Below are 209,754 nucleotides of genomic sequence, written 5' to 3'. Positions count from 1 at the left end.
TGAGTGTGGGAAGATTAGCAAAATTGATTGTCTTCCATATTTTAAAAGGAGATAAGTCTTTGAATGTGGCCAAAAAACACTGACTGGATGTAGCAACGTTTGCTGGCTTCAAACAACTGTTTTGTGGTTAGACCACTGCAAAGCGAAATATGGTGCAGAGATCCCACATTGGCAGAAGTTGAAGCTACAAATTCTAAGCACAGTGAGCTTCCTACTATGATCTTGAATGAATTTACTTACAAGCACAGCCCCATGGAAATCCAGACGCATCTTCCACTAGCTCATGCTCAAGCCGTGTACAGCAGCAGTGAACCCTCTGCTCATTAACAGTGCTTTTTGGGTGAGCAATTCTACTCAAAACTCATCAGTGCAGATGGTATTATGGTTTCTTCTGAACATACGAATTACTCAAAAACTAGCTTATGGAATCAACAAACTGATGCAGCATATTATGAATTGTATCAAAGTTTTAGCATAAGTTGTTCCTGAAAACAACTTTGATGGCTTCTGAACTATAACTTAAAGTTCTGTTTTATACTCTGGGTTTTTTATCTGCTTGCTGATTAACAAAGGATTCTTTCACCAATCCAGCCATACAGTACGGCTAAGAGTATACAACTTGACAGATGGGCACAGACAACCCTTGATATTGTGATTTGCAATTTGCAGGCACTTGATAGAATGAAGTTTGATGAAACTTCATTTGGTTTACTTATTTTCATTAGTTTCTGTTATTAAATAGTGACTGATCTGTTTTATGTCTAATCATTGATGAACCCTTCTTCTAAGGACTTGTAACATATTTTATCTGCCCAGAGATCATCTTTCTTTGATGCTCAAAATATCGTTGACTCAGAGATAGAATCTGAATACACGGATAATCTAACTGACTGTAGGACAGGAGTGATCTCTGACAGTTTTTCAACATGATAAATGATTGGAATTAATTTCTTTCTACTGTCTTTGAGGTACAAGACTACGTAGTATTTGCAGGGTTTCCTTTTCTTCCCTTATGGCTGTTGACTTTTTATTTTGTCTTGTTAATTGTGCCTTCATGTTTTTCAGATTTATTTTGGCAATGGTTGTTCAAGAGGTGTGGTTAAAACAATACCATTGCAAACTAACTGGACTTACTTAATTACTTATTCAAAGCAGTTTGAATATATTTTCTAAACTTCTTTCCTTTGGATCAAAATTAGCAAAAATGGAATGTAAGGAGAGGCTCTATATGTCTTTCCACCAAATGCAAGATTTGAAGCTAGTTTCCTGGTTTCTTAAATGAAGACTGCTGCAATGTTATTTGCACAAATGAACGAAAATGAAATAGCATTAGGACATGTGCTCTTAGTTGGTATGAGAAAACAAAGTTATATAAGTTAGGGACAAAAAGTCAGCTTGAGCCTTTGTTTAAAATTTCCTGGCTTCAGTTAGTTTGTGTCTCTTGGGTGAGCCTGTATTTAATAGGGTTCATGCAGTATTTAAGATTCAAGAAATTTTAGAGCAATGTTTAACCAATAATGTACTATAATTTAATATCACTGAGTGTGTGTGTACTGAAAGGAAGAATTCTGTACACAACCTGATGTCTATATTCATTCAAAAAAGGTAGTGTACCTGATATAGCCTGTAATAACTGGCATATGGCCTCACTGTTGTTGCACACTATTACCTCATATTAATAAGAATTTACTAGACCTCATGTGCTTTTATGTATTTCTATCCATTTTAATTTAGGTCCCATAGTTTTTTGACATCATTTACAGCTGAAAGGTACAGTATGTGGATCAATTTCCATATAGTTTAAGGTCTATATCTGTTATTCAGGGCCTCCATGTGGTGTAATAAGAGGCTATCACAGTCATTTGTATAAAATGCAAATGTATTAGAGGTTTCTGATTTCACAGTTTTTTCTTACTTCTTCCCAAGTGCTTGAAGACTTACTAATCTTTGTTGTCTTTCTCTTGGCATCTGAACTGTCACAACTCCTGTCTGCAGAACTTGGTTGATACATTGATTACATTCAGTTGATAAAAACTTATCTCAGCAGTAAACTTGCTTTGTATCAATAACTAGAAAAGAACCCAAGAAGAACTGTGAATGAAGAGCTCATTAAATAATAATCATAGTTGGGAAAAATCATAGTTCCTTTATTTTTCAGTGCTTTTATGTAGACAGACTCTGTCTACATAAAGAGTTTTTAAAGAAAGGTATGTTTTAAAGTACTTTATTGAGTAAATGATGGTGAACTCAAGAAATTTGTACTGGTCACTTGTGTCATGGACCCAGCAAACCTTTTGATTTATTACCACTTTGGTTTGCACTGTGGACACTTTTCTGCTCTTTTTTTGGTCTTACTTGGTCCTTGAGTGATTACTATAATAATCTCTTCCAACCCTCAAGACCCTGAGTCCTTTTGTCAACAAATGATTCACAATAAAGAGTAAATACATGGTTCTTCAAATCACAAATAAAAAGTATGATTGCGATAGGATATAAGAATATGAATAAGAACATTAAACAATAGTAAAAATAGTATTCTATTCAGACCATTAATTGAGTTCTGTTGTTTCCATAAATGGTTTTGGTTTTTTGTACAGAAATATCATTATTTTATTCATTTTTATTTACTGTGTTTATTTCTATTAAGGTTATATATTTGAATTTAATTATTTAGTTGTTATATCAAACAAAATAACAAAAAAAAATTTGTTTTCTCTCAAAAGAAAGACAAAATACTTTATTGCTGATTGGATTTTATCTGCAAATTTTGAAAATTTATCATCCAATATAAGAAAATTTGAAAAAGATTATTTTATATTCATGAACAACAAATTTCAGATTTGCTCATTCTTCAAGTAAACATCACAATAATTGATTTCCTTAAGAATTTTCTTGTCATATATGAAAATATAATGGCCTTCATGTTGTTAATGTCCCCTTGTTTGAATTATCTAATCTGTAAAACTATCTGAAGGAATGAAAATGGTAAATATGTATATAAGTGATATAGTACTTAGGGACATATTCTCATCTTTAGCGTTACAATGACTATATAGCCACTGTGTATGTTTCTTATGTCTGCAGGGTTTTTAGAAATATGCTTGTTCTGAATGCTTACTAAATTATTTGCTAAGAAAGTCACATGCACAGCTGAGAAAATACTGAAATGGGCATTTTCCCAAATTAAAAATTTATCTTGAAAAGTACCCTTAGAATATTTTATGCAACCACCACAGAAATGCATTTAGGAGAGTAAAAAGTACTGAGGGCAAAAAAGTTTGGAAGTAAGACACATTATAAATAATTTTATATATGCATTTCTATAATTCTCATGTCCATAATTATTCATTGGAATTGTATAAAAAATGCACAATTTTTAGTTCGTAAATTTTACTAAATATAACATATACCTGGTCCTTTTCTAAAACTAGTATTTATGCATAAGCTATTTGATTCTGACAACTGATTATTATGAAAAGATCTCAGGATTCCATTTATATAGAATATTTTTGCTAAAAAGAAGTATAACTATTCCAAGGAAGCAAAGGACTTCATCTAAGCCCTATAGATGGCAATGGAAAGATTACGATGGATTTCACAGATATTTGGATTTAGCCCAAGGTATACACAAAAGTTCATACAAATCAGAGAGCAGTCCAGGATTAAGACATTAGCCAATAATTTCCAAAGTGACTGTTGACTTTGTGCCTCCGTTATGACACACAGTATCCTGATTTCAACAAAGTTTTGAGTGAAAATTAAGTCCACTTTATAGAAATGTGAGTTGAGAACTTCATATTACTAGCCAGTTAAGAAAATTTTGTTCCTGGTTCTGACAGGAGTTGTATAATATTGGATTTCTATAGCTGGCAAGTCATCACATTACATTATTAAATCATAGTTTTCATAACCAATATAAAAGAAACTTGCAATGCTGCTTTCCTTTGACTATAATTTGTAGCATTAGTAGATAAGAAAAATAAAGCACATTATACAGAGGTAGGTTTGAACAGATGTTTCTAAATGGTTGTGGGGGGGGAGAGGAGGTAGGGGTGTTGAGGAAGGTAAAACTTTCCTTCCACTCAGATGTCTGTCTTGAATTTCTCACAGTTTTTGCAGACAGTTTGGCTCATTTCCAACATACATCGTTGCCTGTCTGGTATGAAAAATGCCATCTGTGGTGTATGGAAGTTCTTTCTTTAAAAGTGGCCTGCTAATTATTGTTCAGGCAGGTGTTACTAAAGTGAAGTCAGGTGTCAAGCATGATATAACCTTCGAATTGCCTAGAATTGCCTTGTTCTCATGTGTTGCTCTTTCTCAAAAGAGTACAGCAGAACATTTGCAGAGAATTGAAAAGTTGGTTTATACAGGACTGAGATGACTCATGCAGTGGTATACACTGTGGTGTTGTTCAAAAAATGAAAGTTAATAGATATAGGTTGGATGAAGTTTCTGCTCCTTCTTATTTACAATGCAGTCTTGAAAAATGTTAAAAATCCTGATGCTCTCAGAAATTTCAGATAGGGTAAAAGGTGGTGGAAAGAATTTCCTTCTGTGCTTCATAATAGACTGGGAGGACTGTTTGTTGAAAGGAGAGGAGAAAGATGGCTGTATTTTGTGAATGACACCTGCAAATTCTCACCTATATTCACTCTCCCATACACTCGCACTTTTAAGCTTTTTGAAGATTAACAGGATGATTAATGGGCCAGAATCAACACATGGGGGCTGCAGGCAGGCATGCAATTGATCCAGGAGTCCCAGTTCCCAGGATAAGCACTGCTGCTGCCTCTCATTTACAATAGTTAGTATGCTCCCCTGACTTTCTTACATGACATCAGCCCTCCCAACAGAAGATGAAAACTCACCGCACTGAGCCAGATGTCTCTAGCAGATGAGTGTTTTTAGGAGGTAAGGGATTGCCACTACAAATGCAAGGCTTCCTCTTTCCTATGGAGTTTTCAGAAAGTCTTTTGAATAAACAGCCTTTTTACTCTTTGTAATCTGGGTGTTCAGAATGAATAACAGTGTTAGCAGTTTAAAAAATGAGGATGAGGAAAATACAGGCACATTTACTCCTTTTGACAGTAAGGCTTTGCACTGTTTGCTCTATCAGTGATGAAAGTAATCAAAATTTTTCTGCAGCCTTACGCAAAACCCTTGACAAAATATTTACAATAAATTGATATGACATTGAGATAAAGTGCAGTCTTTTAAGTAACTGCGTATCTAGCACTGTTGTATTTTTTTATCAACCCTGAGACATCTGGATGATTTTGAACTACTAGTTTTCTATCACAAAGAGCAGTTCTACTTTGATAAAGACTTCCTCTTGTGTTTTCAATATAATGCTTAGCCTCTGACTGACTTAGCATACTGCGATTATGAGATGTACACAAAGAACTGGCATGCAGCGCTATTGAGATGATTTCCTTTCTGGCTCAGCCAGATTCCTGTTAAAAGTTATACTGACTCTTATGAGACTAAGAAAAGAAGAATTAAAGATTCAGCCACAGTGCAAAGATAAGCCTGATGAAGCTGGAGTTAGGATCTACTGAAATTAAAAGCAGACCTTGCACAAATACATTTATTGAAACATACCAAATACATTTCATTAAACAAATAAAACAGTACAAAAACAACAATAAAAAAAAAACTACCTAGCCCAAATTGAATACCAATCAAAATCTAACTCATTAGATTGAGTTCTTCATGGAATCTGTGGAACAGAAGCTTTCAGGTTTCCATTAGAAAGGAAGGAAAACAAAGCCAAAAACTGCACAGAAATTGTTCCTGTGCTATAACATGTCAAAGGCTAAAATCCATTAAATACCTCATCATATAATGGATTAAATATGGATGAAGACACTAGTTTGTGACTGAGTCCATCCTACAATGGCCTTTCTGAAAGACTTTGTGAATACAGTATTTGATTCTCCAATATAGAGATTTTTTTCTGTTCTGGCAGGAGACTAAATTCTCGTAACAAACATATACAAGAATATTCCACTGCCTCAGACTATTAGAAAATTAGTCCAGTATAGCAAAAGGCTTTCTCACTTTAACAGTCCTTTTGTTTTTCTGGAGATCTGATAGAATTGTGAGGGTCAAGGTGGATGTAGGCTGCTCACAGATTTTAATAGATAAAGGCTATATTATCATTCAGACATTTAAATCTGCTTCTAAAGAATCATTTTGAAAGTTATAGGCAGCTTTATGAAAACTATAAAACCCCACTGTCTCTACTTTTGCCTATCACTGCTGTGCAGCTCTCTCTGAGGTGAAGATTTGCAGCTGCTTAACAATTCAAAGAATAACAGAATAAGTAAATGTGAATAATGATGTGTCTAACCACAGCCTACAGCTGCACTTTGTGCAATATAACCATGAATGTTATATGAGATATATGAGATATGACGTTGCACATATTAGTAAAGCAATAGTAAATTACTCAGACTAGCAAAAATAAAATAATGCATAGGCATTATATCTATCTTGCCTGAAAAGAAAAAAAATTTCTCACTTCCCACTCTTACATTCTCCAAGATGAAGAAGCATATCTGAAACTGGCATAAAGCATGAGATTCCCTTTTAGAAGTGATACTGTGATGCGTAGGACAATACAGGTTTTTTATTTTTAAGGACGTTTAAGATCCTTTTGTGCATGTGTGTGTTTGTGAGTTATAAAATCAGGTGAAGGCTTCATGATGTATTTGAGAAATAATTTCTCTGAATTTAATTAACCTTACTCACCAGCATTCTTTGTGGCTCATATCTACTACATCTCTGTCAAACCGATGATCATACTCAATCTGTGAACTTTTAAAAAATATGTATTTCTTGTACTGTGGAGAATTCTGATATTTGAAACGATTTCTCATTGTAAATCGGGTTGCAAAGTCATCATCATAAAAAAAACAAAAAACAAAAAAAAAAAACCAAAGCCTTTTACAAAGCAAAATTGAGACTTGTGGACATATATTAAGAATTTGGAGATGTTTCCACCCTATAGCAGTAGCTTTGGTATTTCTCATAGGTGTGAAACAGAAAAACAGCATTAGACTAAGTATTAATGTGAGCAGTGGAACAACTGGAAGAATTGTTGCTTAGAATAGTAATAGTCAAGGAAAATAATGTAACAAGTATTCTTCTCTTCATCTGTCCAAACAAGAGGAAATCTTTCAGCTTCTGAAATGCCAGTTTCTGAAATTGACGTAAGGCCCAAAATGTTTTTATTATGATAATGTCAATTAATTCAAGATGTCTGTGGAGGGAATTCAGGTAGGAATGTGCTTTACTGGAGCTGAACTATTCGATGTGGCAGATATCAACATTTTACACCCTAATTGCATACTTGCTGGTTCAGAATACATACCAAATGTTTCAGTCCAGATTCTAATTCTAGTTACAGTAATGTAACACTGAAACAAACACAGATCTGCATGTGATCACTGTGTCTAGTTTCTAGCAGAGGGAATCAAAACAAAACAAGCAATAATAGCAACTACAACTAACTAAATAAAAAAAAATCTTCTTAGAAGCATTTTATTGAAAATTTTTCTTGTTCACTACATAATAGTCAGTGTTTGCTCAAGTTTAACTGTGAAAAAACTTAAAAAAATATATAAAGGTGAAAAACCATTGAGAGCTCAGCTGGAGACACAGGGCAACGAGTTCAAATTCCTTTAGCTTTGTGACAGTGCCTGCATGCCAAAGGTACTCCTGTATTCTATAAGACATGTCAGAGAGCCTAACTTTTATATTAATATTTTTCTCCAAATTCTGCAGAGTTGGTAGAGAAAAGCCTGTGTTTATTCTTGGTTTCCCTACTTCCCATCTTTCCTCTCACTGTGTTCCATATCCGAAGGTTTTCCTCTCTGTGGTCTGAAACAAAGGATTAACATCACAGAAATGGCTCAAACATGTCAACAGCAGCTTTGCTGACTGAGAACTGTGGTTTTAAACATGACCAATCTGCACCAAACTAGAGAGATTTGTGAGGTCAACATATATTTTTTTAATAGATAAATACAAAATAACTTACTTTATAAGTATAATTGCTTTATTCAGATGGACTATGCAGATTGTACTGGATTTCATAATCTTTTAAGAATGAGCATGCATTCTCCAGGTAGCTCATGAATCCCTTAAAAATTAGAGGATGATTCATGTAAAAATTATGGAGTTGATACTTTGCAAACATATTTTAGTAGACAAAACTGACCCAGACAGCTGCATGTGAACTCAAGAAAATCTAATTGTTTTTAAATCAATTTTCCACTATTTTATCTCCCAGCATCTTGGAAAAATGCCACAAAACACCCATAAGCACTCACCACCCCCAAAACACTACACGTACAAATTTTACTATTTTGATTAGGCTTTGGCTCAGATATTAAATCAGTAAGAGTTTCATGACAGGTAAACAACTCAGAAAAGAAAACCTTATAGACATCTTGACCACAGCTGCTGTATGCATTACTCTGTACACTGGAAGGATTCCCCAAAACTAAATATCAGGGAATACATTCCATACTTATGACATACAAATTTGAAGACTATTTCATTCCCTGAACATAAAAAGAGATTAGAAACATTTATGAATATATGGAGACCTGAATTTTGGAACTGGAATGAAAGAGAAAGAATTGGCATTTCATAAGTGGATTTTGTAGCAGATAGTCTTTTTTTTTTTTTTCCCTAAAGTAATGTGCACGAATAAATGAAATTTCTATTTCTATATTGATTTGTATTGATGATTCAAAAAACTGGTAAAAAGAAAAGAAAAAAAAAGTTTTTGCTATGGTGAACTGTGATATATGTATTATTTGTAATTTGACTGACAGTATTCTAATACTTCATTTTAACTGAATGACTTTGAGTTTTTCTTGCATTTTGTAATACCTTAAAAAGTCTCAGGCATAAAATGAGCTTTAAATTTGCAAACTGAAAAGCACTCAAGGATTGAAACACTTTGTCTTTAAGCTTAATGTATAGTTCCAGATCTTATGAATTATGGTGCCATTTAATTGCCTCACCATATGATACCCTATCCTGAGATCTTTAGCTACATATCTGCTCTAGATTTCCAATAGCCTAAAAGCATGGTAATTCTAGACAGTTTGGCCTTCCTTTACTTTCCTTAGTTTTGGTGGGTCTTTTTGGTTTGTTTGTTTTTTTTTGACAGTACTATTTTTACTGTAGTAGTTATTTGCTGATATTGTTTTATTATGTCTTGACCTGGTTTTAACACTTCTTCAGTTTGAATTTCAGATTTACTTGCTTCTGCAAAATTCTAGGACCTTTTGGAGCTAACATCTTCAGCTCTCATCTGAGAGGGAGATTTAATCAAAAATGACTTGCAACACCTGTCTTGATTGCTGATTAGGAAAGAACCTGTTTATTTTAGTAGAGGTGCAACTATCAGTTCTTTTGGTAACTGAGAGGCAGCTGGAGTATAAAGAATATACTGCAAATGTTTCAGGTACTACAAGATTGAGTGGTACTGTATGGCATTCCCAATGAGTGATAAGTGATTTACCTGCAGTGCATTAGAAGAATTGGAGCAGGTGGATGCTCTCTGCTTGTAGGTTTTGGCTGTGGAGAGCATATGGTGTTTCTTGAAGGTGAGAGATGTGTTTTGCTTGAGGCCCTCAGGCACTGGGTAAAGGAGCAGCGGGAGGAAGTGTTGAGGAAGAAGTGTTAAGGGTGACATGAAGCAATGGATCTTCCTACAGACCCTGGAGCAGTGTGAGAACCAGCTGTGGGTTGTAAGGTTGATAGGTGATGAATTCCATGGATGGGGGAGGCTACTACCTTGTGACTTTAGGCAACAGGAGGGAGGTTCCTTTTTGCTGTCATGTCTGAATTCATTGCATGGATTCAGTGTCTAAAAGGCAAGGAAAGGGAGTAACCTCTCCTAAGGGAGAGTATGGAGAAAGGTGAGCCAGAGCTGAGAACTAGTCCCTGAGTGGTAGGGGGCAGTGGCAGCAGGCTTCCTTCCATGGGACAGTGGGGTGTCCATCTCCCACCAGATTTCCTGGCACTGGAGGACTGTTGTCTGCCAGAATAAATTTTACAAGAAAATAAAAGGGGATTTTCATCTTTAAGTTGTTTTATTAAAACTTGTTCATTGCACTCAGCACTTGTAATTCATCATGGCTTATTTAAGGGAGTTACTCACCGAAAAGAATCTCTCTCTTGAGCAAGAACTAGGGGATTTGCATGATAGGTAGGAACAGAAACTGTTTGATTTTCCTAAGGGAAGTAACTGATGCCCTGTTTCCAATGATAAAGAAAAATAGTTATTTAATGCCACATGGTGCTTGAACAACTCAAACTTTAAAATTTCACCCAGTTAATTTCTTAAGTACATCTTCTGCTGACAACTCTCCTGTTTTTGTTCAAAGATATATGTGCATAATCTTTATGATTCTTTAGGACTGTTCTTTATGCTAAAAATGTCAGTGTTTTTACTAGTCTTGCTTGAAAGGTGGTATTTCCCACACTTCAACTCAGAAATAATCCAAATGGTTTGTGCCTGTGCACGTGAAGTGTTAGTGTGTGCCATAGTTCCTGTGTTGAGATGTTTCAGAATTTGAGATCTATCTGGTGTTGACACACATGCACCTAATATAAAAACATGAAAGAGATAGCTCTGGTTATACCAAATAATCAGTTATAATCAATTGTCAGATAATACAAAGACCTACTAAAAAAGTTACTATGTGTCTGATCAAATAGTTTTGATGTGGATGATATCTACTCTGGATCTAAGGTTGTGTGCTACATAGTGCTGATATACCACGCAGGTTACAGCATGCAGCAACTTGACTCTTGGTGTTCCTAATAAACTAAACTAAAAAGATTTTTCAGGAATAAAAGTGTGGGAAATTTCATAGCAGAGCATGCCAAATAAAATCTGGAAACACCCGCAACAGGTGGGCAGGCTGTTCTTCTAAAGTTATTTGATAGGCTTGCCTTGAAGATGGAATTTATTTTTCCAGCAACTCCCATCCCATCCTCTCTCCCACCAAAAAAAACAAAACATATTTCTTCACAGAGGGAACAAAAGGTTAAAGTATTTCAAGAGAAGAAAATGCTGGAAAAATATAATAAGGAAAAAACCTTAAAAATTAGCTCCTGCGTTGTTCCTCAGGCTTTGGACCCCGATGACTGCTTCTTGACTCATGAGGCAGCTGTGTCTGTATCAGAACTGGCCATGAATTAATCAGATGGTGCGAAGATGTGCATGGTTTAAAAGTTACTTGTTAGAGGCTGCACAGAAATAAGCAGCACAAGAAGCCAGCTTTGGGCAATACTGGTTCTGACCTAACTGAGAGTTCACCAGTTACTTACATTTGTAGCTGAACACCTGATGGGCAGGACAGATTAGAAGGCAACCTATGGACAGCTGTGCTGCTCAGCAGCCAGGAAATGAGCCATGTGGATGAACAATCATTTTAGTTAGAACACATGCCTTGAAACATCTTTTTACAAAGTTTGGGTATGAGATACTGAGATATATTTGACGTTCTCAAGTTCCCAAGCTTTCCTCAGCAGGACAGAATCTAGACTACTGTGTCTTCCTGATGATCCTTTGCATGTGAATGTCTCCTGACTTCAGTTCATAATAACTGAAGCCAGTTTTGGCTTTTTGTTTTATTGGGCTAATTTTTCTGCTGATTAAGCATTTTGAAATGGCTCAGTTCAGTGTCTAGAGACCACCCCAGCTTACACAAGGGAAGCAGTGAGAGTATACAGCGTGCAGCTGGAAGTGGGGGAGAGCTGAAACCACTTAGGCTCCCTTGGAAAACTCTTGCTGCTCAAGAAGGTTAACATGCAAATAGATTTGAGTATTTTCTGCTTCTTACTGGCTCCTAAAAATCTAGAGTTTCAGGATGAGCTTCCTCTTCTTCCTTGAAGTCAGCACAGCATCTTCACTAAAGAGTTTTCTATCTCTGTTTCCTTATTATTTTGGTTGCTTTTGTTTTTTTTTTGGTGGCAATGAGTTTCTGTTGTTGTCAGTAGTTTTTATTGGTGGTGCTTTTTTTTTTTTTTTTTTTTTTTTAACTAAAAGTTTAAAACTTTTGAATTAGAGAAAACTGAGGTTTTGCTGATAGAAGTGTAATACAAATATAAGCCTAAATGTCAATTTTTCTGATACTTACTTTATCTGAATAGGGTGGGCCGTGATCTTCAAACTCTGTATTTCTCATTATTCAGCCTTGTCTAGCTTTCTGTGTTAAAACAAGTTCTATGGAGTCTCCTGGAGAGCCATCCTCCTGCAGTTCTCAGGCACAGTTATGTTCTCTCCTTAATCAGACCACTGCCTTCTCATCCCATGCTAGATTTTCTACCTACTGTGTTTCATGGACTATACCGTTCTAGCTTTCTTGTAGCCTGGCTATCACTTGTGGATCAAAGGACAGCACCATCTTTCTCTCCTTGCAGAAGATGCCCTGTGATCTAATCTGTGTGTCAGCTAAAATAAGGGGTACCACAGAATGTTTCTTTCTTATGTGAACAGGCAAATAACAGGAAAAGCTTCCATCCTACTAGAGGATGGTTTTCCAGGAAAATAAATAAATAGATAAGTACTAAAAAGGCAGTTACTAAAAAGATGTAAAGGAAATGTGAACTGTTTGAATGTAGTTGCATGCTGATGCATGATAACCTGTACTTGGCAAATGCACAGGAGACAGTGAATCCATGAGCTGTTCAGCTGATCTAATATTACGCTGCTGTGGAAATGAAGTCTTTTTTCGACACCATCTCCATCTCTGATTTGTAACTGTGTGGTTCTGTCTTTTGTGTCCTGGGCTTCTACAAGCCAATTAGCACACTACAGCAGTAATAATGTGTGTGTATATATATATATGCACACATACACATCTTCTGGACTAGTTTATTGCAAAGCAATTTTGTGAGTTAAATCAACTCGTGGAATCTTGTCAGATTTGGTTGCCAGGGCAAGGTGAGAGGAGGAAGAGGCCTGTTATAAATGAGAAGGGGGATGGCAGTGCTGTCTGCTCTCAAAGGAAAATCAGCAGCTGACCCACCAAATGGGGATCACCAGAGTCTAAGGTGCAATTGATTCCAATGGTCCTTATACTTGGGAACAGAGGAAAATTTTAAGAATGATAGCAAAAAATCTGTTTTCTGAAAGAGAAAGGTGAAAGACACCAGGCACATCGCTGTTTAAAATAAATCCTCCAAGAGGATCAAAACAGATACTAACAAAGAAACGTGGAGGATTAAGTTTCAAGATTAGTATCACTGAGAGATTCACTGACAGATCACCAGAAGCTCTATTACTTTCTCTGGACATCTTAGCAATCTTTGAATGAGCTGAACAATTAATCAAGAATATTCATGTCTGGTTACTGCTCTACAGTTAGCAGTCCTGCATAGAAGAAAGAAAAGAGCGGAGTTTGCAACAAATGGCTAATTGCATGATGTTAGGATGATCACTACACAGCATATCCTTACTGCAGGTTTCTGGAGTCAGTTATGTTGTCATTAAGAACTGGTCATTAATATAGTTAGCTTATTTAATGCTAACAAAAATGTTGAATATTTTTGAGAAGGTATCATACAATGTAGGGTTTATCACTTGGAAATACGTTTGAAATATTTTGTAATAACAGATTTGTAACAACACAGATGCACTCTCCTAATAACATTCATTGCCAAGCTTAAATATAGGTACTAAATACTTGGATCAGAGATATGAGAAAATTCTATTATATCTACACAATATACTTACATAAACTGTTTCTACACACAAAGATATCAGTACGTAAGTAGAGTATGCTAAACCCAGAACAGCTCTGGATGTGATTCAGGTTGCTGTGAATGACTGCCAAGGCAGACTATATTGCTCATCCCAGTTTCAACCTGCCCTAATTCCCTTTATGAGTTTATTATTTAGTGCTGGTTTAGTGCTCAGAGAGACCCAAACAGGAAGCGTCTGGGCGTTCTCAGTTCATGAAGTGGGTGGGATAGAGTTCTTTGGAGAAAACAAAATATGATCCACCTACAGACAGTGTTAGGCCAGCTCCCCAATTTCCTCTAAGTAGAACAGAGGCTTTTGTTGCCTTGGTTACTGGAATGATCAGCTGGTCAACAGCAAAATCACAGTCTCCAGACAGAACATCCTTTTGCATTTCTGATGGCAGCAAAGGATGCGATTGTTGAGGAGAAACAAAACAAAACAAAAACCCACAAAATGCTGTTAATCTGTGTGTCTTTTTTATTATTAAAAAAAAAAATAAATTGGTGCCTTTCTATGGAGGTCGTACAAGGTCAGTGAATGGAGGGGGCATTGTTTAGTGAACAGTTAGGCCTTTCACTAAAGCAACATTCCTGGATGTTTAATTTTCCATTCTTTTCTTAACAAAGATAAGAGTGAGCACTTGAAATTGTATGCCAAATTTCAGTGCTTAGAGAACATCAGTGACATTTGTACAGCCAGATTATGGATGACCATCTAAAAATTGTTCTCCTTCTCACTAGAGGTGTAGCTGTCTTATTGCTGTCATCTATCTATTCTTCCTTGAGCACAGAAATTGGTAAACACAACCAACTGCTTCCCCTGTGAGGTATAATCAAATCCGAATGGTTTCTTCTAGTTTCAAACACAAGAATTTCAATGTCGTGATACTTGAGTGACAATTTACACTGAAAAGGGATATATATCCAAAATAATTTTAAAAGTTTCGAGTTCCAAAAAACTGTTGTTGTACCCCTTCTTTCCCAGAAGGGTGTAATATGAAGTAGTTGTTCTTCAATTATATTTCAAATATCCCCAGTAGACCTGGCTCCCCTGCCCTGGCAACTGTTCTTTTTGCAGCAGATGAATCCCCAGATACTGGTAACATTTATTTTTATTATTTTTGTTCTTTTTTTTAATGGGATTCAGGTTTGATCATTTTTATCTATGTGAGATGCTATTGGAGCAAAATGAACACCAGCGACAGCTCAGTGTAGCCTACTAGGATGCTGCGAATGAGAATCTCAGTTATGGTGAGGTCAAGGAGCCAGAATGTGAGAGTAATGCCACAGGAATACCTAGGCTAATCTAAGTGAAAAGGCATTTATTACCATATGACTTTGCATTTGAAAACTTTTGACATACTGTAAATCTACCTAGAAAGAAAAGCATGATTTTTGGGTGAATATGGAAGTTTCATTTAAATGAACTGAGGTTTTAGAATTTAATAATTAGAGATAATTTTTTAAGAACCTCAAACAGCCATTAATCAACACTGGAGTTAGGAACTCAAGGACGCACTTTCAAAGATTTTTACTAAGTTTTTCAGTATTACCAACATCATTTTACTAGCATAAACTAGGCACATTAAGAGAATACCCAAATATTGATTATTTTTAACTGCTTGTGCTCTGTTCAGCTTAATATAAAATATTTCCAGTGAAGTTGTATTCTTGTACTATTGTAGTGTTACATTGTTAAAACTGTAAGATACTGTTCAAATCTAAACTTTAACTGTTTCAAATTGAGGGATGTGGTTTAGTGGTGGTGATGGGTTGACAGTTGGAATAATGATCATAAAGGTCTTTTCCAACCTTAGTGAATCCACGTTTCTGTAACTCTATGACTCCAAACATCATAGGTGCATTATTATAATTATTTTAATGTAAAATTCTACATGTTTTTTATCCTAAACAAAAAAATTCAGCTCACAGTACCTGTCACAGTTCCTTTCAAAAAAATTGGTTACATCAAGGCAGATGTTTTTTCCTAACAACTTAGCGGTGTGTGTAGTGAGATCATTGATGGCAGAACGTATAGTCCATTTCATCTGCAAAGACTGTAAATGAAACTGAACACTTGTGAGGAAGGGAGTGTTGGGATATTATGCTATTTTCTTTCTGGACAATCTATTTTATCACAAAGGTTCTGACTATTACAACTGCCAATCATATGAAGATTGACTGACAAACATTTGATGGGGAAATGCATGTTTCTGAGCTTCAGATCAACAGCCTAATGTACAACACCTGTTCTTATTCCAGTCATTGTAAAACTTCTACAGTGAACAAGCAAGAAATAGACTTTACTGTTTTTTCATATCAATCCTTTATAAAGGAAACCATGATAGGTGGCTTCTAGAGACTGCCTTCGCTGTAATCACATTAATCTGAGCAATAGAAAACTAAGCTTGATAAGCCCTTCTTATAACTAAAAAATAAGAATTTTGCACAGGTGGAGTGCTTGACTGGCCAGACAGCTGATCAGAAGAACTGCCAGGGACACCTCACCCTGTTTCTGGAAAACAATCACAGAATGGCTTGGGTTGGAAGGGATGTCAGAGGTAAGGTAGTTCCTCCCCCCTGCCTGGGCAGGGCTGCCACCCACCAGCTCAGGCTGCCCAGGGCTCCATCCAGCCTGGCCTTGAATTTCTCCAGGGATGGGGCATCCACAGCTTCTCCAGGCAGCCTGTGCTTCTGCCTCACCATTCTCTGAGTAAAGAATTTCCTCCTAACATCTAACCAAAATTTCCCCTCTTTTAGTTTAAAGCCATTCCCCCTTACCTATCACTATTAGGTAAAAAGCTGCTTCCCTTCCTGCTTATAATCTCCTTTCAAATACTGGAAGGTCATCCACACAATGACACACTGAAAAATAATAGGAGAAAAATCTGCACAGCAGCATGATTCTGAAAGTAGGCAGTTTGTCTGCAGCAAAGCCCTCAGCGCCAAGGAGAAACGAACCGAGGCCGCGGGGCCGGGCTGCAGGTCAGAGCGGGCGCGGCCGCGGTGCCCCCGCGCAGCGGGCGCAGGGACGGCCCCGCCATCGGCGCACCTGCGGCAGCCGCAGAGCCGGGTCGGCGCGGAGCGGAGCGGCGGCGCCATGGGCACCACGGCGGGGCAGCAGCTCCGAGCTCTCTTCTACGTGCTGTCGCCCAGCGAGAGCGCGTTCCGCACACTGGAGGAGGTGCCCGACTACGTAGAGAAGGTGAGAGCCCCCTCTTCTCCTCTTTCCCGGCGACATCCTTTGTCAGCTTCTCCACCCACCCTGTGCCCATGCACCACCTGCCTTTTTCCAGAGGACTGGGGAAGATGTGACCTCAAAAGGGCACCCAAAGTAAGATGGAATACCTTATCTTTCACTGACTGCAAGCTGTGTACTCTTCTAATGCATTATAAATGAAGGCTCGGGTACTTACTCCTGATAGCAGGAGGCAGAGTTTTCAGAGGAGCAGCCCACATCTGAGTGTTGATGTTAATGCTGTTCAAATTGGCAGTGCTGAGTAAAGCAGAAAACATGACACTGTCAGGCTATTCAGGCCAAGATCCTACCTTTACAGATCAAAAAGTCAGCTCTCAGCCCTTAAAGTTAGTACCACCAGCTCAAAAGAAAAAGAACTAAATAAACAATTCATATTCAAAAGAAAAAAAAAAAAACAACGAACACAAAGGTTGTTTAAGAGAATGAGAACAAATATTTGTGTTGGGACAGTGCTGTCTCCTATAGCTCCGAGGCAAGAGTACAGAGGTCCAGTGTGAGAGCTCCCTTGGCAGCAGTGTGTCACTTTCTCCCCTCCCACTCTGCCGGCGTATCTGCTTTCATGGAGGTACCTTTGCTCCCTTCTGTCCTACCAATTGCACATATTTATCATGGCACATATCTTGAACTGCCGTGCAGCGGCTGCTATTGGGCTGTAGTGGGGGTGTTATGGGGTTGTGCAGTGCTGTCAGCAGCTTACCAGGAATCTCAGCATTCAGCAACCCACCGCTGATGGTGGCTATCAGCAGACATTGTCCCTTAGGACAGGATAAGCAAATCCAACCTGTGCACACAGTGTCTGGTTGAGGGATTGCTTTCCTCAGAGGTGTTGTGCAACTAAGCTATAATGTGATGGTCAAGGAGGTCTGTCAAGAGCCTGACAGTTTTGCCTAGTCAGCTGATCGTTCCCTCCAGTTCTACCTACTGCCTTTCTCTATCTCTTTTAATATTCCCACATTTTCAGCTGAGTGTCGCACATTTTCTTGCCAGCACCATTCCTTAGCATCCCTGGTTTTCCTTCTGCCATAGAAGCTTGTTGCCTATTCTGCTCAGAACTTGTCCTAACCCATTATTCCTGGTACTGAGCACACAGTTAAGAATATTTGTAGAAGTATTCTTAATTAGCATTATAGAAATGCCTGTAGATTTCTGCTGTTGTATAGCTCTCATAATAAGTTTATAAGGGAATGTGTATTTAGCAAAAAACTTACACTAGAAAAGGTTTCTCAGAATAGTTAAACTTCCTGTAATTGCTGTCTTGGAATAGTTCTAGCTGGAATCCGTCTTGATGTATTTGCTGTCAGTATAACTCTGTTGTGTGTAAAAGTCTTATAGTGGTCCAACTATCTCTGGTCTGAGCTCTTCTGGCTGTACCTTTGTGGGTAAAAGTAACTGTTCTGTTCCTCTCCAGCTGCTTGTAACTGTGTTGAGATGGTAATAAATGAAGGCTTCAGTTCAGATTACTCACGCTCTAAAAAACAGTGGTGATGATGATGATGTGAAACAAGCTACAGATTAAATTAGTGACTCCTACCCCCCCCCCTTTTTTTTTTTTTTTTTTTTTAATCTGAGCTTCAGATGTGAAATTTAGATCTTGTCTGGTCTGTCATGTACTAGATAATGTTCCTAGCTCATTAGATCACATAATGCTAGCTGTGGGGATACGTACCTTCTGTCTTTAGAAGGGTGAAGGAACCTTCAAGTTCATTCGAATGGTCATTTTGTAGGAGCAGCTCCTTTGATCTGGACTCAGTCATGTAGTTACATCTGTGAGGCAAACAACAGAAATAGCGAAGTAGCTCTGATTTTGAAAACCAAGTAACTTAGCCTAACTGTTCAATGCACTTTCTCTCTGTGGTTATATTGCTTCAATTTTCAGAGTCAGAGAGGTTCCTAATCTCTGCACTGTGCTCTGTTTGTTGGCATATCTGTGTGTGAAGGCCCCAGATACCATTCAAAACATAGGCTGATCAGTTACCAAAGACCTGTAAGCAAAGCTCTGCAGCAGAGACATGGAGAAATAACCCTTATAGCTGGTCTGCAAAACTATGTGACAAGAGGTCCAAATTATGGACCACAGTCATGGAATTTTTATTTGTGCTTTTGTCATGTAGGCTTTGAAAGCCATGATTTCCCCTTAGTTCAAGAAAGTGAAGAGAAAGTACAAGTTAGTTGTATTTCCCCAGGTTAGAAGACCCTGACTCCAACAAAGGGTACCAGTGTTTACCTTGTCCTTTTGCAAGCATCATATGCTATGGATCTAAAAATATACTTTGTGTGCTCTGTTTCTTGGATTCTCTCACACTTAGTAGATGGATGGAGGGAATCCTTTTTGATCGTTGTTTTCATGAGCAGAAACAATTTCACTTCTTGTTGTGTTCTAGAATTATCAGTTATGCTCAATAAAGACTTCCCTGTACTCAGACCTCAGAGGAGAGAGCACTGGTTCCTTCTGCTGAAAGCTCAAAAATGGAAACATTAAACTTTGTAATTACTGTTTTTCTTTGCTATTTACTCTTTACTTTGTAGAGCCTAAAAATTAAGTTCACATTTACACTCAATTCACATTTTTAGGCTTTGCTTCTAAATAATGAGGCACAGAACCTGCTTATTTAGTTCTGCGTGAAAGTTGAGATTCTTACATTATGAGGACCTGGGACTTTAAGAAAATAAACTGTTTCAAGGCTTGCAATAAAATGGTGAATTTATGCTGAGTTTCAACTGAGAGTACTATTTTTTTGCAACTGTATGAAGTAAAAATTGGTTTAAAATGGTCCTTCACATTCTCTAAGTATTGGTTACTTGTAAGGGAAACTCTCTTACTCGATGTAAGACTTTCAATTTATGGCTCAGTTACTCACGAAACCCACAAAAGCTAACGTAAATCCCCTTTAAGCATTTCTGGTGATGGATGAAGAGAAAGAAAGTGGAAACAGAATAAAACATTTATAGATCAGAAGATATCAAAATGGGCCAGCTGCTGTCTCTGACCCAGGAGTCAAACAGTGGCTATTGCTTAATTTTGTACCAGTTTGCTTGCAGAGGCAATGCTTAAAAATTTTGCCAGAACTATCTATCCTCCTCAGGTTCCTTAAATGTCTTTATAGTCATTATAAATGAGAGGAAAAAAAAAAAAAAAAGAACAAAAAAAAAAAAAAAAAAAAGAACCAAAACAAACCACCAAATCAACAATCAATCAAAAAGACTACTAGCCAAACAAAACAAAGCAAAAAAAAAAAAAAAAAAAAAAAAAACCCAAAAAACAACAAAACAAATGTTTAGGCTACTGGAAATTGCTTTTTTGACCGCCTCCTTTTTTTCAGTTTTAATTGTTACCCTTCTGCTGTCTTACACTTTTTCCACTTGCTTTTGGTTGTATGGCATGTAACTTGTTGAAATCCTGACCTGTGAAAATAACTACTAGGTATTATGTTCATAGAAATAGTACATGCTAGTCTTGATGCAGTTGATCACTTTGATCTGCTTTGAACACAGCGTAATGTGGATATATGGGGGAGAGGTAGTAATTTTTTAGATACTAAAAGGTATGTCACAAATTTTCCAAGCTCCTTGATGGGCAGGGGGTTAAGACTGCCTGAATGTTTCTTTATCCTCTTTACTCTGACACTCCCTGTTTGTGAGTCAAAAAGTGCTGTCAAATCTTGGCTGCCTCACAGCTTCACAGTGGGAAGAAAATATTTAATGAAGTCAGTGGGAAAGAAGTTGTATTAGTATAAATTGAAGTATTTTAACCATTTCAGAAGTTACTAGGTAAAGTGCTGCATAGAATACAAGCATCATATATTGCCTGTATACTATTTTCATTTCATGAAAAAAGAATTCCAGTTATTCTGCTCTGAGTCCATTCAATTTGAAGTGCAGCTTCTGCTGCTCCATATCTATAACTTCAAACCTGCCTCTAGTCTATGCTAAAGCTGACTCTTAATATTGTGGTCAAATATTCCTTAGCTGTTCTTGCAAAGACCATTTTTATTTCCGCTAGTTGTGCAAGCACAATTATCTGGCCTGTTGGATAAGTTAGGGATCTGTTGTTCAGCTATAGCAACTAAAAGAAAAAAGAACAAACACAACATTAATAATCGTATCTACCTAGAAATGAAGGAATTAAAATAAAACAAGAAGCATTTATATTTTTCTAGAATCCTTCAATGATTTCAAATGGAGGGTGGCTTTTTATTTTTTCAAGTATCAGATTTACCACACTGTTTTTGCTGGGAACTGTTTAGGTTTTATCCTTACATTTTCCTTTGCTTTCAAAGGTTTTATATCATCAGCTAGTGGGTATCCCAAGGAGGCCTTTAGATATCTAAAATGCAAGCTAGGCATCTAAATTAAAAGGTGCCATGTTGATATTAATCTTCGTTCATCTGTTATTGTAACCTAACCCTGAGCTGCTGCAGTTTATGAACTTTCACATTTCCTAGACACTATAAATCTCTTGCTGGTTGCATGGTTTGAATCATCCCATTCTTTTTTGACTGAGCAATCTGGTCTATATCCATCTTAGTCTCTTTGGTGTCCCAGCCTGTTAGGAATTCCCGGATCATGTCTCACTTGGCAACAAAAACGAGCACCCTCCAAAATGCAGTGGCATTTGCAGAAGCATCATGCTTCTTCCATGAAAATATGGTATAGTCACAAGCACTGTGGAGGGTTTCAGTGTGTGGATCCACGTGTCTGCAGGTCACTTGAAGGGGGCAGTGATAGAAGACTAAGAGGGACATCGCTGACAATATGCTGCTTCCAATTAATGGTGGGATAAAAACTTATTGATGTTGCATTTCTCTATCCCTTAAAAACATGGTGGGAATTTTATGCTTTATAATACCACAGAAAAGGTGACCTAAATTTTCCTACAGAGTGAGATGGTTTAAGTAATGTTCACATGCACAGAGATCTGATGGAAGGAAAATTGCTGCTTCCTATTTTTGTTGCTGCATCCTTTTGTGGTGGAGATGGTGGCTGGTGGGGGCTGGTCACTGCTTCATCATCACTGTTTCCTTCCGTGAACTGCAAGGACTGTTAGGACTTCTGTGTCAATAAAAACTAAACAAAATCAGTAACAAACAAATAAACAAAAACCCCTGAATGCATATGCTCTGCCAATTACTTCTGGTCAGTCTTTTTTCATTCTTCAGGATGCTGATGAAAACTTGAAAATAGCTGTAGCCATCTGCAGTGATGAAGCATAACATTGTCATAGTAGTATTGCAGTCCTATTACTAGTTATGCCCATACCTTTTACTAGTGGGCGCTGTTCTTGTGTGTTTTCAATTTGTCTGTAGATCTGAGACTCAGGATATACAGTGAGTTAAATCCTAGGCTGAAGCAGTGTTGTGACTGAAAAATGCTTGTCTCACACAATATTACAGTTTACTTCTCGAAGGCTGAAAATGATTTCACAGCTAGTGCCAACACAAAAGAAAAAAGAGTGCATTTCATCATTGCTACTTGGTCTGCAAAGAAAACATGTTATGGCCAAGGTCAGAATGGGCTTCATAGTTAGTTCACATAGTTCCTAGGTTCTCTGGTGAAAACTCATACAGAAGAGCTGTTACTATCGGCAGCGAAAAGCGTGGTAATAGATAGGCCAAGTAGAAAAAAAACTCACATTAATTTCTCTTTTAGATGGTGTTATTGGATGCTGGATTCAGTAGCTGAATGCTATCAAAAAAATACATAACAAATTGAAAGCAGATTCTGTTTTACCTTGGGGTTAGAGGTGTCCACTAATGTTGCTTCTACCACTGATTTACTTAAATATGAGAAATGAGTTTGGAAAGAGTTTTGTATTTTATTTTGTTGCTGTTCAAGAATTTATGTGCAGATAATATAAATTTATATGGCATGGAGTTATTGCACTGGATTTATGCTGGTTGTATATATGAAATGAAAGACTAGTAGGTTGTATTTGTTTATAAAATCCACGAGGAGCATTACTGGATTTATCAGGGTGCAATAGTAGCTAGAAAGATGACAGCTAGCCTGTAAAGGAAATGCTAAGTCACAGCTTGAACCAGTGATTGAGTGCCTTCTAGGAAGGTAAGGCCACCCAAGGAAGATCCTGGCTTTACCCCTCCCTGACTTCATTTAAGTGTTGGCAGTGGAGCTGAGGGCATCTCATCTGGAGATCTCTGCCTACATGAGGTCCTTACAGGACTTCTGAAGGTAAGCAGTTTCTTGTTTCTGTGCCCACTGCTGCTGTGTTTGAGTAGATCCTCACTCTCCGTGGCCTGGGACTTTGCTGCTCTGCTGTGCTTTCCATCGCGTTATACAAGCTGAGAAGTATATGGTGACATAAGATGCTCTTTGAATCATAGAATGGCTTGGATTGGAAGGAACCTTAAAAACCCAATGCACCAGCTGTTGGCCACCCACTAGATCAGGCTATTCTAGGTTGGCCTTTCCAACTTAGGGGTCTCGAATGCCTCCAAGAATGGGGTATCCACACCTCCTTCAGGCAGTGATTCCAGAGCCTCACCACCTTCTGAGTAAAAAGTTTCTTTCTAAGGATTCTGAAAAGGTGGATCTAATCTTGCTTGTGTTGTGATTTCTTTATTTCTTCCATTGTTTTGCAGAGCATTCCGTTCTTCATTGCTTTTATTGTGTTAGAGTTTGCTGTCAGCTGGGTTCAGCAGCATAAATTGCCAGGTCGGATCAATGATGGCATAAGTTCTCTTTCATTGGGTATCCTATCTCGACTTCCAGAGTAAGTATGCATGTTATATTGCTTAAAGTCATTTTCAAAGTGCTTTGAATTCAGTCATTATCTTGTCTGATTTCAGTGGAGTTCTAAAAGATTCTAATGCTTGAGAGAAATGTTATAAACATGATCACTATTTCTTCTGTTCTGCATAGAAGTCATAAGATTAATTTGAATTACTTCATGGTGAATGTATTTTAAATAAATGCCTATTATTAAATACTAAATATATACTAATGGGGAATCTGACTAATTCTTAAGTGCTTTTCAGATACTCTAAATAATTCTGAGGAATATTGTGTTTTAGATCTTACTTTTCATTATGTGAACTTCCAGATGGTAGATTTTATTACTTTTTTTTCTGTTAAAGAGGGGTTAGGTTTCTGTTTCCTAGGTGTGAATTTACAGATTACCATCATTGCATATAATTTGTTCATTACAGGAAGAAAAGTTTCAATTATTTGAATCTGACTGTATAATATATTTTCAGTTCTTTCCAATATTCCCACAGTTCTTTTTTGAATCCTCAACAGTTTTTCAGCCTTCTTAGTGTTGATGTCTCAAATACACTCCATATTTCAGAAAGTGATACATCAGTGCCAAGTAATGAAGTCATTTGTTCTCTATTTCTACTTTTTCTTCCTCTCTTTATATATCCCAGGTCCATGTTAGTCCTTTGAGCCATCTTTCATCCTCAAATACTTTTTTTAGATTGTGGTTTACATTCCTCATTCATAGGCAATGTGTTCTTAAATTTGGCCACACAGAAATATATGGATGATATATTTGATCATCCTTAAATGTTTTGAATCTGTGAAATGCAGTCTTCACTACTTACAGGTCCCTCATTCTTGTCATTGTGAATTTTACAATCTAACTTAGTGATAAAATACATTTAAAAAGCACTGAAACAACAACAAAAATCTGTACTGACAAGTTATATCCGTTTTCTTCTTACTTAAATTCTGAAATCTGCTAGTCATCCACTTTATTTATTGAATGTTTGAATTTGTACAGTATTTTTAGTCTTTGTAATAAAGGAAAAGCATGAAGTCTGTATTCAAACAATTTTATGCACTTTTAATAAGACTTGTGAACATGATTGTGAAGGAGGAACATTGAATTTGTTATATTTTAAGCTAGGATAAATTACAAATTTAAGTACTGAACTTGCGTGCACCAAAACACAACACTAATGAAAGCTTACTCTCATTTTCGTGCAGCTAAAACAGAGATAGTCCAAATATCATTTTCTTTAACATATTCATATTTTTCTAGACAGTAGTATGCTTCAGATTTACCATGTTTATTTTTCTTATCTGAAATATTCAGGACAGATAAAGTTAAACATGGGGACTGAGATATGTGTGATGAAGTTTAAATGGTTTTGTGAGGTCTTTTGGCTGCATTTAAGGAATACTAAAATGCTTCAGAGGCACTAATTCCTGGAACAAATGCTTGTTAAGAAAACTAATGTTGCATGTGTGGAACGCAGCTTAGCAAGGTGCTGAGTACTTTTATTATTTTGGCACTCAGTACTTTGCTGCAGAATTTGGCTTGTGGGCTAGGCAGTTTTCTTTTGGATAAGAAATATTTTGTAAGTTATTTTGAGTGAACGAAACGATCCTTAAGGAACGCAAACTTTGTAGGACCAGGCAAATCTACAGGATCAGGACACTTATTCATTGATTTACCAGCACAAGAAGCCTCAGTGGGTCACTTGCACTACTCTCTCATGGCTGGACAAACAAGACTCTTCTCAGTGGTTCAAAAAAAAAAAAAGCTTTGAAATTTCTGACTGAATATCAAAGAAGCAGGCAAAAAAACAGACTTTCTAAACTATTTAGTTGCATGTTAATAACAGAGTTCCAGTAGTGACTGCTTAGAGTAGATACCCTTTCATAAACAAGAAGAGTTTGAAATGTTAGAATAGCTAAAAAGGCTTGAACTGAAAAAACAAAACAGTTTACCCTTCTGCCCTCTGCTTCCATAGTGTAAAAGAACTGGGTTGGAAAAAAAGTAGCACGCACAAAACCCGTTGCTAAGATTTTCACTTCAGTCTTTCCTTTTCAGGAAGAAAAAAAGGTAGGGAAAGCTGACAGAAACTGCTAAAACAATATTTCAGCAGAACCCACAGCATCAGGGGAAATAGGAGTGCAAATCATTAACAGCTGAAGGTTAGATTAACACACCATTGATTGTATCCTCTCCCAGGGACTAATTTTCATTTTCTCAACTAGCAGCAATGGTTTGCCACTTCCTTAAAAAAAATCTGTGGTTGAGTCTAAAATGGTGGGCTTCAGTCTATTATTTAGAATGAAGCTTCAGATGCGTCACTGCATGGAGGTCTTTAGATTTTATGGAAAAATTAGGAGTCACAGACCATATTCATCCTGTGAGCATGTTTTTCCATTTCACAGTCTGTATAACAAGTACTGCGTCTCTTCAGGGAAAACAATATTTATTCAGTGTTTCTTACTTCATTGTTGGAGAAAATGCAAATCATAAATTATTGATATTTGTTTGCCAAATATTAAAAAAAAAATATATAGGTGCAAGAGGAAAAGTCTAATCAGAGAAGGTAATGTGTTTTGTTTTAGACTTATTAGACTGTACAGCATACAGTAAGTACAATTGCTTTGTGCATACATATCACTTCTTCTAAAATCGTCCATACGTTTCTTAAATATAATTTTCTCTGCTTTAATACAATACTGTGCATCCCTCTGCATGTGTGATTGCTAGATTTTATATACAAAGAAAAGTAATTCGGAAGAAAGGGAAAAATTTGAATTATTAACCTTATTCCCTGCAACTTAAATGTTGGTGGCTTAAAAATTTCTGAGAACTTTATTCTAAGTAAATAACTAACTTCTCTAACAAACCATTGCCAGGAAGCTTTAAATGCTGCTTTAAAAATATTGTCCCAAGAGAAAGTTTATTTTTGGTATAAATATCCTCTATACAAGTATGTGCATTATTTAATATTGGCCCATTTCTTCTTTTAAAGCAGCAGAACATAAATCAAATCAAAAAGTGTTTGGGGGATAACTGAGGTAGGTATATTTTCGAACTAGTTGGGAAAGTCTTTATGTTCTTTATGGTCATGCTCAATTGCCAGCTTTTAGAGCACAGATCTGCAGTACAGTTGTAGTGTGTGTGCGAATTTATATGTCTAATGGTTTTGTCAGTCAAATCTGCAATGAACTTCCTATTTCTGAAGAGAACACTACAAGTTTTATATATTAAAGACTTTGTTTTCTGAAACAAGGGAGGTTAAAGTTCTCTGAAGTGGTGGTGAACATAAGAAAGCAGAAAATGCTTTTGAGTTAGTTCACATTACACAGCTCAGATACTCAGATGCACATCAGCAGTAGTTGATTCAGAGGAGTACAAATCCTGTTTCTCCTGTAAACCAGTACAGTTCAGTTCTGTACAGATCTGGATTTCACATAATTCCAGAAGCGAGATTGAAGGGGTGGTTTCACATACGTTTTAGGTCAAAACTGCTGCCAAATGAAACACCCTTGCCTGACTTGTATTCTGTTTGCTTATTTCTGTCTCTGATCTTCCTTTCCCCTTTTGCCAGCATCAGTATTTGTGTTGCTCTGTGGTGAAGTGGCCCAGAAAGCGCGTTGAGCACCTTCCCCCATCATACGAATCTGAATCAGTTCTTACCATGGCTTCACAAAATCTTGTACCAGAACAAGAAATGGTCATGGAAAAAAGCAGTCAGGGTAGCAAGATTAGTAATATTTGATTCTTTTGTTGTAGAACTGAGTTACCCACTTCTAAATGTATGTAAAATTGAGGTCTGAAAACAGAACCTCTCAATGCTTAATTAGTAACAGTGTGCAGAAATGATTAGAATGCCCTTGTTTGAGACTGGTGCAAGCAGTTCACAACCCCATGAAGCTGGCATTGTCCTAACAGAATGCAAAATACTCGCCTGCATCAATACATCCATTTAAAGTAAGTTGTGTCTTCCTAAAGTACCTCCTAGGTATTTCACTATGCTTAAAACTGCGGAAAATTATCATCTCCTAAGCTAGTGATTGTATCTCTTAGAAGAATATTTGATATGTGCAGTCTCTTGTAAATTAAAATTTCACTTCAAGACTTATTAGCTACATTTTTCTCCACATCTGTTTGAATAAAGCTTTGGACAGCTGTTTACTTAGACCATGGTCAGATGTGTTGCTTCTGGTCCAGCTGCCCCCTCAGATCTGCCAACATAACTGTGCATTTAATTGCTCCCTAACCTGGTCCTGACAAAGTGATCCAGCTAAAAGCAGAAACAAAAGCCCCCCAAGAACTATAAAAGAGGTGTTTAACCTCAGCTGCATTCATTTTGACAGAGCTGGGTCAGGGAGCAGCTATGCATGCAATTATGCTGGCAGGTCTGAGGGCTGGTAACCACCAGACTTAGGGCAGTGATGAGCAGATGGGGCCAAAATGGGAAGGTAATCGCTTAACCTGATTAAATAGCAAGGCTGCTGAGCCTCTACACCAACCGTACTTCTGGCTACTGCACTTCTTCCTATGTTCACTGACATAGTCATCCCTTTCTCTTGTGTTAGTTAAGATGTCTATCTGATCCCTTGCTAAGGCATTTCAGATCAGTATAGGAGCGAAAGGTATTTGCTTAACTGCAGAGAGATAGGCAGGCGAGCAGAACTAGCAGCCAGCAGCTTGACTGGTTTAGTCTCCACTGAAGCAGCATACAACTCCACAGCTTCAGCAGCTGTCTATGGCAATTTGGACACTGCCTGTCAATAGAGGTTTCCATAAAAAAATTTTAATAGATAACAAGTTTGAAGAGACAGAATCTACTCACCATCCCATTCCTCCCTCTCTTCAAATAAGTTGCACAGTTATGTATTTCATAATAATATCCTCCTGGCTGCACTGTCTCATATGCTCTGCTAATTGTTCCCACATTTTGCCAAAGGTCACAGCCCTCACAGCTCTGTAAGAATAAGTTTTGAAATAAGTCACTAATTCTCTGTAGGTAAAGCAATTAGAATAGGATAAACAGCATCACAAAGTGGGTATGGCTGTGCATGGGAATTGGCAGCATTTTCAGCAGGCAGACCTGACTCTGGAAGGGAATTTTCTAATTCAGTTCAATTAAGCTTGTAGCAGGAACTATACATGAACAATCTTGGTTTGCTCTAATTCCTTTTTCTTGTTGGCCTACTTCATCATCAATGAATGGAGTGGGGGTAACTCAGTAAATACTTGATTATTTAATCCTCATGAATATTTTACTTTCTTGCTGTCCTGGTTTAACACAGCTTTATAAATCTGGTATAAGCTACACTGGCTTTGCAAAAGTTTGAATCTAGCTGTGCCCGTAAAAGACGCCAGAACCTCCTGCCTGCCATCATATGTTCATCACCACCTCCCTGCACCCCTGTTACCATCTCCACCTGTGGCAGTGGTGGGTACTCCCCTGGGCAGATTGGTGACAGTCAGGAGTTTGAACGGAGTATTTTGCAAACCTGATTAGTTTTGTTTGAGACATGCTGGAAAGCATCTGTGTGAGCACAACTCCTGGCAGAGTGCAGGAGTACCAGTGAGTAGCTGTGGACAGCCTGGTGTGCGTAGCGTGCTACTTTCTGGTGATGACTAAGGAAAGCTCTGAGCCAGAGCTTAAGGCTCCGGAGTTTCTAATGAAATGATGTATAAGGTACTAAGCATTAAAGAGCAGAATATAGGAGAGAGTCTTAGGAGAATCAGGATGTTCTCAAACTAATTGACTGAAACAACTAGTCGCTACGACGATGTTCAAGAGCTTGCCATGTTTCACGCAAACCTGTCAGGAAGCCAATCGCTCTTTTGAGTTGTAACCTCTTGATAATGAGACAGCAGTTTTCAGAATTTGTATTTGTTTACATTTTTAGTACTGCATCACTTCTTGTTTTCTAGACAGTGGCCCAAATAAAGGTCTCTGAATTCATAAATATCAGAGCCCAGTTTTGCACCCAGCATGACTTGAAATGTAAAAACCATCTGTTAACATTTATTCTCAGATATATTTGTGGTCTTCTGTGAAAACACAGGCTGTGAACTGAGTTGACTCTTACCAAAAACATGTTATTAAATTCAGTAATCTCTGAAGCTCACAAAATATACAAATTTCTCAAAACCTTCAGCTATTGCATATATTTTTATTCTATATTTTTCACTAATGTAAATTTCATGAGCATGCATGCAATTCTTTTTTTAGAAACCACCTACTCCAAACTATGTAGGGTACTTTTCTGGGTAAAGTACTGGTCTTTGCTAAAACATTTATTAGGCTTAAATCAGAATTCCACTAGATGGAGCACCGGGGTAGCATTTTTAGAACTGGCTAACCGTTTGCTGCGTTATGGAAATTGGGGAAAAATTTCTCCGTAATTTTCTAAATTAATGAAAATATTAGACTTGTGTGAACAACAAACTATGACTTGAAAAATTCAGAATCATGGCAAAAGCTGTTCACTAAAAATTATGTAAATGTTTTTTACTTCAACGTTTGATGCACTATATCTCACTGAAGCTATTTGACTATGAGAACAGTTGTATTACCTCTTTCTTTGTTCTAGATAACTCATAACTTCTGCCTATGTGACTTTTGAGAATATAATAGGCTTGTTCCTAATCTAACTCAAATGCTAATGCAGATTTGCTGACTTCAGTGGAATAGCCACTCTTCAGCAAGTAGGAGAGATTAAAATTCTTTATCAAAAGAGCATACTAAGCTCTTATGTTACACTTGCATGGTGTTATTTATATAAACATTAAAACATCAGGTCTGTTGCTTCATGTAAAATGATGTTTTAGTATCTCCTAACACTGCATGTCCTGAATTTACTGGAACTCATTTTACCGCTAAGCCTTCTGGCTAGGTATAAATAGATCTAAGAAATGCAATTTCCATTTTATAAAGGAAGAAGAACAAGCTTCCTTGTCAGAAGTACAGGTGTACAGAAATAAAGAATTTAAAATTTTTAAAAGATAACCTGTACATAAATTTACCAAAGGACTGCATATGAAGTTAGGATGGGAGGTGTTATTGCCATGGGTTGTATTATGAAAGGCAGTGGAATTTCTGACAAAAATATTTTAAATATTTAATATTGATTTTTTTAAAATTGATTGCTTCTTTATGTATGAAAGAGCAAAGAAAAGAATAAATGACTCAAATTATACAGGCAGGAGATATTAAGAATAAAGATACTGCCTTTTGCTTCCAAAGCCTGTTTTTTTTCATGTTTGATACCACCCACTATTAGAAGTTAATACTGGTTTCTTGAATTGGAGGACAAAAAAAGAAAGTGTAGCAGGATCAGGTCTGGTGAAAAACAGCTCTGTAAGGTGACATCTTGACTAAGAGGGCATGTAGCACAGCTAGTAGGAATACCAAATTTACCTCTATTTCACTTTGCTTTGGAATTGATAATATTTTTTTCCACGTGAGGAAAACCAGGGATTTGCATTATTTAGACTAAAATGCCAGAGAAGAAAGCCATACTGAGGAAGAGGAGAGCATTTAATTCAGCTTTTGTGTCTGGTGGGAACATTTTTTCTAAATGTAGGTGCTATTTCCTGTAATCAAGGGCTTTCCAGAGCCTGATAATCATTTCCCAGATGTATCATTTTGGTGAATTATTTTTTAGCCTTAGGTTATTTCATGACTGATTTTGCATATTAAGAATGGGAGAGGATCATATTCATCTTGATGATAGAAAACAGGGAATAGAACTCCCACAGCTCCCTCTCCCCTTCCCTCCATCTTGTGGAAAGTTTGGCTTTATGCTAAAGTGTGAAAAAAGCCTTGACTGCAGTATGTCAGGCATATTTCAGTTCGATTTGTGTCAACCCTAATAAGTCAGCTGACAAGGTAATAAATTGGGTGTCTGTTCAAAACCTGGCACCTGTACAGGAAATAAAAGGGGATTTCAGTTGCAGAAGGTTTGCTTTGCTTTGCAAATGGACATTTTCTCAAGGCTCTTCTACCTCCTTCCCCTTTCTCTTCTTTACTGAATTCATATTATCAAAATGTTTATTTCAATTGTGACTGGAGCCAATTTTTCATCTGAAAAAGAAAGCTCTATGAGGGTCTTTGGAAATGGAAATCCTTACAGTTTCCATGCTGAAACAAAAGCTTACAGACCTTTTAATTATTCATATATCCTGCTGTTACGTATATAGCCTGAATAATTTCCAATTACAGAGGAGAAACTGCCTTTGTTCAACATTTTGAAACTTTACATTGATGTAGTTGAATCAGGCTGGGAAAACTTAATTTGTTTAACCCAGGGAAACAATGTATTAGTAATACTTCACTATTTTTAATGATAATATAACCTCCTGACCGAGGTGTCTTAACATGTTTCCCTCTGTGTCTGACCTCCAAGGATGCAAGTCTGTTAAAGCTCTTGAGAGCTGAGGCTTTGTAGGTCCAGCTGTAGAGCTGTGTTTTTTAGCTCAGGGGCCCCAGGTCGTGTCCCAGTGTGATGCGAGGTGGTGACTGCAGCAGTGGCAAGAGCCTAGGTTGTCTCCTTGCGGACTTCACTTTCAATATACAGTTCTTTCCCTGTGCTTAGAGAGACAACAGCTATTGCCCCCTGATCCTTCTCACTTTCGTTGACTGTTCTGGGGACCATGGAAGACTTTTTCTGAAAGCTGATTCCAGGCTCAAAGGTTGATCTGTGAGCTGGAGGAAGCATAACAGGACTTACAGGTTATTTTTGCCAGGAGTCAGCCGCCTGTTCTTCCAGTTGAATTTTCTCCACCTTTTCCCTCCTTCATTATCCCATTGGGATCTACTGTAAGTAGATCTTCGTGTCCACATGGAGAGTTCATCTCCCAGAATTTCCTTCTTGGACTTTTTTAATCAGAGGAAGTGATAATCTGACCCAGTGGAAGGAGAAAGGGGAAATGGTTTATTAAAACAAATATTGTCACCTTTAAATAAAGTATGTATGAACTTTAGAAACTAAGAGAGAAAAACCATCTATCTGAGTCAAAACAGTTGCCTAAGTGCCTACTTTGTACATCATAAGAAAATTTTCAGTAGAAATATTCAAAATCCAAGAAGACTAATCAATGTAATGTATATAATAAGGTTTTCTGTGTAATCTCTCTGTTTTAGAATTTATTACTCCTTATGCAGAGGATTGGACTAGATGACAAAAGTCTTAGCTATCTACTTCTGTCATATTTATGGTTAAAAACTAACATTTAAATGAGGAAAACGTTTTCTTAAGTTCTCCTCAGTATTTTCAAGAAGTGAAAATGGAACTTAAGGGAGAAAAAATAGGCAATATAAACCTTTAAAACTCCAAGTGAACTTTCGGAGTTGTAATTGAATGCAAGCTCTGGACTTTTCTATCTATCACACTGTAAATTAAAAAAAAAAAAAAAGAAAAAACTTAGCTAAGCAACTCTTCTTTCTCCAGCATTGCACAGTGATATGATGGATTGCTCCAAATTAATTATAGTAATCAGCTAGTGGTATGTGTTGTAGAATTGTGATTCAAGCATGAAGGAAAGAATAAGCAAATTCTGACTTGTACAGCAAATTACACATAAAAAATGTGTTGTAAGGGTAGCTCAAGTTTTACACCTTGGCCTCAACTTGTGGAAAAAATGAAAAGAAAAAAAAAAAAAAGACTCAAGGGTGAAATATTGAAAGCTGATCAAAAATGGAGAAAATGTACCAGTCCACATATCTTTGGATGTACTGCAAAGGCATTATATGTTAATAAAAGCAGAAGAATAAAGTAAGAAAACAGTACCTAATAATAACTGATACTGTATGTTGCAAAAGGTGTTTTAAATTTCCTGGCCGTTGAAAAGATGTTAAGAAATGCCCATTTCTTTGTGTTTGAATAATATCAGCTCCCTTCTGACCTGTTGTGAAAGTGATTGAGAATTTATACTAACCTTTACAGATGCCTCATGAGGTGAATAGCAAAAACCTGGTTGGACATATATAATCTTCTTTAAAAATATTTATAGAACACAGCTCTTATGAAAATTAAACATGTTCCAGGTGTGTAAGGTCCAACTTCTGGGCATAGATCAGTTGATTTTTTGAAGTTGCAGATACACCTGCCATTGCAACTTAAGAGAAATCTTTAATCTGCCTGTTGACAAAATGAAAATGTTTCAGTTTTGTTGCCATTTTGTTTTTGCCTAAAACATGGATTGGTTTATTTGTATTAGGTGTAGGAATGAGTTTGTTGTGGGTAAGGTATGGCAGCTGGTCAGGGAAAATACATTATTTCTCATCTTCCCAAGGAGCACCTCCTTCATCTTCTCTGCATGATGTGGAGGATGTAATGCTATTCTACTTGATGCCCAATATTGGAAACTTTGGATTTTTAGCTTACTTTGTTTCTTTTTAATAATTTCATTTAAAATACCATTATGGAAAGAAGTATTAATGCTGGAGGCATGGAAGTACTGAATATATGTCTCCGTGAAAATATGAAGATGACCACAAAGTTCAGTGAGAGTATGGTTCTTGACTTGAAAAGGAAACATTTTCTGAGATTCCCTCCTATTTCAGTCCATCTACTGAAAAGGACAGTGCATGATCATACTATTTTCAAGAATGTTTAGTACAATTCTACATGGCCAGTAAGACATATCAGTGTTTTCCCAGGCTGTAAAACAAGCTTTTGGAAGAGAAAGGATATAATATGTCCTCTTAATTCTGTTGATTCAAGTTTTTGGGGGGGCTGTGCAGTAAACTAAAACACTGAAATCGTCTACATGAAAAATAGTGACACAAAAATGAGCAGGTATGGACAGAGACAAATGGCATCCTCAGAATGAGCTCTCACACATTCCGTGTGCCAATCCTAGCATTAAATCCACTCTATACTGAACTCAGCTGAACCAGTCAGGAACTTCAGAAAAGGAATTATCGTAGAATCATATCATGGCTTAGGTTGGAGGGGACATTAAAGATCATCTAGTTCAGGCCCTCCTGCCATGGGTGGGGTTGCCAGCCACTAGATCAGCCCAGGATTCTGTCCAAACTGGCCTTGAATACCTTGAGGGGTGGGGCATCCACAACCTCTCTGGGCAGCTTGTACCAGTGCCTTGCTACCTGCTGAGTAAAAAAGATCTTCCTAGAATCTAACCTAAATCTCCTGTCTTTTAGTTTAAAGCCATTCCCCTTCTGGGCTACAAGCAAATACTACTGGCTCAAGTCCAGTTTTTTGTCATCAGGAACCTCAAGTCCTTCTCTGCAAGGCTGTCCTCAGCGAGTTCTCCCAGTCTGTACTCCTATCTCAGATTGCCTCAACCCAAGTGTAACACCTTGCACATTGCCTTGGTTAAAACTCATTAGGTTCTCATGGGCACAGTTTTTGAGCCTGTAAGATTCTCTAGTAATTTCTCTTACTCATCCTCAGTCTCATATCTAACTGCATCATATTTACAATATTAAGGTAAAGATTTTAGTTCTTTTACAATAATCATACATTTGAGTTTGAATTGAAAATGATTGCCACTACTTCAAACTTGAGAATTAATGAGTTTCTTCCAGCCAGGTGAGAACAGAAGCACTGTGCCACCTGGAAGGAACGACTGCTTAATGGTTGCTTAATGAGCATGCTTCATGCCAAAATGCAGGTGATGAGTGGGTGAGAGCTTGTTTTAAAAAACTCAGTAGTACTGTTCCTTCAGATCTATGAAGTCAGTGTTGTTTTTATTACTTGACAAAGATTGTGAGGCTTGGACACAGTTTATGTGTGTTACAAAAAGACTCCTGTGGTAAATAGACTGATAAAACTATTTGGTTTTCTGTTTCAGTGTTTTATTCAGAAGTGTTGACCTAGTTAGTTACATCTATGTATGGAATAACTACAAACTCTTTGAACTGCCCTGGGACTCACCATGGACATGGTATTTGACATTTCTGGGAGTGGACTTCGCATACTACTGGTTTCACCGCATCAGTCATGGTAAGTGTGAGCTTTTTGTGTATTAAAATATCAACTGTGTTAAATATTTCTGAATAGAATGAAGTATTTATTTTTGTCTCTATGCCTAATCTACTTTGGGCATGCTTAGCCGCTTTATTCTCAAGGATTAACAAAGATTCACTGATACTTTAAGCTTGATGTACAGTTTGTAAATCATACTATTTGTCTAATAGATATGATTTAATGGAAAGAGGGAGTATATTTTTGAAAGTAGCAAAGCTAAAGTAGCATCTTACAGGAAAAGAATGAGAAGCAAATATAACTTGTGTATTATAGTATCCCATATGCCTATGTGAAAAATACAGCTTCATACAAAAATTAAGTGTAAAAGAAAACAAGGTGGCCAAAACAGTGATAGGCTATCTGGATAGCTTCATCTGTTTCTATTCATTTTGAATGGAAAAAAATATCAATAATTACATAATTGAGAAATGAATGAAAGTATTTTTGTACTCTGTGTTTAGATAGGCACACATTTTGTACATATGTATATACACACCCACATATGTTTATATTTATGTTTATATATCCTGTCTATAATTAATGCTTGACTTGCATGTTATTACTATTCTCTTTTTGAGAAGTACATTTTAAATTTTATTTTATTTTAATTTTATTTTACTTGGCCTTATACATGAATTTGAAAAGGATTCAACCTGTATTTATCGTAGCAGTGGAGGCTGTGTAAATCATGCCAGTTACTTCCGTTCTTGTATACTGTGAGAGCATAATAATGTCAATTTCTCTTTGTATACATTCTGTATTTTCCTTCTGTGATAACAGTGTATGTTTGGTCTATCCTTTTGTGTTCTGTCTGCAAGTCCAGTAACACTTAGATCAGGCCTAAGATTAGTACTGATACAAAAGCCCAGAGTGAAGAAGTACAAGTTTCCTTATTGTTTCATATTTTGGATTGGGCCTCCCAAGGCAGAGTGCCCACAACCCATAAAAGCTGTGAAATGTTGTAATGAAAGTTTATGTAACGTGCTTTCAAAAAGTGAAAATGTTTTGATGCCAATAGGTGTGTGGAGAATGTGGAAGTGGGTGAGAAAGCATGAACTTCTGTGGGGAGTGGGAGGTAGGAAAGGTCCCTCCCAGGTGGGGAGAACAATGCAGGGTGGGTGCAGGGGGACAAACAATGGTGTGGGGGGCCAGGGCTCACAGGGGGACGGGGCAGGAGGTGAGGAAGCGTAGGGAGCTGGAACAATGTGCCGGGGGGACATCGTGGCTGGGAGCTGGAGCCCTGCGTGGGTGTGCGCGAGACTGGGAATACGCTTCGCAAACAATGACATTAACAGTGCTGGCAGGGCTGCGGCTCCGGCTGAGGACTGGACCAGGGTGGGAGGATATTCCTGTGTTTTTAGCTGAAAAATTGTTGCCTGAAATTGTTAGAAAATTGCTATCTCGGCTCCATTTTCACCAGTCAGTGGTAAAATACCCAGTGCCAGAGAAAGAAGCAGGATCAGCTCTATGCTTTCTAAAGCAGTTGCACGTTTTTCTGTTCCTACAGCAACTGTGAATTCACTTTCATCTGCTTCTCTATATTTTGAGAGGAACATTGGGACTGCGTATTTAGAAATGGATCACGCTAGCAGTTTTAGAATTAAAATCCAAGATAGCTCTCTCAGTACGTAATGATGCTATGGAAAACGTGTAAAATGTTGTTCATGTCTCAAGGTCAGCACTGAGCTATCTGTAAAAGCTAAGTTAGTTTTCTGGAGGCTGCAGGAATGTTGCTTGCTGTCAAGTCTGTGTTCTCAGCAGGGAACTGATGCAGCGTTATAGAAAAATCACTCTAAATGTGGATTTTAGCATAAACAACAGTCTTCCTCTGGTTGAGTAGCGATAATATCTGGAACAAGGCAACACAGCTGCAAAAAGTAGATAGATTCAGAAGTTGGAAAGGAAAATTTGAATGTAGGATATGCTTTTAAAATGTAGATTCTTGAAAAATATCTCCGCATTTGGAGATGTGGAGATGCTGGATCAGTCTCTGGTATAAGTGGACAAACACACCCTTGTGCTAGAAAGTGACAGGGCCTGATGATTCAGGCTTGGATTCTAGAGCAAAGTTACAAATTAGTAGCACATGTATATATCCCAGGAAATTAAAACTGTGTGGACTTTGTCTAGGGATGTAAATAACGACACTAATTGTTTCAAAATGAAGAACTAAAGTTCAGATAAATTTTGTCGTTATCGCATAGCTTTTCCTGTCTCCAAGCAATTTTTTGATAAGACAAACTCGCAGCTACTTACTACCTTATTTTCACATTGTCCTTCCAATAATTGAATTATTCAGTCTGCTATTTAAATAAAAGAGCTGAATCCTTTCAGACTTCAGAGTTTCCTCTGGAGCAGAAACTCTAATGTGGAATATCAAGTTTTTACCCAGTACTTGGGAAGCTATTTTTTCCTCTTCACTATATGTGTGTAATAGCTATTATCATAAACTGAAGTTATACAGAAACAAGAGGAAGTATTTTTAGGTGTGACCTCATTTTTTTGTAAAGGATAAAGTTATTCTAAGTATGTGCTCGTGTTTTCCATTGTTTGCAGTAGCTACTGAAAAGTTAGAAAATAAAATGTTTCACCACTTATTCCAGCGTTCTTCTGGGCCTGATCCAAAAGCCATGGCAGTCAATGGGAGAATTTAGTTAGCCACTGTTTTTTTCTCTTGGTGTTTTAATGAATTTGTAAGTTGCTGTAATTTTTTCCATTGTTTCAGTAGAAACAATCAGTATGGCCATACTACTAAAGAAAATAAGCTGTAAAATAACAGTTTTTTGTGTGGTTTTTTTTTTTTTTTTTTTTTTTTTTTTTTTTGTTTGGATGGGGGGAAGGATATGCGTGAGTTAGGGGATTTTTAGCAGACATTTTAATCTAGCATGTATGGATTACTCCTCAAGCTTCCTCTCCAGGTGCAGAGTCCTTTGCAGAGTTATTCCTGCTGGAAAATGGGATTTGCTGGTCCCAAGGCAGCGCAGAGCTCTGGCTGTGGTGGAGCACGCTCCTCCCTGAGCTCTGGCTTCACTGATATGTCTGTGGCAGATATATGATAGCGACAGTAAGGAATTTAGAGACTCCGTAAACTAATTTCTTCAGCAGCCACACCTTTTAATCAGGGAAGGAAATCTAGAGACTTCCAGGTCTATGCAAAAACAAGGAGCTGTCTCTCAGAGACAGGTTGGTGATGAGCAGTGGGTTTTGAGGACAGTTTGGGGTCTCTCCTCTCTGCTTTCAGGCCCTGGGAGACTGGTTTGGCGGTCGGTAGGTTCCGAGAGCCTGTCTCTTTCTAACAGCAGCTTCCAACACCTTTTCTTTTGTTCTCCTTTACTGCTGGGGAATTTCCATTGCTTCAGTGTCCCTCCCCTCAGACAACCTGGGAGAAGCAAGTTTCCTTTGGCTGGGCCAACCTTGGCGGCTGCATTGTTCTGCCAGGCTCGAGGCCGCCGTGTCAGCTGCAGAAGGGATACGTGACAGGGTCCCTGTCAGCAGCAGCCTGAGCCAATATCAGCCCATGCTTTGAGTTACGTGTGGTGCACATGAAACAGGCATCAGCTGATAAGTATATTCTAGCAGGATTATCCAGCTGCTATGTAAACTTTTGAGTTAATGGAGTGTCTCTTAATAATTCTCTATTTATGGTGGATAAGAAATAAATCAGGCATATTCTGAAGCAACAGTCTCTGAACTCTTCATACTCCCCCCACTCCATAGGACCAAGTGTTTGGCTGAAACAACTTCTGAGGAGTCAGAAGGCAAAGAAGAAACCCCAAGAAGTTGTTTTGGCTTTGTCCTCAAAAGGCCATGCCTCCAATCTGTGGCAGAATGTTTCAGCTGAGTGTGCTGAGGAGGACTTCTAAGATTTCCAATAATTAGAACTTTTAACTTTCTAAAATTCTAAAATTAGGGTCTCTCTTAGCCCTATTTACCTGTAATGTAGCTTCTTCCCCTTTTCCCAATAAGCATCTTTAGTTACAATTTCATAGAACAATTCAGCAATTCCTAGCTGTTCTTCCTTACATCACCCACTGAATTCTGAAAAACCTGCTGTGTGGTGACTACATACATGAAATCATTGAAATTGTATCTAGAAAGAGGATTCTTTTGGATTTCCTAAGAGAGAAAGCTAACTCTTTTCAGTCGCCATGGAGTCAACTTAGCAATGGTACAGGAATTGCCCACTAATCAAGGACTGAGACAGTGTAAGCCATGTTTACTGCACAGAATCTGTGCAGTATCTGGAGATTTTAGGGAGAACAGAAAAGGCTTTTTTTGAGTCAGTAGTGCACAGGTGGATAAGTCATCCTGATAAACCATATATGGATAAATGGGGACAGACAATGTCTCATGATTCATGCTGTTAAAAATATAAGGATATGCAAGAGTAAAAACCAGTCCAAATATTTTTGTTAATCATACATATATGCAGTTAATAATGCTAATATGTTAGCATGTTGGATGCTAGCACAATGCTATATTTACTGTTCAATGAGAAGATGAGTTTGAACTTCCAAGCTTGTTAAAGAAGGAGACAGTAGAGCCTAAATTTTTTTTCAGCATTTATATTCACCACTCATTTTTGGAGAGTGTATTGGAATCATATGATCATGCCATCTTTATTTATCTGACCCATTCCTTCCTTTGAAGTGCTCCTTTCATCTGCATTTTATAATGTGCTTGTCTGAAGTCAGTATATCAAAATGGACTTGTTAAGCAGATTTTATATTAAGAATTGATAGTATATTGAAATAATTTTGGGTTTAAGGGATTTAAGTTTTACTATAATGAATTTCCCTTGAAATGATGTCTGACTTTTGTTATTGGGAACATGGTCAGGAACACAAGGTTTTCTTTTCAGAAAAACCTTCATTTCCCTTGGAAAAGCAGTAAATGAAAATATTCTCTTACATGCCAGAGGCTCCATTTGGGGTGCAAAGGAATGGTTGGGTGGTGAGTATTTTTTTTTAGTTTGTTTTGTTTTGTTTGTAAGCTTATAGATTATATAGCGTATAGATTATCTAGCATGTTTAATTCAGCCCCAATGAAAGACAGAAAACTTTGGAAACTGTCAAGTGATTGAATGAAGCTGTGCTCTTTTTCTTGTCACAGCTTGTATTGATTGCAAAGGGAATTGATACTCAGTGATTAAGAGAAAAATGTTTTTTTGTGAATTTTAGAGAATACATTTTTTGTCATTCTGGCAGTTGTTATTTTTTCTTGTTATTTAAACAGGCTTGGGAGAGCAAGATATTAAAATGTTGACTCTGCTTGCTTCACAAAAAATAGCAAAAGCCATAGCTGGTTGCCATATTTTCTGTTCTGTCTTCTCATTGATTCTAATCTAATACCTGCAGACAGCATAACATGAATTAAAAATAAATAGAGTGAGTTCATGTGATTATGATTCATTCCCTGCTGTCAAATTCCACTGTAAATAAATTACAACTTTTGTTGTTTCTATATCCTTATTTTTACAACCATATCTTTTACATTTCTTCTTAGAAACAAGAGGTGCTCCTTTTATATAATTTTCAGAGTGGGCAGTAAATTTGCAGAAGACCCACAGTCAGTCTCACCAAACCAAAATGATACCACTTCTGCTGACAGCCAAGTCTACATTTTGTTTGAGAAAAGGTTGTTCTGAAAAACTCTCAGCTGCAATCAGGCTTCCTGACGTGGAGTGGTCCAGAATCCTGCAGAATTATAGGAGCTTGCTTGTATTGTTTTCAGGTTGCTATTATATTGTATTGTGTACAAGATTGATTTCTTGTATATTGGCAAGAATAATGTGCTGATTTGAGGTGGATGTATTTTGGCTGTTAAATGTGTTGTAGCACACGCAGATATCGCAGACCTCTTTCTGTTCTGTTCTGTTTTAGAAATTGTGAGATAAGTGACTTGCTGGAAAATTCTTGTGATCTGACAAGTTTAGAAGATGAGAATGAGAGAAAATATTTGATTAATTCTCAGTTCTGAATCTTCAGAAGATGATTACAAGTGAATAGATTTGCTAAGATGCCAGAGGGTACTAAGATTGATGGTAATAACAAATTCTCTGATGGGTTAGATTGCAGAAAAAGGGATTGACTGCTGACTCTTGGCTTTTTAGAACTACTGTAAGATGTGCTCCAGAGGAGAAATTAGTACATACAGCTTGTTGCTATAGGTGAGGAATTAAGCATGGTGATCTGGGTTCAGCATCTAGTCTGAGAAGGCATAAGCTTTTCACAGTTGGATGATGGAAGCGTATAAGGAGAGAAGTTACTAAAGACTTGCTGTGATTCTTGCATGTTTTCTTCAAATATATTATAATTGTTTTTCATAGATCCTGACGGCTATTGTGAATTAAGCTTTGGTACAAGAATAAAAGTACTTTTTTGTAAGATGTCAGAGACCATGTATCTCTTAACCTTAAACATAATGAATCTATATTCATAAAAGTGTGAACTGACTTTTTTTTGACACAATTTTTATAGCAAAAATTCAGATGGCATTTCCTTCCATCTTCTCTCAGCATTGTTTATCTTTTCTCAAGCTCCCGCAGTCAAGAGATCTGGCAAGTTCCCCAGTACAAAATGAAAAAGAAACCATATTCCTCCATTTTCTTTGTTAGTCGTCTTTTCTTATGGCTGGGAAAGGGGCCAGCACAGAGTTAATGCTCCTCTTAAGCACTGCTGAAATCCTGCTTTGAGGATTTACATAATGCATTGTCCTTGTCAAGGCTCTCTATATAGACATGCATTAACAAGAGATACCTGTGGGTGTCTGGAGAGTGCAGTCTCATCTTTTTCCCATATGCAGAGCCTGAGGTTGCCCGTGAGTGCATGGACTAGAGGAAAAGTTCTGGATCATCTTGTCAAAGAGCAAGTTAGTAACATGCTTTTTACAATGAAACATTAGAAAATGCACAATAAATATGTTTATATATTGAAGTCCATGGGTAAAGTCTTTGTTCTTTTTCATCTTTTTTTTTTCTCTTTAAGGTAGTAAAACCTAGATTTTCTGAAGTTTATTATGAATTCCAAATCATCTGTGAATTGACTGTCTTCTGGGACTCCCGAAGGGAATTCACCCAGTGTGTACATTAAATGAGTGGCTAAAATGAAGAAATATGCATATGTTGCATATATGTCTGTTGTGATCATAGTGATGTGTCTGACTACTGAATTAACCTGATAGAAATGTCACTGAGCACAAACAAGTATCTTCTGGGGTGAAATGGGAGAAGGAAGTTTCTGTAACGTAACTTGGGATGACCATTCAGAAAGACAGATGACTTCAAACATTCATAACCTTGGCTACTGCTGCCCTCTAGTCTGTACATTTTGAAAGGGGAAAAATTCCCTTTGTAGTCTCAGACTGGAGACATGAAGGTGAAAATATCTAACACTGTGAAGAAACAGTTCATTTGACATAGTTTTCCCAGTTTGTTGCTGAAAACCAATGAAATGGTGCATAATACTTTGTTCTATAATATCTTAATAAATATAAGTGTGATTATTCAAGTTTTGAATTGAGTTTTTTACATCTGGTGAATGTGGAGCAAGAGAAACTAGTACTGCAGTAGTTTGTAGATTTTGTTCTAAGGGCGCTTTACCTGAGAAATATAAGGAGTGTTTCTAGTAGATATACTATTTGACCTCTCAAATGCTATACAGCTGTCTTCGAACAAGTGAATTCACAAGTTTAGAGTAACTGTGTTTGGAAGTTCATGGAAAAGTTCAGCTACATCTGTCTTATTTTCCTTTTTTCTTGTCTGTAAGTTATGTATTTAAAGTTAGAAATATATACTTACTGTAAGTGAAAACCCACAAGAGAACATATATTCTTATTTTCCTCGATATAATTTTAAGCCGTGTTACTTATTTCAGCAAAAGGCTTCTTACTAATTTAGAGAGAAATTAATATGTATTTCCTAAATAAGTTGCGTACAAATTGCTTCATCGAAAGCACAAAAAAAAGTCCTAAACCAGTTTCAATGATTTTGGGGATGGTAGCTGTATGTTTCTGATAAGTATATTTGCATACTTGCTAAAGAACTTTGTCGTAGGCTTAAAGGAATGGTCTATAAGGGGGAAGGTTTGTTTTTTATGACCCTTCTATGTTTTACCAATCTGCTGAAATCAGCAGATCAGAAGTAAGAGGTACCAAATGTAACAACAGTTTTTAATTTCTTATATGAAAATGGAATTATAAGGAATTAGGTTTAGAGTAAAAGCAAAAGTCATAAAATTCATCAAACGGCAGCATTGGTAACTATTTTTTGTCACTTAAAGTAGAAGCAGAGTCCTAGCGAAATAAAAGGCATTGCTAAAACAGATGGCCCATTTTGATGCTTGTGCTTCTTCTGTTTAAAAAAAAGGAGTTGTGTTTCCCCTGCTGTGCTAGTAAAAATTGCCTGGTCATTATTGCTGTTTGTTAGTCTGTATAGATTTAAAATGGAGAAAGAAACGTGCAGAGTACTACCTCTTAGATCTGATGCTGCACTTGAACTAAGAGCTGCTATGAAGTACTTTGCAATTAAAAATGGTGCATTTTAAATTTCATTGAAATCACTTTTCAAACCGTGTGGAACTGAACTTTGGAGAAGCCATGTGTTGCTTGTCACAGAATACCTGTGGGAAAAGGTAAGGCAACATATGGCTAGAGGTGTAAGGCAAAGATGCAAATCCTGCTTTCTTGGGGCATGAAACCACTCCTAGGGCTTGGGTTTGCACTTCTGCTTCTCATTGGAACATGGATAAAATTAGCCATTTTTTTAGGACTAGATAGATTCTTATTACGTTTCTTTCAAGGATACGTGTTCTTCTAGCAAATCTTTCTGTAAATTAAATAGCTTTCCAGTGTGTATCCATCCATACACATTTTATGTGTATATTTGTAGTTTTTGGTTATACTTTGTATCAGCTGATGTGATTGGCAGATATTTCCAAATGCTCACAATCTATCTGAGATAATTTCAGAACTAGATATAAATAAATAATTCCAATTCCTAATTGACACCCTCAGTTTTTACTGACTGAAGTGCGTTCCTTATGTAGAATAGCTGCATGATAATTTGAAAACTTTGTAAAGGATGTTTTTTTCTTTTAAGTTAATAACAATTCTGAAATTTAAGCTGAACATTTCTGAAATGAAAGCTATTTAAGCAGACTAGGAGTGTTTCCCAAATGGCATGCTGATCTTTTCAGAATATTGCTTAGATTTCTAGAAGCTGGATGTCTGTACTAGTTTTTCTTGCTTGCTAAAAATCTAGGCCATTTACCATACTTTATTATCTATTTAAAGATTGCCAATTAACATTTAAAATGTGTTTGGAGCAGACAAAATGTTATTGTATCTGGAACATGTTCTTTGCATATGTTTCCCTCAATGCATATTTATTGCCTCAATTAAAGTTTAAATTGCCAAAATGCTTTTTGAATATACAGGTTGCAGTACTCGCATCACATGCTATCTAAATTGATAGTGTACTGGTGGAAGATGTAACAACAAAAAAGACTAACTAGAGTTTTTCTTCTATTTTTAACAGCTAAAGTATCTTTAAATACTCTTTCTTCAGTTCTTACTGAACTGAAGATATATGAATAACCCATAGCGCTTCTCAATTAGATTTAATTAAGAATTACTATTTGTCAAATCTAAATGAATTAATTGAGGTTAAATATTTAAAAAGTAAAATTACTTCTTTAATCTTAAAAATAAAACATACTCTAAAAATTATATAAACATTCCATTGCAAAAAGGGTATCTACAGTGTTCTTATAGGTAGAACTGTATGAAAGACAGATATCTTGAATAAGTATCATTGAGCTATTACAATATTCATAGTTGGATTCTGCAAGGCACTTGGACTGGAGCACTGGATATTGGTGTCTGGTTTAGTTATTTTGATGGCTTAGTGGAAGCTGAAGTAGTCTGAAAATTTCTTCCTGTTGCTGGCAAACAAAAATTGTGAATAATCGTATTAATATGTATGTGTGAGGAAAGGCGAGGTTTTGCAGGGTCCCAGAGAGTACTGAGGTCTTGCTCGCTTGGTTCACTTGTGTTTTTAAAAACTTTTCTTCTGATGAAGTACCGCTGTTCCCAGCCTCACTGATAAGGACATGTAAGTGGCCATTGTTACACAGATTATCAGCATAAATGACTGGGAGTATTCATTACTGAATGTAATACAGAGCAACCTGGGCACAAGAGCTTGTAAAATATGGATTTTTTTTTTTTCGTTGTTACTTCTTAGAATTCATTTCAATTAAGTATATCAAAAGCATCACTACAGAGCACACCTCTGATTTTACAGCTGTAAGTTCAGCAATGGCAAAACTTTTGCTAAGTATAAAAAGGGAAGTGCATGTGAAAAATTTTCATAGGGAAACATTTTAGAAATTACTGACGTATTTAATGGTTTTTCATCAGCTCTAAATAGGCCTATTAATTCGAGACAGAAAAAAGTGTGATTTTTTTTTAAAATGATTTTTCAGCAGTAGTGCAAGATGCTTTAAATATGCATCATATATTTTACATGTTTGTCTTTTATTTTATTTTAATAGTTTATCATATTAATACTGAGTCCCAAAATACATTCTACATTCTTTATAATCATAAAAATAAAACTTCAGGTTTTTTTTTTTTTTTAATTTTTCAATAATTTAACCTGTGTTATGCTACAGAAGTAAAAATACTATTTGCATGGAACTGTCTTTTAGAGTAAGACAGTTTTGACTGGAAATATTTTATTGTTTTATTGTTATTGTGTTTTTAAAAAATAAGTTTTCTGGAAGTTTTTTTTTTTTTTTTTTTTTTTTTTTTTTTTTATTAGGAATGATTTGAGGCCAGAACAGTCAGTTCTGTCAAAGCCATCTCTCATGTCTTCCACTTTACTGAAGTTTTCTTGTCCACATGTTCTGAAATAATTATTTTTTCATTATAAACATCGATTTAGTAATTATATATTTTGTTTGTTGATTTAAAGTTGAAAGATAAATCTAAACCTATTACAGAGAATGCACAGTTAAGTATGTATGCTAGTATGATAGTGCGCTATCATTAACATCTTCCCTTGGCTACATGGGTGAAATAAATCTGAATCAGAAATATTTTGCCACAATCCTATGGAGCAGTTGGCAGTCTGCAATGTGCCCACAGTATGCATTAAATAAATTCATATTAAATGTAGAATTTTAAGAAGTCATGTTATTAATTTTTGCTCTTTATTCTGTAGAAGTTGTTAAAAGTTTTAGGTTAATTGCTCTTTTAAAAGCATTTGAATATCACTAAGCAGAGTTAAATTTGGAAGCAAGAACCTGGTTCAAAGAAATCGTAAATGGAAAATGAGAGCAACCTCAGGTAAAGAACAGTTCAAAAAATCATTGCATAGTCTGAATTTTTTCCCAGAATATTCTGAAAATAATTTCAGAATGGATACCAGGATGGCAATATTGAAATCTTTAGAAATAAATTTAAGAAAAATAATGTAAGGAATTTAAGTAACAAAATTAAAGCGAGAAAAGTTAAACTTATTGATGAAAGATAGATTCTGAAATTATCACGTATTGCTTTGCTTAGATATGTTTGGTAGTAATATTTAAGTTTTTTATAGTGATAGTTGTTGATGGTTTATTCTTTAAGCTCAGACATGTTTTGTGAAGGTGAGTTTTCTTAAATCTCTGTAAAGTGAGAGGATGGCAAAGGCAGATGAAGATTTTTTTGGAAGAGCTTTTTTATTATTCACGTTTCCTGCTTTGTGACTATCCCAAGTATGAAAGATTCATTGACATTATATAGTTTATTCACAAATCAATTCCTACATGTGACTTGAGCAGTTTCCTCTGAATTTTGTACTCTTCATTCTTTGTAAAATGCGTAACACTTAAAGCCTGCTTTAAGATGCAGGAGATTTTACATGCATTGCAGATATGATTGTGTTATAAATACAATTGCATATGTATGCTCCCTGTGGCTACAGAAGTGCATATTCACAGAATAAAGGCAACAGTCAAAGGAATCCAGACTGCTTATTTTTATACTTGCCGATATCCAAGGGAAAAAGGTAAAAAGCAGTTTATAAAACCTGAACAAAAGAAGGATGTAATTTTTTTTTTTTTTTGTACTCCCCTGGGTTGAATCTCGGCTGAAATAACTGACAGTTTTTGGACTTACTGAAGGAAATGATGAGTGAAGATAAATATCCAGATGTTTGCTGGCCAGATGTATAAGGTTACATTTTGGAAGGCATGAATACTCTACCTGTGTCTGTGCCTTCTGAAAAGAAGGTTGTAAATAGTGAATGTGCTAAATTATCTCTGCAATTTTGGGGAAAAATAATGAGGTTCAAACTAAAACTTTTGTGTTTTGCCTTCGATCTAGTTTCTTAAAAACAGATGCAGATTGCACATGCAAATTTACACAGCATACGAGTGGTATTTTCTGAAGGGCCATTATGTCTGTGTGGCTAACTTAACACTCTTTGTGCATTGTTTTTAGGGGAGATGCAGCTTAGGGAACTGTCTGAATTTTCCAGCAGTAGGAAATAGGTATCTCTAGTCTCTGAAGGTTTCCTAATTTCTGTTCTCGTGTTTCAAGCTGCCTATTTACGACAACAAAAATTTAAACCTTGACTTTTTCCCCTCTTTCTCCTGCCTACGCTAAGTCTCTCCCTTTCCCACCTAACATACAGACCTGCTTCTTTTCAAATAAATTACTGGAAGTAGCTGCTGCCTGCTCGTACAGCAGCAAAGCTCATCTCAGCTTGTGCTTGCTCTCAAACTTGGGAAGAGGAAAGAAAAGTCTTGTTAAAGTCAAGTAAATAACTTAGCTGCTAGGCAGTAGGAAAAATATTGGATTTGATTGTGTATTATTCCCATATGAATGAGATATATTTAAAATTGAAAAGGAAACCAGCTCCCTTAAAACTTAAAGGGACAGAGTTTCAGAAATTGGCAGCCAATTTGCGGCTATGATTGTACTTAATGTGGAAGGGATTTTCCTCTGTTGATGAGGGATGAAAGGGATAAAAGGGTCTTGCCACTGGACCAGCAGTAAGGAGGAGGAGGCCCCTTCCACCAATGCACTGGTTTTGTTACTGGCTTCATCTCTCCCTATTCAAGCTAAAGAGCCCCCTGCCTCGGCAGATAGGCAGTGCATAGGAGGTGAGGCACTGCTCCTTTAGGAACTCCAAAAGGAGTGTGTTGAGAGTTATTTTTCTTTTTTTAATGAAAACCGTAATGTTTTTAAACAGTGATCATTCTCCCGGTCAGGAAGGAAAGTGCTAAGTACGGTTAAGCACTGTGAACTCATATAGTTGTTATGGCTTGTAATTTTAAATGGAAACAACCTTTGTTTGTTTGTTCTGTTTATGTAAATTTGTGCTCTCATTGTCTGTGTGTGTAAACATTAGGAAACATATCTGCCATATAATTAGAAGCCTAGTATCTCCTTAGAAAGGAAGAAACTAAGAAATTTCAGAAGTCCATGCCTCAAAGACACAGGTTATCCAACCTCAAATTTCTTCTTCAGATGATGAATTTATCCCAAGTTATGTGTGAGAATAAATAAGCTCTAGAGCGTGACCTGGAGGTTAGTCTTTGCAAGCAAGTAGAAGTAGCTTGTTTCAATTTCTGTGTGACACTGCACTGAAGAGTCCTGAAGTGCTCAGGACAAGGGACAATACTAAAAGACACAAAAATCTGGAGGTATCACCAGACACAAAACATCACCTCACAAATTTTTGCCTAGAGAGTTATCCTGGTAGAGAGATGGGAGAGCACAGAAACAAAGCACTTGGTTCAGCTTTGCTAGTAAACTTGTTGCTTTTCAAGTGTATCTTGATGGCTCATCTGTGCATTGCCTGTTCTTGCAATGTTTATCATGGCTCAAAGACTCTATTTGCAGTATGGGTTCTGAAATAATTCTAGTATTGTTTTTTTCATTGGTTTTGATTTCTGTGCCTGGAGTACAAATTTACTTTGGTTTAATTTTTGCATCTAAGAAGATTGAAATAATTTTTATCATAGTGGAGAGGATTTAGACTACAGTGGGCAAAGTGCTAAAATTTTAGATATTGCAAGAAGGGAGAAGACTTGGGCAGGCAATAGGAAATTCAGGTAGGAAATTCAGGTAGGAAATTGCACAATGAATGTGCAAGTGGGATATAGAAGCACCACTGGATATGAGGGGGAGCATGAGGAAGGATGGAGCAGAGGAATGTGACAGAAAACAGTAGGCACTTGGGTCTTGTGGAGGAGTATAAGTGGATTCAGAATGAGATGAGGAGGTGAATACGAAAGGAGGAAATTTATGATAGATAGATTAATAGCTACTGCATTACATAGTTGAGGGTATAAAGCCTTGTCCCATATAAGCCTGCAGAGATTTTTGTCATTAATTACGAAGTGAATGTTTGCACCAAAAGTGAAATCTTCTTTTCATATCAGTCGCTAAGAAATTCTGTACTTTTGTCTACTGCTGGTTAAAATGTTGCAGTATGGTTTGGACAACCCTCTCGTGTGCTGAAAATACCCTAGTAGCTTCTTAACTTATGCTTCAAAATCTTATGTTTATGAAATAAATAGAAAGATTTTGCAATGCACAGAACTGACAAAAGTGGCTTTTATTGGGACAATTGGGTAAAATTGCCCCCTCTTCTCAGTTAGAAATGAAAATGATTAGTGCTGGAGGAAAATGTTTTTATATAAGGTGTTCACAAGAACAACTCTTCAAAGATATTTTACATTGTTCATTTGCTTATGTAAAACAAATGACTGTACTAATATTTGTTAATTTATATCTATTGTCAAATAATGCAAGCACCTCTTCAGAGGTGTCCTGACTGTCAATATTATTGCTGAAAAGTTTCACGCATTTTTTAGGTGGGAACAATATCTGATATGTCATGACATTTGTGTGAGGTGATAGCACAGCATTTTACGCATGAATCACAGTAATTCACAAAGTTTATTTTATCTTCCACTCTAGTAGGATATGGTTACCACACAAATAACTTTAGGACAGGAAGTAAGAAGAATACTGTAATTAACTGAAATTGCAGGGAAACTTAGGTAGTCAGAATATAATTATGCAAGGCACAACTCAGTCAGGAAACAGGATTAACTTTCCTGTTCTTTTGAAAAATGCCGGATGATTGCTAATATTTATAAATGGTTTTTACACATCAAGTGGATGATGATGCTTGTGACAGAGGAGCTGCCTTTAAAATTATGCTAAGCAGTTGGTTCCTCTGACTAAGTGATAAGGATGCTTCCTCCACAAACAGCTGTTAAATTTCCTTCTGGCAAGCTAGATTTGCTTAAAGGTGCCACATCCAAATATTGAGCCAGTCTTTACTACTTTTTGATCACGGTATATTCTAAGTCAAGTAAAATTGGAAGTGACTGAATAAAGTCAGCTTATTTTAGAGGAAAAAAAAAACCCAACAACATTCAAATCCCAAACCAAACCCACCCCTAAGCAACCGCTAAAGTCATTATTGCAGATATTGGTTCAGCAGCACTCTTGTGTCTAACTTTCAAAGGATTACATCCCTCTCACTAACTTCAGAAGAAATTGTTTTTATAATCTGTATCATTGCTGAAAATGTTTACTGTGTGGTTTAGAAGCAATGCTGTAAAGTCAGAATTAAGGTGTGCCTGAAGAAATAGAATCCAGTGGTAGCTATGAAGTACTGTTAATTTAAATCCAAAACAGGGAAATGATATTAAGTCTCTGTATCTGTGATTTGCTCTAAAGAAAAGTTTGGAACGCTAATTAAAACCAAAGTATTGAAACACGCAAGTCTGACACAGGTGAATGCTCTCTTGGCAGCTGCTTTGAATGATAAATATTAACAAGATCAAAATGAGCCCCAGTGCAGCCCTACTTTACACTCTTGGTTTCCAAACATTAGCAACTTTGACTGTAAGTCTGTTGTTCTTCAGGCAAGTCATAAATTTACCCTTAGAATATTTTATTTATTACTTAGTTTAAAAATATTCTTTGCAATGTTTTGAAAGATTTTAGATTTAAGTTACTGACAACTATGTGAATTTTTGAAAAACTGTAGTTAATAGCAATTTTGAGATAGGGAATTTTTTAAATCCTTAACAGTGAATAATTCTATAAATTCTCTGTACACTGCTATGTTGATAGTTACTTTTACAGTACAATAACTATTAAATATCATTTTGTAAAAGAACACTCAATATGGTACTGATTGCAGTTTAGTGTGTATTTGTGTGTTTTTACCTGATACTTCAGGAACATTTTTCTTAATGCAAACAAGAATTGTTAATTCCACATGTACCTTTACTTCATTGACTAAGACTACAGGTAAAGTCACAAAAAACATATGTCTATTTACTGATTTTGAGAGATTTGTTCTGCTCTTGGTATATGTGTTTATATGGAAATAAGATTTCTGTAAACAGTATTATTTACATTAGATAACTAACTGCCAATCTTTCTGATCAAATAACATTCTGCACTTGTGAACTGAAGTCTGAGAGTTTCATATCTTGATTTAAGGAAAGCTAGCCACAAGCAAATATCTGCCTTTTTTACTTCCCGTTAGCAAAGAGATAGAAAATATTAATCCTTTGTGGTCGCTAAAGTATCTCAGACATCATGAACGCAATTCTGCAGTATTTCTTAGCGTAAGACTTCCCAAGATGTAAAGAAAATGTTTTTGCATGGAGTCTTACTTTGTCCTGACATTTACGTAAAGACACAATTCACCACGAACCTTTCAGTCTTCCTCTTCTTTCAGAGAATAATGAAAGGAGCCTATTCATTGCAGTCTCTTGACATCTTTGTGGAAAAATAATAGCTCAACTGAACAGGCCCACTCCTCATCTGAAATATGAGCAAGGCCTGGAACCAGAGCAATCTGTGCCCACTGCATATTTCTGCCAGGATGCTGGACTGTTGCCATTGTTAATAATGTTGAACCTGAAACCAACATTCACAGATGAAAGAAACAGATAAAAATACTTATAAAAGATCAATGCTTGTAATATAAATATAACAAAGATTATATTAGAAAAAAATATGTAGGATAGCTGTTTATTATTACATCAGGATTTAAAATATTTACAGTCTGAATTGGCCTTTCCTCATTTTGTACTTGGGGAATATTCCTTCGGGAGCAATGGCAGGATGTTTTCTGTTAAGCTCATTTTTTTATTTTTTAAATAGAAAAGGAAAACTGTTTCTAGCCAATTTTTTTTTTTTTTCCTTCTAACTAGGTAATAAACTTGTATCTATAAAAAACACTTGCTAGAAAGTGCTGTTATCTGTTTAAAATTTACGGAAACATTGTATTTTGACAGTACAATAACTAATGCTCAATTATAGAGGAATTCCTCCGGAAGAACAAGTCATGACTGCAAGTGCCGAATAAACCTAGCAGTGTACTACATAGTAAAATTTGGTAACAATAGTAATCTGAGCATTATGTATTTAAAGGAGATTGTGTTGATAGCACTACAGCTGACCTGACTGTATTTGATTTCATGTATAGAAGTGGTATAATGCTACTGAACTATTGATGATTGAACTGGGGGAATTACTGCACTTCTCAGGTGAGAAGTCATGAAGTTATACTCCAGATGAAGGACTTTTTAAAATAAAATAAATTGTATTGAGGCTGTTGAGTTCTCAGGAGCATAAGTCTTTCCTGAGATTGGTACCCATAATTGTATTGTTCAAACTCAAGTACCTTATAACCTTTGAAATGGGTATGATCATCAAAATAAAGCAAAATGTAACCTTTTGTAAGGTTCTCTACAAGGTAAAGTATTTCAAAAGCTGAAGGGGAGAGAGGAATGAGGAGAGCCTTTTTCAAAAGCTGAGCATTACCATATAGAAAAAGTATGAAAAGCATTCACCACAGGGAGTTTCCAGGTAGACATGATGTATAGGAGAGGAGAAGTAACTTTACGCTGAACAAGGCTGCTACTGGGAGTAGTACAAAAGTTGAAATAACAGTGTAATTTTTAGATTCAAAATAAACTTAGACTTCATGTCATTATGGTTTTGTACTCAGTAATGCTATTTTTGTATCATTATTTTATGTATTATATGTATTTTTAATAATTTTCAATCTTTTTAAAAACAAATTTAATTGCTTTCAGATGAAATGTTTAAGGCCTTTTACTAATTAGAATAAAATAATATGCATTATCTTGCATAATTTTATTGCTATTGCAAAACTTATGAAATCCAAACCTTCAACAGGTTTTATTATTAATAATTTTGTTTTAGAATTTGTCAAAAATATTTTAGAACATCTAATGTTATGATTTAAATCAAATTTTTCAGAGCAGCATAAATATATACAGTTTGCATCTTGAAATTGTAATTTATCGTCTGGAAATGTGATAAAGATATAATGCTTTCTCATGATTTGAGGCTTCTGATTAAATGAGACAGTCCAGACAATTCAGAACACGTATTTATTGAAAGATGAATTGTTTTTAGTACTAGAAGACTTTTTTTTACTTGCAGAGAGTTTACTTTATTTTTATTTAATAACTGAATCAAAAACCTCAACTTTTCAGTTGACTGCAACAGTTTGCTAAGGCTGTACATGAACATGATTCATATAGTGTGCAGAAAATATGAATTTTTCCATCTTTAAGAAGCAGTGAGTGGTTATTTTATAGTGTCTTGGATAATTTATCGGGACTGATAGTTCCAAAGATGATATGTAGAATCAATTTTTTAATAGAGAATCTATTAAAGTTATTAAGGGTAAGGATAAGGTGAATAATTCAGAATTGCAATAACTTAAGAATAGGTGACCTAAGGAGAAGGTACGAACATAGTACTTGTGGAGAAACCAGCAGGCATTGTATAAGGGCTGAATGTCTTAAAAAGGTCCTACAATCTGTCTTGTACTTCAAGAGACTTGAACTTTTGCAAAGTAAGAATAGTTGCTGCTCTTGCCTTAGAAATTAGGAGGTCATTTGTGTTAGAGCCTTCCATACGTGTGGAAAAGGTCAGTGGAAACATTGCTAGGGACATGTTGAGTTTCTAGTGCTTCCCCGATGGCTTAGAAGGGAGGGCCTTTCCCTTACTAAACTGTGACTTGCAATGTACTTTATGTCCAGCTGTAGTGGAGGAAGTATGGAAAACTCATCTCTGCAGGAAGAAATGTTTTTGAATCTGTGCACGTTTAATGGGTGGCTATTTTTATATTTTCACAACATTATAAGTATACGGAGTATTTTCTATTTTAAAATGTTTACTTGAAACAGATGGAAAACTTCAAAAACTATGAGGGTGAAGCTGGTAGAGTAACAAAATTAATTGCCACTTCTAAATGCATCATTTGCTCCAGAGGTAATGTCTCCTAATTATTTCTGTGGAAACTTCAACAGTTACAAAAAGAAAAGTAATGCTATTTGATAGAGCAAATTCTCAGCTACAAAACACTGTTTTTCAGTGTAGTCACCATCACTTGCTGTGTATTTTCACCAGCAAGTAACAAGAGCCTGTATGCTGTGCTCTTAAAAAAATTTTAAGCAGCAGAGGTGTTCCACTGTTTCACAGCTGCGATGATAGGATTTTTGCTAGGAAAATATTGCCCATGCAGTCCACCTTTCATTGACACAAACAGATGGAAGTCAGAAGGTGCCAAGTCTGTGGGTGTGATAAGAGAGTCCAGCCAAGATTGTCAATGTGTTCTAAGGTCTTCAAACTGGTATGGGGTCTGGTGTTACCACATTTCAAGAGAAGTGTTGTATTCTCTTTTGATGGTTTGTCCTGGTTCCAGGAAACCCAGAAGAATCACACTTTTCCTATACCAAAAAGACAGTGACATCACTTTACTCAGTAAGAGCAGTATCCTGAACTCTTACTCCAGTGGGGAATTCACATGTCACTATTCTGTGGATTGCTGTTTTAACTGCCTCACAGTGGTGACACCGTGTCTTATCACTGTTGCTTATGTGATTCAGGAATCTGTCACTTTGAGAGTTGTATTTTTTCAATAGGTCCTAACTAACTTGCACGTGACTTTCTTTCTATTCTTGTGTGAACAGTTGTGGGGCTCATCTGATGCAAGCTTTGCAGTGTTCCAGTTTTGCAACCACTGTGTCCAATGCATTGAAGCTGGTATTTGATTGAAGCTTCATACGAAGTTCCCTGGTAATAAATAGTACAATTGAGCTGTTTGAGACGCTCTCCATTTCATGGTATGACAGCTATGCATTGCTCCAGAACGTACCTTGTCTTTAATGTTGCTGGCACCACTGCTGAAATGCACCATTCATAGCCTCGCTATGCTCACATCCACTGTTTGATCTCCTTAAAAGTTTATAGTTGCATGGGTGCAATTTTTTTCTGAACTGAGGAATTCAGTGACACACCTTTGCTTCTTATGCACTCCATATCAGATGCCATCTTGTCAGACTCCCACTGTGCTTCCATCTGTTGCATGGCAGCAAAATGTGACAGAATATTGATGGAAATGTTCAACCTTTGCTGTGTCATACCACCATATCTGCCTGTGAGGACATGGACCAACTTAGGGAAAAAAAAAAAAAAAAAGGGAGGCATTATTTTCTGAGCAGCCATCACATACCTTTAAAACTGTTGTACAATTATTGAATGGCAAACAACTTTTGATAGTCAATGCCCTGCTTGTATTGAAAAACTCAGAATGTTGTGTAGATTTTTTTCTGTGTATTAACTTTAAGTGCTACTAAACTGTACAGCTATTGAGTTGTAAATGTGAAAATACCCATAAATAAGTGTGACTAAGGATCTTAGCAGACAGTGTTGCCCTTTTATGCCATGCTCAATGCATGGAGATGTTGGATTGTCACTAGTTCAAGAACCACAACCATTGATTTCTATTAGTCAGGTATTCAGATCATATATTGAACAGTAATGGACTTTTGAACTGCTAAACAACATTCTTTCAGGCATGATAGCCTGTGAGGGAAACAGATCAGTTCACTTAGCCAAAGTATAATGTATATAATTTTTCAACTTGTGTTGATCACGTGCTATGATTGTGAATCAATATAAGAATAAAACATTAAATGGAAATGTATAGATGTTTTATTTGCGAGTATCATTCTCAGATATTTTTTTTTTTATTTAATGGCTATTTTATTGCTTTCTTATGTCTGAATCAAAAAATGTAAGGAATAGTTTTTCTGCTGAAGAGTTAAAGAATGTTATCTCTTGCAGAATAGGTCCGTTTATTTTTATTTGTTTATTTCTGATGTGCATGGAAACATAAAACTCATTGCAAACTCTAAGGCTACGCTGACAAAAGATGATAAGTTTATATTAAGATTTGCTGCGTTGGTTTGTAGAACCTAGAAGAACAATTGCAAGTTGTCTTTGGGAATTTTTCCCGATCTATCATTACCACCCACCTAAGGAAGTCTTCATGCTTGGTGGCTTTTATCTCATATTGCTTTAGACAAAAATCTTTCTTTTTGCCTGATAAAGTACGCGCCTTCTGAAAGCACACTGTGCTTACTGCTGTTCTGTCACCTGGTTTTAAATATGGATTAGAAGAAGAAAATACATTAGAGCAATTTGTAGAGCAATTTTTAAAATTTGTCTTGCATAGAGTCGTAATGTGTTTTTGGGAATGGTTTTAATTGATCGTAGATAGATAAATGTTGATAATGCCTTTTTAAAGGGAAATGTATTTAAAATACTAACATACAAACATATGTATGAAATGCCTCAAAAGAGACAAAAATATGGTTTTATACAGTGAGTGTGTGTTTTTTTTTTTTTTTTTTTTTTTACATTTCCAGTTACTCAGTGTTCAGAATGAATTTATTATGAAACATTTAAGTGCTGCTAATGGTTTTCTTTGAACAAAATAGTAGCTCTGGGGGGCGATATTCATTCACCTAATTACTTTTAAAATTGTTTCTTATTCTAATCTTTCGTTTCATTGATCTGCTCTCTTACTGCAAAAAAAAAAAAGAAAAAAACAAGCCAAAGAAAAGGACAGTCTAATTTGAGACAGGTTAACCTCATTGGTACAGTAAATGGATGTGGCAGCGACAAAACCTTTGTTACCTCTGTCTTATTAACTTTAGATGGCATAGTCTTTAGTTTAATAAAGCCTCTGTCCTCTGTCTGGTTTTGTGAAGGGAAATGCTCCCACGCTGAGCTTATTGAAGCTAATTTGTGCTTCAATGTGCACATTCATGTGCACATGTTATACCTATCTAGACCTTATGGCATTTGATACAGTGAGTGCAATCTACTAGTCATCAGTATTTTATAAAAATGAACAATTTAGTCCACGATGTCTTAATGCCCCATCTGTCATATTACACACTTCTATTTATCATTTAAATTATTTGCATTGTATAGTGCTCACGGTTTCTTTATGTTGTTGATTTCTATATATTCACTTTAGAATTTGATTTAAATTCCTTGTGCCTTTTGCAGTACATTACCAATAAATGCTTCTGGCACATTGTTCAGTTTATAGCGGAGAATATTACTTTTTTATTGGTAATTGCACAGCAGATTATTATGTGGTGAAAAAAATCCATTCTTTTCCTAAGGCATAAAACCAAGTTCCTGTCTGTTCTGCGGATGTTAAAAATCCCTTGACACTCAAAGAAGAAGAGTGGGAGTATTAACTCTCAGGAACCCTTGGCTGAGTACCCATGAAAAGAGTCTTTCTCCTCCCAGCACAGGGGACTAAGCTTGTTAGGAATGCTTACTGTGAAAGAAACACTTTATGTAATCTTAATAAATAAAATAAATTTAAGGGCATTTTCTTAAGCAGGAGGGGAGGAATGGGACCAAGTTCAACTTTTTATGTTATGAAGAACTATACAGAGTAGGACAGATTATCTGAGGATTTGTCCAAGCTTCTAAGCATTAATTTCTTTGGAGAAAATGACTGTAAAAATAATTTTCCCGACCTATTTTTAATATTTAATAACTGCAGGAAGGGGGAGCAGAAGTAATTTTTCTCTTTCTTCCAAAATGCATGTAGAATAAATAGCCAAACCACCTGCACTGTAGAGGTCATAAGGGCATTGGAAGAAACTTTTTAACATGGTGGAGAAGAATCTCCTATTTATTTGAAATGACAACAGACTGTCAGTCAAAGTGACTGCTCCAAGTTGTAATATTACTAGCTGGCACATAAAAATAAAGGTATTATGCTGTCATTCAGTATAATCAGAGTCTCTAGAATACTTGCATTACTTTGTCTTGCAGACTTCTTACAGACATTTTGGATTTTTCAAACTTTTCCAAATATATGAGGGTGTAACCTCTCTTGGCTACAAGAGCCAAGCCTTTGGGAAGTTGGAGCTGTTCTTCAAGGCGTGAGCAATCTGGGCTGACACCGGTCTGGCAGATAACAGCAGACAGGGCTACTGTGCCTAACGGAACTGCTCACTGCCCATGCTATGGCTGGGGCCTTGTGTGAGTCAGTTGTTAAGACAAACAGGGAGAGCAGATGCCAAGAAAGACCGCCCTACAGAGCTGTGGATAGATGTTATTATTTTTAAGAAGCAGCCCTCTGGTGATATTACAGGGCTGACCCTGTTAGCAGAGGCTTCATAAATCTTTCTCAAGTGAAAGTTCCTGGCCGCGCAGGTTGGAGGGCAGACAAAAGAATCAAAAGAGCCAGGATGTGAAGTCTCTGTACTGTACATGCGAGGGCTGCCTGTGGGACTCTGCAATAATACAACAATAGCCAAGATTGCAAGGCACAGCTTCAGTTCACTGCCTGCTTTCAACTGCTTCTAATAACAGTTTTAATTTTAGATTCCTCAAGGCCTTCTGCTTAAAATCTTAAAGCCATAATACTTCTTTAAAAAATAAAAATTAAATGCTATTGAAATCCCAGCTTAAAAAAGTCTCTACTTTCTCTCTTAGTATGGTGATTAGAATAGAGAACATAATAAGTTTGAGTAGCTGGATATAAATGATGAATTTACTTTAACTTTCCACATATTTGCTGTGAGAAAAAGAATTTTATATAATGTAATGTTGGCCTCCAGTAAATCATTTTGTCTCATGGCTTGAGCTGGATGCATTATGATACAGAACCTTCTTGAAGCTGATGAAGAAGTGGGATGCTGCCAGTCTCACAGCCCAGGATGAAACTGAAATACCCTCTTTATTGTTAATATTTGCACCTGTTCAAACATGATATTTATGTACGTAGGCTATACATAGCCTGTCTTCCTCCTGCGGCTTTGAAGTCAGAAGTCTTGGTGTTTACCAGCTATTTACAGGTGACACCATAAATAGGATTTTCAGGTCCGAAATTCTCATGATGTGACATTGTAGTGCTGGGCTTAAAATATGAATTAGGTTGTTTTGTGTTGCAGCATATTAGCAGTATTACATAATCCCTAATTCTGGGGTGTATCTGAAGCTTTTCTTTTGCTTCTCTATGCGGTTGTGTATTAACAGATAGAAATTATTTTTGTTACATTGGAATCTGTATTTCTTGAGGAAAAGAAAGTGATGGGCTGAGAAATGGAAGTATAGTGTTTACACAAGTATGTAGGCCAGCCTTAAGGCCATTTGAATTGAGGAGGAAGACTTTTTTTTTTTTTTAACTTGGAGCTGGGACAGGAGCAGGATGTATGCTGGTAGAGTTTATGTACTGTAGTATTTCTAGGCCTAGTTTTCCTTTTTTTTATTTGCTATTTTAACATTTCAGCATGCCATCATTTACCCAAGTGGAATATTTATGTGAGGTGAAACATAATGAAAACAAATGAGCAAAGCTTGATTGGCTTTGCAATTTACGTAAAATGTTGGCAAGAGCTGTGATTAAGAGTTTAAATTCACACAGGCTTAATCAAAAAGAAATTAAAATCCTACAAAAAGTCTGCTCAGGATTCCCTTACAGAAACCAGAATTGTCAGGAAGAGCTAATTTTGTGTGTTTATATCAAGAGCAGGAGAAAGGAATAGGAAATAAAGAATAATTGGCAGTCAAAATGTAACTAATGTATGTACATCCATATACTTCTATAAAATGTGATATGCAATGCTCAGAGTAGAGCTCTACAGTATTATCTAATGGAAGAAACAATCTGATCTGGCTGGCAGGGAGAGGTACTGCTCACGTCAGTTCGACGTTGTTATATATGCCAGAACCGAATGAGCACAAAAGTAACAGTGGATAATGGATAGATTAATTATTCCTCCAAGTAAATCTGCCCTGATGTTATCTACTCTTAACCGATGTTCTGTTGTTCAATAGTTCAGGAAATTCTTACTGTAACCATTGGAAAATTTTAGGCAACCCATATTTATAACCTCATGTTATAAACAAAATTAGAATAGGTTATTTTCTGTATGACTGTTACCATTCATGTTATCCACCATCAGGAACACACGTCTTGACAAAATGCACTGTAGTATATTTTAATTACATGCCAGAGAAATAATGGAAAAGAAGTCTAACAGTTTTAAGTGGAAGAAACAAACAGAAAATAGGGAGAATTTGAAGAGTTAATGCTTGTTTGACATAAAGATTTACAGGTATTAAAGATGTAGCCAGTCACATTCTTATACGCAGTCTTTTGCAGCATAGGAGCCTTGAAAAATGTTATTTTAAAAATGAAAGATAGCATGTCAGGAAAAAGGACTTCATTATTTCACAAGTGAAGTTTGAATTATTAATGCTAGCTGTTGTTAGTATTTTATTACTGTGGCCTGAGTCACCTATTTATAGCAAATTTCACACAGGTGTAGATAGAAAAGAATTTGGCTCAATAATTCTAGATAGATGCACGACACTCCTGTGTTTTCCAATCTTTACCAAAATGATTAAAATTCCATTGTTTGCAGCATGTGGATTTATATAAGTCAGTAAGAAGGAAAATGGACAAGGTAATTGTGTAAATGAGCTTTAGTAATGTTCAGTAAAACCTTTGAACATGATTACAGATTTTTTTGTTTAACGGAAAATAAAACCTAATAATTACACCAGGAGCACGTTGTTCCTAGGACAGCTAATCATTTCCTTCTTGTGGGTGTGAGTTTTTAATATGTTTGAAGCTATGATATATTTTTGGCAGATATTTCCCAGCTGTTACAAAATTTGAAATTTTCCAAGTGTATGACCTTGGTGGACTTCGAGCAGACAACAGCTTAAAGCAAGTAGGAGAAAATCAAGGTGCTACATTTTGGCATGTGTCTTGCTGCCGTACTGGAAGATCTTGGTTTTAGCTAGCCACAGGCCTTTTGTGTTACATGGACTGTAATCAATAAATTGTGTGCTAGTAACAACTGTTACTGATGTTATATCACATCATATTTCTGGGGCCTGGATCAGGTTAGAGGGTCCCCACATTTCATTATATTAAACTGTACCTCTTCAGCTCTCAAAGTCAGGTTAAGAGTTGTTTTCCCATTCATGGTAATTGTAACAACAAAAAATCACTTCTTTCTGCCAAAGAAAAACAAAGCAAGGCATTGAATAGAGAACTTTGCTTGCCCAACTTCCTAAGAAATTGCAAGTTGTGCAAAATAAACAAATTGCATTCCTTATAAGAAGTCTTCATGGACCACTGTTCAGATGATCATTCTCAATAACAATTATCCAGATTTATTTATTAGGAAAATATTTATATGATTTTCTGATTTTTGTTTAATTATTTTTTGTTTTTAATTAACAAGTGATTCATTGCCCACTCTTCTGTATTTTTTATTGTGGACTTGAATGCACATACTGTATGCATGGTTCTGTAAAATACATTGACTCAGTAAATTCTGCAGAAATATTAACATGTCCCACTCTCAGCTTTCCAAACCACATTCATTCAGTAAATGTTCTGAGTGTGCCGGATATGTCAAGTTGCACTTTGGCAACAAGTTTCTTGGAGATGCCCAATACTTTGTGTTTTAGGTGATGAGACGGGAAGGAGGAACCATAAAAAATGCAAAATAAAATATCTTGTGATATGCTTTGTATCTAGCTGTTAAGTAGTCTGCATAAACAGTTGAACGAAGAAAGGAAGCATCTTGACTTAATCAGAATAATTGCTGGAGATTTAAATACTGTTACAAACAGGTAATTTTTTTGTGAAAACTGATTGGAGGGAGCCTGCATTTAATATAAAAAGCAGGCTTTTCTGTTGGCATTAGAGTGAGAACAGCACTGTGATCTGTGATGACAGCACGTGACATGTCCAGTGTCCTGTGTTCCAGTGGTTGTTTTGCTTGGCCAGCATTGCACAGTAAATTCCATAGGATTTTGTCCCCCATTGACTGTGCTGGTGACAAGATCTGAAGTCAGTCAGCAGACAGAAAATCACCAGCTATTCAGCATATTGTTTGCATGTGCTTGACTCTACTGTTCTCTGTAATGTTTATTAGCTGCTTTCATTATTTTTTGTAGTAAGCATTGCGCTTTCTGAACCAGAACAAGTTTAGAAAGCAGTAAAAGCTGATTTTGTGCTGCTTTTTACAGTTTACACTATGTTTAAAAGTAAAAGCACATGACAGTTTATTGAGTTGCATTGATTTTAATGAATTTTCAACAGCTCATCTTGCATTTCTTTTAAAAAAGTTTGCAATTCCCAAGTAAAATTTCCTTCCTTAACTTTTTTGTTAAAAACTTTGAGACAAGCAAAATAAAATTCAAGCAACAATTATCAAATCCTATCCTTCTCATGCTTTTTTATAGATTTTTATAAGTTCTATAAGTTATATAGAACTTAGTTGTTCTATAAAATGAGTATTTTCTTATTTTTTCTTTACTAGCAAATGTCAGCACATTGATTGTTTCTCAGTACTTGAAAAAATGCTCTAACAAATAACTTCGTTTCTTGAAAAGAATTTCTAGTTAGATGAATGAAGGCATCTATGTGCACACCTGTGAGAAGGAGACAGAAAGAGCTAGAATTGAATGCTCACGCATTAGTGAAGATCCCGTGGGGATATTTTCTTTTCAAAGTACCTTTTGTGGGTAAAAGAAAATAAAGGCATCTGTCATCTGTATCTTTTGTTTTTGTTTTCTCCTTTAAACGTTAACAGGCAAAAGGCTTTTGTTTCTGCATTCTGTCCTTATGATCAAGTATTATGCTATCAGAAAAAATAGAATCAATTTGAAGTACCACTTAGTAAATGATTTTTTTTCTTTCATTCTGATCCTTATTGTAATCTATACATAAAAAGTTGCTCTCAGAAGAGGGTTTTCTCAGAAAACAGTGATTCATGAATGCCATTCGGAGATGACCTGCCTTTGCAATATTGAAAAACATCAAAACATTTGTCACAGTGGTAGGCATAGACATTGATTATGTGCTGCATAGCTTGGTGCCACTTGTAGCATGTGGTCATCTTTCACAACAATCTTATGGAATATACTTTACCATCCAGGAATGGAAGGAGACTTTTCCTTTCTATATTTACTGTCCGTAATGGGAAGCAGCAAATGAATTCTAGAAGTTAACCTATTACTTCCCCTCACTTTCCCATAGCAGAAACAAAAGTACAAAGCTACAGTTCTTTTACTGCTATTGACTTATTATAGGATTATTCTGTAAGAACAGCCTAGTTGAGTTCTTGGCTGTGAGTAAGCCAAACAAGTGTTCCGAGAGGAAAATATGTACCTACATGGAGATTTTCATGTGGATGTGTTGCCTTTTAACAGTGTAACACTTTGTACAGGTGGCAAATGGGCTGAGTGGTTACTGAAGGACTAATAAATACAAACATATATTCAAGGAATTAAAAAAAAAGAAAACCATGCTGCAGAGCAGGATGTTTTTAGTATATTCACATATTTCCAAAATGCTTTTTTTTCATGTCTTTCAAGCAAATTATGTGTTGTGCAGTTCATTTTCATTTCCCCTTTCTCCTTCAACTGCTCATCCCTCATCAGTTTCAAGATGTGGTTCTATTATTTTTTGTTGGTTTCCAAGTGCATAGACAAAAATGCTGAAGTTATGTGCAGTTTTATTGTGACAAGCAATTAAAATCTTGAGATACTTTTGGAGCAAGTCTGGACTCATGGTCTTGCTAAAGACTAAATAGGATTTATGATGCAAGAGTCTTTGCACCTACACAACTGCTAATCAGAGAGATGCTTTAAGCAGCAGCATTTTGGGTGAGGAATGCTACTTCCCCATCTAAGTTCCAGGTCTTAGGACTACAGGACTACTCATGCTAAAGCATGAGAAGGATAGGATTTGATAATTGTTGCTTGAATTTTATTTTGCTTGTCTCAAATTTAGATGGACACAAACACTCTCTGAACTTCATGCCTAGTTTTCAAGGTTTTCTGTAATTGCTGCAGCTCTGACTGCATTTGTATGACTGTTTCCAAATGACGTCTATGCTGGGAAAGATGGGTTAAAAGGAAAGTTAAATAAATGACACAGACTACAGTCCCACTTCTTGTTTTACAATGCTAGATAAAAATTAACCCAGTGAGATGAATTATCCTCCTGAGCATTACTTATAATACAAAGTTGTGGTGAGTACTGGAGGGAGCAGGAGTGATACAGGAAGAAGAGGAGGAGACCAGCCTAAGAGTGACACGTGATCACTGAGCTGGTCATAACAAACTGTGAGATGGGCTCTGCTGTGGGATCTGACTTCTCTCTGCATCTCTGTTCCCCTTCCCACAGCAAATGTTTCCTTTCCTTGTTCGCAGGTGAAAACTGAACAGAATGGTAGGATGGGGGGCAGTGTGGGGATGGATTTGGAAGATTTGTGCATCCCTCTGTAAATCCTTGTGTTCTGTCATTTATGATGGATGTGTGTTATTCAACTCTACCAGAGGAATCAGTGCAGAGAGAGTTCTTGTCTTTTCATTGCTCTGACAGCTGAATGCTGATACAGCTCTGGCAGTAGTGGCGTGACACTGCCTCCCTTTCGGTTGCAGTTTCAGTGATTGCTGTGATTGCTAAGCATTTTCCACACAATGTTGTTTGCTTTCTATTTTGTTTTTTGAGTGAGAAAATAGGTTTGTTTGTTTTCTGTTTGTTTCTTCCATTAGGAAAAAACTTTAGCAGTTGTCCTGTTGCTTCATTAAAACATGCCCATGGGGCCTTAATTCCCTGACATCCTATGAGAGGAGAACAGGTAACAGTTTTGAACAGCAACTCCATTGGGAAGTGGCAAGTTTGATAGCACGTCACTGGTTTTTTTATTGTCCTCACTGTCCTGCTGCAGAGTTCTGGTGCTTGATGAGTGTTGAAAGTTCACGTTAAACATTTGGACAAGGTGATCTTTAATACATTAGCTACATAGTAATGTGATTAAGTTATTTATCTCTCCTGGTTTAAAATCTCTTTTAAATGGTCTGAGCTAGACTGGTCCATTATTTTTTTTATGTGAATCTTAAATAAAGTAACAGAGCACGATACCCTCAGACAATAGCTTGTACTAGATAATAGACAATTGATTTCAGTTCTGTAGGAGGCAGATTGACTTCCCATTTTGTAAAAATTAAAATGTTAAAAGTGGAAGGAATAGCCTCTGGCCAGGCCTAAATAGCATTAGCACATACTATTATCTAGATGTATCATCACTGTTTCATTTTATAGGAGATGAATTTAGTTTGCTTGCTAGATGCTTGTATTTAAAGTGTTAAGTAAGCTTATAGGAATGCAGCAAGTAACTTCAATTGAGACTCAAATGACCTGTAAGCAGATGGAATTATTTCACATCTGAAATATATATATTAAAAAAAAATTAAAAAAATATCTGAAATGAACATTGCTTTGTTCAAGTACGAGATGTATTTAACCTTAGATTTCTAATCTATGCTGTTACTATGTTCATTCTCATAACATATGAGAAATGCCTCCTTGTAAACTTATACTTCTAGTGGCCCAGCGGGGTAGAGTAAATAGATCTGCTTTTTGTTAGCTATGTATCTACTAGCTGCTTGAAAAAATTTGTAATATAAAGACACTCAGAAGGGAAATGAATATTTTATCTATTTGTTTCTAATATAAAATTGAAAAGGAAAGTGAAGATTTTTCTTTCTGTAATAAATGCAGAAGGACACATGGATCCATTTGCACTTTCCATTTTGTATTCAATAACTCTTTCAAAACACAATACATCATAAAAATATTCTTTATATAAAACATAATAAACATATGCAACCGCAGCAACTCCAGGTACTTGTTATTTCCAACTAGTCCAAATACAGAGACTTGAGGAATATCCTTCTTCCTAGGAAGATATGGCCATGGGCAAATGTTGGGTGTTACTCTGAAGCTTCTGCTTGCCTTTAAATCAGTCTAATCTCTGATCCAAAAGTCACGAAGTAATGAGTATTGTTTGGTGCTTATTGGCAGATTTTGGAACCAGCCTGTGATGCCCTAGGAAACATAATGAGGAGTTAGACGAGAGTAAATATTACAAAAAGCTCTTTGAGCCACCCAGATTTGAGGAGAAAGCTAACATTATGTTTCTTTATGTAAGTTAGAAGAATTCCAGAACTGTATACATTTAGACTGTACCCAGAGTGTCTTCTGCTTAGAGTAGCATGAAATTTCAGTTTGTACTTCCAGCAAAGTGACTATGTGCCTAATTGCTTGTCGGGACTGATTTTGCTCATCCGTTCCACAAACCGAGAGCAATATTTTCAGTCCCAGAAGCACTTTCCATGCTCCTGTACTGCAAAATATGGAGAGGCAGAAAACTTCCAGTTCTTTTCATTTTCCTGGGATTGCATGCATCCTTACGAAGGGCTGGAGGACTTGACAAAGAAATCCCACTGCTTTGGAAGGATGCTAGAAATGAAGTTACAATGATGAGCAAAGTCTCCTGGAAAGAGCAGCCCTAGGCATGGTGGCCCTTCCCTACTCTTTCTGCTGCCAACAATATCTGTTTGGAGGAGCCTGTTTCCAGTTTTCTCCCCACTTGACCCCAGGTGTAAACTGTTTTCCTGTTGCCTGATTAGAGGAAAGGCTGCAGCAGGAGAAAGGAAAAAGAAAAAAAAAAAAAAAAAAAAAAAAAAAAAAAAAGAAAAAAAAGAGATTCAGGCTTCATTCAGTGTGCAGTGGATTATCTGTGTCTCCAGGGATGGCAGTGCCTGCCCAACCCTATTTCCAGGGTGTTTCCAGTCACACCAAATACGTTCTAGAAAAGACCCAGGAGCACATTGCTTGGCGGGAACAGGATGTTTTTGTTTGCCAATGAGTGTATTTAGAGACTGATCACATCTGAAAATCTTGGGCTTGACCTTGAGTTATGCATGTGTAATTTGTAGATGTATCCACATGATGTACGCACATTCATATTACTGCTGTACATAACGTGGAGTTTGTGTGATTTGAATGCATCTATTTGAGGATAAGATAAAAAATACAGCATTGAGCTGTTGTAGCTATTCTTTTTCTTGCACAAAACTTAAAATTATGGTATTACTTCTTGATTGATTCCAGCTATGGCCAATTTGGCAAATAAAAAGTAAAATTTTCCATTTTTTTTAAAGCAGGCCCATAGAGACAGTGTTGAGAAAGGAAATTGTATCTGGCAAGTTAAAGCTGTCTGGATCACCATTCTTTACTTCACTACAACATACACCCACAGAAACTTTGAACTCCACTGCATCCTAAGTTCCTATTGGCTTCATTTCCAAAGATTCAAAATATTTCTAATAAAAGATATCATTGGCTAGCTTTTTCCTCTGAGTTTTTAAATAAATGGTGTGACCTGTTGTTGCCAGTTTCCAAAATTGGGTGAATCATAAGAAAGCACAGTTTACTTTTTGTTTATAATTTGAAAAAGTTGGCCCTTGTTTTTAGGATTTTTCATTTTCATTATTCACAACTTCATTATTATAAATGTGGGAAACCTACTGGGAAAAGAATGCTGCAGACACACATACACAGATCCCAAATCCAACCCCCACATTGTGATTTTCCTATTATTGCCTCACATCTGGAACGTGTAACTTGCAAACTCAACCATAACAAGAATTATGGTTGAGCAAGTTAAAAAGTTTGCATTTTGATGAGTAGAGGAGTAAAGTTCAACCTGATAAGGACTTTTTAAAATTCATTTCAAGCCATGTCTTTTTTTTTTTTTTTTTTTTCTCAGAAAAGAAGAAAAAAAGAAGAAAATAAGTGCTCACTTTTATCCTAAACCCAGGAATTTAAAACCCTGCTAATGAGAGTGCAAGCTCACACAGCTGGCTTGTAATCAGAACTGACTGTACTCCACATTGTCTTGCATGGATATCCAGTCCTTTTTCTTCTTCTTTCTCTTCTATACATTGCAGCTGGAACACAGTGGTTTTATTTCTTTTATTTCTTTTATTTCTTTTTTTTACTTCATAGTTTGTAGCTCATGTTATACTGAATAGCATTGTAAATGGTAAGCTTAGTAAGGGGATTGGATTGAAGGTTACAGCTTTATCTCTACATAACTCAGAATTTTTCTACTGATATTTTGAAGGGAGTAAAATGTGAACAAAGTCAAAACAGTGTTCTTCACCTTTCAGTGCTGATAAAGCCTAAAATGATTATACATTTCAAAGTAGACTGACATGAATGATTTTCTTCTTTAATCATTTCTAGATGGATGATTAAGAATTACTGTATTTATGGAAACCCTTCTATACCTGATATGCTTGATATGTATCTGAAATAGTGGCTATATGTAGATTCTGTGCAAATTAACAAAATGCAGATCATGAGAGTTGTCTAAATGTGAGCTTGCATTTTCATGAGCTGCACAAGAATGTGTAAAAAAGAATGAATCTGCAGTTGCTCGGTAACTTTTTATCTTCTTTAAATTCTATAGCTAAGGTCTGACTGAGTTGATAAACTTCACTATAGGATGACCTGAGCCTGATTCAGCAGTCTTGCAAGCTTTTTAAAGAACAATCAAGTGTATCCAATTTCCATTTCCATGGCTAAAGTTATGGATGGGAAAATTATACAAATACTCCAAGAGATCATAACCACCAAGTTATATAAGGTTATGGTTCTATTTTGAATGCTGATTCTTCCATTTAGAGGCTTGAGCGTTGCCAGAGATGTACTCTGCATCCTGCACAGGTAAAGAAATTGAAGGTTTGTAGGCTGGAAGAACTCAAGTGAAAAGCCTGCTAAAGAAATGTAGAATGTCAGAATATTTTCACTATGATCGCCTAAGAGAAGTTTGTTAGCAAGTTATGACCCAATAAACCTATGGAGATCTAGTGCATTTCCAAATAATAGGTATTAACAAAAAAGTTTGCTCTCTTAACCACACCAGTGGTGATTATAATTGAGAAATACAATCAAAAAAAGTAAAAAAAGAAAAGGTGGATCAGTATCAAGCCACAGTGAGCACTGATAGATTCAGATGCAGAACTTTAATGCTGCAGATAAATAAGTTATTACAGATAAGATTTCTACAGCTACAGACTAATATTTCCATTTTTTTTTCCATTAACTGATGATGAATTTACATAAGTTATTTGGTAAAGGAATTGAAAGATCTCTGACTACTGCAACTATTCTCATAACATGTGCTTTGCACACTTTTTCAGATGTGTACAATGAAAGTATCATTTATGGAATAGCTTCCAAACATGAGTAGGCTACCCTGAGAGCTTAAATCCTTCCACTTCCAAAGTGATCAGATCAGTATGAGGAATGATTGAACCATTCTATCTGCTCCTACTGCCAATCTGTATGAGAACACTGTAAAGTATGAGTGAACATAAGACTAGCTAGCATCTGCACATTGGAATTAGCTCATCATCTGAAGCTGAAAATATTGGCTCTTCAGGATAAAGATATTTAGAGTAAACAACTCCCTTTATTCACAAACACTGTATCTTTTACGAAATAATTCCATCTCATTAGTACTCTCTAAAGAAATGCAATGTCTATTAACTTGTCTTTCACTCCTGTCAATAGCTCAGGTTCTAATTTTTTCTTGTTTTACACATGCACTGATACTTGTATCTAATGTAGGATATTTTTTGTTTGTTTCTTTCTTTTCCATTTTAACTGTACAGAGACAGCTAGTGATGAAATGAGCACAGAATTGGCTGTGCATAAAACTTGGCCAAAATGAACGTCATTTCTCCCCTGGATGGTAAATGATTGACAACACAGCAAGCAATATGATTGGTACAAATTTGAGATAATTTGATTTCCAGGTACTGAATATGCCATTTGGCATATAAACTAATCTACTATAACTGTAGGGAAGACGGTGAAATGAAGATATTTCCCTGTTTACTTTGTTTCCTTTTCACTACTTCTAGACATGCCGCTGTCCTTAAAAAATCTAGTTTGAGCACTAATTTGTCCTCACAAAAATTGAATGCCATTAATAATATTGGTTATGCTTACATTCCTGCTACACTGCAGAAAAGGAGTCAAACTGACCATTCTCTTCCATGTCCTGCAGAGGATCTTGCTTTCCCAACTCAGTATGAACACATGCTGTTAGGATGACAACCACAGCTTTAGCATTTCACTCGGTCATTGCAGTACATCCTCAATAAATATGAAATAAAAAATTCTAAAAGGGTTTTTTACTTTCTATATCTTTGACAGCTCTTTACTGGTAGCAAAAACTTTTGAAATTAAAAAAATGGAATTTGTTGTGAGAATGGAATTGTTCCTGTCAGCTAGTTTCTTGTAAACTGTGAGAAGTGGCTGTCAGTTAGGAGGAAAATTCTACCTTTATTATCAAGATCATAGGGAAATAAATCTGAGTGAAAGGCAAAGAACAAAGTTCCCTTTCTTCCTTTATGGATCTTTAAATACATTACTAGCATCTAGATATCAGTTTTGTCTCTAAAACCGGAATCTGGGTTCTGTAGAGTACAGTAATGTAAGACTTTGGCAACAAAAGCATCTGTTGGATCTCCACTGCAAGAAAACTGATGTCTCTAAATGTGCTAAGGCTGACTGTAGAACAAACCACATCTGTGCAGATGCACTGCAGAACACATGTGCCCAGCAGGTTCCATGAGCAGTCCAACTTGATGCGTCAATTCAGGGTACAGATGATGTAGTCCTTTACCATGACCATGAGCTTTGTAGTTAAAAAAAAAACACTCAAAAATATTTAGATTTATAAGTAAGGCTAGCAGAGGAAGTTTGTTTGCATGTATGAATCTGAAGTGCCATTTCATATTTTATATTTATTTCATATATTATTTCATATTTTATATTTATATATCATATATTTCATCATTATCTCTTTAATACTGCCATTTGACTTTCAGTGTGCAAACTGCCTGTATGGTATCGTCAGATGATCACATTTGGTTGCTAGGAGACAGAAACTGCCTCCTGATATTTTTTTTCCAGTTTTCTAATCATTTTAAGCTCCATCTTGATTGAGAGCTGCCTCTAAAGATAGCATCCCTGATTCCCACTGCTTGACTGCCCATTGCCCCCACCCATCTTCACTATTTCTGCCATCCATAACTACTTTGTTGCTCTGGTACTCATCTGCTTTTTCCTTCAGCTGATGCAATTTATTAATCTAAGAGCAGGCTTTTTGTTTGTTTGTTTTTGTTTGTTTTAGTCACTGTAAGACTCAGTGTTCCAGGAAATGAATTCATAAGCTACAGATAATATAGTTGCCATTGCTACCACTTAGGTAGCCTCATCTAGCTGAAAAAACATATTTCAACTAATCTATAGGAAGTAAATCTTTTTTTTTTTTTTACTTTAACTTCAAGTGCTTTTTTCTTTCATATAAAAGTGATCTAAGTGCAGGATTTCGACTAATAGTTTTGAACTAAATCAAATACTAACATTGATGATAAATTCAATTTTTAATGAAGAACTTATATTTTATGAAGAGATAATTTCATTTGCATAAATATACATGCAATATTAAAATTCTTGTTTCATAATTATAATTTAGTACAGCTTTTTGTGTAAGCCCTCACTGTCTGCAGAATTCTACCTATTGTGTTGAATGACTGGAGTGATTCTTGTTAGCAAGATAATTTATACTTTGTACTTAATCATGCTGTTGGTCTTCTTAGTGCTGTTTCCCCTGAAAATAATGTGTTCATTTTAAAATAGCACTGATTTTTAAAATATTGGTATATTCAAACTTATCATTATCTTTTTTAAGAATTGGTGACAGTATTTTTTTATAAAAAACATCAACTATGTCTTAATTCTATGTTACGTACTTTACCAAGCCATTTATTACTCACCTTTGTCTCTAAATGCAGATGTTTTGGACTTAGTAAAGAGTTAAAGTGAGTACTTTATGGATTTATAAAATGTAAGTTCTTAATATTACAACTGTTAAAATCTCCTTGGAATTTTAATATTAATGATTGCTTTGTTCTGAACTTACATATGCAGCTTGTCGTCTTAGAGGATTTTCTTCATAGCTCCCTCAGCAGTACTGAGGCCACACATAGCAAATACATGTTTGATGCTTATTTATAAAGAATTTGACCTATTCTTTTACTTCCATCTTGCAGCTTCTTCCTTATGACCTCATCATTTCACTCAGTCAAGCCTTGTAAATTTTGTTCGTCTCTGGGAAGTACTGTAATCAGTATAATTTCCCTTTTTTTTTTTTTTTTGGTCATTGTCCTTCTAGTTTCTATGGTAGAATTGGTTGTACAGATGTATTTTGAGATGAAAATTTTTCATGATAGTAGTGTAAGGCTTTCTCAGCCATCTCTTGGCTGTGACCTTTGACATCTTCACTCCCCTACTTCTGAAACCATTTCCTACCAGAACCCAGCAGATCTTGTCCATGATAGATTGAAATTCTGGGTTGCAGCTGGAGATCTCATCAGATGTGCAGTGCTCATTCATTAATCCAAAATAGTGGCCATAAGCAAACTCTGACATGTGCTTTTAAGTTTGAAAGTTTTGTTGTGCAGAAAACTAGTGTGGTAAGTAGGCTCTGGGTAATATCTATATTCATAGATAGATATTCACAATAGATATTACAACTAAAATTTAAAGTCAGAAATTAGGGAATGTAAGCTTTACCTGTGTACTGAGCGATGACTGTACTGCAGAAGTGTTTATCATTAGATAATACATAACTACATACTTACACAGAAGTACACAGAATAGTGCTTGTTTATGGACTCAAAATCTTATACGTATGTTGTTCAGCTGTCTTGGTTTTTAATTTCTACAACTTTATCTTCTAAGGAGCCATCAAGAAGTTAAAATCACACATTATCTCCTTGCATCCTTACCTGCATCTCTTCCTTATTTTAAGTGCTTTTGTACTGATCTGCTAGATCAAAGAAATATCAAATCTTGACAAGTAAAGTAACAGAGCAGATATTTGAGAGGCAGAGAAGTGTTGTTCTTTGTCAAAACTTTTACTAGAGAATGGTGACAGATAGAAGGTAACATTTTTGACCATTGTCTTACTACCATAAGCATCACTTGAAGTTACAGCAACTGAACTGATTCTAGTCCAGAATTTCCCTTGAGGATGTTGATGGAAGTAGGGCAAGACTGTATCTTGGATAATCAGCAACATTGTATGAGCTGGAGCTCATACAATGGCAGATTGCTCTTCCAGACCTAGAACTATTTTAGAGATCACATTGAGGTCCAAAGAACAAAAATTAGGCTCCACACAAGAGAATTTACTTGTAATGATCAGGGATAAGTATCTCAGGGGAAAAAAAAAATGCAACTCAGAAAAGAAGTTAGAAGAACTTAGAAAATTCAACATCAGAGCAGTTATATTTCTCAGTAAAGAACTCAATGATATTTTCTGATATGACCTGACATTAGTCAGTATTTCAGTGTTTCTGCTCAAGATTCCCATCAAAATTTTGAGAAAGTTAAGGAAACATTTTTTAATTTATTTTTATTTTTATGTTTCTAAAGGAGACTTTTGCAGTACAAAAAAAGAAAAAGAAAAAAAAGGAAAAAATCTGGTTCTTTATGGTTGGTGATCATCTTGATTTATCTGAAAATTAGATGCAGATGTTTGTCATTCATGGTTCACTCGTTAAGCTGCAATAAGACCACCCCACCTGTAAATTTCCCCCATGACCTGTGCATGAGGTCATAAACCTTGGGTCATGAGGTTGTCAATTGATATGTAAGCTCCCAAGATCCATTGGACACCAAAAGTGTGAAATTCTTATAAAGTTTAAGCAAGTTTATTGCTGGTTTCCAGAGAGTGCCATTGTTTCATGGTCTTTTTATCTTCAGTTGCTCTTGTCAAGCACTGCAATTCAAGAGAAAACTGAAAGGCTACTGCACATATAGGCACTACTGTGGCCTCAACAATTTGCAGAATTAAGCCTTATCTGAAAAGTTGCTTGTGAGAAGGATGTTGTTTTATTTTTCTGATACTAAATTTATGTGCCTTTTTTTTCTGTTGAAGTTTTATAAAGGAGATAGTGTTAATAATACTTAGAACTACTTCAAACTATGTAAGTGTATAAGGCAAAATGCAGAAATAATGCAGATCCTTTTTTTAGTTAACATTTATAATATTTTTATTCATATAACAATCTGATAATTACAGAAATAATCATTTATTTTTATCCATATTCTGGATTAAAATGAAGGCTTCAAAGCAATTTTCAGAAAAATGAGACAGTGCATTGGAATCCAGATATCTTTCAGTAGTTGAGAAAAGTGCTTATCTTCATGGTAAACTCACTCAGATTTTGTTTAAACATAAAATTGTGCGATCTGATTCCAGTCTTATCTGCTCACTTGATTTCTCTACTAGAAGAAAAGAGTTGAATGAAGTGTGAACAGAATGTTGTGGCCTTACTATTCATTTAGAGTTTATGAGAATTTTGTGAGAAATGTGTTTGCTATGTATTTTCCCATTTTGGGTGTGTTTATCTGTTGATAAAAGAGCCAAGTGGAAAATCAATACCTTTGCAAACATGCTGGAAGAGTCGTAGAAAAGAATGGAGTGGCTGGCAGAGAAAATGTCTGTGCTACTTGTTTTTTTTTTTTTAATTTTTTATGCGTCTCTTTCTCTTCATAGTGGGACTGACTTTACATGCCCCTTTTGCTCTGCTGGGTGAAAACAAGTGATGAGTTAGTCCAGGATAAATATCTTCATTAAAATGTGCAAGAGCAGAATAAAATTTACATTAATGAACATCTGTATGTACATTACACTAACATAATATTTAGGCAGATGATCACATACTGATTATGGCTGTAATCCTTTAAAAGAAAATCCACTGAACTACCTCTCAATATATTTTGCTGCAAAATAAGCTCTTGGAACTATGTCTTTTGCATTTAATGCTTCCTTTATTTTGCTGAAGTAGTGACATTTGATTAACTGATGTAATACATGGATAAATGCTATCTTGTTTAGTTTTGTTCAATAACTTATACAAATGCTGTTGTGACCTTACAGTGTGCAAAATGAAAGAAAGATCTCTAAATCCCTGTCATCTTGTTGGGACAAAACACTTAAACATACATTTAATCACATCTCCATATGTAATAGGTTATCAGTTAACAAGACCCTTGAGACTAAACTACCCACCTGACTTCCTTTTAAAAGTGACAGTGACAAGATATAGGGCATTTCTCTAAAGCTGTGCTTTACTGGAACAGCAGATACATGTATAAACTAGAACAAGAAAACTCCGAATACAGGTATCCATAAACTCTGAAATGAAGCAGGCTGGAAAAGGATGTAAAAACCCATATATTCCATGCCTACTGCATTATTCCAGAGTGGAGTGGTGCAATCCAAGGAAATTCATAGCGACATCTCCATTTTCTCAGTGTTTTCTGTGCCCCTGGGAATGTCTCTTTCTCTCCACCACCTCAGAAGCTCAGCTTTGGCTATGCTCATTCACTCTGCTACTCCACTGCCCAGCTAGCTATATTTAAGCAAAATGTTCTGTATGCTGTCAAGAAAAAATGGTAGACAAATCAACCATCCACCTGTACCGTGCATTGATGAAAATGCTTGCATCCCATCAGAATCAGGATCAAGAAAATGTGTAAAGTGCATTGTTAAAGGTATTGCTAAAATATGATCTACACTGGGGAGGTGTAGTATATTTCTAATTTCAAACTCTTCTCTAATATTCCAGAATTGCAGACAAAATGAAGCAGCAATCAACAACTATGGATATTAGTAGCTGAAAGAATCTCACGTTTTATACCTACTTTAATAAACCTACAGGAAGACTAAGTATAGATAAAATGCTTGTGTAGTTTTCTCTAAGACTGATGTGAATTGCAATTTAGCAGTTAGATGTGCAGTCTCATTCTCCTGCACCTTTAGTGCCTGCAGAATGGAATCAAAGCTCACTTACCTGCAAAGATGATGACATTTTGAATGAAAATATATGTAAATGCAGAATAATCTATAAGGTGTCATTCATAAGGTATCTGAAAGGCATGGTTTACTCTACCATAAATATTATCATGTATGACATCACATTACAGTGAAGAGACCTGTTTTGGAAAGTAAAGATGTGTTGAATTAATGAGCTCTTGCATCCAGTCATAATAATGATATTGTGTTGCTCTTTTTAAGACTATTTTTAATTAAATTAACTTAAACTATTTTCAAACTATTTTAAAACTGTTTCAGTGGATTATTAAAATTTTTACTGAATCAGAATGTGCTTTGCAACTAGCAGTAAGTTTGCTTTCTTAACAGCAATTTGCTTCCACGGTCATGCAAAAGCCACTTTCACTTTATCTTGTTTTAAACTAAGCATTATATGTGAAAATTGTACATAAAAGTTTTGAAATAAATTAATGCAAATTGAGAGTTTCATTGTTAAGCTTCTTCTTGCACCTGTGAAATGCCTTCCCAAAGTTGTATTTATAGATTGAACTGTGCCTCATATCAGATGAAGGAGAGATGTGGATATGTTTGATGCAGTTGTAGATTAATGTATCATTCAATCTGTGTTACTACATGTTAGTCATGGCCATGACTTTTCCTTCAAAATTTCATTTTTTGATACAAGAAATATATTTTAACTTTAGATTTTGTTTGTATCTAGTAGCATTTAGCCTTTAGAGGTTAAGGTTTCTGGGGCCTTCTGCTTCTTTGTTTGTCTGTTTTGTTTTTGTTCTGCTTCTCTCTTTAGCTTTTTCTACGGCTTGCTACATAAAATGTGCTGTAAAAGGCAGGACTTCTGTTACACCTACCAGTTTCTCTTCTGAGTAGGTAGCATTGTAAATTATTAAATACAACTACAGACAGTGTCATGATAACTTTTAACGTGATGGTGAAGTGAGAGCATTGATCTTATGTAATTTGAGTCAGAAAAATATGAACAGGTAAACTATTTGTAACTTCTTACAGCTGAATAGGAACATAAGTAATATTAGTAACAGAAAAAAGGCCATCTGGTCCAGCTTGCTTGAGTTTGTTTGATTGGTTGATTATAATCTCAACCACCTGCTTTTCCACTGAGCTCTACTTCACCAGTCCTATCCTATTCCAGAAACAAATGTATCTGTCTTTTGTACGCCTTTATAAATCTTTCCTTATAAGTTTGGTTATTCAGACCTTATGTGGTCTTATGGTACAGGAGGTCCCAGGTCTCAGAAGAGGCTGAGGCTTCTAGATCCTGGATACTCAAAAACACACAGAAGTAAATGCTCCTGATTTAAGGGTTTGTAGTCTACGTTCAGAAAATGTATATAGATAATTAGAAGAGTGATGTGGTTAAGACTAGGTGGAAATCTATATGGTAATATGATTGCCTTGAGCACTTAAAAATGGAAGTGTTTATTTTACTTTTATGCTGAAAAACAGATATATATATATATATATATATATATATATATACATATATACAATGTTTATAATATCACCAACATCCTATTAAGGCATTTATTATTCTTTTTTTTTTTCTTTCTTTCTTTTTTTTTTTTTTTCTGGGTAGTACTAAGTTTCTTGTAATTTTTCTTGGGAATAAGGAAAGCATTTAGTACTCATAAACTTCAGCTACTTTTGCCAGAACCAGAGGGAAGTAAACATGGAGCAATATTTTCATTTTACAAAATAAGGCACAGAGACATGCACTGTTCTGTCCCTTTTAATTCTCTTTTCATTTTATTGAATATGTTACTTCTCAAAGGCGGTGGTTGAGTAATTAGAAATATTATTTAAATGAGATCAAAGCAACTTAACCATTTAAGTAATAATTTGCTCAGTTTCTTCAAAATAATACATACATGTTTTTCCATTTCTTTATAAGTGCATGTAATCTAATGTACTCATAATGTGTTCTAGCAGCATTTGAAAAACAAAATTTGCTTGTGTTCATGCTTTGTTTTTTAAAATATTATTTATTGGTAGGGGTAAACGATGAGTGTTCTTGTACTATGACCACTAGTCATAGCCTAGATTTTTTTATTACTTGCACCAGGTGCTATAAACTATACCACTTTGATTGCCTGGGTCATGATTCTCTCGTGTTACCTTTTAGCAATTCCTCCAGGGTTTTAGCAAAGGCTCTTAGCCTGGACCGACACAGTTGTGCTGTTTCCCTCTGGCCTCCATTCAGTGGATGCTGTGAGCCTGTTGGCTGAGCAACCAAAATGGAGATTTCATCCGTTGCTGGGGCTTTCCACCCCAGAATAGTAGTTACTTCTGTGATGAATATGGGGTAGTCATTTAACTTACAAGCTTTGAGAGCTCCCATGCTGGATGTAGAGATAATGGGTACTGGCGTGCATATAAAATATCTTATGAAATTATACATAAATACTTGCTGTTTGATATGTCTTAACACACTGTAAAAAAAATTGTATTTACAAGTATGTTTTCTATAAAAAAATCAACACTTTGCAGATAAATAGAGAGAGATTCTCTGTTTCTCTCTCCTCCCCCGCCAACTGTGGGAGGAGTTTGGCTGTAGAGTAGCATGATCTTTTTGGTAGACTAGAGTTACATTTGGCAGAGTCTACTTAAAGAGGCCAGGCAGCAAGCTCTCATTTTGGGTCAGTAATTTTGGCTAGCAACGGATTTTAACCAGAGATCTCCAAGCTGAAAAAAAAAAAAGAAAAAAAAAACCTTCTATTTTTATATTTAAAATAAAATACCCTACACTTGCCAGATAATAATGACACTTTATAAAATAGAGGAGACTATTTTTCTTAGGCAGATCTGTTTCCTATATACAACTTTAGTGGTTGAGGTAAGTCTGCAGTCTTGTGTCTTGCACTTCATAGCTTTAATGCTTATTTTTGTGTTTTTGGAAAGAATAAAGTACAGAAAATGAACACTGCATTGAACTTCCAATCTCAGCTTGTTTTCATAGCTTAGAGGAAATGGGTAAAGGATAAAAATTACTTAATTTACAATGAAATATATTACTATGACACAGTTAATTAGTTAAAAATCATTTCTGTCTCTGCAATCCTCTCCATTCTGTTAGCTCAGCTACAAATTATTTAGCCATTAGATGTACGTCTTAAAAGTCAGAAAATGTAATAACAGCCAGGAGATGTGGCTGCGAAAACCAGTGAGCATGTAGAAGGAGTGCATTTTTATAGGTCAAGTGCTATAGCTGTCCTTCAACAAATCACTCTGAATTAGCAGCAGAGGAGCATGTTTGTATTCCTGTTCCCCCACACCTCCAGATTCAACTGTTAGCTGCTGTTGTTACTAGCCCTCTTAAACTCCTAAGCCTGGGATCTTTGTCTGCAGGGAGTGCTGAAGCAGGTTTGGCCCCACAGTTACCACTACCAAAACTTAAAGGAAACATTGGAATAGGCTGTAAAGAGAAGCTACTTTGACTATGCTTTTATCAGTCTTCATCTAGTAATTAATTATTCTACTTCCTCTTTCCCCAAAATATTTATATAAATAACACCTCTGACTTGTGTTCAAAGAATAAAACAGTATCATTAACAGTGGACAACAAAGTAAAAGGTTTTGTTGAAATGTAATTTATGTCTTTTTGCTGAGCTTGTCTAATTAAACTGTTGTAGCTCCAGGGATTGCTTCAGCATAAAGATGAGCCTGAATTTGTGTAGAATTAATTTAGGTATGTCTTTGTTCTGTGCTGAAGGGACAGAGCAGGGTGCAGTGGGAGAGAAAACCTGAAAGATTACATTGGTGGTGGTGTTAGAGGCACCCTCTAGACAGTCCTAGCTGATGGACCTGGGGCTGGGCTGTACAAGATGGATCCTGGCTTGGATCCATATTAAAGCAAACTAATTTGATCATTTTTCACTTTTAAATTGTGGCTGTGTGCTTTGACAAGTTGCCTTTGGTTTGGTCTCCTTATCTAATCTATCTGTATTTCTTCCACATTCTTCTTGTTCAAATGATAAATGGAAAAGGATGTTAAAGTTTCATCATACTTAATAGTGCCCAGAGCCAGTCTGTTCTATGACAGTTGCAACAATAGGTAGCTGTTTGATGCATGCGGAATATCTATGGTCAGCTATGAAAGGTGAAAATGCACATTTCTTTTTGTATATGTCACATACACTGCAAATAAGCACTAAGTCTATCACTGCTTAGTAAGCTGTTACTCCAAGCGTATATTAGCACATTTGATTTCTGTGAGAAAGAATGTGAGACATTTATAAAACAAGCATATAAATAAATATGATTGGCCTAGATGCCTGAACTTGAGTTTGAAGTGTTAACAGTCATTTGTTTCAAACTGCATAATATATAATGAACCTGTTTCAAGATCTGGTAAAGCTAATGGACATTTTTAAACTGAATTCAGTAAGTTTTGGATCAGATCCATATAGAACACATGTGCATTTCCTAAAATGTCTGTCTGGGTTTTCCTGTAGTTTGTAAATTCAGAAGCTGGTGGGAGCGAAGTTGTGCATACACTTTTTCTTTTCTTTTTTTTTATTACATATTTTTTTTTTTCCCCTAGAATATTTTAAATGTTGACTTAAGGGGTGTGGTGTATCCTGCATGTCCCCCAGGTTTCCCTGATATTCTCAGTAAATTTTAATGGATTCTTTTGTAAGTCTAATCTGCATGTGCAAGTATCTGTCATTCTGGAACTTAGTTAATAAATCAATTAAAACCCTGCAGGAGAATACTCTGTAGAACTAATTCCACTTTTACACTAGAATAACTGCACTGCGTTATCAGTGTTAAGACTTACTCTTTCTGGCTTTGGAAAAATGAAGAGCCAAATAAATGAATGCAGGAATGCAGCCTGAAAAGTAGAACAAAGTAGAGGTTGAATGAAGTGCCCATGTATATTTCTTTTTCAAAAGTCTGTTTTTGTTTGGAAGTTGGAGGACTTTAATTTTTTCCTGTTCATTTTTGTTTTCTTTTATTTCTGTCTATCTTTCTTTACTTTTTTATATTTCCCTAGCATTTTTTTAATGTATTGTTCTGAGGGGCAAAAAGTAAAGATAAAAAAAGTAAAGAAAAAGTAAAGTAATGTGGCTAAATTAATATGTTATTGTTTTCTTCCTTATATCCTGTAGCTTTATTTTTCTGTAGCGTATGTAAGTTTAGAGTTTTGAACATTGTGGGAAAAGGTTTCACTGGCATCTATTCTTGCCATTAAAGTGCTTCCCATCTGAATATTGCCTGCCAAAGTATGTGGTATCCTGTGGAGCAAGAGGATGAGGACATAGATTGCAATGAAGCTGAACAGTTTGCACTTCCTAACAGTGACACCAGACATCAATCTTGTATAGAGACAGCCCAGAATGCAGGAGAATAAGAACTCTCTCTCTCTCTCTCTCTCTCTCTCTCTCTCTCTCTCTCTTTCTTTCTCCCCCCGCTCTCTCTCTCTCTCAAAAAAACAAAACAAAAGCCTACAAAAAAAAAAACCAAAACACCCAAAAAGGATTATCCTCGATTTTCTTTCCCCATTTAATTCCAGTATTTTCCTTCTAAGACCCTCAAAAATGAATATATATACAAATTGCATAAGCTGACATTTCAGTGGCAAAGGGGCTTTCAGAAAAAATATTATAAATATACATAAGAAATTTGAGAACTATGTATCTATAGGCTCTCTGAAATAATTTTTTTAAGAATTAACTTAGTTTCAGTTCTTTTTATCGTCGAGCTAAGGAGTAAAGTGCTGATTTGGTCACAGCTAATGTGTTTCACACATTTCTACCACAGTTTGACATAAGTATTCAGCAACACCAAGTTATATTATACAGGCTGGCAAATACTCAGAACTAAGGATTGCCAGTGCTGCAATCAGCCATATTTGGAAAAGCTTGACTCAAGTTTGCAGCTTGTATGAATTGACGTAGCTTAATAAAAGTCATTTTGCACCAGCTGCTGAGGATCTTCTCCTTTAAAAGGAATTTGTTGCAGGTTTTAATTTTAATATATAAATCTAGTTCAATAGAATGATTTGTGATGGGGTGATTAATGAACTATATGCTCCTCTTTGTAGTAAAAAATAAAAATAAAAAAGGTGTGGAAAGAGCTAAGTGCTGCAAAAACTTGATACAGCAATGAGGTGTGAGAGTTCATATATATCATGTCATTCAATCAGGAGGTTGTGAGAGTCAGGTGGGCAAACATCACTGTAACTACTGAAGGAAGGGTAACCAAAGGACTTGGCTGAATAGTGTATGCATGCTGGGAAATGTGACATGGCTTGGGACTGGGTTCACAAACTGGATTTTTAGGCTATGACGTAGTTATCTTTTAAGGTACCATGACACTGATTATTTATTTGTTTATTTATTTGGTAATAATCAGCGCTGTTTTCAGACTATTAAATGTAAAGAATCTATCATGAAAGCCAGGGCAGACAGAAAATAGCCTCACTTCTTACAGCCATGAAAGAGACAAGCAATTGTCTAACAGTTGCTGCTGTCATGATTCCACAAAGTACAAAGATACAGCTTTTTGCAACATAGATCACTCAGAACTCAGATGAACAAAACTGACCAGCCACAAAGCTGATCCAAGCAACTAGAGAGCTGGCTCTAGGAATGTATGAGAAACAGGTCATACAGGTCATACTCAGGCAAGCTGGTATAATAGAATTTCTGTGAGATGCAGCAGGACTAAAAAAATTATGAATAAGTCAATGAAGTGAATGAAGTCCTGTGGATTAGGACTGATCTGCTGTAATGATGTTAGACTTGTATTTGTATTGATATAACTATGTTGCAGAAAGTGTGATTCATGCATTTTAGCTTCTAAGGGAACTACTCTTACAAGAAAAAAGAGGAAGTCTCAGGGAGCGCTGAGTCGTTTTCTTGATGTCTTTCCATCCTATGCGTATGAAATAAAATAGGACATTTATTTGTTGTGTGGGACATTGTTTTTGACCTGGCTAAGCTCTGCTTTTTTGACCATGTTATATCTTAAATACTTTACAGATTCAGAAGTGTATGGGAGGATAGTTTAGTCCTCTCAGATTTTTGCTATGAGGGGATATGATTTTCTGGGCAGCATATGTAATACTTTGGCTTGTCCTGGGTCTTCCCACGTTTCCCTAGACCATTCTGCATCTTAAGTTTTGCAGATCTTATTGTAGATTTTCGTGTGGGAGCAGTTTTGTGTTTTCAACTGGTATGGCAGCAGATCAAACAGGAGATTTTGGCATGTGGACAGATTCTGGAGGCAGGTTTTGTAGAAGGTCGCTTCAGTTTTTGGCTTGTAAGGCATGGGAGCATATACCATGTATTACTTGATTATAAGTTAGCCCACTCAGTAAATAGTTTGCTGACCGCATAGAGTAATTCAAGAAGAGAGCTGAAAAACAGATAATACTAAACAAAGCACAGAAAAAACACATCTTGCATCATGGAAGGTTCAGTGTCTAGTGAGATTTCCTAGCAAAATTGCTGGATTACAATTAAATATACTTCAGAATTTCATATTGTAGCGTTATTTTCCATTTGAGACTGCTTGTGTGACATGAAGCATTGTCTATGCTGTAACTACCTGAATACTGCAACACTTCATTGCAAAACGACCAAAGAGGAATAGATTGAGTCTTGTAAGGGAGCTTCCGCCTTGTTCTGCTTAACCTCCTGAAACAGATTCTGAGAACAAAGACTAAATTAGTCTGGTTCCCCTAGCCAGCAATGGAACTTCTATTTTCTAATTGCTGATAATTGATCTCATCAGATATATATGCATAGGTAGGTGTTTTCTAATAAAAATGCACAGAAGAGGAAAGTTCAAAATTTTTGAAGCAATGCAATAAACCATGTCTAATTCATGACTCAGTCACAGTTCTACTTATAGTTAGTCTTTTGATTCTTAGGTGTGACTGTCCCAGGAATACAAACTATTACTAACACTCACTGTAGTCAAGATCACAAAGTCTTATTAAAAAAAAAACAACAAAAAGATATATACATTTCCCTGTATGTAGGTTTCTTAGTTTGTGGTATGTGATAGAGTCTTCCAGATATGTCCTTGAAATCTAATCTTGTTCTCATACAGCCCTCTGCTTACATTAATGTAGCTGAGGGAAGAATTTGTTCCTATTAAATTCACAATATGAAGGAAGCAGAGGCTTTTAGCATACAGCATATCTTACAAAACTTATTGAACATTTAAATGAAAAGCATAAAGCAAAGTTGGGTCAGAAGAGTAAGGAAAGAGGCACCACACCACAAAAGACTTAATAAGGGCAGGTATGTACTTCTGACAGAGAGATGATGATTAATCTGTGTAGGAAGATTTCTTTTTTCATGGTTTAGTGGTCATGGTGGTAATAGGTCAACAATTGGACTAGATGTACTTAGTGGTCTTTTCCAGCCTTTATGTTTCTATGTGCGATATAATGGATTCTGAGGTGACTTCTTAAAGGCATCCACATTGTTCCAAGACACAGTTATTTTTATCCAAATTTTATTTAAAAAAACAGTAATTCTCCCTCCCAGCAATAAATCTATGAATTTCTGTCTCAGTGATTGTTTCATCCAATATAGAATTCAGGTGGTAAGGATAACCTTTGATAAGAGCTCTGCATGAGAATAGATCTGTTCAAACATTTCAGAAGCATGAAAAGAAGCATTCAGAAGCAAATCAATTAGAGTGGAGGGGGAAGGTCATGAGTAATCAAACAGTTGTGGTTTTGTAAATAAGTGGAGCTTCTCTTCTACTAATGCTGACAGGAGAAATATAGACTTATGACATGATTACTATTTATGTGCCGTGCTGGGGTCAGGAGGGACCACACTGTTGGTGAGAATTTCTTGCCACGTGTCTGGCATTGTGAAGTTCATTGTAGTCTGGTAATCAGTAGCAGCAGGACCTATCTTCTAAGTAAATAACTAGTTCAATTAATTACTATATAACGAATGTATCTAATTTGTAAAATGACGTGTAGTCATACTGAAGGTTTTGTTTATGTTCTGACAACAAGATAATAAACTTTCACCTGTTCTCTTAGCTACAGTCAGTGTTGATTGAAAGAGAACAAAAACTTTACATTACTCAGTATATGATATGGACATATTTCTAAATCACCTTGTGTTGTTGGTTTGTTGTTGTTCTTTTTTTTTTTTTTTTTAGTTTTTCTTATATTCAGAAATCCAAGTGCAGTAAAAGAAATGTGAAAAGAAATTGCCCCTTTTTAATTAAAAGATCTATCTTAACTTTTAAACTAGATAAAGATCCGTCAAATCTTTATCATTTAATTGGTCTTGAGCAGTGTGAAAAATTGTTGGTTTAAATCATGCAACTTCTTGAAATTACCACCGGTTATTTGGGCAAATATATTTTCTCCAGTACTTAATCAAAATGTGATGGGATGTGGAAATCACTGAAACAAACAAAAAAGACTCATTTTGAAGTTCCCATGTCCTATGTTCATAAAGGGAAATTATATGTGTATAGTGACCAGTTTTTACCACCGCAAGGGAATACTTACTTCAACAGTGAAATATGGCCCTGTTGTTGGATCTATCTTTTGGCCTCCAAAAGAGATTTGATTAACTGAGGGGGAAGGAACGTATCTGAAGTAGAAAAAAATTAAAGCTAATTGGAGACATTTATGCCACACTGATATCATTGTTCTGGTATGTAAAACTGAATGTTTATATTTTGATTAAGAAGAGGAGGTAGAGCAGAAGGGAATGAGGGAAAACATAATATATTCTTTTTGGCTTTTCCAAAAGAAAGAAAGATCAAAGTAGGAAAGAAATTTAGTGATCTTTTTCTGCATATTGAAAACCTATGTCTAATCAAAGAGAAAGATGTTATTTCCATTTTATGTAGTTGTGACAGAACTTATACAACTTAAAACCTAGCAGAGTAAGGGCCTCCTTTGCCACTGTGAATTTCCTTGTCTTCCTTTTAATGAGTGAAGATCAGATGCCTTATTTGGACATAGGAAGATGAGAACAACATCTTGCTACTGAAGTTAATTTATGGTTTAATATGTTACTTTTATCATTGTACAAGGTCAATGAATATTTTCACGTCACTTAGTATAAATCCTGAAATATTCAGCATGTAATTCCATGAGAGAATGAATGGTGCCATTTAGATCAGTGAGGAAGGAAAGGAAATTGGTGCTATGTGTTTTGGATGATGGATGGGTTATCATCTAGTCTTCAGTTTTCTCTTTAGCTTGTCAAGTCTACATGAAGTTATCTCAGACTTAGACTTGCAACTGCTAAACTAATTGGGCTAAGAGCAGAGGAGAATTTTTTTTAATTTTTTTTATTTTTTACCATTAGTCCAATATTATTACTTTTATTGATAAAAGAAAGAAAAGCAGAGACTGAGGGAACTGAATCAGAGAGAAAGAGGCTTTGGAAAAACCTAAATGTAGCTTTGCAGCACTGATGAAGCATTGGCTATCAAGACACTGGAGCCAGGTTCTGTGTAGAAGTGCATGATCAGAGGACAGAGTTGGTGGATATAAAAAGGTTCTGGTTGGATATAAGGAAATACTTTTCCACCATGAGGACATTCAGGCCTCATGGAATGGGTTATGGAGAGTTTCTGTTTTAGGAAGTTTCCAAGGCTTAACTGACCCTCAGAAACTTGGTGGTTTTTTCTGGTGAGAGCAGATTAGACTAGACATCTAATCTTTTCCAACCTGAATTATCCTGTGCTTCTATGACGTTCACTCTTCCCAATCAAAAAGAGTGATTTTGTGCATATGTGTATTTCAGTTATGTAATTTTTATATTTTCTGTAACAGTGGCTTAGAATACATCATCAAAAATATCTTTAGAGCATTAGGTGGCAGTTCTTCTGCCTATTTCTTTTCCCTGTGGTTTCATTGGTGACCGTTAACTGGTGAGATCTACAAAACATGATCATACTTCCTCTTTTCTTTAAAAATACACCCCCCCCACACACACACACACGCACAATCCGATAAGAACTGTCTCTCTCTCTTATTTTTGCCCATTACATAATAATAAATATTAGAAAGTACATGGGAGATGGTCTTTATTAATTTCATTCTTATTCATTTTTCACTTTGCATATGAATAAAAAAATGAAACCACAGCCCATTTGTTAGGGGTCTACCCTTTATGTAGACACATACTTCCCTGATTTGGGTAGTTAATGAGCAATCAGCTGCATTCTTTAATGAGTGCTTGATCTGTTTCTTCAATGAGTTCTTGATCTGTTGGGCTGTTTCTTACATTTGTGAGATGTCTTTTACCTGTAATTACGGTAATATTTAATATTTTTAGTGTGCTGTTGGTTGAATGAGTTTTGGAGTGATCCATTTTATACTTATTCATGAAATTATTCTTCTCTTTCAAAAAGAAGTAATGGATAGTCAGTTTCTTCACATTAATGCTGGGGACAGAAATTATTTCTGATCAAGGAATTTAACATAGACGGTGATGTTAATGTCAGCAAGAAGAGAATTTAGGAGGAAGATTTAATTCACTTAACTGTAGCAGAAAAAGTCTGAGACAGCTTTAGTGGTTAAATTACTTTTGACATAAATTTTTGTTTATGTCCCTAATATTCCTGTGGTATATTTTTGAGTGATAGATCGTTTAGGCTGACTTGCAGATCTGAAAGATTAACATTTTACCAATATTCAGTTACCTTGTTACTGTTGTTAGTGTAAGAGGCAGTTTAACTGAAAAATGAATATTAATAAAATGTCTTTTTAGTAATTCTTTTTGAAAGCCATTTGACCTTAACTAGAGTGAAAGTGGACTGTAAAAATCATCATAGATTCTCTTCCTTGAACTTTTCACAATGCAGAAAAATGACTGAGGGAAAGAAGCAAGATCCAGTTACTGTACCCTGTTTGTACAGCTGTACTTCATTGAGCGGAGGCTTGTGTTACACACAGTTTGTGATAGGAAGTAAATGCTTTTAAAACAACTAAGGAGACAGGTCTTTAACCTCCACCTTTTCAGATGCTTTTTTCACTCATTTAGCTTCTGTTGAGGTCTTGGGAAACATTTTAAATACAAATTATTATTGAGTACTGAAGCTCACCTGAATAATTCATCTCCTAGTGAGCTCATTAGGCTGGAGTAAATCAAGATGTTTTGTTAGTGTTATTTTTTTTTTTTGAGAGAGAGAGATCACTAATTCTTGACACAGTGAACGTTTGCTGCTTCAGGAAGAAATGCTTTAAAGAATTAATAATTCTCAGGTTGAATGTTAAGTTAGTTTTATGATAACTGAACCTACAGTTTCCATTCAGCAATGGTAAGGATTTTCTTAGAAAATATGCAGAAATGGTGTTGTTATGCAGTCTGCCAAAAATCCATCAAAATTCATTATATTTTAAAATCTCATCATCTAACATACAAATCTGTTACTTCCTGTTTCAAGACTGTCAAGTCCATTGAAATGTTTCAGGCACCTTAAGATTAATCTTTTCACATTGCAAACATTTTAATCAACAGGCCTGAACTACTGAGTGGAAGCTTGACGCTAGATAATTTCAAACCTTGAAATACACATTATAAGATCATTCTGTGAGTGGTGTTATAATATCTGCAAATGGCACTTCTCTGATTGTTTGGGTGAAACAATTCAGTGGTGAAGGTACCACGCAGCTGATGGACAGCTAGTTAACTTGTAATTTCTGTAATCTGCTGAGGCTTTGAGTATGCTTCATCCCTTGGGATGTATGTGACCTTGAATTAGTTTTTGTGCTAAATAGGCATTATTTGATCTACATTAGCCACCCACTTTCTCATTTTGTTGTGATTAAGGTCTTCCTCTTTCTTTGTGTCTTTATATCTGATGGCCGTGAGTTTTTTTTCTGGCTTTCTTTTCTGTTTGATAACCTCTCACTTAAGACTGTTTAGATTAAAAAAAAAAAAAAAAAAAAAAAAAAAAAGTAAATATTCATTGTGAAGAGAGCATCCAAATTTGCACTATATGAGAAAATGTTTTGAAATACAAATAGGATTTTGAAATGTTTTTCTTCACTGTAGTACAACAGAGGTGTCACACTTTCAGGAAAAAAAAGCCACCTGACCCTGTTTTTGCCCTTATTCCAGCAACTTTTCTTAACTGTAACACAAGAGAATTTTCACTGTCTTTTGACTGATTCCAGAATTTCCAACACTTTCCAGCAAGAAGCCATTTGTTTTTCCATTTGTGTAAAAAGAGTGGGCAGGCAATGGTGTTTTGTGGTCTGTGGTACAAGTGGATTTACGTGCTCCAGAAGAGCATAACAGCAGATGTTGGTTAAGTTGTTTAAATACGAAGCATAGGATTAGTGGAACATTCTGTGTTTCCTTCTAGTGTTGAATTATAACTTCAGTAAACAATAAAAGCTTTAAGACATAGTCAGTCCTTGTCCCTGTTAACCCCATGGAGCTCCTAACGAATCTCATGTTATCAGGAGACTTAGCTCAGGCTTTCTGAATGTTAAGCTCTCTTCTCATATCTCTTTCTGCCCCTCCTGTGATGACTTTTGTTCCTGCTGTAGTCTCACTTTCATCGACACAAAAGTTACACTGACTTGTATCTGCTTATTGACATTTAACCCATCCTACTGAAGCTCTCTCTGAACAATAGTTTTTATTACCTGGTATGCTATATTACACGATGATAGCAAAGTGTAAATTGGAAGATTAGTTGTATTTAGCTGAAGAAAAAAAGGCCATAGGAAACAAGTATTACTTTATTCACTCGTACATACATCATTAGAAATTATTTATTTTGCAGAGGTTAATATACTGTGGGCAGCGCACCAGGTACATCATAGTTCTGAAGATTACAACTTGTTCACAGCCCTGAGACAATCCTTTCTGCAGAGATATACCTCCTGGGTAAGTTGCACAGGATTTGACAAACAATATCACCATGATTTAGTAGAAGTGAAAATACAATGTTTATTTCCTTTTGAAGGAGAAGATTAATTATTTTAAATATTTGGCTCTGAAAAACAGAGGAGATGAAACGGAAGAATCTGAAAGTCGTAAGCTTTAAAAGTACATTCATCAATGCTTTTAGAGCAAACCTGAAAAGAGATAGAATAGTTAAGAAGACTAGTTCTTTTTAATATATTCATAATTTCACAAGTAAAGAGGATAGTTTTTTATTTAGTTATTCAAGCATAAGTACAGGAAAAGTTCAGAGTATAATATAACTACTCTAAAATTTCTCTGTGTAGCTGAATGGAGCAGAGAAAGAAATAAGTAAAGATTACTTTATTACATGCAAACAGATTTATTTGTCTTCACTAGTGACATATGTGTCAGCACTCAAAGTCAAAGAAGTATGCCACCACTTTTACCTAGTTTTGTTTCAGATAAAATTTAAATAGTGAGTTGTGTACACATCAAAATAGAAAATAAGACAGTTACTCACAGATTTATAAACATATATTTTCAGATACTTTCATAAATTCGTTGAAAATACTATCCCATTTTTAGTTTTGGGCTCAGGGTAATTGCCACTTTTCATCAGTTGCTTTCTTATATTCTCTTTTTAATGCTTTTTTTTTTAACTTAGATTTTTTGTTTCTTTCTTTTTTTAAGATTATAATTTGAGAATTTGAACTATCTGCATTAGATATTAAAGTAATGTTAAATATATATTATGAAGTATATAGAATGTATAAAAGTTGTGCTCCAGTGAGGTGTAATACAGGTGGGTGGAAGAAACTCACAGGCCTCTGGCAATTTCTGTGATTAGCCTATGAGCAACTGGATTTATCTCACATAACTGAACATGGGTTTAGCCTGTTCATAATTTTTTCATGAGCATAATATGAGGTTAGTAGGTTCAAAAAAAAAAAAAAAAAAAAAAAGAGGTAAAGAGGTTCTTTAGGAACCTGAGAAAGGGATACTATTTCTGAGTTTTGTCTTAAACTCTTTTCTATAAATTCATGTTAACTTTATTCATAAAATAGTCATCTGATGTTAGCAGCAATGCCTCAACTTTAAATGGCCATAATGAACAATAGTGGAAATATCTCTGTCATTGCTCTGCTTCCTATATAAATACGGCCATGTTAAAGATTTAACCTTTGAACATATACCCATTGGGACCATATGTTCAAATGCTTAACAAAAACAATAATTCAAAAGAGACAAAAAGCCTGTGTGTATACAGATGGGTGTGTGTATGAGCACTTTGTCTGCTTGCTTGATTCTGAGGATGATGCCTTTGAGAGCACAAAATATTCAGGGAGGCCAAGATGTCTGGTTTTCTTAGGTTCTGGAGACCATCCTCAGGACCACACTGGTATCACTTGGCAAATAACGTGCTCATTTAACATTGATTTGCTTTGAAAAAAGGGAAAATAGTGTAGAAATCCACTTCTACCAAATATTTGATATTAACCAAAGCATTCTGTTGATGTAAATATGAGGATTTTCCTCTCTCCAGAATTTTTGGGAAGTGTCTGGTTTTCTTTCTCCAAAGCCTTAATGTGCATGAACACAATTCCTGCTAATTCTTGCACTTGTGTTATTTTTGGACTGCCAGACTTTCCCAGAACCTCATGGATGAATCTGCTTGGAAGCTGAAACTCAGTGAAATCTTTAGTTAATCTTTAAGAGTAGTCTGATGTCACTGAAACTGTACTGTTGAATGCAGTTTCCATCCAGTTCTGTGGGTGCTGTGAGAAAGTCATGGTGGATGTTGTGGGATTGTGAGACTTTTCTGTTGCCAGATCTGTATGTGTTTTAAGTTAAACATTGTAAGATAAATAAATCAGCATAACAATCTGTGTGGGTTGTGCTTGGGCTGATTGAAAAGATGTGAAATGAAAGAAAAGAGAAAAACATGTTTTAAGTACAATCACTGGCATGAGCTGTACTGACCTTGAAATTGAATGTCTGTCACTTCAAATCACTTGCACACAAAGCAGTTCCATTTGTCCAGTGGAGAGGCTGTGGAGAAGCAGACCTACTGTTAGACTGAGAAGTGGTTTTGAAGCCTATTTGGAGTGAAAAGATGGAAAGAGTGTGTATTAATTTTTAAGAAGACATCAGCAAGCTGATGTTGTATACAGTTTTTTGCAACTCATGAAATGCTTAGTTAAAGTGCAGTTGTGAAAGGAGGATGCATGAAAAGATGTGGCTTAGTTCCTTGAGTACCAGTACTTAACTGTCATCCAAGGGTAGGACTTTAGTTTGAAATTTATATAAAGCTATCTAATCAACTTAGATCTAAAGGTTTGAATTACACCTGATGCTTTAAAAGTAGTGGAAATGCCTGTATATAATTTTAGAAAGGAAACAGGTAACTCTTTGTTCCGGCACAGAATCTTTATTTCCCAATGAATCCTCACAAAAGTATATCTCATGTGAACTAGCTAGCTAGCTGGGAGTAATTTTCTTGCAGAGCATCAGAGCATTGCTGTGCACCATAGTCCCTTTGCTTTTTGCTGAGAAGATTAGCAGCTAACCCCAGTGACAGGGCCTAGAGAGAGATGGACTCAGTGCTGGTCCTGTTCAGGAAACTCTGCCCTTCTGCTAAACTTCATAATATTCACATCTTTCCATTTCTTTGTGGAAGCATTTATAAGCTTTTACTTAGTAGAGACAGAAAGATAGAGAATGCCCAATTCAGAGAGCATTCAGCAATGTGGTGGACATACACTGTTCCAGAAACGCCAGTTCCTTAGTTGTTGACACACAGCTGCGATGCATGAATTCCTCTCTGCTTCCTCAATGGGTGCATTTCCCAGGTTATCACTTACTGTGGCTCTCTCTCAATTTCTGTTGCTGAATTCACACGTGGAAAAAGATTTGAGTGTGACATTTTTCTGCAGTTTTGACCAGAAATTCCATCTCTGAGCCAGGAAAGCTTTTCTTCTGCAGATTAGTGAAAGCTGGTAAGTTCCCAGGAAATGTTTTGATTTGGTAAATTGGTGTTTCCAGTCAAAAATTTCTTTTCTTTCTGATGTTGATCTTGTTGCAGTACAACCACAAATGGGGGACTTTTTTTTTTATATAAGAGGATTTTATCTCTTTGTATGGTTTCAGCTTTCAGAAATGATCTTTCAAATCCTGTCTCTATAAAATAAAGCTTGCATTGAAAGAAACATGAGGCAGCTAGAAAAGCATTCTCAATTTTACGTATTTATATGATATTTTCTTCATCTCGCTATTTAGTAGGAAAATCCCAGTACTCATTCTGAGAAGTAGGTTACAAAATAAATGTGAAGATGATCCTTCCTTCCCCTCTGAGTTACCTGTAAATACCACCAAATTGCATTCTGCAACTTTTAGGGGAAAAGCATATTATCTTTAACTCTGCTTTAAATCCTGCAATCACTTCCATGAATAATCTGAAAACCATCTGTTTTTTTCTTTTTTTCAACCAACTTCCTCTCTGTTCTTTTTTTTTTTTTTTTTTTTTTTTTTAAATTTCCTGCTCTTATCATGCCATTAGACAGGTATAATCAATAATAAGAGAAAATTGCAGTAACTTTACTGGCCATGTGTCCTAGTCCTTCCTTGACTTCACTGTAAGATTTTGAGAAAAAACATGCCAGCCTTCTGGCTGTCATGAGACAAATATCTCCCAGTCTCTTTTCCTGGAGCTTACTGCACTTTTAGTAATTGAATACTAAGGGTGTCCAGGTTGCTGGTAGTCTGATCTGCTCTAAATATTTGACTCTAAAAAATGTCTCATAACCATCTCAAAATTTCATACTTAAATGCTGCACCTCCATGATGACATTTACTAGCTCCCACCTTCAGTAAGAGTAGCTGTGAATTTGTGTGAATTTACTGAGATTGCATGATTATTAGGAATTAAATGTGTAAAATTCAACTTCGCAATATATTTTTCTCTTCTTTGGTTTCAGAAATGTTGCACAAACACTTTGGTCTTCAAGTACTGATTAAAGCTAGATAATTGATGTTCTCTAAGTTCCACAAGCTCAGTGCAGTCCTTCTACTATCTTTGGATTCTTTTACATCTTGAAAAATAACTTCCATGGCACTTAAACAGGAAAAATGTATATATAGTTTGTAGGGCAGCTGTGATCCATGTAGTCTTTGAATGTAGTTTTTGAAATCACAGCTGTCACAGCCGTAGAAGGTAATGCTGAAGCTCCTGTGATTTTGTGGTTTCTTTCCAGTGTTGAAGACCGCAGACCAAGCTGGAGTTATCCATTGGCTTCTAACGTTGACAAATCACTGTGGTGACTTTTGTGTCAGTCACATCACGGGGTTGGAAGTGCATTTGTTTCACACCCCCAGCTTGATGTCTTACCTACTGGATAGAACTCTTGACAAAAACAGGAGGAATATCATCATTAAATACTATGCATTGTTTTTCTGCAGACCTATGCTTAAGCAATCTGCTGCTCAGGAGGCCTATCAGGGCTACCAAATTGCTTCTCTGATATTTAAAGACTTTATTTTGTGAGAAGTAGAAAAGGAATTTGAATCTGTTTAGGGAAGAATTAACTTCTTAATTCAGTTGGTGTCATGCAAAGTCAGGTAAAAGGAGGAAGAAAAAAAGGTAATTTTTACATGTCAATGTATGGAAGTCTTACCCTATTGCTCAGCCAGCAGAGTGGTTGATTGATTGTACTGAGACTTTTCTCTGTTTTCTTTTTTCTAAGGAGATAGTTTGCTGAAACTACTTCTGTGCTAGCCCATTTTTGTAATCCAGCAGTATGTCCTGGTTTCAAGGGATATGCTGTGAGCAAGTTAGAGTTAAAATTTGTAATCAGTTTTGAAAGTGGAGTAAACTCTGCCTTACCCTTTTGGTGCTCGCATAGGGGATGTCTACAGTGCTATAAATTCACACCTTGCTTACTCTGTGATAATTCTCCCCTAAAAGTAAAGCCTTCGTGTCGAGGATATGTTGCTGTCTACTCCATGCATTTCAGGGAATAAATGTATCATCTCAGGATTTCTGAATTCTTTACTTGATTTTACTTCTTGCTCACTTTATTACTTTTGACAAATGACTTTCACAGCAATTTATATCTCACTTGTTATTCCTTGTCTAGTAGCAATATAATAATCAGTATCTATTCTACCTAATGTCTACATTACAGAGGCATGTTAAGATGGAAGTATCTTGTGCAATGCTTTGAGCTCCTGAGGTAGTACTTCATTGTATCATCACAATTTTAGATTGATAAGTGTATTATTTCTTTTCATTTTCCAGATGTTCAACTTACCCATGGCTCTTTTCATTCCACCATCAGTGTTTGCTGTTCATCTGCAATTTAATCTACTTTACCAGTTTTGGATACATACAGAGGTAAACCCCTTTTTTTTTAAGACATGCCTGAACAGTTAGCCTGGAGCAGTGTCCTGGAAATCCACTAGCAGCTGATTTATTGTGTAAGAAAAATCTTTGTCTGACTTCTTTAAGGAGAAACATCTGTTCATTTTTATTCCTTTTTCTGAATATATATTGCTAAGTTTATAAGAAGCAATGAGGCCAGTTGGTCCCAATTAGATTAAAAAAAAAAAAAAAAAAGAAAAGTAACTGGAGGGAATCAAAATTTTTTTGAATTTTAATACTATATTTTCCTATTTTGCAGCTTATTAAAAAATTTCTGGCAGATAACTTCATCTGATTTCATTTGTAAGATAAATATTATAGGGAAAAATGTATTAAAAAAAATAGTACTTTGGATTGTTTGGAGTTGCAGTTGAAATCAGATATTATTTCCATCTTATGTATGTAGTTCTCAGATGAAAAGATTTTGTTTCCTCTTAGCTATTTGTTTATGACTGTACTATTTATTTATTTTGTGAGTGCATTTGCAAAATCTATTTTACGTACACGTAAAATTAATAACCCATGGCAATTATTAAGTAGTTTCCCACATTTCTCAAGTCATTGAACAGCCTTCTGCCTTCTCCCGCATGCTACTTTTGCATGTTATGTCAGTAGCATGAATGTCAGTAGCCTCTACTAGGCTGCAAGCTAATTACCTCTGCTCTACTTTCACTCCTTTGATTACTCTGATGATTTAAATGCCTTTTTTCCTCCATTATGCCATCTATAGGACAGTTCACTTGCAAAACAATTTTATTCCATTTGCTCTTCTAGGTGATCATGTTGGTTAAATTCCTGTTTTTATTTTACCGTTTCTGTGTGCTTGCCTAACTATATATATACATATACATATATAAACACCACAACCATCAAAAAGAAGCTATTTACAGTAGCCCAATAGCAAACTTTTGTTACTGTCAGTTCAGTTCTTCTGGACAAATTTCTGAAAAAATTAGTACGTGTCTCAAGTTCTGCAACATCAAGTGAATTCCAAAAATTTGCAATAAATGTAACAAACTTCACCAGAACTGTAATAAACTCAAGTTAATGTTGTCAAAATGTTTTGAGCAAATATGATCCAACAGTTTGAAATTATAGCAAATAAATACTCTGAGTTGCACAGTAGCAGTTTCTTTGACCATGCCTTGGGATCTCCAAATTGTTTTTTAGGTGTTTTATTCCTAAAGAAAAAATATTATGTGCCTTATTTAGCTGTTCTCTTCTGTCTGAAGCTATTTGTTCCTTGGCTCAGAGATGTCTCTGGTGTTTAGCAGTAAGTCAATGAGTCTGAGCACTGGTGCCACAGTGTACATCTAAAGTGAATTTCAGAAGCTTATGAGTCACCTACATCCCTTTAAAGTCCTAAATCCTTCATAGGATTTTAAGCAATTTTTATATCGTATGAGCCAAGTTTAGACCGTAGCCCAAACAGGAATGAATTTCACTCTCAATGAAAAGATAAGCACTTCTTACTGCTAAATTAGTGTGTCAGTAGGAAAGCAGTGGACCTTTTATACAGGTCCAGTTAGTCCAATCATAGATCTTTGTTTATTAAAGAGACATATTCATAGCGTTGATATTATTGAAATTGTAATGCAAATAAAATCAGTTGAAATACGTTGAAGTCATGGTTTAAGGTAAAAAATAATGTCAAAATAGAAATAGGGTTACGCCCTATTCTTCTGTTGAGAGTAAGGATCTAATAGACAAGAGAATATAAAGGAGGGGAAATAGCAACAGCTACTGTAGACATGGAGGTTTAAAATAGCCAGTATTTTTGATGAAGTTAAACTGATTTTAAACTATTATACTCAATTTTGTTCATTTTGTGACAACTGTTACAATTTAACTTTTTAGAGATTTTCCCTCTTTTATTATTATTATTATTATTACTTTCCTGACTTTAACAGTGTTAAATAATGTAAGTATAGGAAAGTTTGCATCTAAGGGATGTTTTAGGAAAGTTATGGGAAATATATTAAATAAAATGTTAAGGGAATTTTATTTAAGTCTAGATTTTTGAGAGTTTTTGTTGCTTAAAGACATAGTTCAAATTGAATTTAATAATTAAAAAGCAGTCATTCTACTGTGCTGAAACTTTGCATGCTGTGTTTCAGCTTAGAGCAAAAGTTTATAGCCCAAGTATGATCCCTGATATTTTCCCAAATTTTGCTTAAAATACGTTCAGTACCATTAAAAAAAATAGAGAAGTTTCCTGTGTTATCACATTGGCATTCTTCAAGATTTGTTGTGTCGGTTTTTGTTTTGCTTTCCTACAGGCAGATTAAGGACAACCTGTTTTATTTTAACTCAGGTAGCTCATATACTCCTGCAAAGACAATCATAAAGATTATCCTGTACCCACTCTTTCTGTCTCAGTGTTCTCCATTGCTTGTATTCTTGGAATTAGCTAACTTTTGTCCTTTTATTTTAAATAAGTTCTCAATTTTACACATTGTAAATTTTATACAAGAACTACCCTATACCATTTTTTAGTAATAATAAAAGACCCTTAGCACTGAAATCAGAAGGGGCTGGACATGAGCCAGCAGTGTGTCCTTACAGCCCAAAAAGCCAACAGTATCCTGGGCTGCGTCAAAAGAAGTGTGGCCAGCAGGGCAAGGGAGGTGATCTGCTCTATGCTGGTGAGACCTCACCTGGAATACTGCAACCAGGTGTGTTGTACAGTACAAGACAGATATTGACCTGTTGAAACAAGTCCAGAGGAGGGTCATAAAGTGATCCAAGTAATGGAACACCTCTCTTCCAATGACAAGCTGAGAGAGCTGGGGCTGTTCAGCCTGGAGAAGAGAAGGCTCTGGGGAGACCTGACTGCAGCCTGTCAGTATCTAAAGGGAAGGGGAACAACCTGATCTAGCTGTAGATGTCCCTGCTCAATGCAAGGAATTAGAACTAGACCTCTAAAGGTCCCTTCCAACTCAAACAATTTGATAATTCTAGATACAAGTAAGGCATTTCTGTAGTAATTAAGGAAGTAAAGGTTTTCCGAGAGTGAAAACACAACTGTGTCATTTAGATAAATTATGCATTTTTCTTTGGTATATTCAGCAGTTGGAACAATTCCTGCTGTCTGAAGTTCACCTTTTTTCAGTACTTCTGTATGTTACCACTCTGTCTACATCGCAATCTGAAATAAGACAAATTTTCCAAAGACTTTTTTAAAATCTCAGAATAACACCTAATAGTATTGAAATAATTGTATTCATTGCTTATTTAGGTGACAGAAAATATAAGGGAATCTGTAATGGTGCATAAAATCAGGATCCCAGTAATTCAAGGGAAAACAGTTTTTGGTTCAGTCCAGTCCAATTTAGGCTAATAGAACGAGTCAGTAGATGTGGCCTTAAATGGGCAGGGAGAAATGTTTCTATGAGGAGACCATAAGGGAAGTTCAGAAATAAATAAATAACTAAAATAATATTTTGGTTAAAGAGCACTAAAAATCTAATTTTTCAAAAGCCACAAAATGTTTCAGGACTGTTACTGACAGACAGAAATATTCAATTTCAGTTTATTTTCACAGGTGATTTCGAAGTTCTATGGCTTCTACTAAACTATATCCTTCCATTATGCATTTATAACAACCAATAAGTTAGGTGCATTTATAACCTGATAAACACCTGTGAAAAAACAAATTAGTTTCTGTAGATTTAGCTGTAATTTTTATGAGATGTCAGATTGTATTTGGAAAATATCAACAGAATCAATCCCTTTTGGTAGTAATTGTGGAGGCAGATTATTGCTTGCCTGTTTGATCTTTGACATGCATTAGTTTCTGTTTAATTTTCTAATTTGGGGAAAGACCATAATCTATGCCTTTTACCATACTCACAGATGTCAGATTTCTTAAAGCACCTCTTATTCCCTTGTTTAAGTCTTCCTGCATCATCAAAGCAGATAAAATTGATGCACTCCAATTAACAAGGAATAACATAGCTGAAAACAGCAGAAAAGGACTGGGAAACAATTTAGCAGCACAGGCTGGCAAAAAGGAATTGAAATTACTCTAGACATAGTCCAAAACATGTGCATTTATATCAGAAAACAATGATTCAGGAAAGCTGAAACTTGCTATGGAAGTATGCCAAGTATGCTGTATTTAATGCCCTCTCCACCCCCAAATTCACAACTATGAGACACAGAGGAAAGCAAAGAAAGAATGATTTCAGTAGGATGCTCCTATACTGTGTGCACATTAAAGCTTGACTTTCTTTAGTTTTGACTTATCTCCATTTTATTTAATTTGAAAAATGAAAGAAAGATAGAAATTGTGGAGACTTCATTCTTTCATAAGGGAGAATTCTGTTTCTGGCCACGTAAAGCACATTAGCTGTCAGTACAGGTGAGTTGTTGTAGTTCAGTCCTGAAGTCCTTAAGGCCATCATCTCTTACCTAGGAAGATAGCCATATTCAGAAAAAATCTTCAGTGGATTTTGAAATGCAGGCACAAATTCAGTGAGGAAATTAAACAAGCATGTTAAAGAACAAAGTAAAATTAAGTAAAATACATACAAATGCACATAGCTCTTTTAAGCAGCAATACACTTGTGAATACCAAATCAATATCAAGATCTGTTCTTTAAGGTCTAGTGGACATAGATGTGTCTTCATGCAGGAACTATTTAAGAGAAATGTCCAGTAGGTGACAGTTAGAAGAATTATAAATTCTTTAGGACAATGTGATAAGTAAGTGACAGCGTTAAACAACAGGTAAGATATTCAAGAGGATAAAGAGTAACGGTCTTAAACTAAAAGAAAGTTTAGATTAGATATTTTTACTTAGATGGTGGTAAGATGCTGGTGCAGGCTGCCCATAGAAGCTGTAGATCCACCATCCCTGGAGGTGTTCAAAGCCAGGTTGGTTGGGGCCTTGGGTGGTCTGGTCTGGTGGGTGGCAACTCTGCCGAGGCAGGGGGTTGGAACTGGGTGGGCTTTATGGTCACTTCCAACACAAGCCACTCAGGGATGCTATTTTTCTGTACACAGTTATTATATTCTATAATATAAGCACCCAGCAAGTGAGACTGATACTTTATTTTCTTCCATATTTCATTTTTACATTTTCTTATGCCATCATTTTGCACATAGTATGCTCAGTCTCTTTTAAATAAGAAAGGAATGCAGAAGCAAACAAGTGTAAAAAAGGTTATTTAAAGTATTTTCAATAGTTTAGAAGTGTTAAAGTAGCTGATGTTGTCATTAAAAGATAAAATCATTAATAATCTAATGCATTCAGTATAATTGTGAAATTGAAGTCTCCCTTGAATTTTTCTCTGGAAATCCACTTTGAATTCAAATAGCATATGCCAACCAAATATTTCACTTTCTGTATTCTAATATGTTGGCCCATAGTGAAAGAACAACCTTCTATTTCATTGAGTCCCTTTAGCCAAAAATATATGAGCCAATTTGATGTGCTGTTCCAAATCAGAAAGACAAACAGCTGTCCTATTCAAGTTACAAGGGATTTATCTAAAAAGTTACCGTTCATGAGACTTTTACCAAAGATGATAAGAAGGATGGATGCAATTTAAAGGTGATATACAATCATTCTCCCAGTCTAGTATTCAAGTTTGTACCTGATAACTCTCAGTGACTCAGATGTTTGGACTGGGGATGCCAGAAACAACCCATGTTGTCTGACATTCTACCATAGAAGCTGGATGATCTCACTTTTACAAAGACAGAGTCATTCTAAAGACAGTGGGGAATTAACTAATCACTGATTTGCATAAAGAACAAAATTTTGCTTTCCAAACGAATGTTCTGGTACCATTCCTCATAGCTGATGCTTCAGAAACTCATTTGTTCATCTGCCACAAACTGACAACTCAAGCATTTACTGTGGGGAGAAAGAGAGGGCAAATAGATTAATGAATACCAGGGAGATAAAAATACTTTATTTAATGCAGACGCGGCCTTTGTACATCCAAATAGAATATATACATGATATAGACAGTAAAACTCAAACATGATTCCAAAAAACAGACATCTCACTGCTTCAACCCACTGCATCTGCCAGAATGACTTATTAGGTTTTCTGACCAGCCTAGAGGATGAAAGTCACCTTGCCAGGGAGCAGGAAAGTACAAAGCAAGAAGCACTATCGCTAAGCAGAAATATTAGCAATAATTGTAAACTGTGTTCCACTTTTCCATTATTCATATAATCCTTGATGAAGCAAAAGTATATTCTTTCTAGATATATAAAGCATATGCTTTTTTCTTGTGTTTAGAGAATAACATAAGAGAGAGAAAATAAAACATTCATAAGAGAGCATTCTTGAAAGACTATTCTTGCAAGATACAGCTATGAAATGTTTAATTCAGCAGTGGTGGGCTTTATGAATTACCTTTAGAAACCCTAAAACCAAAATTCCTATTTCGGTAATTTTATGTAGATCACTCATTCTATTTTGTCTGAGGAGAATCACCAAAGTGAGTGTGAAATGAGATACTTAGAGACAATACATTTCTGCAGAATGCAGAACAACATAAGCAACCTATTTACCAATTAAAGTTAATAAAATAATGAAAGGATACTAAATTAATATGGAGATAAATTAGAGAGACCAAATGACATTAAAAAAAATTATATTTTTCCATGTTTTAACAAAGTTACATTTAGTAATCTTGGGTTTTACACGTAGTTGTACTCATTGAGAATCTATTTTAATTGATTGTGGCTTTAAAAGCAAAATAATATTTGGAAATCATCTATTTATTAAAATAAATAAAAAAAAAACAAAGTGCAAGATGATGACTGTATTTTTCTCTTTTTAAAGAGGTACAGTGAAGAGCTACAGTTTAATATATTTGGTTTGTTTCAGGGCTGGCATATGATTTATTGCTGTTTTTTTTCTCCACAGTCACCAGCATGTATTTGTCAAATTGATTAAAAAAATACTGAAATTGTATAGCAGTTTTTCTCCTGGAGTTTGTTTAAAATGTTTAACTTGATATACGACTGGAAGAGTGACTCCCATTGTGCTCTGCTATTTGTAATGTTACAATTAAAACAGTAAGTTAGTGATTGTTTTCTTGCATTGTAGTGGACAACTTGATTGACATAAGCAACATGTGCTTATCTTTCTACAAGAAGGCTTAATTAGACCTTGCAAAAAAAAAAAAAAATTATATATATATATATATCAAATGTTGCATTCACTTATTGAAAGTGGTAGCTGAAATATTCATGTCAGATGTCTATTTGATTCAAACCTTACCTTCTGGTTAAAGCATAAACCAACAAAAAGTGACAACTGTCTGCCTTCAAGATAATTTATTCTAAACACGTTTCTTAAGTCTGTGTGTTTATTATATAAACATACCCTAAACTTGACTATCCATTAAAACTAGGCTTTCACCTCCCATTCCTACAATCCAGATTTGTCAGAAATTCACCACCCTATTAAACTCTTTATGATCCCAACAGACCCGATTCCTTTGGCTTATTTTATTTCTAAACTATAAATATTGTTTTTTCGTTCCTCACTGTGGAAATTTGGCTACATCCATTTTACATGCTTACTGGAATAGAAAACTGCCTAATCAGATAGGAAAACAGTTGGCGGTATATAAATCAGGGTTTGCTGAGGATTTCAAAGTGTGAAACTGGGCAGACAAGCATGTATCCTAGGAGTTCTGCCTTTCCCTAGCCTCCCTGTAGAGAATTCACATGGCAAATATGATCATCAGGGCCATCTGTATAAATACATGGGTGTGTTGTCCTGAATTAACACAGCAGCTCTATTGAGAATGTAATTAAAGTCTTATATTCAAATTTCCCCACCAAACTATCTGAAATACAGATTTATATACCGGGAAGAAAAATCTTGTCTTACTTTTGATGAAGAAATCAATTGAAATACCTGTTCTACCACAACTAATCTAGCTGAAACCCCAGAGTTAAGTTCAGAGTGCTCTTTAGTCATGCTCCAGGGACGAATTTACCGTCTTCTGTCCTGCAGATCAGTAGCACTATGATATTGAAAGTCATGCTCTGCTACAAACAGCTTTTCTTATACTTAAAGAAAAAAAGTTATTTTTTTTATTTAGCAGTGCTTTTACAGTAACATTGCCTCCTCTGCTCTGTCGACATTTCTTCCTAACATTCATGTTGAAACAGAGTTAAGCAAAGATTCATGTTGTAGTGGTGACAGGAGGAGTTGTTACACAAGATGTAAAGTTTCCTTTGGATTTCAAGTCACGATTTTTTCTCATTATTTAAACAAGAACTACATTGAAGTGGTGCAGGTACCAGGCAATAAAGATTTCCCTTGGTGCTGACAAACTCTGAGACCGCAAACGGACGTGCTTACACGCCACAAGAGATTGCATGATGTTCTTTTCCTTTAGGCAAGGGATTGCTGTCATAAAGGAGACATCTTTATATAAGAACTGCTATTATTGAAAAAAAAAAAAAATCTCGTTTTATATGAAGGTTTGACTTCTGGAATTTTTTTGTTCAGCAAATTGTAGAAAGTTTGTAAGCACATAGCTTTTAGCTGCCTTGTTTTTTAAACTGCTCTTGAAGCTGCTTCAATTGTTCTCATAGTAATTCTGCATTACTGTTTAGCAACTTCTTGATGCAATAACTTAGGAATATGTTGCTTTAAAAAAAAAAGAAAAAATACCTGTTTTGAGAAGAGATCTTAGAAGTCTTTTCTGAATGATGTACATAAGATACCTATAAATCAGATTTACATGTAGTTTATCTCATCTATTTGTAAGGTTTTTTCAGGTGAAAATTGTTTTCTGGACATGTTAAACTATAAACAGAGCAAGCAGGAAAAAAGTTTTCTGGAATGCAGCAGTTCATTGAGGCTCAGTGACGTGGTTGTATAGGTGGACATGATGTGTTAACTGAGAGAGGAAAAATAGGAGACAGGGTTTGATTTAGTACAATAGTTATCTCTATCTAAGAAACTAACACAAGAATGTCCCCTCTGCCAGCCATGTTGGTCAACATTCTCATATAATTATAAGATCATTCTAGAAAAAGAGTTGGTATATATCATTTCTTAAGGCTAATTGGAGTAATTTTTCAGCCTCCCAGGATAACTGCAAGATGATGATATAAATTATTATAGAATTATTTATACTCACAGTTTTTTTTCCTTTCAATAAAATGAAATATGCAATAAAGGTGATAGAAATATTGGACCATGACATTTCCACCATATATTTTTAAATTTTTAGACTAACTTCCAGTAGAAAAAAAGGGCTGAAACAAAGCATTTAGTGCATAAAAAAGCCATAACAGTAAAAAGTATATTATTTTTCTAATGAAAATCTCAATTGTAACCAACAAAATATGTGATTTGTTCTGATATAATATTGAATTTATTTGACATTTTTAATTTTTCATATATATATTTTATATATATTTATATTATTTTATGTTTATTTATTTGATATTTTATATTATAAAATATATATTTTATATATTTATTTGATATATATTTCAATATTAAATTGAAAAGTGTTTTTCCAGAAATGTGAAAATGTTTATTCTAAAAAGCCATTTTGAATGGAAACCTATTTTAAGATAAAAATGTTCTGGTGTCTTGAATGACTGAGATCTGGCAGTGTATATATCTTGGTGATTGGTTGCAACTGCGAAGTATGCCTGGTTACTGCTACTATAAATATTTACCTACTGCGTTGTGATTGATGTTCTTCAAGGAAGATGTCTGGACACAATGACACAGACATCTGCCCCACAGCAATGAGGGAAGATTGAAAGCTGAAAGGCTGATTGGTAGCTGAAACATCCACCACTGCTTTTTTCCTCTCTGTAACTTTCTAGACATTCTTTTGAGCATTGACTGTTGTTCCACCACATTAAATTTTGTTACATGCCAAGTCCTGCAAAGTTCTTTCTTTTTTTTTTTTTTTTTTCTCTGAATTTCAGTAGGGTCCTGTGAGCCTCAAATGACAGGATCAGAGTATAAAATTTTGCCTGGCAACAATTATTTTACTATCCTAGACTTTGCAATTTACTCTGATGAAGGACCTGCTCAGGGGGTGTTTTCCTCCTGTGGTAAGATGGCAGAAGGTAGAAAATATCAAGAAAATTGAATTGTTCTTCGTGTTGTGCTACTGCAGGAGGCTTCAAAATCCACTGTTACAGAGATTATGTATTTCCTCTTGTTGATATAATGTAAGTTTATATTTACAAAATATAAAATATGTGTTTAAAATATATATATATTTATAAAATATATAGAGAATGCAAAAAATTTTCCACTGATAGCAGTTTTTAGGTATAAGCTTACTGATAGCAATGGAAATTTCTAGAAATAGTGTACTTTACCATTTTTATCAAATATAGGTGTGTTCTAATATATAGATCACTGTTCTCTCAGGTTCTGGGCTACAATTCAATCCAAGACATTTAATTCATTAGTTCAATTTAGTGGTTACATCTCACATAGCTTAATACAGTGGGATTTTCTGCTTGAGAGATGAGGGAAATCAAGCTAGAATGAATGATGAATTGTTTCTCACCTTTTGGTGTTCTTTTCAGGCTTGAACTTATTTTGAGTGAGTTCTAAGAAATACAAATGGCCCTACTTATGTTGTCCTTGGCTTCTGAATTAAACAAAACAAAACAAATTTGTCCCAGTGTTCTGCTTTTCCAGCCAGTGTGCACATTATTTTGAGCGAGATGCTCCAGATGTTGCAGTTCTCTCTATAGGAAGAACTGGATCATTTCTGTACTCCTTTCTTTACAGAAATGCTCTGCTTAACCTAATAATCAGAAGTTCTTTTCATGTTAATAAAGATGAATATTAACAAAAATATTAATTTTATTTTTATATTTACTTTATTCATAAACTTAATTCATAAGCATTTTATGACAAAGCTTGAATCATTGGAGTAAGTTTATGGCAAAACGAAACAAATATAGTTTCCACTTGCATCGGTTTTCGGTTTGTTGTGTTATTTCATTTCTGCTGGAGTAAAAGAAGGGTGTTGGTAGAAGGAGAAAACAGTCAAAGATATTAAAGGAGATTGTTTCTGGAACTGTGCCAACCATTTGCTTAGGCTGAATATTCAAATTACTGGGATCTTAGAGTTACACTGCTTACCAAGAAGTGTCAGTAGATACAGATGAAAAATTGAGCGATCTGTATAGAATTATGAACTAGTAATAAAAGAAGAAAGTGTGCTGATTGATCAAAAAGAAATTTGCTTTTTAACTTGCATTTTACTAGATTTCACTTATTCTTTCTTGAAAAATCTTGTAATGAACACAAGTTAAAACAGAAAAGTTCTCATCTTTTTAGACAAGTCTCCTGGAGATAAAAATCTTTATGCCTTTTGTGTCCTTCTTTTCCCTCCTTTTTATTGAATTCATGCAGTGTTTTCAAATTCAGATAAACATTATTTCTTTTCAAGGTTGTCACTAACATTGGTCCATTGGAGTGGATTCTTAATACTCCTAGTCATCACAGAGTTCATCATGGTAAGTTAAAAGCATAACCTCTAATTCCACAATAGGCTTTTGCTAGTATTCAGTATTTGGACTGTAATAAGAAAGAATAAAAATTGTACTTTAGTATTATACAACAATTTTAGTTTTGATAACTTCTTCAAAAAATTGTCCTTGTTATGTGAGAAGTTACATAGTATTAAACAATAATTTTTTTAAAAATTAGAACTTATATTTAATTTTTAAATCTTTACGTTTGAGATTAATTATTGAGCAAAAATGAAACCTTGATAATGTGAGATAATTTGAAGATTTTGAACAAAATAATTTTGTAAATATAAAGAATGATAAAAAAAAAAAATCTCACTTTCCCTGACTGCTAAAACATAATCATCGTACCAGTCAGTAACAGATGCTCTTGCATTCAAATTCATGCAGTAAGACACGTTTTTCTTTTTGAAGTAGAGCTGTTAAACGTTTTGGTGGAATTTAGTTTCAAATGTCTGAATTGTTGAAAAATATCACTTCACACACATACTTGTCAGCTGATACGAATTTCCATCAATATCCAGAAGAATTAAAGATGGTACTGCATATCTAAATTTGATTCATAACTCCTCTGAATCATGAAAAATGCTGCAAATATACCTGTGGAATAAAAGTGGGTTTTATAGATGTCACTGGCTCATTCAGAGTGCAGAGATAACAAGGAGAAAAGTAATGGGAATGGAAGAGCAAAATAATTTGAAACAGACTAAAATGGAGTCGTATGTAAAGAGGATGTTATTAATATTTATTATATCCTCCACGTGTAGAGTGTTTATAGCACTGTGTAGACTTTTTTAAAAGGCTGTGGTGCTGTAACTATCTAATCCTTAAAATTTGCACAAGTACTGGTAATCCTGGAGGGAACCAGTCTGCTCTTATTTGCTCTGCTGTAAATCCAGACTAATCCTCTGAACCTGATCCTGATCAGAGTTGAGCAGAATTGAGTGTTGTATAGTTGCACCAAACAAACTCCACAGTTTGATTTTGCTCAAACATTTGAAAGATATTTCACATACAAGTGCATTCCCTAGGTAATAGATTGAAGGGTCACCCTGAATTCAATAGAATAGGCAGGATCAGATGTATGGCAATAAAATGTAGAAACAGCTGAAAGACAGTAAAGAGATGATTATGCATAAATGTATTTGACGTGTATTTTCTTAGGTATAAATTAATGAGGTGATTTTTTTTTTACTTCTTTAATTTTTCTTCATAAATATATTTTAGGTGAATTTACTCTCCAGTCGAATTCTTTATTTCACAGAAATTTTGAGTACGACATGCTACATTTGTATATTTGATTCTGAATAGAAGGAGACTTAGATGCTTTTTCAGAAAAAAAGAAATGTTGTAAATACATAAAGGGCAGTTAACTTACTATTCAGAGTTACAGAATTGTAGGAGCTGAAAGATTGGAGGAACTCTAGATCATCTCTACAGATCATCTAGTCCAACTGCCTATTAAAGCAGGTTCACTTAAATAGGTTGCACAGGAAAACATTGAGACAGGTGTTGAATATCTCCAGAGAAGGAGACTCCACTGCCTCTCTGGGCATCTTGTTCCAGCCCTGTCACCCTCAAAGTAAAGAAGTTCTTTCTTATGTTCATATGGAAATTCCTATATTCTATGTTGTGCCTGTTTGCCCCCTGTCCCATCACTGGATACTACTGAAAAAAATCTGATCCCTTCCTCTTGACACCTGCCTTTTCGTTGGTAAGCATTGATAGGATCCCCTCTCATTCTTCTCCAGGCTGAACAGTCCGAGGCCTCTCAGCTTTTCCTTATAAGGGAGATGCTCCAGATCTCTCATCATCTTTGTATTCCTTCCCTGTCTTTCTTGAACTGAAGAGCCCTGAACTGGACACAGTACTCTGGATGTGGCCTCACCAGGGCAGAGTAGAGGGGGAGGATCACCTCCCTTGACCTGCTGGCCAGAATCTTCTTAATGCATTCCAGGATACTGTGGGCCTTCTTGGCCACAGGGGCACACTGCTGGCTTATGGCCAACCTGTTGTTCACCAAGACACCCGGGTCCTTCTCTGCAGAGCTTCTTTCCAGCAGTTCAGACCCTAATCTATGCTGATGCATGTGGTTATTCCTCCCCAGATTCAGGACTATGCACCTTCTGGTATGTCCACCACTCCTCCCAGGTTTGCACCATCAGCAAACTTGCTAATTCACTCCTTAAAAATATTTTTAGATTAGAAATTGATGCTAAGATTTCCTTTTGTAACCTACTTGCATATATTCTTATATATGCAATGACTTATCAATCATTTTTATTATAGGTAGAAATCCTTACTGCATTGACAAAAATTATGGTGGCACACTCATTATCTGGGACAGGATATTTGGTAAGTAAAACCAAACCAAAGCAAGCTGCTCTCTCCCTCATGTTTAGTTAGTGCATCAAACAAAATGTGTATATTTAAATGTTGATTCTTTTTTTTTTTTTTTAACATTTTCCTTCAGGAACATTTGAGGCAGAAGATGCTAAAGTTGTATATGGCTTAACACATCCAGTAAATTCATTTGACCCCATCCTGCTCCAGGTGCTATCCTTTGTATAACTGATTCTGTTATCTATAACAGTCATTCAAAAAGAGTGCTAGTTGTTCAAAAGAAACTCCTTTTAGGCATAACTGAGATTAACTCTGCTGCATAGTTAATTCACTATCCACAGTGTCTTCAGTATTTCATTACAACTTGCTGCACTGAAAATATACAGGGCATGTAGAGCCATTATGAAAACACAATACAGTAAAATTATTAATTAATTACAGTGGGAATATAACAGGCTTATGACCCAGTGAATGCTGTCTATTTTGACAGACACAGAGCAATATGTAGAGAGGCACAGACAGAAAATAAAATCTGTTGTTTATGTCTTCGCTAAATTTGCTATTTCATAAGTAATCCCATGGTGTGATATCTTTATTTCTTTATCTGTTTTGCGTATTTGATCTTAATGATGCTTCATAATGATTTGCATTGACAGTGTTACATAGCAGCCATCATATTTTCAACAGAAGCTGTTTGGAACAGAAAGGAAAAAGAAGAAAAAGTACTTAATGTGGTTCTTGGTGGATTTCTTGGTCCAAGCTTCTCTTCATCACAACATAAAAAGTTCTCCATAAAACTGTAGAAGAACTGAGGAGTATAGACGTCTCCCTTTATTTCATGGGGACTTTTTATGGCTGTTCACTCCACAAGGCATCTCAAAGACTTAGAAATTCTGCCTGAAGGTGTACCTGGGCTGGAAGCTAGAAGGATGGCCACAGTCCGTACTGTTATATACATTACAGACAGCACTGAGTAATTTAGGAATTGAGAGTATGTCATGTCAAAGTCCCACTAACAAAATTCTACTTTAAAGCCATCATAAATACAGCTATACAAAATACTGTTAAATGTTCTGGATTGCCTATAGGAAAGAGAGATTTTCCTGAGTAGAAGTCTTTATAATCCTTACAATAAACCAAGGACCTGATATGGCTCCTGCCTATTTCAGTCATGTTTTCTGAACCTCTATCTTCATCTCTTTTTAATGTATTCTCTTTACAGACTTGCAAAAAGTCATTTATTTGAAAGCTAAGGATGAGGGAAATGTAATGTTTTAATAAATTTTATTTTACTAACAATGAAAAATCACTTGCTCTTTTTTAAGTTGCGTCCCTTGGCTCATATTTGGAATACATTTTGGGCCACACCTGGATTCTGGAATAAGCTTTCTGTCATATTCAAAGGGCCAGGCTGGGGACCAGGCAAACCTAGACTTGGCCTTCCTGAGGAAATCCCAGCGGTAAATATAACATATAGAGGCTTTCAGTTTTGTGTAATTTACTTGGACCTCTTAATGCTACTGGATCAACGTTAAGAACTCTACACATGCTATTTTAAATTAGCAAATTAGCAGTCATAAAAGGAAAAGACTGAAGGAAATGAATGTTTTACTTGTGTTTTTCTTTTTATTTGAAGGAAAAATATATCTTTTTGTTTATTTTTTCATTATTCATTTCCTAAAGAGACTTTCAAAATTGTTCTATAGAGTAAGTTAATTTCTCTTTTTCTTTCAGTTGTGAATATGCACACGCACACACACATAAACAGTGAAACACTAGACAGTATGTATGTAAGATTGTAGATTATCTTTGTGTAATTATCTGTGCTCCTTAATCTTTTTGTGTTTGTAATTTTAAGGAATACTAAGGAATAAGAGGTTGCAGTGGATCACTGGTATCTGTATTGCTTCATATAGGTCACTGGAAATGAAGTTCCCTTCAATCCAAATGTACCAGCTTATCTTAACTGCTACGCAGTGGTACATTTTGCTGTAATAATGGAGTTGTATATTGATCTTCTTGCTACTGTGACTGTGAGTAATTCATATCTTTGGTAATAGCATTTCATGATGACAGTAATATGACACACAATATACATACATAATAAAGCACAGAGTAGAAACTATAGAGCCTGACTCTTATGCTATGTAAATAATCATATCTATGTAATATATATAAAAAATCATAACTAGATTCTGTAGTGGTATAATAATAAATGTGTAAATGTGTAATTATACAGTATTAAATATATATTAACATATTTACTAAAAGTTTTAGTAACTATATTAAGTATTTGTGCAATTAAATTAAAAATAATGAATGTTTTGTAGAATAAGTATCTGCATCAGGCTTTAGGATCTTGTTAAAGGAAGAATGTATCTCAGATCTAAGGTTGTGTAGGTTTTAAAATGTCAAGATTGGTCAGATTTTAGGAGGCCAATTTTGAAAGATGCTAAAGAATTGAAAAAATAATTCAAAGTTTTCTGAAATCTTGTCCAGTTGTTGAAGTTGTTTTTTTTTTTTTTTTTTTCTGACAGAAATTCTTGCATTCAGCTGCAAGAAGAGACTGAGTGAAATAATTTCTTGAGAGAAAAAGCATCAGGCTTATAGCAGCTCTTTTTTTGTTTATTTATTTGTTTCTTAGATGTGTTCTGAATAACACATCAGACAAATAGAAGAAAACAGTTTTTGAGAAACATTTTAAAAGTATTTTGTTTTGCACTTCAATAGAAAGGTAACAGGAATCGTAGAACCATAGAATCTTTTCAGTTGGAAGGGACAGTAAAAGACCATCTAGTCCAGCTTTCCTGTAGTGAGCAGGGGCATCCACAGCTAGATCGGATTTCTCAGAGTCCTGTCCAGCCTGACTTTGAATGTCTCCAAGGATAGGAATATCCACCACCTCTCTGGACTACATGTTCCAGTGCTTCACTATCCTTATCATAAAAACTCTTTCCTTATATCCTATTTAAATCTCCCCTCTTTTAGTTTGAAACCATTTCCCTTTGTCCTACCACAGCAGACCCTGCAAATGAGTCTGTCCCATCTTTCTTATAGCTCTCCTTTAGATACTGTAAGGCCACTGTCAGATCTGGAGTGCTCTCTTCTCCTGGCTGAATAGCCACCGGCTCTCTCACTCTGTCCTCGTAAGGGAGGTGTTCCATCACTTGGGCCATTTCTGTGGCCTTCTCGGTGTGCTTCAAGAAATTCACATCTCTCCTGTAGTGAGGACAGTACTCCAGGTGAGGTCTTGCAGCGCGGAGCAGAGGGACAGGATCACCTCCCTTGCCCTGCTGACTACAATTCTTTGGATACAGCCCAGTATATTGTTGTCTTTCTGGTCTGCCAGGGTACATTGCTGATTCATGCCCATCTTGCCATCCACCAGTGCCCGCTAGTCCTTTTTGGCACAGCTGTGCTCTATCCTTACATCCTCCAGCTTGTACTGATAGTGGAGGTTGCCATGACCCAGATGCAAGACTTTGCACTTGGATTTGTTGAACCTCTCGAGGTTCACCTGGGCCCACTGCTCGATGCTGTTTAGGCCTACTCTTCTGATTAATACAAGTTACAATACACATCACCATCACTACTATGAAGGTCACACTGCAGAGAGTTTAGAGATTACAAAACCATATAAGGTTTTGTCTATCCTGAGAAATTTCTGAAGGAAACTAAAGCATAAATACCTATCATATGTGCAAGATATACAATGCCATGATTGCTATGCTCATATACTGAGAAAACCTCTGCAAAATATTCAGGATATGCTTCTAAATTCCTGCATACATGCAAAAAGTCATGTTTCCCTAGGGATCAAATAAGGTGTTTGTTTATTTTCTTTGTTAATATTGCTTAACAGCAAGAACTAAGGAGTTCATTAATGATTTTTTTCATATTTTTTATTTTCTCTTTTTGTATTTCTCTGGACCTTGAAGGAAAAATGAATGGTCCAAATTTTTTTCTCTGTTGATAACTGCAGCTTTTTAAGAATTAGTAACAAGTTTAACATCCAAACCCCATATGATAATTAATTTTTTGCAATCAGAGAGAGGAAATATCTTGAACATCTACCATGTATGAGCTTATTGCAACAAAAAAACCTAGAAAGTTCTCTACACAAAACTGTGGGGTAATGAGGTAGTAAGAATAAGAATGAGAACACAGGGAACTAGAAGCACTTCATCTCAGTACATAAACCGTCAGTGTTGGTGTAGAAAGTTCTTGTCCCAAGGCAGAGTTCCAGCATCACTCTGCAGTACAGTGGGAAAGCTGTCATGAGAAGGAAGCTTGTGTATGAATAACTTTACTTGGCAAAACTTTCTCTTCAATATCAGTTTTCCACTACACTGAATTATAAAATGTCTATGGATACAACTGGAACTTTCTGTCTGGCTATGAATTATGTCATAACTGTGGCATAGCTCCATAAATGGAGAAAGCTAACTGTTTTCCTCATTTTTAGGTGTAAGTTCCATTTCATAATGGCCATAAGACACAGCATACAGCTATTACATTTCTCAAGTGATTACAGTTGCTCAGTGTTTGGTCTCACGCCCTGTAGAAGTGTTAAGTTTCTCTTATGTGCAAAGAGCAACCATATACCTTTGGTATGAATGACCTACATTTAACTTATGAAAAGAGCAAAACAAGAAAGAACAAATATATATTTTCCACAAGAGAGAGCATACAGTGTTTATTTTCTATATAGCAATCTGTACTATATCCAGAGAATAAAAAATATTTCTGAGCTGCGCACATCTTGATCATTGAAGTAATGGGATTTGGATCAGTCCCAGAGAGAGTGCTAGGAGTGTAAAACTGCAGTACATTCAAAGCAAAAGTCTCATAGCTCCAGAACTGCTTGTATCTCATAAATCAAAATGAAATCTACCTTAAACACATTTTGTAATGTCTTTTTGTTGTTGATAGATACTGTAACTTTTACTGTGATTATAATGCCATGAATATGTGAGCACTTTTAATTAGACAAAAAGTATGTGGTGATATGATAGGTCTCTTGAAAGTTGAGAGCACACGTAATATATCCATTCAGTAGGGCAAGACAAAGTAGATGGAAGACAAAGTATACGGAATATTGCTAAGTAATCACAGATTTTCATGAATTCTCAGTTAAAATAAAATTCATACATAGACACCAAACAACACAAATTCCATAGCACTGTATTAGCTTTCTTCATTTGAATGTTAAAAATGGGTCATATATGATAGCAGGGCATCTGTCAAATTACAGTGTGCTGACATCTTTCCAAGCATTTCTGTTGAAAAACTGAAGACAGTAAGATGACAAAATGCATTTATGTTATACTTCAGAAGGAAGAAAAATGACCTGGAATTTGGAACCTTTCAATTTACATTTAAAAACACATAGGGCATATTTCCTTTGTTTAAATGTGTTATTTCTTTTTTACCTAATTGAAAGAAAAACCCTGTGATTACAAAGCAGTGTAAACTTCTTCCCAAAAATCTATAAGCCCCCCTTTGTTTTTAAGTCTCCAAGATATTTTTTAAACTTTCAGTGAAATCAAAATCCAACAGAAATATTTTTTTCTCTTTAATTATAGGCAATAACCACATTACAAAGTTGTGACTGACTCACAGCTAAGAAGCCTGCTGTGGTCCCTTAGGCTTCTCTGTTTGTGCAAGTAATCCAGTACATAAATATTCATTTATTTTATATATATATATCCATGCATGTAATTTTTTAGAGGTATGAAGATGCTAGCACTAACAAAAGTGTAAAATGCACATTCTTTTCACACTGTAACTTGCAGTGTATAGATTCAGTATGTGATAGCTAGTTTAGTGATATTACTCAGATTATTTCATTGATTGTGGTAGAGTAACACCAAGAAAATGGATGGCCCAGCTGTCAGCATCCACTTCACAAGGTGATACAAGTTTGAAAGTAAATAAAATAATCAAGGCAGTATTTAACGATGCCATTGGAGGAGTAAGGAGAAATTTAGGAAAGTAAACTAATATGTCGATATTTATGCTATGTTTTTCTGGCTTTCTAAAATCTATTACTTCCAAATGGCATCAAGATATATTTCACCAGAAGTTTCCAGGAAGCTCTTGACTAGGAACACAAACGAAGAAACAAAGTTGTTTGTGATACATTCCTTTTCTGTAAATTGTGATTTTGGATAAATATTGTAAAGTAGCAACTACTGTTCAAAATTTATACTTGATATTCAGTTCTCTTGTAACCTGACAGCGAATCAAAGCTTTACGTTCCTTTCCTCAAACCAATGCCCTGCCAGTGTGAGGACATTTTTTAAGGCAATCTATAGAAGCTACTGTATTGCACTGCTAACAAAACAAAACCAGCCACCTGGCTAGGGCTGGGTTTAAAAAGGTGCAGTACTACAATTTAAATGGAAGGACAGACTCAAACAGGAAAGTTTTGAATTATAGTCCCAGTTCGCCATAAAACGCTTTACCTGACAAGGAACTATCGTTGAAAAACATAATAAAGCATTTCTAAGAAATTTGTTTGTGAATTGCCATATAGCTGTAGCTATATAGCATATAGCTGTACCAAATCATATTTATCTTTGCTATCTTAGCTTTAATTATTGAATTTATTTATGACCCGGCTTCTAAGTAAGTTTAAGTGGGAATTTATTGTGAGTAGATGAACAGTTTAAGAATTTTTATGAATATTTTTATGAAGAAATTTCTGTCCAAAAATTTTGTCACTTCAAAACAAATTGATTCTTGTCAACAATGGAAAGCTGCTGTACAGTTTTTGGATTCTAGAAACTGAAGTGTTAAAAAAATAAAAAATAAAAAATACCTTCAATGTAATCTTTTATTGACACATTTTAAAACCTACATTGGAAATTTTACAATGTACTCTAGTTGAGAAAAACCTTTATATAAGGATAACCCCATCAGAGCATTTTTACCTTCTTGTCTTAAGCAAGAGTCTCTGTGCATAACTGCTATGCTGAGTCCCTCCATGGTTCAGTGTCCAGGTCAATATCCTGTCTCCTGTGGTGACCAGTAGTAGGTGCTCTAAGTAAAAGAATAGTGTAGGATATCCTTTTTTTAGGTCTTCTTCTAGGTAGATGATCATAGTAATCATCAGTTTGAGATTTCATAAATTTACTGTAAGGAAGGATGAGAAAGACTGCATGTGTGGCATTCCAGTAATGAATTTGATCTATCCTTGTATAAATCTGTGCAATGGAGTGGCTTCACAGGTGTCATTTGTGAGAAGTGTGTTCTGGCTTGTAAATGACTGGGGCTGCTGTTTAGCTCACGCATTGCTGGGATGCTGTTTTCTTTGTTTGGTAACCATTTGTTAAGGATACCCAAGTAGGTGCTTGTGATTCTTCAGTGTAACAACAGAACCCTATCCAGTCTGAGTGTGTGGTTTGATGTGTTTTGCAAACATGGGCACTGTAAATTCGCACAGCTATAAAACTTGAGATTATTCTCCTGTGGCCTCCAACACTCACAGATACTTACCTTAGATCTCTTTGCGAGTTAGGGGCCACCACTGAAGGAAAGTGGGCTTGCTGCAAAGTGGACTTTATTGAAACCAAGGCAGGGATTCACAGGTTTTTATTTTTCAGTGCCTGAGATCTTGAGGTGCAAAATGCTGTTCATAAACTTTATTGCTGTTCAAACCAGAAAGAATTTCTATAACTCAGCAAGATGCGCTATTTTCATATTGCTTTATTTTATTTATTTATTTTTTTCTTTTAAGAAAAAAGAAAGGCTCTTCAAAGCTAATATTTGAGAGGAAGCAAGGGAGGGAATAAGAAAAATGATTAAATATTTGATTTGCAAAGGCAGCTATGTAGAATATAAAATTATTTCATAAAGTAAAAGAAAAAAAAATCAGACTTCATCATGGAAAATGATTTTATTTTCTGATTGTTGTTTCTAATATTTAGATTTAAATATTAAGGACATAAATCTCTATTCTGCTTTGTGTCCAAATAATAAAACACGTTAATGTTTAAAAGTTTTCAGTCTGATTGGAGTCAATTATATGAGCTGAAGAGTTTTCCTGAATTCGGAACCAAGTGTTATGAGGAAACATTATTAATTTTGTTTCTTCTTAAAATATAGCTATATTATCATGTTATTTGAATTCTTACTGTTACCAATGTCTGTTTTGGTATTAATTGGGATTTATACATGGCAACTGTAAAAACACAGTAAAATAAAATGAAAAAATAGAATAGGACCAAGGTAATTTTCACTTAGAAATATTGTGCCCTTGTGGGCTAAGGCATGAGGAAATCAAGCAACTTCAGGAAAGCAAGTGGTGCAGAAGGGTGTATCTTAATAATTACATTGGAAATAGAGGCAACTATAAAAGTGATTACTGCAAATTTTTGCAAAATAAAATGCGAATCACTTCAGAAACAGACACTGAAATCACTAAGATAAAGTTGAAGCTGCTGAGTTCTGTTAAACTCAGTTTCTCTTCAGAAAATTAGCCTAAATGATTTTTTTTTTTCTTTTTTTAAACAGACATTATCACAGGAAAATATTCTACTGAGAATTGCCATTATCATTCTATCCCTGACCTCTTTTGGATTTCTTATGGAGAAAAGGCAAGACATAAAGCATGGTTTTTTTCTTCTCTCATTCTACAATATTAATAATACAAGGAAATCTCAACTGTGCCCAAAATTATATTGATAAAGAACTATAGATATACTCTGACAGGTATGTTTCTGTCTGTTGGCTAGAAGATAAAACACAAATAACCTGTAACTAAAACAAGGAGTGTTCCAGCAGCAATTAGTGGTGATATTGAACACCAACTGCTCATGTCCTCAAATGTGCTTGTATTTGTTGGATCAACCTCCCTGGTTTTGTGATACTGGCAGACCTGTAGTCTGTTCCAATGCTGCTCAAACTTAGCCATGTTGTTTCAGTACTATGTAGTAGCATTTCATGGGTGTCAGATTGACTGATAGTGTATGAGAAGAGCATAAAAAGTGCAGACTCAAACTTATGTGAAGGATACCAAAGATTTTGGATTAATTTGGTCAATATGGATTCAAATCAAATTGGATCTTGAGAAATATACCAGTTCTGTGAGATGTATGCTCTGGAAGTAGTCCATGCAAATGCTGTAAACCTACAGGAATCTGAATAGCAAGTACAGTTTCTTGAAAGGGAAACTATGAGTATTTGCACTGCTAACATAGAAATGTGGAATAAAATCTTCATTGTTGTGCCACTTGTGTTTTGCACATACTACTCATTGTCTTTTTCAATAAAGAATACATTTTGCTTGTATGTTCTGAATGGGGTATTTCAGGGTGGGTAAAAGCTTTTCAAGAAATCAGAGATCAGTATTATTTACAAACTTGGTAAGGAGAATTAATATGAATTTACAGAAATGTGCCAATGAAAAGATTCTGAGCTATTCAGATGGCAGTTCTCAGAATTTTTCTGTTATCATTTCTGTGATTAAAAGATATGTTTATATGTGTGTGAGTTCACATATATTCTCTACATATGCATGTTCTCAACCCCAGAAAATTCAGTATTCTAACTCTAAAATATTCTAACTTCTAAGATATAAACTGTATACTATAAAAATGTAACCTTTTAAAAAAGTTTAAGTTTAGAAAAGGGGATTTTATATAGCTGTGGGATTCATAGACTATTTCTACATTCTGATTTTCATTGAAGTTAACAAGAAAGAAAACCAACAACATTAATCTGCATTATTTCCTGTTTCTAGACCCAAAGCAGGAATTTTGGAAATCATCCGCTGCTCAGTCTTCTTAGGAGTATACAAACTTGGCTACTTAAGAAATCAACTTTCTTTGTTGGACTACGCCTATGAAGTAAGACATTTATTTTGAAATGTTTAAGCTAATGACCTTATAAATGTTTCCTATCATAAAGAAATAAGAACATTACAAATATGCATTTGGCTTATTTATTTTCATGACATAATTTGAAGAGAATATTGATTTTTTTCTTCTCTTTTTTTTTTTTTTGTTTATGTTTTATCTTTTGCAAAATTGTTTTCTTTGTTATAACCAATTTATATTGAAAGAAGTCAGAAAGCCATCCGTTTACCAGTCAATGCAAAAATACTATATTAATGGCCACATATTTTGACTAGAATACCAGAAGTTCTTTCCTGAATTTGGACTGGGTAATTCCTATTTCACTAAAACAAATCTAAGAACTTAAATATTTTGTTCTGTATTTATACTGTACATCAGGAACAGACTTCTAGGAATTGAAACGATAGGAGACTGAATTAAACAGGTATTTAATCTGCTTAATTATAGTTGTTTTTGTGTTCATAGGGCATGTTTTTATTGTGTTTGTGACTGTTACTTTTTAATCTACATTCTTTTTTAATCAAGGTTGGTTAAAACACTAATGTGATCAGATTTTGATGACACTAAGTTACAGATTTTGATGTGTATAACGTTCCCAAGCTACCTTGTGTTGGTCATCAGGAAAGTTGGTTATCAGCAACATTGTGTACTTCTGAAAACTAGAAGAACTGTTATCAGATATTTTTTGGCTTAAACAGTGAAAAAAAGAAATTAAATAATAATAATTGAAACTCAGACCTGTTACTGATTACATTCAGAATGATTTTTGTGACTTGAAACAGCTGCAAAGTATATAGCAACCGATAACTTTTCTAATAGTTAATTTTTGGTAGTGGTGCTGATTCTTCTGCTTTCCCCTCAGATCAGGCAAAAACAAGAACATAAAAATATATTATACTACTGTGGCTCTTTTTCATTGGTACAGGAAAAAATAATTATTGGACAATATTTAATGCAAAATAATTTTTTACGTTGATGGATACCTGATAATCTACTACAATAGATAGTCTAGAAGCAAATAATTTTATTACTTGGCAATTAATTCTACAACCTGTGAGCAATAGGTCTCAGACTTCAGGTACTCAGGTTTTCTAACTAAATTTGAGCAGTTATGTGTTAAAATATACCCTCTAAATTTCCCCCAACTCTTGCCTAAAGTGCGTACATGTGAAAGGTTAAAGGAGTAGGAATAAAATTTTCATCTGGTGCTTCTATATTGTTTCTCATTCTGTCATGGGGAAAAAAAAAAAAAAAGTTTCCTATTCTGTTCCATATTTGCATCTGTTGTTAAAATACTAAACTCTTTGCCCATTCTCTACTGCATTTTCCTCTGCTTTCTTGTGTAGTTTTTCTTCTTCTTTCCTTTTTTCCTTAATGTTATACTTCTCAGTGACTCTTTCCTAGTTCCTTCTTTGATATTGAGTTGTTTCTCATAAAAAACAGACTAGTAGGAGAAGCTTGCTCATATTATTTTCTTCGAAAAAAATTAAATGGATGTCCACCAAATTGTTTGCTATCAACAAGACCAAATCAAGTAATAGTTGTGAAGAATTTCAATATGTGAGTGCAATAGACTTGCACTTTGTCATAAATTATCAAGCTTGTGATATTAACAGCTTTGTGATATTAATAGCTTTGTGATGTTTGTGAGTACCGCATCTTGATATGCATGTTTTACCATCGCAGGCTTTGCTTGTGCACTGTCAATGCATTAAACAATTTCTAGATTAATGGTAGGAATGTTTGTTATGGAGACTGTGGTATTTTTGTAATGGAATTTACAAGAAAACATTCTGACTAAAAGGAAATTGCCAGAAATTTTACAATTAATGTTGAAAAGCCTCTTCAGATTATTAATGTTTTTAATAATGATCAATGAGATCATTTTGAATCAGAAGACACTAATAAGCATAATAAATAAATTGTTTTCACAGAAATTAGAACTAAAATTTGTCCTAAAAATTTCCTTTTGTTCAACGTTCCTAAGATCTATCCTTTCTAAGTTAGGAGATATTTATTATTATTACTATATATTATATATTATTAGGAAAATAATTTTGCCATACTTTACATTAAATCATTAGTGAAAATTGTGATTTCTCTCTTCTTGTACCTATGGTTCATATACTTGCATTCCTCATTAATGTTTTATAACCAGTAAATAAGACTTCAAAAATAATTACCCACGCAGTATTATTTGTAGGACGCTCTAACTAGTAAAAATAAGTGATCAAACTTCAAATGATTGCCTAATGTGGAATTTGCAGTTTTGTCATTAGCTCTTAGACTGATCTAAATGGCGAGTTTCACCAACTCTAAATAATTAAATTAACAGCTCAGTCCTGACTGCTCCTTTCTCTACTCCTGGATCCCTGTTGCTTTCTGTCATTTTAGTGAGTTTGAGTAGCTCATAAGCACATCTGATATTCATCAGAACTACTGAAATTTTCACCTGTTGAAAAACGGAGAAGAAAGTAAAGAAATAAGAGAAAACAAGAAGAGTAGGGGAAAGAAGAAAGAAGCCTTTTGCAGTTATGCTAGCACAGGTGGCTATGAAAATAGCAGCCAATGAATGCAATGCCATCAGGAGAACCAGCCCTGCCCCCTTTCTCCAGTACCTTAACCTCTCAACCTAGCTAATTCAGTCACCTGATTGCTCTGAATGATGCAGCCAAAGATTTATCTTTGTGTAAATTAGGTGATTTAACATCCTCTGGAATAAGAAAGTTCCCTAATACAGAGGTCCACAGAAGTAAAATGCAGCTAGAGGCGGGTAAGAAAGAACTGCTTATTTTGGTAAAGATACAGTCTTTGTATAATTGTTTATTGTATCCACACTCCAATAGCCACAGAATTGCATCTGTCCATGCTTTGAAATTCTGTATTAAGTAATGTGGTTACCAGTCTTGGCTCGGTTGTATTTGAAGTCCTTCCAAGACATATTTTTGAGAGATGTCTCCTGGTGTTTTTTCCTTTTCCAAAGAAGACAATAACTCCAAGTTATCAGAGTTAGAAAAATAATCTTTTTTTTCTTGTGGGACGTGAAACTCTACACATTTCTCAGCGTGCGTTTTCTGTTCCTTGTGCTGTGTATGTTTCATATGCTTGGGCAAAAGATGTAGGCTTTGTTGTTGCTTTGTTTTTTGGTTGATTGGCTTTTAGAAAAAAAGGCATAGAAGTTTGAAGAACTTTTTCGATTGTATGAGAATTCTTTCTGGGATGGAATTCCGTGAACACTTGATGATAGAGATATTATGTTTGACTGGATATAGACAATAAGCTGAGAAGTCAATGCATGTCTGCTCAAGGGTCTCTGCTGCCATATCCTGTGCTAGTGAGTTTTCTGTAGGCTGACTATTTCATGTCTGTGTAATGTGATGATCGTGTGTATTAATATTGCCAAATCTTTTTCTGTCAGACTGAGTCTGGAGTCTCCTAACCACCTGGAGGTAGCAGAAAACATAACTTGTACATTCAGTTATGTGACATTTCAACAGTCACAATATGTAAAAATAAATATGTGATGATGGTACACCTCTTCAAAGAATTTCCATCTATCTTCTCTGGTTTGGCATCAGTCAGCATATTCCATGAGCTGAATTTGGTGAAGCACTGGCTGTTATTTGACAGTAGTAGTAATGAGGAGCAAGAAGAAATGAGAGCCATTGACATGTTGTTGGATCTCTTGTCTGAAATGTATTCCATAACTTCCATATTCCTAACTTCCATAGCGGCTGTAGCTCACTACTGTGACTCATAAGCTAAGGAAATGGGAGTGAAGAAAGCTGGAATGAGAAATGTAAATGTCTATTTTGTTGTGCCTGTTTATCTTTTGCTTTCTTTTTTTCTTTTTTCTTTTTATCTGAGAATAGGTCGTACACCCAGACTATTTCTGCACACTTTTGCTGCATGGCTACCAAACCAACAGCAGTCATGTATTTACTTGCGGGTAGGAAGGATTAAGATCTAGGACAACTTTCACTGAAGAAAAGAAAGAAAAAGAGAGGATGTACACCTGTGTGAAATCTTAAATGAAGTACTTCTTTTCTGTTTTGTATGGGCGTGTGTTGCATTAGAAAAATAACCAACAGTGGAAGATACATAGTCTTATGCAGCAGGTTATAATTCATCCCTTAACTAATGAAGGCAGAAATGAGCTTCTTTGTGGTCAAATTATTTATTTATTCCACCAGAGTACATAAACTCTGCAGATGCAGCTGTTCCAAATGTTTTTAGAGACAGTGTTCTGTACCAAATGAACTGGTTCTCTGGTCTTTGATGCAATTCTTGTATTTCTTACGAGCGTGTCAGCTAATTTGTCTGGATGAAATATATAATATCTCTTTATTAAAGAACTGATTTGCACTGTACTCTGCATTCCACAGCAGTCCCTCTTAACGTGATATATCGCCACACTACTTACTTCTCTTTTCATTATACAAAGGCTTGCTGTTGCCTCACTTGTTTCTTAGTGTAATTTCCCAGTGTCAGTATCCTGACTTATGAGTACTGACTTAAAACAAACATTTACTCATAAGAACTTATTTCCACATTGATAGTTTTCTGCTCTGCAGCATTTTTTCCTTGGTCCCTCATTATGATCATGTGTGCCACATTTCAAAGTGCAGCATATCCTATATTTGGTTTCCATTAAGGTGAAAGCTCCATGCTCTATGCTATGATTTACAACCTCAGCATTTAGGCAGTCTCTGTGCCCTAACTAGATTGGATGGTATATCTGAAATGTATTTTCAAAGTAATGGAAGGAAACTACTACCTCATGATAAAAAGCCTTGTCAACACACATGGAATTAAATAAACACGAGTTGTAATCTGTATTTTCTATGTTAGCCTCATTGAGAAAATTCTGCAATACCATGCAGTTGACTGGACTTTTAATATTCCTGACAACTACTCTAGGGGGAATAATGTCCCTTAGAAAAAGTCACAGTAAAATCTGGCAGTAGATTAAGTTCGTTTCCACTTAGGTGTGACAGCGGTCGTTACTGATTTTAGACTTAGCCAGTTTGAGAGTCGGCTTCACCACCATCAACTACAGACTATGATGTATAGTTCCAGATGCTCTGGCCAATTGACCGTAAAATTGCTCCGCATTTCTGGCAGAGCAGCTGAGCTGGAGCTTTTAAAATCTCCACTCCCCGAGCTCAACACCCTACCCCCTCTGCTTGAAAGCTGCTCATTATTCTTCTTCTGCCGCTGATCTTAGCAAAAGAAAAACTTCTGGAATCAATTAGAAGTGTCTGCACTTGATGAGATTTGCACGTGAGTTCGGAATTGCGAGGCTTTGATAGTGTCAGCCAACAGCTGCAGTTTCAGGTGGTAAAATCGGGGAAGGAATTTTCCAGGGTTTATTTACAATCATAAAATAAAACAAAAATCAGGACAAGTTGGAAACTATCTAATGTGTCATTAAAATGAAGCCTCGATTGGGTTATATATTTATTTTGTCTGAAAAAAAGGTAAACTGGTGTTTTATTATCAGGATCTTCTCAATTACCTTGCAATTATTACTCAATGTAGACTGGTTGTAATAAAATGCAAGCTATGGGCTGCATGCTGTAGTTTTAACTATGAAAGAGGCATCTGCTATTACTTTTGTCACTTTAATTGCTCAACAAGACAAGGAGGTAGTCATACTTAATGGAAATCAGAAGTGTGTAGTCAAAGATGAAGCAAAGGTGGTATTTGGAACATAGAAAATACGTATTCACATATACTGTCTGGCAATTTTGCATTTCACTTTCAGCTTCTGCTGAAAAGGTGAATAAAAAAATAGCATTCATATTGAAATTTCTAATGCCTTCTGACCCATCTGAGCAGTTAGGGATTGGCTTGTATCTGTATGCATTTTAAAGATAACAGTCATGCCAAATGAGATTATTAATGTTCAGTTATGCATCTGAGTGTCTTTATAAAGATCAAATTGTGCCATTTCACACACATTGTTACTAATTCACATTGCAGACTGGTTTTGTTCATAAGTCAAAGCATAATTTTTCTAAAAGCCAGGAATGCTACAAACCTCATCAAACTGCATTTTTTTCTACGTCATAACACATGGGTAATAATAGAAATCTTCTCCATACCAATGAATTGCTTCACTCATATAAATCCCTGGTGACAGCTGAGATACTCCACACGGGTGGATGTGTTTATCTGTGCAATTTCAACTCCAGTAGTAAAGTATTAGCTGGCAATTTTATTTTTTAATGAACAGAAGCATTGATTTGTTTCATACCTACATTTATCCTATGGAGATAGCACTATTAAGGAAAACTATTTTGTCATTTTTACCTTCTCTTACTTCAAAGAGAAATAAATAATAATAAATAAACTAAGAAGGAGCTTCTAATGAAGGAACTCTTGGATGATGCCTTGTTTGTAGAAGTAGTCATCTGTATTTGCACAGAGGTATCTCTGCACCGCTATTGAATCAGTGCTGTCATAATCTCCAGTGAAAGACAGGCTTAGGGCTGGCCCTTTGTGGCTTGGATTCTGTAGAGGAAACATGAATGCAGTCAAAGAAGGTTTATGTTTTTTGACAGAGCCAGTGCTTACTAATCAGTTTATGCTTTCCTGTATGTTTGATGTTCAACAATGATTTAAGGTATAGCATAATGTAAAGCAACAAAGGGAAGGGTAAGATGATTGAGAATGAGAGATGCTGGCTTACTTGCTGAGATTTTCTCCTGTGCATGTAGTGGGGGAGAGGCAGAAGATAACTCCTGAATGCATGCATCAAATGATGTCCTTGTGCCATGCACACCACCCCAGAACAAGGAGCCTGCCAGCCTTACTATGTATGGCTGTCATGCACGTGGGCTCTGTAGTTTGGCTGTCATTAACTTATCCCACTTGAGTGGGATATCCCTGCATGAGTGTGTTTAGTAGGACTACCTGGTATGGCAAATTAGTAGACTTTGTGCTGAAATCAGATAGTTGGACACCAAAACTTTTGCAACTGGCAGATGAGAATCGTCGCAGTAATAAACAGAGGAAAGCTGTACCTATATTGCAAAGTCCACGAAGGCAGATGTCTTAGTTTGGATATTATCCTCCACATGATGTGCAGAGGGATTGATTTAGGTTTTAGGAGATGACAGCTTTAATTAAGTCAGCTATTTCTGATGTGGAATAAATCTGGGTTTGGCAGATACAATGTGACCACAAAGAACCAGCCTAGCGTTTAAAGCATTTAGGGCATTTTAGTCTCCCAAGACTTAAATAGAAAAAAAACTAACTGTAGAAAGAACATGTGGACCATGGTTACCCAATTATATGTCTTATGATGGAGACGAAGGTACAAGATTATTCTTCCTGTAAGCATCCCATTCCACTTTGTAGATGTAACCATAATATGGTAGCTTTAAATATTTAACATTTTAGGAATATGATGTCTGTGAGACTCTCAGATCCAGATTGTAACATATTGAACAGAAGAGACAAATGAATGCCTATACTTAGAAAAGAAAAAATTAAAGCATTGTATAGTATGTTTTATCAAAATTAATGATTAGACTGTTGTTGTTTTACACAGCCTATATGCTTTTTTTCAGTAGCTTTTAATGAAGAAAGGAGAAATGCAGTACAAATTGCATATATTTTTTTCTACTACAACTCCTGAAATTGAAAACTGGTTCATGGCATTTTGGCATGAACAACTTGCATTCTAAATTCTAACCAGCCATTGCTTGTTATATGAAGGGAACAATAGACAATAGGATAAAATCAAGCTGTTATCTTTGCTCTGATTTATTTTTCTATTAGTGACTTGGTTTTCTTTGCATGCATTCTGTTTTCTGTGATGTTTATAGAATCAGGGGATATAGAGAAAGCAACAATGCTATACTTATTTTTATATTTGAGTATTACGCAAGGCAAAGAGAGTGTTTTAAAATTTCCTTTTCCTGCCAATGCCAAATAAAAATTGCCTGATGAAAGAGGATTAGCAAATGCTCTGTTTAACAACTGATTCCCAAATGTAGAACACACAAAACACTTTGTATGTTTAAAAGCTAGAAATAGGTATTATGGGAAAAAAGTACATATAAAGCTCTAGTTGTCAGTTGAAACTAAGGGAAAACAATGCAGAAATCCCCACATAGAGTCTGGGAATCATCACGTCTGTCTTGACAGAATTGGTTTGGTTTATCCTCATGTGGAGCCCATGAAATGCCCAGAATAAATTGTTTAATTTGCTGATTGGAAGCTAATACACAGCTGAAAAAGCCTGTATTTGGTTTCAATATTTTAGGCTCTTATGAAGAAAGTTTCTGTATTTTGTCCATATCTATTACCTGATTTCATTGCACATTTGTATATGACTATAAATCTAGATATATTTATTTCTCTTCTTGTTGGCTTCATGTAAGTTGGCTTTAAAAAAAAAAAAAAAAGGTGAAATATTAAGTAAAAGCAAAAAGCAGAATGTTAAGAAACAGAATCTGACAGTTAACTGCGTTTGTTATATATCTCTATATCTCTCTCCATTTTTCCTTCATCAGCAACTCTAAGCTGATTAGTCTTAAAATCACACATATCAAGAAATGAACCATTTGACTAAATTGTCCTACTATACTTCTAAGAGTAGAGAGAGAATAGTGTTTCATCTGAGTGGCTACATGGGGACCTAAGACTTTCATTGGTGAGATGGGATACTTAAAAAATAAGGAAACCCCATTAATTTTTAACACAGTTGTAGCGTTGGTACAGTGTTAGAGCTTAGGATCCAGATGAGCTTTTTCATACCCTGATTATTTCTATTTTTATACTTTATTTACTGATAGCTTGCTTGAAATAAATAACTAGTTCTAGAATAAGAAAATCTCGGGAGAGGCTCCAGTATCTTAGAAAACCTTCCAGAACTTGAAGGAGAGTTGATTTGATCTATGCAAGCCAAACAAAAAAAAAAACAAATGTATTTCACATGTGTATGAAGTGCATAGTTGTCAATGAATTCTATCAAATGACAATAAACAATTGAATAACAGTATGTTATACTTCTATATAGTTATATTTCCCATTACAGTGTTATTCTGGTTAAGAATATTGGATAGCATTAAATTATACATTATTCTAACTTTCTTTTCAAGTATCTTACTGTACTATTCATTACTTACTAAGAACTTACTAATTTCTGCCAAGTACTTATAGAAAATTATCTATTTGGCAGGATATTCCATCTAAAGTTTCCCCAGTCAACTACTTCTGCTGTTTTATTATGATCTTTGGTGTGGACAAAATTGTGTGGCCTTCATTATTTTATTTTGCTTTTGTAATGCTATTAAGCTATATACTGAGCACATTGCAACTGTAAAATCTGCATTTGGTCATATATCCCTGTAATTTCAGAGAACCTGCAATCAATTTGGTAGTGGAGATTCTGGTTTTCTGAATGTTCAGGTGTGGACAGAGGCTTAGTTTCTAGGTTAGACAGTCTTCAGTCTTTAGAATGCAAATAGTTCCTGAAAAATTGTAGAAAGGGAGCTGTGTTGTTAGATTAGTTGTAAAGAATTGAAGCTATGCTTAATACTTTGCAAAACAAATAAAGGTAGATCTCCTGAATGTCCAGTTTTTTGAAGGAAATCTGCTAAAACAGGACATAGTTATGCCTTCAGGCCAATGTTAACTTGTCTTTGAAGGGAGACTTCGAAATTGGCGGCCATGAAGTTACATTTTATTAGTATACATTATTCTTGCTGGAAAAAAGGTGCACATAATCACATATTAGTGAGGTTGAAAGTGGAATAGAAGAAAACGAAAGATGTAAGACCTGATGAATCATCTTCAGCCCATTCAGTACATAGCTTGTTGTGTCCAAGGTACTGGTAACACAATAAGTTTCTCCTGTGATCTCACCCCTGCTGTGTTATAACAGTGAAACTTTAGAGGGCTTTACAAGATTGAGAGAGCTTCATGTCCATTGCTTATATTATATCCATCCAGTCCCACTACACTGATTTCTTACATATTTATTCATATTTTAGCATATAGATTATTTCTGCGTAGACTACAGGACAAGATAGAAAAGCAATGGTTGGATACAGCATAGCCACGAGCTTATCGGATTTCCTGTTGTTCATGAGTTCCTGAATCACTAATTTAAGACTAAATGTATTTTGGGGATATTGTTTTGTCCCCAATACAGATGAAATGTTGCTCTTATTCATATTCATTAGCGTAAGTTTTCTCCCTTAACATTTTTTGAAATAGTTAAAACCACAGGTTCAACTAACGCTGTACTTATGCCAGGTTAAGAATGCTGTATGACTTTTCTTCACCATCATTTCCCTATTATGGTTAATGCAGTCCATCCTACTGAAACCAAAAAGCTATTGCCAGTACACCTCTTAAATTATTCTCAAGCTGCCAGCTGTGCCATTTGGCTTTGATCCTTTCTTTCATGGTAATTGTCATGCTGAAATGTAAAACTAAAATATGTTCTGCACCCAAATGTCACCTTTCTTTTTTGTATTTTTAAAAGTTATTAATCTTCAAGAGATTTCTGTGGATTTTACCTGGTATTAATAGTCTTTTCTATGTGCTATTGCTGCCATCAAGTGTGATTATATAATTATGCATGTGTAACTGTTCATGTACTGTGCTTTTTAAGGAATGCCAGCTCTCTGGAGCTCATTTTCATCCAGCACTTTCATACCACTTAGCTTAAAAATAATGCTTAGCATTGCATGAAATACATGAAACACCTAGTCATTTTATTTTAATGGGGAAAAAAAAATTGAAAAATTCTAGTTGTATGTGCACTTTGAAGTATGCTGAGTGGAAGGTTAGATTGCTTTGGTATTAGATGAAATTCAGTAGTTCATTGGCTTGCTTTCCTTCTTTGTTTTGCCTTTACTGTTAAGATAATTGAAAAAATTTGTAGCATCAATGAAAAATAAATTCCCCTTTAATGTGAACAATGATATTCACATGGTAAGAAAAGCAAATTTAAAATAATCTTCTTGCTGATCACTTTTTTAAAACGCTTTCCAAATATTTCTTGTTCACAGATTCAAAATATTTAAAGGGAAAAGCACTTTTCCCCTGTTTATTTGTTGGTATAAGGATATTATTCTTTGGGTGTTTTTGGCATTTGCTCAGGAGGACCTGAATCTTCTTGCTACACCTTTACTCCACAATTGCAACTCATTATTTTAATGCACTAATGAGAGACTTGACTGTAAGCAGCAAAATACTTCTTCAGCACTGCCAGTGTTCAATAAAAGGACTAAAGGATCTCAGGCACTCACTTTTTTGGAAGCATTCTTTGTGAATATTAGTAACATATAAACATGTTAGTAAACAGATTTGCATTACTGGAGATGTGAGAAGACAAGGTCTTCAATAAGAATCCAGTCATAAGACTGTTTATGTCAGGTATGTTGTTTAGAAAGAATCTGCACATCTGGATGTAGTGATCTCAAGAGGGATGGAAATCAAACAGTAAGAGATGGCAGACAAACAGTGATGATGATATCTGGCTCACAGAGAAAGAAGGCAAAATATTGTTTCTCTTTCCAACTAGAAATAATTGAATTTTATTTACCTTAGGCCTACAGTGAGGCACAGAAAAATATCAGAAAGGTTGCAGTGTGGTTGGTGGGGTGTGAAAGAGAAGTCTTGGAAAAGAGAATGGAATCTGCATAAGTTTGTGCTAGGGGTAGTGTTACCTGGAAGAGTACAAACGTAGGGACAGAGCTTGCACAACAAAACCATGGTGTATCTAAGCCATAAATAATGACAGAGAAACTTTAAGCAAAATGATATATATAAATAATGACTGCAAAACTGAACATAATGGTGTAAAATAGACTTTATTCTAGATATAAACAATAGTTTTTTTGGAAAAAAAATATGTATACAAAATATTTTTATGTAAAGAAAACCATCCAAATGTACAACAGATTTATCCTTGATATGTTCACTGTAATGTAACGTATTTATTTAGTTTTTTAATAGTACATGAAAATGAAATTCCTTGGTAACTGGGTCCCTGCATGCTGCGATAGATTGCTCTAACACTGTGCAAACAGGCCTTGCTATTGTTAAAGAGAACTGACTGAGGATGTGTCAGTGACATAGTTATTCTTTAGCCAGCGCTGTATCTGAAAAAGCAGAACAAATTGATGAAGTGGTGAGAATGCTGTAAACAATGTTGATGACAAATTAGTTACCAGAAGATTTAGAAATCAGAGTGCTAAAAAAAAATTAAACCTTTGCCATTATCTTTCCTGACTGGTATATGCAAGAAAACATAGACACTACCAACTATATAGAAAAGAAACATATAAAATATATAGTCTGGGCTAAACTTCATTTATTAGCTTTCTACATGTGCACTTAGGTACATAGGTATGTATGTACACAGGGTGAAAAAAATAAATAGTACAGTGTCTGTGTGTAAGAATGCATTAACAATACAGAGATTTCAGGAAAGAGCGTAAAATAACTGAGTTGCTAGCGAGATGTAAAGAAACTGGGAGAATTTCTGAGGTGAGGAAGGAGAGGAAAAATTGATGAACCTGTGTGGAAAACATCTGATTAAAGGAAGAAAAAGCAACTTGATTTATCATGAAAATGATATGGAAAAATATATTGTTAAATGATATTGCTGTGGCATATATATTTCAGAATCAAACATTAATATTTATTCACAGGATTGTTCTCTTTGAAGTACTAACAGGTGATAATAGTGGTCAAGTGAAGTGAAAATTAAATTAACTTCTTGAGGAGTTTTATAACAGTAATTGTGAAAAGCTAAAGAGCGTTCTGAAGGAAGCTGATCTGAATTGGAGATTATGCATACATATATATATATATTTTTAACTAGTGAGAATAAAAGTGTATATGCAAACATCTACAGAGAAACTAAATTGTACAAATGCCCTTCTAAAGTGTTCTTATTTTTTTTAGTGACTACCACCCAGTGCATAATTTGATGATATTTTCAAGCATTAATACCCGAATGAATGGTCCTGAAGTTTCACTGTGGAGAAAAGTTGAGAGATATTTAATTAATGCAAAAAATACTGTATCTGTGCTTTCAGAAGTATAAGACATTATACATTGACTTGAATTTCAGTGGATTATAGAACCATTAGCTTCATGATTAGAAGCTTCATGAAAAGAAGTGCAGCCGGAAGACTTTCAGATAATGGTTATAACATTTATCATGAAGTTTTGCATGTGTTATTATTGTTTTAAAATAGCCATAATACTGACTTTCTGTGTTAGAGAAAAACATAACTTGGAAATGTTTGCATCTGACAGTGATCTATTTTAAGTAAAAGAAGAATATTGTTTAGTAGCTAGTGAGAAGTGTGAATATTGTGATTGGCTACTGCACCAAAACTTGCAGACAGGTAATATGTGGAGAGCAAATGAATTGCTACTGTGTAAGCTTAAAACTGTAGATGCAAAAACTAAAATAATATTTACCTATATATGGTATAATGAATCTTTATTGGCAATTGGTATTCACAGGCTACTTGAAAGGTGGTATTGGCCAGACACAAGTTATTTGGCAGAGATCTTGCCTAGCATATATTTGCAGAGCCTGTCTGCATAAGGACGCTGGCAAGTTTACCTGATTTCTATTCCAGGTGACAAATTTCTGTCCAAGCATATGAGTGATCAAATATTTTCCACTGGAATCTGGGCACTGTAAAATTTTCTGAAGCTGAGTAGAAAAATTGCAGGATTTGCTTAAACTATAATAGCCTCTGCATACCAGTGTGATGGCAAAATATTTCCATTTGGATAGTATCAGGGTGAACTGTGCTGTATTGAATTAAGCATTTTTCTGGAAGACTGATGATATTTTGTTGCCACTTGTCACTGGCATCCTTTCTTAGCCTAGAAGTTGTGATCACCGTACCCTTCAATTAATATCAGTGAAAATTAAGCAACGGTGATGGAAAGCACTGCTGTACTAACGTTTTTCTACCAAAGCAAAGAACAGTCCAATCCAGACGAAAGCTATACCATAACCATGTTAGCTTATTTTTTTCCTATGCTAAGCCAATTAAGAAATAGAACAGTTTCCATTAGTTTATTTGTCTTTCCTGGAGCAATTACAATTGCTAAACTTTCCTAAACTGTACAAATGTGGTGTCTCCCCTCATGACAGGTTGTTTAAATTTATAACTTAAGCTTGCATTTCCATCTCCAGTAAAAGCCAAACAGACATTTAATTATGGTGCGTGACGTTTCTGATTAAAATGGAGCCAAGAGAGCCTGTCAGACAGCCCTCATTGTTCATGAATTTTGAACAAATTGGAGATCAGTGGATTTATAGCCAGGTTTTTCTCTACTATTGTTTAAAATAGCACACATGGAAAACACGCCATGGGTGTGTTGTAATTCAGTTTTAATGATGTAACACTTGGTTTCAGTCAGTTGTTGGAGGATTGCAGTAACACTGGTTTAGTGCTTCAGACATTGCATGTTCCTTAGCAATTATAGTCCAGCTTTCAATAATGGCTTTTGGCGGGATATCCACAAGTGAAGTCATAGCAATTTTGAAAAAGAGCTAATAAAAATACACCTGCCTTGTAGTGGAAAACGAGACTTTAATATCTTTCTTTGAAGTTGAATGAAGCCCACAGCATTAACAAACAGATACCAGTATTATGATGCAGTAATCCATTCCCTCAGGGGAAGTCAGGGATTGAAATATGAAAGGCTGCTATTTTTTAGTCACATATTATTTAGTCACCATAACATCATGAAGGAAGAATGGGAATAACAAGGTGATAATAAAAACTGGAAAGGAGTGTTAGCTGTAAAGACAGGGACATTCAAAGCAATCACAAACCATTATTCAGGGATGCTACAACTTAATTATTGTAATGGATCAGTTATTAGTTTTTATTCCTTATTTAAATGCATATATCCAAATCCAATGTTGTTAAAACAAAATATAGAATACTAAAACAGTATTATAAAAAAAAAAAAAAAAGTATTTCTTGCACAGTACTTCTCAGCTTTCTATACTGTTTCTATTCTGGATCAGTCTAGCATTTGGCACCATCTTTCACAGCCACTGAATATTTATTTAGTCATTAATAATCCTAATTTGGTTTTCTTCACCAGGAGAAGTAGAATGGGTTCATTTTGTCCTTTTGCTATGTTATCTTTTATATTCTTTTCTGATATACTTCACGTGTTTTGACTTCTTCCTCATTTTAGGAGGCATGTGTCTTTTAAGCTTAGTGATACATACAGGCAAGTTATGTATCTTTCTAAGGCAGACCACACAGTTGTTAAGTTATTAGCTTCTGTTTAGAAGAAGTGTAGCAAAATACATATTTTCAGTAACAATGGCAGGAAAAAATCTGACCTCTTTAAATACTACTAGAGTTAGAATAATAGGCAGATGATGTCCATCTTTGTCTTAGTTTAACTGAATGGAAAATACATCCAAGAATTCCCATATTAAAATGCATTTATTAGGTATGATTACTGTTTTTGTAAGGAGCTTCTGGAATTACACTGTTAAAGACCTTGAGCCATAGAAGAAGTTGCAATGTGGTAAGAAACACAGTCCTGTTTCTCTTCTGTATTCCACATAACACTTCATGATCTGCTGTGGCACACTTGTCTCATCAGAGACAGCTGTGTTAGTCCTAAAGTAGTGAGCACTCCTGAAAAAACTTAAACCTAGCTCAAATTAGGCTTATGGTTTTTCAGTGTGGTCCATTAAACAGGTATTTAGTGATTGCCCTTGGAGGGAAAAAAAAAATCATAAGGCTATAGATAGAATTGCCCCTCTGGCAGAATAATTTTTAGGTGGAAGGGAAGAGAAAATAAAATGAGTGGTATGTTATTGGCACAACAGAATTATTCTGAAAATCATCAGAGCTACTTCCATATTAATCACTAGCTATAACTTATGGAAAGAAGGAATTTGACTGAAACCCAAAGCAGTTCAGGAATCTGCAGAATACAAATCTTACAACTAGACCTGCAATCTCAGCAATTGCAGAGGCTTTCTTTCTTAAAATAACTGAAGTTTGAACTATACACCTTTAGGGCTGGGTGTTACTTCTCTCCTCCTCACTCTCACCCCCACCAGCATAGCAGGGTCCTAAGTGGAGAGGTTAAAGATAAAGGGCGCTTAACCCCATGCTGGCCTGATCAAATGCCATTCCCTGCTAACACAGGAAGCAACATTCATCAAAGGGGTATCACTTGAGTATAATCCTACAAAGACATGCACACATGCTTAACTTCACATTAATGGGACTCTTTAGATGCATGAAGTTAAGCATGTGTTTCAAATCTTTGCTGGATTGTACTCTGTATTTTCCTTTCCACTAACCTGATCCCTTTACACAAGGCAGTTACCTTACTGGTCTGAAATGCTGGAAATTCTCTTTGGCTATGAAGAAGCTTTTATATGTCTGAATTCACTTACTGATCTCCCATATTCAACCTTGGTTTATAACTTTATTATGTCTGTGGTTTCTATTTTTGTTTAAGGTTAATAACACATTTTTACAGATTTCAAGTAACTCTTATAGATTGGCTACTTTTTCTGATATAGTATTTATAGAGTTTTTTTCAAAGAATATCAAAATGATTAATAAACAGAAAATCCAACTCAAACTTAAGAATGGCACAAGCATGTACTATTTATTAGATAATAAATCCGAATCACAATCTTACATAATTCTATACCATAATATTGCTAAAGGTACTATCTATTGTACTGATAATTATTTTTTAATTGTATCATTTTGGGAGTTAGAGGTGGTTGGAAGAGTTGTTGTTCAGCATTCATTTTAGTAACATAAAGTAAAAAAAATAAATAAAATTGAGTTGGAGTAAAAACATGTCAGTTGACTCAAGAAATAGAAGGAAATAGAGTAAGTTTTCCAGCTACTACCTTATTTAATTTCATAGCTACATTTAAGCATGCTCTGCCATTAGTGCTAGTCACAAACATTTTGTTTGCCAAGTAAGCCAGATCTATCAGGAAGCTGATCCGTCACACTACTTGCAAACTTCATAGTACTGTCACTCTCCATTTTACTGCTGCTCTTTTCTTTGTAGAACTCAAGTGTGTAATTTGCGTCATTGCTCTGAAGGTAAATTGCTGTTGATTCTTGACACCTGCCAGCACTGGTATTCATTTCAAGCTGTAAAGCTCTACTTTGAAATAAATTTTGGGAAACTCATTAAATGTTGTCAGCTATATCGTCCATACCAGCACAAAATAATATGGTTAAATATGTCTGGATTCTGTTTTCTATTAAAAAATGAACAAGACTCTTTGCCAATGTTTTCCTGTATTTTAAAAGTATTTTCTAAAGCTAAATCCACTGATTTTTTTACCAGTTATGCACATGCTGCTTTTCCCATATGTTCTTATATCAGCAGTATGTTCAGTTTTTGTACTTAGGAAGTTCAACATCCAATTAAAGGATTAACTGGGCCAAATCTGACAAGGACTCTAAATTCTCCTAGATTCTGTTATTTCCACATTCATATGTAAACTGATTTTAACCATACCAATGCAGCATAGTGCTTGAAGTCAGTAGAACCAGGAGTTTTGCTCCCAGCTATTTCAGAGGCATGGACTGTACATATCTGAGGAAATAATTTAAGTGTGGGAGTGGCATAAATGCTTACGATTGCTGCATTACTCATTTCTAACAGGAACCTCCTCTGCCCTGTGAAGCAGATTTATCTTCCACTTTTAGGCAGACCATATCTAAGCAAAGCTGGATTGAGATCTGTCATAATGAATCTGATCTCTGTGAATCTGAAGTATTAAAGATGTCTTTAATCATGTGTAGCCAGCATATGATTTCAGCTGAAGTGAATACAAATTAATATTACTGTGGTGTTAATAGTGTTTCATAGGAAGTGCACTAGAGGATGAAAACCACTGTTATCATAAGCTCAGTGTGCCTTTCATACTTGTATTCTAGAGTTGCCGAGTCCATTTCAAGAGGATGTATTTAAAATACTTTTTTTCCACAAGGGATGCTAAATACAACATAGTAATGCCTTGCCAGATAACTGTTATCATAACACTTTTTTTCTTGAACCGTCACTAACTTCAGTCACAGAGAGTTCAAACTCCTTGCCTTAATATTTAGCTCCCTTAAAATTCTTGCTCCTGCCTGCATGGAATCAGTCTTTTGTCAGCTCCAGTTTAATCAGAGAGGTCTATCTTGAGCCTATGCCTGAATATTTGTATTTGAGTTCATTCTATCCAGTCACTCCTTTCTTTCACTGAACTGATCTCTTAAGTCATTGTTCTTTCTAAACAAAAAGTTATATTAAACCAAAGTTATATTAAGAATTCTCAAGGAGGGATTTGTGACCTCCATAACACTGGGCGTGGCAGTGCTTTACTATGGCTAATAGCAAGTCTTGAAAGAAGGTAACAATAGAAGTCTTGAAAGAAAGACGTGACAAGAACCAAATTTGTCTTAACCGTTGTGTGAATAGCTACTAGACACGTTAAGAAAGTGATATTCTGTAATGAAAATCTAGTAGTTGCCTTGTGAGGAAGCATTAAACATTGCAAAATAAGATACAAGAACTTTGCAACTGTTTATTAGTAACTGTGCTTAGAATTTTGCATGCATGTCTAACCTCAGTCACATCATGTTTGCCACTGAACTTGATCAAGTCCTTTTAAAGCACTGCATTTTTTTTGGATCTCCATAGTAAAATCTCTGCCATCTATCTATCCCAATCAATTGAATCTACGTATTGAATCTAACAGTGTGAGGTAAGGAGGAACAAAGCTCCATATTGTTGCCTTTTCAGTTGTAAATCAGATATGTTTTTAATGTTTTACATGTAGACTGGTATAAATCTCAATGTTTTCACTTTTCTATGTGTGCTATAGGTTACACTTGACTGTCTGACAGAATGCTGTCCAAGTAAATGGCCATATTAACTATCACTCAATAGAGTAAAAATTGAATAGGAATGCGAAATTCATAGATGCTCCACAGAATAATATACTCCTATATTTCTGTCTCAGTTATGGTTCTTTAGATACATAAGTCTTTTCCATGCACTGTGGCAGTATGAAAGTAAATTGCCATTTTTAATTAATTTCACATTAGTAAGCTAGTGTATATTTCAGTATCTGAAGTGTGCATGTTTTTGTGCTGATACTATGCTATTGATTTATATGTCGGTGTTCTCCAGTCACCTAAAACTGGGTAATACTAATAATAAAAGTGAAATTATTCCATTAATTTTAGTTTTGAACTTTTTTATACCTCTTCCCAGTGTTGTGAACCCAAGGGGAAACAATTCCTTTATTAAGTCTGAAGCCTAAAATTACACTGCCACAGCTTTTAAGAGGATTTTAGAAAATGAAGAGCCCCACCTACAAGAGAAGCTGAAGAAGGGAAAAATAACCAGTTTACAGGCCTTGTGGGATTAATAAATCTTCCTATACTCCTTGGAATCCCATTGAACTAAAGTTACAGTGAGGCCATAGAGACAAAGGTCTTATGCCTCTTGCTTTCCTGATCAAAGTGGAAAATACAATAATTTGGAGAGCAAATTTTTTTCCCCCTTAGATTTACCTCTAAATTGCTATGCCAAAATTTGTTTAATAGATGGAAACTTTGGAATTTCAGGTTAACAAATTAATTTTCCAAATAAAATATTATGTCAATGGCAGTGGTTTTGCAACTGCATTAGTTAGGACTTCTTACGTTTGAAAACACATATTTCTGTGTCAGTGTGGGAGAATTTGGAAAACTCTTCTGTAGTCAAAAATATATGCTGTTTTTTGTCCATGCTGGAGAAGAGATTGTCAAATGGTAAAGGTGGAATTAAAGAACTTGCTTCTACTTAGACCTTATTTTATCTGAGAATTAATGTGATGGTAATAGCCTTGCCATGTGACAGTGAAATAATAAGAAATAATAAGAAATAATCTCCAAATACAGTGTGAGGGTTGCCTGAACCTAGCTGGGAGGGACAGAAGGCAGGGGAAAGTCAGTTGAGAATAACTGCCTGAGATGAGATGTGTGTGGGGGGAATACACTTTTGATAAGAGTAACCATTTCAAAAATACTACAAGCTCACCACAGTTTGAAGACAAATAAAGAAGGGTGGGGTGATTCAGAATGAGGCTGGTAAGAAAACAAGGGGAAAAAAAAGAAAAAAATTCCAATAGAAAAACAATTTTTATAGTCTAACTGGAAAGGAGGAAATGAACAATAAAAGCACAGCGCTTGTGAAATGAGTTGAAAGGAGAATGTATAGAAGGATAAACTAAGATAAAGCCCTCACTTTATCCAATGCAAAGGGTGGTGAAAGAGGAGTATTCCTGAATGTAAAAGGGTGTGGGTGTAACTGATGAGTGCAGCTGTGTGCCCATCTTGTTTTGCCAGTATGGCAGTAAAAAAAAAGGGTGAATTTTGTTATTTTTTGCTTGTGAAAATAGTGTCATCTTTTCAACTAAAAGGCCAGTGAATCAATACATAGTCATTTCTGCGAGGTATTCTTGAGTATGATTTGGTATAGTGGCATCTAATTTAAGTCATCATAATAAAATATTGAAGCTGGCCCCAAGAGATTTATAAAGGCTTTGTCCTATCATCTTCTATTAGCATGTGTAAGTTGCTAAAGGCTGTGGGAACTACAAGTAGATTGAAAATGAAATAAAATTTGGATCTAACCTAAAGGATCTAGTGGGTCCTTCCACAGTAAATTGAACACCCTCTTTCCCACCACCAAAATGTGTGTCAGCTTATGTCTTCATAAAAAAGTTGTTTTATTGCATATAAACTTAACGATAGTTCTTTATAGAAAGCTCTTTCTAACAATAGCTGTTCTGTTAATATTGATGGTGATTAGTTCATGAAGTCATTTGTTTGTTCCAACGTAACATGTACTCTAAACATTTGCACAATGACAATGCTTTGAGAAATCCTTGCAGCCAAGACTAAGAGCAAGTTATGAAGCAAATTACGGAAGCAAATTATTTTCAGATTTGCTATATGATGAACTTCTCAGGGAATGTGCTATGTGCATTTTCATAAAAATTTATCATAGAGACTTCAAACAAAGATTTAATTATTCTTTGCAAAATATTTTAGCAATTCTACTGTACTTAGTCAATGGGATTATAAAACAAATCGTGAAAATATATGGTGCTAAGTGTCTTCTTTCTAATCCAAGTTATAGTAAAATACATCCATCAAACCACTGACATCTTCTTCCCCTTCAGCTGAAGTGTGGTGAACCATTTGTTAAATCACCAAGAAATGTTTTGAAAATCAAAGGTAGAGACAAGAAGGTCATTAATGACTATTTGCTTCCTACTGAAATGAACACCTAGGAATGTTATTTGTCATGAATAAGTTAAATATATATATATATCTTTAGAGGAAATGAATGGATAAAACAAAAGAAAACACAGATATAAACCTAAAAATTGCATGAATGTGTTTATATATATGCATGTAATATGCACAAAATTAAAATAAATGTTTATATATTTAACAGGCATAATGATATACATACGTACGTTATATTCTCTGGTATACAGCATGTAGTATACATTATTTATCAGAGGGGACACATGAAAAGAGAATTACTTTTTGACTTCTGCATGATAAACAAGATTATCCGTCTTCATTTTTCTTGCCTTTTGATTTATATTATTTTGAGTTTGTTTAGATCTCCCAAAAGTACCAAAATAGAAGTATCACAAATTGCTAGTGCAATTATGTAAATATGCACTACAGGTTCAAAGCAAATGTTTGTAGTCATATTAGCTTTGACAGTATTATGATTAAGACAATAAAATTCTTGAAAAGTATTTATTAAGAATTAAGTAGTTTTTAGGGTCTTTTTGCAAGTTTTTGAAACTTCTCTGAGCCCTTTACTAAAATTACGAACAACTTTTTCTACTTTGTAGTGTTTTCTAGCCTTCAGAGATGCAAAACAGGATTATCTTAAATTAGAAAAGAAAAATCCCTAAAGTAATATGTATTTTTATTTTTACTATTTAAAAATCACATTTTTTTTCTTAATCAAATTCTCAAACTGGAATTTAAAAGGGCTGCTTTACAAACTTCTCAAGTGATAAGGTTCACTTGTTAGCTCGTTCAGCAGTGAGAACTATCTGGTTGTGTAGTTTATATATGTTTGCATTGCCAAGTTTCATTATAGATTTTTGCTTTATTAGTGTAATGAAATGAACACATACAGAAGAACAAATGAAAATGTTCAAAACTGAAGCTAATGTATCATATGGTGACCCCCCCCACAAAACAAAAAAAAAAAAAAAAAAAAAATGAAAGGCTGTGTTTGATGACAAAATGTGGCTTTAAAACATACAGTAAAAAATAAAGTTTTATGAATGGTTGTGGTCCAAATATAGCAGAAAAGGTAAACAGAAATGAATGGTTTTCTACATACAAAGCAGAAAAATGGATGGGAAAGAATAGACTGAATTTCAAATCAGATATTTGAACTGAACTGTGGTTAGGGGGTCTGATGGGGCAGAAGGAATAAGGGTACAAAAGTTCAGGAATAAACTAGAAAGGTTTGTGGAAGAAGCTTTTAAAAGTTTTTGTCTATAGCTGGTTCAGGCATTCCTTCAGCAGAAAAGTCTTGGCAACTTAAGATGTGTGATGCTAAATCTAATTTGTTTTGGGCTTTTTTTTTTTTCTGGTTTTTTTTTTTTTTTTTTCCATAAATTTTTTTTGCATTAATTGTTATTATTATTATTTTTTTTATACCAGCATGCAGTTAGGAAGGAAGTTCTAATGTAGGGTCACAGGACTTTAGGCTTTTCTTTGTTTGAACTCTAAATATCAGTTTTCCATTGAACTTGGATTTTTTTTATTTTATGTTTGCAATTAAGGATGATATAATTAATTCTTGGTAGGTATCTGCTGGTAATACATAAATTTATGTATTATTCAGTGTAGACCAGCACCCATGATCAGAGTTAAACAGAAAAAAAGGAGGAAATTTCTTAGTGATTCCAGAAACAAACAAACAATAACAAAAAAAAAAACCCCAACAACTTAAGCCCAAACTGATTTCTGCAGGAAATTGATATCCAGTTTACACAGTCATGCAGCACAATTTGCAAATATGGATGGATGCATCAATATTTCAAACAGAGATGTGAAATTTGTTTACTATCATGCTTAAAGGAAAATTTATGGAAAATATACAGGTAAATATTAATATTTCATGTACGTATGTTAACTAAAAGAAGCTTTTATTTGGAATTGAAAGCTGTAACTTTGTTATCAGATGGATCCATAGATAACTAGGTTATTTCCTAATCAGGAATAACATCCATATACGTATGTCACTCTGCAAGTGATGATTCCTGTTTATTTCCATGGAAACTACAGCAGATAGAGCACAATGACAGTATTTGATAGAGCAAATTCTCAGCTGCAGAACATTGTTTTTCAAAATTGTCACTACCATTAGCTGTGCATTTTCTCCAGTGATGAATAAGAGCCTACATGGCACACTCAAAAATCTACATGGCTGTCTGGACTATGGCTTGTCTTTCATGTCACTGTCACCTCACCACTGCTGAAAACAAACTACCCACTAGCTCACTGTGCTCATATCCACTATTTGGTCTCCATGACTATTCAGCAAGTGTCAGAGAACGTCAGTGGGTGAATTTTTTTCTGCATGGAGGAATTCAGTTGCACACCTTTGCTTCAAATGCACTTCCATGTCATTGCCATTCTGTCAATGCCTTTCTGCTGCCATCTGTCACACACCTACCACATAGGTGGGAAGGTTCAACCTCTACTGCCATACCACCAATATCTGCCTATGACACTGTGAGCCAACATAATAAAATAGGAGGCATTACTTAGTGGAGTCTTTGTAAAAGAAACTTCTGCACGTTTTCATCTGCTTAAGTGAGGTTACAGATACTATAGGTTTGCTATCAAGCTGCAGATGGTTTAGGTAATAGTGACAGGAATGATTCCATGACTGCCTTCCAAAATCTTGGTATGACTGATCTCCTGGAAACACTTTCCACAACACTTGGAGAGCTGAGAGTAAGGGAATTCCAGGGGCGAGGCAAAGCAGGAAATTCTGCTGGCTTCCAGGGTCCTGCTGCTCCAGGGCGAGACAGAATTTCGCTGTTAGTATTTAGTAGCTTTATCACAGGGGAACCTGGCAGTTTCAGCCTTGGCTGTCTTCCTTGGCTAAAAAGCTTTAGAGGCACCACTGTGTGCAGCAGATGTTAGGTAGGATCAGGGATACATAAACAGCACTGTGATTGCCCTCTAGCCTCATGCTGATTTCTCCATCAGTCAAGAAGTGAACAGATACTTTGGCTAACCACACTACTAGATGTGTGATTACAAATAGTAAGCAAAATAGAGAACACTAAACAAAACAAAAACAACAGCAAAAAAATCACTAAGTTTTCTTTGGCCCTTTTTTGTTTCCCTTTTTTTTTTATAACAGTTTCCACAGACCAAGAATCTTCAGCTATTTATTACAGCTGTTTAAAATGCCATTGTTTAGCAACTACCTTGTTTCTCAGATGCATTTAAAAAAAAAACAAAAAAAAACAAAACAAACAAACAAAAAAACAACAGGAGAGGGAAAATATTGTTATGTGAATGGCACAATGCAAGGCTTTTGGTGAAATATATTAATATGCTGCAGTCAGGTCAGTGCTGTGTTATTTTAGTGCCTAAGCTAATGCTTTCTCAGGCAGCAGATGGTCTTTGCCTTTGTGAGCAAATTATTTATTGATGGCTTTTTACAAACTTCAGATATTTTCTTAAGGAAAATAATGTCTTCTATGCTCTACAGTAGTGTGAGATAGTTCTTCTAACTTTTGTTAAAACCTTTGGATGTTTAAAAAGGAAAATTAGTGTTCAGTGAACATCATCCACTGCATTTATGTGAGCAGTGGTCCTACACCAGTGAATGCTTTTCCTGTGTATTTGTGTTCTATTTACCCCATACGCATTCACCCCATAAACTCATCTCTCTCCTTGTTTCCTTCCCATTTACAATTCTCTTTAGGCCTTGCTGTTGTATCATCAGGTCCTCTTCATGTCCCATGACTATTTCTCTCCTTACCATATGAACAGAATATCAGATACTGAAGAAATGGAACAGGTCTACCCCTCATGCAGTATTGACTGTGACAAAGAACTGCAGGTTCACAGAAACAGGATAAGTGAGGTGATGTGATAGAATTAGTAGAAATAGACGCTGGGTTTAATGAACGGCTGAAAAAGCCTCCAGTCTTTTTCCATCCCAATGTCAGGTCAATAATTCTTCCGAATTACCGTCGTGGCAGATGTATTTCCAATCTATTCCTTCAGTAGCAGTTACTTCCCAGGCAATGTATTTCACTATTTAGTTGTTCTCACAATTTCAAAATTTACCAACCTTAAAACAGCCTTGTTATCTCTTGTTCTATCCTGTGTGGATATTCTTTGATTGAATTTATTTTTTCAAACAATTATGCTTGTTATGCATTATGTAAGGATTTCTGGAGATTAATATACATTTATATATATATATCTGTTTGTAAATTGTTTGACCTTTTCACAGAGCATGTTCCACATACTTCCTGTTCATTTTGTATTGCATTTGGAATCAAGAGAAGTTTGTGATTTAGTGAAAATTATGGCTTGGTATTCTTTCTCAATAATGAAATTTATTTTCTGTTTTACATGTAGGCTCTTAATACTGTTTCTTTTAAGTCCCTGACAACTGTCCTCAACTATTTTCCCCTTAGATAAGTTTTTCTTCATATCTTTCTACTAAATTTCAAAATTTCTAAGTTTATTGAGAGCTTCTATTCTCTTTTTCTCTTAGTCCTTACTCCTATCCCAGTCATCACAAGGCAATATTTCATGATTACTGTGACTCCGGTTAACAAGTTATATTTTGATATTCTCATTGTGTTCCATTCAGAATAAATATAGAGGATCATTCCTTCTTTTTACATTAATGATTCCTGATCAATTATCACAGAATAGTAAAAGAGCTTAGTGGACAGGCTAGATCTTTCTTAATATTCCAACCCTTCCACCTCTTGACCCCTCCCCCCCCCCAAAAAAATCATGCTATTCACAGTCTTACATATGTTGCTCCAAAAATAATGCCCTTTACTTATTCCCATGGATACTGGAAGAGATACAAAGAGCTCAATACAACTATTTTGATAGAGCAGATTCTCAGCTACAATACACTATTTTTCAACAGTCATCACCATTATCCAGTTTGCTTGAATGGGCTGATTGAAGTGCTTTGTTGCATGGTATGACAGCTGTGCATGGCCATTCAGAATATGACCTGTCTTTCAAGTTTCTGTTGCCACTGCTGAAACACACCCCACCATCTCACTGTGCTCACTTCCACTGTTTGGACTCCATAAATGTTCTGCAATCAGTGGGTATAATTTTTTCTACAGGAAGGATTTTAATGATACATCTTTGCTTCACACACACTTCCCTGTCATATGCCATTCTGTCAGACTGCTCCTCTGCTACTATCTGTCACATGGCAATAACATGTAATGGTCTATTGACAGGAAAGTTCAGCCTCTCCTGCCATACCACCAACATCCGCCTGTGATGTTGTGGGCCAGCATAATAAAATAGGAGGCATTACTTTCCAGTGCAACCCTTGTACATTCTTGAACATTCTTTTATCATCGATTTTAACAGTTGATCCTATAAAAATTCATATTCAATGAAATTATTAAGCAACAGAAATATTAAACATAATTTTCAGTAATGCCAACTTGATATTGGCCAGAGGTATATGCAAAGCTGACTCAAAATAAAATTACAGGCTTTCATGAAGCTTTGGTATCTCACTGAGTAATTTTCTAGTTTTCCCAAGCAAAGGCATCAGATTTTCATATATGTTCCAAATACTTGCAGTTTTTCTGTTCCTTTTTAAAAAAGTAAGTTAAATATATAAAGTAAACGAAAATATTACTCAAGAGAAGCTGTATTACCATCTGATTTTGAACTTAATTTTCTAACATTGTATTATAAGCAGTAAGAAGAAAATCACATGAGAATCTATTAATTGGCTTTATCACAAAGTTTGTAAAAATGATTACTGAAGCAGAAGTCTTTAAGATTGTGAAGAATTGCTGTACCTGGAATGTGAACAGCAGGCAGGAGAAATTCTGTAAACCAGGGATGTTGCCAAACCTTCTCAGGCTGAACTTCAACTTATTTTTTTTTTAACCCAGCCAGATTTTCTGTATTGAACCAAGCAAACTGCAGCCCAAAGAGGCCTCACGTGCTTATTCACATTGGAAGTGGATGTGTCTTTTAGGTGTCCATATTAGATACCAACAAAAAATCTATCCTAGTTGGCTGAAAGAAAATGTGGAAATGCTAGAAACAGTACTTGTGTATAACAATTTATGATGTGATGTGCATAATGTACAAAACTGAGGTTTTGCTGCTGCAAAAGTTAACATATATTACCATTACATATATGAGTAATTCCTGAAGAATCACATCCTACAATTCTCCCTCAGGTCACTTTTAGTTGATTTTTATTTTTTTTTTAATAATAATTGTAAGACTCAGCTTGCTTATCAAAAGCAGTTATTCTTATAGGAATAACTTCCTTTAAGAAAATAAGCCTGTAACAAAAACTTTGCTGTTTATTTGTTGTAGCATTCCTGTAAGCATTGCCACAGAATAGCTTTCTTCACTTGAAAGTCCCCACACACTTTCACATTTGAGTCCACAATCTATGCTTTGGAGCATCCATTATGCTGACATTTCAAAACAGTCTCTAAAACAAAATGTCATTATTCTTTGCATTCTTAGCAGACTTGAAATTGTCTCATAAAGTCATCAAAATATATTCTCCGATTATAGTTTTTAGATCTATGTGAGAAGAGGAAAGTCAAGCGAGTAAGAGAAAAAGGAAAGTTTTCATGGAGCAGGATCTTAGAAAGTACATCAGGGTGGCTGAGATTATGACCTGACATGAAAAATGAACAAAGGCCTGCCTGTTTTGCCATGACTGTTGAGGCAAAGGTCACTTATAAAGCAGTATCTAGGACAGTGCTATCCAATTGTAATAGAGGGAAAACAAGCAAGTGAAAAAAACGGTTGCTAATGTGGTTGTAACTATCCTGTTAAAAAGGAGCCGAAATAATCACAACTTTGATCAGTTACTACAACCTTTTAAAAGTTGTAAATGTTTGTTTAAATAAAAGCATGGCATAAATAAATATACTTTAAATGAGAACCAAACGTGAGCCATGTTGTACTGATATGTAGCTGCTCTTTGCTGCAGCTGCTTCTCAAAGAACTATTCTGAGAGAAGAGAGATTTTACTCAGATGTGTAACTGATGAGTAATGACTTGTTTCATTCTGGAATGTGATTTACCGTTTTGACTATAATAAGGGAGCAGAAGGCCACATATACTGGCAGCATTTAAATATACAGGTATATGAATATTCAGTATAAGCATACCTACAAGCATCATTTAAATGAAATTTTTCTTACTCATTGAATGGGGCCCCTTGTGTGGGTGCATGTCTGTGTTTGCTTATGAGAGACAGAGCTACGCAGCATAATGACAAGATTGGATTTTTTTTTTTTTTTTTTTTTTTTTTTTTTTGTCAGAATAGTGTAATATGCTGTCTATTTTGTAGTACTCTAACACTAGTTGCTCCTTTAGTGGTCTTAGAAATAGCCTTTGGCTTGCCCTGAAAGTTATGTGTCTTTAAGTCTCCACACCAAATAAAGGGCTTTCCATATGCTCTTTCTTTTGAGTTGGTTTTGGAGATCCTGCATCAGTTGCTGGAGGGTCAGGAGAATTGCTTAGCAACAGCATGGGCAATGGTCTTTCCTTGCACAAGATGTAATGGATCAACGGAGACAGTGACTTTACAGCATCATTCACAGATCTATTTCACGATGAAATCTGTTGGTCTGTGGAATTGTCTTTCTGGATTAATTATTTGAGAATGTTTAAAATTTGTCTGTGCAATGTACTGGGAAACAGAATCTAAAGATAATTTTATTGGAATTGTTAACTTTATTGTCAATAACATGCTCATGTTGGTGATGACAATTATTTTGTTTTAAAGCAAGACTATATTGAACAGAAGTACCTCTAGGGCTTAGGATAATATAAGCAGGACTCAGCAACATCTGTGGTTGTGAAAAGCACCAAGAGGAACATGCTGTGTGACTGCTCACACATTCAGTTCTTCTGAAGTCCAATAGAGCAGGCTGCAAAAAAAACTGCATATGTGCAGTCTCACCTGTAGAACTTTGCATGTAGTTGGCTTGAACACTGCTGAGGAGAACATCTTTGTTGTCTAAGTGCTGCACTGAGGTTCTTTGTCATCCCTAATTATCATGAGCCTGCAAACCTTTCAGGATTCGTAAGTAAAGATACAGACAATGCCCATGGGTTTGTGTGTGGAAGACAGACCTTTCATTCCCTTATCTGTGTGCTCAGAGAAGTGCAGTTGCACTGAAATAATACTAACATGCTAATTTCTATGGAATGAAGAATCTTTAGTATTAGACTTTATATCAAGCTGATGAACTGAGGAAGAGCTATTGCCTCTAGCCATAGATATAGCGCATAATAATCTTTCAAATAAATCTTTTTCTTTAGTTTGTGAATTGGAAATCACTGGAGGCTGGCAGGATGTTCTAAGGCAAGCCTGATCTGTGCTAACCCTCTTTCCTGGGCATTATATTTTGGCTCCTGTTATAAATCAGATATTGAGATAGATTGTTCCTTCTTAATGTTCTTAATCTTAACCAAGAATAGAACAGCAAAGAAATCTGGTAGTTTGTCAAGTAAATTCAGTCAAATATTACAAATATTTTTGTATCATTTTGCAGGCATTGCTCGATCAGTGTGGTCTGTTTTACTCAGTTAAGACTTATGCATATCAGTGCTGCTACATAGAGCACTCTCCAGAGAAAATGATACTACTTTCAAGTGCTATACTCTTTTTTTTCTTTCCAATTTGTCTCCCATATTTTTTATGCCAAAGACTTTCAAGTAAATTCTAGATTTTTCTCCTTTCTGAGAACAAAATCCCAATTCCTTAATTTTTTTTATGTCTAAAGGTATGTTTAAAAATAAGTTTGAAGTTCCCCTTAAAACTCTATTAGACAGCAACACATTACTGTTTTGAGATTTTAGTTTTATTACCAATGTTTGCTCTTATAATCTGCTCTGAGTTTGCCATGACAGCTTATCTAAGTTGTAGATGTGCTGTGTCATAGAGACTCTGAGCTTCGTGGACTTTTGGCTCAGTCCAAACACTTAAACATAGTTGTACATTTTCTACTAAGCTTTTGTCAAGAGTAGACTGGGCACTTCTGCTCAGAAAGGAACCTAAATTAATGAACTCATTAAACAGGAGTTACCCAGTGAATTGTACACATGATTATCTGAAACCTCCCTGACCCTGCAGGACTGGGGAACACAGAAAAGAGGCATTCCACTTTCTGCATATCATAATTTTAATGCTACCCATTCTGGGGACTTATATCATTTGGGCTGTTGCTTTATTCTTTCACAGCGAGTTTGTTCTGAAGCCAACAAAGCTATTTCCTCCCCTAACTTTGATCTTATAGAAACACAGTTTAGAGTACCATATCCTTGGTAAGAAGTAGGTCAAGCAAAGCAAAATCTTATTTGTTCTGTAGAGGTCAGGTTTCACCTGGACTGACCTGAGGTGAACTTTCCATTGTCTATACCTGTGTTTTCCTATTTTGATTGGTATCGTAGGTATATACTGTATATATTTAAACAATAAGTGAAGCTGGCTAGATTTGTTGTTCAGTTATATGAGAAAGAGATATTATAACAAATAGAATAGGAGGGTCAGAACAGAATAAAAGGAGAATACCTGCTTATTCATATTATTGATAGTCCTCATGACTGAATTTAAGCTTTAGTAGTCAGTTTTTGTGATCTTTTTAAAAATCACCATAATTACAGAGTAGAACATAAAATTTACAGGAGTTTTCTAATTGAGGACTAGAGGAGAGACGCTGAAAGATTGCTGATGTTCTTAAACATAGAAGAGATCACAGATGTGGACTCCAGACTTCAGGTGAAGTATACAGACATGAAGAAGTCTTTCTGTTGACTTCAACAGAAGGGATTTCTCTTGAGGCGTGCCTTCTGATGGTTTTCATTTAGTAAAGAACTTAGTCATTGCTTTTTTGGATTTCTATTTCTGTGTATTTGTTATTTTCTCAAGCTTAATATCTTTTTATTAGTAGTATTATTATTTTTCTCCAGTGGTATACATAATTTCATTTTAAGCTTTCTTGTGTTAAGACATTTTCAGTTTGGCCTGTATAAGAAATATGTCAAGAAACTTATCGCATTGAAGCACAAACTGAACTTTATATTGAATCTGTTTCTGCTAATTTCTAAACAGATTTGAGCCTATAAAACTCCTGTTTTTAGATTTTCAAAACCTGAATTCCCATTCTTCTTACTGACAGGAATAGAAACATTTTTAATTTAAATAATACTGGATGACAATCCTACAGTACTCAGATCTCATGTTGTATGTTGTCTTACCTACTGTTACATCTACATACAGTATAAAATTACTATTAGTGTGCTTGAAATGGCCTGTCTTCCATTTTGTTGATAAATATGTGTTGAAAGTAGTATTTTGTCAAAATGTGATAAAGCAACGCCAGACATACATAGATTTCAATGGATTTATTATTTATTTATGTTTACATAAGGTAATAGACAAGCCATTACCATTAGAACAGTCTTCCAGAATACAAGCTGTGTTCAGAAAACCAATTCTAAAGAAAAAAAATGAGCTCTGCTATTTATCATTCTGAATAATAACAACTGGAGCCTTCACTTTATTTTAGTAAGTTAATACTGTCATGTGCAAGTCTCCTTATATACCTTGTATAATAAAATAGCTGTCATTTTTGCATGTGGAATTACGTATGTAGCGATCATATAAAAATGAACACTCTTCTGATTCTAAATGTGAAAAGCTGACCTTTTAAAAACACTTTAACAACTTTTAGTGTTATCATAAATCTTAGCAATTCTTTAATGTTGCAGTTTTTTGGTTGCATATATTACATTAGTTCTTCTACGAGTTGACTTCTGTTATAGAGAAATTTGGGCCTGGGGCCAGGTAGAGCTTTGGAGAGCTTTTAAGTTTGTGAGCCTGTTTCACAGCTGGAAAGCTCCCCAAAGTGAAGTGATCCCAGAAGAATATGTTTCCCATTATCCAAATCTCTACCAAATCATGCCTTGTAGCTCTAAAATAATTAAGACTTTGGAAGCCCCAAGAGGTCTTTTTTGATCCATGGGTGAAGTTACCCCAGGTTCAAATAACTAAAACCTGACTCTCTCTTAACCAATGAAACACATAACCCCGCCATTTGTCAATGTAACATGAAGAGAATGCTCCAAAATGTCAGTCTTTACACTTTAATGGATTTAATCTCAGGACATGTCAAAAGTTTTTATTGTATTTGCTGGAGATCAGGCTGAGGTGTCTGTGCAAGTCACCAGGGCAGAAGAGTTAACATTCTATAAAATATGATGCAAAAAAGACATATTGCTTTATTTCGACATTTGAATAATGATGAAATTGATAAATTTAGAACAAATTCTTCAAGTCCCTAGTGTTGGTACTATGTTACTGTCTTCTTTTGTAGCAAAGAACACTGTGATTAGTTTCAAGAGATGGGCTTCTGCTGTAAGTACGTGCTTGTAGGGAAGGTAACATACCAAATTATTATTAACCATTTCACTTATTTTAATAATCAATTAAATTGATACAATGGCTATGGAAGATATGTTACTGAGCAAAGACATAGAGGTATCAAGAAGTAATGCTAAAAAACGTTTTCAGAATCACTGGGGAAATAAATCCACTGGCAAGATTTTGCTGGTCAAGTAGCAGGATAGAGTTAATACAAGTATTTAAACTTCATAAGAGATGTTCAGAAAGAGAAATGGATTATAATTCACAGTCTGTCATTCTTGCAGAATGAAACTGATAGGAAACATAATATCAACATAACTTTCAGTATTTATTAAAAAAATGCAGTGCTTTTAAAATGTATTAGAACTTGATATGGGATGATGCAACGTTAGTATATTTTCTAGTCTACTTGAGAAGAGTCATTTCAAATAAAAGGAGATTTTGCAGGGTGCTAAATTCTGAGAACTTATTCCTGTATTGTACTTGTTTAGTAATTTGTGGATAGTTGGAAAAGAAATGGGAATATGTAGCATAAAGCAAAAACTAAAATCACTTAGGCATTGGAGAATTTAAATGTGCTCATAAATCAGTTGTTCATATAAATTTAATGATGCTTGCATTAAATTACTGATGAAATTTAATCCTTTGATTATTTGCACCTGCAAAATATCAGAACTAAAATTGTATTCTATAACATTTTAAAATGTGAAAATTTTGTTCTGACACCAATCCATTCAATGGAATTTCTGATGTGGTAGAATTAATACAGGTGGTAAGTATATTTTTTATACTTCTATATTTTAATACAACATAAACGTAGTAGTTGAAGTATTCAGTTAAAGAGCAAAACAGGTAAGCTGGTAGCTCATTTACATGCTTTCCATTTAGCACATGAGTATTTATGCTGACTGGACTACCTACTGAATGAAGATACTGAAATAAATGTGGCTTAAATGACATTGTAGATTAAATTGGGCAGTGTGCTGTGTTTTTGGTTGGATTAATGGACTCATGTTTGTTGTTTAGAAACTCTTCTGGAAGAAGAGATGAGAATCTTGCTCAGTATTTTGAGACACCAAAAGTTGGGTGTTTCACCTCAGGCAACAAGCTTGAACATCTGACTCTGGAGATAGGCTCCAGTCAGACTCCTGGGCTTTCTGAATCTCTTCTTGAATATCATTTTTTCACCTTTGTATTTATAAGGTGTCTTAAGCAACTGTGTAGAGTGAGTGGCATCTGAGTTCCAATTCATAAGCAGGCTTCTAAAGTTTATGCACTGCAGTGTGGATCGAGGCTGAGGTTCCATTTGAACTCGTGACCCAGAGATGCATAGTTCCATGTTATATTTCCTGTCTTCTGAGTCATCCAGCTCCACCAAACATATTCTTACCATTACTAAAAATGTACTGCATTTTGACTGCTGAGAAGTTAGACTCTTTGTCCAAACACTTCACACGTTACCAAGATGTGTACATCAGACCTAGCAATGTTATTCTTTAGTGCTTGGTCCTTTATGCTTATATATCAAGATTAAAGTAAAATGTTCTAAAAGAAAAACCCTGCAATATAATTAGATTTACTATTATATTCTCCTATTTTTCTATTAGTCGCATTTAAAAATGGAGGACAAATTTTCAGCTGATGTGAGTTGCTTTAATGAATTCCTCTCACATTTCCTTTAATAAATCATTCTTCTTCTTGAATGTGAACTGAATTACATTGATTTATGCTTTGAGATTGAGTGGATTAAATTTGACATCAGCTTTTCATCTGTTGCATTAATCATATTTAGCAAAAGACCTATATAGACAACGTATTTATAAGGACTGGATATTAAGCATTCTTTTTCCCATACTGTAAGTAGAAAGATGTGTTGTCAGTAAGCAGCCAGCTGCATTTTATTTTACTTTAACATTACCTTGTGAGAAAATTGACACTTAAAATCATTTTTTCAGAAACTCTGCTGTATTAGAAACAAATATGCAACTAGATATTGGCAAATAAGAGTGTTTGCTTATTTTAAAGGAAAAAAAAGGCGTAGAATGGACAGTTTCTGAATGAGAATGATTAACCAAACTCTGCACGTGCTGAGTAAGAAGTGCTTAATTTATAATCTAAACAGTTATGTGAATGGCATTGTATACTGATGATTAACATCACTTAAAATAGAATTTAACTAATATGTTGGTATTCTCACAATTATATGGTACAATATTTGGATTAGTTATTTTAAATACTATAATTAGTAGTTATAATATGCTTTTAAGAGCAGCACTGGCCTGAGGAGGGAACAAGGAAGTGGCACATTCTCTGATTTGTTTCTGGAATAGAAATGATTTTGTTATATGTATGCTTATATTCTTTTTTTTTTTTTCTCTTGTGTTTCTTCTTCTTCCTACTCTATTCAGCCTTTCATACCTACACGAACAAACACACTTTCACTTCCATAATCAATACTTCATTCTCCAGACTTTCAGCATCATTCATATTGTTTGCATTCCTTTTTAGCAATGCACACTTAACTCACTCCTATAACAAAAACCAGTCATTGTGGTTAGGCAGCAGAGGTCAGCACTAGTCTTGCATCACAGGTCAAACAAGATCACTTACATTCTTTATCAGGGTCAGTTCTTCTCCCTGGGTGGGATATGAACTTTCTTTTTTCAAGAGGAAACAGCACATATGTTCAGCACTCCTTGTTCTATATTTCTTCTGGATGGTATAACTTCATCTTTCATCTACATTTCCAAAACAAGGGATGAATCACTTCTAACTGATCCTGCTAGTTCTGTTCAATGTTCTGACAGTAAAGTAACTGCAGAAAGTATTTAAATACACTTGTGTTATATGCAAAAATTCATTCCATATATTTGAGATACATTTAAAGAGATATCCAGTGTGTGAAACAAATATTTATGGAATGGTCTATTTTTTTAAATAAGCTTCAGAATTGTATGTATTTTTCTGTTGCTTACAACACTTACCAGTGTAATTTGTATTAGTATTATAAATGTTGTCTTCATTTCTAGGAGAAAATGAATGCTTGTTCAAAATAGTAACATGTAAGTGGAATTCTGGTCATAAATATTTACTTTGTTAGTCATAATTTTTCCGTAGTTTAAGATAATCCATTTTACTTTTTCCATCACTAAGAAGGCAAAGTTACAAGTATTTCTTATTATTCGTGTGTTTTATTGATCATAAAGGAAATAGGGAAAAGGAAATAATTATGCTTTCACCACTGAGTATTCCTCTTTTATGGATAATGAAACACACAGGAGAAGTTCTGTTACTAATCTTCTCCTTCATGACTAATTTTATTTTTTTTAAGTATTTGTCAGCAAGATCACACTTCTATGCAAATTTATGTTATAAACATTTCCTGAAAAATATGGTACTCTCTATTCTGTTTACACTACACTTATGATCTTAATATACTATACTACTATACTTTTGATCGCAAAAGTAGGAATTCAAAATTACCAGTACAAAAACCAAATTACAAACCTTTATTGAGAACTTTTAAGATAGATAGGCATTTGTTTATGTTAGATGCTTTTGTTAGTAGGTTTTGTTAGCTTTTCTCCAAAAACAAGAGATGTTCCTCACTATACTGTTCACTTGAGTCAGGAAGCGAAATTTCCTCTTTGTTTGGTGTCATCAGTACAACTGATGAACCTTACGTGTACTCTTATGGGAGCCTAGGTGATATAGCTCTGTCTGCACTGGAAAGTAGTGCAGCACAACAGGAACTGATCTCAAGAGCAGACTGGGTTATTCTTAGAATCTGAGTTAGCACTGTGCTTGTTTTGCTTTAGCCTGGATGTAGACTGATGATTGGCTGAATTCCTGGTGGCTCATAGAATCAGGTGTCCCACCAAAAGGCATCTTTCAGTTGAGTTTCATCCTAAAGGAATCCAGTTCTAACTCTCTAGTCGTGCAGTGTGAACTAAAGTTCAGCAAAGTTCTACCTCAAGTAAAAAACTGGATTTTAACAACTTTCTAAGTATGGGAGAAATTCCGTATTTATATCTGCTGTCACAGTTCTTTTTTTTTCAGTTATCAACATCCAGTTGAGTTTGTCACCTTATTTTCTCTATATTCTTCCATTTGCATATTACTTTGTCCTTGCTATCTGGCTCTGAAGAGTAGTTTCCTATTCTGTTTTCAAGATCCTATCAAACAGACTGAGGGTTTTCGTTTAGATTTTAAGTGGCGCAGCATTCCTTACCTAGGTGTTGACAATGAAAATGAGGGGAAAAAGGAGAAAATAAGAATTAAGGGAGGCTGACATTACTTCTGTAAAGCATACCCACTACATGTGAGACCAGTCCTTTGATGTCTTTGTTCAAGTAATAAGAATAGTTTATCAGTTTGCTAACTTTGTGCTACCACCTTAGGTTATTAATATTAGTGTTGCAATAAAACCTAAGTTTCTGTTGCCTCATCATCCAATCATACACTACCTTACCATGCCAGAAGAATATCTTTTCCACACTCCAGGAATGGGAGAAAACAATGTATAGGTGAAACAGAGGGAAAAATGGTAATTAAACAAAACAAAACAAAAAAATCCCAATCAATTTTACAAAGCATGCAGTAGAGCAAAACTCATTAGCAATTATTGAGGTTGAAGTAAATAACAATCAGGCAACCATGTTGCAGTATTCACATGGACACATTCTTAAAATTGTTCTTCTTGCTTTAAATCAATGAATAAACCAGGGCATCTATATAATATTTTGGGAAGTATGTGCAAATAATTTCCGTGAACATATATTTCTTCTTCTAAAACCTGCTGTTTCTGTACAGAACCATTTAGACTTACCTCGTGGAATTAACTCTGATGTTTATCAAGTTAACACAATTCACATATACATAGGTCACTCCCAGAGTAATGCCTATTTATTTCCATGGAACCTACTGCAGATAAGAAGAGCACAACAACACTGATAGAGCAAATTTTCAGCTACAATTCAACATATTCAGCACCATTAGCTGTGCATTCATTAGCTGTGCAAGGTTACAATGGTGTCAAATTTGCCCAGCAATACTATTTTCTTTCAGCACAGTATCTCATTTAAGTGTAATCCACGAACTCAGAATTTCTACTTCAGACTTTCTAGTATGGATGTAGACCTCTAGAATTTCAGGTGTAAATGCTTATCTTTTAATGCTTTAAATACTTTTAAAAAGATTCATCTTCATAAAATATCTTTCCTAATATTTTAATATGTATACAGCTTGTGTATACACAAACAGTTTATTTATATATAAACCAAAATTAGCTGTGGAGATTTAGTAAATGATAATGCTGGACAATGTCAAGAAATTGTTCTGTTTTGTAAAAATCTAGATGCTTTTTTTTTTTTTTAATTTCTGTAGGTGGAACAACTGTATGCGAATTCTGTCATCACTCTGTCCAACACTTGCATCACATTATAACCCAGAAAAAGCTTAGTGCCCTATTTCCATTAGTTTTGGTAACTTATTTTGGCTGCTGTATAGTCCAAATTGAGCAAAGAGTCCCAGCATTTAATTTTAAAATTTATGTGCTTTGAAAAATTGTATAAGGCAAGAAATATTCTCTCACATTTATGCTCTAGCTCAGATTTACATTTTTAGAGCTTCCATCAGCTTTGGCTAAATGAAGACTAGTTTGATCCAAGTTCTGAAGCTGGGAATTCAGCCAAGACTCTGGTAGTCAGAGATCTGTGAAAGCATGGTGCTGCTCTATTACCTGAAACTTTTGGCCTTATTTTCAACATTTTTATGCACTCTTTTTATTTTCTGTGTATAAGACTGAGATACTCTTTTTCTTTAAGGTTGGAATCCTATACTAGTTTTTGCTTAGCATCTTTTGCACATCACCAGATACTTTATGAAGCAGTTCCCCAAGTTCAGCCTCCCTGGCTCTGGGGATATGTCAACGAACAAGTCGTGGAGTTGGCTTTACTATGAGTATTCCCATCAATTCTGCGTTTTCACCTTGATTAATGAAACAACTCTGAACTTTTTTAAAACATTGATGCTTAGAAGGAGTAGCCTTTATTTCATCCTATCAGTTTTTTCAGCACTTGAAAGTTGACTTTGAGCACACAAACAAATGCATATAATTTGCAGACATGCACCTGAGCATTAAGACTCGGCTCCAATCAATCAAAGTTAAAATGGTGCAGTTTTGCCACAAATAAAATGTAGTGAATTGGTATCTCTGGATGAAGTCTATCGCAATGTAACCACTGAAATTATCAAGTACAGTACATTATAAAAACACATAAATATCAGGGCTGCTCCAAAAGTGATTCTTCCTATTTTATTATGCTGGCCCACAATGTCAGAGGCAGATGTCGGTGGTAAAGCAGTAGAGGCTGAACTTTCCTGCCAATTTTGGTATCTGTTGTAGTTTTCATGTAAATAAATAGAAGTCATTACTTCTGGAGTGACCTATGTGCATTGTTAGGGGAGGTTTCAAATTTGAAAGTTGCATATCTGTTCTCCTATTCAGGTATATTTTCTGAGAATTTCTTCCTATGTTCATATAGCATAAAGTATTTCAGAAATAATTTGGAAGCCAAAAAAAAAAAAAAAAAAAAAGGCAATGTGTTCATATATACAACTTAAGAAAAGAAGAAGCATTCCAGGTAGAGTTACCAATATAGATATAATGATACAGAGGAGACAGAATTTGTTTTTACTCTTTTGGATAAGGTATTGATTTTTTTGTTTGCAAGTAGCTGAAATTGAAATCATCACAAGGTAAAGCTCTATCTGCAAGAACATGTGGAAACTTTTATAATTTGAAGATTTGGTAATTGTCCTTTAAGTCTTTTAGGAAAACATCTAAAATAAAAGGTTCATTGCAAAGCTAATTAAAAAATTACAAGAACCCTGTGCTACCTTTATATTCTTGTTCCAAATGAAGTAGAATCAAAGGCTGTGCTGCTACTTATAATTACAACATAGTTATTTCAATAAAAACAAAGAATTTGGAGAAAATTAGGATGATGGTGCTTTGCTTTCTCATACATATTATATATGTATATAAGTAAATTTTCATCCCTTATTCTCTAGCAGTGAACTTTCTACCAGTGGAATAAGTCCAAAAATGAATATTTTTGAAGTATAGTATTTGTATAGTATTTGTGTAAAAATGTGGATTTTTTTTTTTTTTTTTTTTCTTGAGGTGGGCTGGGGGGGGAAGGATGACGAAGGTAAGAGGAGGTTATTTTTGTTTGTTTTCTTTGGGCTTTTGGTGGAGTTTTTTCATCTCCCAGTTCTGACTTGGGACTTAGAGATTCCAAATCTATTAATTCTGTGTCAGGAAGGGTTGTCTCTTTTCTAGAGATTAGATGCACTTTTATACATTCAAAAAACTCCAGTGCATCCCACTTAGTACCTATTTCTTCTCATTCCTATCAATGCTCTTTTTTAGGGAAGAGAAAGGAAATTAGAGGTATGGGGTGTAGGGAACTCTTGACCCTCTTTGAAACACAAGACATAAATTGAACTCAAATGACTTTGCCAATTTGTTGCAAATGTTTTCAGCTAATTCTCCAAGGCTTTTCCCTTGACACCAGAAGAACTTCCCACCTTTTTTTTGGTTTACTCCATTGCAAGTGGCCTACATCACATCCGTATGCTTCAGCTTGACAGGTCACAGAAAGTATACACGAGCCTTTCACCTCCATCTGCCCCTCCACTCGACTTCCTCTAAGCAATATTGGCTTCTGCAGCTAAAAACTGCTTTTCACATATAATGAAATTCACAAGTGCATTGGAGGAAATGTGTTTTTTTTTTTCTGCCCCCACAATTTCAATAGCAGTTTATTCCTTTAAAAAGCAAATTGCAGAAGGGAATAACTTTGAAAGCAAACTGGAAATATAAAGACAGGAAATGAGTCTGTGACTGTATAACTGAGTTCATAAATGGGTCCTTTTTTGGTATGAAACTGGGCTTTTAGAGTAGAAAAATCACCTACTTAACAAAACCATTCTCTGTTTCAGCACTGCAGGAGAATGAAATAAATCCATGTTTCTTTCTAATATATCATTCAGTCTATCAAACTATTTCCAAATGACCGAAGTTCTAGCAGTGCAGCAGAAGGTCCTGTACCTCTGCTAAGATTGTGGATTTTTAATATAATCCTTTGAATTTCCTTGTTCATTGTGGTTTACAAAGACGGTTATAAAGCCTTAATCTGGAGGTGAGACGAGAGCATATTGTGTCTCAGGTCATGAGCTACAGACACCCTGACCTCCTACAGAGGTCAGTTTTTTGTTTTGTTTTGTGTAAGGATTTCTGAATTTTAATTCAAAGATATACTTTAGAGTAAGTCTCAGAACATATGTAGAAACCTCTTCTATGTTAACAGTTATTCAAAATTATCAGGATCAGTCCTTGTTACTTAGCATCAAAATTATTTTTTAACATTTCAAGATAAAAAAATATCACGCCTACTCTCTTTAGGGTAGCACAAAACCATCATAAATTTTTGTTTTGTCTCTGGTTTGATTCCATCTCCCATGTAAAAATATTAGTAATTAGTTGTTTCTTTTTTCCTCCTCCCTTTCCAGACTCAGTAAAAACATGGCGGGATTTACGCTGAATTCACTAGAAAGAACCTTTCCTCCAGGATTTGCTTTTTTTATTTTTTTCTCTTATTGAAAAGCTCTACTGTTTTGTATTTTACTTTTTGTTCTTGTTTAAACTTTAAGATGAGATGCTCATGTACCTTTTCTTAGTCTGCTGCTCCATCAGTTTCTTACTACTTCATAACAACTTTTCTTTAAACTCAGGGGTTTGAGGAGAAAGAAATTTTGCAAATGCTTTTTCTGCTAAACCTAGAAAAAATCTAGGAGTCTTTTGCAGATTTGGGTTACCACAGATTGTATTGTGCATCCCAAGGTGAAAGTACTGCAAAGCATATGTACCTTGTAAGCAAGTGAAGGATAAAGGCAGCAATTATTGTGCATGTGAAGATTAGGGCTAGATTGTGGCTACAGTTTAAAAGAAGAGATTGTAATGAATGAGAGGGAGAATGATGAACTATTGATTTTGTGTGGGTAAGATTAGCACCTATAATGAGGACAAGTTCAGATATTCTGCTATCAGTAGAACTATCTTCGTGCTTTAGAATATGTTGGATTCTTTTTTCTCCTTAGAAAGTTAAGTGTTCTAAAATGTACTTTGTTGCAACAGCATAAAGGAATCTTGATATTACCTTAAGATATGTGAAGTGTAGGATGTGAATATAAAATGTAAGATGACTGATAAGATGACTCAGTTTCTTTGTGTTTTGTTTATTTGCTTATTTTAATCTTACAAGTATGAAACAGGGAACAATAATGGGATTTTCATGACTAGCACTGTGATTTCAAATCATTATTAGCTACTAAGAAAGAAGCTACAGAAAAAAAGTTGTGTGGGAGAGAGTGTGGAGGAGGGTGTTAATAATTTTTCTTTGTTATATTTTTTAAATGCAAAAGATGGCACACTGAGTCATATTATACTAGGTATCTGAAAATGGCAGATCAAAAAAGCATATTTGATGTGGCTTTTAATTCTGGTCAGTAAAACCTGTGAAGCTATCATATTTCTTCCACTTTTCATTTTGCTTTTACAGGCATTTTTGTCTGTCTACCATGTTGTAATGTAGGTTTTCCCCTCTCTTTGGATAGGCAGTGTAGGAATGGTATTTTCATTATTATTTTAAATGAGAGCTTTGAGAATTGTCTTCATTGACAGATGAATTATATTTTTAAAGAAAAATAGAAGAGACATGATAACATCTTAAATTTATTTAAATATAACTCTTTATGTTGTTTTAGAAAAAATATACCTTCTAGTATAAAATAGAATAGACTGACAGTATCTTAAACTTATTTAAATATTATATTCTTTCCTGTCTATATGGAGGCAGTTTCTTTTTTAAATTCTGAACCAAATTACCCCATGTTACCCTCATACAATTCAGTGTAGTGAATGCAAAATAGAGCTTCTAGAATACATCTTTGCATTCACAATTATGTTTACTACCTCATCATTACCTCAGGCTACAGAAATTAGCACTGTTTAAAATTAATTAGTCACTCTACATCCAGTCTTAGCCATATTTATAGCATTAAATTTTTAGTGGTTTGCAAAACTCAGTCTCCTTGAAGTTGATTGACATCTTTTCATTACATCAGATGTTGGCTCATATTTATTGTTAATAAGTGCTTGTGTTCAATTATGACTTTGAATTTTGTGTCTTTTTTGGATTTATTTTATTTTATTTTATTTTTATTTATTTATTTTTTTTTTGCTAGGAGAGGTTGTTTGTTTGTTTTTTTCCCTCAGCATTTATCTCTGAAATGAAAGATAACTTTTAGGTATATGACCATATATGTATAGTATATTTTTGGATGCTGGAGTAATCTGTATAAGTGTCACTGCTTTCTAAAATACTGGTTCCCTTCTCCATTTAAAGAAAAATAGCTCAAAGTTATAATGCCTTTCTACAAGACCTTTTTTTATTAGTTGTCTAAAGATACTTAAATGTGTTAATGTACAGAATATCTTTGAAATATTTTTACAGAGGAACTTAAGAATCTTACTACTTTTCATGCAATTCCATCCAATATCTTCACTTGCATATGTAGTTAAACTGAACTTACTGCTGTGAGGACACCTGTACCTAAGCTCAGGAGCTGCTCAGCTGGGGAGGTGGCTAAGGCACCAGCATTTCTGCTTCTAAATCCATTGCAGTCAAATCAGATACTATCCTTCAATACAGGGAATCTCCTCCAATTTTAAGTTTAAAATTCAAGGTACTTTTTAAGGTACTCAGATTGAAAGGAGAGTTCAGAGTTGAATTAAGAAAATTAGGAAAGAGGTTCCTTTGTTCTACTGTCTCTGAGAGGAAGTCTTAAGTCTCCTGTTCAGCAGTTTAGGTGGCTCTCACCTCTACCTGCCTGTTTTTATGAACTGTGTTTTTGGGTACTTTTAGACTTTCTTTGTTTTTTTTTTTATGAAACCTGAGCATCTCAGGCACAATATCTGAAGGTGTAAGTGGCTTAAAGTGTTTGGCTTCCAGTATCCGTTGCTGTCCATGACAGTTAGAATTCTGCTATTTTAAAAATGAAAATAATCTTTAGAAGATTTCGTAGTCCTTGTAATTGTTTGAGTTCCCTGAGTCACCAGAGAAATGTTCATCTGGCTTTATATACTCTATTCTGTTTCTCTTACTAAAGCATCATATTCCTGGCAGAACTGTGCTAACTTCTAACTCAATTAACAAAACTCCCCAGACTAACTGGAGTGTTCAAACGTGGATCCCTCCCATAAGCCCTCTTCAGGAATATTATTCCACACCTATCTGCCAGCTTTCTCTTTCTGACCTTCCTGTTGCTGAAGGTCATCCTCAGGAAAGCTTCCAAAAAATTATTGTACATCCCCTTACCAGACATGAATTATCCCCCTCACTCCAGCCTCTGTTCCCTCCCACAGGGAGTGCTGTTCTCTCCATCTAGTAATGCTGTGAACTCCCAGGCTTCAGAACACATACTCTCTCTCTGTATCTTTTACTTGGATACAAGGTAGATAGTTTATCACTATTAATAGATACTAGTAGTGGAAGGCATTTTTATGATATTAATATTATATTGTTTTCTTTGAAGTAAGAATCATCATCATGCTTAACCTCAATAAGGAAAAGGAATTGTTAATGTACTCAGGAATTTGGTGTGAATATTTGCTGAAAAAGACTAGCAAGAGAATACCTATGAGGGCTGCTCCAAAAGTAATGCCTCTGTTCAGAACAAGCTACATATGTGAAAGAGAAAAAGGATGATGGAAGAACTGAAAGGCCTATTTGATAATTAATTGATTAGGCGCTGGAATGGCCTGCCCGGGCAGGTGCTGTAGTCGCCGTTCCTGGCAGTGTTCAAGAGGCATCTGGGAGAGTAGCTTGTGGTAGCAGTGGTAGTGGGAGGACAGTTAGACTAGGTGATCTTGTAGGTCCTTTCCAATCTTGTGATTCTATGATTCTATAATTGGGTTGGGTCTGTCTCGCTCCAATTTATAGGAGGGAGAGGAGGTTCTTTTATTATCTATATACCCGGCGTGAGATTAAGAAGCAACGGTTCAAATGTTGGTCCAACCAGTTTATTACAAATCTTAATTAGGGGAAATGGGGAAGGGGAGAACGGACACTATTATGAATTAGGGTAATGGGGGAAGGGAAGGAGGGCGATAGAAAAGATAGGAAAGAAGAAGCAAGGAGTCTTTATAGGCAGCAAGAGGGACATAGTCACCACCATGGATCCAGCGTGGTTCGTAGTTCAGTCTTTGATCCTCAGTAGTGGTGGGTCATCAGGCAGAGTTGTCCTGTTGCCAATGACGACGACGACCATGGTGATGATGGCCCTTTTTCAATGCTTCAAAGTGGTTGAGTCAGCTCTTTTTGGAGTGACAGCTCAAATCCAAAGTGGTCAAATCAGCTCTCCTTTGAGTGACAGCTCAAACCCAAGGTGGTTGAGTCAGTTCTCCTTGCGGTGGCAGCTTCTGGCTCTGGGATCTCAGCAGGAACCTCCTTTGTTCTTATCTTTCTGGCCTTGCCAGCAGATAAGAGGAAGCAGGGAGGCACCAACTTGCATCTTGCCTTCGCAAGATACAATGGTATCATCCCCCAACCTTCCATACTTAGCTGGAACGGTTTGGCCACAAGCCAGATCTTCCGCCAGTGAACACTGATGAGCACTCTCTTCCGCTCTTCTACAGAGCAAGCAGCTCTGGGGGAAGGGGCTTGCAAGTGTTCCCAAAGCGATATCGATTGTCACACAGTTAGCACCCATCAGTTGCCTCCTTGACAAGTCACTCAGAGTCTTATCTCAAGAAAAACCTCAGGAAGCAAGCTTTGAGCCAAAAAAAACTAAGAAGGATTCTCACAGGGTCTCAATAGAGAAGAGTAATTAATTTTAGCCTGAACTTTCAAAGAACCTTCGAAATTTTTGAACTTCATCAAAACAAACAAATGAAGGCATAATGATGAAGAAGATGAGAATATAACCGGTATTTCTTGAACTGTGATTTTTTTAACTGGATGTGTGTGTAACTTTGAGAACAGTTCATAAGACAATGAAGTTACTGTGGCCTTGGGCTTTTCATAAATTACTTTTCAGGACTGGTTAAGAAGTCCCAAGGTTAATACAGTGAATTACAGTTATCTCTAAATTTATTTAATCTGTGAAAAATGCTTATAGTCAGTCTGAGAGCTTTGCCAGTGATAAGACAAATTACACTAAGTAGAACTCCCCCTTCTCCAACCCCCAGAAATAGTTCTTGTGAAGAAAGTAATTATCTCAAGGATTAGAAATGAGAGAATATGGCCTGTGATTATCCTCATGACAGTTTCAGGCAAGAACAGAATGTTTCAGATTAGGTAACTCTTTCTGCAGAGGTCCCTTGCACCATCATCTCTGTTAAGCAGGTGAAGGCAAGCTGCTGGAATCCATTATTTTAGGAGAGGAATATTTTTTGTGTTTGTTTACTCCAATTGGTTGTCTCACTGTGCAGTAACAAGAAATTACGAAGAGTGTTCAGAAGCTGCTGTTCTTGGTCTCCCGTTACCTCCTTGACTTGTGTCTTCAAGAATGGTGGGACTACAAATGTGAGTCAGTTCAGGGTTTAGCCTTGTGGAACAGTTTCACAAGAGAGAAAAGAAATTTTCTCTAGTTCACTAGTCCTTCTGGTTACTTTCATACATTCTAAATCTGTCATCTGCTTCAAATTTTGCATCTGCTTATGTGCACGTAGCTGAATCTTAAAGAATTGCAGATGTATGTGTATTTCTGAGAAAGACGTGCCTATCATTTCTCTTTGTGGTAAATGGTCTTTCAAATATCCTTCATATACATACTTTTCTTTGTGGAAAAATTTCTTATTTTATTAGAGTGGTTCTTAATTCAAGCTCGTTCATGATTGTTGCATTGATTATTAGTTAAATTGTCCTATAAATTGCAGCTACTAAGAAAAATTCTGTGCATATGGTTCTTATGTACCTCCTTATGTGGAAAAGAAAGTAGACCTGTAGTCTACTTTCTTACAAGTAGACCTCTTGGCTGTAAAGGGTTATTAGGTTTCCTAACATTATAAGGAAAGTTATTTAAATTCATTTTAATAGGAATTATTTAAATTATTTAAATTCATATTTGTTCTTTCGTTGTTCATCGTTGCATATTTCTGATTTATTTTTTCTTTTAAATGAACTCTGCTGTCATGGCTGATTCCTACAAGTAATGAAGTAATGTAGTAAGTGAAAAGATGCAAGGGAGGAAAAAAGAGGTGAAAGAATTATCAGTATTGAGAAATGAAAGACAAAAACCTATATGTATATAGCAATCTTAGAACTAATATCATCTTTACATATTACAAATACCTCCATGAAATTTCATGACACTATTTTTCATTTTTAGAGTTGAATGCAGTCATTACCTCATTTATACTTATATCTATGGGAGCAAAAGTGCCATACCAGTATTAATTATGTACCAATCAGTAATCAAGTTTGAATTCAGACTTCATCTAAACTTTAGGTTAACATTATTTTACTCAGGTCTTTAAAGTAGATCTGAATTGAAATGGAATGAAGTGCACCACATAGCTTTTCAGCTACTGAGGCATGTGTAAAGCGAGATGAAGAGAATAGCAACAAATACGCTGGGGCTAATTGTATGCACCTCTAACTTTCAGCAGATGTATTGGCCTCTTGTATGTATCTTTTGTACTCTTGCTTTTACAGACAAACTACCTAATCAGTTTGCCTCAATCCGGCTACCTTCTTTCCATGGAATTTTGAGGGATTTGCTGTTCTTAAACATTGGCAATACAGGAATGAATATGTTTGCTTTTCTCAGGGATCATCTCACATACTGTGAAAGCAATTTCTTTTTGATACTTCTGCTCGTAATGATATGGTCACTCTGATTTATACTTTAATTCTCCAGTTAAAGTATATGGGAGTTCACTCACATTTGATACACAGGAGAATATACTCATTGAGGAGAACTTCTCTGTGCATTGTAAGATAGTGAGATCCCATATAAGTCACTTCTGGCAGAAATAATACTTATTTCAACATTGTGTAAATGCAAGAATTTGATAATGAATACTGAAATTAACTCATATTATTTTCTTTTTATATTTTCTATAGTATTGTATTTTATTAAGATGAAGAGTGCATCCAAAAACAGCTAAAAATTAACATCACGTACACTAAAAGATTATTTAAATTATGAGGGCTGCTCCAAAAGTAGTAAGTAGTACTTCCTACTTTATTATGTTGGTCCACAGAGTCAGAAGCAGATGTTGATGGTATAGCAGTAGGTCTTGAACCTTCCCACCAATACTCCACTACATTTTGTTGCAGTGTGACAGATGGCAGCAAAGGGGCAGCCTGACAAAATGGCATCTGACATGGGAGTGCGTATGGGACAAAGGCGTTTAACTGAATTCCTCCATGTGGAATAAATTTCATCCACTGAGATTCACTGACACTTGCTGAACATTGATGGAGACTAAATAGTGGATGTGAGCACAGTGAGGCAGTGGGTGATGTGTTCCAGCAGTGGCGGCAGCAGCATAAAAGATGAGCCATACTCTGGATAGTCATGCGTAACTGTCACACCATGAAATGAAGAGCATTTCAATCAGGTCATCCATGCAAATTGGTGATTATGACCACAAAAATGTGTACAGAGATGAAAATTGGCTTCAATATATTGGAAACAGTGGTGGCAATGTTGGAATATCTCAAACTTTACTCCAAGTGAGTCCCACAGATGCTCACACAAGAACAGAAAGAATGGCATATGCAAGTTTATCAGGACCTATTGAACCAATTTAAGGCTGAAAGTGACAGTTTCCTGGATTACATCATTACCAGTGATGAAATGTGATGTAACCACTGCAAGCAGGAGTTAAATAGCAGCCCATGGAGTGGAAACATGAATTCTTCATTGAAGAAACAGTTCAAGACACAGCTCTCAGAGTGTAAAGTGGTGTGCACTGTCTTTTGGAATAGGAAAGGAATGATCCTTCTGGATTTCCTGGAATACAGATAAAGCATCAACTCTGAGTGCTACACTGCAATGCAGAGTAAGCTGAATGTTCAAATTTCCAGGCCAGAAAAGAAGACATCCTTTCACTTGACATGTGATAATGCCAGGCCCCATGCCTGTTTGAAAGACTGTGGAGCACACTGAAAATCTTGGCTGGATTGTCCTACCTCACCGCACCATGTATAATCCATCTGACTTGCATGTATTTGAGCCAATGAAAGGTGAACTGTGTGGGCAACATTTTCTTAGCAATGATATTGTCATAGCAGCTGTGAAACAGTGAGTCACCTTGGCTGGTGGAGTTTTTCAAGAGTGTGGTATTCAGGCTCTTGATCATCACTAGTGAAAATGCAGAGCTAATGGCATTGACTATGTTGAAAAATAGTGTTTTGTAGTTGATAATTTGCCCTGTCAAGTAGTTTTTTTGTTCTCTTTGCAGCTGTTGCTGTTTCCAAAGAAATAAATAGAAGGCATTACTTTTGGAGTGACCTATGCATATTTAGTCTTCAATACTGAATGACTTTTTAGAGAGAAAGTAAAGTATCTTTTTTCTGAACTGGAAGGACAAAGACTGCCCTGAATACTACAACTTGCAGCTGTTGAAACAATATGAAAAATTCTGATACACTTTCTCTTAAAAAGTGCTTATCTGTAATGCTTATAATTAGTCAATATCCTTTGAGTCAATTTGTTGAGCTGCTGAGTTGTTGATTTTGAATTTCTTTGTTTGCCAGCAAATCAACAGAATGCTGTTTGAGCTGAGAGAAAAAGAGTGAGTCAGTGGGAGAAAAATGACTTCAGTAAATTATCAGTAAAAGCAACAGCTTTCTAACAAATCTTTCATCTGTTTGTTCCTGTATTTTATTATCATTTCAGAAGATCCCATGGTGTCAGATGTCAGATTTTATACCACAACCAACCATGATTTGACCTGTTCGGCACTTTCTGAGTGTCAGTGAAACAAAAGCACCAGCAGTTCTTTACAGGAAAACATTACCAGACTTTCTGAAACAAAGGCAGTCCTTGATTTTCTTTCTGTAAATCCCAGTAACTCACTGGGTGAGAATGTGTGCTGTGTGTCGTCTGAGTACGTAACAGAGCTGGCAGCTGGGAGTTGGGCAGCTGTAAGTCTTTGTTAGTGCTGGCTCTGGTCTGTGCCAGTACCGGCACTGCCAGTCCCAACATGATTTAGAAAGTCTTGAAAGGCTGGGGTTACAGAAGCCTGTCTCTAGTTACATCCACTCAGCGTTATGGTAGTAGGTCTCTGTTACGTTATGAACAGGATCATGATCCTGCATCTCTATGGTGCTAGCAGATTGTCCTGATATAACCGTAGAGGCCCAGTACTGTCCTACAGTAGCTGGGTAGTTCTTGAAATACAGCGTAGGGCTGTGCTTGTATGCATCTGCTTCTGGGAATATGTTGTTGTTTTATACTTTTTGCTCTTTTGCACCTGGAATGATGAGTGGACAAGAGTCTTGTCTTTTCTTAGGATTAGCAAATAATACATGTTATCCAGGTCAGTGCTGGTTAGTACTCAGACTAAATATAAATGTGATAAAAAAACAAAGAGGAGTCATGCTGACAGATGCTTCATTTCTTTTTGGCATCTTAATATAATTTTAACATCTGAAAGAATAGAATTAAACTTGAATTTTAAATGAAAATTCAAATGAAAAAAAAACTAGAGAGGCGTTTGCTAGCTGCTGTCTAATTATTTAATAAACTAAAACAAATTATCTCTCTAATCTACTTCTTGTCACTTGCTAAAATTCTGAGGGGGAAAAATGGCATTTTGAAAACTGATGAGACAGAAAGTTTCATGCCTTAGCTTTATTTTGTTTTTGTTGTCATTCATGTCATTCAACGAGATGAAAAACCAAACCAACAAACTCATATGGAATTTAAAGTGTTTGGGGAAAGATATAAAGATGTTCACACAAGACCATCGAACAGTATCATCAACTAGATGTACAAATCAGTGAATTGCTGTGTAAGTGTTGGTTTCATCAGCCATTTATATTCAAATCTATGACCACAAAAAAATAAAGCAATGGATAACACCCAAAGTTTCAATTATCAAAAATGGGTAATTAAATGATCCTTGGATCATTTGAATGAATGATTGGAGGACCCAATCCAGAGAAGTGGTAGGCTGGTATTTGTCAACTTTGTCTTAACAAGAATCTAGCAGCAGAGCTCTATCTGCACGAGCTCCAGGGCTGGCTGTCCATTTTCTTTTTAGTCCATTATATTTTTTAACATATGAAAAAAAAATTACATCAGATCCTAATCTCTTATCAATAGAAGACATTGGTTTTGATTTCAGCTTCCAAACATAAGCGTTATGTTATGATTTTGCTGTCAGCACATGCATTTTATTAAGGGGTGTAACACTAAAACTAGTCAAGAGAGAACATGAAATCAAACAGAAATGCATTCTTCAATGGGGAGATAGGCTACTCTGTTCTTTATTTTTTTTCTAAGCAGTCATTAAAAATGTGGTTCTGAAATCTTAACTTTATCAGTTGCAGATAGGAGAATGGAAATATGTGTGGAGAAACTCTTTTTTGAATGAGTTCCATTTTCCCATAACTCCACTTGGGCCGCATGATAAAATTATCAATGAAATGTCCTAATTTGATCCTTAACCAAAGGGATGTTGTCCTATGAATCATCTGTGTTTGTGGGAGGCAGTGCTGAAGCTAACAGAGCAGGAATGGGACCCAGATGTTTTCTGGGAAGCTAGTTGCACTGTAGGCTGTGTGTATTACCTAACATAGGCAACCATATGGAAGAAAAGGTTGGAAACATCCCATTACAAGTCATATATCACTGAGCTGACAGCCAGGATTTCAGCTTGTTTTTATTTAAATCATAAAAGCAGCTGCTCAGCTGTCCAGCTGTATTAAATTTAACCCTTTTTCTGGCAAATGACTTTTGTTTTATGAAATGGCATCCAGACTGTTTGGTGAGCTTGCACAAAAAGCCAGGTTAGAGGGTCCTGCAGTAACCTGTACCCAGCCAGAAGGACAGCAGTAAGGCAGGCTACATCTGATGTTGGACAATTGTGTAGCCTCACAATACACCTGTGCATTCTTAGTTACCAGTAAGCCCCTTATCCTGGAGAGGTTACATAAAAAAATATATGCTTAAAGAGAGAATCTGTAGATTTTTTTCCTTTTATCTTGCTTATTGCTCAATGAGTGCACACCTTTATAATGAGACAATACTTTGTGTTTTGTAATTATTTTTTTTTTTTCATTTCCCTCATCACTTTCTGTTTTCTGTTTTTCTTTTCCATTATTATTACTTCCTTCTTTTCTTAATTTTCCCTTTTTGGGATATTCCGAACTCTGATTCATTGCCTCCTTACTGTACAGTGTTTATTCTTTTCTGTATCTTAAAAATATTTTTTTTTCTATAGGTTTTATATTTATATATTTTTTAAAAAAAGAAAAAGCAAAAAAAAACCCAAAAACAAACAAAAAACAACAACAACAACAACAAAAAAAAACCATCAGGAATGAATAAACAAGCACTTTGCAGAAAGGCTGTTCCCTTCAGTCGGAAGCAAATTCTGGCCTTCAAATTAATCCTTCTCCACATGTATCTCAAGTAGCTTAATGATTTGTTATTTTTTAGCACTCTTTTGCTAAAGAGACTTTTACTGAAGCCTAACAGTTACAGTTAAGTAACAACCATATAGTAAGTACAGACTTTAATTTCCTGTGCAGAAATCTGTAGAAGAAATATAAGGAGGATCCAGCATAATACCAAACTGGTTTAGTAGTTTCAAAACACTAAAGCATACTAAAATAGTTTGTCTTGTAGTTCTTGCAGGCTGTAATATTTATTCTGTATTACACCTACACTGCTCTCATCCATGTCTGTCTACTGTTTTCTTTTCTTTCTTCTGTCAGAGGTTTCTGGAAGTTTTCTTATTTTACATTCTTTATATTGCAGACATAGTCCTTTCAGAATATTTGAGAAGGATTTCTTCCACATTCATAAATCAGAATCAGGAGTGGTATGCTTATGCTAGCAATTAACTAGCTAAGTATTTGATAGAAATATTTACATCCAAATTAATTCTCTCTTCCTTAAACTTAGTGAACGCATAAAGAGCTTGGCAACACTTGCTTTCAGCTAGTACTTTCTTTCACGAGAGAACTGATGTAAATGCAATCACTAATGACTGTAAAAGGGAAACATCACTTCCATTTTTATGGAACAGAGAAAGGAAGATCTGGCGAACTACAGGCCAGTGAGCCTCACATACATGCCTGGGAAAATCATGGAGCAGATCATCCTGGAAGAAATGTTAAGGCACACTTGAGTTGAGGAGGTGATTCAAGACAGCCAGCACATCTAAACTAAAGACAGATCATGCCTGACCAAACAGGTGGCCTTCTATGATAGAGTGTTGGCATTGGTGGAGGAAGGGCGATTGATGTTAACTACTTAGGCTTCTGTAAGGTCTTTGACATGGTCCTGCATGACATCCTTATCTTTAAATTGGAGAGATATGGTCATGAAGATTGGATTTTTCAGCGGATAAAGAATTGGTTGGAAGGTTACAGCCAGAGTGTTGTGGCTGTATGTCCAGGTGGAGGACAGTGATGAGTGATGTCCCACAAAGGGTCCATCCTGGGACAGCTCACTTCAACATCTTTATTGATGACATAGGCAGTGGGGTTGAGTACACTCTTGGCAGGTTTGTGAACAGCACCAAGATGAGCAGGGTAGTTGATAGGATAAAAGAGTTGCCATGGGACCTGGGCAAGCTTGAGAAGTATACTTGTGTGCATCTAAAGATGTTCAATAAGGCCAAGTATAAGATGTTGTACTTGAGTTGAGGCGATCCCAGGTATGCGTGCAGACTGGGAGAAGAACTCAGAGAGAGCAGCCCTGCAGGACCTGGAAATCCTGATGAATGAGAAGATGGACACAAGTCAGCAATGTGCACTTGCAGCCTCAAAGGCCAACAGTACCCAGAGCTGCATCAAAAGAGTGGGACAGCAGGGTGAGGGAGAGGATTGAGCCCCTTAACTCTGTGCCTGTGAAGCTCCACCTGCAGTACTGCATCCAGGTCTTATGTCCCCAATGCAAGGAAGATGTGGAACTATTGAAGTGGCTCCAGAAGAGAGCCACAAAGATCATCAGAGGTCTGAGGCACCTCTCCTATGAAAACAGGCTAAGTGAACTGGGCTTAGTCAGCCTGGAAAAGAGAAGGCTCCAAGGAGACTGTTGACTTCCATTATTTAAAGGGAGCTTATAATCAGGAGTGATAGAAACTTTTTACACTGTCTGATAGTGATAGGACAAGGGGAAATGGTTTTAAACTAGAAGAGATTTAGATTAGATTTTAGGAGGGAATTTGTCTTTCAGAGAGAGGTGAGGTGCTGGAACAAATTGTCCAAAGAAATTATGAATGCTCCATCTCTGGAGGTGTTCACAGCCTGAATGGATGAGCCCTTGACAGCCTGATCTAGTGCCTGATATAGTCTGGTAACCCTGCCCATGGCCGGAGGGTTGGAACTAGATAATCTTTGAGGTCCTTTCCAACTCAAGGCATTCTGTGATTCTGTACAGACACCAAGTGCTTAGTAGCAGTATCAAATTCCTGTTCGTTTTGGAAAAGATGTAAAATCAAGAACTTGCATTTTGATAAAGCGCAAGAAAAAATGTCCTTACAGGCCTCAGGTGGCAACAAAAAGGTTCACCATGCACAAGTACTATCAAAGGCAGTCAAAACACAGCCCTCTTGAAGAAGATGTAACTTATGTAATAACATTCTTTTAATAATTCCATGTAGTTTCTCTACATCTTGAAGATACATTTTTCTTATTATTGTAATACTTTTTTTTTTCTCCTGTTTCCCTTTCTATCTCTGTAGCTTATTCTTCTGAAACTTTTAGCCCTACTGAGGCTATCATATTTTTGTGCCTATAACAGATAGTCCGTTTTCTGCTAAAGACTACTATTGTGACTTTCCAAGATTTTGATCTCTGTTTTGTCTAGTCCATACTCACTGTGTAACATAAGGTTTAAATCCATGTTGAATAAGACTAAATTTTTTCTTTCAGACTGTTATTCAGACTTCTGGTATCACATTAACTCCCCACACCAGTGTCCAGCGTAAGCCAAATAAGCATTTTCCTTGCACTTAGTATTAGTAATACTCCATCACTAGTTATAATTACCTCCCAGAAAATTCTGAGGGAGAATTCTTCACTTGTACCTATTCTCCTTTCACTGAAACATTCTTTCTTCCATCTTGCAGCAGTCTTTTCTCTGTGTGTTCAGTAGCATTTGTTCCTTTCTTGAGAATAGCAAGGTTTGGATCTATGAAGAGAGTGATCTGCCTCAGTTCATACCCATTTACTTGATCAGCAAGGCATCTTCAACCAAAATAGTCTGGAGTATTAAACTTCTTCAGGGAACATATGGAAAAGACTTTTCTGAAATGTTTTACTCTCTGAATATGGCAGTTTTGATGAAAAAAAGTTTGTTTGTTTTGCAGTTCAGAAAGCAAATGGCATCCTGGGCTCCATCAGAAGAGGGGTGGCCAGCAGGTACAGGGAGGTGATTGTTCCCCTCTACTCTGCTCTTGTGAGGCCTATCTGGAGTACTGTATCCAGGTCTGGAGCCCCCAGTACATGAAAGAAACAGAGATGTTGGAGAGGGTCCAGAGGAGAACCACAAAGATGATCAGGGAACTGGAGCACCTCCTCTACAAAGACAGGCTGAGGGAGCTGGTGTTGTTCAGCCAGGAGAGAAGGCTACAGGGTGACCTTTTCAGTACCTAAAGGAAGCTGACAAACGGGAGGGGAATCAACTCTTTCGAGGGTAGATAACAGCAGGACAAGGGGAAATAGTTTTATGTTGAGGGAGGGAAGATTTAGGTTGGATGTCAGGGGGAAGTTCTTTACAGAGAGAGTGGTGAGGTGCTGGAACAGGCTGCCCAGAGAGGTTGTGGATGCCCCGTCCCTGGAGGTGTTCAAGGCCAGGTTGGATGGGGCCCTGGGCAGCCTGGTCTAGCATTAAATGGGGAGGTTGATGGCCCTGCATGCAGCAGGGGGGGTTGGAGATTCATTATCCTTGACGTTCCTTCCAACCCTGGCCAATCTGTGATTCTGTGATTCTGTGTTTATGGCTATCATGTATTGTCCTCTGACTTTCTGCAAGATGAGTTCTATTTACACTGCTTATGAATAAACATTTTGCCTTAATTTTATATTGGATTTGGATTGACAGTCAATCAAAGAAGCATCAGCTTCTTTTCCTTCCCAAACGTGATATGTTACCTGTGTATGCTCTGCAGGTTGATATATTCCTTTTGAACTTTCATTTTTCCTGTGTTGCAAAATTCTTCAAATCACTGTTGCTCAGCCAAGTAGTGTGCTTTTCCTCACTTGTTTATAGGCTGTTGTGTACAGCTAAGGCCTCAGACTAACCACTAATTTCAAGGCACAATTGTTTGATGCCTCATTAGATTTGTTTATTTGTTTTGTATATTTTGCTGGTTATGATTGTCTTGTTTCTTTTTGTTTGTTTGTTTTCTTTTTGGAAAACAACCTACATGGATTACCTACTAGCCTGCTTGACTAGCTTGGCACATCCAAGGCTCTCTGCAGTGCTTCAGCTCATCAAGGGGCAAAAAGGTCAATTCTTACAGCACAAGAGGCAGCTTGAACTCATAGCTAAAATCTCACCTCAGCAATTCGACCTGATTTTGCCATGAGGTCCTCCAGGTGGCAATGTAGACAAACAGGTCAGAGTGTGTGTTTAAACACACAAAACTGAGAACATCTAAAGTTTAGTTTAGCAAAGTGAGCATTTTCATTATGCTTAATATGAAATAAGATAAAATCATTTGGCAGGGCTGCTGAGTTCATGTAAACGAGTGCTGAGTGTAAAACAAGAAAGACAAATGTGGTTTATGCAATCCCATTAACATTATTAGTTCTGTCAGAGCTAAGATTAAGAGATATTTTTAATTTAAAAAAAATCATAATAACAATAATTAAAACTGAAGCCTCTAAAATTAGTCACTGTTATTTTTTATTATTCGTACTTAATTCTTCACAGTTGTGTATAATGTTTGCTTTTTAGCCAGTGTGAAATGCATGCAAAACATTGCTATCATGATTTCATATTTTATGTACAAATTTGGCAAAGCTAGAAGTATGTGTATAGTTATACAAAGTGTACGTGTTTGTGTATGTATACACAAACATATCTGGCAAGTGGAAGATTTTCCCATACACTTATTCATAAATTTTTACTCACCTCAATGATATAGAAAATACTTAAACAGGATTTTTCCCTATTGAGCTGCAGAGATGTTGCAACTACATCCAAAAATGAAAGCAAGCTCCCAGTGTTAACCACAGGAACTGACTTAAATATCTATTAGCTTTTGTGATTATGTGAAAAGGTAATTATCTTTTGCAGCATGCCAATCTTACGTATCCTCCAAAATAGAGTGCCCACTTGTTAGCATGCCAGTTTGACAGGATTGGTTTAGAGAGAGGAACTTGAGAGAAATCTAACCTTCTCAATAGGAATTAATTACCAGATGCACTTATTTTAATCATCCTGTGAACTTTTTTATTTTCCAGAAAAGAAAGTCCTCTGGAGTTTTATGAAACAATACTTGATTTCTTTTTTATTTTCTTGAAATTTTGTACCTGCTTACACAATTTTTTTTTTTTTTTTCACTTTAATTTGTATTTTTTGCCATGCTGATATACATACAGAAATCTTAAAGGAAGTGTTCCAAATGCACACATTTAATTGTGTCTTCTTCTGATTTCACCACTATGATACTGCTTCAGCTAAGCATTCCACGCATAAACCTACACATTAAATCTTCTGTGATGGATTTCCAGGCCACACAATTATTTACAGACACCACACAAATGCTCCAAGGGGTAATTAATTAATTTATGTGAATTAATAAATATAAAAATTAGTGATGTGAATTACTATAATGCTATGTAATTTATAGCATTTTCCTCCCAGAAAATTCCAAAGCAATTTCTAGGCTACACTAGCTGCTTCAGATACTTCATTGTAGAAAATATAATTCTATTCTGAAATGTACTACTAGGTTTTATCCAGAGCATGAAGAGAAATAGCCAGCTCTGACAACCCGGTATTTGAGGATCTGTAATTCCATTCTATGTGTGCTTCTAAGTGTTTGATAATGGCTTCCCTGGTCTTTCTGTTGTATATAATTGTTGAAGATATTGTAATTCTTTTGCAGATTAAAGTTTAGCAAAGCATTTTGGAAAATATTTTTAGGGCTTTTTATATTCTGTGAGTTTTTCTGGAAAAAAATATTTATATAGTTTCTTATCATTGTCGGAACTGAACTTGATGATTTAGAAAGTTCTTCAACAGAGCAAGAATGAAATTATGAGTATTTCTTTTATAATGAAGAGGTTTTATAAATTTGGTCTCCAAAGAGCCTGTATTTTTTCATTTCCACCTTTGTGAGGTTATTATGGGGTATTTACCAACATACAGCCAGTTCCAAGAGTGCTGCTGACATCTTTGGTTTTTAATTTAGACAAGATACTACAGACTTGTTATATGAGTAAATAGACCACCTTATGCCACTTTGCTTCAATGAGGCAATTTTTGATTCTTGTTGAATGGAGACGTAAATTTGACCTAGTGATGGCATATTGCAGGTCTTATCCTTTCTCTGTAAGCCCTTTAAGATTTTCTAATCCCTGAACTAGTCTTCCTGCTTGAGGGAGTTCTGTGGTAGAGTGGTTTGCCTGTTCTTGAGAAATTCAAGACTTGCTCCATGTTTACACCAAAGACTGTTCGCGGTTAAGAAGGCTGCAAATGTCTATTTGATTATTTCAACTGGAGAATCAGGGTGGTCTTCTTAAAAGTTTAAGCATATGATTCATGTAGATATAATAGAAAACTGAGTTAATAGTATGATGAAGACACATCAAATATCTGCAATATGGCATGACTGAACTTAAGGAAAAGCAGAATCCATAAGAAAATAGCTAAATAATTTTGATTCATAAATCTATTTTGAGTTTATTCTATTTCCATAAAATCTATATATGGTTGAAATACGTTGAATAAATTATGTCTTCTGAAAATGAATCTAAACATGCCTCACAGAAATGTGGCAAACCTTTCCATGGCTGAACCATGACAATGCCAAACTGCAAACATTTTCAAATGCATTTTTTTAATGTGAAAAGAGGAAAATAGAATTGATTTGAATTCATAAATTCTTGTCTGTAATAAACTCATAATATCAGTCCTGTACAAGAGCTTCAGAACCTTTTGACAGAATAATGATAAATATATGTTTGGCCTAATTTCCCAGTTACAGGTATGCTCCATACTTCACATTTGTTTTCTTTTTTAATCAACCACACCTTTTACTTAAATCTGTAGGTTGTTTGTTTGTTTGTTTGTTTTACATTATCAGGATAAAACTTTTAATTTGTTCTTTAAATGAATATATCTGAGTGCGATGCTTCATAGAAGGAATGTGGTACTGAAGGGAGGAAATAATTAGTATAGGTCTGATATTGTTTGCATAGTTTTTTAACAATTTCTATAGTGAAAAAAAAAAACACAGTATCAGTTTTGTTAAAGATATATAAATGTTATTTCTTTAACTCTCCAATTCTTCTACTGATCATATTTCAGTACCAAATACAAACAAATACAGGAATCTTCAGATTGAATTAATTCAACAAACCATTGGACACAGACAATTGCAAAAATGTGTAAAATGTATTTTCCATTTTATAATTATTTCTAGTCTTTACTGTGCACGTGTGTGGGAGAAGAACGTTATTATAAACCCTGTCATGGCTTGTTTTAGGACGTTTATGTAATTCTGTACCTTTGCCACAGGCTACTATGGAAGATGACAGTCCAATTCAGTCTGAGTGCCAATGCCATGCTACAGTTTACCAATATCACAGTATGGGTTATGACCCATAGCGCCGTTATGTATGTTGATCCAGGACAGAGTTCCTTGGTCTAGATCAGAAACCATGGATCAGAGTCAGTGGTCCCCCCAGAATGCTATTCACACAGCTAGAACAAACCTATACATTTAAATTATTTCATTGTGTGGGCTTAGCAAATGAAAACTTGTGTTTCTTCCTTTAAAAATACATCTGTGTCCACACATGTTAGTTCTTTTTCACATTTCTCCTTTTTTTTTTTTTCCTGAATACATTTACATAGCACCACAGCCTATGGTAATCCTCACTATATACTAATCTGTGGATAGCTCATCTATTTTTTTTAATGTTGTTAGTGGAATCTAGAGGTGCTTTAATTTTATGAACCAATTAGTTTCTCTTTTATTCCAAAAATTGTGTTATAATAACTCTCTGAACATGTTATTATAATATCAGTAGTAAATCCCTTTAGATATAGACTAATCTTCCTTCAGGATCTGACAATAATTTCTTTAACAATCGGGATATGACTCAGATGCTATACTCCAAATTGTCTGTAATAACCTCTCCTCGGGTCCTATTATCTGTCATCACTATAGATGCGCCTATACGTTTTCTATAAGATTATCTTGTTGCTAAGCTATTTTACCCATCTGGACATCATTTGTTTTATGATGCAATATTTGTTCTCATAGCAGATAAAAAAAAGTGGATTTCTCTCAGTCTTTCAGGGTTTATCCTGTATTTTTTATGTGAATATTCCTGTAGATTTCAGTAACACTACTATTGTGAGTAAAAGTTGCAAAATTAGATCTTATTTCACATATATCTGAATTTGTCAGAATTATCTGTACTTCTATAATTCTGTTTCCTTTCATTCTCCTGCTTTAATGATTTTTATGATAACACATCTTCCGTGTTTTCTGTATGATTCAGTACTTAAGTATGCTGGCTTTAAAAAAAAAAGGGGAAGTAACGTTCTATTTGTTTAGTACTGCTGATTGATTTGACTGATGTACATGCATAACTGCAAAATACTTTTATTCTGGCAGTGCTTTAAAGACAAAAATAGAGGATGCTTTACAAAAAAAGTGAATAATTTGTTCTGAGTCAGTTGAAGTATGGAAAAATAAAACAAGAGTGAAAACAGCAAAATCTTGAACAGCTAAACATTGGAAATAACTAAACTAAAACTGGAGACAAACATACACTATTACTTAGTAATTAAGTTAAAGCAAAACCTTTAAGTTAAAGCAAAAACTTTAAGTTAAAAGCAAAACCTCTTCGACCCTTATTAAACAAATAAAAATTATGATATTGTTATTAAAATAGTAAGTGATGGAATTTTACTGTCACAAAAGCACACATCTTGGGCAGCCACCTGACATTTTTGAAGATTTCTGTCAGTTACTTTGGGGGAAAAAAAGCTACATTGGTTTCTTTTCTGGTGCTAAGCTAGCAAATGCTGTGTTATGACGACTTGGAAAAGAAAATGGAAAGGTCAGGAACTGGTCCTTTTGTAAGTGCAATAAATGAGTTATAAATGAGAAAGTGAGACAGGGAAGAATCTAGTTAGTGTATATTACAGGCAGCAAAATTCCCAAGGCTCTTTCCCACGTGAACAGTTTGAGACAACATGTTGCTCAAATACAGTAGCTCTTTTTCATAATTTGTGACTTACTTACCTGTTTGAACTCGTTGACTTTTGGTGGCTTGGTCAGGTGAAACCACTTTCTTCCTCTTATTCCATTCCTCAAAGATTTTGTACATGATCCATCTTGCCAGTGGTTTCTACCCCTAGGAGGGGAGGAGCAATTTGCACGGTTGAGCTGTGAGATCACCTCTTGGAGTAAACCTAAATTCTTTTCCTTGTAGCTTAGAAGTAGCATATCTACCAGTCTGGATTTCATTTCATTAGTTTTAAAGCTCCCCTGGTCTGAAGTAAGCACTCAGAAAATATCTTAAATAATACTTTTTTGCAGGATTTGTCATGCCAAAGCTATTGCTCTGTCTGGGAAATGCACTGACTTGGATAGCTTCTTAGCCATCAGCACAAGAACACTCACAAGATAGTTTGATTGACGAAGTAGATCTGAGTGCTGTGTGGGGATGGTGATCAAGATAGAAGCAAAAAAAATAAAATACTTTGTTGGGCTGAATGTAAATGAAGAGTCTTGGTGAGTGTAATGGAAAGGAGAGGGAAAATCCTGAGGAAGACTGGCCCATTGCAGTTCAAGTAGTCTGCCCTGAGTCTTGAAGTAAACATCATTCAGACATCTTATAGGAAATGCCTTTTTGATTGTCTGATGAGGAGAATCACTACTTTTATAGGGCTGCTCTTTCCCAGAGCACTTTACAGCTCTTGATGGAAAGCATTGATATTATCTGCTTGCTTCCCCTGTTGACAGATGTTTCTTCATTTCACAGAGATTGTGACAGAAGGCAAAGGCACTGACAGAGCACTGCAGGTAGCAAGCAGGTGCAGCTGTCCTCAAAAACAAATAAACTGGTGAAGTGTAATCTTAACTGAAAATGTTGATCCACTGAGCAATGACTAATCATTAAATCCAGTTTTGCAGTCTTATATGACGTTCTGTTCTTTACATATCAGCTATAGCTATATACTATCCCATTTTGATGTATATTAATTAGCTGTGCTTGAATTGGGCTATTTTTTTGCATTTTTTTCCATAATACTTCAGAAGATGCTACTGGAGAAAAAGTTTGAAGGGAGTCAATCTAAGTGCTATCAAGCATCAATACAACCTGTTTGGAAGAAAAGGATATACATTTTACCTACTATATATATGGAATGATCATTGGTCCCCAATATATATAAGAAGTTAGCTAAAGATAATTGTTTAACAGTTACTATACAGTATCATAAGCTGTGTTTTAATGTAATGTGGTTTCAATGGAATTTAGGAGATAGCTGATGTTATATACAATTCTGGTCCAAATCAGTACAAAACATAACTTAGCCTGTGTACTTTTGTTGGCTTCTAGAAGTTACATCAGGATAAATACTACCCCACAATTCAAAATCAAAACCATACTGTGACATTCAGCCATAGTCTGACTGAAGAAACTAATCCTCTTCCTGGAAAATGCATAGAATAAATATACTATCTACATGTTTGGATTTCTCCGTGTGTACTTGTATGCATAATGCACACTTCTATGTATTTTATTTTCAATAAAATACAGTATCTTTTTCTTTTCCCTGACACTCTCTCTACTTTGATAACTAAGGTGTGTATCCTGATCAATAAATTTCTGCCCAAGAGAGGAGGATGGGAGCATTAGTACATGCTCTCACCATTTCTATAGTTTGAAATTCACAAAAAAATGCTTGTTGAATATGTTTAACTTTCAGATAATCAGTACCTGTGCTGCCAAGGATTATTGAAAGCAGCTGGATGCCTGCCTCTATGCTCCCCCCTTCTTGGAACGGCTGCCAGAACAGGTAGTCAGAAACGGAAAGCAGAGAAATATTTAAGCATCTGTGCTCTCTCTCAGGAAAACAGCTGTGGCTTCCATAGGAAGCGTTCATTTTTTCCCATCAGCCAAGACTCTGGATACCCCTGGGTCCAGTTTTGGCACACTGAGCCAAGTAGGATGCAGTTTATGGCTTAAAACTTATGAGAGAAAACATTCAGACAGTCCCATCCCTGGCAGAACATTGAGAGAAATTCCCCAAGCTGCAAGCCACATGTGGGCCTCTGACCTTTTATTAGCACACCATGGGAGAGGTTAACAATTGTTGAGACTTCAGCCCTCCCTTTGACATACAAATTAAACAATACCCAGTAGTCTTTCCAAGACAGAATCGTATTTAGGGCACAATATCCCTTTTAATCTAGAATCCAACATGGGGGGAGGGGAGAAACAACAAAACCTTAGATTAGGAAGATGATATATTTCTATAAAACTGAAGTCTGGATTGGTATTTTTTCAACATTGTATAATTGTTCACCATATAGTGAATTGAAACTTTTTTAAGCCAAAGTAATCATGAGATGGAAACAGTTTCTCACACGATTTTTAGCTCTTCATTTGGTCAGCACCATGAGCTACGGAGCTAAGGTTGCTCAATAGCTGGAGCCATATACAAAATACACTCAATTATCTGATTTTTAAAGATATCCATTGTATTTATCCAAGCACATAACTGTTGAGAAAAAATACCATGTATTCAGAATTATTGATATGATGTTTGTCACAGAATAAATGCCAAATCTGATATGTTTTTATTCTGTCTGCATTACTGCAGTGAATGAAATTGTCTTAGATTTTAGTGAGATGGGGGTTAGAAAGTACTAACTTTTGGGGGAAATAAATGCTTTCTCTGTTTTTCACCTAATGAGCTATGAACATTAAAATTCTAATCTATGGCAAAGAATGCAAAACGAATAACCCAGCATCCCAGACTTTTACTGTAACTCTGAGTATTCTTTCAGAGTCTTAGACAGATGATTTTGACTATACAGTACCATATTTTTTTGTGCAGAGACTGTACTGTGCATAAAATATGAGCAAGCAAGCTCATGCTTCTGCCATCAGTGTTTTCAGCTAAAGAACCAGCGGAAGTTGATCTTTTCCCATCTTCCTGATGGGAAGCAGGTTCAAATCTGTCCAATGCTAGAAACTGGAGAGAAAAAAAAAAAAAAGAAAAAAAAAGAAAAAAAAAAAAGAAAAAAAGAGTAGCAGCAGATTTTACTTTTCATCCCCTTACTAAAGTGACAACCACATCTGAGAATTAAGATGATGAAGCATGGTTTCTGCAAAAAGTGTTTGCTGAGTAGTGGTTGCTCTATGAGCTAAGCAGTCTCATCTTTCTTGACTTCTGTTGGCAAAGCAGATGGTATTAGCAAATGTTAGTTTGAGATGAAGAATGCCTTTGTATTCGTTGTGAATAAACAGAAATGCTGCACTAGCAGGGAGTCTGCACTGAAGGAGGATCAATTACAGTTATGCCATAGACACATGCCTGTATAACCATTTATATACCTTTCACAGCTTCCTTACATAGCTGTCTCTAATGCTGTACCAGCATTCCAGGCAGCAGGTCTTTTTGTTATTTTCTGTGAAAATCTTAGATTAAAAAAAAAGATATATATATATAACCCTATTTCATTACCTTCAGCAGTACCTTATCTTCTTTTCCTGTTGCATTATTCTTTCACATATCAGAACATTAATTTCATTGATTCTGAGTTTTATTTTCTTCAAGGATACACAGAAGAATTTCTTCAAGCTTCCTACAAGTCTATTCTTCTAAAACTTTTATGAGTTTTATTTTCTGCTTCCGAACTATATCCAGTTAATCTATATTTTCTTTAAATGCTTCACCAATATAGAGCAGGCAGGCATGGCTACTGTGTTTTACATGAAACATTTCTGTTAATATCTACCAGACTGGTATTGACATCTTTTTGTATCAACACTGTAAGGTTGAGGCATTTTTTGTTTGTGAACTACTCCAACACTCCAGGTTTTTTTTTCTGATGTACTCCTGGCTTTTTTGCAGGTTTTGTGTTTTGTTTTGTTTTGATTTGGCTGTTTTTCTTTTTTAATATTAGAAATAGGCATGTGCATATCTATATTTTTTCTCTTAAATTCTAATTTCAATCTCATTTTGTAATATAATAATTGATTCATTATTTCTTTCCCACTGGAGGTTTTTCCTTCAGGTTAGTTGTGTACCTTCCATGCTGAAGTTTCATTTAGATTGTATTTCTTTAGTTTTCCTACTAGAAAGTCTTGATGGGTAAGTAGGAAAATCAATGGCTTAGCCTATTTGAATACAGCTGTGGTTAATATTGAATATAGCAACTTTTACATTATCAGAAGATAGTGAGATTTGGGAATGTGAGTTTCCCAGAGAGAAATAGAAATAATAAGCCAGAACACAGAGAAATTTTGTTGATAGTACGGCAAGAAATTGACACATCAGTAGTCAGAAGGAGATCTGTTTTTTTTTTCCATGTACAGTAATGAACACAGGGCTGGACTGACCTCAGCGTTTTTCTTTTCCTTGGAACTTTAAAAGCAGTCACATTTTACTGCTTCTGGCCTCAAAAAGAGGGTTGGCCAACATGTTGGGGGTGTTCTGTCTATCTTTGACTTGGACATGTATCTTCTATGGCAAGATTTTTCTGTATCATTGCATGTTAATGTATTTCCTTTGCTGAGAACAGCCTTCTATGTGCTCCATCCTTTTGATGAAAGGATTAATTTCTCCTACAGACATATTGGCTTTTGAAGCAATCTTTGTGTCAAATGACTTTTAGCCTTGATCTCTGTCTTCCAGGCTTTCTTGAATACTTTTCTGGTAGTTTTTTGTTGTTTTCTTTTGTTTGTTTTTCTTTTTTCCCACTGTACTGGAAATCCTTTCTGTTTCTGACTCAGTTGTTTTATCCCTCTTTGCAAATTCCTGTTCCCTTCTTTCACATTTGCCATTAGTCACAGTAGCAAGCTTTTTCCCATCACTTCTTTTTAACATCTGCAGCAAAGTTTTCTTGTCAGTGATCTAATGTCTGTGGGTTTATAGTTAAAAGCTGGGAATTTTTTTTCCCTCCACAATGTGAACGTATTCTGATTTCAGAGCTTGTACCCGGTCAGCTTTCTCATAACAGCATATTTAGCACACCAGCCATCAGAGATATTCCACTCTGCAGCCACCTTTGCCAGAGAGGTCCCAGCTGACATTACGCTCTTGGTTTTGTTCACCATCACCAATGCACATACGCACAATAGCCACACTCTGAAACAAAACTCATCTATGTAGAAACATATTTTATGTTCGTTAATGATGGAGAGATTGGACACAACTTTTTCCTAAGATGGTGTTGTATTAAAGTGATATAAAAATAGAGGGCTTACAGGGATTCAGTTATTCCTGTAGGTGCTTATCAGGTGAATGTTGCACAGTGAGGTAATGAGCAATCCAAATTTAGAAATGTTATAATTATAAATTTTCTTCATGTGTTCAAAGTGCAATCATTTTTTTGCTTTAATTTTCTTTTAAGTGAGCATGATAGCTTCAAGGGCAGGTCCACCCTGTCCATATTTTAAATGAATTTGCCATCTTTTAAGTAAAAAATTACTGCACCACAGAAGGATTAAATATAAAGTCATAGAATCTATGACTTTATAAAAACAATAATTTTACTCTTATCATGTACAGCAATATACATGTCCAGTCTAGAGAATTGCATTATAAAGCAATCGGTTCTTTAAGCTAAAGGAGAACAATTTAAATTTGATTAAATGTCAGATCACTGCAGTAAAGTATTGATTAAAGGAAAACAAGCTTCGTATTTCAACAAGGGAGTAAAATACTCTCTTTACATATATTTTAGCTTATATTTTATAAAATTAAACCTTTGCAGATATCTCTTTTACTCTCCAACTTGTGTTTGAGCTATAAGTTGTGCAGTCAGATGTATGTAATTGTGTTACAGCTGCTGACAGGCATAAAAGTAATTGAGATATTTCATCTCAATAGGTACACTTCCTTTTTAAATGTTTTAAAAAATAAACTCAACAGCTTTGGCCAAACTGGAACAGAACTATCTCAAATATTTTGTTTCTGCACTAAACAGCTATTAATAACTCTTTCAATCTCATTTGGCCTTGTAACCTGCAAAAGATTAAACCAGTATGCTTACAGACTGAGATATTTCTAAGATTTGTCATCCTAACTTTCTGAAAGCTTTATTTTTAATTGTCCTTTTAAAGTATGCTAAGAATTTTTTTTTTTTTTTTTTTTTTTTTTTGCTTATTGTTTCTCAAATTTGAGAGAAAATGAAAACTGAAAAAATGCAGGCCTTTTCATTAAAAAAAAATGTAAAGTTTGGAATTAAGTTCTAACACGATGTATGTTTTTCAGTACTTTATTGTCAAAAATGTAAAAAGCATTATTTCACTGATTTTCCTTCGAGCATTGCACCCATCAACCAGTCTCATGTGGTAGAGCTAGTTAGTATTAGAACACCAGACACTGAACAAATCCAATTATGCTCATCTCTCTTGTTCACCAGGAGCATGGTATGGAGCGAGCAGCGAAGAGAGGTTCAGAGTGTGCAGTGAGTTTCCCTAAGTGATGGCACAGTGTTTGGAATTTATGGCAAAACTGTAATGACTGGAGGAGTTTCTAGAGTGGGCAGGAATGATAATTTTCATATTTTTAAAAGCCCATGAATTCATATATCTGTACACAATTTTTAATTTTAAGAAATACTTTCAAAAGAAGAGCTTGAACCACTACAAGTAAAATCAGAAAGCAAATGCAAAGAGCTACAAAATGTGTCTATCAGATACATGTATTTAGGTGTGTATGAGAACTGCTGAATCACAACCTGAACCTCTGATTAATCACCTGAGGCAAGCAATGAGTCAGCCACAGGAGCACAGGTGAAGGCAATTCACCTGTGCTGCTGAAAGGGGTGGAGCCTGGCTCCACCGCTCCTGGAACCATTTAAGAGCTGGCTACCAGTGGGAAATGACCTTTTCTGGAGGTTTGCTCTGCTGGAGTTTCATAAGTGAGCCCAGTATGTGGGTAAGCATTCTATCTATTTTCTTTTTGTTATTATAACCTGCTTTTCCTAACTCTCTTGTTAATTTCATAATTATAACATCTTAATATTCATTGATTATACAAGGTGATATGTCTTTCATGTGAATTTGAAAGTTTGGTTTTAGTAATATTATAAAGTTGCCAGGTTTTCTGATGTGTACTTAGACATAAACACGGGGACTAATAGGTAGATAGAGATGAGAGCTAATTTAAGGCTGACAAATACAAAAAAAAGTAAATTGTTACTCTTACTTTGTTTCCCAGGATTAGCCATTTAAAAAGGTAATGGCAATGTGGTGGTACAAATTACTGATTAATGGCCAAGTTGGAAACCTAGAGAATAGCACTGTGAGCTAAGAATGTGTAATAAAGTAGGTAATATGTTTTGTTTTGTTTTTTAATGTGAGACTTTTAAGCTCAAAAGATGACTGACAGTTTATAATTACTAAACAATTTTTCTCAGAATTCATTTTAAAAGCCAGCAAAAAGGTGCAGAAGTTATTTTGGAGCATTGAACATATGAGAAGATTTCAGTTTAACAGAGTTCCGCTTTAGAATGCGATTCAAAAAGGCTAAATGTTTTAGAATAATTTAGGTATTTATGCTTTTAATTAAGTAATCTACTATGGCAAGTGTTCTCAGATATTTCAGTAAAACATTTTGACAACTTTTGTACAGAAGACCATGAGGAGAGTTTGTGTATGTTAATAAGTGTGATGTGTTAATAAGTGTAATGTTGATACACTACACTTGCATAGCTCAATGCAACACATGTGGAAGTTCCTGTTCATGATTGACAGCAAAGCTTCCTGGCTTCAGATTTTTGTTTTGCTTTGTTTTGTTTTTGTCCTTTAAGAATAAGGAAAAACATTCAGAGTTGTAGCATTTAGGTTGTATGTTCATTCTTTGACCCCGGAAGAAAGAAATATAATAAGTAACAATTCAGTCGGACACATATACAAGTAATTTGAAAGGCCACAGTCTAGTAGGATTCAAGTTATTTGCTGGCTGCACATAGGCCACTTTAGATGTGCTTGTGCGAAAATCCCTGTGTGTTTAGCTGAGGGATGCAAGGTGATAGCAGTGCCAGGAAAGTCAGCCAACCTGGTGTTGTGCTGAGACTCTTAGCAGCTTCTGTCCTTGCTAACTCAAGCATCTCTGCAGTGCATTTCATTTCATAGTGGGGAGGTGTCCAGCTGTGAAAGCAACTGAAGGATATATATCCTGTCTCTATATCTATCTTTGCCTTTCCTGGATGTGTAACATAGGACTTTTAGGATGTGGGGACATTTACAGACTATGTTTTCATGCTTTAACTGACTTTAGAGAGTCACGCCATATTTTAATGAAAGAATAAAGTTTAAAATGTTTAACAGAATCTGAAGAAGATGTACATATTTCTTCTTAATTATTTTCTCATCGTCTGCTAATTAGGAAATACAAAGCTAATGGAGTATATCATACCAGCAAGAATCCTTTCAATGAGTGAAGTATTAATACAGTTTTGTGGGGGATAAAGGTACTTGGATTAATTGTGTGTGTGCCAGCAGTCTATTAATACATTCTTTGTTCTATGTCTGGGACATACTGAACCTGTGAGATATGAGCTGCACCAGTAGCCTAAATGTGTATGATGAATCCTCATGGAGAGTTTTCAGACATTCTGCTACTTCTGCAGGAATCTTGGACAAATGCTGTGAAGCTGCTTTTATTGTAGTTCCTTTCTATCCACAGTTCTCTCACCTTCCTCAAAAAATAATAATCTGATTCCCCCTCTTTGGTTTCCAAGTATTGTTATTGCAAATTGTTTACTAGTGCGGCAGTCTACTTAACCTGTTCGCTCTACAAGTGCTTTCTATGCCTACTGCTAAAATCATGGTATTTCTGTACTAGCCTTAGACTGCTCATTTAAAAACATTGCACTGAGAATGAAGATGCATTCAGCTTCTACCCAGATCCTGACATCTTAAAACAGTAAACCTTTTACTCTTTTGAGACATACATTTTCCATCTCCTATGTGTAGTTCTGCACATTCTTGTTTACAAGTAATCTTGTATGGGGAAGTGGGAAAACAGTGATAGTGTGTATAAAATCTAACTTGAGAAATCTGGGATTGTTTATTTAACCATTTTGTTACTATATTCTATTGTTATATTGTATTTTATATTAACTATTACATCACTTTGTTCTCTCCATATTAACTAGAAAAGAATGATTATATACAGAAACAGACTTCTCAATCTAAAAATTATTCTTAATACTCATAATGTAAAATTATTTCTAGTGCTTTTGGAGAGAAAGAATATAGAAAAACCTTTGCAATGTTTAATTTGCAATATCAGTTAAACAGTTTACAGTGTCAGATTGAGAGGGCACATCACTAAAAGTACTAGGCCTATTTTTTATGTGAACAGTCAACCTCATGAAGTTTCTGAATGTGCTGGTTTTCATGAACCCACCCTAGAGCTACTTGTGTACCCTAAGTATAGTGGATTTGTTGAACAGATACAAACTACCCCCGCAGTGAAATTTGGAGTGAACATCTCTGAGCAGAACCTGAGAAATGTCAAAGAATCATTGAATGATTTAGGTCAGCAGGGATCTGAGGACTTGTGGTTCAAACCTTTTCTTTTCCTTAAACTAGGGGTGTCTTTGAACACTTGTCTACAATTCTAGACCAGTGTCTGAAGTCTTCTAATTCTGTTCGGATTAAGTCTGCGAGAAAAAAAACACAGTGCTGTGTCTAGGCAACTCAGACCTACAAAAGTCATTACAAAAAGAGAAAATGGCAGAAAATAACATTAGTGATCATTAGTAAAGCTAACACGGAATTGGATGCCTGAATTTAGCTAATTATTTCAAAATGTTTTACAGCTTAATGAACTTAGATCACTCCAGTGGGGATTTGTTGTGAACAGCAGACTCAATCCTGCATTCAGTCCATTAGCTAAGGTATCTTTTTCTTATGAATAGTGTTGTTTACATTTCTGTAGACTTACTCACAGTGGGAACACAAGCTATATGGAAACTGAAAGACTGTAGGGAAGGAGATAATGTAAATATTTGGAAGTCTGTCTTCTTCCAGCAGTCTAGAGGAGAGCCCATAATTGATTTGTAGTTACTTGAACAGATAAATATAACAAGTGCTTGTACTGAGGTGGCAAAAAGTTTGCATTTTAACATTCCTGGATGTGTGCTTGTGAGAAATTCTGCTTTCAAGATGAACTGTTGCATTCTGTAATTATTGTTGTCATAGAATTGTAGAATCACAGAATGGCTTAGGTTGGAGGGGACCTTAAAGATCAACTCATCCCAACCCCCTACCGTAAGCAGGGTTGCAAGCCACTACATCAGGATGCCTAGGATCCCATGCCTGGACTTGGATCCCTTCAGAGATGGGGCATCCACAAACTCTTTGGGCAGCCTATGCCAGCACCTCATCACCTTCTGAGTAAAAAATTTCTACCTAAAATCTTGATATTACCTCTTTTATTGTGAAGCGATTCCCCCTTGTTCTATTACTGTCAGACCATCTAAAAAGTCACTTCCCTTGCTGCTTGGAAGCTCCCTTCAACTATTGGAAGGCCATACTTATGTCTCCCTGGAGTCTTCTCCAGCCTAAACAATCATAACTCCTTTAGCTTTTCTTCATAGAAGTGCTCCAGTCCCCTGATCATCTTTGTGGCCCTCCACTGGACCTGTTCCACAGCTTCACATCCCTACTGTAATGGGGCTCTCTGGCTTGGACACAGTATTCCAGATGGAAGCTCAGAAGGGCAGAGTAGAAGGGGACAGTCACCTCCTTCACCTTAATGACCACCCCTCTTGATGCAGCCAGGATGCAGTTGGCCTTCTGGGTTGCAAGCATACACTGCTGTCTCATGTTCAGCTTTTTGATATATAATATTATTTGTGGAGGAACTTTTATCAGAGTAAAAACAAGAAAGCATTCTCTTTAAGTTATATTTTTGTTTCAAAATTGACTAAATTAGGCAACTGATATATAAATATTTTTACCAAGAGGCAAATAGTAGTCAGTTTGGACCATTTGAGAAAGAATGCCAATTTATGTGAAAAATCTAAATTTATCTAAAAATTTAGATAACTGTAAAAGGGAAAAACAAGCAAACAAACTAAAATTTCACTTAGGATCCTAGAAACTTGAACAGAAAATTCAGAGTATCTATATATAAGTTTCATGTTTCTTCCAATATGTTTAAAAAAATAAAAAAACAAAAAACCTGTTAATTATAGTTTAAGTCTCCTGGTGAAATGCTCTTCTACTGCTTCCTGCTGCCCACACTACTGTCTGCTCTGAATTCTGGCACGTATCAGCTTGGTTTTCCATTACTGACATCTCCTGACTGCACCATTTATTCAAGTGGAACAAACCTTTTACCTCCAGAGTACGTAGCAGTAATCAGAAGAAACTGAACTCCAGCTCCTATAGCAAGTTTCTGCTTGGTCGCCCCATGCAGCTGGCTCTGCTCATTATAGGTCAGCATTGTAGCTATAGAGCCAGCCAGAACTTGTGTCATGCAAGGGAGGATTTGGCCCCTTAATTTTTTTCCCTGATTTTTTTTTTTATCCACCTTGAAGCATTATTATTTCATGAATGGGTTATTTTCCATCGCGTACTGGCAGTCCTGACATTGATAGGCAGTGAATCAATACTGTTATAGAATGATGAAGCCGAACTTGTTCTGCAGATCCACAGTGTGCCTGATGTGGTTATTCATTCTGGATGCAATAACTGCAATTTGAAGAATACCCCCACAGGCTCTGATTGCATGCTTTATGAAAATCATAATGAATAATTTAATTAAGAAAGAAGCTGCGTTGCTCTATTTTTAAAAGAAAAATTCACCCAACATGTTTTTTTCATTTTCAGCCTATAATAGCAATAACCATCTTTAGCTGAGAACATTTCCTGGGGCTTAATGGCCCATAGCTGTACTTCTTCAGGTGATCATCATCTCCCAGCAGTCATTAATCCCCTACAAATGCCCTGCATTTCAGTCATTAAATGTGCTTAAGAATGCTTCTGAAAATGAAATACTTCTATATTTAATGTGTCTTCCAGGAATAGAAGTGATCTTTTGAGGTGAGGAATGAAGTGAGTTTAGTAGCGTGTCAGAAGTACTGATTTTGACAAGTGAATAAGATCTGTTTCTCAAGCTAGCATGACAAAGAGTTTTTCCACAGTCAGAAGATATTATCATTTTATGTGTACCACAATTCACATGGATCTCAATTGCATAACAGGTAAATCAGAAATGCAGATAGTTGTTTAAAATTGCTTTTCTCCTACATCAACATCTCAGTGTAGAAATAAAGCAAATCTCATGAAACAAGAAGAGCATGTGCCTGCAGCAGTGCTCCACTCCATAGCTGTAAAATTGAGTCATGAGGTGATGTACTCAGATTTTACAAGGTACTTGTGGTAACATGGGGGGGAAAAAAAAAATAAAATTCTCACCAAAATACTTGTTTATTGGAGTTTCAGAAAAATTTTACGAGTCTTTCTTAAAAATGAGACCTATAGCACTAAGTGTCATCAGAATTTCTAAATACACGGCCTATCCTTGGTCAACTAGAATTAAAATCTGCAGTGAGAATAGTTGAAGAGAATTTTCCTTGAAAGAGAATTTTATCGGATTGGAGCTGTGTTACTTTCATGCTAATAACTATGCAGTGTACAGATAATTTGAGGTTGTACCTGTCCCAGATAGGTTGTGAGGGGGATCAGACTTCATTCCATCCAATGCAGAATTAGTATCTCTTAGCTATTATGGTCATTTTTATTTATATTGCACGTTCAGATCTCATGTACTTTGATGAATGTGCAGATGAGGACAGTAGTAAGTTTTGGAGCCATACATTTTTAAATGTTGAAAGTTAAATGATGTGTATTTTAAAATTGGAGCTGTTCTAGTCAGTACTTTTATATTACAGATAAACCTGAGAAAATTATTAAACTTGAGTTTTAAAAAAAAAAAAACTCTGAATTTTCTGTCCCTTCAAACAAACAAAAGAAATCACCTGGATGAAATACCTTCTAGGAAAATTGGATGTTAATTCAGTTTATGTTCAATAAACCATGACTGTCATATTCTTGAAAACTTTATTCCAAATGTGACATTTATATCAGCTTTTAAAACACAACATTTCACATACGCATGCAAAGTGTATCATCCTCTACTTGTGTAGACAAAGTTATTACCTGAATTAGATTCAACCCTGCAAATATTCCCACTTATCCTCAAGGGGTTTTTAGCAAGCAAACTAATAATAATAATTATAAAATGCAGATTTCTTATTAAACTTTGCTGGCTAATGAAAAATGCACGGAACAAAGGAAAACACTATTTTTCCTAAATTATTTCAAATCAAGTTTATATCTCAACACAGCTGTTGGGGAATAAGTGTCTATCTAAAGTACTGCAACCGGGATATCTCATTTACCATAGACTGTTTTTAAGACTACTTTAGGTATTTATATACTACCATGCAACTTGCCATGCTAGGCATCTTCAGACATTATTTGCAAGTAAACAAAATTCAACATTTTTTCACTTACCTTCTGGCACAGAAGGTGTTATTGTCCTGTCTTATCGTATGTAATTCTGAGCACTCTAAATCCAACTTTTGCTATGAAATAGAGAAGGTCATACAGGCTGCCAGTTACCATGTTTTGATGCCATTCAGAAAGAACAAATGGAAACAAGAAGAGTAAGAGAAAAGGAAAGCATGTTTTCTTAAGGTGAATTTATCAGTATGCCTAGAATAGTCCTGTAATTTTCCTCCTTAGGAGTTTTGTGCTTTTATACACTCATGTTTACAGATAAATATAATTTTTAAAGTATTATGTATAAAATGATAATGCCTATTTTAAATTTTGTGTTGTAGGTCTTGTTTTCCCTCTGCATTGCATTCTGGGGAATTCAAACTATGAGGCGGATTACTTCATCTAAAGATAAACATCTCTGAAAGAGCAAATATGACACCACTTGAATTATGGAAACAATGCTTTGGAATAACCTACGTTCCTTGGAATTAATCAGCTATGACTCCTACTGAATCATAGTCATTTTACATATGATAGAAGGGGTTTGATTTCATATGAAGATTTGAAAGATTCATTGGAAAGTGAATTTACTTGATTTTTAAAATATTTAATTTTACCTCTATTTAAATAAAATGTTCATTCATAACATTTTTTTTTTTTCAAAGTATCACCGTGTCACAGAAGCCATGTAAAACTAATAGGATTTTTCAGTATGTTTATTAGTAGTTAACCATATGTGAAAAGTATTTTCAGAATAGAAATATTTTAAAACATATTTGTAGCAATCTGGTATAAAGCAACCAGCTGATATATGAATATCAGTTTTTCCATAAGGGTCATGGTTTGGTGTTCCTAGCATACAGCTACATGAGGATGTATAGTTGAGGCAAGACAATTACTAAAAACAGCATGATAAAATATCTCAAAATAGTACAAGTTGAAATATCTTCAGGAAAGTTGACGGATATATGCATTTTATAATGCAGGCTTTCAGTTTGGACTGAGTTATTTAAGGAGTACACCTGCAATTGCCAACCTTAGATATGATCAAGCCAGCACTTGCACACAAGTATCCCATTGACTAATGTTACTCACATGACAAAATATTTGCAAGGCTGGGCCCTTAATTCCTCATAATTTCCTGTGGAGGTGATCTCAGGGGAGATGCACATCTTTCAGGAGCTGCTGGAAAGATGGTTTCTACTAAGATAGGAAAATTAAATACAAATGGTAAAGGGAGTCTCCAAACAGCAGGACTGGCAAAAATACTGGAGCTAGGTTGTTTTTCTTTCCTTATGCTCTTCCAACTTCTACTTGGCTCCAGAACTTTTAGTAGTGTTTAAAGTCAAGTAGCTAAAAACTGCAAGCTCTCTTGCATGCTTCAAGCTAACAATAATACTTGAATTAAAAATGGGATTCTTTTGTTTTTCTCTTATTCCAGTTTCTTTTAGGATAGTAAGGGCATGCTAACCAACTTCAAATATAAAGCGAGCCTATTTTTAATTAATGCACCTTTTCAGTCTTAAGCCATAAAAGATGCCACAGACTATGTAACTGGATGTTTCTGGTAAGTCATTATTCAGACACTGAATTTATATTAATGAAATTGCAGTGTTTTAAGTTACTCTGTATTTAGATCAAGTGACTTTTGCCCATCACTTTAGAGTCTGAAATGTTCAACTGAGGAAATTAGGTGTTTGTTCAATTAGATATACTAAGATCTGGGCTGCAAAGTAAGGATGATACCTTCTTAACTTTAAGGCATGCTTAAATGAAAGATTTACTTGTGGATCATCTTCACTGTAAATAATGAGAAGATTAAAAAAAGCCCCATGAAAGCAATAAAATTAATTATATTTAAAGTACTTATTTAAAAGTTTAATTTGAACATTTACTCATAACCTGGTATAAGTAAATGTCTATTTAAGAAATGAGTAGATACAATTGTATACCGCTGAATACAATCTCATGATTAACATACTTGTGCAGCAGCCAGGAGTTCTACTGTTTCTGACCAAAACTTACCATATCTTTGCCTGAATTTTCCCATCTGTGGGATCACAGTGATGGTAGTAATGATTGTGTCTCTTGCCATAATTAAAGTATGAAATTTGGATTGTTTCAATAAAAAACTATTAGATATTTAAGAAAATAGCAGAATCTGATTCCAGAAGTACAACATGATCAACTAAAGTTTTAACTTCCTAAGTTGTACACCTATACTTCAAAAATTTATAACAGTGACATCAACATTACCTCAAAAAAAATTGAGGTCAATTTAGTGACAGTAGTATAATAAACAGGAAAATGAGTTAATATCTTCTAGTTTTTTCTTGGTCAGCTGAGGTAAAACTCCATGTGTCTGTATTTTTTTTTCTGCAATGAAGTTTCAACTTTCTGTGATACCAGTTGTTCTTAAGACACTGAAAATCTGCATTTAAAAATCCACAGTCTTTGAAGGAAAATAGTGAAGATCTAAATTAAATTTTAAAGATATCATAATGAATTCCATTAGCTTACATGAAGTAATCAAAGGAATGAGATTTCAAAAGTAAATTCAGATTGAGATACACATCTCATGCCTATCAGTTTTCAGAGATGTTTGGACAAAGCCCTCACTAATATGCTTTAATTCAGCCCTGAAGAGGTCACACAGTTGGGCTAGCTGATCTTTGAAGTCCCGCTCCTAGACCTAGAATAGGACTATCTATTCTGTATAAATCACTATTTTCTTATTCTATCATTTGCCTACAAAAAAATGACAAAATACAGATAACTGACAAATACAGAAGGCACAGTAGTTTAAGTAATATGTTATTCCAGAGACAGCAGTTGTATCTGTATGGGATCCATTCTAATAAATATGTGAAATACAGACATAAGATAACGTGTATGATGTATGTTAGAGGTACTGAAATCTACAGAAGCCTTACTTCTTTTACCTTTAAAGTCACTTCTCAGCTTGATGGGAATTTGGAAATGAAACATTCCTCTGTTCGCCAACCCAATTTGGCCAAATTTTCTGAGGGTACCTACCACTGTGAATATCTTACGTGTCTAAAAAGGCTGAGCCCCTTTTAAAAACTTTTAAATCAGTCATTAAAAGAGAGGCCAAATTCATTTCCTCTTTCCAAGAAATTTTAAATTTGTTTCCTACTTCCAAGGACTGTTGCCATTGTGTATATTTTATCTGAAAGTATGGTACAGGAGAGGAGCAACTTGAGACAATGATTCCTATGGCTGGAGAGTCAAAGAAGCTTGTTGTATTGGTTATCCCAGTATCCTGTATTTTATAGCAAAGTCTACTATGTATCTATAAACAATTCTTTGGTTACAGAATGGAATTTAGAGTTTGCCTTTACCGGAAAAGAGTTTCATGGACAGGCTTGTGGAAACGCTCTCGACTGCATCATTCTCCTGTTAGCTATGTGATAGGTAGCTATATCCCTGTTAAGCTGCTTCTCATAATTTTATTATAGGAACTATTTTAATTTTTAGTTACCTTAAACCTTAGATCTAGTTCTAGAACTTGGATCTAGTTCTACTGTCTCTATTTTTGAATTATCAAAAGGCTCTCCAGGCCAGCTGGCTAGTGAATTGAATTATGCATTGTTAATATATTACGTAACATTAATTGAATGAATTAAATTCTGACTACAAACATTGCTTATCATTAGGATATATCTTCTTTCCACACATTTTTAAGATTTCATGGCTTATTTATTTGTCTACACTGTTTAGTTCCAACAATTGTAGGATAATTATATGAGAGTATTAGTGAACAAAATGTTTTTCTTGTTTAACAGATGTTGTGCAAGTAACTTTTTCTTTTAGAGATCCACTGTTCTATATCTCTGGAAACAATAATGTTCTGCAAGCAAAAGCCCTAGTATCACATGTCCAAGTCAGAAACATTATAATTGCATTTATAGTATATGCAGTATTGCTTAAGACTTCAATTTGGTTTTGTTTATCTTTAAAATTCACACCTTTGGGAGAATACCAACAATCGACAGAATCTTCTTTTTCTTTCAACAAGAGATTTAAACAGTGACTTCCGTTACTCTTTCCAGCTGTTGTCACATCCTTACACAAGCCCTTGCCCAAAGTTTGTACACATCAGTATCGTGTTAACTGAAAATCCAGAGGTAAACAGCTGAATCCTTTGTTCCCTTCATACCTGACTTTGCCACTGAAGTCACTGAAAATTTTGTTGCTGTCCTTCGTATTGGAACATTCCCTATGTAGAAACAAGAGTGTTGCAATATTCACTGCAACTCAAGCTTTGGTATAGTTAATTAATTAAAAGCAGTGTAGTTGCACAGCTACTTGTTCCTGGAAGCTGCTGCATGATTTTCTTTGTGCTATGTTAAAATCAGAGTTGATAGGGGGAAAAACAGTGAAGTTACAGCTGCGTGTTCTGCATTGCAGTTAGTAAGCTGCTTCACTCAAGTCTGCGGGATTATGGGCATTGTTTCCTAAAATTTTCTAAAAGAAAGGAACTGATCACATGACATATTTTGAAATTTCTCTTTAAAGGCAAACAAAGACATATTTCTCTGAGCTTTCAGGATTTCATATTACATAATTAGTACAAGGCTGAGTGGCGCTGAAGTGTAAGAGTTGTTCAGAATTTTCTTATTAGATCTTTAGGTTTTAGTACATAGAGCTGTGACTCAGACATGAAATTCATTAGGGAGAGCAAAAAATAATTAAAGCATTACTTTAATTGTATCTTGCAATATTATGCAAACGATGTTGCCCATAGATTGTTTTCATTAAACTCTGCCTTCTGGAATCGTATAATTGCTGATTTTATTTTGTTTTGCTTTAATTATTTACTTTTATTATGGAATGTTTCTAACTGCAGAAAACAAGCTATAGATGTTTCATAATCTAAAAGACAGATAATAAGATTTTAGCAAATAATATTTTAAAATACTTTCCTTTTTAAACTAGTAATTACTTGAGGCTTGACTAGTGAACTCTTGGTATAGCTAATGCTGAAAATGGGAATGGGAAAGTGGGAAAAAATATTCTTGGTCACTCCTTTTTCCATTCTTTTCATACTTATGTATGAGAAAATATAACAAGGCAGAGTTTTCTTGGGTTTCCTGGTTCTCTGCTTGTATTTAGGCTATTAAGTTTGGGGTTAAAACAAAATGATCCAAAGAACAAACACTTAAAGGGCCCAGGGCCCACTACCCTAAGCCATAGTGCGTCATGTAGCCTCTAACTCCTACCAGGTGTGTTCAGTGCAAGCAAGATATAATTTGTATAGCCAGAGATAATTTGTATACTTCAGGATTGTGTGTTTCTGAAAAGAAAATGAGTGTAAAAATACAGAGTTTAAAACTAAGATGCAAACCACAAGGTAAACCAAAATTAGATATCTCACATATTGGAGCAGGCTTCCATATTAATAGGGCCAATGGAAAACTTGGCTCAATCCTTTGTCATTTTTGCCCCACCTATGGAAAACAGCAGAAAAATGTGGAAACATTGAGTAAGAATGAATTGCTGAGTGTCCTTGTGTTTATGGTTTGGCAAAGAAAAGTGACACAAAATGAATCCTCCCCTCCCTCCCCTTTCTATATTTTTATGCTTCATCCTTTATTTCAGCCCGTCTCTTCCCCTCCAGTGTTTATTTATCAGAGCAAAAAAAAAAAAAAGTCTTTCTTTTTTTTTATCAGTTGGGTGTTGTTTTTTTTTTTTTTTTTTCTCAATGTGTAGATCAACCCAACAATACATTTCGTACCCACAGGGAAAGTTATGTTTTTTATTGATGAAAGCCAAATATATTTATCTATAGGTGACTACTTTACTATTCTTATTAGTCAACATTATATTCATCTGTTAATCAAAACACACAGTACAATGCTCATATATTTTTAATGTTACATTTATTTATTTTATGTATGTCTGCCTAGCTTCCTCTAATGAGTCATTTTCTAATTCCATGCCAGTAACATAGCACAGTCCTTTTTCCATTTTCTACTCCCTTTACTGATTCTTTGGTACTAATTCCTTCCTCTTTTTTTTTTTTTTTTCTCATCAGTGCTGTGCTTTAGCTATCAATGGATGTCTTTGCCTTATGAAGTACTACTGCAGTTTTTATGCACTATATTTTAACCTACTGATTTTAGTGTAGTGGAGAAAGAGTCCAGTAGTAATAATGCTTGATTAAACAGAGTTTGAATGAAGAAAATCATGGAATATTTCAAACACAATGGAATTTATGATGATTTCGCTACTTGGATTTTTCCATAAACCTTGAACATGTGTACTTATCTGCACAATTATTTTTTACAATTACAAATTACAATTATAGAAATATTTGCCAAGAAATAAAAATAACATGTGAAGACAATTGAATCCCACTTTTTAGACTGAAGAGTAACCTATTAACTTACTGTGTGTGATCATGTCTCATGATGGTGTCTATCTGCATTGAGGTCACGAGCCTGTTTTTTTTTAACGGCAGTGCTTCTCTGCTTCAAGTAGCAGCTTTTGTGCTTTCAGTTCTGACAGCCTTTTACCTTCTCTCCACTTATGACTCATAGCTGACTCATTACCTTTAATCATTCTGAAAGAACAGATTTTATTTTTACTCTTCTGTTAATCACAGTGCAAGAAAATGCTTTGAGAGAGGGTGAGGTGTTTAAACTGCATCATTGTAGGTACCAATATGCTTATTTCTGGAAAACTCTAAGTACTCCAGTTCCCTGTGCATTACCACAAATTGAATTCCATAGTGATGTCTAACAGGGGAGCCTGGTGATCAGGGATTGGTGGGAGAAATAAAAGGGTTGATTCTGAGACTGTAACAGCAATGTTTGCCATTGAAAATCAGATCGTCTTTTATTTTCTTATATAAAAGACATTTTCCATTAAATATGGCAGTTATAGAGGAATAATATACTTTTGTCTTCATGGCTAATAATGAGATAGCTGTTTTTTTTTTTTTTTTTTTTTTTTTTTCCTGCATTAGCAGTATTTCTGTTATGAGAAAAATCTTACAGTAACTTCATGCCTATGATATTTCTTACATACATATCACCATACCACTTAGGCAGCAGAGATTATTTGGGACATATAGGGACCCTGCTGGAACAGATTTTATCTCATGTCCTTTTTTAGCAAGGTGAAATTCAAATTTAAGAGGGCCAACCTGAACTGCAGGGCCAGGTTTTCCATTTGAACTTTTTATTTTTTAATAGTTTTAGCAATGAAGAGATTTCATACAGTCCTCACCTGAGGTTCAATGCTGCAGAAAGAAAACAAGAAGTTCTCCATGAAACTATGCTTTAAGTAAATGTAAACCAAATGGGTCTTCTAATCCATCGTAGGGTTCTTTCTGCCTGTCAAGAAGATGAAATAATGTGCTGGTGGATTTAAGCATTTTTCATGTATTTTCAATGTACATTTTCACAGTTCTGTCAGATTTTGTTACATTTATTTGCAAGGTAATGAAATTAGGTAAGATGTAGCTCTGGCCAATGAAACATTGAAAGTGTCCACTAAAATGCAGTATAGAGCTACCTATCATATTTCTCTTATTTAAGAAGATGGGTCTACAGGTTTGTATACAAAGCTTGTGAAGCATCAACAGAAATCAATTCGATCTGATAGATGCAGTGAATTTAAAATATATGTATTTTTTTCTTTTTTTTTGCCACAGAGAACAAAGGTTAAAATAATGTTTTTTCTAGATACCATTTCACAAATAAAGTAGTTGTAGGCAGTGTAACACAAAGGAATAACTATGGAGCTAATTTTTTGTGTATTGAAGAAATTCAGAATTATAGGAGGAAATAGCATTAATAGTAGCTAATATTACTGTTAGTGAGTGTTAATAAGTGTTAGAAAAAATGATAATTCTGTTATTAATATCAGTAAAAGTAACTCAGCAGTTCAGTTGCACAGTTTGAGCTCCATCAAAACTACCAAAAATATGCAATGGGATGTTTTTGTTTTTTCTGGAAGATTTTCTGGAACATATGGAAAATGTAGTTATTTAGTCTAAATATATTCTGTGGAAAATGCTCAAGTGTAAGATCCATTTTCCTGTTAGGAGGTTTCAGAGCAACAGAACTAGTAGTGCCTGAATCTTTGGGCATGTCTGGTTAGAAGACATGTATTTGGTCTCTAAAATGTGGCGATTTATTCTTGAGTTCACATAGAATAGAATATGTAGATAGTTTTCCAGAAGGCATGGTCAGATATTTCAACTACTCTCTAGTATTTCTAGAAGTTAATTATTTCATAAGTTATTACTAACTTCATATGCAGCAGACACAAAGTTTAAAAGGGGGCAAAATAATAATATACATAGCTCTTCTTGCTTCCTGTTCTTCTGGGAAAGAGTTTCTGATCAGGAAAAAGTGATAGAAATATATAGAAGTATATTTCTTTCTTTCAAGTTCTCTGCAACTTATTTGCTTGTCTGGAGAAAATAAGTTTTGGTGGTATTTTTTTAACTATGCATTGAATATCTTATCAACCTTTTTCCTCATCAGCTTTTCATAGCTGTGGATGAAACTAAAGGCTATATACAATTATGTTCTCCAAGTGCTTGAGAATATCTGAATTCCATTAATGATTTTGCTGTGCTGTGGCAGTCAGTATTGGAGGCCTCTGACACTGAATTTTTCACTGTATTCTTTGAGTGCTCTCCATGCCTTTCTTACACCTTCTACAGGAAAACGACACCAGTGGAGAAAGCCAGCTAAAATGTGGACCCTAGCATCATGTTCATGGGTATGGATTACTTGAGCAAAAATTTTTTAAGTCAAGAAGAGTTATGCTGTGCTTTTTCTATCTGCTTTCTGGCTGCCCATTTTGCAAAATTTCTGGAGGCAATCACTCAAGTAAATCCTGATTTCAAGATGGAGAGTCTCCCAGATAAGGTTCCTGCTGTCAGTATCACATGAGAGAAGATTAGTAAGAGACCTGTCTCCAACAAGAACCAGCAGGTGTAAAGTAAATGAAAAATACCCTTGCTGTGTTCATTAAGACCTAACTCTATGCTCCATGTGCTTAGGTGGTGTAATTTCTGTAGGACAGAAAGCCTGCTGCCTGAAGGATGTGCTTATTCTTAGCAGTCTTCAGCAGGAGCTGATGCTTTTTTATCAAACCACGGTAATACTGTTATTAAAAATTTAACAATAATTAGATAAGAAAGAAGCAAAAGCTTGTTCATATTTCAGCAGTGTTTTACTAAAAAGAATGCAATCCTTTGCTGACCTAAGTTAGGTAGCTGTACTGACCTTTGTGTTTGATTGTTCTTTTTGGCTCATTCAAAAGTCTCACATCATAAACTCATCAAGCTATGGTTCAGCTGAACTCTCTGTAAGAAGTGGTTTAAAAGGTAAGTGCAGTTGCCATATTGTAAGTTCTGTGGCATAGAGCAAAATTTTATTTTAAAGATATTTGCATTAATATACAAAAGTTCCCTGGACTGGGAGCCACAGATTTGTCACTAAGAGAACATTGGAGTCTTTGAATTAATGCATATGTCCAGGGTTCTAGGCAAGGAACTTTATAAAAAGTAATGGGGTCTCTATGCTGGAGAAGTCATTTGCAAAAAAATTATTCAGCTATGTTTGTCTCTGCAGTCCTTCAGAAAATTGATGGTAAATACACCAGCAACTTTTTGGACATACTCGTTACTCAAAATAACTCCCAACTGGAACAAGGTTCAGAAGCAGAGCATACACAGCCTTCAGGAATGAATGTGGGAACTCTCTGCATTGGATACTGACATCTTGTGGTACAGCTTTTTAGAAGGATAGATCCTGCTACAATTTTTGCAAAACTTGAACCGGTACAGATGAAATTAAAATTACATTCAACCAATGGGCTTGCAGATATTTATACAAAAAAAAAAAAAAAAGCACAATTTTTTTTTGTTTGGTTTGGTTTTTTGTTGTTGGTGTGTGTTTTTTTTTTTTTTTTTTTTTTTTTTTTGTAAAACTAAAAAGATTCACATCTCCAGCTGTATTCCCCAGAATTAGGAGATTACAAAATATTTTCCAAGACAGTAGAGCTGGTATTGTCATCTCAGTATCACATAGTAGAGTTGAAAGAGAAGCTGCATCAGGTTTTTGCTATGTTATTCCAAACAGTCTAGAAACAGATTCAGAACAGTGAATTATTTCAATATTTGTATAAACAATAGGTTTTTTGAGTTTTAGAGATTTGACAGAGGGCAAGGAATCTGTTTCCTCAATACTAAAGTTGAAATTTTCATCCAGCTTGGGAAATAACTCTGAAATCATTTTACTCATAAGGTTCAGTTATCCATTTCAAGGAACACATGCAATTCCAGAAGCAATCATAAAGCTTCATAGCTGACTTACTCCGGACATGGCCAAAACAACAAGAACAAACACTGATTCTAGAATACATTGCAGTAATGTGCAAAGTGGGATAAAGAAGAGGTAGGTCATTCATTACAGCTGGATCAGAAAAGAACATATAGCAAACAGGAAAGAGCTTACTAGCCCAGACACGCTTAGTAGGTTCAGACTTTCATATTCTGTGAAACTACTAGATGTTCTTGATCTGAGAATGAGAGTTTAAAGAGTGAAAAGATGTACAACCGTTTGGTTGTCAGCTCCTCATTTAAATGCCTATTTTAGGAATTCTGCTCCCGAGCTGATATTTGATGCAGTCTAGTAAGGCTTTCCTGCTGCCTCTTTTATTGACTGCATTACACAACGAGCTCTCTTTTATATTTTGATAGTGACATCTATTGGAATTTTGAAGAATAATCTTTTGGAAAAATCCATACCTGTATTGGTATAAGTAATTTTTCTGACAACTAAATTAAAACAAAAGCAGATAGATAACAGTCATCAAAATGTATGCAAGAATGAAAATAACAATTAAAAAAACAAAACAAACAAACAAAAAAAACAGAAGGCAATAGTTCATATCAGTTTAAAGGTGAAATCATGCCTTTTTCTCCCTTCTGATGATGGATGGGCTTAGAAACTCATCCATCTCTCATTAACCGAAGTTGCAATTTTGAAATGAAAGAAATATAGGATCTTATTGAATCTGTTCTAGATACATGAAAGACTTTGACAGCTATCAGCAATGTCAGCTCTAATAGAGTGAGTACAATACCAGTTAGCCAGTCAGCAAAGTTTTGACAACCAACTGAAGTCTGTGCTGTCAGAAGCACACAACCATCCACATCGGTTAGAATGAGAGCAGTTCAATTTCTTTCGGAATAAGCCGTGTTCACAGCTCTGAGTTATATTGTAAATATGGGGCAAGGATACTGGTTCTAGAGGATCAGGTTCAAAGGAGTGAAAATGGACTGTAACGTAAGATGCATTCACAATGAATAAATGTGACCAATGTATTTACACTTTTTAAATGTATGTGAACAATGAGAATGGTAGTATTTGGTCCCTGGTATCAGTAGCAGGCAGCCCTGAGTAGCAGTACTTCTCAAAACCTCCAATGAGGAGATTCAAGATATGTAAAGACAGTGTGTGGTGGCACTCACAACTTCCAGGAGAGCCTATTCCCCTTCTACCACTGCCAGATTCACTTCATTTACACCAGATAATCAGACCTTATTTTCCTCACGCCACGTCCTTCAGTAATATCTTATCCGTGATATTAAGAAGATTCTAGTATTTTATATATTTGCTAGAGGTTGTGCCTTTGCAGCCTTTCTCTTCTATTCTTCTTTTCTACATGGATACAATAAATATTCCCTGGTACTTCTTAAGGATTAAAGAATTAGCACATTTCTCCCATGCCTCAGATAACATATTTTGTTTTTTTGGGCTGTTTTGTTTATAATTGTTTTCTTTTATGAGTAGGGTTTTTTTTTATCTTTGTTTTCTTTTTTTTTGTTTTCTATTTTCTTTTGGAAATATTAATTGATCTCAATTAATTCTGATTATTTTTTTCCCCTAAAATAGTACAGATTTTAATTATGTTTTAGTTTTGTGGTATTATTTCTCAAATCTTATATTTTTGCTCTTATTTATCCTCGCGTTTCTTCACCAGTTTCATTGTGGTTTACACCTTATTGACTCTATTGTGATAATAAAAGCAAGGCAGACAAGGAGCTAGTCAGGCAGAAATCCTTCTATGAAAGGGGAAGATGAATTATGATCTTACAATAGCAAACATTGAATCAAAGGATCTGACTGCACAAATATTTTATAATGCCTGAGATAACATGAATGTTTTCTGAACTGCGTATTTTTCACATTTCTATGTATAAGCACTTTTTTACATCAAATAAAATGTTAGAGAATATCTTCAGTTTATGTTCTCAAAGCAATAATGTATCCTTCTGCTGCTGGGGGAGATATGTTCAGTTTTTAGAGACAGAATTATGTTCTCCATTTTAACTCATCTCCACTCTCTTTCAGCATTTACAGATCCTTAGGGAGAAATGAATGTTAATGAAAATGTAAAAACAGTTTTTATGATAAAAATATATCCAAATTCATGTCATTTTTATTTATTCAATAAGAATTGTATCATATAATTTGGTGCCTTAATACTTTCTGAAAAAGGATAATATAGCAAAATATCAAGTTAGCCAGTATATTTTAAATTTTCTGCATAAATACTGTTAGAGAAGAATGATCCTTAGATTTGGTACTGTATGTGTTTGATTGCATAAGCAGTTTCAGTGATGACATTTCACTGAGCAAATGATGTAGACTCAGTTTTTGCCATCTATCAGTGCTTTCAATATCATTCATTGCCGAAATGAATATAAGGACAGAATACTAGAAGGTACAAATGAAAACTTCTTCCTCTAGGCTTGAGCATTAAAGGAGAGATTTCTTTAACTGAAAAGAGTAAAACTCTAAAATCTGTGCTGGGATTATGGCAAATAAACTATAAGAAACAGCATGTAGGGGCAGTACAAAGATCTTTTATATACCTGGTTCTTGTATAGTCAGGCACTTTATTGTGGCTGGCCATGCCCAAGCAGAATTAGAAAAGATGTTCTAGACTTTTCTGTACTGTTCTTCTTATCACTAGGTTGGATGCATTAAGTTCAGAAATGTTTCTGATAATACTTGCATGATGCTCTGATAGTAATTTTCTTGAAGGATCGTAGAATCATAGGATGGTTTGGGCTGGAAGGACCTTAAAGACCATTTACTTCCACCCCTGCTGCCATTAGATGAGGGTGCCTAAGGTTCCATCCAACCTGGCCTCGAACACTTCCAGGGATGAGGCACCTTCTCTGGGCAACCTTTTCCAGTGTCTCATACTAAAGAATCTCTTCCTTTTATCAGACACCATGATAAATATTCTCTCCCTGTCTTTCATATAGGCCCTTTTTGGTACTGGAAGGCTGCAATGAGGTCTCCCTAGAGCCTTCTCTTCTCCAAGTAAAACAAGACCTTCTCTCTCAGCCTCTCTTCATAGGAGAGTTATTCCAAACCTCTGATCATCCTCATGGCCCTCCTCTGGACCCACTTTAATATTATGGTATGAGAGCACAGGGCAGAGACATCCTGCCAAAGTCCATCCTGTCTTGGACCTCAATAGAATTCAAGAGGGTTAAAAAAAAATAAAAAGAAACTGAAAATGTGGAGGTAAATATGAGGCAGAATAAAATGTGGCATGAGTTAACCAAAGTGAGAATGTCAGAATAATTTGCTGCCACTTCTACATGGAGCAACTGATTTCTTACATATGGAAAACAAAATGCATTTCATTTAACACTTTAACAAACAATTTTATATGATGCCATATAGGAAATTATTAGCTGAACTGGGAGAAATTATTATAAATGCAAGAATTGTAAGGCACATGAAGTAATATGCTAAACAGGTGACTAGATATACTAAAGAAAAGCCTGCTGAATTGGAATATGATGATTTTGTGATGTGATGTTTATGTTCTGTAAATTTACAAGTAGAAAGGGCATCAATGGGGGATGATCAATAGCTTTTTTAATACTGTAACATCAAGGTAACATCAAATGCAGTTGTAGACTGTTATTTTCAAAAGAAATTGGAGTAAAATTTCATCTGATTTAAAGTGTGAAGTTTACTGGTTTAGAATTTTATAAGTATAAAAAGGTTTCATTAATTAAAAAATAATTTGAATTTATGGGTAAGTTTATGGAATATAGAAATCTATCATGGTCTATTCAACACACACGCAGCAAGATCGTGTACTATCCCTAAGCATTTAGCTTTGAATACAAACTTCTATCTCACTCAGTTCTAATTTTCTAAGGAGCTGACAGAAAGAACTCTACAAGATTCAGTCTTGAGGCTAGCATTACTTCACTTTTCGCTAATTACCTTGGCAGACAATATTTGAGTGCAGAAATGAAAATTAGCTAATAAAACTGAGAGACAGATCTGGATGTAAGGTAATCTTAAGAAACAGAATAGCTGAAAATGGAACTTAAAAATACAAATTGTAATGTCATTTGCTGAAGGACTAATTATAAATCTGCTGTTAACTCAAAGCACGAATGAAAACAGTGATCAAGAAGGATGACCTGGTCTTGCTAGTTAGTTTGAGAGTTTCTAAAGGGCTGTGCATGAGAAAGAAGGCTTTGGTCAGGAAGGTATTAATTCAGAATTTCCCTGTTAAGATAAAAAAGCACTAGTTCTATTTTTTTACATGTTGAACCAATCCTATCCATTATGCCATAATAGCATATACAGCTCTATTCACCTATACTCAGGGGCAACAAGAACTATTTTGAGATTGCAGAATGTTTTTTAGTTTGAAGAAATAAAGCAAAATCTCAGGCATAATATGATTGCATTTCCTTGGATATCTGTGGATGT

The 209,754-nt window shown here is 35.4% G+C and overlaps 1 protein-coding gene across 5 annotated transcripts; it reads left to right on the top strand.

Annotated features, from left to right (window-relative positions):
• The first annotated feature begins 16,782 nt into the window (after positions 1-16,782).
• Positions 16,783-200,573, top strand: AGMO (alkylglycerol monooxygenase). 5 transcript variants are annotated; one of them, XM_048951393.1, is made up of 15 exons: positions 16,783-16,981; positions 23,632-23,762; positions 35,577-35,728; positions 90,721-90,824; positions 96,139-96,234; positions 107,688-107,754; positions 110,059-110,124; positions 110,243-110,322; positions 111,438-111,572; positions 112,029-112,145; positions 118,630-118,712; positions 119,858-119,963; positions 191,254-191,331; positions 193,463-193,644; positions 195,289-200,573. In XM_048951393.1, the coding sequence occupies exons 1-14, from the start codon at positions 16,877-16,879 to the stop codon at positions 193,466-193,468; spliced, it is 1,326 nt and encodes a 441-aa protein (XP_048807350.1). In that variant the 5' UTR covers positions 16,783-16,876; the 3' UTR covers positions 193,469-193,644; positions 195,289-200,573. The 5 variants fall into 5 exon arrangements, with proteins under 5 accessions (XP_048807350.1, XP_048807354.1, XP_048807353.1 ...); XM_048951397.1 differs by lacking the exon at positions 191,254-191,331; XM_048951396.1 differs by lacking the exons at positions 191,254-191,331; positions 193,463-193,644 and adding an exon at positions 183,174-183,263.
• The last annotated feature ends 9,181 nt before the right edge of the window (positions 200,574-209,754 follow it).

The sequence above is a fragment of the Lagopus muta genome, chromosome 7 (genome assembly GCF_023343835.1).
Source record: "Lagopus muta isolate bLagMut1 chromosome 7, bLagMut1 primary, whole genome shotgun sequence".
NCBI classification, from domain to species: Eukaryota; Metazoa; Chordata; class Aves; order Galliformes; family Phasianidae; genus Lagopus; species Lagopus muta.
This window is presented reverse-complemented; position numbering and strand designations above follow the sequence as displayed.

Coding starts and splice junctions, on each gene's coding strand:
- AGMO (XM_048951393.1), top strand. CDS start 16,877: ATGGGCACCACGGCGGGGCAGCAGCTCCGAGCTCTCTTCTACGTGCTG. Junction 110,323..111,437: donor TTGACCCCATCCTGCTCCAG/GTGCTATCCTTT, acceptor CTCTTTTTTAAG/TTGCGTCCCTTGGCTCATAT. Junction 118,713..119,857: donor GGATTTCTTATGGAGAAAAG/GCAAGACATAAA, acceptor TCCTGTTTCTAG/ACCCAAAGCAGGAATTTTGG.